We start from the raw sequence: 266,057 nt of genomic DNA on the forward strand, positions 1-266,057 counted from the left end.
TGAGACAAAGTGCTTCTCACCAAACATCTGTCATGCTCGCAGCCAAAACAGTGTCACAAGTATGCCCAGTAGTACTACCAGTTTTTTAAAATTTTTTTCATTATTTGTACTATATTGTCTAGGAGACAAGCATTACTTAGTGGAAAGTGCCAACTACTCATAATTTTTTAAATTATTTCCTTTACTATGTGCCCTATAAAATTATATTGTTTACTCACACTCTCCTTTCTGCTTCTCTTATATAATATGACAAAATTTTCTCTCTTCTTCAATTTATTTATAATCTGTAGTATATCTACAAAAGTTTCTTCCACTTCTGCTCCATCTATCATGGTGATGTTTCCCTCATACTGTCCCACCTAACAGTGCAAACTAGAGCAGGAGATCAAACCAGAATGACATACAGAAACATGAACTCAAAATCAATGTGTTGATGCTATGTATAAATTATTATGCCTGTCCTGCAACGTCTACCACAGAAAAAAAGATGACAAATAGCCATGTAAAAGGGTTCAAGGAACAACGATAAGAGAAAAACGAAAAAGGAAAAAATATAAAAATGAAACCTATAAAATGACAGTAATATTATCCGACACTAGGAATATAATAGATTAATAGAATAAAATGTCATTTTTTAAATGTATCATTGTTAATATATTTAAATAAATATATATGGTTAAAAAAAAAGTTCAATTCCCAGCTGGGTCGGAGATTTTCTACGCTCAGGGACTGGGTGTTGTGTTGTCCTAATCATCATCATTTCATCCCAATCGCCGCGCAAATTGCCGAAGTGGCGTCAAATCTTTGCTAAATTACTTCAATATCTAGTCCTTAGGATTGCAATACAAATTGTATTTTATCTGGTAATACCTAACCACCTCCAATATCCTTGTATATACTCTATACATGTAGGATTTGAAGGACTAAATAAATAAATAAAAATAAATAAACTGCCCTGAGACTGCTATTTATAATATCTTTGTAGACAGATCGAAGAAAAAAATCATCTCACAAAACAAAACCAATAGTAAATGGGCTATCTGGTAGTGACATGCAACACCTTGTTTTAAATTTTGAAACTTGTCACAGTTTCGGTTCCTTAAGGGTTGTGATATAGATAAGGCTATTTACAGATACAGAGAAATGTACTTAAGCCATTAGATAACAAATTACAGGCTACTGGCATTTTCTGTAACCTGTCAAAAGCCTTTGACTGTGTGAACCATAGCATTCTCCCAAGTAAATTAGAATACTATGGTGTCACTGGCAATGCTGCAAAATAGTTTGAGTCTTATCTAACTAACAGGTAGCGAAGGGTGTCATTGTGAAATATCTGTGCAGTAAGCAGTCAGTCTTCATCTGATTGGGAATTAATTACATGTGGTGTTTCTTAATGTTCCATCTAGGGTCCATTTCTTTTCTTGTGTACATTAATGACCTCATCAGCTACATTGCCAGATGCTAAGTTTGGATTGTTTGCAGAAGATACAAACACTACAATAAGTAGCAAGTCAAGTACAGATTTAGAAATAGCTGTTAATTAAATTTTCACTGACATTAATAAATGGTTTAAAGCTAATTCACTGTCATTAAACTTAAAGACCCACTATGTGCAGTTCAGAACCTGTAAGAGATTTCCTTCCAGCGTATGTATAATGTACAAAGACATGCAGATTGAAGAGGTTGACAGTGTTAAATTTGTAGGATAAAAATTCGATAATAAATTCAGTTGTGAAAGGTATACCACAGAACTGCTGAAGTGCCTAAACAAATCTGTATTTGCAGTGAGAATGATGTCAGATGGAGATATAAATACAAAAACACTTGCATACTTACTAACTTACTTTCATTCTATTATGTCACAATGGATCATATTCTGGTGTAACTCATCAAACCAAGCAAACATTATTAGTGTTCACAAGTATGTAATAAGAATCGTATTTGTGATGTAAATTCAGGAACATCATGTAGAAACCTCTTCAAGGAACTTTGTATTCTAGCTACTGCTCAGCGTATTTATTCCTTAATGAAATTTGTTCCAAGTAATATATCTATTTCCAACAAGTAGCTCAATACATAGAATCAGTACTAAGGGTAAGAACAATCTACATACAGACCTAAAATCACTTACCTTGGTCCAAAAGGGGTCAAATATTCAGAAACTCACATTTTCAATAAATTGCCATTAACCATTAAAAGCTTGGTTTCAGATAAGGTATAGTTTAAACACAGTTTTAAAGACTTTTTGATAGGCAGCTCTTACCATATATGTGAATATCTCAACAGGGACTGTTAGACCTGATTAAGTAAAAATCAAGATTAGGTACTTTTTGCATGATAAATTTTAAAAGTGCTTAACAATGTTTCATTCTGACTGTGTGTTAATTCTGCTAATACAAGCAGTTCCAGTTTACTGTAATGTATTCACCTATTTTGACAATCTCCTGATGAACAATCACTGCAGTAAGTATTGCATTCATTTGTTTTATGTTTTTTTGTGTTATTCTTTTCTGACATGTTCAAAACCTATGTGAATCATCTTATTTTTGGGTCTATGGAATGAAAACTGAATCTAATCTAATAAACAAGGATCAAAAGAGATGGTACTTACAAGTACCAACAGGCAACAAACAGACAAATAAAGCCAGGGTGATTGCCATGTAACACTTATAATTATTGACTAGATGCAGGTGTTGTATCAAGAGATACTGTTTGGGGCATGAACTGTAGTTTAGTTGTTGGTTTTTCTGAGATAGCACATTATTAAAGCCTCTGCCAATAACCAGCCCAAGAAGATAGGTGTAATTTCCTCCACATAAAACCATGAACAGCCCCACCTTTTACCTATCCCAGACGGAGCATAAACATTAATTACTCTAATCCCTTGCATATAGAATGCTGATGTCAAGGACCTCACACTGCTAACTGCTATTCTATCTTGCACAGAGGGACAGTGTCACTGCTTCCCGTACCATTAGGGATAATGTAAGTATTAAACTCTTAGAAGTCTGGTAAGGTCTCCAGTCAAACTTCCTGCATTAGCGCAACATCCACGTCTGCTACCCTCAGCAGATTCTGCACCAGCTGAAGTTTGATACATATACCAGTCATGTTGAGATTGACTGTTGCAATCTCGTAGGCTTGCAGCTGGTCCACAGGCAGTGAGACATTTGTGTCAACATGGAGAGGAAGTGTAATTATAGCATCAGATCATCCACACTGAGCCACCCATTCATCACACAAAACATTCTATTGTTCCTGTGCCACTAAGGTAAGAGTCACCTGTGCATTCCTGACCAAAGATTCAGCACTTAATCATCCACCCATGCTAATGGGTGAGTGCCAAGGTCTTCAAATGCCTCCCCAGTGGGAATGGCAGTCTCAGGGATACTTTGTAGGACACAGAGCATAATTTGTCATGTTGGCCAGTAACAAGTGGCTGCATGTGAGACATGAGCAAATTGATGGCCAGCCTGTCAGAAGGTCATTGTGATGGTAAGAGAGAGCATCAGCTAATGACTGTGTGGCAGGTGTACCAGCCAAGGTCATCTGTCACTTTTTATACCTGTTAAGGGATAACTGTTTCCAAGAGTACATTTCTGTGTCAGAAAGGAATGGGTCCCTGTGTACAGACACAAAGGCAGCCATGGGCACAACCATTGTATGAGCTTCTATCACACGGTGGGGTGTCTCTTCACCTCCTTCCAGTGCCAGGTAAGTGGGAGGGGGGCCTCTATTAGACATTGGTCACCCCTGCTTTAAATCACCATGTGTGAAAGATACTGCAGGTGATCAAGCTCACGCATCTGTGAAGTCAGTCTGGAGCACCACTACAGACATGAGAGGCAAAGGTGTTGAGGTGGTGAAAGCCATCAGATCCTTAAGTTTGAGCTGGTTAATCTGTCACTGTACACATTCAAAATGAATTGGGGCCTCTTTATTGCACTCCAAGCAGGACTTCAGCTGGCCATCATACAGGATCACTCCCCCTCCCCCCCCCCCCCATTTAGAGGTAGGATAGATCATGCTTACGAAGGTCAATGGGTACCTGTTTCACTCCATTCAATACATGGTGGGTGGTGAATTGTGCCCATTTCTCCATGACATGGATGTCAATCATTCCATAGGGCCTGAGAGAAAACACCACATAATCAGCCAGCACTTTGAACAGGCATTCAGATATGTGGATCATCCTGAGACTGAGATCCATCTGATCCACAGGTATCAGACCAATGTTGCTGTCCACATATTGGAACTTGAGCCCCTCTCTCATCTTCTCTAGAGTCTTGTTTCATGCAGCAGCACTAATTTAACATAAACACACAGTTCACAAATGTTGGGAGGGAGGGGATGGGGGGGGGGGGGGATGGATTCCAGCAAGATTAGTACAGGGGATCGTCATCTTATGTTGAAGAAATCTTTCTACTTGCTTATTCAGTTAGAAGATTTCTACATTTTTATTCGGTTAGAAGCTTAATTTTATCATCAATTTCAAATATCAATTGCCCACTTTCTGTGATAGACACTGATTTGCTTGAAGGCTGCTGAAGCACCTAAACACTTCGAAAGTGCATGCAGTTGTGAGAATGTCAGCAATTCTATTAGCATCACTTCACTGCCAAAGACAGACTATGCCCACTTTGAATACCTGAGCACATTTCACTGACAGACCGTAACTCCCTAATGTCCCATTGTCTGCTTCCAGTGATACTTACACAGGGATAGACTTTTTTTTTTTTTTTTTTTTTTTAAACTTCCTGGCAGATTAAAACTGTGTGCCCGACCGAGACTCGAACTCGGTACCTTTACCTTTCGCGGGCAAGTGCTCTACCATCTGAGCTACCGAAGCATGACTCACACCCGGCCCTCACAGCTTTACTTCCGCCAGTACCTCGTCTCCTACCTTCCAAACTTTACAGAAGCTCTCTTGCGAACCTTGCAGAACTAGCACTCCTGAAAGAAGTAAAGCTGTGAGGGCCGGGCGTGAGTCGTGCTTCGGTAGCTCAGATGGTAGAGCACTTGCCCGCAAAAGGCAAAGGTCCCGAGTTCGAGTCTTGGTCGGGCACACAGTTTTAATCTGCCAGGAAGTTTCATATCAGCGCACACTCCGCTGCAGAGTGAAAATCTCATTCTGGAAACATCCCCCAGGCTGTGGCTAAGCCATGTCTCCACAATATCCTTTCTTTCAGGAGTGCTAGTTCTGCAAGGTTCGCAGGAGAGCTTCTGTAAAGTTTGGAAGGTAGGAGACGAGGTACTGGTGGAAGTAAAGCTGTGAGGGCTGGGCGTAAGTTGTGCTTCGGTAGCTCAGATGGTAGAGCACTTGCCCGTGAAAGGCAAAGGTCCTGAGTTCGAGTCTCGGTCGGGCACACAGTTTTAATCTGCCAGGAAGTTTCATATCAGCGCACACTCCGCTGCAGAGTGAAAATCTCATTCTGGTTTTTTTTTTTTTCTTTTTCTTTATAATTTTCTGGCTTTGGCATGAGTGCTGTGTCTGTATTTGACAATATCTGTAAATTTTGATGCAATTTTACTTCAACATGCATTCCAAATCAATAAGTCTGTCTTTGTGTGGAAATCAGAGCATTATGTGAGCACTGTGGGAGGCAGAAACTGGGACATACGTAAGTTTGGGTCTGTCTGTGAAGGGTGTTCAGATAGCTGAAGCTGTTAGGCTGGCTGCACATGTAATGCAAAAAATCTAGATTCAAGTAAATTTTATAGCTGTCACAGCCCCATTTTCACAATTTGTGAATACATTTCCTGGTTAAGTATTTTCGAATGTTCAAAGTTTAAATAAAGTGATATAATGTGTTGTATCCACTCGACCTCCTCCACAAGTAAATCAAAGCATGCTGGAACACACTACAGTGCAATTGTGAATGTCTCTAATGTTTTTCGTTTGGCATTACATAAATCCTGCTTGTTCTGTTATGATTTTGCTCTCAATTGTGCTGAAAAATGTCACGAACCATTCGTTCTTATGCCTTGTGGAGATGACACAGAAGTGACACTGGCCTGAGGTTTTTGTGGCTCTGCAGAATCTTTCCCCAGTTTTAGCAGGGCTACCACCTTGGTTTTACTCCAGAGTTTCAGAATGTACATGGTAGTGATACAGCTAAGTCTAGTTCAATACTAAAAAAAGCTAAATCTATTTATAAAAAAGCAGAAATATCTGTTTCCATAGGGGAGGGGTTTGGGTAGATTTAGCAATTTTGCCAAGGGCATGGGATCATCTCAGTATGATTCTGCTGAGAAAGAAGATTATACACTGAGTTTGTGCACAATTAGTTGATGCCCAGAGGGAAAAGTGGGCACAACTATATACTCTCACAGGCTAAGACAAAATATGCAAAGAACAGTTCTTCAGCCACTCAAAAACAAGTACACCATGGAACCAAGGTCAAAATAATTGGAGAAAACCTGCAAGCAATGGTGGGAACTTTTATCAGTCTCTGCTTGAGAGTTTGTGTAGTGTAACAGCTGATGTTGAGAATGATGAGATCTGGTCTGGGTGATTGGTCTTGTGTAAAATAGTGAGATTCGATGAAGAAGTCAAAAATTAAAATACTTCTGTTTGAAGTAAATGTACAACATTTTGATGTCAACAGTTAAAAAAGCTAGCTTTACAATTCATGGCCAATACCTAAATCAATATGATCAGTATGGTAAGAAGAATTGTGTGAGTTATAAACAAAGCTGATGCATGAAACAAAATGTAAAGGCTCACATGCAAAGAAACTAATGAAAGGGGCCAATTCCAGTCAGATTAGTATGACTGTAACCAGCCCTCACCCTAGTAAACAGCAAATTTCAAGCCCAAACAATCAGTATCCTAAAAGTAAATAATAGCAATTTGAGGTAAATCTGAACAATGGGAGAGTAGAGAAACCTATTGTGTGGGGGCTCACCGCCAATGCTAAATGTGAATAGCCTGTCATGTGTCTTGCCTGCTGGTGGGCACTGACAAAATGTTTATAATTTCCCACCTAAATGTGCAATCAGTCAGAAACAAATTAAATGAAATAGACATTATCTTAAACACAAAGCCCTATCATGTTTTTCCAAACATAATTAACTATCATTAATCAAATATTGTCTCTTAGACAGAGAAAAAAAGCCACTATAAATAATTGTAGATCCCTTGTTCTACCTCTAATTACAGGAGTGCCACAACATTCTGTCCTGGGCCCTTTTTCCTTGTATACAAGAATAATCTATCTGGTTCTTTGCCCTACACTCTTGTAATTGATACTGATGATACAACCATCATAATGAATGATCCTGACATAGATGAAGTGAAAAGAAAACTCATAATGGTTGATATGTCTACACAGTGGCTACAAAAATGAACTAACATCAAACAAAAACTGAGCTGAAACAATATACTTCTGGCTCCACAACTAAGTGAAAAGGAAAGAATTCACGTGGTTACACAACTGAAGTGAGATGCATGTACAGACCAACTATGCATTAAACTACCACACGTGATTTACTTGCTACTGTGTTTATGTTTCAAGAAAAGCAGTGAGAACAATTACAGGCATTAACAACAGAGTCATGCCACATTTCAAGAAACTAAAAATAGTAACTGTACCTTCCCTCTAAATTAAAACTCTAATTTAAAGGCAATTGTTCTCAATAAAACTAACATTGAGAGTATTTAACTTACAGAGTTTCTATTCACAGTTGTGAAGCAAGGATTGGCATATAATACAAACTTAGAATATAATATATTAAGTCAGTCCAAAAATAGTTTCAATATACTGGCAGAAAGCTGTATAATAAATTACTGATGGTGTTTAGAGACCTACCATAGAATTCTCTTGAAAGTTATGTACAAAATCTATTAATCAATGGCAGTGTTTGTGAAGAAGATTTTTTATAATAGCTTGATATCCTAAACCAGACATCCAGTTCTTTAATGTAACATCTAGTTCTTTAATGCAACATCTAATTTTTAATGTAAAATTTTATTATTGCATACATATCGATATCCATATCATACACATGATCTGTGATTGATGAATAATTATGAAATAACTTGTAATGATAAATATAAAAAAGCAATTTCACGAAGTCAATGGTTTTCATTTTGACAACATTCCTCAACAATGTTAGCACTAAGTTAAAATATTAAAATAATACATTTGATAGTAAGCAGAGCAAACCTTTCATGTTTACAGCTACAATGAATCTCAATCATATGAAGGAACTATAGAAGTTTGAAATTGGTGTTAATCTCCTCACTAGCTTGAGAAAAAATAATATTAGAAACATTGTATTATTTGAAATGACTAACATTTTCATGCAACAAGATGAAGATAGTACACAAAATTGCCAAATCTTAAGTACTTCTAATGGTTCTCTTATTTTTCATCCTTCCTGTTTCTCACTTCATTGAGAAATTAGCATCACACACAGAATTTCACAATATTGTTCTTTGTGTTTTAAATGGTGGGAGTATAATTAGTAATAAAATAGTTGTGCTACGTTATTTAAAGATATTCTAGCTACTTGAATTTTTGTATGGCCAATTTATAACACAGAAATCTCTGACCATGTTTTACAGACTTATTATATGTACCACACTTAATTTACATGTACAGTAAATTACATTTGTTGTTACTTACTCATAATTCTCAGAACTTCAAAATATGAGTAGTGTAATTCATGGTAAACAGTACTGCCATAAATAACTGGCCATTATTTCTTGATTAATTTTGAAATTGTGCTGCATTTTCAGTGGCATTCTTGCATATAAAGCACACTCCATAACATTTACTTTTTTCTAAATTTAAGACACACACTTGCATAGCTCTATTGCTTCTTGTCTGGCCTTGTTCTTATTTGGAAAGCTCCAGTACTTCTGAGAACGACCATAGAGTGCAGCATCTTCTACCGTCTCTGGAAGTTTCTCATTAAGAGATTCAGGCACAAATGATACCAAAAATGATGTAATCAGTAATACACTTGCAAGTACACTAAACATGTACTGAGGGCCAGCCACTTTTTCCTATAACAGAAAGGTCCAAATACAATGTTTGTGCCAACATCTCACAATTTCATTGATCTAGAAACAGCTTGTTATATCGTATGCACATTAATAAAGAACTGTATGAAACCTAGATATACAATTCTATAACTCCTGAAAAACACAAAACTCATTTAAACAATAATAATGATGTAGAAATAAAATTATGCATGCCCGATTTGTTTTTGGAGGGGGGAAGGGGGAGGGGCAGACATCACCACTATTTCTGAAGCAAAGTGCACAGTAAAGACACAGGCCACTGAATAAGCAGGAATGTGCAACTGCAGACAGTTGATAGAGAAGAAAATCAGGAACCATAAAAACAGGAATGAACATAGGAATACAAAAATGAGGACTTGATATTGGAATGAATGTAAGTAAACACAAAGAAACAAAAAAATTTATATTTCTGAAGGCAGAAAGCTAACAAGGAGCACTCTGATGTGGGCAGGAAATGAAGAGGTGAGTAGAAGCAAGCAAGATGGGAGTTTAATTTCCTGATAACAATGGTGTCATTCTGGTTTGTGACTAAGAATACACCAGTAAAACATATCTGCTAGTTAAGGAATCATTCCAATTCATTAATACAAGAGCATGCTAAATTATTGAAGCAAGAAGGATATTAGCACTGCCATATATGTGGTCAAATGCCAGTGACTTCTACTTCTTACATAACATCTGCATGCAGTGTGGGAGTCTGCCCCCGTATCACACGCAGTCATGTTCCAAGCACTGCCAATGCTATGCATGTTATAGAAACATTACTGCAGACAAATCATAACATGCTGATCTTTAGCAGCTGACACCTGTGGATCCAGTCTCACTGTTAAGCAGCATGCACATTGGCAACACTGGTGTTGCCAGCACAGGGACCATGCTGCATCCACCATCAAGTGCACACTCAGTGCCGCATGATAATCTTCCTGCCTATAAAAATGTTATTTCACTGCAAGCAGGCAGTAGTGCTCACATTCACACTCACAACATAATGCATGGGCCTTCATGGCCTATTATTCAGGGCTCATAACAGCCATGCAATGGCAATCTGCCAGTTATCTGTTTCAGAGTCTTTGTCCGTCCGATGCTGAAATTCCCCAGACTTGGTACTTTAGCGGCCATTGCAATTATCGTAGTGACCCATGTCATGATGGACTAGTATCACCACCTTGGTCATGACATACTGTTCGCTTCACAAATATTCATATCTCATGAGGAGGATCCTTTCAGTTATACCATTCAGAAGCTACACTATGTTGAACTTCATTCTTTTTGTGCAGTATTAATAAAGTGTCAGTTGTATGCTACTTGGGAACTTATTTATTGAGTGCAGCCTACCACTCAGGGCACTAAAGTTGGCATTGATGATCAAGTTATGTCACTGCATTGTCCAGTATCATCTGCATCTCTTTTGCCAGTCTCCTGCAACCACACCAAACAATGCTGCTGCTGCTGCTGCTGCTCTGCATGTTGCAGTCTTACAGCCCTCCTCTCAAGAATGGCACTGCCCTGGCTTGATGTTTATGTCTTACATGCTGCAGCAATGGGAGCTGTCTATCACTGTTTTCTTGTCTGACTACTGCCCATCCCCACCATGATTGATTCTGCCCATCAACTCTGTACCTTCACCATGAAGATGCAGCCATGACCAGGCTTCCTCATGTAGGTGGTACAGCACAGGAAACATCATTTGAGAATATTGATACAACTCCATTCTTGCTGCACCAGATCTCATCTGCCCTGCCATCACCCTCCTCTGGCCATGAAACTGATGCTACTTCTCCAGTTCCATCTCTTCATCAAGAAGGTGCAGCCCTTTCAGTCTCTCTTACAAGAGTCACGTAGTACAGCAGTTGGCCATGAGAAGTGCCAATGTACTACATTAGACTAGAGAAGTGGCAGAAAAGTTGAAATTCAATTTATTATGTCTCCAAGATTAGATTAGATTAGAGTAGTACTTGTTCCATAGATCATGAATGCAATACTTCGTAATGAACTAAGGGAGGAAAAGTCCCCAGTATGCCAATAACTGCCAAGACAGTCACCCAGGATGACTATCAATAACAATATTTAACAAAACCATTGCGAAGACAAAAATATTGCAGTATTCTTCAGAATGCACAATCTGTTTGTTAATGTTAACTGGAAAGGAGAGTGGTATCCTGGTTTTCACATATTAAAAAGGCGAATTTAGTGATTATATCAACTAGTATCTGCTAAGGCTGAAGGTTTCAGTCACCTGAGTTGAATTAAGCCCATTGTGTATTCCACTGATGCAAAGGTGAAGTCAGTATTTTGGCATAGCTGCATAACTGATGACTGTGAAAGGCAACTAGAAGCAGCCATCATGGAAATCAACCAAGAGGTACTGAATACACCTCATAGTCTGCTGATCTATTAAAGCAAAGTCACAAAATCATCAAATACAAATGTCACCCTAGCAAATACCGCAGCAGCATGCTGTGTGAAAGACTGGAAGGTTGAGAGCAGAATGACATTGAGTGATCATATCATCATCATACACTTTATCACCAACGAACAGGAAATCCAACACACCACAAAAAAATGTATGCATACCGTCTGAATATCATTTCAAGGAAGTGTTTCCATGTGTAGGAAGTCCATAGCTAGATGTTGATGAAGATGTTGAAGGACAAGAACTGACAGTGGCTATACATAGAGCAAGGAGGCCTCTATAGCCATCAGGAGAGGTCTTGCTAGATGAGTACCTTGCATCTGGACCAAAGCACAACAGAAACTAAGATGATCCAAGAAGAAAGAATCCAAAGACTGAATAGATAAAGTTATGAATTTTAGGGATGTGTCATGGGAAACAAAAATAGAGTGATGGAAACAGATTGTAAAGATTAACTTTGGTTCCTGGGGAATGCCATACAAAATGGTCTGCAAGGAAATATGATCACTAAAAATCTTTTCCACTCTAAAAAGATGTGATGGTATAGTATTGCAATAAATAGTATGTCAAGTGTAGTTCTAGAAAGATCTGCTAATGATATTTTCATGGATATTAATAAATGGTTTAAAGCCAACTCACTGACATTAAACTTAGAAAAGACTCACTATATGCAATTTAGAACCTGTAAGAGGTTTCCACCCAGCATATGCATAAAATACGAAGAAGAGCAGATAGAAGAGGTTGACAGTCTTAAATTCCTGGGATTACAACTTGATAATAAATTCAGTTGGGAAGAGCACACCACAGAACTGCAGAAACACCTTAACAAATCTGTATTTGCAATACGAGTGTTAGCAGACATAGGCGACATAAAAATGAAAAAGCTTGCGTACTTTGTCTACTTTCATTCCATAATGTCATATGGTATAATATTTTGGGGTAACTCTTCAAGTCAAACAAAAGTTTTCAGAGTCCAAAAGCGTGTAATCCGTATTATTTGTGGAGTAAATTCACAGATGTCCTGTAGAAACCTCTTCAAAGAACTGGGTATACTAACTACTGCCTCTCAGTATATTTACTCATTAATGAAATTTGTCCTAAATAATATATCTCTTTTCCCAACAAACAGCTCAGTTCATACATACAATACCAGGAACAAAAATGATCTGCACAAGGACTTAAAAGCACTTACTTTAGTTCAAAAAGGGGTCCACTACTCAGGAACACTCATCTTCAATAATTTGCCAGTAAACATAAAAAATTTAGTTACAAATAAAGATCAGTTTAAAAGGAGCCTGAAAGACTTACTAGTGGCCAACTCCTTCTACTCCAGTGACAAATTTTTTAATGGAAACAAATGATGTATTGTATATATTCATACTATTTGTATTGTTATTTCAGCTTTAAAAAAAAAAATTGACATGTTCCACATCCACGAGGATCTCCTCAGCACGGATCTATGGAACGTAATCTAATCTAATCTAATCTAATCTAATCTAATCTAGTACCAAGAAGACACAAACAGCCAGCTCCCTGTCAATGGAAACACTGCTTCCTAACAATAAAGATAATGAGACTGAAAATCAATGTAGGTTACAGAAAATGTTGTGTGAAGACTATAGAAACAAGATTTTGTACAAGAAGAATTTGCGCAAATAATTGAAAGACTGAAAAGTAGAAAGTTCCCAGGATCAGATGATATTCATACCAAAGTAACACAAACCTTACAGGAGCAAATAGATTGTTACTTGCGTGAACTGTGTATCTTGCAAGGAAGGATCCTTGCAGCATGGAAGAATGCTGAAGTGGTGATTAGTTAATGGGCAAGAGAAGGCTTTAAAGATGCAGAATTCCTACAGATCAGTTTATCTTCTGAATGTTCTTGGCCAGACATGTGAAAAAATACTATGCAAGAGTTTATACAAGATAACAGACTGCTACACAGGATGGGTCCTCAAAAATATGGGTTTTTGAAGAGGCAAGTCAACTGAAGGACACAATTAATAAGGTACAAGTACCAGATATCTCATCATTGTACACTATCTGATGAGCAATATTGCTGCACTTTTGATAACCTATGGTGACCATATTACTTTGGTTCCCTTTATTATTAAATCTGCATCATTTACCTGTCACGACTGGACAGACTGCATAAAAATTACATACACACTTATTGTTTACAATTTTTCATGGAACATATGAAGAAAGTTATTCTCAACAAAGACATATTACATAACAACATTATATAACAAATGCAAACAATATTATTTTGCTCAATCACTTTTCTCACTGTCGATAAATTTTCCAATAAAGTATGATGGATGCTGTTTAGAGTTCTGCACAGTTTTCCTTGTGAATAACCCTGGCAGCAGACATTGCAACTACTGAAACACTATATTGTGGTCCAGACAGTTAGCAGCTTGGTATTTCAGCATCCTCTTCTTGTGGATGTCATAATTATGTATTTCTTGCCGCATGCTGAAAACTTCCAGTTTTTTTCATTTTTTTATGCTGATGGTACATGAAAATATGTACTGGCTGAAAATATTCCTAACAAGGCGAATATAGACTTGCAATGTTTCAGTCATCTGTTTTAAGTGACAACCCTGGCAGGTTTTCTGTCGCATTAACATATCCTTGCAACCTAAAGTGTGCCCTCCCTCCATTAATCAGGCCATATTGATGTGGCTATGAAACAGAGCATAGTATACTGCTCAGTTAAACACTATTTCATCTGCTTAGAAGGAATATTATATGAGAGTGTTTGGAGTGTACATACACACTGTGTGTTTACTGATTGATAGTTTTCTGTCAACCATGGAACCCAGGAGTTTTAGAGCCTCCATATAATCCTGGAATTCAACATTGCTGAGGCTGCATGTCAGATGTGTTTTTTCTTTGTTCATTTTTATTTTATTATTGATGAACCACTCTTTGACTTGTTGGAAAAATTCCTCTATTGCTTTAGAGCTGCATCAGTGTTTCCTTTGGCAAAAAGGGTGGTGTTGTCTGCAAATTTTAACATGTGGTTGCTACAACCCATATCATTGACATAAATAAGGAGAAGGAAAGGCCCTATGATGGTTCCTCAGAGACTGCTCCATGAACTGATACTACCTGCTCTCTGAATATTTGTATGAATTCAATATTTTTACCATGTCCTTGGGGTGCAGTTCATTCCAGTTTCTAGTTGCCAAACAGCTTACACTTTTCTTTTATGACCTTTACGACCTATGTCCAAGCATGGAATTTCATGTACAGCATTCTTCATTGCCCTGCCAAAGTTCAAAATGGCTCTGAGCACTATGGGACTCAACTGCTGAGGTCATTAGTCCCCTAGAACTTAGAACTAGTTAAACCTAACTAAACTAAGGACATCACAAACATCCATGCCCGAGGCAGGATTCGAACCTGCGTCCGTAGCAGTCTTGCGGTTCCAGACTGCAGCGCCTTTAACCGCACGGCCACTTCGGCCGGCGCCAAAGTACTGAGTGAAGATATCAGGACTACATGACTTTAATGTGGAGGCAGGCTTTTTCTTGTGCTCACTTACCAGGTTCCGAGCTGCTTTATGCTTAATGAACCTGTCACTGTGTTTTTTTTAACATTCTCCACTGCCTTTCCATAAATTCTCAAGGCTCGTATGTAATCAGAATGAAGCAGCGCATTAGTCAGAGTATCTAAAGTTGTCTTCATCCAGTCCTTTAAGATTATAACAATGAATTTTAATTTATCTAGCTCTAGTGTATACCGAATGTTCCCTTTAATAGGTTTTCCCCTTCCTTGCAATATGACTACAGGATTCTTCTTGGAGATTATTGGAAACATGACATCTAATTTCGTTCTTAAGGTTTGGAAGACATTCAAATGAATCACTGGTCCCCATTTCTGATATTTCTGCTGCCTATTTACTCCAGTCATTGCTCCTCTCAGGTCATTTAATCTTTTCTCTTTAATAATCCTTTTACTGAATGTGTAACTTGAGTGAAATGTGCTGGGTTGCAATTTACTCTTGCTCTCCATATTGACATCCATTACTAATGTGTTATGATCTACAGCCATTGGTTCAATTACACTGATACTGGAATCCCAAGTATTGTGGTTGGTGATAACTATGTTTACACAGGCATCACCTCTTGAAGGGAGTTAGTTTTCTACAAACAACTCATATCTCTTTGTGAAACTCTTAAGGACCCTCTCTTTAGTACTCCCACCACCCATGTGTTCGTTGAAACCACCATACAACGCAATTTCGACTTAAGTTGTGTAACTTGAGATACAGTTCTCTATCTATGTAATACAGTTTTCAAAGTTGCCATTTGGTGGATAATATATAGAGATAACAATGAGATCAATATTTGCTTACTCTACTGTGGCCAATTCAAGATCAAGATCTGTACAAAAGTTTTTTAAACTATTTTGTTTATAGTAAGATTTTTGTTTGCATAAACTGATACACCATGATTTGTCATGGTTCAATACCATGTATTGCCTTTAGAGAATTGGAATGTCCAGAACCACTGTACAACTGGCTGAGAGAGAGTTGCCACATGAGACATTCATATTTAATGTGTTCAGCAAATGAAATAATGAGGACAACAACAAAAGGCTGTCTTCAGAGGTCACTGTGCAGTCCATAGTTTTAGGATGTACCACTGGAGCATATACAAGATAAGTTACATGACATCAGTGTGCTCACTGCAGACATCTATGACATTGTGAAATTTTTGGTTGCAATGGTTGTACCACCTGAAAGCCATGCTGGGGCACATGAACTTTGAGTGAGGCATTCCGTGGCGAGTTGAGAATGAGATAGTTTAGCAAGTGCTTCTAATGTGGGTCATGAGTTGTTGAGCCCTTAACAGGAAAAGGTAGTACTTGGCCTGTCATATGGTCTGAGGATTTAGCCACAGAACTATGTTGGATTGCAGTTAGCATTCCTGGTTACTATTGATGAATGTGGGAACAACTACCTGACAGTAGTGGATTCAGTCACAATGAAACTTCCTGGATGGGAGTTATATTCATATACAACCTAAAGGCAGTAGCAGGAAGTGTGAAATTAATGGTACATTTCTTCTAATGTTAAGGCATTGGCCTGGTTAAGTTATACTTCAGTATATGCAGTAATGGTGTTTGAGATGTATAACTAATGCAATCGTTATTTTAAATGATTCTGAGACTGTTTTCATAAGTAGTACCTCAATTTAATCCTTTTGTAGTTCATGCAATTAGTAGTTACTGGCACTTGTCTTTTGCACACATGGTCAGAAGTGCAAGTGAAATTACATGGAAGTTGCCAAGACTAGTACATTCTCATAGTGCGTTTATGGGGAATTATCATTAAAGTGCCAGTGTAATATGGTGGGCTAGTGGTTCTTCCAATCATCAAAACTTAACTCCCCAGTATGAGTTTAGTAACACACTATAGTAATTCATAAGATATTAAACAAACTTTGCCTTTTGTAATCTAATAACAGTTGTATTCTCTTTTTGGTTATCACTATATGTTTTGTGAAAGTAACAATACCAGAGAAGGAAAGTTCCTACTCACTATATAGCAGAGATGCTGAGTCGCGATAGGCACAACAAAGAGATGCACACAATTATAGCTTTCAGCCATTAAGGCCTTTGTCAGCAGTAGACACACATACACACACACTCACGCAAACACAGCTCTCTGAGACTGCAGACGTGTGTGCAAGTTGCATTTGACTGAGTGTGTGTGTGTTTGTGTCTACTGCTGACAAAGGCCTTAATGGCCAAAAGCTATAATTGTGTGAATCTCTGTTGTGCCTATCGCGACTCGGCATCTCCGCTATATGGTGAATAGCAACTTTCCTTCTCTGGTATTGTTACATTCCATCCTGGATTTTCCATTGTTTGATTTATGTAAAAGTGAAGCATACAAGCAGTAAATCTGGTGTAATGACATGCATTCTACACCATAGTGATGGGAAGTATGCATTTATAAACAGTGTATTATTTAACAGAAGACGGTATATGAACTTTGTGTACATCTATTCTCCTGATCCTGGAGGAGGTTATCAAATATTATTTTCAGAACATCTAAAGATCATTATGGTCACTCTGTACCTTATTACCAGTCAGAGATAGGAAAATGACTCATTTATTTTAGTTACACAACTATAATTACTTTAGTGACTAACCTGAGGCAAAGTTAATCTTAATTTTTTTTCCTTTAATTGGTTAATAAATGAAAATGTGAATATACCTTTATTTAGTGAAGAAAAATTAGTACTATTTAAGGATTATAATTGAAGTTCATATATAAAGAAAGAGAAAAGTTTTTTTCTGAGATGCTGTGAATATTTTCGAATAATGGGTATACGACATCAAAAAGCAGTGTTTCTGGCAGACCTCAAAATGGAGCAAGAAAAATGGCTTTATAACATTGATACAAAAGAGAAATTTAAATGTTCAGGAGAATCTGCTACCTTTGGAAATTAGTGAGACTGATGACCACTAGGTCACGAGTGAACTGCTTGATATTTAGTTTTCCGTGGAGGAATTTCGTCCTCTTCAATAATCCTGTTTTCTACAATTTACCTCCCTCTTTTACTGTTCTATCTTACATCATGAAAGTAACAGGGAAAGCCTGTTATTTGAAAATAAAGAGCATGAATTATGTATTAATGACTGAAGTTCTATTTGGGTACATGAAAAGTAATTTTGTATGTTTTTTTAAATGGATTTTATACCTTTTCTTTCCCCTTATAAATAATGGTTGGGTTTTGCATACATTTTATAGGGGAGGTTTGGTGTTAAATATGTTCTGTAACCCAGTAAGTACAAAGATACTTATAGGCCAATACATCTGTTTCAGACAGGTGAAATACTGAGAGTGACCACTGATATACAGACTGACAAATGAGAGACTAATTACTACTGGTGACTATCATTCTGTAGGGTATGCCAATCACACTTTGTCCTCCAGGGTCTTGATGAATAATTCATCAGGACAGGTACCTACAGGTAGGGGGAGGGGAGGGGAGGGGGGGGGGGAGAGGAGAGATATGGGAACCTATCTTTGGGGGTCTGCCTACTTCATCTCTTTGGTCCTAACACACTTACTCTTATTTCCTTTCATTCTTTCCAACAAGAGTACCAGTTCAATCTTCCCTCTTTCTAATTCATACATTTCTATCACTGAAACTCTTCTATCTGTGCTGCATTGTAAAAACTGTGACTTGTTTGCACAGGCAATGTCAAGAGATGGTGAAGGGTAGCAAATAAAAGACACATTGACATAGACAATTCTTTATTTTTTACACATGGACAAGAAGATCTTGGATATTATCTTAACACACACTTGTTAGCAATGTCAGTTAATAGGGGAAGAAGTAAGAGTACCAACAAGAGTACAGAAAGGAGAAGGTAACATGCTAATAAGTATGTAAAAATGAAATAGCAGGGAACACAAACAGTTTTCTGAGGCTATGATAGATGGCATTAGCGTTATCACCAATAAGAAAATATGGATGATGTGTTCAACAGATGAGGAGCAAAATCAAACTAAAAAACTCAAGTTATCTCAGAGCAATTCACTAATGACAGAAGGGTTTGTTTGAGTGTACGAAAACAGTAATAATTATGAATATATTACATCTTTTAGTGTAATAAAGAAAAATTGAAGAGTTATTAAGTAAATATTTCATATATAGTTAAAAAAAATAGAAATTAACAGCCAATGAAGAGGTGTTCTGAATGGCTGAATGGGAACTAGGAATGTATGCTTTAATATATATAGCTACTGTTTGTCCGTATAATTGAAATGAAAAAATAACAAATTGAAGGAACACTTGTCTGAATTTCTCCATGGGTTTGAGTAAGTGGCTTTTAACTGTGTGAATAATGAAGAGCAAAGATCAATATTATAATCTAGTAACAAGGAACAAGTTCTTGAAGAACAACCCTTAAAGACAAATGCATGTGAGTGAAGGCTTTTCATGAAATATTCTCGTAATATATGAGAATTATGGCACTGCAGAAAGTATAAAGGAAGGATATAAAAGAAGGAGGCAGGAAACTTCTGTGTTAATCAGCCAGGTAAAAGTCATTAAACTATGAAGAAACTTCAATTTTGGAAGTAAGGGTCTTAAGCTGTGCATACAATTTCAAATTTTAATATGGGGTGGAATCAGTTTTATGTATGGGAGAGAGGAAGGGTAGACAGGCCTGTAAGAGGGATGGGCTAGTTCATGGTCAGGTGAATTCATGGAAGGCATGGCCCGTACTGTACAATGGATGTGTTTAAGAGTAAAGGGTAGGTGTATTCTGAGAAAAGATGGTTCATGCCTACATCAGGTGGATCCATGGAAGGAATAACCTCACCATTTCTTTGTGTAGAGAATTTAGGAGAGTGATACCCACACCACAAAGATGATGTACATTCACAGTACTGGTCTCATGGATGACATGTGAGTGTAGTTCTTACAAAGGAATGAAACTGTATAGTGGCAGTTAGTCACAATGTTGCAGTGTTCTCCAAAGTAGTCAAAGACAAGCAGACTAATATGGACAATGATTATGGTTTTGAATGTTTGTTTCCATGCATGCTGACTCATCAAGAATCTGAGATTAGAAATCATGGAAAGTAGTATATAGTTAAATGTCAGCATTTAGCTCCTTATGGTAAACAAATGTTGAAACTTTTACATCTCAAAAAAGTTGATAAGACTTGGTTGTTATGAGCTGGTAACATCAGACTACAACTAATTAAAAATAATGAAATCGTGATAAGAGTCTGGTTGAACATAACAAGAAAATGGCTCTGAGCACTATGGGACTTAACATCTGAGGTCATCAGTCCCCTGGAACTTAGAACAACTTAAACCTAACTAACCTAAGGACATCACACACATCCATACCCAAGGCAGAATTCGAACCTGTGACCATAGTGTTCTTGCGGTTCCAGACTGAAGCGCCTAGAACTGCTCAGCCACACCGGCCGGCCGAACATGACAAGAACTTTGCATGGGTTTTGACAGTGCAGTGACATGTAAGTAAAGTAATTGGCTGTTAATGTAATGGAGCACGTAAAGAGAAAACCATTTACTATAGTGTAATAAGATAAACAACTTTAATCTCCCAGAAAGTTTGATAACACACTCCATTGCAGAGTGAAAGATTAATTCTGACTTAGTCAGAAAGTTGAAAATGTAGGCTAGTTGATATCATCCAACTAGTGTTGGACAATGTGAACATAAGGCAAACTCTGGGAAATAAAGACTGTAAATAAAATCTGATGATTTATGTTATTACAGCCTAAACCCAAAGAAGAGTTGTGGACCTGAAGTTTCTGTATAATGAATACCTACAACAATGAATATTCATCGTAAGTGGAGACACAGATAAACCTGTAGTAAAGTTCTTAAATATTCATTTTCATGTGAATAAAATGCATGAAGGAATTGTAAGTTGTGTTGTTAGGTCAGAAGAGGAAAATTACAGCTCTCATCAATGGCTAAGACACATAAGAGTGATGTCGTGTAGGTTGTTGTTGTTGTGGTCTTCAGTCCTGAGACTGGTTTGATGCAGCTCTCCATGCTACTCTATCCTGTGCAAGCTTCTTCATCTCCCAGTACCTACTGCAACCTACATCCTTCTGAATCTGCTTAGTGTATTCATCTCTTGGTCTCCCCCTACGATTTTTACCCTCCACGCTGCCCTCCAATACTAAATTGGTGATCCCTTGATGCCTCAGAACATGTCCTACCAACCGATCCCTTCTTCTGGTCAAGTTGTGCACAAACTACTCTTCTCCCCAATCCTATTCAGTACCTCCTCATTAGTTATGTGATCTACCCATCTAATCTTCAGCATTCTTCTGTAGCACCACATTTCGAAAGCTTCTATTCTCTTCTTGTCCAAACTGGTTATCGTCCATGTTTCACTTCCATACATGGCTACACTCCATACAAATACTTTCAGAAATGACTTCCTGACACTTAAATCTATATTCGATGTTAACAAATTTCTCTTCTTCAGAAACGCTTTCCTTGCCATTGCCAGTCTACATTTTATATCCTCTCTACTTCTACCATCATCAGTTATTTTGCTCCCCAAATAGCAAAACTCCTTTACTACTTTAAGTGTCTCATTTCCTAATCTAATACCCTCAACATCACCCGACTTAATTCGACTACATTCCATTATCCTCGTTTTGCTTTTGTTGATGTTCATCTTATATCCTCCCTTCAAGACACCATCCATTCTGTTCAACTGCTCTTCCAAGTCCTTTGCTGTCTCTGACAGAATTACAATGTCATCGGCGAACCTCAAGGTTTTTATTTCTTCTCCATGGATTTTAATACCTATTCCGAATTTTTCTTTTGTTTCCTTTACTGCTTGCTCAATATACAGATTGAATAACATCGGGGAGAGGCTACAACCCTGTCTTACTCCCTTCCCAACCACTGCTTCCCTTTCATGTCCCTCGACTCTTATAACTGCCATCTGGTTTCTGCACAAATTGTAAATAGCCTTTCGCTCCCTGTATTTTACCCCTGCCACCTTTAGAATTTGAAAGAGAGTATTCCAAAAGCTTTCTCTAAATCTACAAATGCTAGAAACGTAGGTTTGCCTTTCCTTAATCTTTCTTCTAAGATAAGTCGTAAGGTCAGTATTGCCTCACGTGTTCCAGTATTTCTACGGAATCCAAACTGATCTTCCCCGAGGTCGGCTTCTACTAGTTTTTCCATTCATCTGTAAAGAATTCGTGTTAGTATTTTGCAGCTGTGGCTTATTAAACTGATTGTTCGGTAATTCTCACATCTGTCAACACCTGCTTTCTTTGGGATTGGAATTATTATATTATTCTTGAAGTCTGAGGGTATTTCGCCTGTTTCATACATCTTGCTCACCAGATGGTAGAGTTTTGTCAGGACTGGGTCTCCCAAGGCCGTCAGTAGTTCCAATGGAATGTTGTCTACTCCGGGGGCCTTGTTTCGACTCAGGTCTTTCAGTGCTCTGTAAAACTCTTCACGCAGTATCGTATCTCCCATTTCATCTTCATCTACATCCTCTTCCATTTCCATCATATTGTCCTCAAGTACATCGCCCTTGTATAGACCCTCTGTATAATCCTTCCACCTTTCTGCTTTCCCTTCTTTGCTTAGAACTGGGTTTCCATCTGAGCTCTTGATGTTCATACAAGTGGTTCTCTTATCTCCAAAGGTCTCTTTAATTTTCCTGTAGGCAGTATCTATCTTACCCCTAGTGAGATAAGCCTCTACATCCTTACATTTGTCCTCTAGCCATCCCTGCTCAGCCATTTTGCACTTCCTGTCGATCTCATTTTTGAGACGTTTGTATTCCTTTTTGCCTGCTTCATTTACTGCATTTTTATATTTTCTCCTTTCATCAATTAAATTCAATATTTCTTCTGTTACCCAAGGATTTCTACTATCCCTTGTCTTTTTACCTACTTAATACTCTGCTGCCTTCACTACTTAATCCCTCAAAGCTACCCATTCTTCTTCTACTGTATTTCTTTCCCCTATTCCTGTCAATTGTTCCCTTATGCTCTCCCTGAAACTCTGTACAACCTCTGGTTCTTTCAGTTTATCCAGGTCCCATCTCCTTAAATTCCCACCTTTTTGCAGTTTCTTCAGTTTTAATCTACAGGTCATAACCAATAGATTGTGGTCAGAGTTCACATCTGCCCCTGGAAATGTCTTACAATTTAAAACCTGGTTCCTAAATCTCTGTCTTACCATTATATAATCTATCTGATACCTTTTATTATCTCCTGGGTTCTTCCATGTATACAACCTTCTATCATGATTCTTAAACCAAGTGTTAGCTATGATTAAGTTGTGCTCTGTGCAAAATTCTACCAGGCGGCTTCCTCTTTCATTTCTTAGCCCCAATCCATATTCACCTACTACGATTCCTTCTCTCCCTTTTCCTACACTCGAATTCCAGTCACCCATGACTATTAAATTTTCGTCTCCCTTCACTATCTGAATAATTTCTTTTATTTCATCATACATTTCTTCAATTTCTTCGTCATCTGCAGAGCTAGTTGGCATATAAACTTGTACTACTGTAGTAGGTGTGGGCTTTGTATCTATCTTGGCCACAATAATGCGATCACTAAGCTGTTTGTAGTAGCTTACCCACGTTCCTATTTTCCTATTCATTATTAAACCTACTCCTGCATTACCCCTATTTGACTTTGTGTTTATAACCCTGTAGTCACCTGACCAGAAGTCTTGTTCCTCCTGCCACCGAACTTCACAAATTCCCACTATATCTAACTTTCACCTATCCATTTCCCTTTTCAAATTTTCTAACCTACCTGCCCGATTAAGGGACCTGACATTCCATACTCTGATCCGTAGAACGCCAGTTTTGTTTCTCCTGATAACGACATCCTCTTGAGTAGTCCCCGCCCGGAGATCCGAATGGGGGACTATTTTACCTCCGGAATATTTTACCCAAGAGGATGCCATCATCATTTAATCATACAGTAAAGCTGCATGCCCTCGGGAAAAATTACGGCCGTAGTTTCCCCTTGCTTTCAGCCGTTCGCAGTACCAGCACAGCAAGGCCGTTTTGGTTATTGTTACAAGGCCAGATCAGTCAATCATCCAGACTGTTGCCCTTGCAACTACTGAAAAGGCTGCTGCCCCTCTTCAGGAACCACATGTTTGTCTGACCTCTCAACAGATACCCCTCCGTTATGGTTGTACCTACGGTACGGCTATCTGTATCACTGAGGCATGCAAGCCTCCCCACCAACGGCAAGGTCCATGTTTCATGGGGGGGGGGGGGGGGTCGTGTAGGTAATTCTTAAAATTTATCAGAAAAAACATATTGCATAAAAATATAAACACAAATCTACCTAGTAAACAAAGCAAAGTGTTGTGTGTGTGTGTGTGTGTGTGTGTGTGTGTGTGTGTGTGTGTGTGGAAGAAGGCCTTGTGGCCAAAAGCTTACATATTTAGTAGTCTTTTTGTTGAGCCTGTCTTTGACTCAACGTCCCTGCTATATGCTGAGTAACAATCTGTCCTTTTCTAATATTGTCATTAATCCATTCTGGATTTTCCATTGTTTGAAATATATTTTCAACACACAATGTCATTTATCGCATATGTAATTACAAAAGAAAATTTTAATGACGGTTCTTACGTGAGCCACAGAATTAGTTATAAAATTACTAAGTGTAAATAATAACATTAACATAGATTTCATGGCATAGGAAAGCATAAAGTAGAACAAAAATGTACTGTTTGAAGAATATAAAGTTTTAGGTAAGAAATAATGATAGTAGAATTAGAACAAGCTGAAGATAAAGATGAACATTACTGAATGGAAGACTTATTTGATTAATAATGTATCATGAAAATACCAGTTACTCTTGGTACAGTCAGAGATGAAAAATTTGTGAAGGCAGAATAATTATCACAGTAAATGCTGTAAGTCACATATATCACAACCATCAAATTCAAACCTGTAATACATACCAGGTGTGCAAGATATGGTGGTAGGCAGTGGACACATGTAAGAAGAATATACTCCATAGCTAAACTGATCTGTCTGATGCAAGTAGGATGTATCTCCATGCTCTGCAGATTTGTGAGTGACACTGAGCAATGTGAACAGAACTGGAGTAACAAAGATCCAGTTAACACCATCCATGGAGGCGATGACTCTGAAAGATGTGTTCCTTTATCTTTTGTACCATTGGAGATATAGTTTCTGATTTACACATTCAAAAAGAAGTGAACAGGTACTTATCAGTCATATCATCATAGCATTGGCCTAACAGCATATTTGTCCACCTTATGTAAATAGCCATAAGAAGTCCAAGTATCAAATAGATTAATATGTAATTTTCTCATAGCATAATGCGGCCACTAAGAGTCCATGATCCTTATGGCAAGCAAATATTCACATCAAATGGCAATCCTGATGAAAAGTAAAAAGTGTAGCTCAGATTTCTAGAAAGACAGCATTTTCTTCCTGAGTATTGTGTCATACGTATGTTTTTGAGTCTTGATGAACAGGTTAGGTGTTTCACTATGTTTGAATTTTATGACGACGATGACTATCGTGGTAGTGGTGATACAGGAAGGAGGGGGTGAAACCCAGTGCCAGCACAAGCCTACACATTCTGAATAGCATTAAGGAAGCCACCAAACTTGGCATCCCCACCTAATAGTCTGGTCACCGTGAACAGTGTCACACTCAGATATTTAGGTTATAAACTATCTTTTTCCGGAAGAAATAGACCTATCTGAAAAACCACCAGGTACACAAAAACAATGGGAGTCATTAGCAATGTAATAAAACCTTCCCTAGTATGGAAGTACTCCATAATACCTGATTTGCTAAGGCAGTGAAGCCTGGACCATAAAAGCAGAGGTGCAAAGAGACTAACAGCCTGTTAAACGAAATTCTTGAGATGAACTGCCTGTTACACCAAATAAGAACATGAAAGAAATGAATATGCACTGAATGAACTAACTTAAAGTTATTACACATTATATTTAGAAGTACCAGAACTGGAGGAAATATTTACAATGAATGAACTCAAAGAGGATCCCAAAATCCATGCTACACTACCACATTAATTGTGCAAGACCATTACATCAACCAATGAAAAGATGGCAGGAGAACTTATCAAAAAGACTGTAACAGGCCAAGAGGTGTAGAACTTGGAAGGAAGAAGATGAAGATGGTGATTGTGATGTAGATGACCCCTTCATATGAACGTCCCTCATTAATTAACTTTACTATTGAATTTGACACAGACTTACACTCATTTTAGTTCACAGATATGGCAAGACTGTGATGCCGATATCCTTGGATTAGGCAAAGAAATTTTAACTCTTGATGCAAGCAATGTGCTTCACCTTCATTAACTTTCTTAACATACATCAACTGAAGCATTATGTGTACAATCAAAGAGAATGGTTGCATCTTGAACAAAAGAATCTAAGTATGGTACAAAAAGGAGTTCACTACTCTTGCTTAAAAAATATTTAATGCTCTCCCTCAGGAAATAAAAATGTCAGTTACTGATCCAACTACTTTTAAAGATCAACTTGAACAGTATCTTCTAAGTAAAACCATTTACTCACTGGACGAATTTATGTATGAGAATATGTGAATTGATTTTGGTATATTGTAAGTCTGTTCAATGTAATTTCTAACTTTTTACAAAAAGCAATTATTGTAAACATATTTTTTTCTATGTAATATATTATTCATTGTACAACCTATTATTATAAACAAATGTCTCAAATCTATGTAAATGACATGTTCTACACCCAAGTGATTTATCACTAATGGGTCTACAGAACAAGAATGAAATAAATAAATAAATTGTAGCCACAAAAATTAAATGAACAAAAATATAAACAAAAGTCTCTGGATAAATAATATCACTGAAACAAGAGCAAAATTAAAATTACTCAATAGTGTAATGTTGAATCACAGAGAAAATCTCAAGCCAAAGGAAACCTTCAAAATTTATCAAGAATACTATGAAGATTTATTAATACATGCTAAGAGCAAGTATGTTACAAACAAGCTTCAGACCTCACACAATGTTACTACTGGTGTATGAGAAGTGATAAATTGCTTTAGAACAGACAGAGAGAAATTCTGTATGGACTTTATTATTGACCACAGTTAGATGATCATAAAAGACAGATTGAAGTTGCAAATATTTTTGATGAATGTTTTTCTTCAATAGGTGAAGCTGTCAGTGACAAAAATAACAACCAGTAGTACAATTTTAAAAGAAATCCATCTAAGCACAGCATATACATAGCTCCCTCAAATGCAAAGAAACAATGACGATCACTAGCTCTTTAAAATCATCCAGTTCTGTGTGGCATGGTGGTCTCAATATTAATGTAACACTGATCTTTAAAAATGGTAGAAATACAAAATTGAAGACTACAGACCAATCTCAATACTTCCTGTATTTTCCAAAATAGTTGAAAAAGTCCTACATACAGTTATAACCATTCTCAATAAGCACAACCTAATGTTTGAGAACCAAAATGGATTCTTTAAATGTAAATCAAATAGCACAGCAGCTGCTCAGTTAATTAAAAAGGTAATAAGTGGCATTGAGAACAAGCAACAAGCTGCAGGAATGTACCTCAACCTTAAGAAACCTTTTGATTGTGTGAATGGTACTATCCTATTACAGTAGATAAGCTGTGGATCATTGGTATCATAGGCAATCAAGACTTAATAATGTCTTACAAGGGTAACCAAAAACAGTTTGTACTGCTTAAACTTAAAGTGGGGTTCACAAATCCAGAACACCAATATAAAGTGTGCTGTGTCCCAGGGCTCAGTATTGGCTCCTATTTAGTTTTAAATTTATATAAATAACATAAAATAATACACTCAGAGTCACAAAGTAGTTCTATATGCAGATTATATGCCTTTCCTGTGTAAAAAGGAATCATTTAATGAATTAGAGACCCAGTGTACTAATGCCACAAAGCACAAAGAAATTGTCCAATACTTTAATGAAAGCCACTTCAATGTAAGCCCCAGTAAATCATGTCTCATGGAGTTCACCAACAGTAGTTTTAATGATGAAATTAAATAATCAATTAATTTGTAACCAAAAAGAATTTAGTGTAAAATTCCTTGGATTAACAATTCAGAACAATCTAAACTGGGGTACACAAGTTGACACTCTAGCACGTAAATCGTCTCTCATTTGAATTATGGAATAAAAATTGAGAGAGCAACAACCAAAGAAAATCTAAATAAGCCACTGCTACTGCCAAAAATGGCTATAAGGGTCATCTGTAGAGCAAAATATAGAGTGTCTGTATATGTGTGGATGGATATGTGTGTGTGTGTGTGCGCGCGCGAGTGTATACCCGTCCTTTTTTCCCCCTAAGGTAAGTCTTTCCGCTCCCAGGATTGGAATGACTCCTTACCCTCTCCCGTAAAACCCACATGCTTTCGTCTTTCCCTCTCCTTCCCTCTTTCCTGATGAGGCAACAGTTTGTTGCGAAAGCTTGAATTTTGTGTGTATGTTTGTGTTTGTTTGTGTGTCTATCAACATGCCAGCGCTTTTGTTTGGTAAGTCACATCATCTTTGTTTTTAGATATATGTCCATAATGTAGGTTTTTTATGTCGATAAATCCCCTTCCTCCTTCCTTTCTGCTTAATGTGAATCTTTCTGTTGCTGAATGTATGTGATGTATTCTATATTTGTGGCATTGTGATCGTGTAAGTGTATTGAGTGCTTCTAGGTCTGTGTTACTCCATTTCACTACTCCAAATGAGTAGGTCAATATTGGTATAGCATAGGTATTTATAGCTTTTGTCTTGTTTCTTGCTGTCAATTCTGTTTTCAGTATTTTTGTTAGTCTTTGTCTATATTTTTCTTTTAGTTCTTCTTTAATATTTGTATTATCTATTCCTATTTTTTGTCTGTATCCTAGATATTTATAGGCATCTGTTTTTTCCATCGCTTCTATGCAGTCACTGTGGTTATCCAATATGTAATCTTCTTGTTTAGTGTGTTTCCCCTTGACTATGCTATTTTTCTTACATTTGTCTGTTCCAAAAGCCATATTTATATCATTGCTGAATACTTCTGTTATCTTTAGTAATTGGTTGAGTTGTTGATTTGTTGCTGCCAGTAGTTTTAGATCATCCATGTATAGCAAATGTGTGATTTTGTGTGGGTATGTTCCAGTGATATTGTATCCATAATTTGTATTATTTAGCATGTTGGATAGTGGGTTCAGAGCAAGGCAGAACCAGAAAGGACTTAATGAATCTCCTTGGTATATTCCACGCTTAATCTGTATTGGCTGTGATGTGATATTATTTGAATTTGTTTGGATATTAAGTGTGGTTTTCCAATTTTTCATTACTATGTTTAGGAACTGTATCAATTTAGGATCTACTTTGTATATTTCCAATATTTGTAGTAACCATGAGTGGGGTACACTATCAAAAGCTTTTTGGTAATCAATGTATGCGTAGTGTAGTGACCTTTGTTTAGTTTTAGCTTGATATGTCACCTCTGCATCATTTATCAGTTGCTCTTTACATCCTCGTGCTCCTTTGCAACAGCCTTTTTGTTCTTCATTTATAATTTTGTTCTGTGTTGTATGTGTCATTAATTTCTGTGTAATGACTGAAGTTAATATTTTGTATATTGTTGGTAGGCATGTTATGGGGCGATATTTAGCTGGGTTTGGTGTGTCTGCTTGATCTTTAGGTTTCAGATAAGTTATTCCATGTGTAAGTGTATCAGGGAATGTGTATGGGTCTGCAATGTAACTGTTAAATAATTTATATCTAAAAACAAAGATGATGTGACTTACCGAACGAAAGCGCTGGCAGGTCGATAGACACACAAACAAACACAAACACACACACAAAATTCAAGCTTTCGCAACAAACTGTTGCCTCATCAGGAAAGAGGGACGGAGAGGGAAAGACAAAAGGATGTGGGTTTTAGGGGAGAGGGTAAGGAGTCATTCCAATCCCGGGAGAGGAAAGACTTACCTTAGGGGGAAAAAAGGACGGGTATACACTCGCGCACACACACACATATCCATCCACACATATACAGACACAAGCAGACATCTCACAAGCAGAAACAGACACATACAAGCTTGTGAGATGTCTGCTTGTGTCTGTATATGTGTGGATGGATATGTGTGTGTGTGCGCGCGAGTGTATACCCGTCCTTTTTTCCCCCCTAAGGTAAGTCTTTCCGCTCCCGGGATTGGAATGACTCCTTACCCTCTCCCCTAAAACCCACATCCTTTCGTCTTTCCCTCTCCTTCCCTCTTTCCTGATGAGGCAACAGTTTGTTGCGAAAGCTTGAATTTTGTGTGTTTGTTTGTGTTTGTTTGTGTGTCTATCGACCTGCCAGCGCTTTCGTTCGGTAAGTCACATCATCTTTGTTTTTAGATATATTTTTCCCATGTGGAATGTTTCCCTCTATTATATTGTTAAATAATTTAGTTAGATGTGAATGTGTTGAGGTGAACTTCTTTAGCCAGAAATTTGCTATTTTATCTTTTCCAGGGGCTTTCCAATTGTGAGTAGAATTAATAGCTTGGGTGACTTCATGTTGCAAAATTATCACTTCAGGCATTTGTGGTATCATCTTGTATGTGTCTGTTTCTGCTTGTATCCACCATGCATGCCTGTTATGTTGTACCGGGTTTGACCATATGTTGCTCCAGAAGTGTTCCATGTCTGTTATGTTTGGTGGGTTGTCTATTTTAATGTGTGTGTTACCTATTGTCTGGTAAAATTTCTTTTGGTTTGCATTGAATGTTTGGTTTTGTTTCCTTCTATTCTCACTTTTTTTGTATCTCCTAAGTCGTTTGGCCAATGCTTGTAATTTCTGCTTCTTCTCATCTAATTGCTCTATCGCTTCTTCTTGTGAGATTTTACCTAACCTTTTTCGTTTTTTTTCTGACATTTCATTTCTTAAAAATTGTGTTAGCTGTTTGATGTCCTTTCTCAGTTTTTCTATTCTGATCTGTAGCCTGTGTTGCCATGCTGGTTTTGTGGGTTTCTTCTGTGTGTTGGTTGGTTCTGATCTCTGCCTAGTGTGTATATTTAGTGTAGTGAGTGCTCCTATATAAACCAGTAGTTGTAACTCTTCCATAGTTGTATATTCATTTATTTTGTTGTGTATGATTGTGTTGATAGTTTTTATTGTTGTTTAGACTTGTGGGTTACTTGGCAGTCTATGCAAGAATGGTCTAATGTCTGTATTTGTGTCTTTGTATTCTATATATGTCAGCTGAAATTTTTCTTCTATATCTAACATGTGTGTCACTTCGTGTTCTATTTGTGCTTGTTCTGGTGGCTGTCGCAAGATTTCATTTTCCTCTGATTGTTTAATTGATGCGTGTTGTTCTTTGTTTGTTTGCTCTGGGATGTTTGAGTCCATTACTCCCTAGGTTTGTTGCTTGGTAATAACAGAACATGAGGTGTTGATTAACTTCGTCTGACCATCTCATCCTCTGCCTTTGTTTTCCTTCTAGGGTGGTTGTAGGAAGCATATGCTGCAAAACACCTCTATTTGGATTTAAATAATTTTCCAGTTGGCTAGCAGTGTCGTTACCATTGTGGGCGGGCATAGGGTTCAAGCGTCGTCCCCGACCATGACGGCGCTTGTCCGAGGCTTCTTTTGTTCTGTCCTGAACCAACTCATCACACTAAAAGGGGGGTTAGCCCTATTAGTGGTTTGTTCTTTTCATCGCCTTTTACGACTGGCAGAACATACCGGAGGCTTATTCTTTTCCCAGGCCTCCACGGGGAAATTATTATTATTATTATTAATATTATTATTATTATTTCTATAACACTAAGTAACATTAAAAAATGCTCTGCATATTCTCAAAATTATTGAGATGTCCTCATCCTGACAGTAGAATTAATCCTATTGTTCTAACTGAACAATGTATGTTAATTTCTGTTACAATGAACAAACATTTTATTTTGTCTAATCAGTTTTAACTAACATTGTATTAACAATTTGCATCATAAATTGCACTGTTTAAGTATATACTGGTAAAATATATAAATACCTTTGGGCAAAAATATCATAACAATGGACAGGACACCTGCAATCAGTAAAGTGAGACAGTGTGTAATTCGCCTCCCAAGCACATTACCAACAAAGTGTGCCACACTTACAGCAGGTACCTGTAGAATTCCTTGTGCAATATAAGCAAGAAAAGGATTTTCTCCAAATGTAGTGTTACTAAAAAGTAAAGTGAACATGGCCAGTGCACTAGCAGACCTGAAAGGAAAAGAATAATGCTAAATTAACATTGGGGTGTAGGATAACATGCACCATCATGCAGTTTACATTCAATGTGGAGTGATATTACATGATATCTGATCCCTAGTATAATATTTGTTGTACAGTCATAATTGAAGTAAACCCTGCTGCCTGAATGTGAATAACCCTCCTATTCACCTAATGTATCTTATAGTTACCGGTATAGTTTTGTGAAATATATTAACAGGGTGCAAAAATTACAGTTTATGAATACCATACAAAAGTAATTTAAGGACATGTGCTGCAACACTAACACTATGACATATCATAGAAGGTAAGTTGAAAAAGGGAAAACCTATGTTTACACCAATTGTAGATTTGGACAAAGCTTTTGGCTAAGTTGACTGGATTACATGCACAGAAATTTTGAAGGTAACAAGGATAAAATATAGGGAGCAAAGGTTATTTATACCTTTACAGAAACTACACTGCAGTTGTAATAGTCACAGAACATGAAAGGTAAGTCATAGTTGAGAAATGAGTGAGACAGGATTGTAGACTATCCCTGATGTTATTGAACCTGTACACCGAGCAAATGAAGAGTGAGCCCAAGAAGAAATTTGGAAAGGCAGTTAAAGTTAAGGAAGAACACATTTCCACTTAGCAAGAGTGACAAGATACATTTCAGATTACATGAGTGGTTGCCATGAAAATTTCAACTCTAGCACTGACAACAATGGACAAAGTTCGAGAGTACTGCATAACACGTTTCAAAAAAGTACAGGGCATACATAAAGTGCGGGAACACATTGAATTATTTATTGCACAAGAACTAAACACTGTACAGCTGTCATACATATTTCAATTTGAAGAGAAACTCTTAAAGTGTTTTTTACTAACATTCGATATGCGAACCATGAGTGACCTGGCAAACATCAATAATGTAATCAAATTCTTGCCATACCCATCCTAGCAAGGCATTGTCAACTGTGGCAGTCACTTCCCATATTGGTTGGTTGGTTGGTTGGTTGGTTGCGGCTGAAGGGGCCAAACAGCAAGGTCATCAGTCCCTTGTTTCAAATGTGGTCCATTCCGATAGTGTGACATCTCAGAAAAGTCAGAACGATAAAAGGGAAAAGGCTAAAAAATGTAAAAGGGCAGTCATGTTGTCAATGGTAAAAACAAAATGAGGTAAGTAAGCAAGAGAGAACCCAACGCTATGATAGAGGCAGGAAATATCCCACCTCTGAAGCAGCAGAGGCAAGACCACCTGCGACTTAAAAGGTGCAACCGCTAGAATGTAGAAGTGCATATGGGAAAAGCAGACTAATCAATCCTAATAAATGATAAAAACAGAGTAAAAGGGGAGAAAAGAGGAGCTCGGTCAGGGAGGGGAGTCGGGAATCTCCAAACACTGCTTACGGTGGGAGATACCCAACACTCACCGCCATGCCCCAACACCAGAAAGAGATTAAAAACCTTAAAACTGAGAATAAAAACCACTTTCCCAGAGGAAACCAAGAACCAGGTCGACCATCTGGGAATCGTCAGCCAACATCAAAGGTGAAGTGCGGGGGAGCCTGTACTTTGCACGCAGAGCCAAAAGAAGGGGGCATTCAACCAAAATGTGAGCTACTGACTGGAAGGCTCCACAACCACAAAGTGGCGGTGGCTCATCACACAAAAGAAAACCATGGGTCAGCCTGGTATGGTGGAGACAGCACAGTGTGGTCGAGTCCTTTCGGGAGAGGCGAAAGGAAGAACGCCACGGGCCACTTCCCATATTCTCTCCCAGAGCTCTGATACAGCATGTGGTAGAGGCAGTACATAGACCAGATCATTAATGTGTCCCCACAGAAAAAAAGTCACACAGAGTGAGATCTGGTGATTGGGGAGGCCCTTTCCTGAAAGATCTCTCCCGTTCTGTAGCATGGCCGACCCATCAATGTGGCAGCTCCATGTTCAGGTACCCATGAATTTCACAATGAAAATGGGGTGGAGCCCCATTCTGCTGAAAGATGAATGGAGAGTCTAATTGCTCTTGAAACATCAGCCATTGTTGCAACATGAGGAATATCCAGTGACAGAGCTCTCAGAAAAAAAGAATGGCCTGTACAGTTTTCAACCTGACAAGGTACAAAAAAATATTTACCTTTGGGGAATCACGCTCAAATTCAATGCATTTGTGTGGATGTTTTGTACCCCAGATTCAACAATTATGCCTGTTCACTTCCCCATTAGTGTGAAAAGGGGCTCCATCACTAAAAATTAAGTAATCAACAATGCCAATCCCCATCCTCATTCAATTGTTGCAACTGCAAACAAAACTCAAAATGTTTGTCTTTATCGTCATCATTGAGCTTCTGCACTAGCTCCAGTTTGAATGATTTCATAGACAGCTTCTGCTGCAGGACTTTCCACACTGTCATTGGAGCCATTTCGAATTCACAGGATGCATGATGCATCGATTTCTTTTAACTCCTTATGAATGTCTCTCGTACATGCTCCACATTCACTTCACTCACACTGGGACATCCACTTCTCTTTGCCGGGCACTAGCAATGTGTCAAAACGAATTTGTTGGGCCAGTGGTGAATGACCTTCCTTGTTGGTTGCTTCTTACCGTACTTGGTTCTAAACGTCTGTTGAACATCTGAGCGCACTTGTTTTTGTTGAACTTCAACACACAGAAAGCTCACTCCGCACCTGAACAAGGCATGTTTGCAACTAGTGCTGACTATTGGCAAATTACCAAACTATGCTGTGGCAGTATAAATGAAAAAAAGAAAAAAAACTTTCAGGGTTTCTCTCCAAAATGACATATGTATGATATCTGTATGATGTTTGGTTCTTGTGCAGTAAATAACAAAGTGTTCCTGGTCTTTATATACACCCTGTATATGCCAAGTAAAGGGATAGGAAAGACCCACCATGGTTTGACAGCCATGTTAAAAAACTGCTGGAAAATCACTGAGAGCTTCCCAGCAAATTTAAATGTAGTCACAGCCTCACAGAGAAACAAACACTGAATGAAGTGTCAGGAGAGTCATACATAAGGCATTCAACAAACTTAAAAGTAAAATTCTATCTACTGACTTGACAGAAAATTTTAAGAAGTTTTTGTTTTACCTTAAATTAGTACACAGATTGAAGCCATCTGTCCTGACATACTGTGATCATAATGGCATCAAAATGAGGACAACAAAGATAAATACATAATTTTTTTTCCAATACTGCTTCGCTGAGGAAGATCACATGCTAATTCCTGTCTTTAATTGTTGCATGAACAACAAAATATCAGATGAAATATGAAAGTAAAAACTTCATAGGCCACTAACAGCAACTATAACTTTATTTTTGATGATCAGTTTCTGCACTCTAAATTGCCATCATTGGAGTTGTAAAGCGTATAGATCAAAATTATAATCATAATAGGGTTATACCTGTTTACGTAACATGGATACACACAACATATCTTGCAGAAATACATCTTAATAGAATGTCCATCATCTGTACATTATATTGTGTTCCATCATAACAAGTCATGTGTAAACAGAGAAATCATCAACACAAACAGAAAAGTCAGGAAGATATGTAGCATTTTCTCTAATGTTACATTTATTGAAGCAACAAGCTCACTGTGAGAACATTGCACAAAGCGTAGCCTGCACAGAAACAACTATGGTAAACAAATTCCATGCAAAGAAATATTAGAAAAAAATTAGCAGCACACAAGAACAGGTGCAGAGACCTATACCACTGTCAATGAGGGAAGAAATAGAAGATACAATACTATATCCAGTAACAGACTCGAAACAGCCACAACATGAAAGAACAGAAGAGGAAACATCACACTGCCCTGGAAAGGAGGGAAAGGCAGTGTCATCACCAGCAAAAGAAGAAGTTGTGGCAGAGATCCTGCAGACAAAATGTGGGAGGAGAAAGAACAAACAAGCAAGGAGTAAGATTTTTTTGTACTAGCAGGAAAAAGAAAGGTGCCATAGAAAATCAAAACATTAACACAAATATTTCTAATATAAAAATATTGCAGCAGAATGTACTGTATGCATCCAGTAAATTATAACAAATAGAAGTACTAGTAGCTGCCGAGTTACCACATGTGTTTATTATATCAGAACATGGGCTAAAGGGAAATGAAATTAATGTTTACAACATACAGGAATATAAAAAAAGTTGCTAATTTCTGCAGATTTGAACATAAGATTGGAGGGGTGGCAGTCTATGTACACAGTAAAATAAAGGGTATCATTCCATGGTCAGTATAAAACTGTACAGAAATGCTGTTTGTAGCTGCAGCCATACAGACTACATACTAAGGGGGAAAATGTGTGATAATAGGGCTCTACAGGTCACCAAACAGTCAGATAAATGGATTTCTAAAAAGAGTTAGAAGTCCTGTTAGATAAGGCCAGCAGGGAATTCCCTTATATAATTGTAGCTGGTGATCTAAAGATTAACACACTAAAAGACAACTGCTACACAAGGAGTTTTCAGTGTCTGATTAAAACTTATGGACTTAATTTAGCAGTAGACAGTCCACAAGATGCTGTAAATACAGAAACATTAATAGATCATGTGGATCACTAATATAGCACAGAGAAGGCAGATAGTACAAGTCATATATACAACCATTGCAAACCTCTATGTGGTATTAGTTGAATTAGCAGGCAGCATTGGAAGGCAAGAAAAAATATTTGAAGAGTTTAAATAAACTAAGCAAACATAGATAGGTTACAAAGGCTATTGCAAACCTAAGACTTTAGTGAAGCATACTTAACAGAAAACCTAGATAAAGGATGGGAATCATTCTGCAATACATTAGGCCATTACACAGATGTTGCATGTCCATTAGTACATTGGGAAATAAATAAGATCAATAATAAAAATTGGGTCACACTAGAGGTAAAAAGGAAGAGGGGAAAAGTATGTACGAAAATTTTCAGCTAAGGCAAACCCAAGAAAATAGGGATGCACATAGGGAAAAGAAGAAATCATACACGGAATGAACTGCTAAATTGACAAATATATAAGTCCAAGATAGCAACCTCAACAAATATCATGAAGACCATATGTCTCTCATAAATGAAGGGAGGAAAGTTGTAGGTGTGGAAACCACTGATAACATAACACTTGAGGTAAATGGGAGGGAACTCAGGGATGCACAAAATGTCATAAATACTTTAAACAACCATTATATTGAAGTTGTGGACAAATTAATAAAATTATACTTCAAAAATTAACACAAACAGTCCATATAAGACAAAATGCTTATTCCTGATCCCAACCAATAAATCATAAATTTTAAAAATAATACATAGTCTAAAAACAAAAAAGAAACACTGAGGGCCTAGATGGTATATCCACAAAACTAATTAAATGCTGTTTACAATGGGTAGTAAGGACATTAAACTGTCTGATAAACTTATCTATACAAAAAGGAATATTTCCAGTGTGCCTGAAAAAGAGTAAAGTAATATCTCTCTCTCTCTCTCTCTCTCTCTCTCTCTCTCTCTCTCTCTCTCTCTCTCTCTATATATATATATATATATATATATATATATATATATATATAAAGGAGGCTGCAAGAAAGACCCATGAAATTACGACCTATAACAATTACATCTGTACTCTGTAAAATAATAGAAACCATAATAAAAGACAGAATACTACATTTTACACAAACATTCAATATTCTCAATGATGAACAACATGGGTTTAGAAATAGCAAATCTACCTAAATAGCAATAGCTGAATTCATAACACTTTTAACTAAAGCACTTTATGAACAGAAGGGAGTCTGTGGTATGTTCCTGGACCTATCTAAAGCATTTGATTGTGTACACCATAGCATCCTATTAGAAAAGCTTCACTTATATGGTACAAGGGGGAAAGGAGTAGGCATTATTAAATCATTTTTGGAAAATAGAAAGCAGTGTGCAGAAAAAAGCAAAAAGTGAAAAACATGATTACAAGTGTCTTTTCGAATTTTGAAACTGTGGCGTATGGGGTTCCTGAAGGATCCATCCTCGGTTCACTACTTTTCATTCCGTATGTCAATGATATGACCAAAACAGTATCTGATAGTGTAGTCGTGTATGCAGATGACATTTCATTTGTTGGTACCAGTTCTACAACTGATGACCTGCAAAAGAAGGCTTTGCTAAATATGAAATGAGGAAACAATTATTTCAGGGAAAAAATCTCTTCATAAATGGAAACAAAACAACATATATATGCAGATACACGCAAACATAAAACACACCTTTGACAACATTACTGGCAGGCTTGGAGACAAACAGCTATAAATTTCTAGGTGTAACAGTGAATAGGTAAATGACATAGGAGAATCACATAAATAACATTTGTAGCAAAATAGGATTCAAGCATATTTCTGATGAGAAAAATGTCAAAGTGAGTCAATAGACACACACTATAAACAATGTACTATGGACTAACCCATTTGCACCTCTCATGTGACATCCTGGTTTGGAACAACTATCTACTTAAAAACTAACTGCACTGCATTGCTAAATGGAGAAAATCACAAACATAATACAAAAAGAAAAAATTACTATCATACAGAAGGAAGTAGGCTAAAATTATCAGACAAAGAACCTGTAAATGCTAGACACATACTGTACAACAGTCTACCACAATGTATAAAGATGTTTCTTTTTAAAAGAAAATTAAAAAGACTTCTGATCAATATTTGCCCTTACAGTGTTAAAGAATATCTTGAAATAAAAAATTAAATGGTGTGTCAGTACACATTGCAAAGGGAAACTGCAACAAATGTACCAAGGTGTATAGAATCACTTCAGGTATGTAAAATGTACTAAATTATATTTTGTGTCAAAACATCGATGCTGCCGTCATCTACTTTTTTTCAGTTTTTCTTGGCAGTGCTAAGTGAAGTCCAAGGACTTACAGAAAAATCAACTATTATCGTTGGTGCCTTTTACAATGTACTTTATATATATATGAGAGAGAGAGAGAGAGAGAGAGAGAGAGAGAGAGAGAGAGAGAGAGAGAGAGAGAGAGAGATTCCACGTGGGAAAAATATATATTCTAAGCTTTATGTAAACATGATGTGTCCAATATCATTATAAGAAATTATCCATGGACAAATAAAGAGTTACAGGAACACAAAGAATGCAATATGTCAGCATGTCAAATACAACACAAGGTTTATGTAAAATGTCATACATGCTGCACAAGCTACACAAGCTCATGTTCACACAATACGTGAATGGCAACAGATGTTACCAGCTACCACCAGATGGCACCAGAAATGTGAATAGGCAGAAGTATGTCTTAACATATTGAGTATGAGGGAGACATTACATCCCAGGAATACACAAACTGAGTTTTAAAAACCAATTTTTTTTTAAATTTGTGATTAAAACTGTTATAATATTATAAAAGAAAGTGTTTTACATCAATTGTACTAACTTACTACATATATAATCACATGTATTACATGGCAAGAACAATGTAGAAAATTTAACGGTATCAAATAAGCTTAGAGGAGGTCATTCAGGGTTAAGCGATAAAATTACAGATACAATGAGGAAAGTACATATCATAAGATGTTGGTAGTTCATAAAACCTGTGTAGTTCTCAATCTCAGTACACATTCATCTGTTGTATGAACATGAGCTTGGATAGCTGGTGCATCATGCACAACAATTTATGTAAACCATGTTTTATGCTTGAAAAGCTTATGTATAACATTCTTCATGTTCCTGGATTGACTTAGAATGATGTGACACAATATATTGTACAGATGATGAAGATTCATTGAGGTGTATTTGTGTAAGGCGTGTGTGAGAGATACATGTTATGTAAATATGTACCACATCCCTTCATATCTGACCTCATTATGATTATAATTGCCATCTATAGCCTTTACAGATCTGATGGTGGCAACTGAGATTGCTCAAAACAGACACCAGAAATAAAGGTACAATTAGTAACATTGGCTGTCATAGTTTTTACCTCTATATTTCATGTTATTCTAGATCACCCACATACTTGAGTAACATCAATCATGTACAAAATATCAGATACTGAAGTAAGTGACCATGTAACAGAAATCACTCAACAGAGGACTGGCTACTGGACTTTATGGGATACCAGTAAAAGTGTACATAGCGTATGCAGAACTTGTTCCTCTTCTAGCAGTAGCGTACCACAGGTTGCTGGAGGAGCAAAGTATTCCCAACAATGGAAAAAGAATGCGGCTCATAACAGAGGCATAAAACCATATGCATATACTCTGAAGAGCCAAAGAAACTGGTACACCTGCCTAACATAGTTTAGAGCCCCCACAAGCACACAGAAGTGCCACAACATGATTTGGCATGGACTCTAATACCGTCTGAAGTAGTGCTAGAGTGAATTGACATCATGAACCCTGCAGGGCTATCCATAACAGCATGAGGGAGTGGAGATCTCTTCTGAACAGCGCATTCCAAGGAATACCAAATATGCTCAATAATGATCATGTCTCAGGAGTTTGGTGGCCAGCATAATTGATTAAACTCAGAAGTGTGTTCCTGGAGCAACTCTGTAGCAATTCTGGACAGGTGGGATGTCACATTGTCCAGCTGGAATTTCCCAAGTCCATCGGAAAGCACAATGGACATGAATGGATGCAGGTGGTCAGACAGGATGCTTATGTACATGTCACCTGTCAGAGTCATAGCTAGATGTATCAGGGGTCACATATCACTCCAACTGTCCCACACCATTACAGAGTGTCCACCAGCTTTAACAGTCGCACATGCAGGGCCCATGGATTCATGTTATTGTCTCCATATCTGTACAAGTCCATTCCTTTGATACAACTTGGAATGAGACTCGTCTGACTAAGCAACATGTTTCTAGTCATCAACAGTCAGATGGTGTTGATGGGTATTGGCGAAGTGTAAGCTTTGTGTTGTGCAGTCATCAAGGGTACATGAGCGGGCCTTCAGCTCCAGAAGCTCATATTGATGATGTTTTGTTGAATGGTTCATACACTGACACTTGTTGATGGCCCAGCACTGAAATCTGCAGCAATTTGCAGAAGGGTTGTCTCTGTCACGCTGAGTGATTCTTTTCAGTTGTTATCGCTCCCATTCTTGCAGCATCTTTTCCCAACCACAGCAATGTTGGAGATTTGATGTTTCACCGGATTACTGATAGTCATGGTACATTCATGAAACAGTCCTATGGGGAAAATCCCCACTTCATTGTTACCTCAGAGATGCTCGTGTGCTGACTATAACACAATGTTCAAACTCACTTAAATCTTGATAACCTGCCATTGTAGCAGCAACAACTGAGCCAGACGCTTGTTGTCTTATATAGGTGTTGCTGACCTCAGCACCATATTATGCCTGTTTACATATCTCTGTATTTGAATGCTCATGCCTATACCAGTTTCTTTGGTGCTTCAGTATATCTCTCATGTTGGGCCAGGGGTGCCAGTTGGCCCTTAACATAAAATAAATTTAATGAATTGTGTTTAAGTGGCAGAAGGGCCCATTTCTGTATGATTATATTTGATTGTAGAACAATCATTGGAAGCAGTCACATGCACGCAATCTCAATGAGTTTGCACATGGCATAGTTCAGAGTGGAACAAACACATAAAACTATATGAAGGTAAGAGCACATCACAACGAGATTCATAGGAAGATTCTTTGAGAAATATAGTCTACACACAAAGGAGATAGCTTACAAAAGCCTCATTCAACAAATACTTTAATATTTCTAGTCAGTCAGTGATCCACAGCAAATCGGATTTAAAGAGGAAATGGAGACGATCCCAAAAAAGCAGTGTTCCTTTACAGGTTCATTTAGTAAAAAGCAAAAGCAAAAGCAAAAGCATCACAGAGATGTCCAGACAACTCCAGAGGTAGACATTGCAAGAGACATTCTGTATCATGGTGTGGTATACTATTAAAGTTCAGAAATGATAAATTCCCAGAAGAGTTGAACATTATACTGCTTACTCTTATGTGAAGCTCATGAAAATACTATGAAGGTGAAATTAGAGAAACTTGGGCTTACATGTAGGCTTCTCTCTTACCTTTTTTGCCACGAACCATTCATGGCAAACAGGACAAGGGGGTAGTAGTAGTGACACAATTAGTACCCACCACCACAGACCTTAAGATTGCCTGCAGAGTACAGCTGTAGAGATATGTAGAAGAAATAAAATGTCTAAGGTTTGCCGAAGAATATGTGATTCAGTCAGATAGCAAAGGACATGGAAGAATTGCTGAATGGAGTGATTAGTGCCTTGAAAAGAGAATGTAATATGGAAAAGAGCAAAAGTAGAACAAGGCTAATAGAATGCAGACAAATTAATTTGGGTGATGCTAAGGGAATTGAATTAGTAAATTAGACAGTAAAATCCGTAAGTCAGGTTTGTTATTTGGGGACAAACAGAACCAATACTGATGGTGACCAAAGTAGAGATGATGTAAATTGCATACTGACAATATCACGGGAAGCATTTCTTAAGGAGAGAAATTAACTAAAATATAATAGCAATTTAAATGCTAGAGAGTATCTTCTAATGGCATTTGTGTGGTGTGTGGCTTCATATAGAAGTGAAATATGTATAATATGCATTTCAGATAAGCAGACCGGAAGAGAATAGAAGCTTTTGAAATGTGGTGCTATAGAAGAATGCTGAAGATGAGATGGGTAGTTTGAGTAAAAATAATAAACTGAATCAAACCATGGAAAAGAAATTTGTGACACTCTTTCAGTAAAATAAGGGATCATATGATAGGACACATCCTGATGTATCATAGAAATATCAATTCAGTAATGACAATGGAAGGAATTGGGAGTGGATGGGGAAAGAGGAGATAAAATATGAGATTATCTGTGGGTGTTTCATTTACTTAGCATGTTATAACTGTACATAACCATCATTGAAATGTTAACTCCTATTTTCACCATACAATCCCATATAATGCCAATATCATCAATTTTAAATGAATTTGCTTACGTGCAGTAAGAAATGTTTTGTTCAATAGTGTCTTTTACATACATATGGTAACTGAGGATTGCAGTACCTACTTAAGCTTAAGGTACATACTTGCCACACATTAAAAGAACAGTATTCTTGAACAGATTTTTGTTGGTGAAGATAGTTTTGACACTCATGTTTGGACTTCTTTGTTGAGACAATATATTCAGCTTGCTGAACATATCTTGTGGTACTGGCTTGCCATTTACTTTAGCAATATGTTGAAGAACCTTGAGAGCCTCTTCTGGATGGCCCTTACTAATATACCATCGAGGAGATTCAGGCAGATACCTGCAGAAAATAATTTATCAAAGTACTACCACATTTTCATTGCAGAAATTCAATTTCATATTTAACATATTAACTGACTCTGCTGATCATAAACTTTTTTAAAAAGTAGTAGGCCTATTTATGAACTGTCTTGGAAGATTAGAGTGTACTTTAAGTGTCATGCCTGCATTGCTCAGTTGGTAGGAATATTACCAACAGAAGTCAATGTTTCTGGTTCATGTTCCAGTCCAGAAAATAGTTTTAATTAGGAAGTATCAGAGCAGCACTCACTCTCCTGCAGAGTAAAGTATTCAGTGTTTATGGTAGAAGTGAAATCTGATGAAGTGGAGCTATTCCTCCTTACCACATTTCAAGATATTCTATTTAATCAAAGCAAATGTAACCCAGGATAAATATACTACCACGGTCCATCATATTAATGACTTATCAGGTAATACTAATAACATCAGACTTTTGCAGATGATTGAGTTACATTACATTGTACTGTCAGGAAGTGCTGCACAAATATTCAGTCCTGTCTTAATTAGATTTCAAACTGATGCAAAGACTGCCAACATGTCTTAAATGTTTATAAATGTTATCGAAACACCATAAAAATTTAAAAATCTTCTTATTATCAAGTGATACAGATAATGATAGATTAAATCTCATTAAAAACTGAATTCAAGAATCAAACATTTTTCTACACCACTGATCATTTTCCATGAAATCAGTTTCATCACTGTAGCATAATACAGAATGTAGTAACACTTATGGGTACTTAAAAATAAAATACGTTAGTGTCAGTTAACTATACCACACATACTGAATACAGCAATAATAAAGTACACCACAGGAAAATTTCTAAGAGCTAGTGCCTGTAAGTTATAGTATAACACAGTATAGTACAAACCCTGTGCAATAGTAATTAGGTAGAGCGTACAGGACTTAATTGTATGAACTGCAGAAATATAACCACGCAAAATGTAAACACAACACACAATAATATAATAAACTATAGGAAACTTTGTTAAATGCTAATATTCTCCAGAGGCACCTCAAAGAAGTCTTTAATATGACAAATGGGTTATCTGATATGCAGCTGTACCACTTTGCGTGCACACAAGCACGCACTTTTGTTGAGTATTCTGGTCCTAGCACAAAAAGAGGATGACAGTGCTCCATGTGACCTGTTTCACACATTATGCACAGGACCTCTATTTTATTTTTAAAATATTCTTGATGTGAGGGGATCATCCACATACAATCAGATCCTATGACATACGAGTACATGACAGGAAAAGTAATGAGTATGTCACCCTAAGGTAATATAAACTCACTAAATCCCTAAGTTTGAAAATCAGGTATGACACCCTGAGATATATTTTCATGCAGATGACTGATATGTTCCAGTGGAATTTGGAGTCAACGTAAACACATAAAAGTTGTAGTGACTTATTTTATACTTTATTTGACATTCCCATTATGAGTTATTGGGTTTTATTACAGGGTGTATACGCGGACAAGGAAAAAAAATTCCTGGATTTTTCCCGGATTTCCCAGTTAAAAATACACTTTCTCCCGGGTGAAAACACACTTTTTCTGTGTTAAGTGACAGTATATTTTCCCTTGGAACTGCAAAATTTATCAATCCTTTGAATGGTTACTGTTTTATACACGGGTGTAGAATTTCCCGGCACTTTACAAAATGAAACTTAGGGAAAAAGACACGTCTTGGAAATATCTTTGATGAGCAGCAACATGTATGATGAATATTTTCGTATTACGAAAGTACACATTGGAATTCCACCAAACACCACATGTTACTTTCCGAATCATTGAAATCGAGATTGTGATGTGCTTTTGTATGCCAGTCATAGCTCATGTCACATGATCTCACCAGCCAATGACAGCAGAAATTCAGAGCACAGGACATGTGATGTAGTCAACTAACAGCAACAGAACTGTTGAGTAGCACCAACACATAAATGGGGAAAGTTAATAGTTTAATTAATATACATAGAAAAGAAAAACTTTCACACATAAAATTGGTCTCGAAGGTCAATAAGCTGCAAGAGAAGCTAAGTTTTCGCATATAATGTTGATCTTTTTTGCACATGTTACACTTTAAGATATATCAACACAAATGTGCCAGTAAAATTTTTAATGACAGAAATGTCTGATCTTCAGGGTTCGAAATTCTTCTAAATGGTTTGTCATCAAAGAGTTGATTTTTAAATGAGAGTCAAATTATCTTTGATTTAAGAAATTCATGGTACATTATCGCACATAGTTCAAGTTACATAAAAGAATATTTACTTTGAAAGTAACGCTTTTCGAACCACCATTCGCAATATATTCCCGCGACCTGTTAGAAATAGGTTCATTTCAGCAGTTGCCAGAGAGCACAGATAACAGGCGACACCGCACTTGCGCAGCTACCACGATGTAGGAAGCCCGTATGTACGTATGTGTAAAACATTAAAAGATCATACATTATGTCATAAAAGAAACAAGACATTAGAGAATACTGCAAGAGCTTCGGAATTTCGTGAACCATACTAAAATGTGCACATTTAAAGTGCATGCATAAGGTGCACGCCGGCTGCAGTGGCAGAGTGGTTCTAGGCGCTTCAGTCCGGAACCGTGCGACTACTACGGTCGCAGGTTCGAATCCCGCCACAGGCATGGACGTGTGTCATGTCCTTAGGTTAGTTAGGTTTAAGTAGTTCTAAGTTCTAGCGGACTGATGACCTTAGATGTTAAGTCCCATAGTGCTCAGAGCCATTTGAACCATTTTTTTTTTAGCTGCACATTCGTATGTCCAGATTCTCAATGAAGTAGACCTCGACCTGATATTAAGCTTTTCAGTGTGGTTTTGAGGATGTAAATTTTCTTGGAGCACCAGCACTGTATTATATCATGTTTGGTTCTTTATTGTGGCATAAGGCCATACAGGCTAGAAGATGAAAACATACACTTGAAATGCCTTAAGCAGTTGAAACTAGCCAGTACCGTGGAATTAAACATTTTGTTTCAAATACTGCATCTGTGGAAAGGGTTAATAAAAGTCAAATTTCCTTAGCAAACAGACAAAAATAACTTCATTGTACTGCAAGACGATTAATGCTTGACTGTCAGAAAGGTGGAAATAAAATAAAATCTCAAACTAATAACATATTTTAGCCTTCCGTAATTATGTGAATGTATTTTAATTTCTAAGGCACTGCACTCATGGACTGTGCGGCTGGTCCCGGTGAAGGTTCGAGTCCTCCCTCGGGCAGGGGTGTCTGTGTTTGTCATTAGGATAATTTAGGTTAAGTAGTGTGTTAGCTTAGGTTCAAATGGCTCTGAGCACTATGGGACGTAACATCTGCGGTCATCAGTCCCCTAGAACTTAGAACTACTTAAACCTAACTAACATAAGGACATCACACACATCCATGCCCGAGGCAGGATTCGAACCTGTGACCGTAGCAGTCACGCGGTTCCGGACTGAGTGCCTAGAACCGCTAGACCACCATGGCCAGCTGTTAGCTTAGGGACTGATGACCTTAGCAGTTAAGTCCCATAAGATTTCACACACATTTGAACATTTTTTGTGTTTTAATTCACTTTATAGCTCCCGGCCACAGATATCCGTTTTGTTTTCATTTGACTTGAGTAAAAAAAGGGGAACCAGCAAGATCACTAAACGTAAACTCGGGTCACGTGGAGACTACCCACTCTGCACATCAGCCCCAGATCTATGATATTTGCTAACCGGGACAATGCTAAAAAAATCGAATTTTCAAAAATATGTTCATATTGTAGCGCACATCTTTCTGAAAAGTCTGAAACATAAAACACATGTGTTCAAGGGCATGTTATTTGGTCTTAAGTGTGCCAAAGTGCAGTGCCATGCCTCTTCATACAGCATTCTTCCATAGCATGTCACTGTATTTCACTCTGTGGAATTGAAACGTGTATATTTTGTAATGGATGCCATCAAACCTACACAGGTCAATGGAAACTGAAATGTCCTGTGGTGCCTCTCCTGCTCTCCCAGCATGAACCTCTTTTTTTTAAAAAAAACATGCAATTAATAGCAAATGGGATTATTTGTAATCGGGAGAACAAGAACTCTTCAGAAAATTTGCACTCTTTATTGTCTATTAGCTAATAACTAGCTGTTTTTGTGACATAAAATTAAATATAGGATACATAAAACCAATAAAGACAAGAGACAAGCAAGAAAGTTCACATTTCTTCAGTCCTTAGCTCCGAGCATTTTTTTCTCTCTAATCTTGCTACTGCTTTACATGGTGTGCTTTCCTTTCTGCTAAGGAATCTATTACCTCATCAAAGTTTGGCAAATGTTTTGCTACATGAAAAATCAAAATGTTGTTATCTAATACCGAAAAAGCTGTTAATACAAATAATACCCAAGACTGGTGTGATTTCTCGATCTGATTATGTCTATTTTGCCACTGTCTGCTAGATAAAACAAAATAGGTCTTTCTAATATTGCAGCAATTTTGTAACACACACCAAGTAAACGAGACTGTTTTGGCACAAATCGTCATTTTTATAACACAACAGAATATAATTCACAAAGTACCAATATCAAATGCCTATAAGGCCTACTGCAAGCAAAAAACTTTATGTTAGGAAATAGTTTCACGTTTCATTAATACACACCAATTTCTCAAGCACGACATTGAATAGTTGTATTACAAAATTTTCATACAAATTTGGAATCGTCTTATACTTCCATAATTTGTGTGATGTCCCCGTTTCTTCTCCTTCCTCTTTCTTAAAAACAATCTTGTCATCAAGAATTCTGTAGCTATTACTGCCATTGTCAAAATTTGTTCGCCGATTAATGTCACAAACCCTGCCAGAATCACAGGTTTAGTTATTCCACGATTGTTCTCCAATTAGACATTGTTACATATTCGTACAACACGCTTTCCACATTACTTCCAGGATAGAACTCAAGTGGCTGTTAGCCAGGGACTAGTGTAACGATATGGCAAAAAATTTTCTGTCAAAATTTCATTTTCTTGGATACACCAAGAAGATAATATGTAATCTTTCTCACCTGTTATTCCTGTTAGTCGTTTATTTCCACTCTGGTACTATGAATCTATGGATTTCGCTAGTAATTATAACAAAGCTGAACATTTGCAAACCCAATCAACCACATAGACAGCGATTGGCATTCATCCGTTCGTCTTTACTCCACTCAGCTCCTATAGCCCTGCCCCTTTTGTCTGCGGAAAGTTTATTTCTATATGTGACGAGGATTCTCCTCACAGAGACATCATGCACACTATGCACACATTCAAAAATCAACTTATGATTCATTCAGAAATCAACTTAAAATGTGTTCAAAAATGTTCAAAAACCTACAGGGATGCATTTCAAAATCATAAGAATAATCGATGGACCAAAATGCGCTGGATGCTAGGCGCTTTGTGAAACAAGTCCCCCCCCCCCCCACAGGAATATCAATATGGTGCCCCGTTTTCCTGGTAGCATCTAGTTGCTTGCTGTGACTGCTTGCACAGCCAACAGCCACTTTCCTGTAGCCAGAAGCAGGAGAATCTACTACTCAAACACGACTCAAATGTGCATGCGCCCGCTCGTAACTGCTAAAACGAATCTAATGTAAACAGTTGTGACTTCATGCTCATCGGAGGCAATTTGTTGTTATGCAGCATTGCATAGTCTTCCTAAAGCCTTTGACTCATTGTGCTGTTGGCAGCAGCTTGCATGGGCACTGTGTGTCATCGTCACGCATTTCCTTTGCAATTTAAGCTATTTTCGTTTTTTTCTCTCGTTTATCTTTTATTGTTGAAGTTTTATTCTGCAGTAAGGGGAAACAGCAATATCCTTTGGTAGAGTATCGATTCTTACCAGTCAAAATTACAAAAATGTAACTGAAAACTAAAACAATGAAAAATTCCTGGAATTCTAAAAAAATTCCCAGGTTTTTCCCAGTTTTCTCCTGGATGAAAAAAATTTCTGGGTTTTTCCCAGATCTCCCGGTTGTCCCAGGTCATGTGCACCCTGTATTAGGATTACACAGGAGTATTAGATTCAAATTAGTTGAAGGCCATATCAACAGTTTCTTTTGCTATCCTATTCAGGTCTGAAATCCTTCAACACATGGTGAGTAGAGTCGTATCATCAGCATAACGTATGACAGAGTGAGCTATATTATTAGGTAAATCATTGATTGCTCTAATGAAGAAGGGTCTAAGAATAGATCCTTGGGGGACATCTCTGCTGGTTTCCATCAAAGAGGAATTTATATTTCTGAGACAAATTGTTTTCTGTTGCTTGAATAAGAATACATTACATTTAATGTGCTACCATATACACTATAAAACTCCACCTTCCTTGGTAGTATGTCAACAGGAATGCAACCTAATGCTTTAATTGGATCACAAAATAGCAGTGATACCATGCTTTTGTCTTCGTGAGCTGTTCAAGTTCAGTACACCATTTCCAAAATGGCTGCTGTTGTTTTTCTGCCCTTGCAAAAACCGAACTGATTGTTACATAGCAACTTGTTTTTCTCAAATTAGCTGCTTATCTGTGCATATATCTTTGGAAATATTGGCACAATTGTAAAATTTGAAGCAAAATCATCAGAACAACAAAATTTATATATTTCATTTCCTTGGGGGAAAAAAAAAAAAAAAAAAAAAAAAAAAAAAAAAAAAAAAGGAACATTAAGGTAAGAAATATACAACATAGCAAACAATGAGACTGGGAAAATTAATTTGGGAAAATGAATTTGGAAAATATATTTGAAAATAAATAAAGAACAGGCCAAAAAAACTACAAAAACTTTTAATACCTATTTTTGTAGGTAATTTACATTTGATTACATACTTAGTGGAATACTAACTGTTTTTTAGGAAATAAATAAAGAATTCAAGAAGTCACTACATAGAAGTGATTTGTGTGCACATGCAATGATTTTAATTAACAAGTGATTGGAATGTGTGCAAAAGCTGCCCATAAAATAGTAATGAGGGGCATCTTGTGCATGAAATATAAGTATTGGTAACATGGGAAGTGTGTGAAAATAAACCTGAAGTACATAAACAATGAAGATCACTGGTCATCCCATCAGTGCACTGCACAAACAGCAGAAACTAAAATAAAATAATCCAAAGATAAAAAAAATATTTGTATTATAAGATTATGTATCAATCATTTCTAAATGCAAGGCATGTTCCAAAACTATATATACTAGATTTTTATAGGAGGGTTGTACCAAAAGTAAGGTTCCCAATGAGCTACAGCCTCGAGGGAAGGTACTAGGCTAAATCTGACAACAGTGCCATGCGCAGTGGTTCCCCCACTCTCGAGCCCACCTGTCTGTGATTTGCTATGTCACTCAGTGTTGGCTCGGTGACCATCAAAGATAGAAGTGTTGATCGCCGCTCCCAGCCAAGTGTGAGGTTTGATCAGTGATCCGGTTTCTCCACACAAGGAAGTTACCACCCATGGAGATTCATTGACAACTGACTGGGGTTTATCATGAAGAGTGCATGTCCCTTCAGCACATCCTCAAATTGTGCAGCAACTTTAAGAAGCACATAGGAAGTGGAAGTGCAGGAAGTAGAGTAGTAGGGCTCTGGGAGGGAGAGAGGGAGGGACAGAGAGACAGAGAGAGAGAGAGAGAGAGAGAGAGAGAGAGAGAGAGAGAGAGAGAGAGAGAGAGAGAGACGTGGGGGATGGAGAAAGGGGGGAGGGGGGGGGCTTGGAGAGGTTCTGGGATGGACCTCAGGTTTTGAGGGGAGACTGGAGATCCTGCTAGATTTCTGGAGTTGTGTCACTGTGGTGGGGTTTGTAGGTGGACATCTGACAAACCAACGACCTACCTATCTTAATGTTGGCATCCACCTCAGAGATAACTACATCAGTATCTCTGTCCACATCAAATCTACCCATCATTAACAACACATCCAGTTCAACAGCTGCCACCAGTTTCATGCCAACAAGACCCTCCCACAGAGGCTAGCCACTCTTGTTTATCTCAGTTGTAGTGACAAGCAATCTCTTGCCAATTATGTCAAAGGTCCAACTGGTCTTTCACAGACTGAAATTACCCTCCCAGTCTTGTCCAGAAACAGATCTCACATGCCTTGTCCCTCCACTCACCTACATCCTTCCCCAACTCAACTGTCTAGCCACAAAGCAACACTCCTCTCATGACTCAGTACCACCCAGGACAGGAGCAACAATCACATTCTCCACCAGAGTTTCATGCCCTAAAGAGAGGAATAACCTCCCCCCATCCTCCCCACCTCTCTTATAGTGGTACTCAATAGCCCATAGAATAATATTCTGGGCCATTTGTATGGCATCCCTGATCCCAAACCTCTGTTTTATGACACATATCCCTGAAACAGGCCTGAATGCAAGAGTTGTCCCATACATCCTCCCACTATCATCTATACCACTCCTGTCACAGGCATCTCTTACACTATCAAAGGCAGGGCTACCTGTGAAAGCAGTGATATTATTTACAAACTAAGCATGCAAATACTGTGCCACTTTCTACATGGGAATGACAACTAACAACTGACTGACTGCACAAATGGCCACTGCCGAACTGCAGTGAAGAGGTAGCTTGATCATCTAGCTGCTGAACATGCTACCGAACAATGTGCTTCAGTTTATGTCTGTTTCACAACCCATGCCCCTTCTGAATTCTTCCCAGCAATATCAGCTTTTCTGAAATGCACAGATTTGAACTCTCCTATAACACTGTCTTCATTCCCAGAACTTCCCTTGCCTCAGCCTTCACTAGTCCCTTTCCTCCATCTACTTATCACCTTCCGTGCTCCCTGTTGAACACCACCCACACCCCTTCTGTCACACCAACACACTCAATAGTCTTTTCCCCTTCTCCACTTCTCTCCTCTCCCCTTAACCTTTCTCTTTCCCATTCTACAACTGCCCCCTCCCATCCCCTGGCATATTCTCCTGTCATTGCATCTAGCAGCCATATCCTGCCCTCACCATGTCCCTGCATGCTTCCATGGGCAGCACGTCATCTTCCACCACCCCAACCCTGCCATCTCTTCTTCTACACTCCCTACACCCCCTCCTCACCTCACCAAACACCATAGCAAATTGCTGCTCTTGTTGGATACAACTGCAGGCACCAGTGCCATGAGTGTTCTGTTCTCGAGTGGCTTAATGCCTCCTCCATGTAGTGAGTGATGATCTACTCTCTCCGTATTTTTTTTTAGTTCATGCTGGATTTCCCATAGAATTATAGGTTTGATGACCATATTTTGTTGAGTAATTCCTCAGTTCTGCACCACAGTAATGACTGCTCAGGCCAGGGGGAGAAAGCAGCGCATATTTTATAACCAGAACCTAAAAGTGAATGCCACAAAATACCAGTTACTGGAGTGCAGGTGACCCATTTCACAGATCTGTAAATAACATGGCATTTATTATTGTGTATTATACACTCCTGGAAATTGAAATAAGAACACCGTGAATTCATTGTCCCAGGAAGGGGAAAGTTTATTGACACATTCCTGGGGTCAGATACATCACATGATCACACTGACAGAACCACAGGCACGTAGACACAGGCAACAGAGCATGCACAATGTCGGCACTAGTACAGTGTATATCCACCTTTCGCAGCAATGCAGGCTGCTATTCTCCCATGGAGACGATTGTAGAGATGCTGGATGTAGTCCTGTGGAACGGCTTGCCATGCCATTTCCACCTGGCGCCTCAGTTGGACCAGCGTTCGTGCTGGACGTGCAGACCGCGTGAGACGACGCTTCATCCAGTCCCAAACATGCTCAATGGGGGACAGATCCGGAGATCTTGCTGGCCAGGGTAGTTGACTTACACCTTCTAGAGCACGTTGGGTGGCACGGGATACATGCGGACGTGCATTGTCCTGTTAGAACAGCAAGTTCCCTTGCCGGTCTAGGAATGGTAGAACGATGGGTTTGATGACGGTTTGGATGTACCGTGCACTATTCAGTGTCCCCTCGACGATCACCAGTGGTGTACGGCCAGTGTAGGAGATCACTCCCCGCACCATGATGCCGGGTGTTGGCCCTGTGTGCCTCGGTCGTATGCAGTCCTGATTGTGGCGCTCACCTGCACGGCGCCAAACACGCATACGACCATCATTGGCACCAAGGCAGAAGCGACTCTCATCGCTGAAGACGACACATCTCCATTCGTCCCTCCATTCACGCCTGTCGCGACACCACTGGAGGCGGGCTGCACGATGTTGGGGCGTGAGCGGAAGACGGCCTAACGGTGTGCGGGACCGTAGCCCAGCTTCATGGAGACGGTTGCGAATGGTCCTCGCCGATACCCCAGGAGCAACAGTGTCCCTAATTTGCTGGGAAGTGGCGGAGCAGTCCCCTACGGCACTGCGTAGGATCCTACGGTCTTGGCGTGCATCCGTGCGTCGCTGCGGTCCGGTCCCAGGTCGACGGGCACGTGCACTTTCCGCCGACCACTGGCGACAACACCGATGTACTGTGGAGACCTCACGCCCCACGTGTTGAGCAATTCGGCGGTACGTCCACCCGGCCTCCCGCATGCCCACTATACGCCCTCGCTCAAAGTCCGTCAACTGCACATACGGTTCACGTCCACGCTGTCGCGGCATGCTACCAGTGTTAAAGACTGCGATGGAGCTCCGTATGCCACGGCAAACTGGCTGACACTGACGGCGGCGGTGCACAAATGCTGCGCAGCTAGCGCCATTCGACGGCCAACACCGTGGTTCCTGGTGTGTCCGCTGTGCCGTGCGTGTGATCATTGCTTGTACAGCCCTCTCGCAGTGTCCGGAGCAAGTATGGTGGGTCTGACACACCGGTGTCAATGTGTTCTTTTTTCCATTTCCAGGAGTGTATAATACATGTACCACACTAATAATACTTTTTCTGATGTAATGAAATAATACTGTCTCTGACTAAATACAGAAAACTGTATAATACGGGCTAATTTTTCCATTGCAAAACCATTCAATAAAATCAGGAAGAGAGAGTGCCAACATACATCTGAACACAATACTGTTGCTAGGTGGAAGCTGTTACGTCTGTTAATGGCAACTATCTAACAAAGCAAATTAAGTATCATTTATCTTCTGGGCAGTTATACTATCATAAGCACATTAAGCAGTTTTAGGAAGGCTCATAGATAAGTTTTTTCCCCAACCATCTGACTAAAAATTTTGGTTGAAGTCACCATGTGAATTTCTTATGGCTTTTGATATTTACATCCTTATGGAGTAGGTATTAAAATCCATGGAGAAGAAATAAAAACTTTGAGGTTCGCTGATGACATTGTAATTCTGTCAGAGACAGCAAAGGACTTGGAAGAGCAGTTGAACGGAATGGATAGTGTCTTGAAAGGAGGATATAAGATGAACATCAACAAAAGCAAAACGAGGATAATGGAATGTAATCGAATTAAGTCAGGTGATGCTAAGGGAATTCGATTGGGAAATGAGACACTTAAAGTAGTAAAGGAGTTTTGCTATTTGGGGAGCAAAATAACTGAAGACGGTCGAAGTAGAGAGGATATAAAATGTAGACTGGCAATATCAAGGAAAGCGTTTCTGAAGAAGAGAAATTTGTTAACATCGAGTATAGATTTAAGTGTCAGGAGGTCGTTTCTGAAAGTATTTGTATAGAGTGTAGCTATGTATGGAAGTGAAACATGGATGATATATAGTTTGGACAAGAAGAGAATAGAAGCTTTCAAAATGTGATGCTACAGAAGAATGCTGAAGATAAGGTGGGTAGATCACGTAACTAATGAGGAGGTATTGAATAGGATTGGGGAGAAGAGAAGTTTGTGGCACAACTTGACTAGAAGAAGGGATCGGTTGGTAGGACATGTTCTGAGGCATCAAGGGATCACCAATTTAGTATTGGAGGGCAGCGTGCAGGGTAAAAATCGTAGAGGGAAACCAAGAGATGAATACACTAAGCAGATTCAGAAGGATGTAAGTTGCAGTAGGTACTGGGAGATGAAGGAGCTTGCACAGGGTAGAGTAGTATGGAGAGCTGCATCAAACCAGTCTCGGGACTGAAGACCACAACAACAACAGCAACAGCAACAACAACAACAACGGAGTGCTTATTGTCTCTTAATTTTTTAGGGGGAAGCTGGTCAGTTTGTGTGCTGCTTGCATGTACTACTTCCAAATTATTTAGGGATTATTTGTTTGAAACTGTTCATTTCATAAAATGGTGAGGGGGAGGGGCAAGTATCACCCAAGCAATAATTTATTTCAGACGGTTATTGTGAATTGCTCTGGTATTCATCTTACAAATAGCGGCATTTCTGAGAACACTGGTGAAAGCTGTTGGCATTGACACTTTATTTTACCATGCTATAAATATAATCATCCCCAGGAGCTTGGCACACAGCTGTGCATCTCAACTCAGTTGTGGTCATTAATGTTGCAACTTAACCTCCCATTGTCTACCATCAACTATGTTGTCATTGTCCCTGTTGTCTCCTCCTGTCACTACATTGCTTTATTCATGTTAACTGCTAACACTTTTCAACCTTCCTCACCTCTTCCCATCATTGATACATGTGAAGTACTCCAGTACTTATGCGGAGACAATTGCCAGATTACCTCTATCTTGCTCTGAACAGAGAGTAAGTCACGGGGTCTTGCCACATCAACTCCCGTATTTCCTCTTCTTTGAATCTTTAGTATAATGTAAAATCATGTGGTCCACCACATCTTGTCCACTTCTTCTCACTAGCTTAACCACTACTTGAGAAGCCCCCATAGCCCCATCAGCTTGCATGTGCCCACAAAATGAATCACATCACAGGTGGTCACCCTTGTTCAAGTGTTATCTGCAAGTGGTAATATTCTTTTAACTGCTCTTCATAAGACCAGATTTACTCATGTTGATCAAATATGGTATCTATTATACATTAACACACATTCCATAACTTGGCTGCAATCAAAAGAACTTGATTGTGTTAACAACACACACTTTGAAGGGGAGTCTAAGTGATTTGTTCATGGCTTTCTCCTCCCACTGCACTGATGAATCTTTTTGAAGGACCGATTGATGTACCTACTGATTTTATCACAGAATATGAATAATATGCAATACCTTCAGTGCATTAATACAATATGTTTTTGTTTTTGATGATGCTTTGCTAAAACAGCCCAGTAATTTTTGTACTGATTTCAGGATGTACACATTTACATGCTTGCTGTAAGCTTGTTAATTGCCTCCAGAAACAATTTTCACTCAGCAGTGGAGTGTGCACTGATCTGAAACTTTCCAGCTGATTAAAGTTGCATACCAGACAGGGACTTTACCCTGAGACCTCTCCCTTTCACAGGTAAGCACTATCAACTAATTTATCCAAGCATTACCCATTACCCACCCTCTTAGCTCCAGTTCTGTCAATAGCTCTCCTCCTACATTCCTTTCCTGTAGGAGCGCTAATCTAGTAACTTATGCAGTAGAAGTTCAGCAAATTATCAGGCTTCATAAGAACACAAAATGGAATTTATTCAAAACAAAACTAAAATATTTATACAAAATAAATGTCTACAAACATTAAAATAGCTGTAACCTACTACCTATGATAACTACAGAATGACAGGAACTGAACTAGAAGTAGATGTAGATTTAATGACCAAACCATGAAGGGATTGAGAAAAAAAGATAAAAGAGAAAAAGAAAAAAATTCATCTTTGTAAGAATTTTAACAAGTTTAGTCCTTGAGCCCAGAAACCTAGATGGGGATGTACAGTGCTTAACACTATCGCCAGACCAATATGAGGTTGCAAGCTTAAGAAACTGCCGATTTCAAACTGGATGATTACAAATTGTGGGGGAAAATGTGACACAGTTATGTACCACCTATAAGCAAACACCCCCCAACACAACATAAAAGAGGGCACAAGTTGACAAACAGGGCAGAGTTCAACAGTTTGAGAGTTCCTGCTGGCAGACAAGCCTCAGGTGTCTGTCAGCCAACAGCAGAAAATTATCTGCATGAAAGAATCCGTTCAGTTAAGCTTGTACCCTAAGAATGACTTTCATTCTTGCCTGTACATACCTCTGGACTGTGAACAGTTAGTCTATCATGGCTTACTTGTACCTATTGTTACTTACAGTATGACTTAACGGAACCAGATGGTTTGATTAGAGCAATAAGAAACTGTTTCCTTTCACGATTCAAGTGAAAGTGATACGCCAAGCAGGCTACTTGTTCTATTAATTTAATCATCTATTAAGCCTCACCTACACTCTATGCTCATTGAAAATTATGATCCAGTGTCTGTTCTTCAACATGTTCATGTAAACTTGGGAAGAAGCTATAAAATCAGACCAAGGTACCAACCCAGAAGCTCATTTCTTCATTTCTATCTCCCTAGCCAGATACCTGAGTCTTTCTGCATTGTCTCCTACTACAGAGACCTTATACACCTCGGCTAGAGCCTGTCTGACTTATTCCCTTGCACAAAGCCACTTGGAAGTCAAAGAGTCTGTAGACCTGAAAAATCCCACATCACTTCCTATTCAACTGAAGGATACACATAAGTATGTTGTGGCCCCCGCCAGCTTATGACAAATGATATGTGCAAAATTTTTACTTTGTAGTTTGTCAAAATCAGTAATACTAACCATTTGGTTGTGGTGAACTGTTTTCAGAAATTTAAGCACACCAGCTGATAAATATACTTTAGTGCTCAACGAATAATTAATGAACAAGCTGTTGGGAAAGAATTATTATACTGATACATATGGACATCTAGAATGTGCTTACAAGGGAACCTCCCCATCACACCCCCCTCAGATTTAGTTATAAAATGGCACAGTGGATAGGCTTTGAAAAACTGAACACAGATCAATCGAGAAAACAGGAAGAAGTTGTGTGGAACTATGAAAAAATAAGCAAAATATACAAACTGAGTAGTCCATGTGCAAGATAGGCAACATCAATGTAAGCTCAGTAGTGTCGTGGTCCCGTGGTTAGCATGAGCAGCTGCCGAACGAGAGATCCTTGGTTCAAGTCTTCCCTCGAGTGAAAAGTTTAATTTTTTTATTTTCAGTTTATGTGACAATCTCTCATGTTTTCATCACTTTTTTGGGAGTGATCACATCCACAAGAAAACCTAAATCGGGCAAGGTAGAAGAATCTTTTTATCCATTCGCCAAGTGTACAAGTTAGGTGGGTCGACAACATATTCCTGTCATGTAAAGCACATGCCGTCACCAGTGTCGTATAGAATATATCAGACTCTATTTCCTGTGGAGGAATCGGTTGACCTATGACCTTGCGATCAAATGTTTTCGGTTCCCATTGGAGAGGCACGTCCTTTCGTCTACTAATCACACGGTTTTGCGGTGCGGTCGCAAAACACAGACACTAAACTTATTACAGTGATCAGAGACGTCAATGAACGAACGGACAGATCATAACTTTGCGAAAATAAAGAAAATAAACTTTTCCCTCAAGGGAAGACTTGAACCAAGGACCTCTCGTTCGGTAGCTGCTCATGCTAACCACCGGACCACGGCACTACTGAGCTCACATTCTCCTTGACATTGCCTATCTTGCACATGGACTACTCAGTTTGTATATTTTACTTACTTTTTCATAGTTCCACACAACTTCTTCCTGTTTTCTAGATTGATCTGTGTTCAGTTTTTCAATGCCTATCCACTGTGCTAACTCATAACTAAATCTGAGGGAGGTGCGATGGGGAGTTTCCCTTTTTAAGTTTCGTAGAAGTGTTAAGACTCTTACTTCTTTTTCATGTAGCTGTAGTGGTCTATGCAATTTTACGTGTGACAACATTACTGGCTGGCTTTCACCACAGTGCTACTAGCTTTCAACTCAATACTTTAGATTTCAGTATGCCTTGTGCATGTAAATGCCCATCAAGTACCATATTGCCATTGTTAAAGTGTCCAATAACTTGAGAACTGACTCCTTCAACATTACAACAATACGTTATCACTGCTAAGCTAATACTGATAGACAAAATAGTCTGAATTAACACACCTAATATCATCATGGTGAGTACGATTACTAATGAAACATTAGGTACCTGTCTGCTTGTTTAACAGTATTGACCATTTAGATACTTAAGGTCACCCCAAAGAGTGTAAGAGTAATTTGAACTTCAGTGATGATCACTATGTCACTGACATATACACTGAAGTGCTGAGGGATGTTCACAAATGGTCTCAGGAGAACAAAGTAACTCTCAACATAAAGAAAACTAATACAATATGCTTTAGAATGGACAGAAAACAGAGTCCCTTAAATTTAAAACTAGATAACATCTCCATAGATGATGTACCTACAACAAAATTCTTAGGGTTGCCATTGACAGCCAAATGAAGTGGAATGAACATGCTATGAAGCTCTCGAAAAAGATATCCACAACATGTTATGCACTTAGAGTCCTTGTATCCACATGCAGTAGTGAATGTTTGAGAACTGTATACTTTACTTATGTTCATTCAGTAATCAGTTATGGTATTATTTTCTGGGAAAACAGTGCTCAGAATTTACAAATAGTATTTAAAATGTTAAAAAGAGCAATAAGAATTATAACAAAAAGCAGTAATTGGGCCCACTGCAGAGAACTTTTCAAAATGTTAGAAATTCTAACTGTTCCTTGTAAATTTATGTTCCAAACCATAGTGTACATAAAAAAATATAGAAAATTATAGCACAAATAGCAGTTTTCATAACTATAATAGAAGAACAAGTCTCTGTCTTCACCTAGACAGGAAGAATAAACATAAGACTCAAAATATCTTCTTGTATGAAGGTGTAAAACTGTATAATAAACTGACACAGAAAATAAAAGAAGCAGATAACATGTACCGCTTTAGGAAAAATCTTAAATTGTTTTTGCAGGAACACTGCTTTTACACTATAAGTGAACTCCTTAGTACAAAATGATTGTAAATAGATTTTGTTTCACAATATTTTGGTAAGGAGCAAAAATGATTTAAATGACTTATATGTCACAATGTTTAACTGCATGTAACAACAAACTGTATAAATATATGAATGTACACAACTGACAACATCCATACATTTTAAAATGTCCACAGATGGCTAAATAAATAAACTGGTTTCTGCATTCACCTGGCATTGTTTTGCAATACTTTCTTATTTTATTGCCTGCTTTTTTCCAGAGCCATTCTTGTAACTACTTCCTTTTAATATTCCATACTCTTAGTCTCTTTGATGGCACTGTTAAGATCTTTGAGATTTTATTTTTAGATTTCTTCACTTGTCGCCTTCACCTTTTCTGCTTTACTCTCGCCCTATTGTTCCTCCTTTTTTTAAAAAATAGACCTGACTATCAACTCCTCCACATAGATTTCTTTCTATCCTGGTCAGCATGCAAATATTTATTATCTTAACAATGAGCTTTGTCATGCCAGGAGCAACCCCTTTCAGAAATAATGAATGCTATCCATTATAAAGAAATTATGGAGTTATCTCTTTGTGACCATTCCCCACCACTACGATTTGCCACATTGGTCTTGTGTAAACAAGGAGATCAGAGCTGCCAATGACCTCCTTTCTGATATATGCAAGCAATTCAAAAACTTATGTCGCTGATATTAGTGGCATTGGGTACAGGTTTCACACACTTGGCCTTCACTTGAACAGTCTAGGGAAGGAAATTGTGACCCAGAAATTACTGGAATAAATCAAGATGCACCTACAAATATCTGCAACACAAACAGCAGTATCAGTAAAATCACCAAAGCCAGTTTTAGCAAGTACAATACAAATGACAGCACCACCACCACCACCACCACCAGAAGAAGAAACAGCAATAACAACTAAACCTACATCAACAGCAGAAAAACCATCAGTAGCTGAGGAAAAATGAACATCAGCCCCACCTCCAGCACAAACAGTGTCAGTAAAAAAAGTAAACACAGTCACTGTACAAGAAACCATGTAACTAACAGCACAAACAGCAGCAGCCAATGAACTTCCCACAACAGTAGCAGCTGATCAACACTACCTGAGGAGGATCCAAAGGCTAGGTACAGCTGCTTCACTTAGTGATGATTTATTCTGGCACCAAACAAAGAAAAGGAAGAGATTGTGACAAATCAGCCTGAAAAATTGCACCTAAGTGTCAAAAATCAGCAACAAAGCAGCAGTTCACCATGTATTGACAAAACAAAAAATACTTACAAAACTTTCAAGATAGTGAGTCAAAACATTCCGTGTCTCAAGAATAAAGTGTTAGAATTAGAAGTCACCATAAACAACTTTGTAGATATCGCCTGTATTTGTCTATTAGAATAGTGGTACAGGGTCAGTGAATTAAGTCTTATAAATATAAATGATTAATGGAAAATCTCATATAAAGACGTGAAACAAATACTAACAAAGAGATAGAGGGGCTGGCCAGAACTTACCTCAGCTCAGTACAGCCGATAGATAACACAAAACAGAACAGAAAATTTACATTCCTAGCTTTCGGAACTTTGTTCCTTCATTAGGGAGGAGAGTGGGGAAAAAAGGGAAGAAGGGAAAGTGGATTCAGTTACTCACAACCCAGGTTATGAAGCAACAGGGAAAGGTAAAAAGGAAGGGTAGCAAGGGTGGAGGCATGGTTGTCAGAGGGAAGCGGAAGATATTCTACTGTTAAGTACTGTGCCAGCTTCAAACCAAAGAGGATGCATACAGAAGTAAAGAGGTATATAGTATAAAGATACACACAACTATGTAGGATGAAAAGATGCGTGAATGGCTAAAGAGGAGAGGGAAAAAGAAGAAGACTGAAGAGTAAATGGGAGTGAGGTTGGTTAATGTAGATTCAGTCCAAGGGGACATTTCAGGAATTCCTCACATCCAGTGATGCCTCACAGTCCTCCTTTAAGAACATCCCGACAACCCCCAACATCACCCCAGCTGAATCCCATGCCATTAAAGAGCTGAAAACAGACCGCTCTATTGTCATCCCCCCGGCGGATAAAGGCTCCACAACTGTGGTACTTGACCGTGTGGAGTATGTGGCAGAAGGACTGCATCAATTCTCCGACACCTCAACCTACAAAGCTGTTACCCAGGATCCCATTTCCTCCATCCAGACTGAGCTGCAGAAAATCCTCAAAATACAAGGTCCCTCACAAGGCCTCACAACAGCTTCCATAGACCTACTCACTCCACCTGAGCCATGTATCCCTACCTTCTACCTATTACCCAAAATCCACAAAGAGAACCATCCTGGCCGTCCAATTGTGGCAGGCTTCAAGGCCCCAACAGAACGTATCTCAGCTCTGGTAGACCAACACCTCCAACCTATCACCTGCAGACTCCCATCCTACATCAAAGACACAAACCACTTCCTAGAACGGCTCAAATCCATTCCCACTCCCCTCCCACCTGAAACCTTTCTTGTCACCATAGATGCTACATCCCTTTGCACAAACATCCCACATACCCATGGTCTCTCTGCCCTTGAACACTACCTCTCCCAATGCCCACCCAAAGATCTTCCAAAAACCTCGTTCCTTATCACACTTACCGACTTCATCCTCACCCATAATTACTTCACTTTTGAAGGCCAGACCACAAACAAATCAGGGGAACGGCCATGGGAACCAGGATGGCTCCATCCTATGCCAACCTCTTCATGGGCTGCATGGAGGAGGCTTTCCTGAAGATCAACAGCTGCTTCCCCTGGCCTGGTATAGGTTTATAGATGACATCTTTGTGGTCTGGACTCATGGTGAAGCAGCACTGCTTAATTTCCTCCATAACCTCAACTACTTTTCTAGTTTGAATTTCACCTGGTCCTTCTTCAAAACCCAAGCCACCTTCCTGGATGTTGACCTTCATCTTCTTGAAGCTCACATCCACACCTCTGTCCACATCAAACCCACAAACAAACAACAGTACCTTCACTTTGATAGCTGCCATCCATTCCACATCAAACGCTCCCTTCCCTACAGCCTAGTTATTCGTGGTAAACATATCCTAACCCTGTAACTGACCCCGCTGAAAAACCTGCCTCATGCATCCCCCCCACAACCACCTACTCCAGCCCCGCTACTGGTAAAACATACACAATTCAAGGCAGAGCCACATGTGAAACAAGACGTCATTTATCAGCTGACATGCCTGCACTGCACAGCCTTTTACATCGGGATGATGACAACTAAACTGGCTGAGCACATGAACGGGCACAGACGAACTGTTTGACTAGGAGATGTCCAATACCCAGTAGCGGAGCATGCCGTCCATCATAATTCTAGGGACCTAGGAACCTGCTACAACGTACATGCTATTTGGCTTCTCCCACCCAACACCAGTCCCTCGGAACTGCGGAGATGGGAACTTGCACTCCAACACATCCTTTCATCCTGCCATCCCCCTGGACTGAACCTACGTTAACCAACCTCACTTCCATTTACTCTTCAGTCTTCTTTTTCCCTCTCCTCTTTAGCCATTCACGCATCTTTTCATCCTACATAGTTGTGTTTATCTTTATACTATATACCTCTTTACTTCTGTATGCATCCTCTTTGGTTTGAAGCTGGCACAGTACTTAACAGTAGAATATCTTTCGCTTCCCTCTGACAACCAAGCCTCCATCCTTGCTACCCTCCCTGTTTACCTTTCCCTGTTTCTTCATAACCTGGGTTGAGAGTAACTTAATCCACTTTCCCTTCTTCCCTTTTTTCCCCTCTCTCCTTCCTGATGAAGGAACAAAGTTCCGAAAGCTAGGAATGTAAATTTTCTGTTCTGTTTTGTGTTATCTATCGGCTGTACTGAGCTGAGGTAAGTTCTGGCCAGCCCCTCTATCTCTTGGTTCTTATAAATATAAGCAATTTTGAATGAGCATCTCATTATTTCCACAGTGTTTGTAAAAATAGTGGGTATGTATATACACTAGGGATGGGCTGCAGTATAAGGTTAGATCAGAAACATACCATCTAAATATTTAGAAACATTTTGAATCATGTGCCACAGACCTAAAATCTGAGGAGAAGTGTAAAAATCTAAATGTCATGTCAATGTACAGGTCACCACTAGGTGACAAAAACATTTTTTTAAAATTTTGAAGCAGTGCTAAACATTTTGTATAACAATGAAGTGAACTTCTTATGTGGGGTTTTTAAGATCAACCTGTTAATTGAAAATGAAGAAAAAAAGACATATTTTGAGTATCCTAAACAGCTTTCACATGAAACCACACTTCATGGACCCCACTAGGATAACAGTCATCTTCATCCCTATTAGATAATATGTTTACAAATATCAAAAATGATGTTACCGAGGCATAAAATATAAACTTAGGTCTTTCAGACCACAACACACTAGTAACATGCATAAATTCTTCTGTACCTGAGGTTGTTAAATACAAGTGGGAATATAAAAGGCACTTCTACTCAGAAAAGTGTAATCTTTTTATTCAGTTGTTAGCAAAAGAAACCTGGAAAGATGTATACTGAAAATCATCAGCTGATGAATCATTCAATGCATTTTATATTACTTTCATGTCCATATTTCAGTTGTGTTTTCCAATGCAACTGACAAGAATTTATGTCATGTCAAGAAACAGCTGCCAGTAGATAATACCTGCTATAAGAGTATCCAGTAAAAAGCTAAAACTTCTCAATCAACTGAGAAAAGACAACCAAGACGAACACTTTGTAGAATATGTTAAGACATATAAGAAAATTTATAAGAAAGTAATTAAAACAGCCAAGACAATGCACAATGACAAAGTAATCATAGAGACAGCAAACATGTCAAAATCAATATCGAATACAGTGAAAAAGGAAACAAACAAAAGTGTTAAAAAGCAAGATGACATTGTATTAAAAGATGATCATGGTGTGTTACTCAGAAATGGTACCAGAACTCTAGAAAATTACATAAATGACTATTTCATAAACACTCCAGTCAATCTGAGTAAAAATTTTGCTAGTAAGAGTAGTAGCACAGTTCAAAGAGAGCAAAGTGGTAACTCAATATTGCTATGTCCCACAATAAATTATAATTTCTTAAGATAATAAAAACAATGAAGAATAAAATGCCCTCTGGCACTGAAGAGGTACCAGGTTCAGTCATAATTAAATGTGCTACTGTCATAGCAGAACCACTCTCACGTATCATAAGCATATCATTAACAGAAGTGGCATTCCCACAAAGATTAAAAATTTCAAAAATAAAACCATTATACAAAAAGGGTAATATATATGAAGTGGGAAACTATAGACCAATAGCTTCGTTATCTGTATTTTCAAAAATTATAGAGACTGACATGAAAAATATATTTACAAATTACCTCAAAAAATTCAATCTCTTGTCTGTAAAGCAAGATGGTTTTCACAAAGGCATGAATACAGAAACAGCAATTACCCAATTCATTGAAAAACACTGTAATAGGACTTGACAGAAATAACAGTACAGTAGGAATAAACTTTGACTTATCAAAGGCATTTGATACTGTTGATCATGATATCTTCCTAGACAAACTAGAAGCTATAGGTATACGAGGAGTTGCATTAAAATGGAAAGCCCACATTCTCTACCTCACTAACAATTTAAGCTCTGCTCGCTTTGCATTATGCATAATTAGTACTATGTTTAGTAGAGTGTGTAGCAGAACTGTCTTCTTTGCTTACATCCATTCTGCTATCACCTACTGCCTAACCTTCTGTAGTCATAATAAGGCAAACATGAAAACCATCTTCATCTTACAAAAACGAGCTATTACAATAATTTCAAACAGTACAAGGCTAACACCTTCCAAACAGTTATTTCAACACCTAAATATTCTACCTTACTATGGCTGTATATAAAAAAAGTGTTGTTAATATAAAAATGCACATTGATAATTATAAAACCAACTCAGATCTTCAGTCCTACAATTCAAGAAGGTGCAATGGAATCCACATAAAAAGAGTAAACAAGGCTTTAACACAAAAACAAACCAACATTCAGGGTACTACTTTGTACAACAAACTTCCAACTCAGCTAACAGAAATAAAAACATTGTCTACATTCAAGGAAGCAATATTTAAATTCTTAATGACCAACTGCTATTATAGTATAAATGAATATCTGCAGTAACCTTGTAGCAAGTAACTACATTCATTTACTGTATGTTAATAGTACCATAAATCAAATGCTTGCCACAGCCTCAATATTAATTTTTCTGAACAAAAGCATTAAAGCAATTATTTACTCATAACATATTTCATGTAAAAGGCCCCAAACAAAAGTGTTAAGTCAATTACTTACTTGTAATGTATTTCATGTAAAAGATCCTTCTCATAATTTTATATTATTACAGTAATAAAAGCTGTATTGGCCAAAAATATTGTCATGGGTACAATGAACCATTGCATTATGTAGGAAACTGTACACAATTATCTTATTTTCATTATACTATGTTATTTGATGAAATCCATACAATGTACATCATTGCTGGATGAATAAAGTACTACCTACTCCTACTCCTGTTTTTCAGTCATCGGCCTCAAAACCATACAAATACCTTGAACTGTACATTACTTTCATTCTTATCATAGATTAGAACCTACCTCATAAGGAATATTGGAACAAATAAGGGGAGAGTTGCTGCCAGGATAAAGTAGACCCAGTTCCTAAGCACCCAGGCTAATAGTGCCATAGTAATGGTTCCTATACAGTAACTGAAAAATGACAAGAAGTTGACAGTTGAACGATGTCTCACATCGGTCAGCTCAATTCCTGAAAACAAAAAAAGGAAAGTGATTTATGAAATACCTCTTTATGAAACAAGTGCCTCTGTTGTTATCTCAGATATCTTTTCAGATACTCCTTACAAGTAAAGTCCCGTCACACTACTGAAACCAAAACCCTGGTTCTCCATGTGGAAGTCAAACATACTAAAGATCTCACAACTTGTATGACAGTTTTAATGAAGTCAATGTAAATTTGCTGTATTTGATTGTGTAAATTGTATTGTGGCACTAAAAGTTTCATGAATTTAAGAATTTTATTACAAATATTGTGCAAGGTGTCTTTGTATTTTAGTGTTAACATATTTTCTCTATTAATGAGCAAAATGTTTTGTTAAAATGTTAAAAACAAAAGACAGGAAATACTACAATAGGTTCCTATGAATTATTGAAATAAGTTTTCAATGGTTTCAGAGAGTACAGAAATTCTTTTGGTATAAATTAATATAGAAACAATGAATACATTAGAAAGTAAACAAATATCCATGTAGTAAAAGTAACAGGATATAGAAAGTATGCTTCCTCAGACAGATTAAATAACTGACTTTTATAATTCATTAATTCACACATTTTCTACTGTAAATGGTGTCATGAAGGAGGGTCTTCAGGCATGGGTGGATCCAGGGTTCGGCTCTGGAGTGGGTAACAGGTCACTCTGTTTGTCGCTGTCTTCAATCCACTCCTCCCCTCCTCACAAATATAGCCTGTCATTACTAATTCTTAAACTGCCATTGATGTGAACAGTTTCAATAATGATAAAGTTATCTTTTTTAATATAACAGTAGTCAATTGATTAAATGCCATAACATACATAAAGTACTACACATGGGTTGTACATTCTGTAATCCATTGCCATTTTGAAGACTTTTACCTTCCACACTGCTCTGTTTTACTGAAGCTACCCTGAAATTTGATAATGATAAAGTCTGTTAAAAAAGTAGCAGGAATTTTGCTATTTTGCATGCCGTATTAAACTGATTTGCCCAATTTTTTCATTGTTGTTTTGAACATGAATGAAAAATATATGTGCAGAGTTAATCTTGTTGGATATTTAATCTGTTGAGAGCTGTCAGAAAATTTAAATGTGTCCTAGTAATATCAGCAATTACTTATTTTGTATAAACATCGACCAGAGAATTTGTATTAAATTTTGGTATTAGAACAGAATAAAGTGCAGCAAAGTTTTAGAAATGTTTAATATTGCCTTTGGTGAACCTCCTATGAACAAGGTTTCATGGGTGATGTAAGCATTTGGAAGGAGGCCATGAAATCATTTAAGAAGAGAGCACTGGACATCCCAGAACATCATTAGATGATGATATCATAGAAAAAGTGAAAAATGATTTTGAACAACTGCCAACCCACAATCAGAGAAGTTGCTGATGTGGTTGGTATATCCCTTCCAGCACAGTTTTTTTTTTTTTTTTTTTTTTTTTTTTTTTTTTTTTTTTTTTTTTTTTTTTTAGACTACAGTTACATCAGGAGTGACTTTTAAAATCCACTTCCCTGTCCTAAACCAAGTACACTGACACAGTAGATGTCACCGATGTTTACCCAACATATCAATTGGTTGTGTCTATGTGCAGCAGAAGAACATGCTAGCTACACATGTATTTTTTCCTTTTTGGGGAAGCACTCCACCTTGTGTTCTGGGTGAATTCTGGAACACGGACATGCCATTAGGAACTGACTGCACTCTTTCCATTGTACTAAAACTATCTTTTCATTACTTTGAAGAAGCTGTATTGATTCTCAGATCACCACTGAAATGCTGAAGTAACATATAATTCATATCATTTTTGCTACTTCATACATTTTTGTCAGTACTGATGCAGAAATAAAGAAATCTTCAGAAAAATAATGAAATTGGTAACGTATAGCACTTTTTTGCATCACTGGAATCTGAAGGAAAAATACCAGTATGTGAAGAACACCAAAATATTTAAAAAAAATCATAGAATAAACAAACATGCATGTCACCTCAGTATTGTAAGCATCTACAGAAAGAAAACTTATGAAATATCATATTAAGTACTTTGTCAACAATGCCACATGCTGTGATGAGTGTGTAGATGGCCACTGAAGGCTGGAAACATCCATAAATTGTATATCAATTTTGTTTTGCAATACCTAAAAATTCGACCACAAACTGAAGCATTAAAGTAATTACATAAAGGAAAGAACCCTTAGAATATTTCAAACAATGAAAAATCCAAATGTCACACTATTTTTTTTATTTGTGTGTGTGTGTGTGTGTGTGTGTGTGTGTGTGTGTGTGTAAACTAATTTTGGCTGCCATCATTTTGAGAGGAATTAATAATTTGCTCAGTAGAGGGGTGAATATTAAAAAGATTAATGTGTGAATGGATCATGTTCTTGGTGTTGGTCTTGACACATACAAATACAGAAAAGCCTTGTGTTATAATAGCTGAGGCTGCACCAGGTTAGGAAACACCTGGGGCAAAAAGAAAGCAGCCACTTCTGTGGCCAACCCCCCTTTGATCTGCACCTTTCTTCAGGAAAGTGAAACAAGTCAAGCTATACACTAACAGAAAGAAACAGCCACGCACTGCAGACAACTTCTATTCGCTATACCAACAATAAAATAATACTAACATTAATCTGTCCATACCGGTATTCATTTCTGATCAGTGATATTGATATTCAGAGAAAGTCAGTGAGTATGCTCTTACACTGCTCACCAACAGTTTTTGTCCCATACTTCAAAGGATTTTTTTTAATGGAACACTAGCAGTTTTTTGTAATTAGAGGAGCCAAAATATGTTTATTATCAAAATTATAGTTAAGCAGAATTTATAGCCCTCAGCCTATTGGGAATTTATTTTTATCTCAAGATTTTTGGATGTGAACTAGCCATTTTACCCTAAAATATAGTTAATGAGTGAATGTATCGGGACATAGATGTAAGATGTAAAGTACCTGAAGAGACTTTTGCAAGTTTTTCTCCTATCAACTTTATACAATATGCTTACAGCACACTTCTGTGAAATAGATACTTTTCTACTTTAACTGCACTGTCTCTGTAAGATTACACCATCAGATAATCATAATTGAATATATGCAAAAAAAGAGTCAACAATTATGTCTGCAGGTCAAAAAAATGACAGAAAATTTCTAATTGTGAGACAGACAGCACTGAGACTGTTGGTTAACTTATCCAGATACTGGTGCCACCACAGTTTATGATCCCTCTAGATGCCAAAGAACTTCACACATGAAGCATTATCCAGTGTGCATCCACATGTTTCAAACTGCATAATGTGAGTCTTTGTAAGATTAAGGGCTAAGCTGTCTGCTGCAAATCACTTGTAAGAATGATTCATTATTCCCATGGCTGTGTCTGGTATCTGTGAGTTTGGCTCTTCATGAGCATGCAGTTGTAATGAGTGAAGACCACAGTTTAATCATTACCAATGTCCTGCATAAGTCATTTATGTCAATACAAAAGGTGAACAAAGCACCAAACTTTCAGGACAGTACTTAATGTTTCCTCACACCAAAGTACGATTTGACTCATATAGTCTCACTTGTAAATTGACCCTTAGATTTATATTTTTAAGCCTTTATGCTATCTACAAAATGGAATGCCTTCATGACATATTAGATACACCATGTGATAGAAAGTATCCGGACACCCACAAAATCACACATTTTTCATATTAGGTGCATTGTGCTGCCACCTACTGCGAGGTACTTCACATCAGCGACCTCAGTAGTCAATAGACATCATGAGAGAGCAGAATGGAGTGCTCTGCGGAACTCATGGACTTTGAATGTGGTCAGGTGACTGGGTGTCACTTGTGTCATATATCTGTATCGGAGATTTTCACACTCACAAACATCCCTAGGTCCACTCTTTCCAATGTGATAGTTCCGTGGAAATGTGAAGGGACACCTACAGCATGAAAGCATACAGGCCAACCTCATCTGTTGACACACAAATTGCTGACAGTTGAAGAGGGTCATAATGTGTAATAGGCAGACATCTATCCAGACCATCACACAGGAATTCCTAACTGCATCAGAATCCACTTAAAGTACTACGACAGTTAGGCAGGAGGTGAGAAAACTTTGATTTCATGGTCGAGCAGCTGCTCATAAGCCACACATCATGCCAGTAAATGCATAACAATGCTTCACTTGGTGTAAGGAGTGTAAACATTGGACTATTGAACAGTGGGGAAAATGTTGTGTGGAGTGACGAATTAAAGTACACAATGTGGCGGTCCGATGGCAGGGTGTGGGTATGGCGAATGCCTGGTGAACATCATCTGCCAGCATGTGTAGTGCCAACAGTGAAATTTGTAGGCAGTGGTGTTATGGTGTGGTCATGTTTTTCATGGAGAGGGCTTGCACCCCTTGTTGTTTTGCATGGTACTATCACATCACAGGCCTACACTGATATTTTAAGCACCTTCTTGCTTCCCACTATTGAAGAGCAATTCGGGGATGGCAATTGCATCTTTCAACATGATCAAGCACCTGTTCATAATGCACAGCCTGTAGTAGAGTGGTTACATGACAATAACATCCCTGCAAATGGACTGGCCTGCACAGAGTCCTGACCTGAACCCTACAGAACACCTTTGTGATGTTTTGGAATGCTGACTTCATGCCAGACCTCACTGACTGACATTGATACCTCTCCTCAGTGCAGTGATCTGTGAAGAGTGGGTTGTCATTCCCCAAGAAACCTTCCAGCACCTGATTGAACGTTTGCCTGTGAGAGGGGAAGCTGTCATCGAAGCTAAGGGTGGGCCAACATCATACTGAGTTCCAGCATTACCAATGGAGGATGCCATGAGCTCTTAACTCATTTCCAGCCAGGTGTCCAGATACTTTTGATCACATAGTGTACCAATATGATTTGTAATACCCCTACTAGAAATTTATGATCCACACAATCAATTTGGTGGATATAAAGCGGATCTGGAAGTTGAGAATGAAGGATGAATGTAGTAGGAAGGTTGGAAAGAGGATCAGGAGTAGAGTCATGACTGAGCTTAGAACAAAAGACATGAATGTAGCAGGGAAAGAGAGAATCTTCAGCAATAGCAGTATAGAGCTTCAGGAGCAGCACCCAAGTGGCAGTGCACAAGGCTTCAAAGGGGGAGGGTTGGTGAACACTTGAGCAGCAGCACAGATTGCCTTAGAGAGGTGAGGGGAGGGGAGGGGGGGGGCATGAGGCATGAGTGGCACAGACAGCTTTGGAGGAGGGCCCCACCTTAGTGAGTGCATGGATTGCCTTGTGGGGGCCCAGCTGAGCAGCAGGACAGCTGGCTTCAAAAGGGGGTCCTGCTCAAATGGTGGAACAGTCAGACTCAGAGGGGGAGGGGAAGGAGCCACCCGAGCAGAAACGCAAATTGTTTTGATTGGGGAGAGGGGGAGGTAGGAGGGCGATGAGTCATGTGAATGAGAGTGCTGGGGACTTTGGTTGGAGGGTGTGGCACAAGCTGAATGCTGCTGCAGATAGCTTCAGATAGAGAAAGCCAGAGCAGGTGTGCAGAGGGCTTCAGGTTCAGACAGCCCAAGAGGCAGCACATCGTTTTGGAAAGGGGGACTGCACCTGGCCACAGCACAGAGTGCTTCTGGGGAAGCTATGCCCAAACAGTAATGCAGTGGGTTTCTGGGGATTCAGCTCATGTGACAACACTGAGCATTTGAGGCGCACACTGAGTGGCAGTACAGAGGACTTTAGAGTGCAACAGCCAAGTGACAGCACAGAATGTGTCCAGGGACAGCAGCAAAGTATCAGTCAGAAGGTTTTGTAGGGAGGAGAAAGGGAGAAGGGGTGTGCCTCAGCTGTGTTGAACAAGGTTTCAGGGTAGTGTAATTTGAGTGGCAGGAAAGCGAAACTCTGTATGCCAACCAGGAGCAGTGATGAGAGTTTTGGGAGGTGCAGTCCAAATGGCTGCACAGAGGGATTTTGGGGGGGGGGGGGGGGGAGAGCTGGGTGCACTGCACACAGCAGTGGCACAAAAGGTCTCAGGCAAAGGTCGTGAGTGGTGGCACAGAGGGCTTTGTGAGAACAACACTTTAGCAACAGTAATGAGAGCTCTGAGGGTGGTGTGCAAGTAGTGCTACAGATAGCTATGGCAGGTGGAGCACAAGTGGTAGCACAGAGTAGCAGGAAATGTATGAGAATCAGTAAAGGAGGCTTTGTAGAGAGGGCAGCACTCAAGTGGAGTTCAAGAGAACTCTGTGTGGCACCATTACAGTGGCAGTATGGAAGGCTACAGGAGGTACACAAATCAAGTGGCAAGCAGTGCACATCAGGTGGAGCACATTCCAATTTGCACAACAAGTGGGCTGCTGGGAGATTGCACCTGAGTGATTGCATGTAGTGATTTGTGGGGGACAACACATGTGGAGAGAAGAGGGATTAGGTGGGGGCTGCATATGATTAATGAGAGAGGGGGCTTTTGGAGCCACAGATTGAGTAGTGGCATGGAATAATTTGGCACTAAAGAATCTGACTGTGAACACTGGTATTTGCAGGGGCAGTGGGTAGAGGGATTTTGGGGAGCTGCACCTAAGCAGCAGTTCAAGTGACTTCTGGAGGCAGGAGCACAGATCAAGTTGTGTTGAGTAGGGTTTTATATCCAGTGCAGAAAGTTTTGTGGGTAGCAACTTCAGCAGTGGTGTGTGAGCACATACCAGCACCTGAGCACAGAGGGCTTGGTGTTGCAGTGCTCAAATAATGGTGTGAAGTGCTTCTGGGTGAGGAAAGGTGGTGCCCAAGAAACTAAACACAGGTTTCAAGGTTCTGTGCCTGAGAGATGGTGCAAAGGGCTTTGAGGGGCCACATCCAAAGACAGTGGAAGGGCTTTGGGATGCCATGCCCTAGCAGTGCAAGAGAGGGTTAGGTGGGCAGCAACTGAGTCTTGGGACAGAGAGATTGGGGGGAACAGCACTCTTGTGGCAATGCAGTGGACTTAGAGTGTAACAGTGGAAACGGATTCAGAGGATGGTGACACAGAAGACTTCAGAGAGCAGCATGTAAGCCAAGGCACATAGGGCTTCGTGGTCAAAACGTGTAAATAATGTTGCAAAAGGCTCCAGGAAAGCCAGTCCAAGCAGCAGTCATGAGGACTGGTTTGAGGAGGACAGTGGTGCAGAGAACCTTGGTTGGAGTAATTCAAGTGGCAGTGCACAGCGATTTGCTGGGCTGCACCATAATTGGGGTGCCAAAGTGATGGTGCTGGTGGCTTCGGTGAAGCACTGCTTGAATGATGGCGCATAGGGCTTCAAGAGGGCCACAGATCTAGTGGCAACACAAAGAGCTTAGGGAGGATAGCTGGGCTAGGAACAAAGTGAACTGCTTCATGGTAATGCTGCAGGGGTACTGCACAGTGCTTTAGTGGGTGAGGGGGTGGAAGGGCGGGATGCAGTCCAAGAGTCCAAGCTGTGGCACAGAGGGCTCTAAGGGGAATGCAACCTGAGTAAAGGTGCAAGGATTTTGGGAGTTTTTCCCAAAGCAATGTCACAGATGGCTTCAGGATTGCCAAACTATGGGCAATCACTTGAGAGGCAGCACAGGAAAGATTGGATGGGTCTAACAGCAGAGGTGGTACAGATATCTCAGGAGGACAGCTCTCAAGTGGTGGGCAGATGGGTTTAGGGGATGGGTTTGGCACCTGAGCAAAAGCACAAAAGGCTTCAAGGCAGCAGTGAATGGCACAGCAGAGGACATTGGGAGGGTAGCAAGCAAGATTTTTTGAGGCAGTGCATGAGTGGTAGGGCAGAGATATTTGGGGGGTCAGACTGATTTAGAGCCACAATTCAAGCTGAGCAGGAATGCAGAGATGCTCTGAGACTGACAGGTAAGTGTCTGCCAGGAAGAATTTGGAGGTGTCACCTGAGCCACAGCAACAAGGGTTTCCAGGATGAGCCAGAGCAGTGGCACAGAGGGCTTTGAGAGAGTGGTGTCCAATTAATCACGAGCATCCTTGGTATTGAGTGTGACCCCAGTGTAATCTGTCAGACTATTTTAATATTTGATCCTTATCTTGAAGATAGAATCCAGGTTATGGTGTTCCATTCAAATGAAGGAGGTAGTCTACATAGACACCTATATCACCTATTTTCTGCTATCTAGAGATAATGCACAGTTAATTATTATTTTTGACACTGTGTCAAAAACTTTTATTTCAAGTCACATCATTTGCACTGTGACATGAAAACTTTTGTGTTAGAATTTACAATCACTTTTGGAGTGTCTATGACCCCCTATAAATAGTCTTGTTTATTATAAACATAAGAAATCAGTACATGTGAGATTTACCCTTATAGTCTGAAGTGTGTGTGTGTGTGTGTGTGTGTGTGTGTGAGAGAGACAGACAGACAGACAGACAGACAGACAGAGAGAGAGAGAGAGAGAGAGAGAGAGAGATGCAATGAAGACTTACCCAGAGCTAGAGCTGAGTCAGTGCTAGGCAATCCTGCAGCCTCTGCCATTACAGAGAAAAAAATGTACAGTGGGAACACAGATGAAGAAACAGTCAACATAGTTCTGGAAACTGCTATCATTCCTGTACTCACAAGGTATTGCTTTCTCCGTCCAAATCTGCAGAACATGAAATGTAAGCAGCTATTATGTGACATTCCCAGTAAATTACATGAAACAAAGAATTAGGCATAATTTGACTATGGGCAAGGATTGGAAAGTTCTCTCTTTTCAGTAAGGGTACTGACAAAATGATGGAATGTTTTCATATTTTCAAAATTCCTCCTCACAATTCTGTTATGTCCAACAAAACAATGTGTAGAAGTAATATCTACAGGGTTATTACACATGATTGAAGCGATTTCACAGCTCTACAATAACTTTATTATTTGAGATATTTTTACAATGCTTTGCACACACATACAAAAACTTAAAAAGTTTTTTTAGGCATTCACAAATGTTCGATATGTGCCCCTTTAGTGATTCGGCAGACATCAAGCTGATAATCAAGTTCCTCCCACACTCGGCGCAGCATGTCCCCATCAATGAGTTCGAAAGCAATGTTGATGCGAGCTCGCAGTTCTGGCACGTTTCTTGGTAGAGGAGGTTTAAACACTGAATCTTTCACATCACTATGCGTGAAACTTGCCCGCACGCGTTCAACTGTTTCTTCGCTCACTGCAGGCCGACCCGTTGATTTCCCCTTACAGAGGCATCCAGAAGCTTTAAACTGCGCATACCATCGCCGGATGGAGTTAGCAGTTGGTGGATCTTTGTTGAACTTCATCCTGAAGTGTCGTTGCACTGTTATGACTGACTGATGTGAGTGCATTTCAAGCACGACATACGCTTTCTCAGCTCGAGTCGCCATTTTGTCTCACTGCGCTCTCGAGCGCTCTGGCGGCAGAAACCTGAAGTGCGGCTTCAGCCGAACAAAACTTTATGAGTTTTTCTACGTATCTGTAGTGTGTCGTGACCATATGTCAATGAATGGAGCTACAGTGAATTTATGAAATCGCTTCAATCATTTGTAATAGCCCTGTACATATATAACTGAAGACAATAATGCATAGAGACATGTAGAAGAGGCCTTTATCAAATAATGGATGTTAAAGTCTACAGTCTCTGAAGATAACAGCGTCTTTACAAATATTGGCAGTTGCTGGTTTACTGTAACATGTCAAACAAACACATCTCTCTCATCATGTCTAAGGTTATGACAAAGTACTATATGCCTGTTGATTTTACTTTTCACATTATGGAAGAGAGACTATATTGATTCAAAAACATTTTTTAATACTTTACCTCTTCTTTTAAATACAGTAAACTAGTGACTTGATATTCATTTCTCCACAATGGCCCTCCTAATTTCAGATATATAATCATTTGAAGGGATCTTGGAATATGTATCCATTGCATCAAATATTACTTATTTAGGTACTCTATATGTTATATAATTTCCTGCTACTTGAATCTGCACATTCACCAATGCATTACTTGTAATGTTGTTCTTGTCTGATATAGGTAAAGCTGTCCTGAATCTGAAAGCAAGTTTGTACTCCTCTACCTGGGGTAGCACAGCTTTTTCTTCTGACTCCAAGGCTGATTTGCCCTATGGGCTTTAGGAGAAACCAGCCATGGAATAAGCTGGTGATATTCTGATAAACATTGACAGACATGAAATAAGTGGTAAAAGACTGACAAAAATCGTAGGACTGACTAAGGATCAGACCCCCAGGCCTTTGTATCTGTAGTCTGGCGCTTTAACACTGAGCCATGAGCCTCCGACATAATGCTATAATATGATAATGCTATATGCTACAGGGTTGGGTTTCCTGTTTCAATTCCAATGAAGGCTTTTCATGAGATGGAGAATTGGCACTGACTCCAATAGGATAATTTCTATTCATAGTGTATTTTTTAATCTTTCCATTACTGCTGGATATCAGGCTGTCATGACCAAGATATCCTTTAGCAATCTGCATCATCTTTTTCAGTCTTCATCATCATCAGATACACTTCCTACTCCTAATGTATTCATAGAAACCTTATTTTTTAAATGTTCAGTCAATCCAGCTTTTGTACTGACATGCAGTATTGTGTCTACAAATTCCCTTTCAAAATTACAAGTCTCTTTCCTTAATGACCTAATAAAATGATGTCTTGAATGTATTCAGAAGCTATGGTGACGTTTTTATTAAACCTGTATCTAATAAACATATTTTCCTGAGTTAACATATTTACTTCACTTAATATTTTGTGATGAGAGAGTTGTGCTCTTTACCATACATTTTCCTCTTAGACAGCAGGCTCCAAATTGTAAAAGTGGTTCTGACAGATGTATAACAACTTTCTTACAGTTCTGAACCAGATTCTTTACATATGTGAACCACCTACAACAAATGTCAATATACATCACTGGATGTTTCAGCAACCTCTTAGCATAAAAATTTTAAGGCCTACATTTCATAATTCATTTTTGGTATATTTACCTACTGTTGATTTAGTTTCTAACCATTCCCTTTCTCTTCTGCCATACCACTCAATTCTGAATTAAAAAAAACAGCAGTCAACTGCTGCTGTATATCCTTCAGACTATCTTAATTATACATTATGTAAGTATTCTTGAGTTAACATACATAATGTGCAAAATGTAAATATTAAAAAGGTGAGAGGAAAAGATTGATCCTTGCTGATTTACTGACCAATCTAAATGGATGTATCTTAAAGCCTCACTGCTGCTGCTACATTTCAGTTTGTGACCAAGCAGCTGACTACAATTAAGACACTGGACTCATATTTGGGAGGTGAAGAGATCAAACACATGTCTGGCCATTGTATTGCTGTAATGAAATTCTGGAATGATTCCTCTGGAAGGGGCACGGCCAATTTCCTTCTGTATTATTTCATAACCCAAGGCTGTGCTCCATTTTTAATTACCTTGATGTCAACAGGAGGTTATAGTCTGTGACTGCTTGGTGTTTTCAGTCAACTTTAAGTGACTTTACACAACATCATGAAGCAAATTCTCATGTTTATGCTGTCACTGGTTAATGGTCAACTTTTATATAATTCACACTTTTAACAAGACAGATCCGCAAACACACTTAACAAGATGGATCAGTAACCTAAGCAAGTGTAAAACAAAGAAGTGGTTTTAATAAATGTTTCATACACAATGAATTTACCTTAATGCTGATTTTTGCAGCTGATTACCTGATCATTAATGAAGGAAAACACATCACAGTATATTAGGACTTTGTGTAAAAAGTGCATGGCAAATGATTCCTGTTTATATACATTTAATTGTATTCTACTGTAATTCTACTGTCTACAGTGGCCATATGAAAACATGTAATACAGTTTTCAAAAATTGGTTGAATGTAAAGTTATTACGTTTAAAATAGCAACATAAATGGCAACAGTGAAAGTAGGAAATATGTACACAAATTAGGCACTGAAGTTATTATGTGTAATTATTCTTTAATATCTTGAAAATGGTACAAATTTACTGTGTCTATTTGACATAGCAGACTTTTGAATATGTCTTCATCTAAGAGTTTTAAACTAAGCTTTTCCATTAAACTATTCAAAGCAGTCTAAAATGCAACTTGCGTGTTGCCTCAAACACTTAAGCTATTTGAGAATAAATATTGGCAATCAATATTATTAGGAAGTTTTGCCAATGGACTGTTGTCTTCAATTCTCCATACCATCCCTTATTTTCCATATATGTAACAAATTTGAGGAAAATCCACCAAAGCAAATCTCAACAAGCTATTGATTTTTCAATTAAAGAGCTATAAGAATTGTCTGTGGAGGTAATTAAAAGGGAACAAAAGTGAATTTGTTTGAAAGTAAGCTAGAGCTTTAACGTTCGGCAACAGGCAGTCTTCTGTAGTAAATCAAGTCCTCTGTTCCTCAACACATATGGATGTCAGCCTACTATGTGAGAAATGATGCATTGTGCAACCATTACTGTAGTCTGAGAGACAAGTCTGGTACTGACAGCTCAGCACCATCGCTCCATTGCCTAGCACACACACGTAGCCAGCTAATGAAGGACTGCACTCTAGCATGTAGCAGGAGTCATGTTGCTGCTCTGCAAACCTCATGTACCAGTGAGTATCTCATGTGCAACCGGTGCTGTCATTTTGTTATTTTTCTTAATGGTTCAGGTCATAGATTATTTCATTTTTGTTGTAATTGTTTATTTGCTTCTGTTTCCTTTTAAGCAATGTCCAGTGTGGTGAGTAGTGTCAGCCAAACATGTGAAGTGAAACAGAGGAAAGAAAGTGTGCTACACAGCCAGGCCTGCAAATACTTGTGTTTGGTGAGGGACTACTTTGCAAAAGAAAAGGAAAAAGGTTAAGAGAACTGCAGCAGCATTGAAAATAAGCATGAACACTGTTGTAACAATAGGAAAAGAATAATACACTATAGACTGTGGTGAGAGAGGCACAGCAAGGCTGCACACACCAGAGACAAAGTGGCGAAGGAAGAAGCAGGTGACAGCTTTGGACAATTTCCAGAAAGACGCTGTTCTTTATCATCATACATATGGCTATTATAAGCAAAGGGAACATCCCACAGAACTTGTGTCACTCCAGAAAGATCATCTTTTTAAAGGAAGCTCATTTTCATTATGTACACTGCTGAAAGACATAGGCTTCAGCTATTCAGTGTTTAACAGATGCAAAATATTGATGTAAAGGACATGCATCATGTGGCAGAGCAGATTTCTGTGCAGAATCATGGGTGGAAAATTCGAAAATGTACGTGGATAGATGAAATGTGCGTTAACACAAGCCATTCATTACATAGATGCTGGAGTGATGGAATGCCAGAGGGGACCAAGGCAGTGCCTCTTGGAAAAGGTCAGATAATTGTTTTACATGCAGGTACATTGGATGGTTATGTCCCAAACAGCTTGTTAATTTTTCTTTTGGGAAAGACAAGTGATTACCACAAAGAGATGAACAGTGTGGTTTTCCAAAATCAGTTCGAAACATTGCTGATGATTGGTTGGTTGGTTGGTTTGGGATATAAAGGGACCAAACTACAGAGTCATCAGTCCCTTTTTGCTGACACAAGCAAGGTTCAAGCTACAAAAACACCCAACACCACACCTGTTTTTAAAAAAATTCTGAATGGAATGAACAAAAAATGGGGAAAACATACACCATAAGGAAAAGTAGAAGAAAATCTTAAAACCATAGAGCATATGGTCTGGGCTGGGTGATCACAATAATAAAAAGAGGATGAGCCAGCCACTCTGCAGCACATTAAAATGTCCACCCCAAAAAGACAAGGCAAGATGAACACAAGACAAACAAATGCAAAGAAAGTGCGACAGAGTTCAAATGGAGGGAGGGTGGTGACCTCAGAGAGAAGGCCACCCTTCGATGGTACAATAAAAAAACCCTCACGAATAAAACGTAAAACTAAATCTGTTATTGAGGCATTGTCACCCAGCACTGAAGGTACAGTGCTGGCAAGTCTGCCGTAGAGCAGCTAAAAGTGGACATTCCAGCAAGATGTGGATGACAGTCATATGTGGGCCACAGTGACACCGAGGTGGGTCATTGTGACAGAGGAGGTAGCCATGTGTTAGTCGCTTAGGGCCAATGTGGAGCTGGCAGAGAACCACAGAGTCCCTGTGAGAGGCCAGCGTGGAGGTCTTCCACACATTCATAGTCTCAAGGGCACACAGTTTGTTGTGCATACTGAGATTATGCCATACCATCTCCCAAAGCTGAAAAATCTTGTGGCGTAATAATGATCACAGGTCAGTTACAGGGATGCCAGTCTGAAGAAGCAGTTTCTGTGTAGCCTGTTTGGCCATCCTGTCGGCAAATTCATTTCCTGGGATTCTGACATGGCCTGGGGTCCACTCAAACACCATAGAATGAATGGACCATTCCAGCACATAGGGACTCCTGGATGGTCGCTACCAAAGGATCGCTGGGGTAACACTGATCGATAGCTTGTAGGCTGCTCAAGGAGTCAGTACAGAGAAGAAACGACTTGCCAGGGCACAAGTGGATGCGCTCAAGAGCACGAGAAATGACTGCCAGCTCTGCAGTGAAAACACTGCAGCCATATGGCAAGGACTGCTGTTCAATATGTCCTCCATGAACATACACGAAGCCAGCGTGACCATCAGCCACTGAGCCGTAAGTGTAAACCACTTCATGGACCCAGTATATATCAATAATCGAGAGGAAGTGACAGTAGAGAGCCAGGGGTTTAACTGAGTCCTTAGGACCATGTGAAAGGTCAAGGTGAAGCTTCGGCTTATGTGTACACCATGGAGGTGTATGTGAATGTACCTCAAGTATAGGTGGTAAAGGCAAGGACTCCACTTCAGACAGAAGATATCGGATGCAAACTGCACTCTTAAGCCCTGACCTGGGCCTCCAATGTAGGAGATGAACTGCCGTGGATGGGAAAAGGAGATGGTAATTCGGATGCTCAGGAGAACTATGAATGTGTGCAACATAACTGGTGAGCCGTTGTGCATGCCTAACCTTCAATGGAGGGACTCCTGCCTCCACCAGGACACTGGTCACCGGACTTGTCCTAGAAACTCCTGTTGCCAGTCAAACGCCACAGTGGTGCTCTGGGTCAAGTCAACACAATGCTCAGGGCGCCACTGAACCATACACCAGACTCCCAGAATCAAGGCGGGTTTGAACAGGGACTCTATAGAGCTGCAGCAGTGTAGAGCAACCTGCACCCCAGTTGGTGTTGCTCAGGCAGCGGAGGGCATTGAGGTGCTGCCAGCACTCCTGCTTCAGCTGATGAAGATGATGAAGCCACATCAATTGGGAAGCCAAAACCAGTCCTAAAAATCGATATGTCTCCACTACAGTGAGTGGATCATCATTAAGGTATAGTTCTGGTTCCGGATGAACAGTATGACACCAACAGAAGTGCATGACACACAACTTCATGGCTGAAAACTGGAAGCCTGGGCTAGAGCCCCTGACTGCTCCTTGTGGATGGCTTCCTGTAGGTGTCACTCGGCAACACCAGTACTGGAGGAGCAGTACGAAATGCAAGTCGTCTGCATACAGAGAAGGTGAGACCAATGGCCCGACAGCTGCTGCTAGACTTAATGGCCACAAAAAATAGAGATACACTCAATACAGAGCCCTGCAGGACCCCATTCTCCTGGATATGGGAGGGAACTATGGGAGGCACCAACTTGAACAAGGAAAGTATGGAGCGATAGGAAATTTTGGAAAAAAAAATTGGGAGTGGGCCCCGGAGACCCCACTCATACAATGTGGCAAGGATATGATGTCGCCAGGTCATGTCTTAAGCTTTTTGTGAATCAAAAAAGACAGCAACTAGGTGCTGGAGTCTGGAAAAGGCTGTTTGGATGGCAGACTCAAGGGAAACTATATTATCAATGGTATAGCGACCCTAGCGGAAACTGCCCTGGCATGGAGCCAGTAGGCCACATGACTCCAGGACTCAACACAACCGCTGATTTACCGTACATTCTAACAGCTTACAAAGAACATTGGTGAGGCTGATGGGCCAATAGCTATCCACATCAAGTGGGTTTGAGCACTGGAATGATGGTGCTCTCCCTCCATTACGATGGAAAGATGCCATCACACCAGATCTGGTTGAAGATGATGAGGAGATGTCACCTGTAGTTGGACAAGAGATGTTTGATCATCTGACTGTGGATCCCATATGGCTGAGGAGCTGTGTCGGGGCAATGTGCAAGGACGCTGAGGATCTCCCACTCTATAAATGGTGCACTACAGAGTTCACTGTAACGTTCAGTGAACGAGAGGGCTTTCCTTTCCATCTGCCATTTGAGGGTGCGAAATGCTGGGGGCTAATTCTCTGATGCGCAGGCTCGAGCATAGTGCTCGGTAATTGCATTTGTGTTGGTAGATAACAAGCCACTGATGTTAATGCCAGTAACACCTGTCAGGGTCTGGTACCCAAAAGCACGTCTGATCTTCATCCAGACTTGGGAAGGTGATGCATAGCAACCAATGGTCAAGATGTACCTCTCCCAACACACGTTTCCATCTTTTTATAAGCTGGCGAACGAGGGCATGGAGCCGTTTAAAAGCTATTACGTGCTCTAGGGAAGGGTGCCACTTATGTTGCTATAGAGATCGCTGACACTCTTTAATGGCCTCAGCAATTTCTGGCGACTACCAAGGTACTGACTTCCACTGGGGGCACACTACAGAACAAGGGATTGTGCTTTCCGCTGCAGACAGGAGCATTCTAGTGATCTGCTCAACTACCACATCGATGGTACCATCTGAGAGAGATTCAATGGTAACAGCAGAGGTGAAAACTTCCCAGTCTGCCTTGTTTAAAGCCCATCTTGGTAGACGCCTGGGGGAATGGCGCTGGGGGAGTGACAGGAAGATGGGAAAATGGTCACTACCACACAAGTCATCGTGGGCTCTCCAGTGGACAGATAGGAGCAGTCCTGGGATACAGAGGGATAAATCAGTGGCTGAGTAAGTGCCATGAGCCACACTGAAATGTGTGGGGGCCCCAGTATTTAAGAGGCAGAGGTAAAATTGAGACAGTGAAGTTTCGACATCTCTACCTCGGCCAGTAAGCACAGTGCCATCCCACAAGGGGTTATCAGCGTTAAAATCTCCCAAAAGTAGGAAAGGTTTAGGGAGTTGATGAATCAGTGAAGCCAATGTGTTCAGTGGACTGCACATCCTGCAGGAAGATATACAGTGCAGACAGTTATTTCCTGTGTCGTCCTTATTTTGATAGCCACAGCTTCAAGAGGGGTTTGGAGGGACACAGGTTCACTGCATACTCAGTTAAGGACAGATACAAACTCTATCTGACACTATTATAGTCGCAGGGGTCTGCATTTCTGGGAACCAGGTGTCCTCCAGGGCAATGCAGAAAGCAGGTGTAAAACTTAAAGTTGCTGTAGCTCAGCCAGGTGGTGGAAAAAATCGCAGCAATTCCACTGGAGGAGGATGTTATTGTGAGGCTGGAAAGGCATGAAGCATGCAAGGAGGCAGGTTACACCTCAGGGTCACCTGCTGACACTGATTGGGTACTTGTATCCATTCCTATTGTGGGTGAAGCATCAGTGAGATCCAGGTCCTCAGGGGGCGCTGAGATCTCCACCTCATCTACAGGTGCAAAATTGGTAGAGAGTGGTGGTGTTGGGGCCACTGGAGGGTCCTTTTTCTTAGCTGACTTATTTGTTTGCTTGCCCTCTCGCTTCTCTTTAGAGGCTTGCTGGGAGGACTTCTCTGAAGTAGATTCTGGCAAGGAGGAAGACTATGAAGCTCTTAATCCAGCAGCTTTTGGCTCCTTTAGCCACTGACAAGTGAAAGTGGCTGCTGTGGTGTAAGTGGAGACCTCGGGAGGGAGGGTCCCAAGGAACTCCTTCTGCAAGAGAGGAGCCAGAGGAGGCTGTTGCCTCTCTGGCTGGGAGGAGGGGACCAATGTCCACTGCATTTGGGGTGGCCTTGCTCCCAAAGTAGGTACTTTCAGAGCAACAGAAGGAGACTTTCCCCCTACCACCAAGAGGGCAGATGTATTCTGTTCATGGCACAGAGTGTGGTACGACTGGTACTTGTGATGGTGATGGTAATGTAGCTGCAATGTATTTGGACACCAACCGAATGGGGTGTAATCGTTCAAATTTACATTTAGCCTCTTGGTAAGTCAAACGGTCCAGTGTCTTGAATCCATGATTTTTTGCTCCTTTTGGAGCACTGTGCAGTCTGGTGAGCAGGGGGAGTGTGGCTCTCTGCAGTTTATACAAGTGGGAGGAGGCACACAGGGAGTATCTGGATGCAGTGGATGTCCACAGTCTCAACATGTAGCGTTGGAAGTGCAGCATGAAGACATGTGCACAAATTTCCAGCACTTAAAGCACCACATGGGGGAGGGATGTATGGTTTAACATCACAGCGGTAACCCACCATCTTGACCTTTTCAGGCAATGAATCACCACCAAAGGCCAAGATGAAGGCAACGGTAGTAACCCTGTTGTCTTTGGGTCCCCTGTAAATGCACTGGATGGAGTGGACACCCTGCCATTCTAGATTGGCATGGAGCTCATCGTCAGACTCCAAGAGGTGGTCATAATGGAAAATAATCCCCTGGATCATGTTGAAGCTTTTTTGGGGAGTGACAGAAACAGAAATATCATTTAGCCGGTCACTAGCAAGTAATGCCCAGGATTGGGCTGGGGATGCTGTCATAATTGAGACTGCACTGCTTTTCATCTTTAACAGTGCTAACTTCCTTAAACTTATCCTCAAGATGTTCAACAAAAGGTTTCATAGGTAGAAAGGAGCCCCTGTCCTTCTGCTACAGGCTAAATACAGAGGCAAATATGGCTCTTCTTTCTGTAGCCCTACATTCTTCCCATGGTCTAGTGACAGAGGGAAACAATTTAGGGTCATACCTGTCAGCATTGTACTCAATCTTGCCCTTCTTGGAGACTGCTTGCACCGTATGGTCACCAGCAAAAGATGATTTAGTCCACTTCATTGCGGGTCATCTGCCCTGATGCCACCCACCCGATCAGGGACTCTCCCCACGAGTGCCACCCAGCCACAGCAAAGGCATGATGGCTGTTGCCAGTAGTCCTGATGCCCAGGAAGACAGGCATCTACTGCTTGGCATACATGGGGAGTTGACAGATCAGACATCAGCAGCATGATCCCTGTGTTGTCAGGGGGATACCACCAAATGGGTACATGACAGCCCCTTACAAAGGACTGGCTACTGTGCTTGATATTGGGCACAGAGAAATACAATACTGGGATGGACAACAGAAGAAGGTGACATACTGCGAAAAAGTGTCCTTGCCCAAATAGTTGAATTGCAGGTGGAGATGCAAAGCCATGATAAGAGTGCAGGAGATTGAATCTAAGGGCACTATGGATAATTCATGCACCACACAAGGCATCCTTCCCCATACAGCCCATGCTTCTGTAGATTTTGGAAAGTAGCAGGTCAAACCATAAAATGGGACCTGAACGTATAGGGCTGAAAAGTGAGAGACTCCTTTTAGTCACCTCTTACAACAGGCAGGGATACCTTGGGCCTATTCTACCCCCTGGATCCGCAGGGGGTACATTGCTGATGACAAATCTGAAAAGTTCATCAGTGATCGTCAGGGGCAACACCACATATCATTCCATTGTTCACGAAAGGTCACCAACTTAGACAAAAAGATATTATTCAGTTGCTGGAACAATGAGAAATTACTTGAAATTGTAGCACAAAAGAAATCACAATTTCTGACATATGTAATTCATGTGAGTACCAAACGGCAAGGGCATGAAACTCTTCAGCTTCCTGCATACCATTCTCACTTCAGTGCCACTGAAGTGATATGGACACAAATAAAAAATTATGTTGTGGCAAACAACAATAATTCATGCTCTCTGAAATTGGAAATAATCTTGTAGCAGCTATCAATCAAGTGAGACATGGCCAAAAATTATGAAGAGTATTGCAAGTGTCATCAGTGGGGCAGCCAAAAACGAAAGGCATTATGGAAAAATTTACAGAAAACTTAATTATGCAACTGGGAGGGAGCAGTGATAGTTCAAGCAGTGTTGAAGGAGACTATTTTAAATCAGATCCTGACAGTAACGAGAGTGCTGTTTCTCCGTTAGCATAACTACAACACACTCAAGAATGTGAGGAGTGAGCATGCCATCGACCTATCATCATATTGTGAGTACTGTCTTCAGATTGTAAGTGTTAATATACTGTTAAATTACTCAGTCACTCATTGTAAAACCAATTAATATTGCTAATATTTAACAACAGAAAAAGTAACTGCCAATTTTCAACGATTTGAGGAAATAGTTTCCATTTATATTGGGAAGTTTGATCTATAAAAATGTTCAAATGTGTGTGAAATCTTATGGGACTTAACTGCTAAGTTCATCAGTCCCTAAGCTTACACACTACTTAACCAAAATTATCCTAAGGACACACACACACATCCATGCCCGAGGGAGGACTCTAACGTCCGCCGGGACCAGCCGCACAGTCCGTGACTGCAGCGCCTTAGAGCGCTAGGCTAGTTTGACCAATAACTAAGATATTTCAGCATATTAGTTCTTTCCAGTTTTTTGAGATTATATACACTATGTGATCAAAAGTATCTGGACATAAAAAAACAAAACAAAAAACAAAAAAAAAACATGTTTTTCATATTAGGCACATTGTGCTGCCACCTACTGCCAGATACTCCACATCAGCAACCTCAGTAGTCATTAGACATTGTGAGAGAGCAGAATGGGGCACTCTGCAGAACTCGCGGACTTCGAACGTGGTCAGGTGACTGGGTGTCACTTGTGTCGTACATGTGTATTTGAGATTTCCACACTCCTAAACATCCCTAGGTCCAATGTTTCCAATGTGACAGTGAAGTGGAAATGTGAAGGGACACCTACAGTGCAAAAGCATACAGGCCAACCTTGTCTGTTGACTGAGAGACTGCCGACAGTTGAAGAGGGTCGTAATGTGTAATAGGAAGACATCTATCCAGACCATCACACAGGAATTCCAACTGCATCAGGAGCCACTGCAAGTACTATGACATTTAGGCGGGAGGTGAGAAAACTTGGATTTCATGGTCAAGCGGCTGCTCATAAGCCACACATCACACCAGTAAATGCCAAACGATGCCTCACTTGGTGTAAGAAGTTTAAACATTGGACAATTTAACAGTGGAAAAACATTGTGAGGAATGACAAATCACGGTGCACAATGTGGCGATCTGATGGCAGGTGAACATCATCTGCCAGTGTGTTTAGTGCCAACAGTAAAATTCGGAGGCGGTCGTGTTATGGTGTGGTCATGCTCTTCATGGAGGGGGCTTCCACCACTTGTTGTTTTGAATGGCACTATCACAGAACAAGCCTACATTGATGTTTAAAGCGCCTTCTTGCTTCCCACTGTTGAAGAGCAATTCAGAGATGGCGATTGCACCTTTCATTATGATCGAGCACCTGTTCATAGTGCTCGGCCTGTGGCAGAGTGGTTACATGACAATAACATCCCTGCAAATGGAATGACCTGCACAGAGTCCTGACCTGAATCCTTTGCGATGTTTTGGAATGCCGACTTCATGCCAGGCCTCACTGACTGACATCGATACCTCTCCTCAGTGCAATGATCTGTGAGGAGTGGGCTGCCATTCCCCAAGAAACCTTCCAGCACCTGATTGAACATATGCCTGCAAGAGTGGAAGCTGTCATCAAGGCTAAAGGTGGATCAACACCATACTGAATTCCAGCATTACTGATGGAGGGTGCCACGAACTTTAAAGTAATTTTCAGCTAGGTGTCTGAATACTTTTGATCACATAGTGTATACTACAAGTAGGAACTCTAAATAAATTTATGCATACAAATATGATCTGCATGGATGCTTTTCTTTCTGCTGCTAGAGAATGCATACAAGTAGAGTCTGGGCACAGAGTGCTATAAGTGACGTTTGGGAACATTGCCATCTGCCTGCCTCAACTGTCAATACCAATCATTCATCTAACAGACTATAGGGGCAGAATTATAGTCTAGCACAAGCTGTTCCATCTCAACCATCAGTCTGTGAGCAACTAGGCATCTGTGTGCAACACTTGCCAAGGGTGGCCAAAGAGCTGATGAACAGGCACCCAGCTATGCTGTAACCTATGTGACTGTACAGCCCACTGGCAGGAGTTTCCAAGTGGTTCACACACATGGAGAACATGTGCAATAGAGCTATCTGGTAGGTAACACACACTGCTGGTGCCAGCCTTTGGGCAAGCCAATGGGCACTGACAAGTGCCTGTGTACTAGAGGGCAGCCTTTGAAGAAACTGATGTAGGGAATATTCTCTCAGAAATAAAACATACAGAAGGTGTTCATGAATGACTAGTTACATTTCATATTCACATCAACCATCACATGATTGATGTGAAAATGAATTTTAAGTATTCATTCATGAACATTATATTCACCCAGACCCCATGATCTCAGCATCGGGATGATGGGATTGTCTAGCAGGATAATTCAATGTGCAGTAGAGCTATAAGAACTCTGCAAATAGTTAAAGTAAAATGATAAAGACATGAGAGCTTTGCCTTCCAGCCATCTCTCCAAAAATTCCTTTATACTACCAAACAGAATTTCTGTGAGACCATCTATATTCTTTCCAGTTTCCACTTTCATCCTTGTAATGTACATATTTTATGTTGATTTCTCAACAGATTTGTATGGAGAGGTTAGAATAGCAATAAAATTGATTGGATTCAACAAATCTTGTGTGATGAACACTGTGATTGAAGAGTAATTTCAGCTCCATCAAGTATAATAAACATGTGATATACTATATTTCTTTATGTGCGCAACATAAATTTAGTTTTGTCAACTTGATTCAAGAAATTCTGAACATCTGATTCAGCTTTACTCACCTGTCACCACCATAGAAGAGCAGAACTCCAAATACAATTGAAATGAACAGGCTCACTGAGAATACCATATTTGGATACATATCCTTCTCACACACCCAGTTCTCCTGGGAAGTAACAGTGGCCGAAAACCAAGAGTCGTCATAATCCCATCCATGCATACAGGGAACTGTTTCATTTCCCTGCCAGACATCCTTGTACATAAGGCACTTGCTGTATTCCCCATCTTCCCTGGAAATAGAGACGCAGTGATGTCTCTAAGCACAAAATGATCTCACATACAACTGCAAACACACATTTCACGTCTGGTGAATAAATTCGGTAACTGTTGATTGATGGAAAAATTCTTATGCATTTACATCTGCTTTCAATTGCTCGCCAATGCAAGAAATGTGAAGCAAGATATCTGTTTTTATAAAATACATTGTACTTACTCTAAGTCACAAAGATTTCAATTTTTCCTTCTTTTATTCTAATGTATGGAAAGTTCTGGTTGAAAATTACAAATTATTTGGGAATAAAGGAAATTAGTCAACACACACACACACACACACACACACACACACACACACACACACACACACACACACACACACACACAAAAGAACTGCATGCACATGCCTGTCTCTCCACATTATGCTCAGCCTACTGCCAGTTCTTTCCTGGGATGGGATGGGATGGGATGGGGTGGGGTGGGGTGGGGTGGGGTGAACACAGCTCAGAAAAGTAATAGTAGTAGTAGTTGTAGTTGTTGTAGTTGTAGTTGTTGTTGTTGTTGTTGTTGTTGTTGTTGGTGGTGGTGGTGGTGGTGGTGGTAGGATCCAGTTGGCATGTGTTATGAAGCAGCCATTAAAATCTCGTATGTTGTGACAATGGGTTGTCCACCTTTTTTGGCAACAGTTTGGAGGTGCCCATTCATTATAGTTGACAACTGGTTAGTAATATATCAGTGTAAAATGCTTTGCAGTGGTTGCAACAGGGCTGGATAAAACATGGCTGCTTTCACAGGTAGCCCAGCTCCTGATGAAGTAGGATAAGCCTGTGATTGGACTGCAGTAAATGGTGCTGAATGGGTGGATTGGGCAAGTCTTGCATATGGGTCTTCCACAGGGATGTAATACCTGTGGCAGGGGACTGGGGCTGGGAGTGACATAGGGATGAATTAGGCTGTTGTGGAGTTTGGGTGGATGGTGGAAAACTGCTTTGGGAGGGGTTGGAAATATCTTGGGTAAGATGTCCCTCATTTCAGTGCATGATGATAGATAATCAAAGCCCTGACGAAGGACGTGGTTCAGCCATTAAAGTCCAGGGTGGTATTGGATAACAAAGGTGGCACTTCTTTCTGGTTGGTTCTTGGGTGGATGTGAGGATCAGGTTTGTGTGACGATATGGCACAAGAGATCTGTTTGTGAATTATGTCTGGAGGGTATTGCCTGTCTGCAAAGGCCTTTGTGAGGCCTTCAGCATACGGGGTGAGGGATTTCTTGTCACTGCAGATGCAGCTAACACAGTTTGCCAGGCTATATGGGATGGATTTTTTGATGTGGAAGGAGTGCCAGCTGTCAAAGTGCAGGTACAGTTGGTGATAGGTGGGTTTGATGTGGACTGAGGTGTTAATGGAGCCATGTGAGAGAAGGAGAGTGACATCTAGGTAAGTGGCATGATGCGTGGAGGAGAACCAGGTGAAGCAGATGGGAGAGAAGGTGTTGAGGTTGTGAAGGAATGAGGATAAGATGTCCTGGTCTTTGATCGTGATTATCAAGATGTCATGAAGACAGAAAGATAGCCAAGCTCTGTACCTTTTCTTGGTGTACCTATTGACAGTGCAGTGCTGCTTTTATTCTAGGAAGTCAAGCAGAATTTCCTGATTTATTTATTTTAAAACCCTTTATTCTCATCACACTAATATTGGTCATGAATACCAAAGAGGAAAGTGATAAAAATTTTTATGTAAGCATTCCAAGATCTCATTTTACACACATTGCTCTGCACACTAACAAAATCTCAGTAACAGCAAGGTTACACAGTTGATAGAGGCTACATAGCATTTGTTTTTAAAATTTTATCATGCCATACCAGCATTAGGTCTCTTATTGATCTTCAGAAGCACAATATAAGTATCATTATGTCACATGGACAAACATTTGTACATATACAATGCTACAATAAATTATATGTATAGTTGATAGCAAAACAATTGGACCACTGTAGACAACAGAGCATGAAATTTGAACTGTCTTGCAATAGTAGCAGAAAAACTAGTACCAAGTGTGACATCAGACAGAGGAAATGAGTCACCGATACAAGAAATGCATATTTAAAAAAATGTATGAAAGTATTTTTATATAATAGAGGGAAATATCTTGGGTAAGATGTCCCTCATTTCAGTGCATGATGATAGATAATCAAAGCCCTGACAAAGGACGTGGTTCAGCCATTAAAGTCCAATATATATAATTTATTTATTTATTTATTGTTCCATGGGACCACATTTAGGAGAAGTCTCCACGGTCATGGAATGAGTCAATACATGAAATTATAACACGATTGTAGAAACAGATGAAATGAAATATAAGAAACATATTCAGGCGACAAGTCGTTAGTTTAAATAAAGAAAATCAAGAATGTAACACTGGAATTTGCTTAATTTTTTAGCTCTTCCAGGAGCTCCTCGACAGAATAGAAGGAGTGAGCCATGAGGAAACTCTTCAGTTTAGACTTAAAAGTGTTTGGGCTACTGCTAAGATTTTTGAGTTCTTGTGGTAGCTTATTGAAAATGGATGCAGCACTCCTTTCTGCACAAGAGTCAAGGATGTGCATTCCACATGCAGATTTGATTTCTGCCTAGTATTAACTGAGTGAAAGCTGCTAACTCTTGGGAATAAGCTAATATTGCTAACAACAAACGACATTAAAGAAAATACATACTGTGAGGGCAATGTCAAAATTCCCAGACTATTGAATAGGGGTCGACAAGAGGTTTTCGAACTTACACCATATATAGCTCGAACAGCCCGTTTTTGAGCCAAAAATACCCTTTTTGAATCAGAAGAATTACCCAAAAAAATAATACCATATGACATAAGCGTATGAAAATATGCGAAGTATACTACTTTTCGTGTTGAAATGTCACTTATTTCAGATACTGTTCTAATGGTAAATAAAGTGGCATTTAGTTTCTGAACAATATCCTGAACATGGGCTTTCCACAACAGCTTACTATCTATCTGTACGCCTAGGAACTTGAACTGTTCCGTCTCGCTTATAACATGCCCATTCTGTCTGATTAAAATGTCAGTTCTTGTTGAATTGTGAGTTAGAAACTGTAAAAACTGAGTCTTACTGTGATTTAGCATCAAATTATTTTCCACAAGCCATGAACTTATATCATGAACTACATTATTTGATAATGTTTCAATATTACACACAAGATCCTTCACTACCAAGGTAGTGTCATCAGCAAACAGAAATATTTTTGAATCACCTGTAATACTAGAAGGCATATCATTTATATAAATAAGAAACAGCAGTGGCCCCAGCACCGACCCTTGGGGAACGCCCCATTTAACAGTGTCCCATTGTGACTGAACATCATTACCACTCTCAATATTGCGGAGGATTACCTTCTGCTTTCTGTTCTTAAAGTAGGAGGCGAACCAATTGTAAGCTACTCCCCTTACTCCATAATGTTCCAACTTCTGCAGTAATATTTTGTGGTCAACACAGTCAAAAGCCTTCGTTAAATCAAAGAAAACACCTAACGTTCACAACCTTTTATTTAATCCATCCAAAACCTCACAGAGAAAAGAGACTATAGCATTTTCAGTTGTTAAGCCATTTCTAAAACCAAACTGTACATTTGACAGCAAATTATGTGAATTTAAATGCTGCAGTAACCTTGTATATACAACCCTCTCTATAACTTTAGCAAACACCGATGGCATAGAAATAGGTCTATAATTGTCAACATTATCCCTGTCTCCCTTTTTATAAAGTGGCTTCACTACCAAGTACTTTAATCGGTCAGGAAACCGACCACTCCTAAAGGAAAAGTTACAGATATGGCTAAGTACTGAGCTAACATACGTGGAACAATACTTCAGTATTCTGCTAGATACCCTGTCATATCCATGAGAGTTCTTGGTCTTTAGTGATTTAATTATTAACTCAATCTCCCTCTTGTCAGTATCATGGAGGAGCATTTCAGGTAACAGTCTCTGAACACTTTTTTCTAAGAGCGCTCTATGATTCCCTGTTGGGACTAGGTTTCTATTTAGTTCACCTGCTATATTCAGAAAGTGATTATTAAGTACTGTACATATATGCAACTTATCAGTAACACGGACATCCCCACTACGCACTGATTCTATATTCTCAACCTGTCTCTGCAGACCAGCCACTTCCTTTACGACTGACCATATGGTTTTAATTTTATCCTGAGACTTGGCTATTCTATCTGCATACCACATACTTTTTGCCTTCCTAATAACTTTTTTAAGCACCTTACAATACTGTTTGTAATGGGCTGCTGCATTTAGATTGTGACTGTTTCTAACGTTTTGATATAATTGCCGCTTTGTTCTACAAGATATTCTTATCCCTTTAGTCAGCCACCCAGGCTGCCTGTTTGTGCTAGTACCCTGTTTTGAACGTTCTAACGGAAAGCAACTTTCAAAGAGCACGAGAAAAGTCTTGAGGAAAGCATTATATTTATCGTCTACTGTATCAGCACTATAAACATCTTGCCACTCTTGTTCCTTGATAACGTTTACAAAAGTCTGTACAGCAACTGGATCAGCTTTCCTAAAAAGTTGGTAACTATATTTAACATGTGTTGCAGCACAAAAATCTTTTAGACTTAAAATTTGTGCATCATGATCTGAAAGGCCATTCACCTTTTTGCTAACAGAATGCCCTTCTAATAATGATGAATGAACAAAAATATTGTCTATGGTTGTTCTACTGTTCCCTTGCACTCTCGTTGGAAAGAATACGGTTTGCATAAGATTATATGAATTAAGGAGGTCTACCAGCATCCTTTTCCTTGCACAATCACTTATACAATTAATATTGAAGTCACTACATATAACTAACTTTTTGTATTTCCTATAAAGTGAACCAAGAACCTCCTCTAGCTTTAGCAAAAATGTTGTGAAATCGGAGTCTGGGGATCTATAAATAACAACAGTAAGTAGTTTAGCTCCACTAAATTTAACCACACCTGCACAACATTCAAACACCTTTTCAGTGCAGTACTTTGAAACATCAATTGACTCAAATGGGATACCGTTTTTCACATACATGGCTACTCCCCCACACCGCAAAGAGCTCCTAGAAAAGCTGCCAGCCAACCTGTATCCTGGTAAAGGAAGCCTCTGAATTATCTCCTTATTTAAGAAGTGTTCAGATATACCAATAATTTCAGAGTCAACATCTATAAGCAGTTCACTAACTTTATCTCTAATACCTTGTATATTTTGATGAAATATACTAATTCCCTCATTAATCGGATACCCAAGCTTTGTAGAAAGTGGTTTCTTTGTTAGAGAGACTTCCCTTAAGCAGGAATACCTATCAGCTGACTTTATATATATATATATATATATATATATATATATATATATATATATATATATATATATATATATATATATATATATATATATATAAGTATTTTTATATGTATGTATGCCATCTCCAAAACCAACAGATGAGATTCAACAAAACTTTGTACACATATCACTTACTGTCTGGAAAAAATTGCTGTTGGGTAACAACAACTACCTATCAAAGGAAGTTGGGGGGGGGGGGGTGAAAAAGTAGTTTAGGCCATTAAACACAAATACCCAGATTTTATTTTAACAGGATTTGAGAGTGAGAGCACTTAGAGACTTACAAAAACTTTACACATAATTTCGAATCCTGACAAATCTTTTTCTCAGTTACAACGTCCATACAATTTCAAAGGGAAACAAGTTTATCACTCAGTACATTTTCACTGTTCATTTTCACATCAGACATGACATTTTAATTTATTTCTTCTATACCACTAAGTGCATTCATGACATTTTGCAGACCGTGTTCATGTATACCACTGAATCTACCTGTAGAATTACATCAATGTGCAACACATATGCTAGACTCTTGCTACTCCAACCATTCCTTGCACACACAGGTGCCAGATTAGCAGAAATGCCAGACAGAGTGTCTGAAATTTGTTTTAGAAACATAGGGAACATACCTTATGGAATCAAAAGATACATCCAGTTTCGTAAAAAGCTTTGTCCTTTAGTGTGTACACAGTGATGCCCACACCTAGGGGGTCAGGAGTGGGGGGGGGGGGGGAGCAACTCCCCCTCTAGCTCTTAGGGAAAGGAAAAAACACATTTTAGTGAGGTCTTTTTCTTTCAAGAAAATAATTTAAATGTTGGCATCATGCACGTTTTTATCAGGATCAGAACTGGCACTTTTTATGGATACTTTCAAGTCACTATTTGTCTTCCAAAATGTTAAAAATACTCCAAACCCATAGGTCTGGCATCACCCACCAACAAACCATTAAATGGGTGCCCTTGTGTCTACATAATTACACAGTAGTATCACTCACTATGAAATATGTCCTCAATTTTTAATTGTCACAATGATGATATGCAGTGGTGGCATACTTTATTATGCAACGACTGTATGAGCATTACACTGGTACTTCATGGATCTGGTTGCTGTATAATGTACTCAAGGGAGATGTCTGCAGCTTCAGCACCAGCAGAGTGGGAGAGTGTCATTCTCTCTACTCCTATTTCCTCTTCTTTGTCACTTTCATCAGTACTTTGGAAGGTACCAACAGCAATGTGGAGCCTTGCTGACTTCAGTGCAGAGGTCTGCTGCACTATATTTCTTGGTTGAGGATATATGGGGCATACAGCCCAACTGAGGTGGACCCATGGATTCTCAACTGTGCATAAATATGGTGAGTCTGGTGGCCAGCAGAGTGCAGTAAACTCATTCTGATGCTCTCCAAACAATGCATGCACACTTTGAATTGTGTGTTGTGTTGCATTGTCTGCTTGTAGATGCCATGGTGCCAATGAAAAAGAAGCTGCATGTACAGATGGACATGGGACCCAAGTATAGGTGCATACTTGTGTTGACCCATTCGGCCTTCCAGAATGACATCACCCAGAAAATGCCACAAAACCATTCCCTAAACCATAATGCTTCCTCCTCCAGCCTGGATCCTTCGAACAATTGTTGCAGGGCTGTACATGCTAATGGTCACATGTCTGATGGAGCAACATTGCGTGATTCATCTGAAAAGGCCACCTGTCATCACTCAGTGGATGTCCAGTTGCATTAACTGCATCAAAATTCTAGACATTGCCATTGATTAACAGCAGTCAGCGTGGGTGAATGAACCATGTACCTGCTGTACATAACAATGATTGCTTAACAGTTTTTGGAGAGACACTATTAGTAGTCCATTGGTTCATTTGAGCAGTCAGCTGCTGAACAGTTGTGCACCTATTTGCTCATACATATTTCCACAGCCATCATGTACTCCTGTTATCAATGGTCCATGGTTTCCTCAGTGCCAATTTTTGCCTGAATGCTGGTTTTGTTTGTTGCCATTTTGCCATGCACAGTATACTTTAACCATGGCAGCAAACAAATAGTTTTGTAACTTAGCCATTTTGTAAATGTTTCCACCCTTTGCATGAGAGTCAATCATCACAGCCATTTGAACATCAGATGAATCACTCCATTTACACATTATGACAATGACTGCACTCTTGTCTGTGACCCCCGATATGCTTTTCATACCTGTAGGAGTGGTTGGTACAATGGTGAGCTTTAAGCAAAAACCCTGGTCAGTGGTTTACAACTTTATCTCAGTCACAGTTACAAGAGCACAAAATCAGAATGTTAATGAAGTCAATTGTTATTCTCAATAGTTCAGTTGCCACATACCTTCCACTACTAGTGATGGCACCTGTCATTTGAGCGATTATTGCACTTTGACATTGAACACAGGCTGTGCTCACATTCATGTTATTGGACAATGGATGTCACTGTGTTGCAAACAATGAGGACATTGGGATTACCCAGTCAGCATAAAAGGTAGTTTGACACCCATTTGTGCCGCAGCATGCTGCTAATGTTATGCACCATTTCTGTTGCTTGTATCTATGAACTTCCTTCTTGTTCTTGGCAGCTAATATTTTTGAAGGAAGCATCTTTTAAAACAAACCATTTTTATCAGCTCTGTACAAGGCATTGTTAAACTCTTCTTCCTCTATTGTCTTCAGCATCACGCTTACAAACTCATCCAAATCTTTTTTGTTGGCTGAGCAATTTTCCCCATTGACTGTCAGCTGCTGAACACCAAGTCATTTTCTTCCAGTTTAATAGCCAGCCCTAATTTACTGCAAACAAGTTACTATTAACAAGTTGTTTGTTAAATAGAAATGCTTTTTCTTTTATTATCGCAACCTGATTGCAGTGCTGTATAAATCATGTATAAACAGCTGCATCTAGTTCTTTGTTTTTACTCTTTCACATCAACTTCCATTTTCCCCATCTCATTGTCCATTTCTGGTGAGTATTGTTGAATAACATGTTTCCTTTACATGTCAAATACTTGCTCCTCCAACAGTGAACTCAGCAGCAATATTTTCTGTGAAGAACATTGATTTGATTTCTACAAAATTTTGAGTTTGTACTTCAGGTCTAACATAACATGTTTCCTTTTAGAATACAAGATATTGTACTGTGAAGAATGCCACCATTTCTGTTGGAATGTGGTACATTTATATCAGACAATATTACCATGTCAATAGGGATCTCAACCATGAATGTTATATTTTTCCTACACATCAGTCAGTTAATTCCATGCCATGAATATGTTTACTGTGTAAAGACAGATGCATTGGTACTCGGTCTTGCTTTCTAAATACATATCCTTAATATGGCAGGAGAGTGTGGTTTAGAGCCAAAAGTGAAGAGTGTCATCAATAAATGTAGCAATCAGTTGTGAACTAAAAGGAATATTTTTACTCAGAAAGCGAGCTTCATGAAATTGGACATGGCTGACGTTAATACTTCACTGTCTACGTATCTCGTACAAGTTTATTTGCTTCATGCCAGCAGAGCTAATTCGGATTAATTGGCTTGTTGCCGGCCATTCTTGGCATTATCGGGAGATTATAAATTGTTACATTTTACTGATCTCATCATTAGTTCTCCTAAGTTCTCGCCCTGTTTCCCTACTTTTATGACATTTCAAAGATATTCATATGTAAATAAATAGAAAATTTGTTTGTTTCATATATTTGTTTATTTGCATTGTCTTCGGTACTTTGTTTTGTTGCATATCACATGAAAGAGAAATAGTATCTCAAAGATGTAATGCAACTCCACAAGACTTGCACATTAAGTTTTTTGCCCTTTTTTTTGTTTTTAGAACATACGTGACAGTTTCTTCATTTTCGTTTGTTTCTGAAATAAGTATTAGTTGGTGTTGCTTTATGTGACTGGAAAGACTGTTAGCTAGATCATGATGAGACATACGCAATGTAGTGGCAGCCTCCAAGTTTTGCTCATATGCAGATACATTAGCTTTTATCCACAAATCGGAATCTTTCAACAAAAAATTGCGAAATCTCAGATTCTTGATTTCTGCACTGAAATGTTGACATGTACAGAATGTATTAAATTATGCACAGTTAAAGATGTACATGCAAACATTTTTGGCCATTTTATAGTTGCTCTGTGTATAGGGTAATAAATCAAATATTGGTCTGCCCGATCCACTCCTTTCATGTATTTGTTGTAGTCTAATACACTTTCAGGATTTTTTTAAATTGTGTAATTGGTTTTTCTACATTTTCTTTGAGTGTCAGTCAAAGTGGCATTATGTATTTTAAGATCATTCACATCATTTTAGCTTTCAAATCTCTCCATACTTGTGCAAATACTTCACCTTTCTGTTGGTAACAAGCTTCACATTGACTTTTGCGCACTTTAACTTTTCCAGAAATCCTCTATTTTGCCTTATCATTCCACAAACTCGAATTTTCTTTTCAAGTAGCTTCTCTGCAAGTTCTACGCTGTTATAATTATCCATGTAGAGGTGATGCCACTTTCCATAAGAAGGTGTCAATAGTTGAATCACTGTTTTTGCTAAAGGCTGTCCTGTGCTGGAATATATCTTGAATGAGGAGATGTATCCCATACTCGTATCACACAGCATCCAAATGAGTATGCCATATTTGGTAATTTTCGATGAATTGTGAACTTTAAAATTAACTGTGTATGCTACAGTATAATTCCTTCATCAGTTGAGATGTTTTCACTTAGATTAAAAGTTTAAATAAACTTGTTGGAGAAATAATCAAATACGAGTTGCACTTTGAAAAGCTGGTCAGCATTATCCGGTTTATTATTGTTGTCGGAAAAATGTAAAAATGATAATTTGTCTGAATCGGTTGCGGGACATCATTGTGTGAAATATCAGTGTGTATCAATGGATTCGTTGACCTATTATCATCAATCCTCACTTTTTTTTACAATTCTCATAAGAATAGCAAGCCCAAACCATTTTCTAGGTTTGGGTCTCTAATGTTGACAAATTTGGTATTTTTTATCCAGTTTCCTTCTATTGCAATTTTGACTGTAGTACTTGTTGGTTTTGTTGCTAATATACTCAAATAGATCATTCCCAATACAAAATTCTATGACATCCTTGACGCTCTGTGTATCTTTGTGAAATATGCTTGGACCCAGGGATCCTTCAAATTTATTATTGGTCCTTGGTAAATCACAGTCTGACCACTGTGCACTGTCTTCTTTGCCTGATTCATCTGAATCAGTTGGCAACTTTAACATTTGCCAATATCTTCTTGGACGTATTTCACTATCTTCTGACAGTTCTGCTTCACTTTTTTTTTTTTTTTTTATCCAATGTCTTCTTCCCAGTCATTCAAGTCGTCCAGAACGTCAGACAAGAGGTCCGTGCATAAATTGTAAATAATCATGTCATCTCTTTTGTCTGCCATGATGAAAGGGCACAAGTACATATGAAAACAAAAAACTTGGTGTCTGTAACTTATTGAAACCTAAACAAAACAGCAACAGATGGAAAAAGATACTAAAGTGCTGTCGCCGGCCACTGCATAGTACTATGCTCACGACAACTGTGGTGTCGCTGGCCATTGACCGCTATTTCACACACAGCCCCGCTGTGGTGTTGCCGCATGGCATAGTGTTAAGATATCAGTGTTTGATGGAGAAGACTATGGGAACTGGAAATGGAGAATGGAAATTACCTGAAAATGAAGAATGCTCTGCAGTGGCTTGAAAAGTAAAAATGAGCATGGACAAGATGAGTCATTGCACTGAAGAAAACTTCCTGCAATGAACTACACACATGGAGAAATCTCGAACAAGCAACTAAAATTCCTGAGTAATAGGGAAACTGCATTTGAGATAGTGAAAAAGTTTGATGAATTATACTCCAAAGCATAAACAGCATTGCACATTGTGTGCAAAACAAATTGGACAAACTGAGGTTACAAACTATAATGACATGGCAACATTCTTGAGTATTTCTGAAAAATCAGTGAATGAATTAAAATTAGGTTTTGTGAAAGTGACAGTGACAGAAAAGGAGCAGTTAAACTACATGTTGAGAACCTCAGTGTAATCATTGAGCTGTATCAGGGGCCTGTTTAACATTTTGAAAGAACAAGACGAGACAGTCAAATATGTAAAAAGTAAACTTCAAATTATAGATCTAAAAGACAAGGATGGAAGTGAAGATGTAACTCCAACATATTTCACTGTGAGAAGAAAACCACTATGAGCTATGAGGAGTAGTTGCGATATGGATGTAGCAAACCAAAACAACTTGAGAGGGACTGTCACCAGTAAGGAACAATCAGAGATTAATAGATGTGTGGTGGACATCATCGATGAGGTGGTCATCACAGCAGTTGGTAACATGAGCAAAGGAGTCAGCAGAGTGGGATCAATGACAACTGGTCCCACAATATGAGAAAATAGTGTGGTTCAAGTGGAAGTCATCAAGCAAGGTGCTGAGGATGTCAACAGGATGGAACTGGCATCTGCATCTGCATCTATACTCTCTAAACCACTATGAGGTGTATGACAGAAGGTATGGCAAGAGCATTTTTGTAAAGGAGGTACAACCTAGAATGGTGTGTAATAATGTTGAGTCAGGTAACAAGATACAGGTGGATTGGTTGTAACACAGTTTTTAATAATACAAAGTACTTTTTTAGTCTGTAACCTTATAACAGCCTTTGAATGCAAAAGCTGTGGATGGTAATTTTTTGCAAGGTATGAAAGTAGAAATCTAATTAGTTGTTTTACATTTTACAATGATGTGATTCCAATTTTACATAAAAGGTATGGACAGAAATTTGATTAGCCATGCTAAAGTAAAAGAAAGAAATAAAATTGTATATGTAGAAAATATCTCAAAGGTTTTGATAAAGACAATATCTTACTTGCAATTGCTTTAAAAAAAGATGGGCTGTATAAAATGACAAGTAAAATTTACAAGAAAGAGATTAAGGTTAATAGTGCCAATGATAAGGATAGCATGTAAGTAAAGGAGAAATGGCGTTGTGTACTTGGTCATATAAATTTTAGCAATTTGAATACCTTGGGTAATAATTTAGCAGATGGACTGTCAATAAATTTAGAATTATTGAACTGTTAAGTTTGTACTGAAAACAAAATGCAGAATTTGCATTTTGAAAACAGTAGAAGCAAAGCAAAAGAAACATTAGAGATTATTCATACTGATTTTAATGGGCCGCACTCAACTCAAGGTTTCCATGGGGAATGGTATCTTCTCATTTTTATTGATGATTATAGTGAGGCAGCTGGAGTCTACGCTATCAAATACAAAAGTCAAGTTTGTGTCTGTTTTTGCAGATTTTTTTTTTTTTTTTTTTTGGGTTTAAGGGCGCTCAACTACTGAGGTCATTAGCGCCCAGTCATAATTGTTAGAGCGCATATAATCTAGTAAAACTCAAGAGGGGGGGGGGGGGGGGGGACACCAGAAAGTTCTTACAAAGATGCAGATAAAATATGTGAAAGAGTTAGATGTCTTTGGACAAGCCAGTCAAAGTAATGAAACGAAGAACATGAGCAGCTGCTTGAGCGTCATCAGCTAAAATATCCTGTAAAGTAGATGGCCGAGACAGGACAACAGGAGATTGACTAAAACAGGGACATGACAATAAAACATGGTGGTTAAACATGGTGCATGACCACAAGGGCACTGCGGGGCTGGGTCACCGGAGACCAGGTAGCGGTGGCTAAACCGGCAATGCCCAATCCCCAACCTGGTCAGAAGGACCTCTTCTCACCGAGATGGTCGGGAGGAGGTTGTCCAAGCAGTTGGGAACGGTTTTACTGCCCGGAGCTTGTTTCCTTGAACTGATGACCAAGTATCACACCCCAACGACACAAGCCTCTTACAAACAACCCCACTAACGTCAGATGACGGGACACAATGGGAGGCTGGCCGAGGCAGGAGGACTGCAGCCTTGGCTGCAGCATCAGCAGCCTCATTCCCCGGCACTCCTACATAGCGGGAACCCACAGAAAGCTGACAGGAGAGCCACCTGCAGCAAAAGAATGGAGGGACTGCTGGATCCATCGCACCAAGGGATGGACCGGATATGGAGCTCCAAGGCTCTGAAGAGCACTGAGTGAATCAGAGCAGAGTACATACGATGAATGGCGGTGGCGGCGGGCATACTGAAAGGCCTGATGGAGAGCAAAAAGCTCGGCCGTAAAGCTGGAACATTGGTCGAGGAGCCGGTATTTAAAGGCGACTGCCCCGACGACAAAGGCACAGCCCACACCATCGTCAGTATTGGAGCCATTAGTGTAAATAAAGGTGTGACTGGCAAGTCGCGCATGAAGTTCGACAAACCGAGAGCAATACACTGCAGCTGGAGTACCCTCCTTCGGGAGCGAGCTGAGGTCGAGATAAATATGAACCGGAGCCTGGAGCCAAGGTGGTGTCAGGCTCTCACCCTCTCTGAAGGTGGTAGGGAGGGCAAAATCCAATCGTCGAAGCAGGCGACGAAAGCAGACTCCAGGGGGCAGCAGGGCAGACACATACAACCCATACTGACGGTCGAGAGAATCGGCGAAGAAGGACTGATAAGAGGGGTGGTCGGGCATTGACAACAGCCGGCAGGCATACCGACAAAGCAGTACGTCGCGCCGGTAGGTCAATGGTAATTCGGCAGCTTCAGCATAAAGACTCTCGACAGGACTAGTGTAGAATGCTCCGGTCACAAGTCGTAACCCCCTATGGTGGATGGAGTTGAGACGGCGTAAGAGGGATGGCCGAGCAGACGAATAGACGAGCCTCCCATAATCCAGCTTTGATCGGACTATGGACCGATACAAGTGAAGCAGGACAGTGCGATCCGCTCCCCAAGATGAACCACTAAAAACTCTGAGGACATTAAGGGAACATGTACAACGGGCATCCAAATAAGAGACGTGCGGAGACCAACAAAGTTTTCTGTCCAGTGTGAGCCCTAGAAACTTAGTTGTTTCCACGAAGGGGAGAACAACGGGACGAGATGTAAGGATGGCGGAAGGAACGCTTTATATCGCCAAAAGTTGATGCAAACCGTCTTCTCTTCAGAGAACCGGAAGTCATTTGCCACACTCCATGAGTATAGGCTGTCTAGACAACGCTGAAGGCAGCACTCCAGGAGGCATGTTCTCTGGTCTCTGCAGTAGATCGCGAAGTCATCGACAAAAAGAGAGCCCGAGACATTAGGTGGAATGCAATCCATAACTGGATTGATCGCTATGGCAAAAAAAGCTACGCTCAAGACGAAGCCCTGAGGCACTTCGTTCTCCTGGAGGAAGATGTCGGACAATACGGAACCCACACGTACCCTAAACTTTCGATCTGTTAAAAAGGAATCAATAAAAAGGGGCAGGCGACCGCGTAGATGTCGGACAATACGGAACCCACACGTACCCTAAACTTTCGATCTGTTAAAAAGGAATCAATAAAAAGGGGCAGGCGACCGCGTAGACCCCACCTGTGCATAGTGCGGAGGATACCTCCTCTCCAACAGGTATCATAAGCCTTCTCCAAATCGAAGAACAAGGCTACCGTTTGGCGCTTTCGCAAAAAGTTGTTCATGATGAAACTCGACAAGGTCACAAGGTGGTCAACAGCGGAGCGGCGGCGACGAAAGCCGCATTGAACATTGGTAAGTAGCCGTCGAGATTCAAGAATCCAAACTAACCGAGCATTAAGCATGCGCTCCATCACCTTACAGACACAGCTTGTAAGAGAAATGGGGCGGTAACTAGAAGGAAGGTGTCTATCCTTCCCAGGTTCGGGTATAGGAACAACGACGATGTCACGCCAACGCATGCGGACTTGACCTTCGGTCCAGACGCGATTGTAGGTACGAAGAAGGAAGCTTTTGCCTGCCGGAGAAAGGTGTGCCAGCATCTGAACGTGAATGGCATCTGGCCCCAGAGCAGAGGACCGGGACAGCGCAAGTGCACGTTCGAGTTCCCGCATAGTAAAGGGGGCATTATAATTTTCCAGATTCAGCGAGTGGAAGGAAGGTCGCCGAGCCTCTTCTGCCTCTTTCCTGGGAAGGAAGGCAGGGTGGTAATGGGCGGAGCTTGAAACCTCCGCGAAAAAGCGGCCGAAGGCGTTGGAGACATCCACAGGATCAACAAGGACCTCATTACCTGAAGTCGGGCCAGGTACCAAGGAGTGGGCCTTAATGCCCGACAGCCGGCGCAGGCCACCCCAGACGACAGAAGAGGGAGTAAAACTGTTAAAGGAGCTGGTGAAAGAGGCCCAACAAGCTTTTTTGTTGTCTTTGACGACTCTACGGCATTGCGCTCGGAGTCGTTTGTATCCAATACAATTCGCCAACGTAGGATGGCGGCGAAATGTGCGTAAAGCACGTCGTCGAGCACGGATAGCGTCTCTACAAGCCTCATTCCACCAGGGGACGGAAATGAGACGTGAAGGAGAGGTAGTACGAGGAATGGAACGTTCGGCAGCATTGATGATAACAGCCGTGAGGTATTTGACCTGGCTGTCACAACTGAGAAAAGCGTGGTCCAGAAAGGTCGCCAGGGAGGAGTAAAGTCCCCAGTCAGCTTTCGGTATGTTCCAGCTCGAAGGACGTGGGGATGGGGTGTGGTGCAGGAGACGAACGACACAGGGGAAGTGATCGCTCGAATAGGTGTCAGAAAGGACATACCACTCGAACCGACGGGCAAGAGTGGTATACCAGATCGAGAGGTCCAAGTGGGAGTAGGTATGAGTAGAGTCCGAGAGGAAAGTCGGGGCGCCAGTATTGAGGCAGACAAGATTGAGATGGTTGAAGACATCCGCCAAGAGGGAGCCTCTCTGACAGGATGCAGGAGAGCCCCAAAGGGGATGATGGGCATTGAAGTCGCCAAACAATAAAAACGGCGGAGGAAGCTGAACAATCAGGTGCATCATGTCAGCCCGACTAACTGCGGGTGACGATGGAGTGTAGACGGTACAAACAGAAAAAGTAAAGGCAGAAAGAGTAATAAGGACAGCTATTGCTTGGAGTGAGGTGGTCAATGGGATGGGATGGTAATAGACATCGTCCTGAACGAGCAACATGACCCCACCATGAGCTGGAATACCGTCCGCAGGGGTGAGATCAGACCGCTCCAAGGTATAGTGGGTAAAAGTAATACGGTCAGTTGGGCGCAACTTGGTTTCCTGGAGACCAAGGACGAGCGGACAGTGCAGGCGGAGGAGCAGTTGTAATTCCTCCTGATCAGATCGAATACCTCTTATGTTCCAATGTAACAAAGCCATCGCTAGTCAGAAAAAAAAGGGGAACGAAACGGGTGAAGAGCGGGTCACCTCGACGGCCGCGGAGTGCCAGATTTCGAGGGAACAACGCTACAACCGGTGGAAGGCGGATCCTGTTCCATCGAGTCGTCGCCAGCTGCGGCCGCTTTCCCGGGTTGCATAGGAGGGGCAGCATCATTCGCCGATGAGAGGCCAGCTGAGCGCCTGGCAGCAGAGCGTCCCGGCAAAACTGAGGACGGCTGGGAGCAGCGACTCGTGGATGGAGCGTCAGACGAAACGCGCCGGGGTGGAGAGGGGGATAAAGACTTCTTCTTGGAGGCCTTCTTGGAAGTCCGATGAGGCACGGGGATGGTGGGCTGGACCCGAAGAAGATCCTCACGCGCGGGGTCCGTTTTGGAACGCCGGACCTTGGAAGCCGGGGTCCGGATCGTTTCCCCGATGGAAGCCTGAGAAGAGGATCGCTTCTCCGGCGGTGGAGGGGGAGGGGGAGGAGGAGGAGGAGGAGGAGGAGGAGGAGGAGGAGGAGGAGGAAGCATGGCCCCTGGGGCAGAGGGGGTAGGGGCCACGAGGGAAGAGGATTTGGAAGGGAGGGATTTGGGAGGCAGAGGCATAGACCTCGGATGGGGTGAGGAGGTGGAGGGGGGACAGGATAGGGGTGAGGATACTGTGGAAGGAGTGGACATGACTGAGGCAAACGAAGTTGTCAACGTCACGGGATGGGGCGGTCATATTTCTTCCTGGCCTCAGAATAAGAGAGACGATCCAAAGTTTTAATTCTTGAATCTTCTTCTCCATCTGATACGCGGGGCAGTCTAAAGATCTAGGCGAGTGGATGCCAGGACAATTGACGCACCGAGGTGGTGGGGTGCATGTATGTTCCTCACGAAGAGGCTCAGCCTCACACCATGACGACATGTGCCCAAAGCGCAAACACCGAAAGCAGCGCATAGGAGGCGGGACGTAAGGTCGCACATCGCACCGGTAGCACATCACCTTTACCTTCTCCGGGAGAACGTCCCCCTCGAAGGCGAGGATAAAGGCCCCAGTGTCGATGCGACAGTCTTTGGGGCCGCGCTGGACTCGCCGGACGAAATGCACGCCTCGGCGCTCCAGGTTGGCCCTGAGCTCCTCATCAGATTGCAGCAGGAGGTCCCGATGAAAAATAACCCCCTGCGTCCTATTCAGTGCCAGATGCAGGACAATGGACACTGGGATGTCCCCTAGTCGGTCACATGCCTGGAGCGCCACCGACTGTGTGGCGGAGGTGGTCTTTATAAGAACGGACCCCGAACGCATTTCACTGAGAGCCTCGATTTCCCCGAAGATGTCCTCGATGTGCTGGACAAAGAACATGGGCTTGGAGGTGGCGAACGTCCCCCCATCGGTCCGAGAACAGACTAAATAGCCGGGGAAGTACTTCGCCCCAAGCCGGCGGGCCTGTCCTTCCTCCCAGGGAGTGGCCAAGGGGGAAAGGGCAGGAGAACCAGAACCAGAGACAGTACCTTTCTTTTTAAAAGACTCGGCTGCAGAGCAGCCTGATACATGTTGACGTTTCATCTGCGAAACGTCCGCCCCGATACCACCCACTCCGACCAGGGGCTCTCCCCACGGGCGCCACCCAGCCTCAGCAAGGGCCACCTGGCAGGATGACCGTTGCCGGGAGTCCTGATGCCCCAAGGAGACGGGCATCTACTCCTTGGCCGACGTGGGGAGGGTACAGCTCAGGTATTGGCAGCACGATCCCTGTGTTGTCAGGGGGCTACAACCTAGAGGGTACATGACGACCCCACCACAACAGGCTGGCTACCGTGCTGGATTTTGGGTGCCATGGAAAGTCCATCATGATCGTAGGTGCAGATGGGGACGCACTATGGGTGTAACTTGTGCAACCCATCAGGCGTTTAGGCCCAATTTGAGGAATAGTGGGTGTGGTTACAACGCCGTTACAATGCTGAGTGCCAAGGTCTTAGTGCACTGAGGACCAGTGATACACCACGTAAGGCGTCCTTCCCCAAAAGGCTCGTACTTCTGTAGAATTTTGAAAAATGGAGGACAAACCCCAAGGGGGAGCATCACATGGAAGGCCGAAATGGTTGAAACTCCTTTTAGTCGCCTCTTACGACAGGCAGGAATACCTCGGGCCGATTCTTACCCAGGACCCGCAGGGGGTTTGCGGAATATGTTAATGAAATTGAAAATTTAACTGGTAAAACTGTTAACAAATTGAGGTGTCACAATGAGTAAGAATATTTAAATTCAGATGTGTATTAATTTATAAGACAGAAAGGATCATTTTAAATGCATGTCCTCTTCACTTACCTAAATTAAATGGTATAGCTGAAAGATACAACAGGTCAGTTATGCATACGAGAAGGTGCCTGTTGGCTTAATGAAGAGCAGATATGAGATTTTGGCCTGAAACCATAATGAGATATTGTTTAGGAAGAAACTTAACGTTGAGTATTTAAAGTTGTATGGAAGTAGGGTTTTTATACATGTGCCAGAACAGGCGAGAAAGTCAATGTGGGATTGTATGACTTGGGAATTTTAATTGGGTACAGTGAAGTTGGATATGGAATATTAGTTAACAATAAAGTTATCATTGTGAAACATGTTGAAACAGTGGCATATGATCTCAGATTTATTGATATTAAAGACTCTTATTCAGGGAGTGAACATTTCAGTGATTGTAAGTGCAAAAGCTTAGACAGTGAATCAAACAAACAAATGGAAGAAAGGAGTGTCTAAGGATGTCCAAGAAACAGGAATAAAAGTTGAGAACATCAGCTAGAGAATGTAAAATGCCTGATGAATTTAATGATTATGTCATGAGTAACTTCATTTATGTTAACTTCTGTACTGCTGATAGACCAGAAAATTTTGAGGAGGCAACGAATAGTAATGACTCATAAATTTGGAAGTGAGCAATTTTTAAGGATATTGAACGCTTAAATAAAAATAAAGCATGGGAACTAGTAACTAAACTAGTGAATGTAAATGGTCTTGATGTAAAGTGGCTTTTTACAAGAAAATCAATAACACTTGTAAAGGAAGATTAGTCGTCAGGGGCTTTTACCAAAAAAATTGTGGGTGATATTTATTCACCAGCTGCTATGATACAAACATTGAACGTTACATTGTCATTCTGCTATCAAAAGGGTTTCACTGTAGAACCGATTGGAGTACAGACTGCATTTCTTAATGCTAAAGTTTTCTCAAAAATTTATGTGAGGCAACCTCCTGGACACAAGGATGGAACATACAAAGTTTTTAAGTTATTTAAAAATTTGTGGCTTGGTATGATTGCTTGGGTGAATTGTTAAAAGGCCACAGATTTTGGAAGAAGTAAATGTGATTATTGTCTTTATGTATTGAAAATATGTACTGGTATCACACTGTTTAACACTGCTACTGACTAACAATATTATTGTGCATGATAATTCATTGTTGTGCGCCACTTCAGATGTGGGCCAGATTACTGAGAGGCCAGACTACTAAGGTTTGGATTATGCAGAGTTTAGTATAATTCAGGATATGTGACATCATATACACTGTGGTACGTGAAAATCTGTTGCATCATGCATGATGTTTAAATTTGTTACCACTAACCTGCTGAATTGATTTCAATGAAATTTGGTAAGGAGACTGGTTGAACCATGAAGAAGAATATAGTCTAAATTAGAAAATCTGTAGTATGAAATACTTACTGATTTGAAGAACGTTATGCAAATTAGAGAAAAATATTTATTCTTTGAGAAACATATTTACTCTCCGACTTCTCATTATATATGTGACCTTGTGCTATGTGATACAATTCAAAGTAATGAATACAATGCTTATACTATCTTCAATGTGCTGAATCCACACTTCTGCACTATTTTTACATAATGTACATGTTGTATGAAGTAGGATATAGTTACTATGTACGCTACGCAGTATTGAGAACTTTCTCTCATCAGCAACCCCTGCAAAATGATGAAAGGAAAAGAGAGTTTACCACTTACTATGTTTTTGCTGTTCATGCAATAAAACTATCACATCAGGCATGACGTCGTGATAATAAAAATTTATTTCTTCCTTCTGATAACACTATTAGCAACACATTTAACGGACAATAAGCACATATGTCACTGAATGTACCCACAAAAATTATGTCAATGTACTGGTGCAACAACAAGTTCAGGAGATGTGAGGAGAGGAGGAGATGGACTGAGAGAAGGGCAGGAAGAGACAAATTGCATTAACAGAACTGAAATAAATACATACCAGGGCTATGCCAGGTACCCAGCTAACTGAATTATATGATTCACCCTTGTGCTAAAGAACCTGAAACTTAGCTTTTGCTATTGGCTGCATATTTATGATCAAATCACAATTTATAACTTACATTAATAATTGTTTAACAACACTTGAAACAATATGTAATCTACAACAAAAAAGTGTTTAAGGAAGATGCAGATATGTACAAGCTGAAATTCATACAAAAATGTTATCACATAGTCATCTGAATGAATTAAAGTCTGCAAAGATAAAGTTCCGAACCTGTAAAAATTGTGTATACTAAAATAGTATATAAAATAATAATATTAATCAGCAAGTATTATGACATAATGTAATCAAATGCTCAGGATGTAAACATGTAGCACATTGCTACCCTTCAATATAGACAATTCAAAATATTGTTCTTTGTATATAACAACTACACTTTAGAACTAGAGTTGCTGCTATTGCAATAAACTAAAATATTAAATTTAATTTAATGAAGTTTTCTTATTTCAGCAGTAGCTCTTGAAATTAATCACTTTACTTTTTATTTTGCAAAACAATTTATTTAAAATCTGTTACTACTTTCTAAATTAAATCCTGTAATTAAACTTGCCTCAAGGTATTCGAGTCTCATCTTTATCTATGATAGTGATGGAAGCTGAAGAAATGAATTAAAATTTGTGTCACATCCGAAACTTGTGGTACAAACTTTTTAATTCATTTCTTCAGCTTCCATCATTATAGTATCTAAATTAAGTTGAAGATATTCAATTTTATTGTTAATCATGAAAAACTGGAATCTTAAGATTATAGAAATAATTATGCATTGTCAATCTACTGAATACAAGGGCTGCAGCTGCAGTCTTAAACAGTAGGCCACATGAGCTCCTTCCTATTTTGCCTCATTGTTCTTTGGAAACGTATCTGGCTCTAGACTAGGAATTCTGGTTACTGTTATTGGCATTGGCATTCCTTCTGCATTCTGCTCACGTAGAACATGGCCTTGTTTATGGATTAAACATTCATATCTGGAGCAAACACAGAAGTGGTGACAAGTTCTCGGTCCCTGTCTGTTGAGTTCATGGTGATGTGTTTTAACACACTGGCACTGTTATGGATACCAAGCATCCAGAACTTTGGCAGCAACAGCTAACACTGCAGCAGCAGTAGTTTGTACCTCAAGAGCAATAGCACAAAGACCTGATGGCTGCTCTGCTGCAGTTCAAGTCCCAGCAGCAACAATTCTCTCAGTTACTAGCCATGGCTACACCTCCACAATCGTTCACTGCCTTCAGCAAGATATCAGAAAGCAGGGAAGCCTGTCTCTGCCATTTTAAACATCACTTTTTTGCTTACGGCATTTTTGGTAGTCAGCAAAGTGCTTTGCTTTTATCTCTAAGTAGTTACAGATAAGAAAATGGTGCAGGAGTTGTAGCAACTCTCAGACCCTAAACTTCCAAACAACGAAACAAGGTACACAGAACACATGAAAGCCCTAGGGAGAGAGAGAGAGAGAGAGAGAGAGAGAGAGAGAGAGAGAGAGAGAACACATTCATCTTTGACAAAACACTAAGTAAATGAAAACCACTGTCCCCTACATGTGAGAACTGATCTACACATTCTAAAACACAGCAACAGCTAACACTGGAAATGGATGATGTTACTGTCTAGCAAAAGGCTGTAGTGAAGGCAACAACCTAATAAACGAGCACACAGAAAGGCACCAGTCATTTTGCCTTTTAGTTTTGGTGATTTTACCTTTTTAAGTTCTGCAAAGGATCTTTTCTCTGTCTTCATTTGCTAGTACTTTTTATGATCATGTTTTCTATGCTGTGGAGGAACCCAACATGTGTTTCTTTATTCTCACCTTAATTACTACTGATGGTACAACATGTACCTATTACCATCTGTCTGAAACATGGATGTTCATTCAGTTTGAATGAATGTGGTTGTAATAATAAATCCAAGCAACTAGACAAACGGAAGTGGAGACTCTCAGTTTAGCTTTCCAGTGGCAGCCTGGGAAGACAGACGAATATTTGTTCTCAAAGCCAATTCTGGTGGCATCAAGCCAGCATGACATGGACGAGAGCAATCTAAGCAAGCAGTCACCGCTCCTGTATCACCTAATTAATGATTTTTGGATAGGAAGTAGATCAATACTGAGTTAGTATACTCTGTAACAATGCAACTATATTGTTAGGACCATTGTGGAATTCTCAAGAGTGATTATTTCAGAAATCCTTTTTTGTAAACTCAGATGGAACTGACTCTCATCATGCAATGTATGCCCAGTTGATTACCGTATTTCTGTTTTCTGTGGGTCACGAGTTGCCTCTGATGGTTCAGTTAGTAATGGGAACTGATGAACTTTGTTTTCAAATTTTTGTACGTGAACAATTGTGCATCCATGTTGTGGTCCCTTATCCCATTCATCCTTCTACTGACAAATGATCAGTATATTACTATTTTGTGTGTGTGTGTGTGTGTGTGTGTGTGTTTTTCTTCTATGCAAATATAGTTTCAGGAGTAAGTTCGATTTGTGAAATAAATGTTAATGTATCTACTTCGTTCTTTGTATTTTGTCCCCATGTGCACTCCAGCATATTTCTCCTTGTCCTGTTATCTTCACGGTCTTTCAGCCTGTTAAGGAAAATTACTAAATATATTTAGCAAATTGTGACACCTTAGGGGGTTTGGAACACACTAATTAAAATTTTGTTTTGCAGTTTCTCTTTGAGATACAGAGTAGGACTAGTAATCAATTAAAATTGACAAATTATGGACGATTTGGCACTCAGGGCTGAATAAATGATGTCTATTACGTACATGCACAGTTAGCAGTAAGACGGCTGAACATATGAACTACTGATAAGGTTAATAGTTATGCTCTTTTTTGTGCGTCTTCAGAGTAACTAAAATCCGAGCAACTGAAGCTGGCGTGTACAGGAAGAAAGCGGACTGCTACCTGTGCACGGGGCCCAGTACAAGGCGGCTTGACCCGGAGCGGAAAATAGCGGCTTGTTATCTAACGAGGCAGCACACCCTGGAAGTTCGATGGAGGTGCCGACTGTCATTGTTCCGCGGCTGTCAGGGAGTGGTAATGAACGAGGAATTCTTTGCCGCTTTCGTAGTGCCGATTGGCGATGCGCTGTGCTGACAGCATCGAGGCACACATCCTGCAATTTTTCTCAAACAATTTTACAGAATTTATTCATCAAAAAATAGTTTTAACATTTTAGGTAGCATGGTGAAGTACCCTCCATCTCGCAAATGGTCATACTTATTGTGATATTCGCATTTAAGAAAGACACAGCGTGAAATTCTAAAAGTTTGCAGTGGAAAACTTGGGTCGCTACAATTTTGCCTTTGATCTATATATGTTGATGAAAATGAAATTTAGCTAAAGGACTGAGTTTTTCTTTGCATGTGAGAGGCTGCTTGTGTCTCCCATCTCATGAAAATAGATTTTACGTAGCGCATTCATTTCTGATTGCATAATCGCAAGAATGAAACATTCCTAACACATCTCATACATCATAGCTCTTACACAATTCGAGGTATCTAAACGATATTTAGACAAATGATAGCACCCAAAGAGGAGAGTATTTTGCCATATGGGTAATACACAGAACTTCTGTATCTATGTTGATGTACTATAAGCTATAGCTTTAATTTTTTATCAATCCAGTACAGTAATTTTGTAGAATTTACTAATAAGAAAAAATATGAAATATCTTGTCTTATGTTACTGCAAACCGACGCAATGAGGTTTTCTGTAAGGTACTGACCTCTTGTCACCTACTGCTTGTTTAATAAGACATTATTTCAAAATTCTGTCGCAATAACAATTGCAAGCTGAGTTTGTGCAAATTATACTGTGATTTGGCAAAAGAAGCGAGATAAATTTAGCCGTTACTCATAAATGTTCGCGCTTCTTCAGATCAGGAATTTCATGGAAGCTAGTAGTCTGCATGATGACTCATCACACTGTACAAATCATTTCCCTATGATGTGGACAATGCAATGCTGCTGCGGGCTCGATTTGCATGAAATGTTTGTGCGCTTCAGGAGGAGTCTGTTGTCCATGTCACAACTATTTGCTCCATTTGGAGGAGTTTGGAAAGTTAACTGGGGTGCAGCCAGCTACAAGGTGGCACGCACGGACAGACAGCAACTCCAGTGATCCAGCTACACACGTATAACAAAATTAAGAACTAACCTGCTATGTTATCTAGTTCAGCTATGAATCAAGCCATATGTAGTGATTGTGACTCAGCCTGCCGCTAAATTTTCCCCAAACTACCATAAAACACTTAGTCTATCCTGCTCGTTGTAAATCTGATGTGGTGTGGTGTGGAGTTCTACTAACAATAGCTTGACCATATTGTCTAACATTTATCTCTGTGTACACAGTTAAGTACGGTACAACTGCATGCGTATATGGATATGACGTGGCGATATGACATTTACTTCTAAGTGAACACAGAGTGCTCAGTCTTACAATTGTTGTTATATTTACTCGCATCAGGCATATTGCACCAATCGGGTCTAAGCAGCTCTGCTGTTATTGGCTGTTGCTCTCAACTTAATGGTGGACGTCACAGTTCGAACAAATACAATGTCTAAATAATCGCACATTAAAGTCGCTTACATAAATTACGATGCAAACGTTTCATACTCACCAAAAGCTACTTAAAATAGCAGGCAGTGGCGGCAGTATGCTTGGAGCACGGGTGCACACTTGTGTACGGTAGGTGTGTCGTGTAATTATAGCTTAACATCAGTACATGACGGATTACGTTATCGCCTACTGCCCACCAAAGCTGTGCAACAGTACACCGCTAACTCGAATTACAGTAATACTGTCTTTGCAGTTTACATTTTTCTATTTGTTGTTAATAGGTCAGCATGTCTTCACAATTGACAAGATACAAGCCGAAATAACTGCAAACAAACATAGCAATTACGCACTTAGTTTAAAGTAAAAAAATTAGGCTACTATAAAATTGCAAAATATCTGGATCCAAACAGCCAACCTATTTTTCGTAATGTGTTGTAACGCCGCTAATTTTTGCATGTTTGTGCATTGATAGCGCTGAAGCAGTTTGAGGTAGTAAATAAGCAAAAAGCGATTGCATCACAGCGGATCCACAAACCCACCTACTTGAACACACATTCTGTCCGACAAAGAATTCAAGTTACAATAATTATTAACGAAAAAGTTAAAGCCGCGTCCACACGGGTTGCGCTGAGCCGTGTAGTGCAACAACGTACAAGTTCCGCGCAGTGTTGCTACATCAAACGAAATACACTGACGGAAAAAAAATCGCAACTCCAAACATTAATGTATAGTAATGAAATTTCAGGGATACATTTTTCTAGGAGAAATATTTAAGTGATTAACATTACAAGGTCACAGGTTAATGTAAGTGTGAGATAGCCGTTGCAAACATGAAATGCTGGTACATTGATAACCGGTGTAACTGCCAGAATGTTGAATGCCAGCATGCGTACATTGTATTGTATAGGTGCCAGATGTCATTTTGAGAGATGGAGTACCTTGTTTGTTGCTCTTGGTCGGTCAGTAAAACGACGGTTAATGCTGGATATGGATGACGCTGGAGTTGTCTGATGACAAATATGTGCTAGATTGGAGGCAGATCTGATGATCATGCAGGCCAAGGCAACATGTCGACAATCTATAGAGCATGTACTACAACAGCGGTATGTGGTTGAGCGATATCCTGTTGGATAACGCCTCCTAGAAAGCTATTCATGAATGACAGCACAACAGGTCGAGTCACCAGACTGACGTACAAATTTGCAGTCTGGGTGCGTGGGATAACCACGAGAGTGGTCCTGCTCTCGTACAAATTCGCACCCCAGCCCATAAATCCAAGTATAGGTCCACTGTGTCCAACACACAGACATGTTGCTTGCAGGACCTCGGCTGGCCTTCTATCAAATACAGGCCATCACTGTCACCGAGGCAGAACTAGCTGTCATCAGAAAACGGAACAGATCTCTGAAGTCGCAAATGGATTTGGTTTGGGGTCCGTCGAATGCACGCTATAGGGCGTCTGGCTCAGTGCTGTCCTTGAAAGGATCGATTTGTAACAGTTCGTGGTGTCACTGTAGGACCAACTGCTGCTCAAATTGCTGTTGCAGATGCAGTACGATGCGCCAGAGCCATAGGCCGAACACGATGGTCTTCCCTCCCGGTTGCGCAACGTCACTGTCTGGAGCCCGGTCTTCTTGCGACCGTTTGTTATCGTGACCACCGCTCCCATCAGTCATGCACAATGGCTACATTCCTGCCAAGTCTGTCAACAGAATCGCAGAAAGAGCATCCAGCTTCTCTTAGTACTGTTACACACAGTCGTTCAACTTCAGTAAGGGGCTGACGTCATCTTTATCGTCTTAAAGGCATTCTTGACTATCATTAGCTCACCACGTCCGGTCTAAATGGTAACTAGCGTTCAAGACCGTCACAGCGTGTATTTAAAGCAAACCTAATTTGCATATTCATTGTGGCGCTACTATCTCTACTCTTATGCAACTGCCACGAAATTTGAATAGACCTCTTTCACATATAGAAACACGCCTACCACCTCACCTAGCGCTGAGCTGGAAACACACATCGCTACCACTCTCTGCCTCTAACTGCCAATTGCAATGCCGTTTGAAGTTTCAAAAAACGAAACTTCTCAGGCGAATGTTAAAACCAAGATAGATCCAACTTTAACATTTATCAAATATTAGTTCCCACAGAAACAATACAGGCCCTAGTTCATTTTTTAAAGAAGCCTCCGAACAATTACACGATAAGGCTGCCTTAGATTAGTAACAGTAGCTGCTTCTGACCCCTACACACTCTACACTGAATTACTATCTGAAGCTGTCACCATACAGTCTTACACCTCCGCTTTAAGTCAGGTCACTCACCTCTAGAAGTTGGGAAGTGGTGATCAGTCTCCAAACCCACGCACAGAACATAACAGACTTTTTGCGGTCTTTCTGTTGTCCGAACGTAGTAGTTGGTCGAATCCTACCCCCCCCCCCTCTCTCTCTCTCTCTCTCTCTCTCTCTCTCTCTCTCTCTCTCTCTCTCACACACACACACACACACACACACACACACACACACAGAGAGAGAGAGAGAGAGAGAGAGAGAGAGAGAGAGAGAGAGAGAGAGAGGGAGGGAGGGAGGGAGGGAGAGAGAGGGAGGGAGAGAGAGGGAGGGAGAGAGGGAGGGAGAGAGAGAGAGGGAGAGAGAGAGAGAGGGAGGGAGAGAGAGAGAGAGAGGGGGAGAGAGAGAGAGAGAGAGGGAGGGAGAGGGAGGGAGAGGGAGGGGGAGGGAGGGGGAGAGGGAGAGGGAGAGAGAGAGAGAGGGGGGGGGTGGAATTTAAGTAGAATAAATACTGAAATAAATGATCTACGTACTTGGGGATGATGGAGGTGGAATATAGACGGAGGAAAAGAAAGCGTGAATTTGAAATAAAAAAAAAAAAAAGACTCAGAAGGTTCTTCATAATTTATTATTCTTGCTGAAATGTAGACATGGAGCCAATGAAAGAAAACGTTAATATTTAACGCGTATATTTAGAAGGAAATTAATTGACTGAAAAGGTAACTTAAAGGAAAAGTAACTCCTATTTATCATCTCGGTTTCGATGTTTCATCGCCAATTAATTTTCCACTGCCTCTGAATTACAAAAAAAAAAAAAAAAAAAAAAAAAAAAAAAAAAAAAAAACAAGCAATAAGGCTAATTTAGAATACTAAAATTTTCACGTCTCCAGTATCACGTCCAGAATGTGTCATCATTTTGTACTCAAATTGTGCATTTTGGCATCGAATGTGAGAGACGTCGGACTCATTGACACAGGCAACTTCCTCCCAAGCCTCAAGAATGCAGTCCCAAAGGGCATCAGCTGTATCTCGCTGGTTTATCAGCTATATATCTGACTGTGTAACATCAGCGAGTGGCGGGTACAGAAAAACCTCAAAGAGGGGGCGCTAAAAATATCTTGGGCTACCTTTACTTTTACCGCAATAAAAAATAATCAAGTCACATGCAAAGTTTAAGAAAGTTACAAGTCTCGTAACAATATTTTTTACTGAGAAATTACTATGAATTATTATTATTTATACTTCACAATCAACTGATCACACTCACTCTTGACTAATCTTTACATTTGCACTTGCTACAACTAGGACTTCTTACTTATTCATTCTTTAGTCTTAATGTTTCTGCTCCTGAATGTAAACTAGCTTCCTATTCCAAAAAGCCTTACCTAACAGGGATGAATAGAAACCACCTTCACAGGGAAACATAACACCAGATCAGCCACTTTGGCGTCGTTTAGTAACATCAGAGGTAGCATGTCGGGCCGGCAGAAGTGGCCGTGCGGTTAAAGGCGCTGCAGTCTGGAACCGCAAGACCGCTACGGTCGCAGGTTCGAATCCTGCCTCGGGCATGGATGTTTGTGATGTCCTTAGGTTAGTTAGGTTTAACTAGTTCTAAGTTCTAGGGGACTAATGACCTCAGCAGTTGAGTCCCATAGTGCTCAGAGCCATTTGATTTGGAAGCATGTCATGAAGATTAATATGCCGCCTCAAAGCAGCCGAATTAGAGCAGGAGATCTCTACAACGATAGCGAGGGAGAGCCTCACGTCGGAGAATGTGGTCATGGGTCAATCAAGTGTAGCCAATGCGGAGTCGACAGAGGACAGTGAATTCCCTGCAAGAAGTACACATTCAGGACTGCTACATCGTCATTGTCTCCTTAATTGTCCCCAGTTTGCTTGGAGATATCAAGGCAGACCATTCCGAGTTCCAGACTTACAGCAATAGATGGCATATAAATGACTGAAAATCCGGTTTTGGGACCACCATTTCCAAAATCTCTATCCTGCTGGCCAGTTTGGCCAACTGGTCTGCTCGCTCATTTCCCAAAATCCCAACATGATCAGGGGTCCAAACGAAAACGACTGGTTGTCCAGCTTGATGGAGGTCACAGATAAGATCCTGGATGGCTATAACCAGTGTGAGAGGAGAACAGAACTGTTCTATACCCTGAAGGCTGCTAAGGGAGTCACTACAGATTAAGGGAATCACTACAGATTAAGATACTCATTCCAGTGCAAGAACGAACATGACTATGGGCTATTTAAATAATAGCTCTGAGCACTATGGGACTTAACATCTGAGGTCATCAATCCCCTAGAACTTAGAACTATTTAAACCTAACTAACCTAAGGACATCACACACATCCATGCCCCAGGCAGGATTCGAACCTGCGACCGTAGCGGTCACGCGGTTCCAGACTGAAGCGCCTTGAACTGCACGGCCACACCGGCCGGCGGCTATTTAATGGCCATCAGTTCACCAGTGAAGGCACTGCAGCCGTTTGGTAGAGAGTGGAGTTCACTGCACCATACGTTTGTCTATGCAATGCCTTTTTGTCTGTTGAGTCATCGGTGAATACCATTTGCAAACCCAGATAAGTCTCAGGGACAGCCAAGAACAGACGACGAAAAATCGTGGGTCAACGGAATCTTTTGGTATAAAAGTGACTCCGAGACAAATCCGATACAGAGCACAATCCATGAGGGAAGATACGATGTCTTTCCGACCAGAGGCGACAGTGGAGGAAGTTGCAGCAATTGTAACCCCAGGTCTGGGTCGCTGTTGTGGGAGATGGAGCTCCCTTCCAGGGAAAATATGTTCAGGGAAGCTAAGAATTCGTATAGTGTAATTAACCAGCTCTTGTTGGCGCTTGATAGCTAATGGAGGGACTCCAGCCTCGACTAGTAGGCTGTTCACAGGGTTAGTTCGGAAGGCTTCTGTTGCAAGTCGGACCCCTCAATGATGAATAGTTTCCAGTGTGCGCAATGGTGAGCGTGATGCTGAACCACATGCAATACGCCCATAATAAAGACGGGATAGGATCAGGGCTTTTTAGAGCTGAAAAAGGGTAGAGCAATACGCACCTCAGTTAGTGTTATTGAGGCATCGAATTCTATTGAAGTGCGGCCAGCACTTTCGCTTAAGTTGGCGAATATGGGGAAGCCACGTCAGCTGGGAATCAAAGACCAGTCCCAAAAGTCGTGCGCCTCAACTACAAGTAGTAACTGGTCGTCTATGTAAAGCTCTGGGTGTTGGTGGGCAGTACAACCGTGACCAAACTGCATAACAAGAGTCTTGGTGGCTGAAAACCGAAAACCATGCGTGAGAACTGATGACTGCGTCTTTCATACGGCGCCCTGTAGATGACACTCTTAACACTCATACAGAGGAGCAATAACAAAATTAAAAATCGTTATTGTAGTGGACTGTTAAGGCAGCCAGTCCACAGTGAAGTAGCCGAAAGGGCACGCGTCAACTCACGCCGTCTGGCGTTAAGTCTGGAACAGGATTCGTAATGAATGTGATAAAGAAAAGAACGTAGCTACTAGAACACTTAACTTTTATATTGTCCTTTGGTATACAGCATTCTTGATGATACAAGTGAGACTATCTTGAGATACATGCAATGGTACAAATGGCGCCTTGCTAGGTCGTAGCCATTAACTTAGCTGAAGGCTATTCTAACTGTCTCTCAGCAAATGAGAGAAAGGCTTCGATCAGTGTAGTCGCTAGCAACGTCGTCGTACAACTGGGGCGAGTGCTAGTAAGTCTCTCGAGACCTGCCGTGTGGTGGCGCTCGATCTGCGATCCTGCCAGTGGCGACACGCGGGTCCGACATGTACTAATGGACCGCGGCCGATTTAAGCTACCACCTAGCAAGTGTGGTGTCTGGCGGTGACACCACAGTTATCATAAAACGAGGACAATACCGAGGACCCTACAGCTGCTGCTAGACTATTGATGGCCACCAGAAAGAGAGGGACACTCAGTACAGAGGCCTGCAGGACCCCATTCTCTTGACACTGAGTGAAGCACCCACTTGAACCCAGAACATACGGTGTGACAAGAAGTTATTGACAAAATTTGGGAGTGGACGCCGGAAACCACACTCCCACGTCGTGTCATAAGCCTTCTGTAGATAGAACAAAACAGCGATGTGATGAAGACATAAAAAAGCCCTCCAGATGGGGAATTCCAGGTGAACCAAATTATCAGCAGTGGAGCAGCTTTTGCAAGAACTGCCCTGAGATGCAGCCAAAAGGCCCAGAGACCCAAGGAGCCAACAGTCACTTGCTCACCATCCATTCAAGCAACTTAGAGAGAACGTCAGTAAAGCTAATTGGGCGGTAACTATCTATCACTACGGAGTTATTACCTGGTTTCTGTATTGGAAGTGTCACGCTCTCTCACTACTGAGGTGGGAATTCACCCTCGATCCAGATTCGATTAAAGAGGGCAGGGATGTGACGCTGACAATCCACTGAGAGACGTTTCAGTATTTTGTTATGGATGCGATCTGACCCTGGGGTCTTATCAGGGCAATGGATTAGGTCACTGGACTAATTCCCATTCAGTGAATGGAGCATTATACTGTATGGTTTCAAGTGGAGGGTGGTGAAAGTAAGTGAATTGCTCCATCTGTTGTTTAATGATCCCTAAGGTGGGGTGGTAGTTCTCAGACACTAATATGTGATCATTATGTTCAGCAAAATATTTGGCGTCAGTATAAACGTTACCATCTATGGAAATACTTGGTACACCTGAAAGGGACTGGAAGCCGTAGAGGCATCTAATCTTTGCCCATACCTGTGATGGAAATGTATGTGATCCAATGGTGAAAAGGTACCATTAACAGGATTCTTACCACTTATGGCACTGTACAGCCAGTCTACGATCTCTAATGGCTGTAGTGATTTCTAGGGTCCACCATGGTATGAGGCGATTCCAAGGAAGAGGTAATGGCTTGGTTAGTTACAAGAAGAATGGCTCCTGTAATATGCTGAACAGGTGCATTGATATTGCCTTGTAATGGAGAGCTAAGGACGATAGCAGAGGTGAAATCCCAGTCAGCATTATGGAAAATCCACCTGACTTGTCATCCGGGGGGTGAAACACTAATGAAGGGGCAGAAAGATCGGGAAATAATAATTACCATACAGGTCATTATTGACCCTCCAGTGGGTAGATAGAAGGAGACCAGGGCTGCAAAGCGATAGATCAATGGCCGAATAAGTTCCATGTGCCACACTGTAGTGTGTGTGGGGCACATGAGTTCAAGAGGCAAAGATCGAGCCATGCCAGTAAAGCTTCGATGTCTGTCTCAGCCAGTGATCATTGTATTGCCCCACAAAGGCTTACGGGCATTGAAGTCGCCCAAAACTAGGAAAGTTGGTGCGAGCTAACGGGTAATGCAGACAATACTGTTCGTGCAAAATACAGTGACCAGTAGATGCACAGTTGTCAGAGCACATGTGAGGAGAGGGATAGTGATGGAGGTTGCGAGCAGATACTGTATGGGAAACGGCGAAGCATTGGAGGGGAACTGCCATTCTAAACTGAAGCTCACATTTTTTTGTAAAAATTAAGTAGAGCCCCTCCACGCTCACACTTGCTTGTTGACCATTCAAAAAGGTCAGTCACCTCTGCTTTGGTCAGTATCCGGAAGAATTCCGCTGCAAATGCAGCGGACTATTTTCGCTTGGCTTGTTAAACATTAGTAACTTTCCGAGAAGCGTCACGAGGGGTGAATTCTGAGTAAAACTTGTACAGTTCTGTTGTTGTCATGTTAAAATTTGCTCCTTTTGCCAACACACAGAGGAGTTTAAAAAATGTCACTTGACTAATATGTTGCGCAGACACAGTTTTGACAGAATTGTGTAACAACGGTTTATTACGTTTATTAAGTGAGGAACTGAGGAAAAATAAGGTTCAAATGGCTCTGAGCACTATGGGACTTAACTGCTGTGGTCATCAGTCCCCTAGAACTTACAACTACTTAAACCTAACTAACCTAAGGACACCACACACATCCATGCCCGAGGCAAGATTCGAACCTGCGACCGTAGCGGTCGCACGGTTCCAGACTGTAGCCCCTAATACCGCTCGGCCACTCCGGCCGGCGAAAAATAAGGCCTGTAGCTTATGAAAAAGGACATAGTGGGTACAAAATAAACGAGTAACGTCTTCAATTATGTTTTTCCCAAACCCATAGGATTTCGCGTTTCACCAGCGATTGATGGTCCCTAAAAATTACAGTCTTTCGTTGAAAAAGTCTGTAGTTAGCTGAACAACATAGCAGATAATGAAGTTTTACATAATCAATATACGGAAAAATAACACTCCTATTTGCATGCTTTCATTTGCCAAGATCTCTTTTCGATATCTCAAACCATTTATGAAGTATGAGGAATGTTGTGGATATTTCATTCTGGTTTTATTGGTGGCACGGTGCGATTGCAAATGAGTGTGCTGCATCAGATAAATTTTCTCGAGACTGATGACAAATTGAGACCTCCACCCAACTGTGAAGAAAACTTCGATGTGATAGCTAAATTTCATTTGCAGAAACATATTGTGTAATATGCACCAAATGCGAAGTCTTCGCGAACCCTTTTTTTTTTTCACTGCAAACTTTTTCAAATTTCTGACAATGTCTTACTTCCATGTAAATATCAGAATAACTGTGACCATTAACGAAATAACGGTCACTTCACGATGAATCTGACACAAAACTGTAAGTAAAGCAAAACTGAAATTTTTAAAATTTTTTTTCCATAAATTCGTTTGAGAAAGATTACAGGTCGTGCGCCTCGATTCTGTCATCGCCGATCGGCGGAAAGTGGCAAACACTGTCGGCCTCCCACCTCTGAACAGACGAACGAACTCAACCAGCGCTTTGGACGAAAACTTGTCACCGCGCATCATTCAACTTATTCTGTGTGGACTCTACAGCCTGGGACACGACATCATTCGGAGGGAGGTAAACAGAGATGGTAAAATCCTGATGCGCCGTCATCCAAAAAGCCACATCCTCCAGAGGTGTATCAAGAGGTACAAGGTCATTGTCAATAGAGTCCAGCACATACATACATACTCCATCTGATTCACACTCATACTCTGTACATTTCTAAAACTTACCTCTATAGCCATGAAGGGCAGGGGTTCAAGTTGGTGGAAACCATGTTTGTTGGATGCCAATGCAGAGTGCAGGATAAGTGCTTATAAGCCGCCATAGTTCAGCCAGGTGGTGGAGAAATCCATTACAATTCCACTGGAGGATGAGACTGAATATCGTGGGGGCATGAAGTGAATGGAGGGAGAGGGGGGGGGGGGCGGGGGGGGGGGGCGGCAGGTTATGACTCAGGGTCATACGTTGCCACCGGTTGAGATGTTAGGGAATCCACTGAAATAGATTCTGCAGCACATTGCCTGGGGAAATCTGGTGTCTTAGGGGCCACCGAGATCTACACTTTGGGCACAGAAGGAGTGCATGCAGAGCCCAGTGGTGAGGATGCAGCCGAAGAAAAGTCACCCTCATTCTGCCAACAGTCTTGTCAAAGAGGGCTGAGGAGCGGACAGAGATTCAGGCCACTCTCTTGCCCCTAGGATGGGAATTTGCCCCTGATAGATGGAATAATCGGCAAAGATCAACGGCATGAGGATGCAGAAGGTAATGGATACCATTGAATGAAAGACGTTATGTGTATCCACAGGAAATATGGGCTGGAATTGAAAAAGTGTAATGCTGATCCCTCCATTGGCAAGAGAATGCGGAATAGTCCCCCATTCGGATCTCTGGGAAGGGACTGCCAAGGGGAAGGTGACTATGAGAAGAAGATTGGATATCCAGCGAAAGCGCAACGTTCTACGAGTCGGGGCGTGGAATGTAGTAGGGAAGCTGGAAAACCTGAAAAGGAAAAGCAAAGGCTCAACCTAGATATTGAGGGGATCAGTGAAGAGATGGAAATAAGACAAGGATTTATTTTCAGATTACTATAGTGTAATACCAACAGCAGCAGAGAATGGTATAATAGGAATAGGATTCCTTATCAATAGGAAGGCAGGGGGGAGGAGAGAGAGAGAGAGAGAGAGAGAGAGAGAGAGAGAGAGAGAGAGAGAGAGAGAGATACTGTAAACAGTTCAGTGATAGGGAAGCTCTTACCAGAATCTATAGCAAATCTACACCAATGATAGACAATTATACATGCCGACGTCGCAAGCTGAAGATGAAGAGAGCAGTTATATAAGGACATTCAACGAATAAAGCAATATGTGTAAAGGAAGAGGAAAATCTAATAGCCATGAAGGAGTGGAATGCAGTTGTATGGAAAAGAGTAGAAGAAAGTGTTACGGGAGAATATGGGATTGGTAATAGGAATGAGAGAGGAGAAAGACTAATTGAGTTCTCTAATACGTGTCAGCTAGTAATAGAGAATGTTCTGTTCAAGAATCACAAGAAGAGAAGGTATACTTGGAAAAGGCCCCGAAATACGGGAAGACTTCAGTTACATTACATCATTGTCAGTCAGAGATTCCGAAATTAGATACTGGATTGTAAGGCGTACCCAGGAGCAGATATTGACTCAGATCACAATGTAGTAATGATGAACAGTAGGGTGAATTTACGATACTAGCCAGGAAGCATCAGTGTACAAAGATGTGGGATACAGAAGCACTATGGAATGAAGAGAAAAGCTTGAAGCTCTCTGAGGCTACAGATACTCTGATAATGATTAGCTCAGTATGAAGTTCAGTTGATGAGGCGGAATGGACATCTCTAAAAGGGGCAATCACAGTAATTGGAAAGAAGAACATAGGTAAAGGAAGGTAACTGTGAAGAAACCATGGGCGTACATGAAATGCTTCAGCTGACCGACGAAAGAAGGAAGTATAAAAATGTTTATGGAAATTCAGGAATAAAAAAAATACTTGTCACCTAGGAATAAAATAAATAGGAAGTGCAGGGAAGGTAAAACGAAATGGCTACATGAGAAATGTGAAGAAATCGAAAACGAAATTATTGCCAGAAGCACTGACTCAGCATACAGGAAATATCTAAACAACCTGCGGTGAAATTAAAAGCAGGGGTATTAACATTAAGAGTGCAACGGTAATTCCACTGCCAATTGCAAAGGTAAGAGTGGGAAGTTGGAAAGAGTAAAAGAAGGCCTCTCTGAGGGGAGGGGAAGATTTGTCTGATGTGACAGAAGAACAAACAGGAGTCGATTTAAAAACGATAGGGGATCCAGTATTATAATCAGAACTTAAGGGGCTCCGGAAAGGCTCAAAATCATGAAAGTTCAATTTTTACTTTTTTGCGTTTTCTGAATCTGCAGACTATTACCTTTTAATAGATATATAATTTATTCAATTCCGAAGACTACAACTATTTTTAAATTTTTTTTGAAATGTGTTCTACATGGGCATGACCCACTGTGGCGCTGTTAAACTGCTGTCAAATGGTGTTATTATTAACGTCCGTGTTCATCAGGTACATTTTAGTGATGTGAGATAAAGTATGTGTTGTGGCTAACCTGTGATGGTTCAATATATATCGCTAGTGTGATTGTCGATTGTTTGTTTATTTACTCTGTCGTTATCTCGAAAATATTCGTAATTAATTCTGTTTCTTGAGTCTCTGTTTTGTTGAAGTATAATAATGAGTAAAAGTAAAGTTATTAGAAATCCTCTGAAGGCTTTTAAGAAAAGGAGAAATGTTGGAAAGCCAAAGGTATGTGTTATTACTGTAAACAATAAAGACGATAACCAAGTGAGTGAACCTAACCTCTCAAGTACACCTGCCCATAGCAGTCAAAGTGGGAAAGAAAATACTTCACAGAAGAAGCTTGGTTCAATGAGTGAAAACTATGAATGTTTTATGGGCGAATCGGATGTGAATGAAATATTTGATGTGTCGGTTCTCAAAGGAATTTTTTCAAACTGTGTAAGATGTATTCACTGTAGTGAAGTTGGTCTGGAACTCTCCATAATAAAGCACGTAGACGTAGTGAAATACAACTGAAATGTGATAAGTGTTCATACATGACCACCTTTTGGAACAGTGTTGCAGTAACTGCAACTGAAGAAAATGGCAGCAAAATCTACAAACACAACAACGAGCGATGCTTGCTTTAGATAAGGAATGCCTTCGGGCTGCAGACGGGGCTGTAAAGAGTCTAGAAATACAAGCAAGAGTAAACAGGAGGAGGAACAAGAGGAAGCTGGAGGAGGAGTTTGCAGAGGATGAAGATAATCCATACTATGGACCTGAAATGCACTAAAAAGTTAATCCAATCTTTGTCGCTCGATTCCCAAAACTTTTATTTTCTCATACTAATTACATGTTTTCTAAGGATCTTCCAAACATATTTGTTTCAAACTTTCAGTAAATGTTACACAGCACCTTCTGCATAATTTAACACAGCCTTTCTCCAAAAAACTGTATATTTTTGAATATATAAATAAAAAATTGCAAAAAAATATTGTGAATTTTCATTACAACTGAAAAAAATCATCTTTAATAACTGAACTAAAATTTTGTAAAATCCCTGTGTTAAGTTGTAGCCCATATTCCAATAAATAATCTGTAAAAAGTTCAACTTCCTACCTCAAATACTTTGTGAGGAAAGATGTAATTTATAAGCGTTATTTTAACATTGCAAGTATAGGGCGTTCCGGAGCCCCTTAAAAGAGCTTTGGAGGACTTAAGAGCAAATAACGCAGAAGAGATATATAACATTCCCTCAGAATTTCTAGAATCATTTGGGGAAGTGGCGTAGAATGTATGAGTCTGGTGACATACCATCACACTTTCGGAAAAATATCATCCACACAACTCCGAAGACTACAAGAGTTGGCAAGTGCGAGAATTATCGCACTATCAGCTTAACAGCTCATTCATCCACGATGCTGACAAGAATAATATACAGAATTAATGAAAAGAAGATTGAGGATGTCTTAGATGTTCAGTTTGGCTTTAGGAAAAGTAAAGGCACCAGAGAGAGAAGCCTGACGTGCGGTTGATAATGGAAGCAAGACCGAAGACAAATCAAGACACGTTCTTACGAACCGTCGACCTGGAAAAAGCTTTCGACAATGTAAAATGATGCAAGATATTAGAAATCATGAGAAACACAGGCGATAGCTATAGGGAAAGACGGGTAATATACAATATGTACTTGAGTCAACACGTAACTATAGTACTGGATGTGCAAGAACGAATTGAACGGATTAAAGAGGTTGCAAAAATGTTCCACCTATACATCGAAAAAGGAATGACGGAAATAAAAGAAAAAGGTCAAGAGTGGAACTGAAATTCAAGGCGAAAGGATATCAATGATACGATTTGCTGATGACATTGCTATCCTCAGTGAAAGCGAAGAAGAATTACATGATGATCTAAATGGAATGAACAGTCTCGTGAGTACCCTACAGAATGTGGGTTGAAGCAAATCGAAGAAAGACGGAAGTACTGAGAAGTAGCAGAAATGAGAACAGGAATTATTCTGCTCGACGGCAAAATAACGAATGAAGAACGGAGAAAGGAGGACATCAAAAGTAGACTAGCAAAGGCAAAAAGGGCATTCCTGGTAAAGAGAAACCTACTAGTATCAAAATAGGCTTTAATTTGAGAAAGAAATTTCTGAGAACGAACATTTGGAGCACAGCATTGTGTGGTTGTGAAACATGGACTGTGGGGAAACGGGAACACAGGAGAAAATTAACATTTGAGGCGTGGTGATACCGACAAAAGTTGAAAATTAGATGGATTCGTAATGAAAGGAATGAGGAGATTCTGCGCAGAATCGGAGAGGAAAGGAATAAGTGGGAAACACTGACAAGAAGGGACTGTATGGTAGGACATCTGTTAAGACATCAGGAAATAACTTCCATGGAGCTAGAGGGAGCTGTTGAGGGTAAAAACTGTAGAGGAAGACAGAGACTGGAATACATCCAGCAAATAACTGAGGACGTAGGTTGAAAGTGCTACTCTGAGATGAAGAAGTTAATACAGGAGAGGAATTCGTGGCGGGCCGCACCATATCAGTCAGAAGACTGATGACTACAAAATATCTCATGAGAATAACTGTAGGAGTGTACAAATTTCTATTCTGTGGCAAACCTCTCTCGCATCTCTTCTTCGGGGTTTCAGGCTACCGTTACTAGTAATCTGGACGTTGATAACCGTGTCCCAGACTCCAGAAAGTCGCAATAGACGATGCTATTTCCTGGGAGGACAGAGATTGGAATGGAACAAGTATTTTTATTCTTCTGCGGAAATAATCGCCGAACGTCAGGGGGTTCAACACAGTTTATTTCAAATTAACTTCCCGATGAGCTAGAGATCTGAAACCTTCAACATAGCTGAGACGCGGATGATAATGCAATATCAATGCGCTTTCTTGTCTGGTTGCGTGGCGGCGGGAAGTTCGTGTACCACTGCTATTCCCCCCTTCCTGAAACAGTCGCGAATGTTTCGCGGTAGTGGCGATTGCTGGTACTCCTCCGTGTGACCTCTAATCTCTCTAATTTTTACCTTTGTGGTCTTTTCGCGATACGGTGCATACGTAGGAGGAAGCAATATGTTTGTTGACTCAAATGATGAGAAACTGATATAAAACTGATATTTATCAAATATCTCTGCTGTAATGTCAGCAAAATATTTGATATCGACTGAAAAATTTCACACGCGTTAGACTAAAACACAGAAAGTAATTATTTAAATAAAAAAGTTGTTAAAGCAACGTTTTTAGAGCGGACTAAAAAAGTATACATTAATTTCTCCTGGCCCCATACAGAATCGTAACATCGTACTGACAGTCCTAAAAATCCGTGGTCATGAATTTTGACTAGATGTGACACTACTTGCAAAATTGAAAACGATAAATGTGGGCACATGCAATAAATAGTAATGGGCGCAGAGCATAGCCACCGTTAAGAAAAATCACTGAACAATTGGTCTCATTTAAAGTGCAATAAAATTTTTTGTTACTTATATTATCGATTCATGTATAGTTCACCTATTACAGGTGCTTCATGTTTTTTCTTTTTATTTTTACAAGTATTGTCATACCCATTAAAAATTCACAAGAACAAATTTTCAGGACACTCTGTATGGGGTTAGGAATCCGTACGTCTAGGAAAAATTATTTTACATTTTTTGGGCTGATTCATAAACGTTTTACACATATTACTAAAAGTAGTAAATACAGAACACTCCGAAGGCTTGGAGAAATATAATTAGTCATACTCACACTAAAAAATTAAGACCTTGCCGGTAGTTGAAGAAATTTAGCAGAAATCTAGCATTTTTTCAAATCTCTCACAAAACTTTATTCCCAAAAAATGGTTCAGATGGCTCTGAGCACTATGAAACTTAACTTCTGAGGTCATCAGTCCACTAGAACTTAGAACTACCTAAACCTAACTAACCTAAGGACATCACACACATCCATGCCCGAGCAGGATTCGAACCTACGCCGTAGCGGTCGCGCGGTTCCAGACTGTAGCGCCTAGAACCGCTCGGCCACTCAGGCCGGCTTTATTCCCATGTTGTCAATTTTCTCAGATGGAATATCTTGCACTGGAGTAAACTAAACTAACATGTTACGTTTATTTTTGTGTTTTACTTCATGACCATACACTTACTACACTAAGTAAGCAGCACCAGAAACAAAGCTTCGAATTTTGCGCACACTGTTCAGCTTACATATTAGTTCATACGGTACCTGAAAAAGTACGTCTTTAACTTCAGGTTTAATGGTTCTGTGGCAATATTTCGTACAATTACTATAGCAGCTCGATAATTTCTAATAGCGATCGATAACTTATACAAAGGTAACATGAAACACCGATAACTTTTCAGACATCAACTGAAATGTAACGGACAGTTAATGTGCAAGTTTATGGCACGATTCCGCTAGTGTTTCTGCCAGTTCGCAATAGCCTTAGTTTTAATCGCACTGATAAACTAAACTGAGAGATTCTACTTGATTAGTTATTGAAGTGCACTCCAGTCTGGCGCATTCGGTAGTAAACGTAACTGACAGTTATTAATAACTGTTAACAGTAACTGGTATAAAAACAACCGTAACCGCAGTAACTGGTACTTGGAAATAAGAGTTTGGTCCACCTTTACTCTTGAACAAAAACATCGCATCGGGGAGCTTGTCGCTCTGTGACACCAGCAACCTTACATCTCTTCCGTCGTCCCTTTAGACCGCTCACTGAGTTGTGCCTTCAGGAAAATGGCCACTAGTTTCAAAAATGGTTCAAATGGCTCTGAGCACTATGGGACGCAACTGCTGTGGTCATTAGTCCCCTAGAACTTAGAACTACTTAAACCTAACTAACCTAAGGACATCACAAACATCCATGCCCGAGGCAGGATTCGAACCTGCGACCGTAGCAGTCTCACGGTTCCGGACTGCGCGCCTAGAACCGCGAGACCACCGCGGCCGGCTGGCCACTAGTTTGGACACCGCACTTGCATGAACATTCCGCCACCAGAACACCGGTCTGAACACAGCTATTCTTTACAGCATGCTACATACACCCCTAGTACTTCGAATGCTTATGGCTCTCAAACTTTGATAGAAATTTGCTTTATATTTAATTCTACACGGTTTGAATATTCCATTTACTTATATTGTTGATTACAGAGATAAACGCCTAATCTGAAGTAGCCCATTTACTTATCGTACGTTGCTGCAGAATATTTTATTGACATTGGCACGTAATCTGAGAATTAGCTGATGAAATTCTACCTTTTTCTGAAAAAAAATCCCCTGAACGCAAACCAGCTTTGCTATTTGGCCATCTTTATCAGTATGCTGATTGAGTGTTAATTTGTTGTCACCTGGACATCAAGGAAATTTAGCTCACAGTTTTGTCTGAAAATTGATAAGCACTACATACTGTTTAACATCGTTACGTTTTAAGAGGTTCTCTTAATCGATTGTAGCTGATCTCATATAATAACTGAACATTCGCACTTGATTTAGGGCTATTTACCCCGACGTGAAGTATTCGATGAATGCAATGGAGCAGCACGTCACAGTGGAGATTCATTCTTTCTTACTTTAAATACTCAGCACTTCTATCGGTTTCACTAGCATTTTGTTGCACTTTCAGGAATTTTAGTCCAACTGCAAGGTGATTGGTACAGAGGCTAATAACGCTTATGTCAAACCACCGAAAGCCTAACGATCTCATTCCAGTGAGGACGACAGCGTACTACGTTGATTCGTTACCCTGTCTGGAATAATATGCGTTACGAAACATAGAAGATATTAGGTTAGGAACATACATGTTTCTCATTTATGTTTTGCTTGTTAATATATAAATAGAAAATTATTAATGATATAAACGAAATCTTACGTCACTGAAACTGTGAAAGTTATTTATTCAATAATTTCGTGGTGTCTTACGAGCAACCACTGGCTCCTCTATTCCATTTCTTTAAAAGTAATGTACTTGCCTTGGTATTGTAAGGTTTTTCCACGCTTCTACGCTGAAATTTGCTGACTCTCTTCCTGGAACATGGCACCAATGATCAGGCACAGTGATAGCTATCAATTTACTGTATGAAGAAGTTGTGTTGAAAATCACTGACACACAGTTAAAAATTATATTTAGGCGTTTTTGAAACTTCCCGTTACTTCCTATATCTTCCACAATGTCTTCAAATTTAATGCATTCGTCAGATCTTTGTGCGTTCTGTAATCTTGAGTTCACTGCATCCTGAAAAAAATATCATAAAATATGTATTAATATGTACATACACAAAAGAAATTCTTTAAAAAACATAACTTAAGGGCTAACATAATTAAACGTTAAATTTCTGCACATCTAACTTTTTGTACAGGGCATATTAAAACTATTCGTTCTAGTTAGTATTCGCAGGAAACTAAACTCAAACACGCAACATCTAACGCCCTCCGAGATAACGAGCGATGGCAAAACTACAGCATTATATTTTGTTTCTGCTCCGTTGAGGTACAGTTGACCATGAGTCATACAACTATAGATTCAACATACGAGAGATCATCAACAAATCTCGTGTACGTGATTCCCAGAGGAAACAGACGTACTGGAGTCAAAATAAAACGGCAAGTATTTCGCAGCAGACACGTTCCAAAACAGTAAACGACCACTCGCGTTTGTATGCTTACGTGATATATTCCTTTCCTCCCAACAAGAGTTCGATATGAGTGAAGTAACTTTTCGACTACAGAATATTATAATCTTCAATGATCTCAACGTATTTGGTACAGCGAGATTCCATAATTTTTATTCCCAGAAAAACGTGTGTTTGCAACTCTGCGTAAAACTAGTGCTTAGCACCGAAAACCTCTTGACCCATTTCTTCCCTCCAAGCTTGTCATTTTAGGTTGCTGGGATGGAAACAGGACAGGTTCGATAACCAGTAGGGTATATGGTTGGCGGAAAACTGCCTGTATCGCGCACTTCGCCATTCTCACGATCGATGTGTGTGGAGCTACGTAACTCTTGCGTCGGAAACTAGATTGTGCGATAATCTCGGCCACGTCCGCTTCAGTTCACGGTGCACAGGGGTTGGTCTCGACTGATTGATTTAAGGAATCAAATTAGTGAATCATTTCTGTCTATATCTTAGGAGTATCGAACAAATAAAATTATTCTAAAAGAACGAGATGAGCAGCCAGACTGACCCTTAGCATGTTCATGTTCATGGGCCAGAAATACAGTTAGCGGGAGAGAACGATTATAACTACAGGGTGTTCCACAAAGGGGTTTGAACTCTTTGAACTTCAAAAACTATTTATTGCTGAGTCACATAGATAGTCACGTTATTAATGATGTTTTACTGCTGATGCTCTACATTTTCTCCAGCGCCATCAATACAACTGGAACGATGCGAAATACATCGACACAAGTGTGATATGCTTGCAGTTGGTTGTTTCACGGGTAGTCACAATCGTCTCATGTCATTTCAGCGTGCGTGACTGTGTCGTAGACGGTGTCGTTCGGAGTTCCTGCACAGAAGTCTAACGGCGCTTCTGGGTGGAAGATCAATACTTCCTCGTCGGCTTATTCACCTCTCAACCAACTGTTCATCTAGCAATTGCCGCACGTCACGATGGTAAGAAGACAGTGCACCGTCTGGCTGAAGAAAAATGAAAATCTTCTCGGTACAGCTGGTCAGCATCTGGTACAATTCTTTCCTGCAACATGGTAAGGTACTTCACATCTGTCACTGTACCCTTAAAACAAAACTGGCTTTACAAGTCTTCTGACAGACATACCACACCCCCACTATCTCTTGCCCAGCACATAGTTACGGCTATTGTTGGTTTCATTCAATTTAACGTTACGTTATCAGAACAAACAATGAAATCAGTCAAGTGTTCATAATAGCAAATTCATTCACAAAATGCAAGGCGCTTATCCGGATTGTCCTCATTCATCGCGTGAAGCAACTCGGGAATGTAGTACATTGCTTGCTTTAAAATGCGCTGAACACACTTTGCTTACACCTCACACACGCACTGCTGGCCGTGTGGAATTCTTTGGGGATCTTGTGAAACCTCGTACCACTGCGTCCACCACTCTTTCGTCCGCTACTGACTTCTTCCTGTCACACCGTCCCTTCGTCAGATCACACACACTTCTTTCCCTCTCAAATTTGTCGCATAATTTCCTTATCCTTACACGATGGCGGAGTATCGAACTCTGCCCATGATCGCCTCTTTTCTTCCCTCACGTTTTCACATTTCCAATAACCTTTAAAATCCACTTTCATTGCTCCAAGGACAAGTGACTGGTAATTTTTTTTTTTTTTACCTGAAAATGAACAGAAGAAAAACAAATGAACAGTTATACATATCAGTCATGAGAGGACCATAGAACCAGAACTGCATGAAGTTATTACCAATGCACCCGTGGTGAATGGGTAGCGCCTTTGATTAATAATCTAATCATTCTTAGTCCCGGGATCGAAACCCACTACCGTTCAAATTTTATTAATAGCATTGCCGGCCGAACATTTCCGGCATAAGAAGTCACCCTCATTCTACCAACTGTCTTTTCAAAGAGGGCGACGGGGCGGACAGAGATACAGGGCACTCTCTTGTCCTTGGCATGAGGAACTTCCCCTAAAGGCAGAAGAGTAAGCAATGATCAATGGCATGAAGATGCAGAAGGCAAGGGAAACCACTGCATTAAAAACACACGACGTGTATCCACAGGACATGTGTCCTGTGACTGAAAAACTGTCATGATGATCTCTCCATTGACAAAAGTTTGCGGATCTCTGGGAGGGAATTATCTTGTGAAAAAGATTGAAAAATCAACAAAAGGATAATGTTATACGAGTTGGGGTATGGAGTGTCAGGAGCTTTAACATGGTAGGGAAACTAGAAAACGCGCGACTGCTACGGTCGCAGGTTCGAATCCTGCCTCGGGCATGGATGTGTGTGATGTCCTTAGGTTAGTTAGGTTTAACTAGTTCTAAGTTCTAGGGGAGTAACGACCTCAGCAGGTGACTCCCATAGTGCTCAGAGCCATTTGAACCATTTTTTTTGCAACGGGAATTCCACTCTTAAATGCGGAGGAGAGAGCAGATAGATGAAAGTACATTGAAGGCCTCTACGAAGAGGGAGATTTGTCTGTTGTGACAGGACGCGATTTAGAAGAGACGGGGCATCCAGTATTAGAAAAAGAATTTAAAGGAGCTTTTTTTTTTTGTTTGGGGTTTAAGGGCGCTCAACTACTGAGGTCATTAGCGCCCAGTCACAATTGTTAGAGCACATAGAATCTAGTAAAACTCATGGGGGGGGGGGGGGACACCAGAAAGTTCTTACAAAGATGCAGATAAAATAAGTGAAAGAGTTAGATTATTTGGACAGGCCAGTCAAAGTAATGAAACGAAGAACACGAGCAGCTGCTCAAGCGTCATCCGCTAAAATATCCTGTAAAGTAGATGGCAGAGACAGGACAACACGAGATATAGTGTAACTACTGGTGCCTTCATCTTGGCCTCTGAAGGCGATTCAGTACCTGAAAAGACCAAGGCGATTATACACCATTGCGATGTGAAACCATATGTCCCCCCTTCCTCCCATGTGGTGCTTCAAATATGTCTTCATATTGCTAGTCCCATTTGTAGAGACTGTGGTCAAGTACTGCATGTGAAATCACCTTGTGCCCCTCCCCTATCTGTGTCAACCGCGGAAAGCACCATTCTTCCTGCTCACCAGATTCCACTGTTTTCGAGAGAGCCAGACGGAGTGGCCCTGCGGTTCTAGGCGCTACAGTCTGGAACCGAGCGACCGCTACGGTCGCAGGTTCGAATCCTGCCTCAGGCATAGATGTGTGTGATATCCTTAGGTTAGTTAGGTTTAATTAGTTCTAAGTCCTAGGCGACTGATGACCTCAGTAGTTACGTCGCATAGTGTTCAAAGCCATTTGAACCATTTGTTTTTGAGAGAGAGAGAGAGAAAGTACAAGGACTCAAGACCCTGAACATGAGACCAAGCAGAAATATGAGTGACTGCTCCCAGCATGTAAAACAGCGTCATATGCTACAGCTACAGTGACGTCGCCTCAGCAATGACTACCTGGCCTGTAATCTGTTGCTTTTAGTCCCCATGCCCTAGTAATACTGGGCACATACTCCTTGACATACATGGGGAGGTTCCAGCACAGACACCAACAATGCAATACCTGTGTGGGCAGGGGGCTACCACCGTGCAGGTGCCTGATGACCCGCCCCCTCCTCCTTTCTCAGAACAGGATGGTTACCATACTAGGTTTTGGGTGTATTACCTTATTACGGGGAAGGGTGGAAAGATGGGAAGGCATGAAGGTGGAGCATACACTGCATTGGGTGATCTTCCCTGCAAGATCCGCACTTCTCGAAAATTTTAAAAATTTGTGGCAGGTCAAATCCAACACAGGCCACCATATATTTATTTAATGAAAATTTGTAGAAAACACCAGAAGTGGAAGCTCTAGTCCCAGTCATAAACCAGATCCAAGCAGGGTCTGCGCCAAGAAAACTATCCGATGGAGAGGCAAAGGAGTGAAGGGGTAGTGGAAGTATAAGGTTGCAGCATGGGAAGGAAGTAATGCTGCAAAGTCTGGGGCCCCATGGTAGTGAAACACATACAAAAGAGTTTTGGGCCCCTGGTGGGCCTCGAACAGGTCTCTGTGAGATAGGCTACAGATAACGTTGGATTTTTTTTTGGGGGGGGGGTTTAAGGGCGCTCAACTACTGAGGTCATTAGCGCCCAGTCACAATTGTTAGAGCACATAGTATCTAGTAAAACTCAAGGGGGGGGGGGGCACCAGAAAGTTCTTACAAAGATGAGGATAAAATAAGTGAAGGAGTTAGATGTCTTTGAACAAGCCAGTCAAAGTAATGAAACGAAGAACACGAACAGCTACTCGAGCGTCATCAGCTAAAATATCCTGTAAAGTAGATGGCAGAGACAGGACAACACGAGATTGACTAAAACGGGGACACGACAATAAAACATGGCGCACTGTTAATGCATGACCACAAAGGCACTGTGGGGCTGGGTCACAGGAGAGCAGGTAGCGGTGGCTAAACCGGCAATGCCCAATCCCCAACCTGGTCAGAAGGACATCTTCTCGCCGAGATGGTCGGGAGGAGGTTGTCCAAGCAGTTGGGAACGGTTTTACTGCCCGGAGCTTGTTTCCTTGAACTGATGACCAAGTATCACACCACAAAGACACAAGCCTCTTACAAACAACCCTACTAATGTCAGATGACGGGACACAATGGGAGGCTGGCCGAGGCAGGAGGACTGCAGCCTTGGCTGCAGCATCAGCAGCCTCATTCCCAGGCACTCCTACATGGCCGGGAACCCACAGAAAGCTGACAGGAGAGCCATCAGCAGCAGAAGAATGGAGGGACTGCTGGATCCGTTGCACCAAGGGATGGATCGGATATGGAGCTCCAAGGCTCTGAAGAGCACTGAGTGAATCAGAGCAGAGTACATACGAAAATGGCGGTGGCGGCGGGCATACTGAACGGCCTGATGGAGAGCAAAAAGCTCGGCCGTAAAGCTGGAACATTGGTCGAGGAGCCGGTATTTAAAGGTGCCGGCCCCGACGACAAAGGCACAGCCGACACAATCGTCAGTTTTGGAGCCATCAGTGTAAATAAATGTGTGACTGGCGAGTCGCGCACGAAGTTCGACAAACCGAGAGCAATACACTGCAGCCGGAGTACCCTCCTTCAGGAGCGAGCTGACGTCGAGATAAATATGAACCGGAGCCTGGAGCCACGGTGGTGTCGGGCTCTCACCATCTCTGAAGGTGGTAGGGAGGGCAAAATCCAATTGTCGAAGCAGGCGACGAAAGCGGACTCCAGGGGCAGCAGGGCAGACACACACAACCCATACTGACGGTCGAGAGAATCGGTGAAGAAGGACTGATAAGACGGGTGGTCGGGCATTGACAACAGCCGGCAGGCATACCGACAAAGCAGTACGTCGCGCCGGTAGGTCAATGGTAATTCGGCAGCTTCAGCATAAAGACTCTCGACGGGACTAGTGTAGAATGCTCCGGTCGCAAGACGTAACCACCAATGGTGGATGGAGTTGATACGGTGTAAGAGGGATGGCCGAACAGACGAGTACACGAGGCTCCCATAATCCAGCTTTGATCGGACTATGGACCGATACAAGCAAAGCAAGACAGTGTGATCCGCTCCCCAAGATGAACCACTAAGAACTCTGAGGACATTAAGGGAACGTGTACAACGGGCAGCCAAATAACAGACGTGCAGAGACCAACAAAGTTTCCTGTCCAGTGTGAGCCCTAGAAACTTAGTTGTTTCCACGAATGGGAGAACAACGGGACCGAGATGTAAGGATGGCGGAAGGAACGCTATATATCGCCAAAAGTTGATGCAAACCGTCTTCTCTTCAGAGAACCGGAAGCCATTTGCCACACTCCATGAGTATAGGCTGTCTAGACAACGCTGAAGGCTGCGCTCCAGGAGGCATGTTCTCTGGGCACTGCAGTAGATCGCGAAGTCATTGACAAAAAGAGAGCCTGAGACATTAGGTGGAATGCAATCCATAATTGGATTGATCGCTATGGCAAAAAGGGCTACGCTCAATACGGAGCCCTGAGGCACTCCGTTCTCCTGGAAGAAGACGTCGGACAATAGGGTGGAACCCACACATACCCTAAACTGTCGATCTGTTAAAAAGGAATCAATAAAAAGGGGCAGGCGACCGCGTAGACCCCACCTGTGCATAGTGCGGAGGATACCTCCTCTCCAACAGGTATCATAAGCCTTCTCCAAATCGAAGAACACGGCTACCGTTTGGCGCTTTCGCAAAAAGTTGTTCATGATGAATGTCGACAAGGTCACAAGGTGGTCAACAGCGGAGCGGCGGCGACGAAAGCCGCATTGAACATTGGTAAGTAGCCGTCGAGATTCAAGAATCCAAACTAACCGAGCGTTAACCATGCGCTCCATCACCTTACAGACACAGCTTGTAAGAGAAATGGGGCGGTAACTAGAAGGAAGGTGTCTATCCTTCCCGGGTTTGGGTACAGGAACAACGACGGCGTCACGCCAACGCATGAGGACTTGACCTTCGGTCCAGAGGCGATTGTAGGTACGAAGAAGGAAGCTTTTGCCTGCCGGAGAAAGGTGTGCCAGCATCTGAACGTGAATGGCATCTGGCCCCGGAGCAGAGGACCGGGACAGTGCAAGTGCACGTTCGAGTTCCCGCATAGTAAAGGGGGCATTATAATTTTCCAGATTCAGCGAGTGGAAGGAAGGTCGCCGAGCCTCTTCTGCCTCTTTCCTGGGAAGGATGGCAGTGTGGTAATGGGCGGAGCTTGAAACCTCCGCGAAAAAGCGGCCGAAGGCGTTGGAGGTATCCACAGGATCAACAAGTACCTCATTACCTGAAGTCAGCCATGTGCCAAGGAGTGGGCCTTAATGCCCGACAGCCGGCGCAGGCCGTCCCAGACGACAGAAGAGGGAGTAAAACTGTGAAAGGATCTGGTGAAAGAGGCCCAACAAGCTTTTTTGCTGTCTTTGACGACTCTACGGCATTGCGCTCGGAGTCGTTTGTATCCAATACAATTCGCCAACTTAGGATGGCGGCGAAAGGTGCGTAAAGCACGTCGTCGAGCACGGACAGCGTCTCTACAAGCCTCATTCCACCAGGGGACAGAAACGTGACGTGAAGAAGAGGTAGTACGAGGAATGAAACGTTCGGCAGCATTGATGATAACAGCCGTGAGATATTCGACCTGACTGTCACAACTGAGAAAATCGTGGTCCAGAAAGGTCGCCAGGGAGGAGTAAAGTCCCCAGTCAGCTTTCGGTATGTTCCAGCTCGAAGGACGTGGGGATGGGATGTGGTGCAGGAGACGAACGACACAGGGGAAGTGATCGCTCGAATAGGTGTCAGTAAGGACATACCACTCGAACCAACGGGCAAGAGTGGTAGAACAGATCGAGAGGTCCAAGTGGGAGTAGGTATGAGTAGAGTCCAAGAGGAAAGTCGGGGCGCCATTATTAAGGCAGACAAGATTGAGATGGTTGAAGACATCCGCCAAGAGGGAGCCTCTCTGACAGAACGCAGGAGAGCCCCAAAGGGGATGATGGGCACTGAAGTCGCCAAACAATAAAAATGGCGGAGGAAGCTGAACAATCAGGTGCATCATGCCAGCCCGACTAACTGCGGATGACGATGGAGAGTAGATGGTACAAACAGAAAAAGTAAAGGCAGAAAGAGTAATATGGACAGCTATTGCTTGGAGTGGGGTGGTCAATGGGAGGGGATGGTAATAGACATCGTCACGAACGAGCAACATGACCCCACCATGAGCTGGAATACCGTCCACAGGGGGGAGGTCAGACCGCTCCGAGGTATAGTAGGTAAAAGCAATACGGTCAGTTGAGTGCAAGTTGGTTTCCTGGAGACCAAGGACGAGCGGACAGTGCAGGCGGAGGAGCAGTTGTAATTCCTCCCGATTAGATCAAATACCTCTTATGTTCCAATGTAACAAAGCCATCGCTAGTCAGAGAAGAGGGGGAACGAAACGGGTGAAGAGCTGGTCACCTCGACGGCCGCGGAGGGCCAGGTTTCGAGGGAACAACGCTACAACCAGCGGGAGGCGGATCCAGTTCCATCGAGTCGTCGCCAGCTGTGGCCGCTTTCCCGGGTTGCGTAGGAGGGGCAGCATCATTCGCTGACGAGAGACCAGCTGAGCGCCTGGCAGCAGAGCGTCCCGGCGAAACTGAGGACGGCCAGGAGCAGCGACTCACGGATGGAGAGACAGACGAAACGCGCTGGGGTGGAGAGGGGGATAAAGACTTCTTCTTGGAGGCCTTCTTGGAAGTCCGATGAGGCACGGGGATGGTGGGCTGGACCCAAAGTAGGTCCTCACGCGCGGAGCCGTTGTGGAATGCCGGACCTCGGAAGCCGGGGTCCGGGACGTTTCCCCGATGGACGCCTGAGAAGAGGATCGCTTCTCAGGCGGCGGAGGGGGAGGAGGAGGAAGGGTGGCCCCTGGTGCAGAGGGGGCAGGGGCCGCGAGGGAGGAGGATTTGGAAGGGAGGGATTTGGGAGGCAGAGGCATAGACCCCAGATGGGGTGAGGAGGTGGAGGGGGACAGGAGAGGGGGTGTAAATACTGTGGAAGGAGTGGACACAACTGAGGCAAACGGAAGTTGGCAACATCACGGGATGGAGGCGGTCATACTTTTTCCTGGCCTCAGAATAAGAGAGGCGATCCAAAGTTTTTAATTCTTGAATCTTCTTCTCCATCTGATACGCGGGGCAGTCTAAAGATCTAGGCGAGTGGATGCCAGGACAATTGATGCACCGAGGTGGTGGGGTGCATGTATGTTCCTCACGAAGAGGGCATCCACAATCGCCACAAAGGGGCTCAGCCTCACACCATGACGACATGTGCCCAAAGCGCAAACACCGAAAGCAGCGCATAGGAGGCGGGACATAAGGTCGCACGTCGCACCGGTAGCACATCACCTTTACCTTCTCCGGGAGAACGTCCCCCTCGAAGGAGAGGATAAAGGCCCCGGTGTCGATGCGACGGTCTTTGGGGCCGCGCTGGACTCGCCAGACGAAATGCACGCCTCGGCGCTCCAGATTGGCCCTGAGCTCCTCATCAGATTGCAGCAGGAGGTCCCGATGAAAAATAACCCCCTGCGTCCTATTCAGTGCCAGATGCGGGACAATGGACACTGGGATGTCCCCTAGTCGGTCGCACGCCTGGAGCGCCGCCGACTGAGTGGCGGAGGTGGTCTTTATAAGAACGGACCCCGAACGCATTTTACTGAGAGCCTCAATTTGCCCGAAGATGTCCTCAATGTGCTGGACAAAGAACATGGGCTTGGAGGTCCCCCCATCGGTCCGAGAACAGACTAAATAGCGGGGGAAGTACTTCGCCCCAAGCCGGCGGGCCTGTCCTTCCTCCCAGGGAGTGGCCAAGGGGGAAAGGGCAGGAGAACCAGAACCAGAGACAGTACCTTTCTTTTTAAAAGACTCGGCCGCAGAGCGACCTGATACATGTTGACGTTTCATCTGCGAAACGTCCGCCCCGATACCACCCACTCCGACCAGGGGCTCTCCCCACGGGCGCCACCCAGGCTCAGCAAGGGCCACCTGGCAGGATGACCGTTGCCGGGAGTCCTGATGCCCCAAGGAGACGGGCATCTACTCCTTGGCCGACGTGGGGAGGGTGCAGCTCAGGTATCAGCAGTACGATCCCTGTGTTGTCAGGGGGCTACAACCTAGAGGGTACATGACGACCCCATCACAACGGGCTGGCTACTGTGCTGGATTTCGGGTGCCATGGAAAGTCCATCATGATCGTAGGTGCAGATGGGGACGCACTGTGGGCGTAACTTGTGCAACCCATCAGGCGTTTAGGCCCAATTTGAGGAATAGCAGGTGTGGTTACAACGCCGTTACAATGCTGAGTGCCAAGGTCTTAGTGCACCGAGGACCAGTGAGACACCACGTATGGCGTACTTCCCCAAAAGGCTCGTACTTCTGTAGAATTTTGAAAAATGGAGGTCAAACCCCAAGGGGGACCATCACATGGAAGGCTGAAACGGTTGAAACTCCTTTTAGTCGCCTCTTACGACAGGCAGGAATACCTCGGGCCTATTCTTACCCCGGACCCGCAGGGGGTAGAGAACGTTGGAGTTCTGAAGACCCTCAAGAGTCAATCTTATGATGCAGAAACAGGAGTATGCAATACATACGACTGGACTCACATTTGTCACCAAATCATAACCTCTGATAGGTATATGAACAACACACTGCTACCTTTTTTCTGAGAACTATCATTTAACGAACATATGTACGGTTGTTCCATACAGGGCAATGGTAGAGTACGCCCACCAGTGTGTGTACGACAACATTACATCTACGTCTGTATTTCCTAAGCAAATTGTGTCGAATTTTACAAAGACTATTAGATGAGCTTCGGCATTTGGCTAACAAAATAAATTATGGTGGGCGAAGTAGAGGGGACATAAATATGAGCTGTCGTGAAAAGAGGAACTTTATGACATCCAACATAAATGTGTGTGTTAGAGTGTCATTCTTGCAGATTTTGGTGTGTAGCTTGGTATGAAATTGACACGTGGACGATAAGAAACTCAGACGAGAAGAGACTGGAAGCTTCTGAAATGTAATGATGTAGAAGGTTAGATGGGTAGGTTGAACAATGAATGTGGTACGGGACTGAACTGTCTGAAAAATTATTTTATGGCACAGTTTAAATAAGTTTTTAGTGAAACACATACAATACATCAGTTGACAGGACAAATTCTGAGGCTTGAAGGGCATTGTCTGTTTGTTAATGGAAGTAAGTGTGTGGTGTAAAAAAGAGAGTGACCAAAGCCTGAATACAGTAAGCCTGTTAAAATGTATGTAGGTTGCCACAGATGTACAGTGATGAAGATGTTTCCATAGTACAGACTAAAAATGGGAAGTAATGTCTCCGATTTTTTTCTGTTCCTGATATCTGTTGAGGTACTATAAGTCGTGCATAACACTCGGTTGACTTACCTGCTTCACTGACACAAGTTGCAACCATCTGTCACAAGAGCACACTGAATTTTTTTTTGTTTTTTTTGTTTTAGCGCGCAAAACTGCTATGGTCATTAGCGCCCGGTCCGTGACTTAGGAAACAGTAAAAAACCGAAAATGGAAACCAGCAGCAATGGGAACGAAAGTCATAAAATTGGAGAAACTAAAAGCAGAAGGAAGGCTTAAAAATCCACTACAGAAAGGGGTTGGTTGTCCCCAAAAAAAGCTTCAAATGACTGACGTCATTTCACTGGCACTAATAAACTCGAGAACGCGATCGGCTGAGCGCGTGTCATCTGCTAAAATCGACGATATATCAGGCGACAGCTGTAGACGGGAGCGTAACGGACTAAAATAGGGGCACTCATTTAAAAGGTGTCTTACCGTCCACAGCTGAGAGCAGTGGGGACAGAGTGGGGGAGGATCGCCGCTTAAAAGATGTCGATGGCTAAAAAGACAGTGCCCTATCCGGAGTCAGTTAAAATTACCTCCTCCCGACGACGCGTTCGGGAGGAAGAGGTCCAAGCACAAGGAAGAGCTTTCACGTCCCGCAATTTATTATGGGGAAGTGTCGACCAATGTGTGTGCCCTAAAAGAACAACACGACGACATAAAACGCTCCGTAGATCGGCGAAGGGAATCGATTGAATAGCTGGCCGAAGAAGAGAGACTGCAGCCTTGGCTGCTATATCGGCCGCCTCATTTCCACAGATACCAACGTGTCCCGGGAGCCAGAGGAACGCCACCGAGACGCCCCCCAGGTGGAGCAAGCGCAGACAGTCCTGAATGCGGTGGACCAGAGGGTGCACAGAGTGAAGAGCTTGGAGACTGAGGAGAGAGCTGAGAGAATCTGAGCAGATAACGTACTGTATCCGCTGATGGCGGCGGATGTAGTGGACAGCCTGGAGAACAGCGTAAAGCTCCGCAGTATAAACCGAACACTGGTCGGGAAGCCGAAAGTGATTTGGGGTGTCGCCAACAATATAGGCACTCCCTACACCTAACGATGTTTTCGAGCCATCGGTGTAAATAAATGTGGCTTCCGTCATTTGTGCACATAGAGCAGCAAATGCCCGACGATAAACAAGTGAAGATGTACCATCCTTGGGAAATCGACAAAGGTCACGGAGCAGGCAGATCCGGGGACGGAGCCAAGGCGGTGCTGTACCCCAAGTCGTTAAGAAGGAAAAGAATGGAGCAGTTGACGGAAGCGGACTCCCGGTGGTAGTAGGGAGGAGGGGCGGCCTGCATACCCTACATCAAAGGAGGCGTCGAAAAAAATGTCAAGGGCTGGATTAGCAGGCATGGAAGACAGATGGCTAGCATAACTACTCAGAAGGACTGCTCGCCGATTGGACAGCGGAGGTTCAGCAGTCTCAGCATAAAGGCTTTCCACAGGGCTGGTGTAAAAAGCTCCAAACACTAAACGTAATCCACGGTGGTGGATAGAGTCGAGACGCCGAAGAATAGACGGCCGAGCAGAGGAGTAGACCATGCTTCCATAGTCCAATTTCGAGCGCACTAAGGCGCGATAGAGGCGGAGAAGGACCACTCGGTCCGCTTCCTAGGAGGTACCATTCAGGACACGGAGGGTGTTGAGGGATCGCAGACAGCGAGCCGAAAGATAGGAAACGTGGGAGGACCAGCACACTTTTCTGTCAAACATAAGACCCAAGAATTTAGCGACGTCTGAAAACGGAAGGTTGACAGGTCCTAGATGTAAGGAGGGTGGAAGAAACTCCTTACGTCGCCAAAAATTAACACAAACGGTCTTACTGGGAGAAAAACGGAAGCCGGTTTCGATGCTCCAAGAGTGGAGGCGATCGAGACATCCTTGAAGACGTCGTTCAAGAAGGCTGGTCCGTTGAGAGCTGTAGTAGATCGCAAAATCGTCCACAAAGAGGGAGCCCGAGACATCAGGAAGGAGACAATCCATAATTGGATTTATGGCAATGGCAAACAGTACAACACTCAGCACGGAGCCCTGGGGTACCCCGTTTTCTTGGGAGAAAGTACGGGAGAGAGTAGTGTTCACCCGCACCCTAAATGTGCGCTCTGCCATAAATTCGTGAAGAAAAAGGGGCAGCCGACCTCGAAAGCCCCAAGAGAACAGTGTGCGGAGGATGCCTGTCCTCCAACAGGTATCGTATGCTCTCTCCAGATCAAAAAATATTGCTACTGTTTGGCGTTTCCGGAGAAAATTGTTCGTGATATAAGTGGAGAGAGCAACAAGATGGTCAACTGCAGAACGATGCTTTCGGAATCCGCATTGGGCAGGTGTTAAAAGACTGCGGGATTCCAGCCACCAAGCTAAACGGTAATTCACCATACGCTCCAAAACCTTACAGACACTACTAGTGAGAGAAATGGGGCGATACCTAGAGAAAGATGTTTGTCCTTTCCAGGTTTCGGAACAGGAACGACGATAGCTTCCCGCCATCGTCTGGGAAAAATACTGTCGGTCCAAATTCGATTATAAAGGCGAAGGAGGTAACGCAGACTATGGGTCGATAAATGCAGAAACATTTGGACGTGGATACCATACGGTCCTGGGGCGGAGGAGCGAGAAGAAGAGAGTGCATGTTGGAGTTCCCGCATGGAGAAAACGGTATTGTAGCTTTCGCGATTTTGAGAGGAGAAAGCAAGATGTCGCACTTCCGCTGCACGTTTCTTCGGGAGAAACGCTGGCGGGTAATTTGAAGAGCTCGAAATCTCAGCAAAGTGCTGACCCAATGAGTTAGAAATTGCGACGGGGTCCACTAATGTATCATGCGCGACAGTGAGCCCAGAGACCGGGGAGAAACTAGGCGCGCCTGAGAACCGTCGAAGCCGACTCCAAACTTCCGAGGAGGGAGTGAAGGTGTTAAATGAGCTAATAAAGAATTTCCAGCTTGCCTTCTTGCTATCGCGGATGACGCGATGGCATCGCGCACGGAACTGCTTATAGCGGATACAGTTGGTCAAAGTAGGATGGTGGCGGAAAACGCGAAGAGCACGTCGCCGCTCACGTATTACGTCACGGCATGCCTCGTTCCACCAAGGAACTGGGGGGCGCCGGGGCAATTCGGAGGTGCGTGGTATTGAACGTTCCGCAGCTGTAAGAATAACGTCGGTAATATGTGTGACCTCATCGTCGACGCTGGGAAAGTGACGGTCATCGAATGTCGCTAGAGACGAAAAAAGTGTCCAATCGGCTTGGGCAAACTTCCAGCGTCGCGGGAGCATATATGGCAGTTGAGGCTGCAGTCTAAGGACACATGGAAAGTGGTCACTCGAGTGTGTATCATCAAGGGCGAACCATTCGAAGCGCCGAGCTAGCGGAACAGTACCGACCGCAAGGTCCAAATGAGATAAATTTGTCGTGGAGGCAGACAAAAATGTATGGACCCCAGTGTTGAGGCAAACTAGATCCGCTTGGTGGAAGACGTCTAGCAAGAGTGAGCCACGTGGACAAGGATGTGGAGATCCCCAAAGTGGGTGGTGGGCATTGAAGTCCCCAACCAGCAAATAGGGGGGTGGAAGCTGACCAAGAAGATGAAGGAGATCAGCTCGTGCCATTGGTGTGGACGATGGAATGTATACAGTACAAAGAGAAAAGGTATATCCAGAAAGGGAAAGACGGACGGCGACAGCTTGGAAGGAAGTGTTTAAGGGGAGTGGGTGATAATGGAGAGTATCATGGAGAAGAATTATGAGTCCTCCATGGACTGGAGTGCCTTCAACAGAGGGCAGATCAAATCGGACGGACTGAAAATGGGGAAGAACAAAGCGGTCATGGGGACGCAGCTTTGTTTCCTGAAGACAGAAGATGACCGGCGAGTAGGATCGTAAGAGGATCGACAATTCAGCACGATTGGCTCGAATGCCGCGGATATTCCAGTGGATAATGGACATAGGGTGAACAGAAAATGGAGGAATGTGACCAAGGGTGCTGTCAACTCAACGACTGCTCAGAGCTTGCGACCGACAGCATGGAATGGCATTCAGCCGAAGGCAGAAGATCCTGATCCAAAGGTTGTTCTGGAGCAGCTCCTGCCACCAGCGATCGGCCGGTTGATCGGCCGCCAGCAGTGCGCCTTGGCGACACAGAACGCTGCCGAGGGCGATTTCCGCCAGGTGGTGCTGCAGATGGGACACGCCTTGGCGGAAAAGGAGATGAACTGGGTTTCTTTGTAGCCTTCTTGGAAATATGATGTTTAGATGAAGGAGGAACCGATGGTTGTGAAGTTGGGGTACGTAAAAAATCTTCACTGGTATGCTCTTTTCTCGAAGTCTTGGTGTCTGACTTTTGGGCTCGAGATTTAGCAGAACCCGATGAAGGGTGAGCCATAGAGTAGGCAGGCGAAAGTGGTGAGGTTAAACGGGCGATCTTTGCGCTGGCCGATCTGACGCCCGTGGCACTAAAGGTGAGGTCGCAAGTCTGCGTGGCCGCCTCCTTTGTTGGCCGAGGAGAAACAAGGACAGTGCTGTATTTTCCTGTGTGAGGCACGGTGGGCTGTCGACTGGCGAATAATTTTCGAGCAGCAAAGGTCGACACCTTTTCCTTCACTCTGATTTCCTGGATGAGCTTTTCGTCCTTAAAAACGGGGCAATCTCGAGAGGAAGCAGCGTGGTCACCCATACAGTTGATGCAGCGAGGGGATGGAGGTGGACGAGCACCCTCATGGGCATCCTTGCCACACGTAACACTTTTGGCCGGATTGGAACAGGACTGGCTGGTGTGATTGAACTGCTGACACCGATAGCAATGCGTAGGGTTTGGGACGTAAGGGCGAACGGAAATTATCTCATAGCCTGCTTTGATTTTCTATGGGAGTTGAACTTTGTCAAATGTCAAGAAGACAGTGCGGGTTGGAATGATGTTCATGTCACCCCTTTTCATAACTCTATGAACAGCCGTTACGCCCTGGTCAGACAGGTAGTGCTGAATTTCTTCGTCAGACAATCCATCGAGGGAGCGTGTATAAACGACTCCACGCAAGGATTTTAAAGTTCGGTGCGCTTCAACCCGGACAGGGAAGGTGTGGAGCAGTGAAGTACGCAGCAATTTTTGTGCCTGGAGGGCGCTGACTGTTTCTAACAACAAGGTGCCATTCCATAATCTGGAACAAGACTTTACAGGACCTGCAATTGTGTCGACACCTTTCTGAATAATGAAAGGGTTGACCGTGGAGAAGTCGTGACCTTTGTCAGACCGAGAAACAACAAGGAACTGTGGCAACGATGGAAGAACTGTCTGTGGCTGAGACTCAGTGAACTTACGCTTGATAGCAGACATAGTGGAAGATGAGGAAACCATTGCGGAAGAATCCCCCATGATTACTGGCGTCTCCGATGGCGCGCTCCTCCCTTGTGGGGGCCCTCTCTGAGGGCACTCCCGCCTTAGGTGATTGTTCATACCTCAGTGCACACCTCCCGACAAACGGACGGAGGGATCAATCGGCACTTTCGGAAGGTATCAGCTCGGGTAATCACCCCCCCCCCCCCTGGGCCTGGCCGTTACCAGGGGGTACGTACGTCTCCTGCCTGTCTACCCGGGGCGGGGAATTACGCATTACCCCATCACCAGCTACGCACAAAAATGCGTGGGTCGGCCTTCAGACACGCACAGGGAGGAAGAAAGAGAAAGGGAAAAACAAAGAAAGGGAAAGGAAAGAGGAGAGGTCTCAAACGCCGCAGCGGAGAAAAGGGTAAAGAGAAGGACAAAGGAAGGATGAAGACATACAAGCAGAGAAGGACAAAGGAAGGATGAAGACATACAAGCAGAGAAGGCGAAGAATGAGGTACATTTACGAGCATCCGTCTCTGGATGTAGGCACAAACATCCTCCCAGAGGGGGAGAAAGGGAAGGAAAGAGCCAGAGGTGAGGGGAGGAGGGGCGAAGATGGGGGAGAGGGAAGGATGCGGAAAAGGAAGGTATGCAGCCTGGAAAGGAAGGAGGGCCACATTAGCTCGGGGTCCCGTGCTCGCTACGCACGTATCAACAAAAGAGTTGTGGACCCCCTGGGGGTAGCACACTGAACTGTAGCGTGTAACATGGTGTATAACTTAACCACGTCGGTGCGTGAGAGGTGTTCAGAAAACTGAAAGCACAAATTAGAAGAGTTTGCCAACTTATTAAGCATACTCTCCTCCCTAGTGGCAATTCCGCACCAAACATTAGCACTTCGACATCCGCAACAATCTGACGCCTTGGGTTCACTGTCGTCAGTCATCATCCACAGAATTCCGACCTGGATCATCCAACTTCAATCTGTTTCCAAACCTTTAGAACACCTTCGAGGGCTTCAGTTTGTTAGTGTTGAAGCCTTGCGAGCGTAGGCGAGGTTTCCACTCCATCAACAAAGTAATTCTACAGTAATGATACAGTGTCAACAAACTGATCTATCATTGGAAAAAAATGTATTCATCACCAGAGCGACGCTGTTCGGATATGGTACAAATTGCTCTAAGCACTATGGGACTTAAAATCTGAGGTCATCAGTTCCCTACACTTAGAACTACTTAAACCTAACTAACCTAAGGACCTCACATACATACATCCACGCCCAAGGCAGGATTCGAACCTGCGACCGTAGCATCAGCTTCCGGACTGAAGCGCGTAGAACCGCTCGGCCTCAGTGGCCAGCTATTTGGATATATGTAGACATGAAGAATAAAGATGTAGAATGTTAATAAAGCTTCATTTATTTAAAAAAACTAAGTTTTCATGTAAAAAATTCAGATTCATTACTTTTCAGCACACTCTCGTCCACCAAACCAGTCTTTGGACTGAATACCAGTAACTTTCAGAGAAGCACCATGAGAGTGACTTTTCATTAACACCTACATTTCTCTTGTTGCAATGTAAAAATTTACTTTTTTAAAAAAAAAAAAAAAACGGAGGAGTTTACACAATGGCACCTCACTACCATGTTGTGCAGACGTAATTGTAAGTGCGTTATCAATAAGGGTTTAGTAAGTGAGGAACAAGGAACAGCTAAGGTCAATAGCATATGAAAAAGCACGTCCTCGGTACAAAAATAAACGTGTAATGTCCTTTGTTGTTCCAAAACCCACAGCATTTATCGTTTCATCAGCCTTAAAAAGTACATTCTTTCTCCAAAGAAATGTCTAGTTAGTGGAATAACACGGCATATAAAGTTTTTCTGAATAACCAATGGCAAAATACTCTCCTCTTTGCGTGCTGTCATTTGTCGGTATCTTTTTTTGGTATCTCAAATCGTTTACGAAACATGAGGAATGTTGAGGATATTTTATTCTTGCTTTATCGCGATCGCAAATGAGAGCTGCATAAGATCAATTTTCTCGAGATTGGTGACAGATGGAGACCTCCACCCTAGTCTAAAGATAAATTCAATATGTTAACTAAATTTCACATGCAGCAACATGTTGTGTAATATGCACCAAATGCAAAATCATAGCGGCCTCTATTTTTCACTGTCAACGTTTTCGAATTGCGTGCAATGTCTAACTTAATTGGAAATATCACAATAGCTATGACCATTAACGGACATTATTTAATCCGGTAGAAGCCGTATTCGCTCCTCAATTGTAATGACTGGTTTGTTTGTTGTAACGGTTTCTACTTCACCAGTAGAGGATATACTTTGCTCTTCATTGTAATATCTGTTTCACATTCGCATTTAGTTGTACGTTTTGATCCAGAACAGGATCTTTTTTAGTAATGGTATGGTTGGTAATTACTACATAGCGAACCAGACCGGACGAGCTACACAGCGGGATTATCAACAATATCCCAATCGCCATACCCAACATCATTTGACGTTTGCTGCTGTGTATCGACGTATATGAGAGTCCGGGTCATTTATCATTATTATCTGGACAGGGCCTGAATTGCACAGTACGGACTCTGCAGTTTGAGTAAGCTGTCCTTCAGTATGTGGAGCAAGATTCTTTCATGAACACTCGTGCAATTGCGCATACCTTGGGGACGATTCAAACGATTGTAAGAAACGTCATTTATTGTCACATCCATTTCATTTGCAGCATGTACACAACATGGAATGAGATGATTATTCACTCACAAGGGGAGCCTCTGTCATGTGGATCACAGATTTTGATAAGATTTTGTAAGAACGTTCTGTGTTAAAACTAAAGAGACATATTTCGGCTTTTGCTAGACACTTCCTGGTTTTTTAAAGAAATCGACGTGCAAGTTGATGACGGAAAACCGTCTTTTCAATGCTGTACATCGAAAGATCGTCTAAAGACAAACATTTTTTCACAAATATAATCTAGGGTTCGACGTTAATAACGTTCAAGTTTTCGTGCTGTTCAGTGTGTCTAGCAGAGCGAGGTCGGCAGTCTTGCGGGGGTCAATGCATCAGACTAACAAACCGCTGGTATGTGTTCGATTCTTGCTCGGCGCTTCTTTTTTTCATTTGATTTTTATAATGCATCGTATAATATTCTGATAATAAGGATAGCTTTCTTTCCTTTTTTTGAAGCACAAATATGGAGAGGTTTGTTGAATAATCAAATAAGTACAATGCTTTGTCAGTTATTTTCATCGTGATACATGACGCACTGGATTAACTACAACAGGCAGGAGACTTGCTTATTGTGCTGCACATTTTAGCGATTTTGATCTAGATTAACTTACGTTGCAGTGTTGTTCTGCGGCACGCCTGTGTAGGGGTGTGCACAGAATCAGGTAAGTGAAAAATCAATGCAATACGCACTTTTATTTATTTATAACAGCCGACTCAGGAATTTTACCTTGTGTAAGACCGCGTGTACAAGATCGTGTGCCGATTTAAAGTTCTAGGTCTCATATGTTAATGTTCGCGTTGCTTCTGCGTAATCTTTCATTGATTGTATCAAGAAATGTTTGTATTGTGATATATTGTGAAATTTCGAACATTCGCGAGTGCCGCGATAAACTAATACTGTTATCGTCAATTGTAGGGGAACTAAACTGTGCTCTTTTAAAAAATTTCAGGACAGTAAGCCTTGCTTCGTACAAAACAATCTTTCTTCTATTTCATTGCGCAATTACGTGAGAAATACTTTAGTTTGAGAATTTTCGGATGCTTACAAAACTATAATTTCGCAAGTTACCAGGAGGAGTGTTAATTTATTTCGCAGCAAATCAGCGTTTCTAGTTTACAGTTCAGCCAAATAATACATCACCCGTGAATTTAATTGTTTATCAACGCAAATAAACATGCGTTTCTGAGAATTTTCGGAAGCTACCATTGTCCTTTGTATATGTACGAACAGTTTGTAGCTAATTGGCGTTTGTGATTTAGCTACCGTACTGTAGCAGATTTTCTAACATATTGTGTTACATCTAGTTTTCCCTTAAAGAGGAGTAGCCCTATATGTTATCTGCATTTATCGTAAATTACCTGTTTTCAAGTTTTCTAACAACATCAAAACGTTTTAGGAAAGTATTAATTTTTACCACATGTTTCTGTGTTGCCTTAATATTAATCTCGTTTTTGTGTATCTGCTTCAGTTCTTACAGAGAATTAGCAACTTTCCACCTCAACAGGTTGTTCTCTGCTTTTAATACATTGCACCAGCCAAAATGTAGCCCCACTGTCAAAGTTGTTCTCAAATACGGGACGAGTTGGTCGACGTTCGTAACCAGCAACTCGACGTTCGTAACCAGCTGGAAAATGGAAAGGCGCTGACTACTGTCAAACGATCGGCAGCTGCTGCGAATCAGTGTGATGGAAGAGCTCCCGAGAGTTGTGTACTTGTGATACCTGTGTCAAAGGTACTTCAAGTACTATCCTCTCCTGTGGATCCTGTCTCCTCCGCAGAAAGTACAGGCTCTGTTATTATCCGTCCACTTGACTGCGAGTGGCATGTCAATGGCAGATCTGGGCGTCCTGTGCAGGGTAGAGGGGGACCGTGGAGGGCTCCCTTTAAGCAACAAGTTTGAGGTGCTGTCTTTTAGTGAAACTGGAACAGAGCTAGTGGAACTCACTTCACCTGTTTTGGGGAGACCTGTTTAGTCTGGTGTCACGAGGTGGGAAAGGCGAAATGATAGGGCGTCTATTAATATTTAGCAGTGCAAACCTATGGCTAATTATGGTACCTCTTGGAGAAATGGCAGCAAGGAACAGGAAAGACCACAGGTGCACTCAATTTGTATGCCTGGGGGCCTAATTCAGCATGCTGAAGAGGCTACTCCGGCAACCATTGGGGAAACAGGGTGTAATCAATTGCAGATTGTGGCGCATGTTGGAACAAATGATGGCTGTCGTCTGGACTCCGAGGTCATCATTCGGAAATTCTAGCGATTGTCAGATAAGGTTTGGGAAGGCTAGTTTTTGTGCGTGGAGTTTCAACGAAGCACGCAATTTGCAGCATTGTCCCCAGAACTGATCATGGCCCTTCGGTTCTAAGTCGAGCAGAAGGACTTCAAAAGTTCTGTGAGAAGCTAGGCCACGACTTCCTGAACTTGCTCTATAGGGTTGAGAACTGTTCCCTTAAATAGGTAGGCGTGCTCTACACATCAGAAACTGCTACTCAAGTGTCTGACTGTACGTGATGGGTGCACACAAGGGTTTTTAGATTAGGCGACTCTCCATCCAGTCCAGATAACAACAGCTGTAAGAAACCCAAAAGTATCACTGTAAGATCGAACGAAATGTCTACTCCCCCCCGATCACGCGTTTTCTTTTGTTTTTGTTTTGATTTAGGGTGCAAAAACAACTAGGGTCATAGGAGCCCATGTCAAAACTGTAGAACACGAACACAAAGAGGAGTTAGAAAAGACTCCACGTCAATCCCAATCGGCGCAAGACAGGACAGCTAAAAACAGGGACGTGGAGAAAGGTCTATAAAATGCGCCATAGAGAAACGGAAGTCGTGAACTAAAAATTAAACTGTCTTCGCCATATTGCTACGACGGGTAAAGAGTAAAACGCGGTCGACAGCCCGCACGTTGTTCGCTAAAACGGCCTATAACTCAGACGGCAAACACAAACGAGAACGTAAGCGATGAAAAAAAAGGGCATTCTATCAGGAAATGGTGGGTCGTCAAAAATTGAGCGCAGTGTGCACAAAGTAGTGGAGGAGCACCACTTAAATGGCAATAGCTAAAAAGACAGTGCCGAATACGCAACCGGGTTAAAATGATCTCGCGTTTAGAGAGCCGAGAGGAGATCGTCCTAGCCGCTGGAAGATATTTAATTACTTGGAGCATGTTCCCATAAAAGGAGGACCAGTGGTGGTGCCAAAGTTACACCAACTGCTGACAGACGGCAACAGAGATTATCGGAGCGAATATAAGAACTAGCGGGCTGAGATACGAGGACTTCAGTCTTGGTAGCGTCAGCGGGCTTGTTTCCTATCAGACCGACGTGATCAGGAACCCACATAAACATCACAGTGACTCCATTAAGAGTGAGCAAGTGACAGCGTTCCTGGAACCGTTTCACTAATAGATGGGCGGTAGAGAGCACGCAGAAACTTTGAAGAACACATAGTATCAGCAGGTGACGCAACTGAAAACCCTGCGTCGGCGGATGTACTGCATGGCCTGATAGAGGGCGAAGAGCTTGCTCTAAATACTGAGCAATGTTCCGGAAGCAGATACCGAAAAACATCGGGCTAATGACATAGACACGCCCGACACCACGCTCAGTGCGAGAGCCATCAGCGTGCACAAAGGTACTATCGCGAAGTTTCATGCGAAGGTCGTGAAAGTGAAGGCGATAGAGCGAGGCTGGAGTAGTGTCCTTAAGAATCGAACGAAGGCCAAGGTGAACACGGGCCGCTACATGAAGTCAAGGTGGTGAAGAGTTCACACCCACCGGGAAAGTTGCAGGGAGCGTGAAGTTAAGCAGCCGAAGCAAGAGCCAAAAGCGAACTCCGCGAGATACCAGAGAAGAGGGACGCGCCCCATACTGGCGATCAAGAGAGTCCTCGAAGAAGGGGGCAATGTGGCATAGGGTATGAGGCTACTCATGGCAGACAAACAGCATGCATATCTGCTGAGAAGAAAGTCACGGCGTTTGGACAGTGGTAGTTCGGCAGCTTCTGCATACAGACTCTCAATGGGCTAGTGTAAAAGGCGCCAGTGGCCAAATGGATGCCACGATGGTAGATATTATTGAGACGGCATAAGAGGGACGGAAGTGCAGATGCATAAACGAAACACCCATAGTTTTGTTTCGGCACAAACAGAAGAGGGTCGCCCGATCTGCTCCCCTGGAGGTACCACTGAGAACATGTAGGGCATTGAGGGACCACGTACAGCGGGCCGCCAGGTAAGACACGTAGGAGGACAAAGAAAGTTTCCTATCGAGCATGAGCCCCAGGAATTTCATAGTTTCAAAGAACAGAACAGCAACATGTCCAAGACGTAACGGCGGTGCAAGAAACGAAATACGCCATCAGATATTCATACGAACGGTTTTTTCAGAGGAAAAACGAAAGCCATTGTCCATGAGTAAAGACGATCAAGAGATCGCTGAAGATGCCGCTCAGTGAGACAGGTCCGTGGAGAATGGCAATAGATGGCAAAATCGTCTACAAAAATGCCCCCCCCCCCGTGGGGGGTGGGGGGGCAGGCCTTTATAAGGTTACTGGCGATAGCGAAGACAACGCTCAGGCTGAAACCCTGAAGCAAGTTTTCCTGGATAAAGATGTCTGACAAGGCAAAACCACACGTACCTTCAACACACTGTCTTTCAAAAATTCCTAATGGAAACGGGGCAGACGGCCATGGAAGCCCCATATGTAGAGAGTATGGAGGATACCAGTCCTCCAGCAGGTGTTGTAGGCTTCCTCCAAATCATGAAACACGGCCAAAGTCTGGGATTTCCGCAGAAAACCATTCATGACATGGGTGTACAAATTGACGAGATGGTCAACTGCAGAATGGCGCGCTCGAAATCCGCACTGCTCACTGGTCAGTAAATTGCAAGACTCTAGGTACCATACCAGTTGGGCATGAATCATACCTTCCATCGCCTTGCAAACACAGCTGGTGAGAGAAATGGAGTGGTAGCTAGAATAAAGGTGTTTGTCCTTACCGGACTTAGATATGGGTATGACAGCAGCTTCACGCCAGTGTTTGGGAAACGTGCCGTTTCCCCAGATGTATGTATGAAGCAGAAAGTGCTTGCCTGCAAGAGAAAGGTACTGCAACATCTGAATGTGAACATCGTCTGGCCCTGGAGTGGAGGATTGGGATTAAGTAAGAGCTTATCTAGCCCCCTCATAGTAAAGGCAGCAATATAGCACTCACGATTTTGAGAAGAGAAGGGTATCGTCTGAGCCTCCTCCACTCGTTTCCAATGGAGGAAGACAGGGTGATTGTGGGAGGAGCTCGAAAGCTACGCAAAATGGCGGCCCAAGGTGTTGAAGATAGCAATAGGGTCCACGATGAAATTGTTTGCTGCTGTCAGGCCAGAAATTGAGGAATTGATCTTGGTCCCAGAAAGGCGTCGGGGGTTCGAAGAGGGAGTGGAACTGTTAAATGAACTAGTGAATAAAATCCAGCTAGCTCTTTTGCTATCGTGAAGAACACGACGACATTGTGCACGCAACTGTTTCTTATGAATGCAGTTTGCCATCATTGAATGATAGTTAAAAAGCTGAAGAGCACATCTCCATGCATGAATTGCATCGCGGCATGCCTCAGTCCACCAAAAGATGAGAACACAGCGTGGTAAAAAGGAAGTACGAAGAATGGAACGTTCTGCGGCTGTAAGGATAACGTTTGTAAGATATTTTACCTGGTCATCACAACTGGGGAAATGTGGTTCGTTGAAGGTCGCTATGGAGGTGTAAAGCCTCCATTCAGCCTTCATAATCTGCCATTTGGGTGTGCATGAAGGTGGGGTAGGAGTCATCAAATGGACAGCACGCGGGAAATGGTTGCTTGAGTACATGTGAGAGAGAACGGATGGCTCGAGATGATGGGCAAGATGAGCAGTGCAGAAGGATATGTCCAAATGGAAATGTGTGTGCGTGGAGTCTGAAGGCAATGTCTGTGTTCCTGTGTTAAGGCAGAAGTAGTTAAGTTGATTGAGTAGGTCAGCCAAGAAGGCACCTCTCGGACACCTTCTGGGAGAACTCCAAAGGAGATGGTAAGCATTAAAGTCACCGAGCAGCAGAAAGGGCTGAGGTAGCTGCCCTTTAAGCCGGAGGAAGTCTGTCCTGGTGACATCATATGATGGAGGAATGCAAATGGTACAAAGGGAAAAGTTCAAGTGAGGAAGGAAAAGGCGAACTGCAACAGCTTGAAGATGGGTAATCAGGGAGATGAGTTGACTATGAACATCATCCCGTATGAGCAGCAGGCTTCCCCCATGAGATGGAATGCCGATCTCAGGGGGAAGGTCAAAATGGACTGGGAAGAAATGCGAGAGATCAGAGTGGTCGCGATGACGCAATTTTGTTTCCTGAAGGCGGAGAACAAGTGGACGCTGCTGTTTTAAGAGCAATCCCCTTTGTTGGATTTAAGACTTCCATTGGAGGCGAGTCATGACAAGGAAAATATGAAGGGTGTCACCTCGACGGCTGCCGAGTGCCAGCCTTCTAAGACTCACTGCTACAGGGCACAGAGGCAGGAGCAGCCTGCTCCATGAGGTCTGCAGAAGTGTTGGTATTCTCCTCCTGTCGGCCTGCGGATTCCAGGGCAAATAAATGGTTATTGGTGCACGCCAGCGACACGGAGGTTGGCTGGGCGATAGTATCACATGTCAACACCGTCCAAGATGATCTCAGAGTCGGCGAAGGAGAAGACCGTTAGCCTTTCTTAGACTTCTTGGTATCTTTCCGATAGGCCGAGGAAGACTCAGATGTTGGTTGGCTGGAGGGATGCAGGAAGTCTTCATGGGTGTATTCCTTCTGTCCTTTCTGGCGTGCCAGTTGTATAGCTGGTGACTTCGTCCTGTGAGGCAAAAATCTGGTGGCATGCTACAGAGCTGGAGGAGGAGACAGGGACGCTACCGTGACTCTGGGTTATTTCACAACCGCGGTACTAAATTTGAGATCGCATGTCTGCACGGCCATGTACTTCATGTAGCGAAATGTATTAAGAACAGTATTGTAGATGCCACATGGTAGATTGCAGGGTTTCCGACTAGCCTAAAACTTGCGAGCGATTGGGTAAGGCACTTTTTGCTTCAACTGGATCATCTCCTAGACAGCCCGCTCATAAAGATACACAGGGAAATCGCGGGAGGAAGCGGCGCCATGGTCGCCACTGCAGTTGATGCAGCGGGGTGAAGGAGGCGAACAATCGCCCGCGTGAGCATCCCTGCCACAGGTTACACATTTGACTTTGTATCGACAGGACTCTCGAGTGTGGTTGTGATGATGACAGTGGTAGCAGCGCATCGAGTTTGAAATATACAGTCTGACGGTGATAACTTCATAATCTGCTTTGATCTTTGACGGAAGAACCACTATAACAAAAGTGAGAAAGAGTGAGTGTGAGCATTAAGGATGCATCTATGTTTTTCATCCTCCAATGGGCTGCTATAACACCCTGATCAGAGAGGTACGTTCGGATTTCTGCCTCGGTCAGACCACTGAGCAGCCCAATGTAACACCACAGGAAGAATTCAGCCTTCGACGGACCTCGACACGAATGTGACAGCTATGGAGGACCGAAGCTGCAAGCAGTTACTGTGTTTGAAAATCAGAAGTAGTCTCCAAAAGCCAAGTGCTATTGCATGAACAAGAGCAGGATTTCACAAGGCCAGCAATGTACAACACCTTTCTGAATAGCAAACGTTTTTACTGTAGTGGTGGACTGATGGTCCTCAGTAAGGTAAACCACGAAGAATTGTGGGGCAGCTGGGAGGGCGTTTGAATCCTTAGCCTTATTCCGTTTACGTTTCGTAGCCGCTGACTGTGAAGACGATTGGCTCATTGCGAGAAAATCCCCAGATTGCCAGCATGAAATGGGCGCGCCCGCCTTACGTGATTGTTCACTCCTCAGTTCACGCCTGACACCAGACAGAGGGATCAATTAGCAGTTTGGGAAGGTAGTAGCTCATGCAATCACCCTCCCTGGGCCTGGCCTGTGCCTGCCGCCCCGGGGCTGGGAATTATGAGTTACCCAGTCACCTGTCACGCGTCAGACGCGTCGGCCGGCCTTCAGGAGCGCACAGGGAGCAAGAAGAAAAAGACTAACTTCAATAGCTGAAGCGGAGAAAGGATAGGAGATGGTGAACGAAGAAAGAAAAAAGGAACGGTAAACAGTGGAGATTATTCTGATGCCGGCCGCGGTGGCCGAGCGGTTCTAGGCGCTTCAGTCAGGAACCGCGCGACTGCTACTGTCGCAGGTTCGAATCCTGCCTCGGGCATGGAGGTGTGTCATGTCCTTAGGTTAGTTAGGTTTAAGTAGTTCTAAGTTCTAGGGGACTGATGACCTCAGACGTAAAGTCCCATAGCGCTCAGAGCCATTTATTTTTAAATCCCGCAACACCCAGTCCCCTGCCGGGAATCGAACCCGGGCCCCCTTGCGTGGTAGGCGGTAACGCTACCGCTGCGCTACGGAGGCGGACACAATACTGCATAAAAAATACTGGCACTGCTTTTCCTACAACTGTTTCTTCGGGGAGACATTTGAGGATCTTACTGGCCACAGGTGTACCTAAAATTCACGCAGGCAGTTCATAGAGACTCGTACCGTCTGTGGACTAGCATGATCCTGAGTAAAAATGGCAACACGATACTATCGCTCGGGAGGTAATACATGAAAACGTAGCCCGTCCGCAAATTTCCAATATGCCGTTGGAGTTCCCTCTGTCGCTACCAGCCGTCACCTGAAGTCATACCTGATGCAGCGATGACGCCACGAATAATTCAAGTGCGTCTCTCCAAAAAACTGAAAGAATGGGGCGTCTCACCATGTCGCTCCCATCGTTCCCTACGATGGTCAAGCGCGAAAGTGCAGGACCGCGATTCATAGCTGCGAAACGATTCATCAGCTGTCCACGCTTGCAGATCACGGCACCACATCAAACGCAGCCGTTTGTTTTGTGGTGTTAACGCTAGCGTACGCATGGGACGTTAAGCCCCAAGCCCGGTTGCTGTTAGTCTCTTTGAGGCGTAATAAAATCGTCAGATACACCTACAAGAAATGCGCTTAATCAAGCGATGTGATATCATTGAACTGAACTTGTTCAGGTCATAGGATCAGCAGTAACTGCTCAGTTCATCGGAGAGGCTGAGTCAACTGGTCAAAATCGCTCACACTAAATGCTGAACTATACCAGAAAATAAAGGCGAGCGAGAAAGTGATTCTGTCAAACGATGCTATGACGGCAAGAGAACGTTCATATTTAGCTGCGCAATAGCATGGATGAATCGGAGATTCTTATGCAGTCGTACTTTAGAACTATCACCGAAAGCGGACGCCACCCCTGGACAGTTTTACGAGCTGAATCCCTGAAAATGAGGTTGTGCTTCGAAATGTACACTGGTGTAAGATAGGCAGTAGCTGTAGAGGCGTTCCACGAACAATCTGGAAACATCAAAATACACAACACATTACCATGCCTTATACGGTGTAGGAAACCCGTTGGCAATCCAAACAGCTTCCAGTCGTCTCGGAATGGATAAATAAAGGTATCTGTTTATTCAAACTATTCAACCAATGATGACTATCTATTCCTTTACCTGGTTTGTAAATGACTTTACTATATGCCGAGTTTTATCCTAGTGACAGAAACACCAATTCTCTTTCTATGAGCTCTTATTACACATTCTCTTCATAGGTTTATGCTTACATATCTGAAATCAAAGTATGAGAAAGGGTATGGAAGGATAATAGTACTTGCGACACTTTGAGAGACATTCATTTCCACCAGGTGTACTCTAAAGAAATCCTCAGTTCGACACTTTAAGGTACTGGATGCGGTATTTTGACTTACTATACACACGTTACATGAGGAGAAAGTTTGAGATATATGTATTCAGCTTCCTCACACATAGACATATTTTTACGGAAAGTTTACACATGTCTACACTTTTCACCAACGAATGTTCAAATGGCTCTGAGCACTATGGGACTCAACTGCTGAGGTCATTAGTCCCCTAGAACTTAGAACTAGTTAAACCTAACTAACCTAAGGACATCACAAACATCCATGCCCGAGGCAGGATTCGAACCTGCAACCGTAGCGGTCTTGCGGTTCCAGACTGCAGCGCCTTTAACCGCACGGCCACTTCGGCCGGCACCAACGAATGTTCTCTGGTTTTTCTGTGATTACGCACTTAGACTGCAACACAGGTTCTCGGAAGCAAACCAGCGCTAAGCGTATATGTACTGACATATGTGTTTTCTATTTCGTCTATTGTAATTTCATTGCCGTTTTGGCGTGTGATCTTTTGTGATTCGTGAAAACCTATTGTGTTCGGTAACAACATTGTAGTACAGATTTTGCTTGCAGTTTATTTGGTATAAAGGTTTCGAATTAATTTCTCTTGCATTTAAAGTAACATTTATGTGGTGTCACCGCTAGACACCACACTTGCTAGGTGGTAACTTAAATCGGCCGCGGTCCTGTAGTACATGTCGGACCCGCGTGTCGCCACTGTGTAATCGCAATCCTAGCGCCACCACATGGCAGGTCACAAGACACGGACTTGACCTCGCCCCAGTTGTACGGACGACATAGCTTGCGACTAGACCTACCAAGTATTCCTCTCATTTGCCGAGAGACCGATTAAATAGCCTTCAGCTAGTCCATCGCTACTACCTAGCAAGGCGCCATGTGTATCATTGCTAATTGCTTACTACTATGCAAGAGATGTATTTCAACAAGAACAAGACTACATTAAAGTTAAGTATATTAAAATCTCTCTTCTTTTCTTTATAGTTTTCATCCAGTCTCCTGTTTCAGAATTTACGCCCGTCTGCGTTAGTTTCGCGTGCACCTAGCCACTCATTGTGTCGAGACCTTAGGGAATCGACACAACATTTAATCTTATCTTTTTTGTGAATGGCATGAAAACAATTTATTTTGTGTGAAATAGGTATTTTGCAATATTTGATTTTGTTACAACTATAGCTTCTTACGCACAAACTGTATCGCTGTTGCATTCTGTCGGCACCTCTGTCGACTCTTGAGACTGCAATTATTGTAAAATTGGTGCTCCAGTTAAAGAAGCGTATGGATAAGTATAACAGATTATTGAAAAAGACGGAAGAAATGGTGAATAGGTCACTAAGATAGAAGAGTACCGCTCGGAAAGAAAATACCAAGAATCAAAAAGAAATGATTATGTCAGAGAGAGAAAAGATGAGTACTATTCCGAACAAAACTGACTAATTTACTACCAATGCGACACATTTGCGTAACAATACAGACAAAAAAATCTGACGACACTTTACTTCGAAAATAGTAGAATACAAAGTTTCGAATCAATGTAATGTTCATCAGACGCGAATCCACCGACAACAGAAACACGAAGTAAATATTAGCCCAAATTAGCCGAAATGAGCTTTAGTGTAACAAATCCGCCCAATGACCAATTACAACAACTATCTAAAGAAAACAATGTAATATCTTGTACCATTACAATTCATGGAGAACAACAAATGGAACATCTTGCTGTCCCAACCTGTGAAGAACAAAATGGTTCAAATGGCTCTGAGCACTATGGGACTCAACTGCTGTGGTCATAAGTCCCCTAGAACTTAGAACTACTTAAACCTAACTAACCTAAGGACAGCACACAACACCCAGCCATCACGAGGCAGAGAAAATCCCTGACCCCGCCGGGAATCGAACCCGGGAACCCGGGCGTGGTGTGAAGAACAGGATCAAACGCTGTCATTTCCAGTAAAAGAAACAAACTCAGATAACATTTTTCTAGTTTGCTCTTCACATACAAAGTAACGTAAAGCTTCGAAACAGCATACAGATGATCATTAAAGAGTAATTTACACGAAATGAAAGAAAATGCAAGTGCTATGATTTGTATTCATGGCATATATGATATTTTGCGAGAACGGAATATCGAAGTTTCGTGGATGGAAAGGGCTACAGTTACGATTACAAACATTTTCATAAATACTTCTACTCTTCCGTACAAAAATGCACTTACACCCAAGACAGAACAGTCCGTGTGCTGTTATATTGTATATTTGAGCAAACAATTACGGACAGAAGTGACAAACTAAATTCCATGTATTTTTCTACGTTTAAACATAAAAAGGGGCTCCATTATACTTTTTGGATATATCGATTAATGAACGATGCCTACCCGAGCTGGATGTTAACTATTTTGCAGTTTCTTGGTACACCTGTCTTTTCCTATAGCCATTTTAGCTGACAAGTGCAAGGAATTTTCTTCTACTGTCGTTGAAAGGAATATTAGTGAATCGTGAACTAGGATTAAGAATGTATCATATCGGATGCAGAGTACATTCCGATACTGATAAATTGGAAACTTCTACTACCGGTACACGTATTTCGTAACGGTAACAAATTTTACGCTGTGCAAAAATGTTAAAATAAAAAAAAATACTCTCATCAATATTTCACCCCGTTAGGAAAAGATGTAAAGAAACAAGTGGCATTTCATTTAATTTCGACCGCAGCACATACGTAACAATAATGACAGGAATGGACAATAGAACATGGGCTTGCAATTCCGGCATAAAACAATGCCTCACATTACAGAGAATATACCGTTCCTACAACACTAGTAATTTATTCACTTTAATATCTGGGACATCTTATTGATTGACCTGAGCACAACCTTAAACTGCCCACCTTCCATAAAAATACGAATTGTAGTTTCGGTAAAACTTTCTTCTCAGTACCAAAATTTTCGGATGTGAAAGGCAGATTGGAGAACCAAGTATATAACTTTGAACAACATCATTTTTTACACAGAGAAGCATCAGTCATGATTTATAAAAATGAAACATTTAGTACCATTTATAAAGAGATATACAGATTGAGATTATAGTTGTGTTGTCCAAATGGTAAGTCAGTTTTGCAAATATTAGTGGTATTGATGAATTACAAGTATATGGAGGATTTTCTACCAATTAAAGGAATAATTACAAATTATTAAGGCAAGATTGCATCATTTGATGGAAATTATCTGTGTCGGAAGTAATGTGTATTTTATTGGAGATTTTCTCTTTATAATCAGTTGTGCTGTAATGAAGGTTTGTTGGCTCAATAGGGATTTTTGTTAATTGTGACAGTGAAACATTTCTCGTGTAAAGATTGATTAATGAAACAGGGCAGGGAGTATTTACTACTGATTATTTACGAGGTATGAGGATACTATGAGATACGAATTTATTATGATGATACAGTCGAGATAAATATATTGGAGGTATTAGTGATTACTGATGATGATAATTATGAGGATAATATGAGAAGATGCAATGGTTAGTAATTGTGATGTATTATGAGGGTTCAGTAGTTAATGATTAGGGCATGTGATCGGGACCCTGTTTTTTGTTGTTGTTGATGATTTTTCTTTGCATGGATATATTTCATCAGCTTGAATGTAGTAGAAGGAAGGTGATGAACAGTTATATGGTTAGGACAACAGATTTCGGAAATTGTAATGAACACCAGTATGATAAATGGCAACACAATAATTATTTCTCTTTTATGTGATGTTTTTTGGGACTTTAGGTACAACTGGTATGCCATACATTTCTGACATATTTGATCTTTATGGTGTTTTGTGATAATTTTTTTTTATTTTGCTGCGTATGACATACGAGAGCATTATCCTGTTGAAGTATGTACCTTTTCTTTTTGTAACTAACTACACATATTCTTGTCTTCAGGTCAGATTATGACGATATACATATGCAGGGCGAACTTGAATAAAACCGACAAACTTCAGGGACTGACTCCTGGCTGGGAATGGAAGAAAAATGGTCCCGAAACAAGTGTCGTCCGGAAAATGACGATGTAAGTGCAACGACAACAAATCGTTCCCAAACACACTACACATCTGCATCACATCCAAGTCACAACCGATGTTCAAAGTGGCTTCCATGGGATATAACGCTCGCGGTTGTCATGCAGGATGCACATAATCGTACTTCGGCTTATACCATGTTTGAAGGCTACTTGCGTAGTGCTTGCAGTAGCGTTTCCCTCAATAAACTGTGGAACACGGACGTCCAGATCTGGTGTACGCACAGTCGGCTGCCTCCCTGCACGTTCGTCTATCTGAAAAAACCCATGATAACACAAACTCCCAAGAAGGACTTGAAAAGTTGTATGATGTAGATAGTGTCTGTGAGGGTACTTGTTTTGATATAGCCGTGCTGCCTCTCGACCAGTTCCATCTGCTTGGGCCGTACACAAACACCATCTCGGCTTGTTCCCGACATGAGTACCGAATTAGTTTGCTGCTTACAGTACGCTACGTCAATCTCTCGGCCTGCGACACACAAGAAACACACGGCACTGGTCAGAGGAATTTCATTCGTCAGCGCCATCTAGCGTGGCAACGACGCATTTCCGGGCACATATTCGTAAGACCTTTTTCCTCCATATCCAGTTAGGAATCGTCCCTAACTGTTTCTCAGCTTTATTAGTGTTCATCCTGTCGATTAAAATGAATTTGATTACTATGCAATAGCCCAAATTTATGAGACAATTGCACAGAGGATACACCTTTGAATTGACAAGTTTTTATGACGACCCTAGGCAGAGATTCAAACCATGAATGAGAAGACCTGGCTCAGGTAGGTATTTTGAAATGTTTATAATTTTGTTGCACAATATGATTGTTTAAATTAACTATTGACTTAAGTAAACTCGTATTACACAGCTCCTGGTGCACCAACGTACCTGTACTCCAGACACGAAAAACAGCATGATGAGCAAGAGGTAAGACACTTATTTCAGGGCAGACATCACCTTGCATTTTTGAGCAGACAGCGGGATTGTCAGGTGTCGTGCTTGGAAGCAGATTAATTCTCAGCGAACAGTGTTGATAATTTCAAACAGTTATTTTCTTCTGAGTAGAGCAGTAATTTATTTTTGTGGGTATCCCAAGTCTACCATTGCACTTAATATCAAGTAACGTTCGTAATGCACTGAGTGTTAGTTACGCAGTTTTCTCTGAGGACAGTTTCTTTTGGCGTCTAACTAGATTCTTTTTTTTTTTATTATTTCCAATTTTGCATTTGATGAAGCTTAAAGTTTTATTTCACGACACTGTTCACATGCGCATCACAAGGCCAACCAACAGTCAGTTGTGCTCATCAGCACAGCCGGACGCGGTGACCGAGCGGTTCTAGGCGCTCAGTCCGGAACCGCGAGACTGCTACGGTCGCAGGTTCGAATCCTGCCTCGGGCATGGATGTGTGTGATGTCCTTAGGTTAGTTAGGTTTAAGTAGTTCTAAATTCTAGGGGACTGATGACCTCAGATGTTCAGTCCCATAGTGCTCAGAGCCATTTTTTTGTGCTCGCCAGATTAACGCAATACCGGAAGTACACATTACATGAGAAGAAAGTTTATGAAATCTTTGTATTTCGTTCTCTCACACATACGCAATTTCCTTATAGAAAGCTTACACAAGTTACATTTGAGGAGAAAACCTCCCACAATTCCCCACCCCTACCATCTCCACTCTCTCACTCACTCAATCACTCCCACCCTCCCTCCCTCCCTCTTTATTGAAGACTCGAATGTACTCAATTTTGCTCGAAGATTTAGCTCTTAAAAAAATGTATTCTCAACAGATTCTGCAGAATTTGACAGAAGCCAAAAGGAGGCTCGTTTGAATTAGTGTAAGGAAATGTTCCAAAGAATTTTATTCATGTAAACTTCGTATCCAACTTCGTGACAGGAGACGAAACTTTGATATATTCGTACGAGCTGGAAAGTAAAGGGAGTCAACTGTTTGGGTGTTCAAAGATACACCGAAACCAACTAAAGTGTACCATTCATGAAGCGGATGGGTCTTTGTTTACACCAAGAGTATTATGACTATTGCTTCGCACGATATATAAGAATCGTTACCGATGAATTGTCTAGAATAATTTTTTTTCCACAGTTCATCAATGAACTGAACAAATACAAGCAAAACCGCATAATTATTCACTGTAACAATACCAGCTGCCACAGTACGCCAAACCATCTATTTGAGGGGAAAACCATCGAGTCAGCCTCTCATTCTGTTTGCGCCCTTATGCCAAACAAATTATGTGAACATCGGTTTTAACCACGTCAACAAGTTGTCGATTCCTTTAAAAACTTTTTTTTTTTAGGTACTAGAATCAGAGTGGAATGCAAAATGATTCCAAGACAGATTCGAACGCATGAAAAATGTAAAAGTTTTAAAAGCCAATGTTCTGGGAAACTAACTAGGAAAACTCCCTTATTTCGATTAAGTGACGGGCCTTTCAGACATATTATTATTACCTTAGTCAGTCTCAGCACATGAGATAGAGGTAATGGTACTCTTCGGAAGAAAGTCACAACAACCACGAATGGGGGTCAGACTAACAAAACTTCTCGTTAAGCCGTTTAATAATATGCATACGTTAAATTTCCATACGAAAGAAATCACCAAGCGAGTAACGGTCGTCGTCTGACGCCACACGACGAGCGCTGAAGGGCCTATGGAGTACACCATTCCCTCAGTTCTTGTGCATCCGTAAATCTGCATAGATATGCCAGTACAGAATGTCACAGAAGAGAGAAAAAAACTAACAAATCTCGTTTTTTGTCTGCACAATGGCTCAAATGGTTTCTTAGTAAATTCTGTTGCTACATACAGATTTCTGGAACGCAGGAACTTGCTGTCTCCAAAGCAAACTCAGGCTTCTTCACACTATATATCTAAATTCTCCGAAATAGGCCTGCCTCTTGTTTACTGAATAAGTATGTACATACGAAGCACGCAATCACAGGAGATTGTGAGCTGAAACTTTCAGGTAAAGATTTTATCCTCTCAAAGTAGTTACTAAATTCAGTTAAGGCAATATATAGTGGGTAAATATCTAGAGCCACTGCAACTTAACCAAATGCAGCGTGCTTAAGTGGGGAGGGGGGGGGGGACAGAAAATATTTGACTACAGAATCAATGATAAACCGCTAGAAGCGTTTTGAATCTATAAATATTGACAATTATCAGAAGTGACATAAAAAGGAATGATCACATGTCACTAATAGTGCAAAGCTCCATACAAATAACGCAAATAGTTTTCTTGGTTATGGTGTCACCTAACATTCCAAAATTGCTATCACTGGATAAAACCGAGGTTTCGGCCACGATTACAGTGGCCTGGGAGGCTAAGTGAATTTTCTCTGGGAAATATGGTGCAGCATACTGTAAAATAGCTGTCACTCCATAAAATGTAAGTTTCGGACCCGGTTATAGCGACACAGAAATGGCTACCTAACCGTAGCCGAAACGTTTGTTTTATCAAGCGGGTTTTTTTTTTTTTTTTTTGCAGTATGACGCTACATCATTCCCAGAAAACTGACAGATTCTGAGCGCAGAAGCATGCGGAATTTCAACAACTTCATAAAAATCTTATCAAATTCTGTTAAATTAGCTTCCCTTCGAATGAGTTACCTTCGAGAAGTTTCCTCCGACCTATTGTTAGGTGTTTTTCACTGTTCTCGATTTCTAAACTGATGAAAAATATTAAATTTAAGGATACCCTATGTATACATGTCGTCCTAATTTATTTAGCGAATTGAGAGCGTTGTATAAATTGCTACAAGCTTCAGGGGGACGGGGTCAGGGGACTCAAACGAAGGTGTTGCGGATCACGGAAGGGCTGTCATAAAATGCGAGAACATCTCTTCACCGATGAGCCGATATAATCTGGTTTATTCATATCGTGTATTGGCCAAAAATTCCAGATTATAAATATGACAATCGCAGAACTGTATTTTTAATCTTATTTTACTTACCCATGCCCTTGAAATTAAATGGTAAAGACTATGTACTGTTATATCATACACTAACATACACCTACTGTGCGATTAGTGTAGAGAATGAAGTGCGTATACACACTTTCAAATACTCATTCATCAAAACAGATCGTAGATTTAGAAATCTTTCATGTTTACCGTTACATTTATCCATAAAAATAGTCTCCGTTCCACATCGCCGTATTACCTGAAGCCTACATTGATTTGTTAACCGGTACACCATGATGAGGCAGAGGTCTCGAGCCGCGTGTAGCTGCTGCTAAGAGCCGCAGTAAAATATTCATCACCTAAATATGCCTCTTGAATGGGAGCTATTTTCGATGATCCGATTGAACACTAGTGGTCTGAATTAAATTCCAGACTTTCTGCAGTGTCCTAAGGAGCTGAGGAGCGATGGTATAAAATGCTGTAAGAATGCGTGCGTTGGATGACGACACTTTACATTAATGTATTCACAGTGGTGGTTGTTGAGCTCTGTGGCTGTGAACTGAATTACGTGAGGAAATATAGCAAACCACCAACTTTTTAAGAAGTTTTTTATGCCAAGATGAGTTTCGAGGTTTTCATTAAGTTTTTTTAATTGGCGTAATAACATTTGTATTTTCTTGATATTGGATTCCATTAGAAAATTTATGCACCACGACCACACAACAAGTACTGGAAGTAAGGGAAACTCCAGCAATGGTCGCGTACATTTAAAATCATTTTATTAATTACTGCTTATCGATTTTAATGACAGTAATCAACTCCAGTGCTAAAGTACAACAAAAACACACAAAGTCAAACTTAAACAATCTATTCACAAACGTTTGTTATCCTCCATTTCAAACTTACACGTATGTGTGTGTGCATTGATCGCTTAGGATTGACTGTGTGTTATTTTATTTTACCACTGAAGATAATCACTCCGTGATTGAAATCGATATGCAGTAATAAAGGTTTCAAGTTTATACGACCACTACTCGAGTTTTCCTTGTTTATAATATTTGTATTTTCGTCGATAAAAATGTTGTATTGAAGATATAAATGTTTTAACCCAACATAAGATGGAAGTGAAAACCGAAACACGTCACTGCTTACACAATACTGTATAAGGAAAATAAAATGATCGTATGGCATTTATTGGCCGGGATATCCCCTTCGGGGTTCGGCCACCGTATTGCAACTCTTTTTAGTTGACGTCACTTCGGCGACTTGCGTGTCAATGACGATGAAAATCGCCGGCCGCTGTGGCCGAGCGGTTCTAGACGCTTCAGTCTGGAACCGCGGGACCGCTACGGTCGCAGGTTCGAATCCTGCCTCGGGCATGGATGTGTGTGATGTCCTTAGGTTAGTTATGTTTCAGTAGTTCTAAGTTCTAGGGACTGATGACCTCAGATGTTAAATTCCATAGCACTCAGAGCCATTTTTTATGAAAAATTACACAACGCCCAGTCCCCTGCCGGGAATCGTACCCGGGCCCCCTTGCGTGGTAGGCGGTAACGCTACCACTGCACTACGGAGGAGGACACAATACTGCAGAAGAAATAGCTAATTGATTTGTTTATTCAAGCTATTCAATCAATGGTGACTATCTACTCCTTGACCTGGTTTGTAAATGACTTTAATACATGCAGAGTTTTATCCTGGTGACAGAAACACCAATTCTCTTTCTATGAACTCTTATTGGTCATTCTCTTCATAGGTTTATGCTTACATATGTGAAACCAAAGTATGACAAAGGGTATGGAAGGATAATAGTACTTGACACTTTGAGAGACATTCATTTCCACCCGGTGTACTCTAAAGAAATCCTCAGTTCGACACTTTAAGATACTGGAAGCGGTATTTTGACTTACTCTACCATGCAAACACTTAAATATATTTAACTCTTCATACTAAGGCCTAGAAAGTGAAATTAAATTAGTACTGAATATATATTCCATCTTGTGTTTACTGTGTAACTTCATACTGCTGTGATTGTGCGTATGTAATTTCTGTGCAGAGACACTGCTCTGAATACAGCCTGGTCACACCCAGTGTTTGCTGAAATTAATGGCTTTAGCCCTTATCGGAGCGGGCAGATCAATAGCCAGAATACATTACATAATGTTACCTAATATACAGAAATTTAATTCGAATCTCATACTGTGGTAATTATATGTCGCTAATAAGACAAATATAAACAAAGTAAATGAAATAGCTGCACATTGTCAACTCATTCCTCCTTCGCGGAAAATATGGGACTGAGAAAGCATTGGTGGAACGTGCATGAAACTATTATTTACGCTCTGTTTACACAACACTCCGGAATACCCTTCAGTAAAGATTGTGACATGAATATCGTACATAGTGTCAAAGTCATGCGGAATTCAGCCCTGTGCAATAAATCATAATAAAATGAATAATATCTTACAGTATTCTGACCGTGCAGTGTTGGCACAGAATTATTACCACGAATATTTTATACCGTACACGTTACGCCTTCGTACATCGATTTCCCGTCGGCCTATATTCAGCAAAGTAACTCGAGCTAGGCAGTGAGGTACTTAACACACGGGACTCGTATCTGGGAGGACAGAGGTTCAGGTCCCCGGCCACTAATAGGTTTTCCACGATTTCCCTAAATCGCTTAAGGAAAACTCCGGGATATTTACTTTGAAAGAGCACTGCTGCTTTCTTCGACCTTATGCTACGTTTCCAGTGACCTAATCGTCGACGGGGCGTTAAAGCTTTATCTTCTTTTCTCCAATTCATTTCTATTAAACAAAATTTAAGTTTTTGAGGGCTCGAAGTAATGCGTATTTTATTGTTAACACAAAATCTCAAATTTCGAACTAATGTCATTTTACTTGTAACTGCTGATGTAACTTAACATGTAAATTTTTGTATCAGATTTAATAAAATATAACGATAAAGATTACAGTTTCCAACATCCCCATTGAATTTTACATACTCGCTGAAAAAATTTCAAACGTACGCCTTCAGTCGACCGTGACTAGATCTTGTGCATTCATATGCCCGATGTCACTACGACAGGCAGTGAAAACCTTATTGCAACCAATGAAACATCATCAACTGTGTCTGGTTAACTCATATTTTCATTCGGTTATCGTAGCTACTGCAGTTGTGCCGACGGCTAACTAAATCAGAAAGTAGTGATGAAATCACCTCGTCATCAGTCATGGCGCCCGCGTCCAAGCAGAGAAAGCTCCACCGTGCCGGTTAGGTCCCTGTTGATTCTGAGGTAGTTCCGGTGTGCCTTGCGCTCCGTCAGCGCCTCCCTCGTCTGCTTTTGTTTGCAGTGGCTCTGCTGACAGGACAAGGAAGCGAAATGCGAGACGTGGGCTATCGCTCCCACCAAGAGTTTAGTCGCTGACAATAGCAGCGCATGCTTCCGATTACAGCCGTGTATCTCCCGTGGGGACTCCGTTCCAGTTCCGTGGAAGCGATAACTTTGCGGAAAGTCGCTAACGTTTCTCCAAATATATTCCTTGGATTTTCCTCTGTGCCAGAGGTTGATAACGAAAATTGCGGGGCAAGTATTACGGACCCTACATGCGCACCGGCTTATCGACCGACCGACCAATTTCATGGCAGCCTACATACGTCCCGACCGACTGCCCTCAGCGATTACAGCTTCACCCTGTTGGTGTAATTTCTTTATCTTAAGTTTATCGTTTATGTTCTACGAGGTCCCGCTTGGCGTTACACAAAGAAGGACGGGGGATTACTTCGTGGTTTCAGAGGTAACAAGGCCAAAAAAGCCGAGAGAAAGCTGTAGTCAAAAAGTAGTTAAGCAAGGAATGTAATTTACCCACGTTCTGCAAAAAAATGGTTCAAATGGCTCTGAGCACTATGGGACTCAACTGCTGTGGTCATCAGTCCCCTAGAACTTAGAACTACTTAAACCTAACTAACCTAAGGACATCACACACATCCATGCCCGAGGCAGGATTCGAACCTGCGACCGTAGCAGTCGCACGGTTCCTGACTGCGCGCCTAGAACCGCGAGACCACCGCGGCCGGCTCACGTTCTGCACTTAAGCTGCTGGGAATCGATGATTTTGGTAATTATCTAAGAATGGATGAAAGATACTTTTCGGAGCTGCTGAACATCATCAAACAATCCTTAATGAAAAAGAATACCGATATGAGAGAGACTAAGCTGTGAGGAGGCCTGTTACCTGCATCACGATTCATAACCAGTGGCGGAGCCGGCCGCTGTAGCCGAGTGGTTCTAGGCGCTACAGTCCGGAACCGCGCTGCTGCTACGGTCGCAGGTTCGAATCCTGCCTCGGGCATGGATGTGTGTGATGCCCTTAGGTTAGTTAAGTTCAAGTAGTTCTAAGTCTAGGGGACTGATGACCTCAGATGTTAAGTCCCATAGGGCTTCGAGCCAGTGGTGGAAGATAAGACGACCTCGAATTCAGTGCTGTTGTATCTCCGCAACTATTAACTGAAATGATTCATGAGACTTGCAACGTGACTTCTAGTTGACTGAGGAAACACATCACGGTGATGCAAAGTAAATAAAACGAAAGACGTTCGTGTAGACATTATTAATTTATTTCTGTACGTAGCAAAGAAGATGACCTTTAAGTTTAAGGAAGTTCTTTCAAATTCAAAGAAGAAAGACTGCACACGGTGCTGGTGCACATCTTCTACTCGTAGTAAATACAATAGGTACATAACAAATGAAGCATGTAGCAACTGTTAAAACTTTAAGAAGTATCCTACTCTCTGCTCTTCATAGGAGAGAGCTTGGAGATAGACTGCACTTTTTTTGAGCACTTACACCAATGAAGCAAGTGTATTTAACGAATTAACGTCTATTAAATGTCGATACTTCTATTTTTAGATTTCATTTCCGAAAAGTATCGCAAATAAAACTAAGAAACAAAAACAGAGAAGATCGACGGATTTTCATTGTCTCTCTGTGCCACACAAAACCATTAGAATACGTTGAAAAAACGAAACAAGTGCTTCATTTCTTCTATCTATATCGCTATACTGCTCGCACGACGAGTCCCACAGACATCTGCAGTCTTTGAATTGCTCCAGGATCTCAGGCCTTTAAAGTTTCGTCCACCGCACATCCCGCGAACTATAAGACCTACCTTTTAATTCGAAAAAATACCTCCAAAATTCAAGTGCTTCTTATACTCGAAATTAATATACACTATTGGCCATTAAAATTGCTACATCTCGAAGATGACGTGCTACAGACGAGAAATTTAACCAACAGGAAAAAGATGCTATGATATGCAAATGATTAGCTTTTCAGAGCATTCACACAAGGTTGGCGCCGGTGGCGACACCTACAACGTGGTGACACGAGGAAAGTTTCCAACCGATTTCTCATACACAAACAGCAGTTGACCGGCGTTGCCTGGTGAAACGTTGTTGTAATGCCTCGTGTAATGAGGAGAAATGCGTACCATCACGTTTCCGACTTTGTTAATGTCGGATTGTAGCCTATCGCGATTGAGATTTATCGTATCGAGACATTGCTGCTCGCATTGGTCGAGATCCAATGACTGTTAGCAGAATATGGAATCGGTGGGTTCAGGAGGCTAATACGGAACGCCGTGCTGGATCAAAACGGCCTCGTGTCACTAGCAGTGGAGATGACAGGCATCTTATCCGCATGACTGTAACGGATCGTGCAGCCACGTCTCGATCCCTGAGTCAACAGATGGGGACGTTTGCAAGACAACAACCATCTGCACGAACAGTTCGACGACGTTTGCAGCAGCACGGACTATCAGCTCGGAGACCATGGCTGCGGTTACCCTTGACGCTGCATCATAGACAGGAGTGCCTGCGATGGAGTACTCAACGACGAACCTGGGTGCACGAATGGCAAAACGTCATTTTTTCGGATGAATCCAGGTTCTGTTTACAGCATCATGATGGTCACATCCGTGTTTGGCGACATCGCGGAGAACGCTCATTGGAAGCGTGTATTCATCGCCATACTGGCGTATCAACCGGCGTGATGGTATTGGATGCCATTGGTTACACATCTCCAATTGTTCTTGGCGTAGCAATTTTAATGGCCAGTAGTGTAAAAATGTACAGTATTTGATTTTAACATTCCTGTCAGTCTTAAAAAAGGCCATATTTTCGATGCCGCGGGAAACCTGTCTCTGGCAACGATGGATTCAACTGGCAGCAACAGTGCACCGATGCGATGAACATGAGTTGCAGGGATTCACAAGTTTGCTAATACTGTCATCACAAACCCAATATTTATGTTAGTAGCTAGTTTCGTAATGGAAAAAAATAAAAGTTATTCATATAATGTGTACTATAAACTGAAAGTAATAGCATATACAGAAGAACATGGAAACAGAGAAGCTAAACATCATACGGCCCTCCATCAACAGAAAAAATACATTGATAATTGGCGGGCTAGTAAAGAAAAACTGAAAAAAATGAGGAAGACTAAATGTACAAATAGAGGACTGAATGCAAAATGGCCAAAACTAGATGACGTATTGAAATGGATTCACGGACACCGTCAAAACGGCGTTGGAATTAAACCAAAACTGATATAAATACACGCTCGTAAGCTAGCACTACAGTAGAACTTAACATACTTCAAGGGTGGAGGTGGTTGGCGCTACAGGTTTATGAAGCGTCATGGACTTAGCATGCCAGGTGGCCGGTGTCGCCGAGCGGTTCTAGTCGCTACAGTCTGGAACCGCGCGACCGCTACGGTCGCAGGTTCGAATCCTGCCTCGGGCATGGATGTGTGTGATGTCCTTAGGTTAGTTAAGTTTAAGTAGTTCTAAGTTCTAGGGGACTGATGACCTCAGCAGTTAAGTCCCGTAGTGCTCAGAGCCATTTGAACTTAGAATGCGAACCAAAGCCACAATATCACGGAAAATGCCACAAGAGTATGAAGAGAAAATATTATCATTCCATCGCTTTATTATTCAACATCGAAAGAAAACCAATGTAGAACTAAGCCAAACAGCGAATATGGACAAAACTCCTCTGTCATTTAATGTGACGAGTAACAAAACTGTTGCCATGAAAGGTGCTAAAACTGTAACTATGAAAACAAGTGGACATGAAAAAATGCACTACACAGTTGTCCTTTCATGTTATTCTGACGGTACTAAACTTATTACAGTGATCACTTTCAAGCGTAAAACAATGCCAAAACCTTCTGAAATACCGCCAGGTGCTGTTGTTCACATTAATGACAGGGGTTGGATCGGCAAGGCTGGTATGAAATTATGGATTAACAGAGTGTGGGAGAGAAGGAAGGTTACTTTATTGAAGGAGAGTTCTCTTCTTGTGCTAGATCAGCTTAGTAGTCGTTCGAAAAACTCTGTGAAAGAGAAACTGAGACAGGGAAATACAGAGCTTACTGTTATTCCGGAAAGACTTACTTCACAATTGCAACCTTTTGATGTCTCGATCAATAAACCATTTAAAGTGTATATGAGAGAGGAATGGAATAGATGGATGATGGATGAAACCCAAGAGACGCCGAAGGTACTTTAACACGACCTACAGTCAAACAAATATGACAGTGGATAAAACGTATGAAGAGGACACCGATAACGACGAAGAGGAAGAAGAAGAAGAAGAAGAAAGTTCTGATGATTTTCAGGGATATTAAAAGCCTGTTCGGTTTTATAAACTAATAATTCTTTTAGTCTGGCTTTGCAGTCTAATAATAAAAATGGTGAAAATGTTATTTTTTTCTAAAACTTGCTTAAAAATTAAGTTGCATCCTATGTCCGAAGCGTCTCATAGTCCGTAAAATGCGGCGCATGAGAACAGCGTTTAATCCCGCACACAGTGACGAAAGACGTACTTCTGTCGTGTGGTTTGCACCACAGCGCTACATACGGCAAATTTTGTTTGGTGCAGGGGAGGAGGTGGAATCGGCCCTCGGGTGGTCCTCCCCGCTAACCCCGACAGGGGAAGTTGGTCGGTCGATCGCTTGGTCTGTTAAAACGTGTACACACATATCAGTTTGCCGGTTGGTGCGTGTATGGGGCCCTTTATGCCACCAAGCGGAAATTCACTACTACATGTACATTTATAGTCCTCAAACCACCTTACTGTGTGTGGCGGAGAGGACTTCTAGTGCTAATATTTTTTCCTCATTTTCTGTTCCATTCGCGAATCATGATTGGGGAGCACTGCTTTCGATAAATTTCCGCATGAGATCTAATTTCTTTGATATTTCTCGTCGTGGTCACTCTCCGAGACGCATGTTGCCCGAATATTCCTGGAACGTACGCCCTCGGCTTTACAATAGCAAACCTCTCTGTGATCCACAACGCATATGTTATAGCGCCTGCCGTTGTAGTTTGCTGAAGATCGCCGTAATGCTCTCAACTCCAGCTAACCGACACTGTGACGAAACAAGGCGCTCTTCGTTGACTCCTACCTCTTCTAATAATCCGTTCTGGTAAGGCTCCCAGACTAATGAGCAGAAAACAAGAATGGGCGTTGTAAGTGCTTCGTTGGTTAGTTCTTTAGTGGATGAATTACATTTCCTTAGGATTCTCCCTACAAGTCACAGCCTGGCATCTGATTTTTGTACAATTAGCTTTACGTCGTCGTACCGCTTTAGGTCGCTCCGAACGGTTCTCATAGGTATTTCACGGTTGTCACTGATTCCAGTATTCAGTGCCAGTAGCGTAATCAAATAATAATGAACTCTTCGCCTGCCTATGAGCAATACTTTTTATTTATTTGTGTTCAGGGTCAACTCACTGTTCTTGCATCAATAACAGATCCTCTGTAGGTCTTCCTGCATAGACAACTACGATGGTGTGCTGAAAAGTAACGCCTTGGAATTTTTTGTGTGGAAACTCTTGAAGCTAAACAGATAAAACAGACGTTATTAACATTCTACGTCTTTCTTCTTCATGTCTGCATATTCGCACCGTTCTGCCGTTAGAGCTCTCCGGATTGTAGCGCATAACATTGGTGGTGTGTAACGTAACTGTTCCACAGAGGAAGACTGCACTGTAGTTCCTTCTCTAGATTGTCGCACAGATGACAAAACGGTAGATATCGAAATAGATGACAGAGGGATAGAAAAACAATTAAAATCGCTCAAAAGAGGAAAGGCCGTTGGACCTGATGGAATACCAGTTCGATTTTACACAGAGTACGCGAAGGAACTTGCCCCCCTTCTTGCAGCGGTGTACCGTAGGTCTCTAGAAGAGCGTAGCGTTCCAAAGGATTGGAAAAGGGCACAGGTCATCCCCGTTTTCAAGAAGGGACGTCGAATACATGTGCAGAACTATAGACCTATATCTCTAACGTCGATCAGTTGTAGAATTTTGTAACACGTTTTATGTACGAGTATAATGACTTTTCTAGAGACTAAAAATCTACTCTGTAGGAATCAGCATCGGTTTCGAAAAAGACGATCGTGAGAAACCCAGCCCGCGCTATTCGTTCACGAGACTCAGAGGGCCATAGACACGGGTTTCCAGGTAGATGCCGTGTTTCTCGACTTCCGCAAGGCGTTCGATACAGTTCCCCACAGTCGTTTAATGAACAAAATAAGAGCATATGGACTATGAGACTATCAGATCAATTGTGTGATTGGATTGAAGAGTTCCTAGATAACATAACGCAGCATGCCATTCTCAATGAAGAGAAGTCTTCCGAAGTAAGAGTGATTTCAGGTGAGCCGCAGGGGAGTGTTGAGGGACCGTTGCTATTCACAATATACATAAATGAACTTGTGGATAACATTGGAGGTTCACTGAGGCTTTTTGCGAATGATGCTGTAGTATATCGACAGGTTGTAACAATGGAAAATTGTACTGAAATGCAGGGGGATCTGCAACGAATTGACGCATGGTGCAGGGAATGGCAATTGAATCTCAATGCAGACAAGTGTAATGTGCTGTGAATACATAGAAAGAAAGATCCTTTATCATTTAGCTACAATACAGCAGGTCAGCAACTTGAAGCAGTTAATTCCATAAATTATCTGGGAGTAGGCATTAGGACTGATTTAAAATGGATTGACCATATAAAATTAATCGTCGGTAAATCAGATGCCAGACTGAGATTCATTGGAAGAATCCTAAGAAGATGCAATCCGAAAACAAAGAAAGTAGGTTACAGTACACCTGTTCGCCAACTACTTGAATACTGCTCAGCAGTGCGGGATCCGTACCAGATAGGGTTCATAGGAGAGAGAGAAGATCCAGCGGAGAGCAGCGCGCTTCGTTACAGGATCGTTTAGTAATCGCGAAAGCGTTACGGAGATGATAGATAAACTCCAGTGGAAGACTCTGCAAGAGAGACGCTCAGTAGCTTGGTACGGGCTTTTGTTGAAGTTTCCAGAACATGCCTTCACCGAGGAGTCATGCAGTATATTTCTCCCTCCTACGAAAAGACCATGTGGATAAAATCAGAGAGATTAGAGCCCACACAGAGGCATACCGACAATCTTTCTTTCCACGAACAATACAAGACAGAAATAGAAGGGAGAACCGATAGAGGTACATAGAGTACCCTCCGCCACACACCGTCGGGTGGCTTGCGGAGTATGGATGTAGATGTAGATGTAGATATGTCGATGCTTCAGAAACAGCTGTTGTAATCGAGTTCGTCCACACCTGCAGCGCCCTCTGTTTCAGCATGACAATACCGTCACACACGAGACCTGCGACATCTCCAACGATCCAACCTCTTGGGTTCACCATCATCGATCAGCCCCCAAACAGTCCCGAATTGGCTCCATACGATTTTCATCAGTTTATAAAGCTTAAAGAACACCTTCGAGGACTTCACTTTGATTGCGATGAAGCGGTGCAAGTAGAGGTGAGGTTGTGCCTCCGTTAGCGAAGTCAAATATTCTACAGTGACTGTAGCAACAAAGTAAGGTCTCGTTGAAAAAAATGTTCGTCACCAGGTTGACTATGTCGAGAATTCAATATTTTAGGCAACAAGAATACAGACGTAGAATGTTAATAACGTTTGCTTTATTTAAAAAGCATTAAGAGGTTTCAAATTAAGGTACGGAGGCGTTACTTTTCAGCGTCATCGTACATCGTCAGTAAATATCTTCATCGAGCTTCCTACGCTATCCACTAAATCATTTACACATATATTACATTACTGGCCGCACCACTCTCTTGGGCCACACTTAAAATTTACCACACATCTCCCCGTCAGGATCAACATGTAGAGTTCTATCCGCAAGGTAGTCCTGAACCCAACCACAAATCTGCTCAGATGCTCGATAAGCTCCTATTTCGTTCACTAAACGAAAGTGCAGAAGTATCAAATGCCTTCTAGCAGTCAAGGAACACGTCATCACCTTTTGTGAATAGCGCTCTTGTTTCGAGCACGAAGTAGTCGAGTTTCTCAAGATCTATGTTTACGGAACCAATGCAGATTATTATAGAACAGATTTTTGTTATTGTTCATGATGCATCAGCATAAAACATGTTCCATAATTCAGCAGCTATTTGATGCCAGTAATACACACCTATAATGTTGATCTGATGTGCCCCAACGGCCTATGATTGAACCCCAAATCGCTGTAGAAAGTCTAATGGAGTACGAACAACTCGTAGTGTTGATTATCTCTGATACGGTTGGAGCTTGACTGGCCTATCGGTGCTACTGCGAGAAATAGGTTTTACGTTGGCAATGGACTCACCCTTGTTGTTGTTGTTGTTGTTGTGGTCTTCAGTCCCGAGACTGGTTTGATGCAGCTCTCCATGCTACTCTATCCTGTGCAAGCTTTTTCATCTCCCAGTACCTACTGCAACCTACATCCTTCTGAATCTGCTTAGTGTATTCATCTCTTGGTCTCCCTCTACGATTTTTACCCTCCACGCTGCCCTCCAATGCTAAATTTGTGATCCCTTGATGCCTCAAAACATGTCCTACCAACCGATCCCTTCTTCTAGTCAAGTTGTGCCACAAACTTCTCTTCTCCCCAATCCTATTCAATACCTCCTCATTAGTTACGTGATCTACCCACCTTATCTTCAGCATTCTTCTGTAGCACCACATTTCGAAAGCTTCTATTCTCTTCTTGTCCAAACCGGTTATCGTCCATGTTTCACTTCCATACATGGCTACACTCCATACAAATACTTTCAGAAACGACTTCCTGACACTTAAATCTATACTCGATGTTAACAAATTTCTCTTCTTCAGAAACGATTTCCTTGCCATTGCCAGTCTACATTTTATATCCTCTCTACTTCGACCATCATCAGTTATTTTACTCCCTAAATAGCAAAACTCCTTTACTACTTTAAGTGTCTCATTTCCTAATCTAATCCCCTCAGCATCACCCGATTTAATTTGACTACATTCCATTATCCTCGTTTTGCTTTTGTTGATGTTCATCTTATATCCTCCTTTCAAGACACTGTCCATTCCGTTCAACTGCTGTTCCAAGTCCTTTGCTGTCTCTGACAGAATTACAATGTCATCGGCGAACCTCAAAGTTTTTACTTCTTCTCCATGAATTTTAATACCTACTCCGAATTTTTCTTTTGTTTCCTTTAGTGCTTGCTCAATATACAGATTGAATAACATCGGGGAGAGGCTACAACCCTGTCTCACTCCCTTCCCCACTACTGCTTCCCTTTCATGCCCCTCGACTCTTATAACTGCCATCTGGTTTCTGTACAAATTGTAAATAGCCTTTCGCTCCCTGTATTTTACCCCTGCCACCTTCAGAATTTGAAAGAGAGGATTCCAGTTAACGTTGTCAAAAGCTTTCTCTAAGTCTACAAATGCTAGAAACGTAGGTTTGCCTTTTCTTAATCTTTCTTCTAAGATAAGTCGTAAGGTTAGTATTGCCTCACGTGTTCCAACATTTCTACGGAATCCAAACTGATCTTCCCCGAGGTCCGCTTCTACCAGTTTTTCCAATCGTCTGTAAAGAATTCGCGTTAGTATTTTGCAGCTGTGACTTATTAAACTGATAGTTCGGTAATTTTCACATCTGTCAACACCTGCTTTCTTTGGGATTGGAATTATTATATTCTTCTTGAAGTCTGAGGGTATTTCGCCTGTCTCATACATCTTGCTCACCAGATGGTAGAGTTTTGTCATGACTGGCTCTCCCAAGGCCATCACTAGTTCTAATGGAATGTTGTCTACTCCCGGGGCCTTGTTTCGACTCAGGTCTTTCAGTGCTCTGTCAAACTCTTCACGCAGTATCTTATCTCCCATTTCATCTTCATCTACATCCTCTTCCATTTCCATAATATTGTCCTCAAGTACATCGCCCTTGTATAAACCCTCTATATACTCCTTCCATCTTTCTGCCTTCCCTTCTTTGCTTAGAACGGGGTTGCCATCTGAGCTCTTGATATTCATACAAGTGGTTCTCTTCTCTCCAAAGGTCTCTTTAATTTTCCTGTAGGCAGTATCTATCTTACCCCTAGTGAGACAAGCCTCTACATCCTTACATTTGTCCTCTAGCCATCCCTGCTTAGCCATTTTGGACTTCCTGTCGATCTCATTTTTGAGACGTTTGTATTCCTTTTTGCCTGCTTCATTTACTGCATTTTTATATTTTCTCCTTTCATCAATTCAATTCAATTCAATATTTCTTCTGTTACCCAAGGATTTCTATTAGCCCTCGTCTTTTTACCTACTTGATCCTCTGCTGCCTTCACTACTTCATCCCTCAGAGCTACCCATTCTTCTTCTACTGTATTCCTTCCCCCATTCCTGTCAATTGTTCCCTTATGCTCTCCCTGAAACTCTCTACAACCTCTGGTTCTTTCAGTTTATCCAGGTCCCATCTCCTTAAATTCCCACCTTTTTGCAGTTTCTTCAGTTTCAATCTGCAGTTCATAACCAATAGATTGTGGTCAGAATCCACATCTGCCCCTGGAAATGTCTTACAATTTAAAACCTGGTTCCTAAATCTCTGTCTTACCATTATATAATCTATCTGATACCTTTTAGTATCTCCAGGATTCTTCCAGGTATACAATCTTCTTTTATGATTCTTGAACCAAGATGAAGTTATGCTCTGTGCACCCTTAACGTAAATAAATGTAACATATTGCACATAAATATACCAAGAAATCGGGTGGCAAGTCACTGGAAATGATAACACCTGTACAATGCCTAAGAGTAACGGTCCACATCGATCTTAAGTGGAATCACCACATAAAGCAATTAGTAGAAAAAGCAGATTCCAGGCTGAATTTCATTGGAGGACTCTTAATGAAATGTAGTTCATCTGCGATAGAAGTGGCTTAGTTTGTTTGCACTATTCTCGAGTACTGTTCATCGGTCTGCGATCCTTGTGAAGGAGCATCAAGAGAAGAGATAGAGAAGATCTAACATAAGAGCGATCCGTGTCTTCACGGAATCATCTTGTCGGCTCGAGAGTATTCAGATGCTCAACAAATGCCAGTGGCAGATGCTACAAGAGAGATATTGTGCTTCACGGTGAGTTACGTAATTGAAATTCAGAGAGACTACGTTCCTGAAAGAGTAGCACAAAAGGTTGTTTTCTCCCACATACGCCTCGCGAAATGACCAGAATGAGAACGTCAGAGAAATTAAGCTCGTATGAAACTCTGTTAGCTGGTTGCTGATAATTCTGTCTCACATGCGTATTCACGATCTCCGTATCCTTCACAGTGATCACTTAACATCGGACGCTTTATACGCCCCTTATACACCAGACCTGGTAACAACACTAACACGCTCTGGTGGCTGTTCAACCTGTCACATAGGATTGCAGCTCTAATTATTTACATAGCCGCCGATGGTGCGGACATGTCTGACGTTACACTGACTTAAAACCATCTCTTCTGAGTGCTCCAATTTTTTGTCAGGCAGTGTAGTTTGAATATAAAATACTAACTTGAATAATAACAGCTCTGCTTATTTATTACGCAGCCTATTATCACTGAATTACAAAAAAAGGTCTTCACGGAAAACTATTGTATCTTTGCTGTAATGCACGTGTTACTTTTGCATGGACACAGTAATTTTAATAGTAATACTTAAATATAACTGCAAGATTGGCAAAGAAAAGAAGGAATGAAAGATAGCAATATACAGGGTTTATCATCGTTGGTGATATGAATACATACATTTGAAAGTACACAATACTAGAAGCAATAGAGTCTCAGCAAACATGGGCTCTAATACAAATACCTTAAGAGCTATGAGTACTTCTTCGTCTTCGATATTGTGAAACAAATCTCTTCTACTGCAAGCTGTTTGCTTTACACACTTTGCGAGAAGGTGGTAAGGATCAAAACAAAACAAAACGTCCAGTAAGCATGGGCCCTAAAGTGCATAACTTAAGAGCTATGAGCGCTTGTTCAGTAGAAGACATGGGTTTCACAGGTGCGAGGATGAACAAATGCTTATAACTCTTAACGTATTCACTTTAGAGCCCATTATGTTTAATGAAGCTTTTTCTTGGTTTGGTTCCTACTGCCTCCTTCCAAAACGTAAGGGGTGTGAACATACACACACTCATACGTACATCAATTTTTCTAATACACAGAATGTTTCAAAATGAACATACCAGTTTTAAGGAGTTGTAGCATTTATTACGTTCAGCTTACAATTGTAAATAATATAGCAAATGAAAGATCAAATTAAACAGTTTTGTTTGTATACCTGTGCGCTATGGGAAGAATATGGAATGACAAAGAGTGACCGAAAAATGTGTTGAACGAGTGAGAGTCTTTCAAGCTTAGCCCCAAGAAATATCGCCGCGGAAAGTTTATGGGCCTTTCTTTTTAGGTCATGGACTGTGCTGCTGGTCCCGGCGGAGCTTCGAGTCCTCCCTCGGGCACGGGTGTGTGTGTTTGTCCGTAGGATAATTTAGGTTAAGTAGTGTGTAAGCTTAGGGACTGATGACCTTAACAGTTAAGTCCCGTAAGATTTCACACACATTTGAACTTTTTTTTTTCTTTTTCGGTGAATCAACTGTAACTGATGTTTCTTATCTCGATGTGCTACAGCTGTGGCCAGCTGCCTCAATGGGAAGAAGCTGAACAACACATATTTATTTGAGAGCAAGATGGTGCGCCGCCTCACTGGCCTAACTCAGTACGCGATTGGTTAAACGACGTTGTATCCGGCCGGTGGATTGGGCGCAAGGGGCCGGTTGACACATCATTTTATGCATGACCTCCACGTTCACACACGATCTGACGCGATCATGTGCATGTGCCTCAGATACCAGTTGATCTGTCCGTATTCAGAAACAGTGTTACTGCAACAGTTACTCCTGACACATTAATCAATATTTCGGAACAACTCACCTATCGACTCGATGTGTGATCGGTGTCCACACTGAATAATTGTAAGAAAAACTGTTTGTGTTTCTCTTTCATTTGGTGTATTATTTATAATTTTAAAGTGAATGTAATATGTGCTACAAGGCCTTAAAACCCGTATATTCATTTTCAAACATCTTGTACACGGATAATGAATTTAGTATCTGGAAACACTTACACATTTTCCTGGCAGAGCTTGATATAATTTGAATGTAGTGCAAATATCGGCAACTTACTTTGCCTTTTCAGAAATGTAAAACTGGGTACTTCACGAAGTGCAGTTACATATTTTTCACGAAGTGCAGTAACATATTACCCTATGATTACAATATCATTAACCGAAAGGGTTGAGGAAAACATGAAATAGGAACCGGCTACGGGCTTTCATCTGCTGTATGTTACATGAAGACATTAAACGATAGAGGACAGGAGAATCACAATCCAAGACGACCCTCAGGCAGTGGGGTTTCATGACTGAAGATGAGTCCTGTTAGTGTGGTGACCTGCAGAACTGAAGACACCTCCTGATCTGCGGGAACCTGCCCGATCCTAGAACCATGGACGATCTGCACTGCGCCGCTACCGAGTTAAATGGCAATGAAGTTAGCAAATCAGGCCATCGCATGCGCGAACTCAAGCAGTCCGTCAGAGACGGTGTCGAAAAACGTGTTCTTTGTTTGGTTTCCTAAAACCGAACAAGACACCGATGCAAAAATTGGACATGGGACGGTAGTAAAAATCTAACACAAGCCAAAGGCACAGCAGTCCCGTGCGCTATCATGAACGCTAGTGGTTTCCGAGCCATGGGCCGTGGCCCACTTGTGGCCCATGGACAGCGTGGTACTGGCCCGTGAGCGCTGGTCGAGAGTCCAAGATAAGATAAAAATTATCGGGAACTTTAGGGGTGTAATCGTCAGTCGTAAAGATTAGCGAGTACACAGTGAAATTAGAGTTGAAGTTCCCTATCGCTGTCCTATAGCTCTCACAAGGGAATCGTCCATTTCTCATGTCTAAAAGGTTTATACCCCAAAAGACTGCACTATAAGAGAAGCTCGCGGCCTTGGCTGACTGTTCATGGCGTAAACTCACAACGTCCCACAATCTGATCATTATTAATCGAATTGGTAGTTTCTCCGACGCATGTGTTCAGAAGAACAATTCGCTTGAATTTTATTCATTTAATATCCTGAAACAAGAGGAAGCAGGATGGTTTTTACGTCCTGCCCACGGCTAAGATTATGAGAGACGGAACTTTGCTTGAATTTCTTGCTACTGGAGGGGAAGAAAGCCACCAGGGCCATTTTAAGGAACCATCGCAGCATTTGCACGGACAGACCTGGATGTCTGCAGAAAACCGGTATCTGAATGGCCAACCGTAAACCTCCCCATGGAGGATTGCTGCATTACTATTCACTGAGACACTTAACGGCCTTTTCAACAAACTGTGTATGTGAACGAGGCTTTTCAGTCTTGGACATTAAAATAGGTATATAAATAAATATCAATGAGCCTACTGGAAACACAATTCGTGGTAATATGAAGTGGAATGGTTACACAGATTGAAATGTCGAATCATTCGACTTTTATGCGGATTGATATATATATCCGGGAATGCATGGTTTCCATACTAGAGACCATGTATTCAGTCACACTTTATTACAGCCACTGTGGTCTAATATGTACTGTATCATGCAGCCACAGTCACGGTATGCATGGTTTTCTCCTAGGGGGTGGCACTGTGTCCGCAGCTCGTGGTCGTGCGGTAGCGTCCTCGCTTCCCACGCCCGGGTTCGATTCCCGGCGGGGCCAGGGATTTTCTCTGCCTCGTGATGACTGGGTGTTGTGTGATGTCATTAGGTTAGTTAGGTTTAAGTAGTTCTAAGTTCTAGGGGACTGATGACCATAGATGTTAAGTCCCATAGTGCTCAGAGCCATTTGAACCATTTTTGGTGGCACTGTTCCTTATATGTCATGCCCTAGCGCCCTCTCCTGCCATAGTAATTTATAAAAATGTTGCCGATTCACTTCTCTTGCTGACTCAACTTGTAGTAAACGTTATACAGAGTGGTTTCGTATTCGAATCGAAAGCATGCTGACAAGGTATTTACTTATAGACAGGCAATTGGCGGCGGGCAGCAAGGTTGTATCAGGAGACCTATCCCCGCTGACAACAACCACAGCATTCAGTGTATGCAAAAGTGTTTCGCAGTTTGTCTGAGACAGTGTCGTCTCAGGAAGCAGGAAATCGTGAAGGACATACCCGAAATGTTCGGACAGCTGACTTAGAGGAAAATGTTTTTATGCTCATGAAACCCACACTTTGCAAATTGTATCACCAGACAGCGAGACCTTCAGAGGTGGTGGTCCAGATTGCTGTACACACTGGTACCTCTAATACCCAGTAGCACGTCCTCTTGCATTGATGCATGCCTGTATTAATCTTGGCATAGTATCCACAAGTTCATCGAGGCATTGTTGGTCCAGATTGTTCCACTGCTCAATGGCGATTAGCCGTGGATTCCTCAGAGTGGTTGGTGGGTCACGTCGTCCATAAACAGCCCTTTCCAATCTATCCCAGGCATGTTCGATAGGATTCATGTCTGGAGAACATGCTGGCCACTCTAGTCGAGCGATGTCGCTATCCTGAAGGAAGTCATTCACAAGATATGCACGATGGGGGCGCAAATTGTCGTCCATGAAGACGAATGCCTCGCCAATATGCTGCCGACATAGTTGCACTATCGGTCGAAGGACGGCACTCACGTATCGTACAGTCGTTACGGCGCCTTTAATGACCAACAGCGGCGTGCGTCGGCCCCACATAATGGCACCCCAAAACAGCATGGAACCTCCACCTTGCTGCACTCGCAGGACAGTGTGTCAAGGCGTTCAGCCTGACCAGGTTGCCTCCAGACACGTCTCCGACGATTGTCTGGTTGTAGGCATGTGCGACACTCATAGGTGAAGAGAACGTGATACCAATACTGAGGGGTCCATTCGGCATGATTCGCTGTCACCATAACATGCAAAGATGGCTGCAAAAATGGACCTCACTATGGACGCTATGGAAGTCGGGAGTGAAGTGTTGCAGCCTATTGCGCGCAGTTTGAGTCGTAACACGACGTCCTGTGGCTGCACGAAAAGCATTGGGTGTTGCTGTCAGGGTTCCTCCGAGCCATAATCCGTAGGTAGCGGTCATTCACTGCCGTAGTAGCCCCTGGGCGGCCTAATCAAGGCATGTCATCGACAGTTCCTGTCTCTCTGTATCCCCTCCATGTCAGAAAAACATCGCTTTGGTTCTCTCCGAGACGACTGGTAACTTCCCTTGTTGAGAGCCCTTCCTGGCACAGAGTAACAATGCGAAAGCTATCGAACCGCAGTATTGACTGTTTAGGCATGGTTGAACTACAGGGTGATTTTTTCCACCATGTACAAACTCTAGAGATTGATCGATGGTAGTATACGGAACAAAAAACGTCTGATGAACTTATATCCGGAAATGCAAGGTTTACATGCTGGAGACCATTTATTCAATCATACACTATTACAGAGTCTTCGGTCTAATACATTCTGTTTCATGGAGTCACAGTTACAGTATGTGTGAAAATGGTTTCCAAGCGCCTGAACGAATCCATACAGTGTCAAAGGCAGCGTGTATACGCTGTTCCAGTGTATACAAATCTGGAACGGGCTCTGCATACACGATACTTTTGAGATCGCCCCATAATCAGAAATCACACTGGTTGAGATCTGGTTAACGATCGGGCCATGCAGCTGGACACCCTTGTCCGATTCATCGACCAGGGAAGACACAATTGAGAAGCGTCCAGACGTTAACAGTGAAGTGGGCTGGATCACCATCATGTAGCAGCCGCAAACCCTCCGAATCATCATTGGCACTTCTTACAGCGTGGGAGGCAAAGTCCTCCACAAGAAATGCCGATAGTTCCGGTCTGTTAGGCGATGTGGAAGGAAGACTGGTGCCAAAATACAGTCGTAAATTATCCCGGACAACACATTACGTCTGCACCGATGCTGATGATTCGCTGTCACCATAACATGCGAGTTCTGCATACTATCCCGCAGATGGCTATTATGAAAATTGAAGATACCACTCTGCGTAAGGGTGGCCTCATGTGTGAATAGGATGGATGACACAAATCCTGGAATTGTGGTTGCCTGGTGAAGAAACCAGTGACACCTGCTCCTGACTTGGAATGTCTGTCGCTAGCAAAGCCCTGCACACGCTCTAAGTGACAACGGTAGTAACAATTTGCATGCATGTTCTGCATAGTCTTCTGGCTTACCTTGTACTGGCGGGCCACTTGCCTGGACTGACATGGTTGTCGCCTTGCACAGTATTAATCACATTTTCCTCTAAGTCTGCTGTCCGAACATTTCGGGAATGTCCTTCATGATTTCCTGCTTCCTGAGACGACGCTGTCTCAGATAAACTGCGAAACACTTTTGCTGTGGTTGTTGCTGCCCGCCGCCAATTGCCTTTCCATAAGTAAACACCATGTCAGGAAGCTCTCGATTCGAAAACGAAACCACTCTGTATAACGTTTACTACAAGTTGAGTCAGCAAGAGAAGTGAATCGGCAACATTTTTATAAATTACTATGGCAGGAGAGGGCGCTAGGGCATGACACATAAGGAACAGTGCCACCCCCTAGGAGAAAACCATGCATACTGTGACTGTGGCTGCATGATACAGTACATATTAGACCACAGTGTCTGTAATAAAGTGTGACTGAATACTGAATACATGGTCTCAAGTATGGAAACCAAGCATTTCCGTATATAAGTTCATTCGACCTTTCTTGTTACGTATCCTCTCATCGATCAATCCCTAGAGTTTGTACGTGGTAGAAAAAATCACGCTATATATTATATACAAGTATGTGTGTTTATATTTTTTACTTGTATATATACTTACTGAGCCTCTTAGCTGTTTTTGAATAGATGGTCCGCACAGCGAAGCAGGTTGGGACCGCTTATCTACCTTATGAGAAAAACTGACACTAATTGTATCTGGTGGGCTCCTTGAATCTGCGCGCGCAGCGGCCTAAACGGGGCAACGTATCGAATTCTTCTTAGCAATTATTTGTCAGCACAGCCTACCCTGAAACACCCTTACAAACTTTTTAGACTGTTTCTGACCACTCTGTATGTACAGTAAGTGATAAAGTAAACTGGACAGCGGTCCGTTCATTAGAAAAACAGCAGTTCCTGACAGAAGTTTGTTATTTTTTACTATTTTGTATTATCTAAGTCTTGGACACTAAAATAGGTACATAAATAAATATCAATGAGGCTACTGGAAACACAATTCGTGGTAATATAAAATGGAATGGTTACACAGACTGATACGTAGGTGACGTAGGTGGTCGACTTCAGTTCATTGTTTGAATACTGGGCAATGTAATCAATCTACACAAGAAATGAATTGATCGTGTGGCACTGATGGCCGAGAATTCTCACAAGGGGAAGTTTGGGCGCCGCGTTGCAAGTCCTTTCAGTTAACGCAACATCTGGCGACTTGCGCCTCGATGGTGGTGAAATGATGATGAGGGCAACAGAACACACAGTCTCCGAGTGCTGAAAATCTCCGACCCGGCAGTGAATCGAATCAGGGCCCGCCCTATGGCAGTCAGATGCGCTAAACTTCCAGCTAAAGAGGCGAACTGAAGATGTCCTACAAATCATTCGTGTGCCGTATTAGAACCCAAACCAAATAGGACGCGTGAGACGTTGGACACACACAAGGAACAACAGACTGGTCACAGATTTGTGTGACTCATAGGAGAGTGTACGAAAATGTTGAAAAACCTGAATTGGCAGACTCTTGAAGATAGATGTCAATTACTCGATTATGGATGTCGATGTAAAACATAAAATATACGTCTTATAATACGAATATGCTTTACTAAGTTAGTAAAATGAATGTATAAAAGTGGAAAACACTGCCATCAATGCGCTAAATGAAGAACACCCATTTGCGACTGACTTGAGTACTGTTGAAACGAATGTCAGGATTTTCATCTTTCAATGAGGAAAAAAACCACCGAAATCAACACCTCATGAAACGCTACTGTTATTTTCTAATTCTCACCGGCTATTAACATCAAAGTTCGTAAGAAAGTAAATATACTGTGGAGATTTTACTGGCATTCCCAAGTACATAAACTTTTGTCTACAGGAAGCAAATATAGTATTAGAATATAACCTAAAAGTGACTTAATTATTGTAAGTTTTTGTGTACTCAATACATTATGCTCCGAAAAAAGGCTCTGTACAGGATGTAACAAAAAGATATGGACAAACTTTCAGTAAATATTCTTCACATATTGGAGAAAAAAGATGTGTTATATGGACACGGACTAAAAGCACTTTGTTTTCATGTTAGAGCTCATATTCTACTTCTTTTCATAATCACACTAATCATCGGGTACACACAGAAACATAACGTACCAGCATTACATGAAACGTTTTCTTACATGAAATACTCAAAATACCTCTCTTGGTTACCTTTGGTTAGAACGTACAGTTAAGCTGAAATTCTTACTTTCATCGCCAGTGTTTGTTGTTCCAATGCAACGAAGGTAATGTCAACATGACTCATTCACTGCTTGTGCTGGTATCCCATTTTTCTGATAATATCAACGGTTTAATGTTCATCACGGACTTAGTTTCTCGCACAATGCAATAGAAGTGTAATAAAATACGGAGTTAGCAGTGTCCATTTCCTGTACAGATTAACAGATGGTAATGGGCATGACAGTCAACGTTTGTATCGCAAGAGATTTGCAGAACGACGTTGCCCCGACAGGACGTTGGAAGCAATTGATCGTCGTCTTAAAGTCACTACCAGCAGCTGATTTTCCTGCATTGGTACACTTCTGAGAATGGTTCATCCAACAATATGTCAGCCCTCCTTTTAGTGCATACTTGTATGTGCAGTTAACGGATGAGGCTTCGTTTCAGCGTTATCAGACTGTAAATTTTGACAATCAGCACGCACGGGCTGTCGAGAATCCTCATGAATAGACACCATCACGTCATCAACAAAGGCAAGTCAACATGTGGGCCGGCATTGTTGGTAACTGTTGGGGCCTCACGTTCTTCCACCCAGTCTCAACGGAGAAACTGCCTGTTCCGATAGAACTTGTGCATTTTTTTTCCTCTTTTCATTCCCACCCTGAGGGGGTGGGCGGGCTGTTTGAGAGCGTGCATGTTGCTCTATTCAGCCATGGGGTTTAATCTAAGTTTATTCTGTTTTGACTCTGTTTATTTTTCTTGGTGCAAATGGCTCTGAGCACTATGGGTCTTAACAGCTATGGTCATCGGTCCCCTAGAACTTAGAACTACTTAAACCTAACTAACCTAAGGACATCACACAACACCCAGTCATCACGAGGCAGAGAAAATCCCTGATCCCGCCGGGAATCGAACCTGGGAACCCGGGCGCGGGAAGCGAGAACGCTACCGGACGACCACGAGCTGCGGACTATTTTTCTTGCAAGCGGGGATGGGGAGGATATTCTCCCAATTGGGAATTTATTTGCAGTAGATTGATGGGGACAGTTCCAGTATACACCTTAGCGGCCAAGAGAATCATGCAAAACATGGCCAGAACTGCATGTGTTAGGGCTTCTCTTTTTATTTTCCGTCTTGCCAGCGTTGGTACTGGCGTTCACGGCGGGCAAGAGCGGCTTCGTGCCTTGACGATTACGACAAAACGTGTATGTCATGCGCGATGGAGCCCTTCCTCATTTCAGTGCTAAGCCTTGCAATACCAAAGCATATTCCATAATGTGTAGTACAAAAGAGGTGAGGGGCTGCTTTATGTCCACTACATTTTTTAAGTAAAATTTTGTTAATTATTGTTAACGTTTATGAATAACGTAATTTAGAAATAGGCACTCATGTATACGTGGGGTCAAGAACCTGCAAACATTTTGTAGCACAATCTTAGCAATACCAACGCATTTTTCCTAACTGGTACTATCGAAGTGGGTACTTCATTACCACCACAAAATTTTTTAAAAAATTCAAATTTCGTTAGTTGTCGTTGGCTTTTGTTCACAACATAATTTTTAAAGATATGTCGAATGTAAGAATGGTCCTGAACCTGAAAATATGAGTATGCCATTTAATTCGTCCGGTTTTCCCGGCGAGGCGTTGTCATGTTGAATAATCGCGTCTGTCCTGCACGATATTTCAACTGGGTGACTCGCAGTCTCCTTGCTGTTTGTATCAGTATCAGGCAGCACCTGAAGTAGACTGCAAGTCACGCCGTTGAAATATCGTGCCGGAAAGACGCAAACAACAGGCAGAAAACCGATTATTGAACATGACAATATGACATTTTTTGTGAAAAGTCACATTCACTCTTGAGACTTACATTTTTGGGTTACGTTTTACAGGAAGATTTGAAACAGTTAATGAATGTGGGAGAAGAAATCATTAGAGACAACAATTTTTTTTTCAAAATTTTTAAATATAAAGTACAAGTCTAGGCGCCAATATTTTCCAAAGGTGGGCATGAGGTATCCCACTCCCCTCTTGGTATTACGAGAGTTAATGTACGTAGTCTACTAAATAACAGTCCGGGACAAATGCATAGGTAAATGTGGAGCAGTTTCTTGGCCTCCGCGTTCTCAGAACGTAAACTAGACCATTATTTGCGGGGGCATTTGATATCTCTTCTCTACGGAACCCCAGTACAAGATGTACAGTCATCGTACCTATGCAGTATTGTGGAAGGCTGTGAAATCATGTACAGTTCGCCCGGGACACATCAGCACATCACAGATTCAATGTGACGGCAGCTTGAAGAACTTATCCTTGCTAACGGATGGCATTATGAACATTTCATATAGAGAAGTATTTCATACTGTGCTGATACGTTCTATGACTGATATGTTGACGAGCTGTAGAAACTTAGTTCTAACATGGAAATAAAGCGTTTGCGGACCCATGTCCATGTAAGATATTTTTTTCCTCTACGTTTGAGGATATCTTCCCTAGCCTGGAATACATTTTCGTTATAGACTGTACAGCATTTATAAAATGAACTACCGAAAGTAAACTGTGAGTAGTTTTCTCATATTTTGGTCGCCAAAAACAGTCGACAACCACACGCACAGCAAACTTTGGTTACTTAATGCGTATAAGGATAGGCCCTAACTACAACCAAGAAGTTTTCAGTTGAAGTTCTTATAAGTGAGTTACAATGTGGCATGGCGATTTTTCACCAACAGATCGTATACGTGAATACATTTAGTGCCCAAAAGAGAGAAGGCAATGTGAGACTAGTTCCTCGACGGTCCCTGAAGCCATTACCGTGACTTTAGGTCACTCAGTTGCTTAGTGTTACTAGATTTTCTATTTATCTTGAATGATCTAAATAATGTTGCGCAGCTGCGTAATTCATGGTTTTTTCGGAAGTAAACTGAAAAATTTACACGCCGCTATCTAAACAGATAGCCTCGAACAGCCTGAGGGCCGGCTCCAGGAATTTTGCTGCCCCGTGCGAAAACTTCAAGCGACCCCACCCTGCCCCAGTTTTCGACATCGTCAACTTTTCTCACAATATAAATCGTATATAACGCCTTATTTTCACATATCATAGTCTCTTTGTTTTGAATACATCTGTAAGATCAAAAAAACAGTAAGTGGTACGTTTGCAATGCAATATATATGCCATAACTCCAAAATTAATATGTCAACCAAGATTAATTTATGTCACCGACAGAGAATAAAACTAAAATCTGTTCACTTATTCTAGTTCCTTGAGCTGAGGATGAGCGTCTTTCCGATTAACTGTTGTGTTTATCACAGTTTCCTGAAAGCACTTTGTTCAGAGACGTTTATCGTCACATGCGACGTATATTCATCGCAGCACATAATTAAGACAAAGAAACAAAAGCAATTCTGCTCACTGCGCACTGAACTAAGGCCGGGACATAGAAATATGAATATTTATATTCGATATAATTTACTGTTGGTATTGTCAATATCGATACCAACGATTAATCGATTTAAAAATATCTCAGGGAAGAATAAAAATAAAGGGACTGTAGATTGTGAAACCTCAAACAATCATTCTGCACAGGCAAGATGACATTTGTTAACTTATTTCGCCGTTAGACAAAACAAATGTAAGCATACCCTACGACAAATATACACTATGCAAATGACTGAAAAAATGATATAATAAATCAATCAAACCTAAAATTAATGGAAAACGTGTGTGAAACGCTTACCTTATAAGACAGATATTTTTCTTGCTATGGCGCCAGCGAACTCCTGTTGGCAGCGCACTCAGTCGTGCCTGCCCCATTGTTGATCTCAGGTAGACTAAGTGTTTTTCAGGGTAAGCTTCGAAAAACTTCGTTCTCCTCTTGCCACTATCACCGCTTGCGTCGGCAAAATTCGTAATGCTACACTTATGTTGGGCACAAAGCCGTACTCTTGTCCTACCAGACTTCAACAACGTTGACACTACTTTATCTTTAAAATCGACAAAACTGACGTTCTTAGCGTGTCCTTGACTAAACTGTCGCACAGCTTGGAACACTTTTCACTTAGAACGTCAGGCGACATGTCTTTAATTTCACTAAGGTCATACAAAAAAATCAGAAAGCTCACTGTGACTTTTGAGCTGTTGAAATCTCTCACTGAGAGCGCATATTGTAACATCCACTACTTTAAAATAAAAATCTACTTTGTACTGCAATTCAGGATCTTCTTAAATTTTCTCATCTTTTCCCTCATATTGTAACTGTTTCTTCTTCCTTTGCTTTCGTATCTGCGTTGTACCACCTAGCACTGGGTTTTGTATATGGAGCTGGGTTGCCTGTTCCTTAGCGTGAAGCAGTTAATCTTGGAATTTGGAGTCCTCCCTGCAGTTTATGAAATGCTCTGTTATTTTTTCGAGTAAGTCAACAGCTTTCGGTATAACTGTGGTAATACATTGTAGGTGTTTGTTGACAATATTGATGTGGAGTAATACATTACACCATATTAGCACACCGAGCGAGGTGGCGCAGTGGTTAGCACACTGGACTCGCATTCGGGAGGACGACGGTTCAATCCCGTCCCCGGCCATCCTGATTTAGGTTTTCCGTGATTTCCCTAAATCGCTTCAGGCAAATGCCGGGATGGTTCCTTTGAAAGGGCACGGCCGATTTCCTTCCCCATCCTTCCCTCACCCGAGCTTGCGCTCCGTCTCTAATGACCTCGTTGTCGACGGGACGTTAAACACTAATTTCCTCCCCCCACCATATTAGCACTGAACGAAGGAACGTAAAATCAAGAATGTTTGCCAAACTACAAGCCTCATGTGCAACTATTCTGTCTGTATTTTTGTCTTCGATTATTTCAACTAGAGCATGATAGACCTCCCCTATGTTATAGTTGAGAGGAGCGATTGTATCGATCCTAATTTCCCATCTTGTCGTACTTTGTAGCTTCAGCGTTAGGTTACATGTATGATCATTCAGGACTGCCAGCGTCGCGTAAACGCAGAAAGGAAATCATAAATTTTTCTCACTAAACAAAAGAATGAATCTGCGTATTCTGATGCCTTTTCAGCATCATTCACAATTAGATTTAGGTTATAACTACTGCAGGGAACATAGTATATCTTCGAATTTACATCTAAAATCCTGTTTTGCATTCCTGTGTTCTTGCCTTTCATGTTAGAGCCATTATCATAGCCCTGACCCCTCAAGTCCTCCAAAAGTATTTTCATTTCTTCTGAAGCCCCAACCCCAAACCAAACATATCTCTTACATTTAAAAATCCAAGAAAATGTTCACTAATATTTACATCGCACGTGTCAAGATCAGTAGAAGTCACTTTCACAAAACGCACTATCATTTCATTTGCTCAACACCAGAAACTTTTGGTGTAGATCCAAAATTAAACTATAATATTTAGCAGATCTCAATGAAGACAATATTTTGTTTAATTTTTTTATGAAGAATGTGAAGTATTTCATTTTGTATGTTTTTACCCAGATAATGACGACTTATTTTCACCCCACGCTGTGCTCCTATAGAAATAAATCAAATTTACCGAATAATTCGATCAGTTTTAAGAAATTCCCATCGTTGTGAGTGAATAGTTTGTTTTAAGTTGCTATTAAGGGAAGACACTAGCCAAAAACTGAGTAGCTGCTATCAGGCGTTCGATCATACCTTTCCAATGCCGGGTTTCTGCATTTAATCTCTGCAGGGTCCCTGCGTCTACAGTATTGCCAGATTTTAATCTTCTGGCGAGTTCCACCCACTTTTGGTGCATTCTAAGTGCACTTGGATCTTAACGTGCCTAGCTAATGTCTCAGAAATGGCCGCCAGTTATTGTAACCACCTGAAGTCAGTAATATTTTAATGTTCGAACAGAGTTTACAGCTGAAACAAAAAACAGCATCTGCACTTTTTGAATAAACTAACCATTTCATCTGAACAATTTCACCACTGCACAAATTGTAACTGTAATTTTTAGACGTAAAGCGACGATCAGAATCATCCTTAGGACAGCTTTCAAATTCCGTTTCCTTTTCTGGAGGCTCTCTTTTAATTAACGTTGTCCTAACAAAATCATCGTTTTGTCGTGCCATTTTGCGGGATCTGAGTCGACTACATAAATGACAGTTTGAGTATCAGATGAGCACTTACTAGAATCAGATGGCACAGATTCATATTCATCAGAGAGCTTTCATACGATGTCATGTTTACCCTGCAACGTTGAAGTTACATCTTCATCTACCGAAGGCTTACCCTGATATACGTTTACATCTGCATTTGTGCTTGGATCATTCTGATCAAAATCTTCTTTAAGTTGGAAAAATTCGTCTAACGAAAATTTCAATTTTTTATCTACATTTTCTCTTTCCGCTCGTCTTTTCCCATTCTGGCTGCCTGAAAGACGCTTCCTACCCTCAGACATTACAACAGTTTACAACATTCGCCAGTAACTCATAGCCTAACGAAAACACGTCGCGTCACAGTGAGAAAGCGTTTTCACCCAAAATTATTAATACGTTGGCACTACCAGCTGAATGTACAATTATCATCTTTTAACAGAATCGTTATTGTCCTTACTAAACAGCCCCCATAAGGAATGATACGGAAGGTGATAGAACTGTCTTTACCTGCATCATTATCGTTCGAAGTTAATAGACGAAAGTAAATTGTGTCTGGCAAATAAAATTTGTTTCGTGACCGCATACAGACTTATATTAGCCCTACAATCCACTATATCAAACACTTAACTCGCTACTTATCTATTAATAAACGAAGCAAGCGACCATTATTGCAATATAATGAAACTGCCAACTGAGAGCGGCGTATCCACTGTGCACGGCTACCACCTCCCAAAAATATTTGCCCCGTGAACTCAAGTCGAAAAATTCCTAAGACTCAGTATTCATTATCTAAAACTTCTAAAAGAAAATATCCGTATTTTGTTGTTGATTTTACTTATTTATTTGCAAATTATTCAACATTTCAAATATAATTTCAGCTTTTTATGAATCATTCGAAGTTTTAATGCTAATGTCAAACAAACTTATAATTTTGAGTGGATTATGTGTAATTCAAGATCTGCCATTTGTTTCAGAGAAATACGTACCATCAAAACCGTCTTAGCCATTTCAATGCACAATGGATTATGTGTAATACAAGATCTGCCATTTGTTTCAGAGAAATACGAACCATCAAAACCGTCTTAGCCATTTCAATGCACAACTTGCTTCATAGCTTTTTTAATATTTTTTTACAATACTGTAAATAGAAAACATGCGTCAAATACCAGCATTTGAAATTGTTATACATACACCTAGTACAAATTAAAGAGAAATGGAGAGGGCATATTTTGAAATCGTACTCTTGAAAACGAAGAACTCCACAGTAAAAGTACTATTGTGTTTATAATTGCTCCACGTCATAAACAGACTTGTGGAAGTCTGTGGAAGATTCGTACAAATACTGTTAAGTAAGTAAATAGTAGCCAAATACTTAAAACTTCAAATCTGTTTTTTAATTCGCGAACATTGGCGCGATCCGGCTGTCAGGTATTTCACGATTCCGTTCTGATAACGAGACAACAATCAGTGGTGTTGTACGTGTGACGAATGAAACGTCTTTTTGAGCAATTGCTATAGAATATAATGTGATTATATAAGCATATTTTACATACTCATAAAATTATTGTCTATACCAATGTCTTCAGCAATAAATATTTCCAATTTTTTGTGGGAGTGAACGTTTCTTTCGTAAATCTGAGCACACAGTTTCTGTACCGTAGATAATTTTTAATAAGACCCTTGATTTTATGAATAATTTGTATTTCCAATTTATTTTCATATTTCTTTATTTATGCAAGATTAATTTGCCGGCCCTCAAAAAGCTGTCGCCCTGGGCGATGGCACGGTTCACTCCCTCCCCCCCACTCCAGGCAAATGCCGGGATGGTTCCTTTCAAAGAGCACGGCCGACTTCCTTCCCCGTCCTTCCCTAATCCGATGAGACCGATGACCTCGCTGTCTGGTCTCCTTCCCCAAAAAACCAACCAACCAACTCCCTCCCCCCTGGAGCCGGCCATGAACAACATAGGCATTACGGGAATTCAGTGACTGCATGATGTTACCCGTTACTTATTAACGACGTAGGAGCTAAATTTTCTGATCGTAAGCATAGGTTTCCCCGAAAAAGGCACACTAGCTAACCGTCTTAACCTCTTACAAACAGATGTACTTTTCAGCGGTAGCGGCTGAATACTGTAACGGTATGACACAGCACACATTCGCCAGCGAAAACACCAGAATACAATGGAGAGCTATTAAGAAAAGCCATAGCCAACGGCTAAGTAGAAGTTTCGACGACAGGTATGCTGAAATACCGATTACTGTCCACCGATAGCGACCTTCGACGGAGCCGGTTTATGGGATATCGGCCACTTTCGAAACGGCATGTCTTTTTGTGTTGGTCCGACTAAAAGATTTCACTTACACATAAAGCAGATACTGTAATCGCTCTCCCCCACACCCCACCCCCACCACCACGCAACAGGTAGCGATTATGACGCTAGAGAGTAGATAGTGGACAGTCGATAACGCTCGCACTTAATGTCGCCTCGCCCCTCCACCCATACTGATTAGAAATGGACTAGAAATGCTTGTTCACCGGAGAGAGGTCCGGACCGATAGCTGAGTGGTCAGCGTGACGGAATGTCAATCCTAAGGTTCTGGGTTCGATTCCCGGCTGGGTCGGAGATTTTCTCCGCTCAGGGACTGGGTGTTGTGTTGTCCTAACCATCATCGTTTATCCCCATCGACGCGCAGGTGGCCGAAGTGGCGTCAAATCGAAAGACCTGCATCAGGCGAACGGTCTACCCGATGGGTGGCCTTAGCCACACGACATTTCATTTTACCGGAGAGAGCACTGACAAGGACCAAGGACGGGAGGTAACTCTCGGAACGGTTCAAAGCTTCAGACTGCCACAAGCATCTGCAGTCGATAGACTGATATCTGTGCCCAGGTCCCGTGTCTAAGCTTTTCTAATTTGTAAAAAATAATCTATCTCAAAGAAAACATCTGAGTTACTATCGTTTCAGAGTGAAAAACTGACCTCCTTCGTCTATTAAAATTGCTCCAGAATTACACTATGTGATCAAAAGTATCCGGACACCTGGCTGAAAATGACTTACAAGTTTGTGGCGCCCTCCATCGGTAATGCTGGAATTCGGTATAGTGTTGGCCCACCCTTATCCTTGATGGCAGCTTCCATTCTCGAAGGCTTACGTTCAATCCAGTACTGGAAGGTTTCTTGGGAAATAGCAGCCCATTCTTCACGGAGTGCTGCACTGAGGAGAGGTATCGATGTCGGTCGGTGAGACCTGGCACGAAGTAGGCATTCCAATACATACCAAAAGTGTTCTAAAGGATTCAGGTCAGGACTCTGTACAGGCCAGCCCATTACAGGGATGTTACTGTCGTGTAATCATTCCGCCCCAGGCCGTGCGTTATGAATAGGTGCTTGGTCGTGTTGAAAGATGCAATCGCCATCCTCGAATTTCTCTTCAACAGTGGGAAGCAAGAAGGTGCTTAAAACAGCAATGTAGGCCAGTGCTGTGATAGTGCCACGCAAAACAACAAGGGGGCGCAAGCCCCTCCGTGAAAAACACGACCACACCACTGCACCACCGCCTCCGAATTTTACTTTCGGCACTACACACGCTGGTAGGTGACGTTCACCGGGCATTCGCCGTACCCACACCCTGCCATCGGATCGCCGCATTGTGTACCGTGATTCGTCGCTGCACACAACGTTTTTCCACTGTTACGCTCCTTACACCAATCGAGGAGTCGTTCGGCATTTAGCGGCGTGATGTGTGGCTTATGAGCAGCCGCTCTACCATGAAATCCAAGTTTTCTCACCTCCCGCCCAACTGTCATAGTACTTGCAGTGGATCCTGATGCAGTTTTGAATTCCTGTGTGATGGTCTGGATAGAGGTCTTCTATTACACATTATAACCCTTTCAACTGTCGGCAGTCTGTCAGTCAACAGACGAGGTCGGCCTGTAGGCTTTTGTGCAGTACGTGTCCCTTCCCGTTTCCACTTCACTACCACATCGGAAACAGTGGACCTAGGGATGTTTAGGAGTGTGAAAATTTCGCATACAGACGTATGACACAAGTGACATCGAATCACCTGACCACATTCGAAGTCCTTGAGTTCCGCGGAGCGCCCCTTTTTTTTGCTCTCTCACGATATCTAATGACTACTGAGGTCTCTGATATGGAGTACCTGGCAGTTGTTCGCAGCACAAAGCACCTAATATAAAAACGTATTTTTTGGGGAGTGTCCGGATACTTTTGATCACATAGTGTATTTCGCTGGTTTCTGTTTGATGAAAATCGCAACTGGTTCAATTTACTAAATTTTTCAAGAAATATAAGAAAAATTTGCCACATACAGACAGCACTGATATAAGGAAATAATATTTAAAAGAGATAACACCACAAGTTTCAGCGCGAACATTCACTAACGGATCAAAAGTATCCGGACACTTATAAGTGGTCATTAATATAAGTTGTATTCATCCTTCGCTGGGGACACTTTCAATGAGATGCCTTAATGTCTATGGAAGAATGACAGCGCATTGTTCCTCACGAGCCGAATCCAGAAATGGTACTGATGTTGGACGCTGGGGTCTGGATCGAGGTCGACGTTCTAACTCAACTGAAAAGTGTTCCATTTGGTTCTGCCAGTAATCTGAGTAGAGCAGTCCACTTTACGAATGTTATTGTTCACAAGCCATTGCCTCAGAGATCACGCTTGTGGCAGGCTACATTGTCATGATGATACAGTCATCGTCTTCGAACTGGTTCTCTGTTGTAGGCAGTTAACAATGCCATAAAATGTTTCCATATCCTTCTGCATTTAAAGGTGTCTTTATCATAATAAAGAACCACACCCTAACCACGACGAATATCTCCATACCGTAAAATCACATCCTCGGTACTGCACAGTTGGCACTACACATTATTTCAGGTAATGTTGCGAGGCTTGTTTTTTAAGTAATAACCGTTTTGCCACACCGCGGCCGCAGCGCTGCGGTTGGCGTTCTGCGCATGTGCACTGAGTACCTACATCTGTTGTCTACGCACTGACGCCATTACAGTCTAATTCTTCCTTGTTTACGTTGTGTACTGAGTGTTTAAGATGCCTCCGATAATCGTGAGTCCCGCTGACTGTGAAGTACGGGCTGTTATAAGATTTCTTAGTGCTAAAGGCCTAAAAGCGATCGATATTCATTGTGAGATTTGTGCAGTTTACGGAGAAAACATTATGAGTGATGGAATGGTAAGAAAGTGGGTGAGAGCATTTAGAGATGGCCGCACAAATGTGCATGATGAACAACGAAGTGGGCGTCCTTCGGTCGTTAATGAAAGTTTGGTGCAGGAAGTGGAAAATAAGGTGAGAGAAAACAGACGCTTTACGATTTCCTCCTTGTGGGATGACTTTCCTAATGATTCTCGTAGTGTTTTGTATTGCATCGTGACCGAGCACTTGAATTACCGAAAATTGTGCGCACGTTGGGTACCGAAAATGTTGACGGATTTGCACAAAACCAAACGTTTAGACAGTGCATTGACTTTCCTTGAGCGGTACCACAACGACGGTGATGATTTCTTAAGCCGAATTGTTACGGGCGATGAAACATGGGTGGCCTACGTCACACCATAATCAAAGCAACAGTCCATGGAATGGCGGCATTCAGATTCACCCACAAAACTGAAGTTTAAGCAAACGATTTCTGCCCGGAAAATCATGTGCACAGTTTTTTGGGACAGAAAAGGAGTATTGCTTGTGGAATTCCTGCTTCGTAATGAGACAATCAATGCAGTAGCTTACTGTAAGACATTGCACAATCGGCGCCGTTCAATTCAGAACAAAAGACGTGGCAAGTTGAGCAAGGGCATTGTTTTGCTGCAAGACAATGCCCATCTGCATGTGGCGAATTAGACCAAAGATCCCATCACACCTTTTCGATGGGAAAACTCTAGATCATCCTCTGTACAGCCCCAATCTTGCGCCCAGTGACTACCATCTGATCCTGCACTTCAAGAAACAGCTGGGCGGCCAACGTCTTCAAGACGCTGACGAAGTCAAAACAGTGGTGATGCAGTGGTTAACAAGTCAGGCAGCAGACTTCTATGAGGAAGGTATTCAAAAACTGGTACAATGTTATGACAAGTGCCTCAATACAGGGTGCATCAAAAATATGTATACACACTTTGAACTGTTGTAGACAATTTATTTCCCGTTCTACAAGGTTAAATATCTGTGAGAAAGTAAATGTTATGGTTCTTCAACAGGTGGCAGCAATGACAAGGAAGTAACTGCAACATGGCGGACGTGCGTTTGAGCTTTGAAGCGGGGAAGCAGATAATTAAGTGGTACTGGAAGTTTGAGAATGTAGCTGCGGTTCGAAGACAGTGGAGAAGTGAGTAGGGTACAGAACCACCTTCAAGGTTAACAATTACACGTCTACGAGACAAATTCTAAATTCATTGGAACAGTGTGTGATGTGCATAAAGGTCGATCAGGGCGACCTCGTACAGCTACAAGTGATGATTCCACAACTGCGGTCTTGGAACTGTTTCAGCATTCGCCTGAAAAATCTTCAAGGCAAACGGCACGTGAGAGTAATGTAAGTGCTAGTAGTGTGCTACGCATTCTGAAGAAAGGCAAGTTTCGTGTGTACATTCCAAGGCTGGTGCAACAGCTAAGTGATGACGATCCAGATCGAAGGTTAGAATTTTGTGAATGGGTTCAGGAGATGGTGAGACGTGAACCAGGATTTATGGGTAGTATAATTTAGTCGGATGAAGCCCAGTTCAAACTCAATGGAACTGTCAATAGGCACAATTGTGTGTACTGGGCTGAAGATAATCCTCACATTACAGTTGAAAAGGATGTCAATTTGCCTGGTGTAAAAGTGTGGTGTGGTTTGTCTGCAAGGGGACTCATGGGCCTTTCCACTTTGAAGGTACTGTTACTGGAGAAACGTAACTAACAATGCTTGCTGACTCCATATTCCCTGCCATTCATGCATTATACGGTAATGATGAGTTTTATTTCCAACAAGATGGCGCCCGCCGCACTATCATAGGGACGTCTGAGCATACCTGGATCACAATGTGCCAGGCCAGTGGATAGGACGCAGGGGACCAATCGAGTTTCCTGCACGCTCTCCAGACCTCACGCCGCTGGATTTCTTCTTATGGGGCACAGTAAAAGATGAGGTGTACAAACGTAAACCACGTAACCTGGACACACTTTGGAATGAGATTCAGGTGGTGTGCACAGAAATCTCATTGGACACTTTGGTACAATGTACGGAATCAGTGGTGACTCGTACTCAGAAATGTATTGATGCTGAAGGCCACCAGTTTGAACATTAATCACATTTGCAAAGTACATTTGTTTTTCCACTTGGACTTTAAGCTTTCCATTTCTAGAAATTTAACATTGTAGAACGGGAAATAACTGCCTACGCACAGTGCTCAATGGACTACTAGTAGCACTCTGGAACTCATGAGTGATTCCTTCCACTGATTCCATGCGATTTTTATGAGCACCCAACGCAGTGGTCGGCCGTTCCTGTCTGTCAGTACAGTCCGCGCAGAATACGGTGGCCGATGCTCAGTGAACAGTTTTCGTCCAAAGCACTGGGCTAGTTCACTCGTTTGTTCGGAAAGGGAGGCCGACATTGTTTGCTCCCTTTCGGCCGGTCGGCGACTAGCTCCGATGACAGAATCGAGGCGCAAGCTCTACAGTCTATTCTCAAACGATTTTACAGAAAGTATTGGTTAAAAAAATTTCATTTTTGCCTTACTTATAGCTTTATATGCCTCCTTCATGATGACGTGCCTGCCCGCATCTCGTGGTCGTGCGGTAGCGTTCTCGCTTCCCACGCCCGGGTTCCCGGGTTCGATTCTCGGCGGGGTCGGGGATTTTCTCTGCCTCGTGATGGCTGGGTGTTGTGTGCTGTCCTTAGGTTAGTTAGGTTTAAGTAATTCTAAGTTCTAGGGGACTTATGACCACAGCAGTTGAGTCCCATAGTGCTCAGAGCCATTTGAACCATTTTTGATGACGTGCCTATCATTTCGTTAATGGTCCTTAGTGATATTTCCATTTAAGTAAGACACTGCGCAAAACTCCAAAAAGTTTGCAATGAAAAATAGGAGTCACTATGAGTTTGCGTTTCGTGCATATTACATAATATGTTGTTTCAAATGAAATTTATCTAAGACACTGGATTTTTCATTAGTGTTGGGTGAAGGTCTCTATCTGTCACCAATCCTTAGAAAATTGCTCAGATGTAGCATATTCTTTTGCGATCGCATGCGTTCGATGTCCCAGCACTTCGCTCAGTAGATTATGACAGCTGGTCCGATAATGTGGGGTGATACACAACTGTTGTACCATATACACACGCGATCTAAAATGTATCATCATCAGATGGAACATGTCAAGCTAACGCAAACAGATGTTGATGTACATGTTACTGTATACTCGTATTGTAACTTTTAAGATTTGACAATCATCTGTGAGCGCTACATAACGGACATGACCATGTGCACAAGATGCTTTATGATTGTAAATGTTTTATTTCTGACACGTTTGCACAGTGTGCTTCCTTATTTCGACTAATATGACAACGTGGCATGAGGTTCAAATTCACAAGGAATATGATGCGTAACAAAAATTTTTGAAGCCCAAATGACAGCAAAGTCTGTCGAAAATAAAGAAGGAATTTCGCGATCTTGTCTGCAGAAATTTTTTAACCGAGTAAAACAGATTGCTCCTTCTCATTTCCCAGAATGAGAAAAGTTAATACATATGTAATTAAGGCAGTTATACGTTGATGTAGAGCATATATCAACAAACTAACTTGCACAAATTCACTTAAGGTGTAGATAACAAGGATACAGAGACAAAATAGAAAGTACGTCTCATATTACTGCGGGCAGAAGAAGGACAATGAACTGGAGGGTTGTTAAACCACAATCTGCAAATTCGTTTGTTATACACCATCAACAGTGCAACATGAAAAGTGAGATAATGAACATACAACACTTTCTGAAGGTTTTATTTCTAACTTCACATTAATTTAGATCGGCCCCATAGTTGAAGAATGTCAACCTTGTAATTAACTTGTAGTTGGAAAATTTGCAATGTATTACTAATAGGCAAGAGTCGTCAGAAACACTACTACGCTACAAAGTGTGGAAGAGAATTCAAAGTGACTATTAAAAAGGAAAAACTCCCCTTAAATGTAATTTGAAGACTAACAGATAGCATTTAAGCAAAAACATGTCACTACGACTAGAAGAATGATACCAAAATCACCACGTTTGTTTTAAAACAATTGCAACACTTCGTCCATTTTGGTGACTTTTTAGTCGATCTTTAAAGGCAGAAACTTAGCTATGTTCCAGTTGTCACGTGAGCGCCCTGTTGAATAATTACCAATACCATTCACTTACTTCTAGACTAAACCAAAAGATAAACTATTAAGGCTGACAAAAATCACCTATGTTATCACTCCTTGTGAAATGTCTTTATTAGTTTCTAAGCTGAGATGAGAGAGAAACATCTCGCTTATCATTCCCTCAAGGTATACTGTGAACTATCGTAGCCCGGTGGCTGGGAGTTTGGCAGCGATGACATCTTAATGATAAAACTAAGTTTCCTGTGGGTATAAACAAAAGGGGTTCGATTGTGGTTGAGTCACGTTAGATTGTTTCTATCATATTTCGAGGGAATTGTATTTATTAGATAAGTAATTAATAACTAACAAAAATTTTCAAATATGATCATTACCACCTAATGCAATACGATGGAAGCTGCAGTTTTGGAACGAATCTGTGCACAACGTTATATGACATTAGGGCACAGTCGACAATGACCACAACACAACCCAACAGGTCAATATTGCAGCGCGGTGTGTCCAGGCAGTCAATGGAGCTCTGGCCTCGCTTATCGCCATTGTTCTTTTAGTTGAATGTTCACTCGACGACCAATTCAGAAGAATAGATAATGTATCCACTTCCAAAATGAGATTCTTCGTGTATGTCTCTATAGAAATTTCTTAACAGTGCAAAATGACATTGCCAGTTTTCTACGCAAAATGGAGCTTCACCAAAACCTGTCTAAAGTCGAGGCCATATAAATGTTCTTGTAAGAGACAATGATGATCGATGTAAGCAATAAAAAAGTGCTCACACTCTGGTGTAATGTCTGCATTTGTCATAAGTAAATAAATTCTATTTCCAATTAAAATATCTTTAAAATCGATGCTTACCTTCTAATACAAATTTCAGTGCATTTTCAGATAGTGAAATTCGTGTAAAATTACAATTTCTCGGACTCCACGAAGATACTCATCGAAATTGGGTTTTGACTGAACTAGCAATGCTTTGGTGAAACGCTGGTGATTAGCATTCATTACTAACAGAAAATTTCTGAAGAATCTGGTTTAGAGGCAATCGTCTCACAAAAGTTGGGAACCACTGCAATAAGCGAATTGAAACAATTAGCTAGGGACATTTTGGATTAAGTTTCTGCACGAAAATCTGTGCTCAAATATGAAAAATAATACAGGAGCTCGAAGAACACTGCATATCTCGAAAACGACGATTGCCTCAGACCAGGCTCGACAACCTGAAAATCTCGTAGGAGAAGTTCAAAGAATGGGACCCAGAGGAACCGCAGCTGTACTTGGTTCTGGAAGTCGTCGAGTTCTGGACGAGACTCCATCTCCCTCTCTAGTAAAAAGATAAATTAAAAATAATTTGTGTCACCGCTGAAGTGAAGTCAATACAGATGGAGCGTTGACAAGATTTAGGTCCATATGTGAAAAGGACTCGTCCAGGAATTCTCCTGAATCGTTTAGAGGAACCACGGGAAACATTCCCTGAATTATTACTGTTAATGAAATACCCTGAAGCGCCAAAGAAAATGGTATAGCCACGCGTATTCAAATACAGAGAGACGTAAACAGGCAGAATACGGCGCTGCGGTCATCAACGCCTATGTAAGACAAGTGTCTGGCGCAGTGGTTAGATCGGTTACTGCTGCTACAATGTGAGGTTATCAAAGTTTAAGTGAATTTGAACGTGGTGTTATAGTTGACGCACTTCGATGGGACGCAGCATCTCCGAGATAGCATTGAAATGGGGATTTTCCCGTATGAACATTTAAGCAATCCAGTAAAACATCAAATCTCCGACATCGCTGCGGCCGGATAAAGATCCTGCAAGAACGGGACCAACGACGACTGAAGAGAACTGTTAAACCTGACACTCCAGCCAGCACGTGATTTCCCTCCCACGCCCCCTATTGGCTACCCACAGCGACGCATAGTGTCTTATTCGTCAGCACATTCCACAGGAACAAATAACGTTTGCTGAAGCTGCGACCCAACTCTCCATGTAGGCTAAAACGCATTGTAGGCCTACTTGAACATCATATGAGGGTTTCAAAGTGAAAAATTAGTATCAAAAATCTGATGTATCAATCAATTAGACTGGCTAAGCGACTGCACAATGAAAGGACAATCTATAGTGAAGGGAAGGATGCTGGGAGAGGGAGAGGTGAACTGTTGGTAGGCTTATAGCTAGGGGTAACGAAGTCTTGATCAGTTAAATTGGCCAGAAGTTTACATTTCTTTTTTTATCTGATCTGAACAGTGGCTAAATAGTGATGCCTTGGAACATAGAGGTGATGGTATCAGCCGTCCACAGCTGTTGACAAGCACAAGCAACATGTAGGCTACACCTATCTGCAACACTCGTATGACTAATATTAGAGAAGGGCTTTGGGAAAATGTTACAAATTAATATGGCCTTTGGATACTTGACCTAAATTTTACAAATGTTGCACCACGACTCCATCTGGTGTGAGGAACTCTTATCGTGATGCTCAGCAGAAAGACACCCTACAGAGGGAACAAGCTTCAGCCTGTAGCCCTGATTTCGTTTCACAAAAATGTGTATTCAGCATGAAAGAGAGCTTATCCAGGAACCTGACAGAACGGAAGAATTTAGTCAGCACGTCCAAAGGGTGAAGTTAAGCAAAACCACATCTTCAGCTAGGTTCTTGCAGCAGCTGACTAAACAAAAAAAGCTGCACAAATGAAACCATCACAACCCATTGGTGACACCTGGCTGCTACAACCTGACATTACTCTCTTTCACTGCTAACACATGCTGCACTCACTCTCAAGCTGTCAGTTACTGACCCCAGCACTCTGCATGATGGCAGCCACTGATGTCATCAGAGGCCAGTAACCTCCTGCCTACTGTAATGCTGTCTCCAAACTTAAATAAATATAGAGCTATGCAATTAGGGGGTTTCATTCTCTAAGTAGTTCCAGCCACCACCTCTTCTGTAACCCATGTGCTGGTGATGAAGGGGCATCTTCTCCTGGACAAGAAATGGACAATTCCTGTGTCATCCTGCGGTCCTATCCTGGCTCCAAAATTCTGGTGCCAGAACTATTCACAGTGTTGACTGCTGCAATCCTATGAACAAATGCTCCAACTGTGACATGGGCACTAGCTGTGGTTTGAAGTCTTAGCAATGGTAGGGAAAATTTGTGTCCTTAGAGACGTGCACATGTTATATGTGAAACTGCAAGGACCTGTGGAAATGTCTGAACTTGAGATAAATTATAGGGATCACTATCTACAGCCAGCCCAATGCCAGCAGTGTAACTTTGCTGATCATGAAATGCCATGTATGCAGTCAGCCAAATAACTTATAGCAGTTGCTGATATTATGGGCATGAGGCAAATGAGTGCATGGAATCAAGATGGTGAGCTATTGGCCATAAAGATTGAACATATTTCTTCTTCTTGTTATATCAACATCTAAATCTATAATTTGAAAACCACTGTGAGGTGCATGGCACAGGATACGTTCCACTGTACCAGTTATTAGCGCCTCTTCCTGTTCCATTCACTTATGGAGTGTGGGAAGAATGATTGTTTGAATGCCTCTGTGTGTGCAATAATTATTCTAATCTTATCCTCACTATCCCTATGTAAGTGATACGTAGGGGGTTGTAGTATGTTCTTAGAGTAATCATTTAAAGCTGGTTTTTGAAACTTTGTTAATAGACTTTCTCAGGATACTTTATGTTTACCTTCAAGAGCCTTCCAGTTCAGATCCTTCAGTGTCTCTGTGACACTCTTCCATGGATTAAACAAACATTTGACCATTCGTGCTGCCCTTCTCTGTATTCGTTCAATGTCCCCTGTTAGTCCTATCTGGTATGGGTCCCACACACTTGAGAAATATTCTAGAACCAACTGTACGAGTTATTTGTAAGCAATCTCCTTTGCAAATTGATTGTACTTCCTTAGTATTCTACCACTAAACTGAAGTCTACAATCTCCCCTATGGACAACTGAACCTATGTGAACATTCCATTTCATATCAATCCAAAGTGTTAATCCAGGTGTTTGCAGGAGTTGGCCGATTCATTGATATTAAGGCCATAGGATAGAAAATATTTTCGTTTTGTAAAGTGACACATTTTACATTTATGAACATTTAAAACAAGTTGACTATTTATGCACCACTTTGAAATCTTATCAAGATCTGACTGAATATTTATGCAGCTTTTTTTCAGATAGTACTTCATTGTAAAAAACGCCTGAGTTTACTATTAATATTGTGTACAAAGGGTATTGATGTACCATATGAACAGCAAGGGTCCCAACACACTTCTCTAGGGCATACGCAAAGTTATTTCTACGTCTGACGATGACTCTCCATCCTTGATAACATGCTGCGTCCTCCCTACCAAAAAGTCCTCAGTCCAGTCACAAATTTCACTTGATACCCCCTGTAATTGTACTTTTGACAAAAAGCTTAGGTGTTGTACTGAGTAAAATACTTTTCAGAAATCAAGAGATACAGCATCTACCTGAGTGCCTTGGTAAAAGGCTTTCATGTGAGAAAAGTGGGGTTTCACATGCTCGATGTTTTCAAAACTCATGCTGGTTGGCACTGAGGAGGTCATTCTGTTCAAAATCCCTCATTATGTTTGAGCTCAGATATGTTCTAAGTATCTACAACAAATAAATGCCAAATATATGGGACGGTAGTTTTGTGGATCACTACTACTATCTTTCTTGTAGACAGGTGTGCCTTTTTCCGAGAATGGGGCAAAGTTCCTTGTTTGAGGGATCTACAATAGATTATAGGGACTAACTTAGCTGCAAATTCAGTATAGAATGTGACAGAGATTCAACTGGGCCCTGGAGCTTTGTTCAGTTTTAACGATTTCAGCTGTTTCTCAACACCACTGACACTTGTAGTGGTTACCTTTGAATTTTTGTGCACAGGTACTTCAAGTGTATTGTATTTTTGGCAGATAGAGTTTACACAAATGCCAGGGCCACAAACACCAGCAATTATTTACATATCAGGAAGTGATTGAATCTTCAGTGAAACAGATAGCTGAGCTGAAGGAAAGTAATGCTGATTTGCAAAGGTAAGTGAATGCTTTGACACAGGGTGAACTAGTTGGGGCACACTACTCCTTCCCTGAAGTGAGCTGCAGCTCACCTAGTGACCCCTTCTTCAGGTAAAACAACTGAGGATGTTGCAGCACTTTTGATAACTTAGAAGCTGCTGTGAGACGGGTGATTGATGAGATCAAGTATTGTTTGCACATGGCCAGATTACAGTTAGTGGGGGTGGCAAAAATGTTTGTAATGTACCATGAAGGATTAAATAAGGCACATACATTTTAACTCCTCAATATTGGGCTCATGCAGTTGTAACACAAACAGAACAGTACCATTGGAATATCCCAGAAATGCAAAGAATTGTTGGAAACGACAATGGATACAATTAGAAAGATGAATGAGCAAACTTATGGATTGACACAGAACTGGGTGACAGGCGAAATATCCTGCAAAAGATGGAGCGCATAGTGTTAGATGTTTCTCTGAGGGGACTTCCTCTGGTTACGCAAGGAGAGTGCACAGGCAGAAACCAAGCAATTTGGCTGCTCCCATGAAGGTTGCTACACGGGTAGGCATGGTGGACATAGCAACATGAGTGCACGGCAGGTGAAGTTTTTTTTTTTTTTTTTTTTTCCTTGGAGGTAAAATGTTTTAGGTGGGATATATGGTGCACATTCAACTGGACACGGGATTGTAGGAACAAGAAACAGAGTGTTAGAAAGTTGTTAAACACCAGTAAAAATTCCACAACCACAAAATGACATTTCCAGTGAAATGCAATGTTACAAAGATCTATGCACCAGTAGAATGTTGTTTAGTTTTCACAGAGAATGTACAGAACGTAAGTATTAGCGGACGCAAGGGCTCTTGTACCACTAGTCAGCCTGGACATCTTGAATAGGAAGACACTGCATTCCACATGTCACAGATTATGTGGAGTACAAAACAATGAAGTGTCATCATTGGGGTCATCATTCCTCAACTTTTGCAATGGAGCAATGAATTTTTTGGAGCATGTGGTAAGTCTTGCCACATGTCGGGGGGTACTGATCAATCCTGGGGTTACATTTCTTGAACAAGCATCACGCATAAACTGATTTTTCGTAGTGTACTGTTGAACTCTGTGGAGTATTGTTCTGATTGGGAGAGACCACTGCAAATGATATGCTGGTTTAAGGTTGTCTGAACATGAAGGTGGAACTGATTAATGCTCACATTGTTTGATAAAGTTCCAAAATTCACATGAAAACTACTCTGGGTGGTTGTAGGTACTGACATACTGGGTGATATTTTGTTTATTATAAAACAGAATGATGATCTGAATATGCCACATTATTTTATACATAGAAGCATGGTACATTTGCAGGAAGTGAATGGGGATACATGATTTGAGTTAGCATGGATAATTTTGGTGGCGATGAACTGCTTTTGCTGTAGGGATTGTTACTAGGCAATACGGGTGTCCCAGATGGGGACAATTTAGTCAGGCCAAGTGTGGACCTTTGACATAAGCAAACTGTCAATGTATCTGCATTACATGAAAAAGTAAAGCATTTAAACTAACTCACACAACAGCAGAAATTAATTAATTGACCACAGAAAACAATTTGAAAAGGTGTGCTGAGAACAAGTTTAGAAAGTATAATGAGTTGGCCAAAGAGCCTCAATTCCACACAGAAGATCAAGTAATGGTCCAAACCCAACATCATCATTCAAAAATAAATAAAGAGGTGGGGGAATTCTTTCATCTTTATGAAGGAATTTGGAACAACTATCCAAATTCCCAATCCTAAAGCATTATTGTTAGAAAACTCTTTAAGAAATGGTATTAAGCTATTATATAATGCAGATAACGTGAGAAAATAATGGGAGAAGAGCTTCCTTTGGAACTGAGAGAAATAAAAAATAAAATTTTTTTGAAAATCTCTCAAAATATTTTTGAAGAAAGCTGTTACTTTAGTATAAATGATTTTATGTGCACAGACTGCAGTGTAATACTATGAACAAAATGAGATGTAGCTCAATTAAACTACAGAACATTTTCTTAAAAAGGAAAGAATAAAATTGTCAAAGTGTAGGAAAAGATAATAATGTGTGGGAAGTTCTGGTTGAGAATTACGAATTATTTAGGAATAAAGGAGATGACTCACTGAAAGGCAGAAGCACTACACACACACACTCACACACACACACACACACACACACACACACACACACACACACACACACACACATGCGCGCTATTGGGTGGGGCTTGGGGGGAGGTTTAGACCAGGAACGTTACTGGAACGAAGGATGTGCTATAAGGCTAGCTTCCATCTGTGCAGTTCAGAAAAGCTGGTGGTGGTGGGGAAGATCCAGATGGCATGGGTCATGAGGCAGCCATTGAAATCTCACACATGCGAATGATTTAAAGATCAATATTACTTTTTGCTCTAAGTTTCACCTGAGATAAAGGCAGAATATTTTGATGATTAGAAATCTTTCACTGGAAAACTGGAGTGGATAATGAAACATAGAAGCTTGAAGTGCAGGCAGTTTACAGTCCCCTGTGCAGAAAATACCAAGTGTTGGAGAGTTTATTGATAAAGTCATGTAGACTTAATTGGGGACAATTATGGATGTGATTATATAGAATGCAGGATTTAGTGTCATATGCAGTAACGATCTTTCACAGACAGTACATCACCAAACTGCCTCGTGGAGAAATTCAAACTTGCTGTCTATAACAATTTTTTGAGACAGTTCATAAGGTGTGTACAGGTAGTAGAGATCTGAGATTGAGTCCTCATCTGGTAGACAGTTTTCACTTGAACAGAAACGTATGTCATCTTCGTGAGACTAAGTGCTGTTAAAAAGTTTGAGGTTTTTTCCCATACTAAAGTTCCCAGAGAACATTAAAGCACACAGTGCAACTGCTATTGATGGTTAGTTTTCAGTTAATTGAGAAGAGAAGAGATAGTAAATGAGTTATCTGAGCTTGACAATTAAATGTGGATAACAAAAGTGTTGAATATTCAAGTACTGGTAATTTAAGAAAATGTCTGCATACTAGAAATGTAACAAACGATATCGTTGCTGTGTGAGCAGGGAACACATAAAAAGAAAACAGGAAAGAAGTTTTCAAAACAGATAATGTAAATCATAAATGTTAGCACTTCCTGGAGTCTATTTCTACAGCACACTGCAGTTTTACTCACTCATGGATCACTTTCATAAGGATATTGAATGTTCCATGGTATTAAACTTGCAAAAAAATATTACTCATGTATTCAGTCATTTACATACTTGTAGGTCTGATTTGAGAAAAATAGTTGGTTGTGGGCTTATGGTACGAACCACCTCAGCATTTGCCTGAAGTAATTTATGGAAACCACTAATAACCTAAATCATAAGGGCCAGATGGGGATTGAAGGTTCCATCATGATACACAAATCCAATAAAAAAAGGAGAACCCTCAGGAATGTGAAACAAGTCAGGGTACACATTAAAAAGCACAGGTAAATTAGAAAAAAACTGATACTTTGAAAAAAGCACCTTTCTCCTTGGATGTACTAGATAGCTACTGTTTTCTGTTACTGGTAACTTAATATTCAATTGCTCACAATGATATTTTTTCAAAGCAAACAGTTACTTACATCTGTAAACTCTGAGTCACATTTACATTATATTATTACTTGTCATGCAGCTTTACAGTGAACACTGTGTCTTACCATGGTATTAACAGAGCTCTTTCATATTTGAATGTAGACACAGATAATTTTCAGAAAGGGCCATAATGAGGGATACTTTTAATTTTCTTTTGAATTAGTATGATTTCCCATTTTCTTGCTTTTGTTTGATGGTAGCTTGTTGAATGATTTCACACAAGAGTATACAATCCCACTATGAATGCGTACACAAGGACACAAAGTTACCATAAAAATTATTTTAGTGCCTTTTATTGTGACTGTGTACATCACAGTTCAATTGAAACTGATTATTATTGTCAGCAACAAAAACCATTAAGTAGTAAATGTACTGGAAGTTCAGGATTTCCGATATGCTTAAAGATACCTATGTAGGACATAAGGTTATCTACTTTACAGAATATTCGTAGCATTTGCTTCCGCTGAAGGAAACTTTATCTACATTAAGTGCACTGTCTCAGAAGATTTCCTTCATGGAAGAAGGAGTGAAAACATATAAAAAAAACTAACACCCTTCTCACTGGATTGATAGAATGAGAGATGCCTCCATGTGCAAAACATGGAGTACTAAACTTCTTGATTAGTTTATCTCGGCATAGACTCCATTTTTAATGACAATGAATTTCACATGGTGTGTTTAATTATTGTATGACTGTTAATTCTACTTCTGATACTTTCAGATTACAGCTCGCAATCACTGTAGCGAGTTTGTATAAACTTTTCTGTGATTTGTTCCAAGTAAATGTTTTGATCATAGTACACTGGATTTGATATTTTGTGCCTCTGTCCTGCTGAGTTTATGAAGGCTCATAATATTTTGATGTGGAAGATTATCAGCTAGTCTTGTAACTGTGGTGACCCTGAAATGATCCAGTGAATATGAATGAATCTGCAATACCAGAGAAATTGTGACCAATTACTCAAGAGTCAAATTATTTCAAGGTGGTACACTTAACTGCCATATCAAGACTCACAATGCAACTATCCCTATTCTCACTACAAAATCCTGCACTATGGTTTGCTCAAGTTGAGGTAAGTTTTCTCCACACTGAAGTAACAACAGACTCTACAAAATTTGCCTTAGTATTTGGCCAATTAGACCATCGTTATGCTGTAGAAGCCCAGGATAAATTAACTATACCTCCTACGACAGAGTCGTACAAGAGGCTCAAGTAAGGAGTGATACAAAGAGTGCCCGCCTCATAAAAAGAAAGCGTGGTGTAAGTCCATATGCAGGAAGATGTCATAGACAGAAAGCCATCTTGGTTCCTCCACAGCAGGTTTCACATGGGCCGGTACTGGACTCACTACTTTGCCCACTGTGGAGCAGCAGACTGCCTGCTCAAGAATGGCCATTACAGTGGTCCACGCACAGACCCCACTCAATGCCATAGCGGATCTGGCAGACAGAATTCATGACGCATTCATGCTGTCCCCATGCAGTACAACAGAGGTGGCATGCAACAGTGAATCGACAGCTACAGTGACATGCGCAGATTATGAATGCCCCGCAAACCACGTTGATACCCAGAGGAAGCCACTCAGTGAGCTATCCTCTTCCCAGAATGCTAGAGGATGCTTTTTCAGGTTAAGAAGTCATTCTCCCCATGAACTCCTCAACCGTAATTGGCACAGCAGTGCTTTCATCTGAAATTCAGAGACCAGATGCGCAAATGCACTTTGCCATGCACTTCCCCAAACAGCCATGGCAGTTGGACGTAGGTGCACCCAATTGCCAGTCACCATCCCTGTGCCTCTTCGTGACGGATCAGAAGACAGACTGGAAGATTGTAGTGGATACAGGATCTGATTTATGTATTTACCCATGGGTCCTGTTGCATAAGTATCAGCCACTAACTTTGTTCTACCTCTCTGCAGCCAACAACTTTACCATAATGACCCATGGCATGCAACACATGGAACTGGATATGGGATTACACCTCACTTTTGCTTGGAACTTTACCATAGCAGATGTGACTGAACCAATCATCAAAGCTGACTTCCTGGCGCATTACCATCTGCTGCCAGACGTTGCCAATACACATCTCGTAAGCAGTATCACCTGCTTAGCTGTTGCCAGGTTTCAACACAGTGCAGCACCAACCTTACATAGTTGGCAGGTAGAAGATAAGCTGAAATATGGGAGCAATTCCCAGCTATTACACAATCTCCAGACACTCTGAAAGAGGTACATTACAGCACTATGAACTATTTTAAGACTTTTGCAGGCCCACCAAATTCATGTAGTGCAATATGCCTTGCCCAACCATTCCGCTATTGCCAAGGTAGAATTCAATATTATGCTGAAGAAAGGCATCATTTGCCCTTCCAATAAGCCATGATCATCGCCTCCACACTTTTTGCCCATGTGGAAATTATCATTCCCTTAATGTTTGAATGGTGTCAGATCATTATCCTGTACCCCTGTTGAGAGACTAAAATTATGCTTCACGCGACACAACTATTTTTAGTGTATTAGGCTCTGCCATGACCTACACACAGATGCCTGCGGCTGACAAAGACATACCAGAGATGGTACAATTACACCATTTGAGCTTATCAAGGGTCTTTTCTTGATGTTCAGTTTATGCAATGCTACTCAGACTTGGCTTTTCAACCACTGAAAGCAACACCAACAACACTTGTTCAGAATCTGTAAATTCCTGGACCAACACGGGATTGTACCAAATACTCACAAGTATGTTTTTGGCAAGCTGAGATTACTTTTTCAGACCATCTGATCTGCCAGCAGCGTTGTTGCCACTTTGTGGGAAGGTAGAGGCAATATTGAAGATTTCACAGCCAGAAACCGCAAAAGAACTGCGCTGCTTTCTAGGAATATTCAGTTTTTATTGGCACCATCTATCCATTTCAGCTGAGCTTCAAGAACCATTAACCACAATATTGTCTGGTCCTAAAACCAATGGGAAAATGTCAGTCCAATAGACAGATGCTGTGAGCTTATTGTGTGGGGTGGAAAGGGATAAGCATCAATTATTGGGAACCAGTCTTCCTTTGAAGACTTTGCCAACTCTTGCATTGTTCGCAAGTCTTCAAAGGAAACACTTGAATAACAAATCTATGGTATCCAGATACTAATGTTTCCAGTATTGATACATGTCATGGTCTATACATGAAGTGCATATGGGGCCTGAAGGTAGCATATTGAGATGCCGAAACTGGTTGTCAAAATAAAATAAAATAACTTCTCAAAATGTACGGGTGTTTGGCAATTCTCCTTGGTAAATATTTGACCAGTCACTGTCCCACGTCCACAGTGGATCAACAGAGATTTCTAAAGATGCTTCTTCCAACCTTTAGTTGAAACTGATTGACATTCCTGCCATAAATGTAAGGCTTTATTGAGAAGTTTTGAATAGGAGATCTCATTCATTCCTCTCTTCCTCATTCCACAGAGACACTATTGAGAGCCTTCACAGTTTATGCCGCCCTGGCATCAAATCTACATTTCAACTGATTGTTAATCATTTCTTTTGACCTAGCATGCAGAAAGATTGTCAAGTGTGGACTTGCACACGGGTTCAATTTCAACTTAGCGAGCTATCTTGCAATGTACATGCACATGTGGGAAATTTCCCTGACACAACTGCAAGATTTCCACATGTCCATATTGAGATAGGACCAGTGCCTCTGTAAAATGATCAGTGATATCTGTTCACAGCAATCGATCGCTTTGCCAGCTGGCCTGAAGACATACCAGTTGTCAATATTTCAGCAGAAACACTTGCCTCCACCTTCGATTTCACACTTTGGTTATCCACTACGAGCAGATTTTGCAGTGCCATACATCACAAGACCACAAGCTATCACTGTGACAGAATGCTGCCACTGTTCAGGAAAAGCCACATACTGTTGTCATGATTGAAATTGGACAACAGCTTTACTGTTGGTCTTGCTCGGTATGCAAAAAGCACTTACAAACTCAAACTGGTCTCCTCATCATCTGAGCTTGTTTATGGCAAAATGCTGTGAAACCTTGGTGAGTTTATTGATACAACTGCAGTTGAGGTAGATGGCATCAATCAAGCAGATTTCATTTCTCACCTGAGGGAATTAGTGACTAAAATCTGGCCTCATAAAGTGTCAAGGCATGGAACTTCACGCACTGTGAGCTATGCTCATGAACACAAGTTATGCCATGCACAGATGGAGTGAAATTGGCACTGACACTCCATACATGGACCCTCAGTGTTTTGTTTGCAGAAGCAAAAGAGCCATAGCGATTTTGATTAAGGGCAAACTTAGTACTGTCTCAGTTGGCAGAGATTAAGACAGTCTTCATGTTACCCAAATTATTACACATGTATCACACAATGTAACCTGCCGCAACCTGCACCTTGAGCATAGTAGCTTCCACTGGGAGAATGAACTCAACCAGAGCACCAAACACACCCTGGACAGTGCATACTCTTCCTGTCATGATGTGAATGATGGTGCACTTTTCCGAAGGTAGCTGGAGTAGTGGCATACATCTGCACATTTTGTCAACAAACAGTCTGCTGATTTGCTTGTCACAGTTGTTAAATGCGTTCATGTGCTGGCCGCCACAAGTGCTGTGATTATACTCTCTCTGGTGCAGTGCAATGCTCTCTGACTGTTATTTTATGACACAGAACTGAAATTAATTACCGGTTGAGCTTTGACAATGTACTTTACTTCTGTAGCAATTGTATTTGCTCTTGATTCAATTCAGGTTCAGATTCAAGTTCGATGTGACTATTCAGTGAGTCTGTATAAGCCTTTCTGAGGTTTGCTCTAAATAAGTTTTGATCATACCACACCAAAATATATTTTTTTTTCTGTGCCTGGCTGAGCTTGTTGTTGTAGGCCAACTTCTGCAGGAGGAATTAGGACCAGAATACCAGGTCACAAATTTTTTCAAACCAAGTGCTAGTCTGGATCAGGTGACAGAGGATTTAGGTTCACTCTGTAAAGGATTTACCAGGGAAGACACCGTGGTTATTGTGGGAGGGCCAGGGAACAGCATCGACAGAGATCCTGGGTACAGTATAGAGTGTGACCTGGTAAAGATTGCGTCGGCATCGAGACACACCAATGTTGAGTTTGTATCTGTCCTGAGACGCCATGACCGGCCTCATTTGAGCTCTTCTGTTGGGAGAGTTAATTTGGAGTTGGAAAGGCTGCTTGGGTCGGGTGCGGGGGCTCATATTGGTGTGGTTCCTGTTGATTATCTCAGTAGGTGGGACAATACCAGGCACGGCCTACATCTCAACAGGAAAGGGAAGGGGAAACTGGCTGGGGTAATAGCAGGAAATTTAAGGGGGGGAGGCACTGCCATGAATGGTAAAATACCAGTGGTTACAGGTGTTGGAGCAGCACCTTTTTTAGGATAGGTAAGACAGAAAGATGTCAAGTTCTACGAGAGGTCAGGATTGAAACAAATCTTCAGTTTAGGAAAGAAATTAAACAGCACAATTCTAGCACATTGGATCACCAATCACAGCTATCAATTATAAATTTTCACCAATCACCAGAAATTTTATCTCCACCAAGTTGTATCTCAGTCCTAGGTAATTGCATTGATGAATTAAAGTCACCCAACCCAGTTGACATAATCTGCCTCTCTGAACACCGTGTGACCACTGGTATAGGAACTAGGCCTAAGCACAATGAGAAACTCAGACAGGAGAGTACTGCAAATGTTAGAATAAGGAAAGGTTCTCATAAAAGTATAATCAAAAATAATGTAAGTATGTTTCATCAAAATATTGGGAGTTTAAAGAATAAAGTAGATGAGCTTCTGGTTTGTTTAGAAGATTTAGAAGCTGAGAATGAAATAGATATACTATGCCTGTCTGAGCATCACATTGTTACTGATATGGATAAGGTAAATGTAAGTGGATATAAGCTCTCTGCACATGTAATGAGAGAAAATATGGAGAAAGGAGGAGTTGCCATATATGTCAAAAGTTATCATTGTGCAAAAAGAATAGAAACAAAAAAGTTTTGTGTAGAGAAACATATAGAAGCATGTGCCTGTGAGCTTAAATTAAATAAAGGCACATTTATAATTGTAACTGTATATAGGTCCCTGTCGGGAAATTTTCATCTATTTCTGAAAAATTTGGACTCCTTGTTGTGATATCTGTCAGACAGGGGGAAGCAAATTAGTATTTGTGGGGACTTCAATGTAGATTCTCTGAAAGAGGGTAATAGGAAAAATGACCTTGAAGTATTACTCGGTTCTTTCAATTTGACACCCGTTAGTGATTTTCCTACTCGGGTGGTAAAGGATAGCAGCTCACTGATAGATAACTTCTTTATAGACCAAGATAAGTTTAACCAGATAAATGCTCAGCCTGTTGAGAATGGTCTTTCTGATCATGGTGCACAGCTAGTTACAATATATGACATAGCTCCATTCAGCAATACTAAACAGTCCTCCAAAGTAGTACGTTCAGTCAACGATTTAACAATTGCAAATTTCAGGGAAAGCCTACAGCAGTTAGACTGGGATGAGGTGTACCGTGAACCTGATGCCAATTTACAATATAATTTATTTCATGACATTTTTGTAAATGCATTTGAAAACTGCTTCCCCAAGAAAATAGTTAAATATACTCGTAAGAAACCTGGTAACAAACCATGGCTTACTAAGGGTATAAAAATATCTTGTAACCGGAAAAGGGAAATGTATCTGACAGCAAGAAAGAGTAGTGACCCAGAAACTATCAAAAATTATAAAAACTACTGTGTTATATTAAGAAAAGTTATTAAAAAATCCAGGAGTATGTGTATCATGTCTGAAATCAGCAACTCTGATAATAAAATTAAAACAATTTGGAATATTATTAAAAGAGAAACAGGACAACCAAGAGTAGAGGAAGACAGTATTACCATCAAATAGAATGAAAACTTTACGAACAAAAAGTCAGAAGTTGAAAATATTTTTAATAATCATTTTCTAAATGTTGTGGATATAGTAGGATCCAGGTGTTCATTAGAAGATGCTAGGCTGTTAATGGAAGAGGCCATACCTATGCAATTTGATACAATTGAAATCTCACCCACTTCTCCCTCTGAAATTAGGAAAATAATAAACTTGCTTAAAAGCAAATCTCACATGGAATTGATGGCATTTCCAGCAAAATACTAAAAGCTTGTTCTCAACAGATAAGTAAGATTCTCAGCCACCTGTGTAATAGCTCTCTGGAACAGGGCATTTTCCCTGATAGACTGAAATATGCTACTGTTATACCTTTGCATAAAAAGGGGGTAGATCTGATGTCAACAATTACCGTCCAATCTCCCTTCTAACAGCTTTATCCAAAATTTTTGAGAAAGTAATGTATTCAAGAGTAGCTTCACATATCTGTAAAAATGAAGTACTAACAAAATGTCAGTTTGGTTTCCAGAAAGGTTTTTCAACAGAAAATGCCATATATGCTCTCACCAGTCAAATTTTGAATGAACTGAATAACCAAACACCACCCATTGGGATTTTTTGTGATCTCTCAAAGGCTTTTGATTGTGTAAATCATGAAATTCTGCTAGACAAGCTCAAGTATTGTGGCATGAGTGGGACAGTGCACAAATGGTTTAATTCGTACCTAACTGGAAGAGTGCAGAAAGTTGAAATAAGTAGTTCTCGTAACATGCAAAGATCAGCACATTCCTCAAACTGGGGAACTATCAAGAATGGGGTTCCACAAGGGTCAGTCTTTGGTCCTTTGTTGTTCTTATTATATATTAATGACTTGCCATTCTATATTCATGAAGAGGCAAAGTTAGTTCTCTTTGCTGATGATACAAGTATAGTAATCACACCTGACAAACAAGAATTAACTGATGAAATTGTCAATACTGTCTTTCAGAAAATTACTAAGTGGTTCCTTGTAAACGGACTCTCACTGAATTTTGATAAGACACAGTACATACAGTTCCGTACAGTGAATGGTATGACGCCATTAATAAATATAGACCTTAATCAGAAGCATATAGCTAAGGTAGAATATTGCAAATTTTTAGGTGTGTCCATTGATGAGAGATTAAATTGGAAGAAACACATTGATGATCTGCTGAAACGTTTGAGTTCAGCTACTTATGCAATAAGGGTCATTGCAAATTTTGGTGATAAACATCTTAGTAAATTAGCTTACTACGCCTATTTTCACTCATTGCTTTCATATGGCATCATATTTTGGGGTAATTGATCACTGAGGAATAAAGTATTTATTGCACAAAAGCGTGTAATCAGAATAATAGCTGGAGTCCACCCAAGATCATCCTGCAGACATTTATTTAAGGATCTAGGGATATTCACAGTAGCTTCTCAGTATATATACTCTCTTATGAAATTTGTTATTAACAACCAAACCCAATTCAAAAGTAATAGCAGTGTGCATAACTACAATACTAGGAGAAAGGATGATCTTCACTATTCAAGATTAAATCTAACTTTGGCACAGAAAGGGGTGAATTATACTGGCACTTAAGTCTTTGGTCACTTACCAAATAGTATCAAAAGTCTGACAGATAACCAACAAGTATTTAAGAAGAAATTAAAAGAATTCTGATTGACAACTCCTTCTACTCCATAGAGGAATTTTTAGATACAAATTAAGAAAAAAAAGAAAAAAATATTAAAAAAATAAATAAAAAATAAAGAAAAACAAAAAAACACAATAAAATAAAGTTCTTATATTAACTTAAGTATGTTGTTAAATTAACCTAATTATGTCATGTACTGGAAAATTCGACTCGTTCCACATCATTACGAAATATCGTATTCATGATCCATGGAACTAGTATTAATCTAATCTAATCTAATCTAATCTGTTGTGTTCTTCAGTCCAGAGACTGGTTTGGTGCAGCTCACCATGCTACCCTATCTTGTGCAAGCCTCTTCATCTCTGAGTAACCACTGCAACCTACATGCTTCTGAATCCACTTAGTGTATTCATCTCTTGGCCTCCCTCTACAATTTTTACCCTCCACACTTCCCTCTAATACTAAATTGGTGACCTCTTGAGGCCTCAGAACATGTCCTACCAACAGAGCCCTTCTTTTAATTAGGTTGTGCAACAGAGTCCTCTTCTCCCCCATTCTATTCCATACCTCCTTATTAGTTACATGATATATCCATCTAATCTTCAGCATTCTTCTGTAGCACCACATTTCAAACACTTCTATTCTCTTCCTGTCTAAACTAATTATTATTAATGTTTCACTTCCATTCATGGTTACAATCCACACAAATACTTTCAGAAAAGGCTTCCTGACACTTAAATCTATACTTGTTGTTAACAGCTTTCTCTTCTTCAGAAACACTTTTCTTGTCATTCCAAGCCTACATTTTCTATCCTCTCTACATTTTCTATCCTCTCTACTTCTGCCATCATCAGTTGTTTTGCTGCCCAAACAGCTAAATTCATCTAATACTTTAAGTGTCTCATTTCCTAATCTAATTCCTTCAGCATCATCTGATTTAATTCAAATACATTCCAGTATCTTCATTTTGCTTTTGTTGGTGTTCATATTATCTCCTCCTTTCAAGACACTGTCCATTGCATTCAACTGCTCTTCTAGGTCCTTTGCTGTCTCTGACAGAATTACAGTGTCATCGGCAAACCTCAAAGTTTTTATTTCTCCTCCATGGATTTTAATTCCTACTCCAAATTTTTCTTTTGTTTCCTTTATTGCTTGCTCAGTATACAGATTTTATTACATTGAAGATAGGCTACAACCCTGTCTTACTCCCTTCTCAACTACTGCTTTCTTTTCATGCCCCTTTACTCATAATTGCAGTCTGGTTTCTGTACAAATTGTAAATAGACTTTCGCTCCCTGTATTTTACCCCTGCCACCTTCATAGTTGGAGAGTATTTCAATCAAAATTGTCATAAGCTTTCTCTAAGTCTACAAATGCTAGAAACATGAGTTTGCCTTTCCTTAATCTATCTTCTAAGATAAGTCGTAGGGCCAGTATTTCCTTGCATGTTGCAACATTTCTACGGAATCCAAACTGATCTTCCCTGAGGTCAGCTTCTACCATTTTTTTTCCACTCATCTGTAAAGAATTTGTGTTAGTATTTGGCAGCCATGACTTATTAAACTGATAGTTCGATAATTTTCACACCTGTCAACACCTGCTTTCTTTGTGACTGGAATTACTATATTCTTCTTGATGTCTGAGGGTATTTCACCTGTTTCATACATCTTGCTCACCAGATGGTAGAGTTTTGTCATGGCTGGCTCTCCCAAGGCTATCAGTAGTTTTAATGGAATGTTGTCTACTCCCGTGGCCTTTTTTTGACTTAGGTCTTTCAGTGCTCTGTCAAATTTTTCATGCAGTATCATATCTCCCACCTCATCTTCATCTATATCGTCTTCTATTTCCCTAATATTTCCCTGAAGTACATTTCCCTTGTATAGGCCCTCTATATACTCCTTCCACCTTTCTACTTTCCCTTCTTTGCTTAGGACTGGTTTTCCATTGGAGTTCTTGATGTTCATACAGGTGGTTCTCTTTTCTGCAAAGGTCTCTTTAATCTTCCTGTAGGCATGATCTATCTTACCCCTCGTGATAGATGCCTCTACATCCTTACATTTGTCCTTTAGCTACCCTTGCTTAGCCATTTTGCACTTCCTGCTGATGTAATTTTTGAGACATTTGTATTCCTTTTCACCTACTTCATTTACTGCATTTTTATATTTTCTCCTTTCATAAATTAAATTCAGTATCTCTTCTGTTACCCAAGGATTTCTACTAGCTCTTGTCTTTTTACCTACTTGGCTGAGCTTATGAAAGCTTATAATATTTGGTTCAGAAGATTATCAAATTTCTAATCTTGTGGCAGCCTTTTTAAATAAGTTTTTTTTACTAACCTCTTTAATATATTTTAGTTTTTGAGTCATATTTTACCCTGAAATAAACTAGGATGAAATTAAACAGAAGCAGTCACAAGGGATTGGTATCAGATGAGATCAATGTATATTGTTGCAGGGAAACAGAACTCTACCCAACTCATTGTACAAATTGTAGTTAAAAGCTGACACTCAGCTACCTGTGTTGTCATAAAATTCCATAGTCAGTTGTAACAAAAATGTATATCAATTCCATTACACACAAAAATAAAACACTCCAAGAATGAAGCAAAAAACACAGGAGGAGGATTATTAAAAATGAAATAAATGTATTGGTGTTGAATGTTTATAAAGAAGGGCAGCACGAATGGTCGCAGGTTTGTTTGATCTGTGTGAGAGTGTCACAAAGATACTGAAGGAACTGAACCAGCAGACTCTTGAAGATAAATGTAAACTATCCCGAGAAAGCCTATTAACATTCTTTCAAGAACCTGCATTAAATGATGACTATAGAAATGTACTACAATCCCCTACATATGACCAACATAGGGATCATGAGGATAAGATAAGAATAATTACTGCATGCACAGTTGCATTCAAACAGTCATTCTTCCCATGCTCCATCTGTGAATGGAACGGGAAGAAACCTTAATAACTGGAACAATGGTATGCACCCTCTGCCATGTACCTCATGGAGGTTTGCAGAGTATAGATGTAGACGTTTAGGTAGATATTGATATGAGGTTAAGTTCCCAGAACAGTTCTGTGGCAGAAATGAGGACATTTTAAAATGCCTGTCATTAAACTCAATTGCTACCTTCTCAGAATGGCAGTGGTATCTGTTTGCTAATGACAGCAACCTTGTAAAACTCTTGAACTCTAGGTAGAAGAAAATAAAACATTCAATGGAGTTTACAGTTTGTCATCTTGCAAAAATCTAATGTTGAACTTATAGAAAACAAACAGCTCAATCTTAATTTCTTTGTTCCCACATAGGCCCAGTTTTGGAGTGTCTCTTCCAGTAATCAACACAATCATTTGCAGAATGAAATATATTCTCTTCCAAATTTGTCCAACACTGTGTTTTATGACTCAAATGTTTTCTACCTAGGTAATGCAATTTGGAAAGCAGCTGAGTGGGTACACCTTTATATAGTACACTTCTCTTATAAAGCCTTGGTCATTATGCTGATAACCCTTTTCTTCAAATATCTATTTTTCTTATGATTTTGTTCATAGTTGTTGTTTGACAGCTGTAACTTGTATTCTTTTTACCAAGATAAGCTCACTCATCAGCTGCAAAAAATGCTTTCCAGATTACAACAGATTAATGCATCAATTTCAGAAGTTGTATACAGCCTTAGAACATAGGTAAACTAACATGAAATAAGGATCAGATGATAAAAACAAAGAAAAGAAAAAATTATAAAAGATGGTTAAAAGCAAATAGTTGAGCATCAGAAAAGTATACATGTATGTTCATAATGAATGTACAATATTTGAGTACCACAATAATCACATACCTTCATTACAGAACAACAAATCTGTGACATATCACAAAAATACACAGTCAACATGATGACTAGCAACCAATAGACGGATAAGTTAAAATGAATTGCTCATGCTTATATACAAATAAGGGTGCTATCAGCCATAAATCTTATAAAAAAATGTAAAGTGTTTGACATAGGCACATGAAAAAATACAATGATACTTATTTCAAATCCTCCACAGACAATCAAGTATAAATGTATAAAGGTGGCTAACTAAAAGACAGACAAAGAATTCTATTTTAGCTAACAGCTTAAAATGTGACCAGGGTATACTGCTACAAACCTGTTTACTTAACTTCTTGATTTGATTTTTGATGTTCTTGAATGAAGTAAGTATTTCTTTGATGCATTAATCTCCACTTAAATCTGGTCTCTTTGTTTATCAGGAGTGACTCATGAAGCTAATCAAAAGAAAATGATGTGGTCAAAACAGTTAATTGCTTTAAATAAAGTCATTTATTGGCACCACAGATACGATGTAATATAGACTCTACAAAATTTCATACAATACTTGAAGTTTATGACTAAAAGTTAATTAGTTTTTTAAAAATAGTTACAGAATGTTGATTTACAATCTGTTACAATCTTCCCAGTATAATAAACATGCCAAAATATAAAAGTTGTAATTACCAAATTACATGTGATTTAGAAATCTTAATAACATTTTATAGACAAGTTTGGTTTTGGTACTAACATGAATCCTGCATCTTTATATTTAGCTGAACAGTAATTACATCAGGTTTCAATATTATGAAAAGGAGAGTTGCAACTCACCATGTAGCGGAGATGCTGAGTTGCAGAGTGGCACAAAACAAGTTGTTGTTGTGGCCTTCAGTTGAGACTGGTTTGATGCAGCTCTCCATGCTACTCTATCCCCTGCAAGCTTCTTCATCTCCCAGTACTTACTGCAACCTACATCCTTCTGAATCTGCTTAGTGTATTCATCTCTTGGTCTCTCTCTGTGATTTTTACCCTCCACGCTGCCCTCCAATACTAAATTTGTGATCCCTTGATGCCTCAGAACGTGTCCTATCAACCGATCCCTTCTTCTTGTCAAGTTGTGCCACAAGCTCCTCTTCTCCCCAATTCTATTCAATACCTCCTAATTAGTTATATGATCTACCCATCAAATCTTCAGCATTCTTCTGTAGCACCACATTTCGAAAGCTTCTATTACCTTCTTGTCCAAACTATTTATCGTCCATGTTTCACTCCCATACGTGGCTACACTCCATACAAATACTTTCAGAAACAACATTCTGACACTTAAATCTATACTCGTTGTTAACAAATTTCTCTTCTTCAGAAACGCTTTCCTTGCCATTGCCAGTCTACATTTTATATCCTCTCTACTTTGACCATCATCAGTTATTTTGCTCCCCAAATAGCAAAACTTCTTTACTACTTTAAGTGTCTCATTTCCTAGTCTAATTCCCTCAGCATCACCTGACTTAATTCGACTACATTCCATTATCCTCGTTTTGCTTTTGTTGATGTTCATCTTATATCCTCCTTTCAAGACACTGTCCATTCCATTCAACTGCTCTTCCAAGTCCTTTGCTGTCTCTGACAGAATTACAATGTCATCAGCGAACCTCAAAGTTTTTATTTTTCTCCATGGATTTTAATACCTACTCCGAATTTTTCTTTTGTTTCCTTTACTGCTTGCTCAATATACGGACTGAATAACATCGGGGAGAGGCTACAACCCTGTCTCACTCCATTCCCCACTACTGCTTCCCTTTCATGCCCCTCGACTCTTATAACTGCTATCTGGTTTCTGTATAAATTGTAAATAGCCTTTTGCTCCCTGTATTTTACCCCTGCCACCTTTAGAATTTGAAAGAGAGTGTTTCAGTCAACACAAAAGCTTTCTCTAAGTCTACAAATGCTAGAAACATGGCTTTGCCTTTCCTTAATCTATTTTCTAAGATAAGTCATAGGGTCAGTATTGCCTCATGTGGTCCAACATTTCTACGGAATCCAAACTGATCTTCCCCAAGGTCAGCTTTGACCAGTTTTTCCTTTTGTCTGTAAAGAATTCATGTTAGTATTTTACAGCTGTGACTTATTAAACTGATAGTTCGGTAATTTTCATATCTGTCAACACCTGCTTTCTTTGGGATTGGAATTATTATGTTCTTCTTGAAGTCTGAGGGTATTTCCCTGTCTCATACATCTTGCTCACCAGATGGTAGAGTTTTGTCAGGACTGGCTCTCCCAAGGCCATCAGTAGTTCCAATGGAATGTTGTCTACTTCCGGGGTCTTGTATTGACTCAGGTCTTTCAGTGCTCTGTCAAACTCTTCATGCAGTATCGTATCTCCCATTTCATCTTCATCTAAATCCTCTTCCATTTTCATAATATTGTCCTCAAGTACATAACCCTTGTATAGACCCTCTATATACTCCTTCCACCTTTCTGCTTTCCCTTCTTTGCTTAGAACTGGGTTTCCATCTGAGCTCTTGATATTCATACAAGTGGCTCTCTTTTCTCCAAAGGTCTCTTTAATTTTCCTGTAGGCAGTATCTATCTTACCCCTAGTGAGATAAGCCTCTACATCCTTACATTTGTCTTATAGCCATCCATGCTTAGCCATTTTGCACTTCCTGTCGATCTCATTTGTGAGACTTTCATATTCCTTTTTGCCTGCTTCATTTACTGCGATTTTATATTTTCTCCTTTCATCTTTTAAATTCAATATTTGTTCTGTTACCCAAGGATTTCTACTAGCCCTCGTCTTTTTACCTGCTTGATCCTCTGCTGCCTTCACTACTTCATCCCTCAGAGCTACCCATTCTTCTTCTACTGTATTTCTTTCCCCGATTCCTGTCAACTGTTCCTTTATGCTCTCCCTGAAACTCTGTACAACCTCTGGTTTAGTCAATTTATCTAGGTCCCATCTTGTTAAATTCCCACCTTTATGCAGTTTCTTCAGTTTTAATCTACAGTTCATAACCAACAGATTTTGGTCAGAGTCCACATCTGCCCCTGGAAATGTCTTACAATTTAAAACCTGGTTCCTAAATCTCTGTCTTACCATTATATAATCTATCTGATACCTTCTAGTATCTCCAGGATTCTTCCATGTATCACAAAAAAAGACTGTCACAAATTAAGCATTTGGCCAAAATGTGTGTGTGTGTGTGTGTATGTGCATGTGTGTGTATTTGACATGCTATAAGGTGAGAGTGGCAACTATCCTTTTCATAACATTGTTACATTTCATCCTGGATTTTGCATTGCACTATCAGGTTGCTGTGTAGTACTTTTGTAAGTATAGGTTCTAACATTTGTATTCATTGGTTGCACCTATTTTTGGATGGTAACTGTATTTTATCGCATTTTTGTTATATTTCATTATAATTAGTCACAAGTGTTCTAATCACATCGATATATTGAAATTGTAGTATTACAATGCACGTATATGTGTTTGTATCAGTTTGCATAAAGATCACGAGATAGTATTAGGAATATAGTCAGAACTGCGCTTTTGATTAAACATTGTCCCATTTTACTGCCCGCACTCTCAAAGTATCACACATAAGAAATATGGGCAAGACTTTGCCAGAGTAGGCATGTACCAGAACAGGGGTACATTATAAACTAATTCTGATGTCTGCATCTGCTTGTGTTGTAAATTGGTGGTAAGCAATATCGACAAAGTACATTACACAAACATATTAGGTAACAAACTATTTTACCACATATATACATAATATCATTACACAAATTATTAAAGTTAACTTCATTTTACGAATTTATTTTCTCCATGTCCTTCCTCTTCTCCATAGAATCATTAGTACAATGAGAAATCGTATTCAGCATGTCATCAGACCTTGAGTCCTTTCAATTGTTTTGTTTTTCTGTGAAACAACACATAGACCCTATCACCAATAGTCTAGCCAGAACACAACTGTAGAAATTTCATGGAGTATTAAATGATTATGCACAGTTTAGAGAGTTATAATTGTTTTTTCTCTGCATTTAAAAGTCTTCCTGCAAACACACACATAATTTATTACCTGATATTTGCTGCACAGTCATAACTTCATTCGTAAGTGGCCTATGCTTATCAGTATAGACTAACTATTGTGCATCCACATGTCAACATTTCAACACATGACCTGCTGCCCAAGGGAAAATTAGCATTAATGGGTTGCTTTTGCCACATGTTCTTGGCAGTACTGACCAATCTAGAAACACACTATTCCTAATAACTATTTATTAGTTTGCAATTGAAGTAAATAATACTGTTGTAATGTTCTTCAGTACTCTATCCCCAGTCAGCAATAAAAGTATCTGCACTTATACCTAACACCCAGTGTGTGAGTTCTAACAATGGACACATGTGGGTCATGTGCAGTCAAAGTCTATGATAAAAAATCTGCACAGGATGGTGAGTGCTTTACTAAAAGATCACAAATGGTTTCACATTCTTGAAGTGCATCATCTGGTGATCTGTACATTGGTGGAATAACTTATTTACTCTTTGGAATAACCAATTTTTAAAAATTTGTGAGCTTAGTCACATAAGGTGGCTAAGAATATTACACTTACACTGTCTTTCAAATCTCTGTAGTGTACAAGAAAAACAGTCCAATTGTTCATCATCAAAGCATTAAAAATAAGTTACTCACTATAAAGTGGTGGTCTAAGTTAAAATGATTGGCCCCAAAAAGCAGTCTATAAAATATGGGCGTATGTCAGTAATTATGAAAAACAAAAGAAGTCACGTGTTGTAAGAATATCTGAACAAGCTAAGTCAAACAAACATACCACAACTTCAAGTAGGAATCAGAAAGAAAGAAGCAAAGCCGTACACACACCTTATTTGTCAACTGCTCAGGGAGGTAACACTGTATCAAACTAACCTAAACTGGCAAAATGCTGTTATGGGCCATGCAGGTAATGGCATGTGCATAAAGTTACAGAAGGGGATGTCGCTGGAACAAAAAGACCTCAGTTTTGATCTTGCACAGGACCTTCTGCACACCATCAACTCTCATCCTGGGTTTCTGAACACCTTGATAACTGGAGATGAGTCCCAGGTGTACAGGTACGACCCAGAAACAAAAAGACAGTCATCGCAATGGAAGCATCCCGAGTCACCAAGGCTGAAGAAAGTGCGACAGGTGTGAATCAAAATCAAGGTGATGCTGACTGTCTTCTTTGATGTCCATGGAATTGTGCATCATGAATATGCACTGTAACGACAAATAGTGACAAAGGCGTACTATCAAGATGTTCATCCCATTTGATCCAAAATTTCTTGGCCAAACATGGAAATATAGCCATTTGCCAACATCTCTATTCTTCAGGCATGGTTCCTTGAAACTTCTGGTTGTTCCCAAAATTAAAGACGCCATGGAAAGGATCCCATTTTGAGTGTAGAGAAGAGATAATGCACAACATGACGACGGTACTGAACCCCATTCCAAAAGAAGATTTCGAGAGGTGTTTCCAGCAGTAGAAGGATCAGTGGGCTAAGTGTGTGCAAGCACAAGGGGCCTACTTTGAAGGGGATTTGGGTCCCAACCCGAACAGGTATTCGCAATATTTTTTCTAGCCACAGGTTGGATACTTTTTAGACAGGCCTCATACATCCTGTACCACATCTATAGGAATTTATGTACACATGCTTTTCATGGCCGATGAAAGGATGGATGTGTTAGAAGAAATGGCTAAGTTAGAAAGCTTACTGATAAATTCCTCTCTGTTAGACACACTAATAAGCAAAACCTTCCTTCCACCATGATGTTGGATGCCAACTGGTGGCATTGTGGGCACTTCACATGGTAACAGTGGTATGTAAGAGGAGCAGACATGGATGAGGGATCATGCTAGTGAACATATGGTGTGCAAATATGGAAATCCATTGAGATAAGTAACTTTGGCAAGGGACAGATTATTATTACGCAGAGCCATGAAACAGAATCTTGAAAATGGTGGAGCTGTTTGAATGTTCATGTCCTACTGTCATGATCATCTACAGAAAGAGGCAGAAGGACAGTGAAACTACCAGCAGGTGCTGAATGGTTGGGCATCCCTGACTCTTCACAGAATGTAGGGTTTGGAGCCTTATCTGCTGTGTACAACTTGGTGTTGATCTGTGGCACCTCTGCTGAAAGAGCACAATGCTGGTGCATGCAAAAATGTTTTGGAGCACACCATTCATCATACATTGTTGAGCATAGAGTTCCACATCAAACAACACTTATGTGTTCACATGTTGAGCCAATGACATTGTCGGTTATGACCACAGCGGGCAAGGGACCATTGGGATTTGACCATTGATCAACAGAAACATGTCAGCTCTTTTGGTGAATCACAGTTTTTCTACAATAGGTCAATGGTCAGCTTCACAAATGGTGTCATCGAGGTGAATGGTCGCTCAAAACATGCAGCATACCACAGATGCAGGCTGGCGGGTACAATATTATGCTTTGGAAGACATTCTCCTGTGCTTGCTTGGGACATGTGGTAGTAATCAAAAACATGCTCACACCTGCTAACCACTGCATCCCTTCATACTGATGTCTTCCCTGATGGTAATGTCATCTTTCAGCAGTATAACTGTTCAGAGCCAGAACTGTGCTACACAGTGGTTTGAGGAACATTATAGTGAACTCATGTTGATGTCTCAGTGACCATATTTGCCTGATGTAAATCAATTTGAACTTATCTGGGTCACTGTCGGGCACCATTGCTGCATACACAAATCAGCGGCTTGTTACTTAGTGAATTACATGACCTGTGCATAGACACCTAATATATTTGTCAAATATTTCACAGTTAAGTTGAATCTGCTTCTAGCTGTACTGTTCTCATCCAGAAACTGATGAGCCATATATACATACTGGTCCTCCAATATAATAACAGCTGATTTATATTTATCAGCTTACACTAACAGGGCACTGTTATCTACATGTTTCCTATTAATATGCTTAATGATAATATTCTCCAAAAACCATGTCATTGAAAGATGGTCAGTAATACTTAAGTCCTTTGAATAAGAGTCTACTACATTGTGTACACCTATGGATCCTTGCATTGTGCAGTAGACAACAGCCTGCCATCTAGGATGAAACTGTATGATATATTATTAAATCTAAGTGTCGCTGTGATTCTACCTGTTGTGTGTTATATGAGAGTCCTTTCTCCAGGAGTTTATTTCATTAAGATCAAACTTGATTCCTATTAGGTTACATGTTTTTGGAAAAAATGGAATTCATAATCTGATACAGGTATACTATTTCCATACAAATTTCAACCACAAAGTTATTTTTATTTTAATCTGGTGAAAGTCTTATTTATCAACATGCAGAATTTTGGCTGTGGTGGTCCTTGTTAAAAAGTTATGTTCAAAGTTTATAAAAAAAATTTAATTCAATGTATCCATAATTCACTTTTATGTGTATTGTAGACATGACTGAAAGTCATAATAGAGGATGTGACCTTTATAAGGACATTGATTAAAAAGGTTTCAAAAAAGCTGGTTGGTTACAAAATAATACTCACAGGAATTCTGAACACATTTATTATTCGTTATACATTTTGGGCTCTGCCTATCTTCTGATTACCTGGTCAAAAGTTGGAACAGAATTTTTTTCTTTCTTTCAGTCTTGAAATATTTCACAAATGTCTAAAAAGACAACATATGCTAAAACATAACTGGACATAGAGCACTTTTCAGACAAAACACATACCATTTTCTACAGACTGAAGATGCAATTTTGACAAGTACATCAATTAATGCCAAAAGAAACATAAAATTTACTAACCCACTCAGCAATATGACTTAACATGTGTGTTGCTCACAACTGAGTCATATGCCTGGTAGATGTCCCCCATAAGAGACCTTATTGAATGTAGGTGGTGTAAGTGGTGTGGAGCTGCCTTATATGGCTGACAACTAATTACCAGTGGTAATTTCCATATCCATACAATATTTATATAGACTTCTCTTGTCTTATAAGTAAAAATTAGGTAATGCCAACATTAATCAAAGATGAATTAAAAAGACATACAGGGTTTTTAGATCCACATATATGGCCAGTATGTAATTTCAAGTGGTGATTTCAACACATATTACAATATTTGACATAAAATGAACACAGATTTTTCTTACATTATAAGTGATAAAGACAAGTTTGAAATACATGTTTTGCAATAAAGAAATTTTTTGTAGAAAACATACAATAAGAAGAGAAACAGAACCAGAAGCCTGAATCATGAGGTAAATAAACCATAATATATATAAGAGGAAACACAACCTACACAAATGAAGTAAGGAAATGCAGATTTAAGTTCGTATTTTTACCCCCTATTTTTACAGTAGCAAGTTGTCAATAACGCTAAAGAACCATTGTCTGCTGTTAGTGATCTATTCATTAACTATTAAATTTGAAGTTGAATGGCAGTTAGTGTTAATTCCATCTATTCTGCCTGTTTGTTCTGCATTTAAAATACTTAGACTGTTTTCAATTAACTGTAAAGGTGATTTTTTTTATTTTTGATTCAGAGAAAAAAATCATCATTTACAGTCAATTGAAAATAGCCTGCATATTTTAAATTCAGAACAAAAAGGTAGAACACTAGATATCCTTGAAGGTATCTAATAATTAATGAACAGATCACAATCAGCAGACAATGAGCCTTTAGCATTTTCAATGAGTTGTTGTTAAAAAAATAGATGGTATAAATATAGAACAAAGCAATGTATTTTCATACTTCATTTTCCTAGGCCATGTTCTCCAGTATACATTATGGTTTATCTAGTATCTTTTATCTCTTGACACCAGCTCCTAGTTTTGTTTTCCTCTTTCTTGTTTGTCTTCTACAAAAAAAAAAAAATCTTTATTGCTACACCTGGTATGTATTTTAAACTTGTCTTTGCCTCATGTTGGCATTAATTTTTATTTAAAATATGAGAAAAAGGTATGTATATATTGATGAATGTTTCTCGGGTCTCCAGCCGGATGGTAACGTTGATATCTCGCGACATTTCAGATAGTGTCATACTACCTGTCTTCTAGCGAAGTGTTAAGATTCGCGGAGAGTGGGCTATTTATATGTGTGGTCACCCCCCTCCACTAGACCTCGGGTGGCTGTGGTGGACCAGCGGCATGCGCCCGGTGGTGGGGATGGCAGTCTCCCCCAGTGGCTGCTTTCGGTTCTCGGTGTTAGCATTCTGTCTGCGTCCACAGCGTAGGACATTGACGGGCGCCCTCCAGACGGATTGCCGCGATTGAAGGGTTCCATGCTGCGCTGAGTTGGTATCCCTCATTTCTGTTGACCAGATTGTCGTGAATCCTTATTTCTATGGATTCTTTGATAGCACTTTCCCAGAAGCCAGATGCTTGGCACAGTACCTTCGTGTTTTCGAAGTTGAAGGTGTGTTCTTCATTTATGCTGTGTTCTGCTATGGCTGATTTTTCTACATGGTATGCTGTATACTCCTGGTGTGTTAAGGTTCAGCACATCTTTGACAGAACCTAGGAGCTCCCTCGTCTTTGGTGGTGGTCGAAGAATGGTTTTGATATTGTATTTGCCTAGAAGTCATGCAATTTTGGCCGAGAGCGGACCCACGTACGGAAGGAACGTGAGTCTTTTTCTTCTTCCTCTTCATCATCTTCTTCTGGGGTTCTCACTGCTTCCTTCTTCCTTTTAAGCGCCCTGTTGATCTGCGTTCCACTGTAGCCATTTTGGTGGAAGACTTCCCTCAGGTGTTGCAGCTCAGATTGCATGATGGTATAGGTCTGTGTGTGTCCTCTTCCTATGTACTGCTTGGCCTAGTGAACCAACTGCTTTCCTCTTATTTAAAACATCAAGGAAGTGGAGGTATCCATTTTCCTCCATTTCCATTGTAAATTTGATGTTCGGATGGATGCTGTTGAGGTGTTCAAGAAACTCATATAGTGCCTGTTTGCCATGTCCCCACATGGCAAAAGTGTCATTGACATAGCGGAAGAAGTGCTTTGGTTTCTGTCTGGCAGTTTGAAGGGCCACCTCCTCGAAATCTCCTATATAGAGGTTTGCAATCGCAGGAGCCAATGGGGAGCCCATGACCACACCATCAATCTGCTTGAAGAATTCCCCGTTGCACTGAAAGTAGGTGATTGTTAGTGCATGTTCGAAGAGTCTGGCTGTTTGTGGTTCAAAGTGCTGGGCTAAAGGTACCAAGGAGTCTTGAAGGGGCACGTTTGTGAAAAGCGACGTCATGTCGAAGCTCACGAGTAGGTCCTCCCTTTGTAGTCGCATGTCCCTGAGTATTTTTATGAATTCGGCTGTTTCTCACACGGTTGCTGCCATGTCCCACAAGAGGTTTGAGCAGTGTCGCTAGGTATTTAGCAAGTTTGTAACTGTGAGAATTGATGGAGTCCACAATCGGTCTCAGAGGTACCCCTTCCTTATGGATCTTGCGGAGACCATAGAGGCATGGTATTGCTGGCGCTCTGGGGTACAGCTGCTTCTTCATTAGCTCAGACAGAAACCAAAGCACTTCTTCTGCTATGTCGACGATACTTTTGTCATGTGGGGACATGGCAAACAGGCACTAAATGAGTTTCTTGAACACTTCAACAGCATCCATCCGAATATCAAATTTACAATGGAAATGGAGGAAAATGGATACCTCCCCTTCCTTGATATTTTAATTAAGAGGAAGGCAGATGGTTCACAAGGCTATGCAATACATAGGAAGAAGACACACACAGACCTATACCTTCATGCAACAAGCTGCCACCATCCAGCACAAAGACAAGCAATACTGACCACCCTGGTATGTAGGACGTGCGCCATCTGTGACAAAGACAGCCTACCATCTGAGATGCAACACCAGAGGGAAGTCTTCCACCAAAATGGCTACAGTGAAACGCAGATCAACTGGGCACTTAAAAGGAAGAAGGAAGTGGTGAGAACCCCAGAAGAAGATGATGAAGAAGAAGAAGACAAACGACTCGCATTTCTTCCATACGTGGGTCCACTCTTGGCCAAAATTGCATGACTTCTGGGCAAATACAATATCAAAACCATTCTCCGACCACCACCAAAGACAAGGGAGCTCCTAGGTTCTGCCAAAGATGCACTGAACCTTAACACACCAGGAGTATACAGCATACCATGCAAATGTGGAAAACAATACATTGGACAAACATAGCACTGCATATCTTAATGCTGTGAAGAAATTTCAGATGTGTGCGACTAGGCCACACAGAAAAATCAGCCATAGCAGAACACAGCATAAATGTACAACACACCTTCAACTTCGAAAACACAAAGGTACTGTGCGGAGCATCTGGCTTCTGGGAAAGCGTTATAAAGAATCAATAGAAATAAGGATTCATGACAATCTGGTCAACAGAGATGAGGGATACCAACTCAGCACAGCATGGAACCCTGCGGTAGCAGCAATCTGTCTGGAGCACGCCCATCAATGTCCTCGGCCTTGGACACAGACAGAATGCTTATACCAAGAACCGAAAGTGGCCGTTGGGGGCGACCGCCATCCCCACAATCACGTGCATGCCAATGGTTCACCGCAGCCACCCGAGGTCTAGTGGACGGGGGTGACCGTGCATATAAATAGCCCGCTCTCTGTGAATCTCAACACTTAGCCAGAAGATGGGTAGTAGGACACTTCCCAAAACGTCGTGAGATATCAGCGCTACCACCTGGCTGGAGACCTGAGAAACCTTCATCAATAGTTTATGCCAGGAAAGTCTACAGTCACAAATATGTATACATTTTATGCCAAATGTTACAGTATGTATTGAGATTACCACTTGTAATGTCCACCCCCTGTAGTTGAGTGGTCAGCGTGACAGAATGTCAATCCTAAGGGCCCGGGTTTGATTCCCGGCTGGGTTGGAGATTTTCTCCGCTCAGGGACTGGGTGTTGTCCTGTCCTAATCATCATCATTTCATCCCCATTGATGCACAAGTCGCCGAAGTGGCGTCAAATCGAAGGACTTGTGCTCGGTGAACTGTCTACCTGACAGGAGGTCCCAGTCACATGACATTTACATTTTTTACCACTTGTAATTACATGCCGGCCATATATGGCAGCACCATAGCACTTATGCCATCCAGCCACTGTAAGCTCACTAATGTGGGTATTGGACCCTGTCGTTGTTTAAATTTGTCTTTGCCTAATGCTGACATTAATTTTTATTTATAATACAAGAAAAATCTGTAGAAATAATGTAACAGATATTGAAATTACCACTTGTAATTAGGTATCGGCAGTACAAGGCATCACCACAGCTCTTATCCCATGTATTATCAACAAACCCTTTTATATGGGACTACCTGCCATCCACATCACTAAGCTTTAAGTAGCACAGATGTTAGATCATAAAGTTATTTGCTCTGTGTTCTGGTAGACTTGACATTCTTTTGCATGTTGTGTCTCCATTCTGTACTAAATTGTATGTATGTTGTTTTAACCATCCTGATGTTCAGTTATGTTTTAGCACTTTCCTCTTTTAAGATAATTTTTTTTTTTTGCCAAAAGGTCCGCTGAAGATTGGCAGAGCCCGAAACACATAATGAATAACAAATGGGTCCAGAAAGATTCTGTGACTATTATTTTGCCACCAACTAGCTGTGTTGTTAATATAAAACTGCACATTGATAATTATAAAACCAACTCAGATCTTCATTCCTGCAATACAAGAATGTGTAATGACATCCACATAAAAAGAGTAAACAAGGTTTTAACACAAAAACGAATGAACATTCAGGGTACTACTTTGTACAACAAAGTTCTGACTCAGCAAAAAAGAAATAAAAACATTGTCTACTTCCAAGGAATCAATATTTAAATTCTTAGTGGTCAACTGCAATTATAGTATAAATGAATATCTGCAGTAACCTTGTAGCAAGTAACTACATTCATTTACTATATGTTGATAGTTCCATAAATCAAATGCTGCCACAGCCTCAGTGTTAATTTTTCTGACCCAAAGTGTTAAATTAATCATCCACGGATCGATAGGCCAGATCATCATATGTGTATTATGTCTTCAAGTTGATCTTTGTTTTGTATACTTCCGAGACCTCAGTTCCTGCCTAGTCTTTGACCTGTATGTTTGTTGTGTAATAAAAGTATTGATGATTAGAAGAGAAAACCAGGGTCATTACCTTACAACCTTGATATCTCCTTCAGTGGTGTCCTCGAAGTTCGAATAATCCACCGAACCGAGTACAAAATGACTACTGCGCTGGCTTCCGCATTCCGCATGGACCTTCTACAACACACCGCCGCTGCCCGGTTTTGACCAGCGACAGCAACTAAATTCAAGCACGCCAGCTGTAGTCAGTGCCTGATGTGAAATTCTGCAGTCCTATAGCCTCGAGAACCCAGGGTCCTCATCAGGTGCAGTGGTTTTGAACATGACACCAGCAGTCTCTGACTCCAGCTTTGTTAGCCCCGAAGTGCTTCAGTTTTCGCCGCACAGCAGTACAAGGAACTACTACACACTGATACTGAACTTTAATCAAGTACTGTAAATAGTGGGGAGCATAGTTTTCATAATGTGCCACAACAGGACGCCTTTTTGAATGTGCAAGCTGCACGTGTGTATCACTCTGCACCGGTTGCACACTACATGAATGACATTCGCCAGCCTGTTACTCTGAGTGTTCATCAGTGCAGTAATTTGAGCACATCAGGTTCCACCAAGCTCATCAGTGACTCTGTGATGGACAATTTCACTGCAGATGTGGAGGACCAATTGCATAAAAACCTGTCGAGCAACCGCCGTGACCACTTTGACCTTCCGCCGCAACAACCGGTCCTGCTTTGCTCCACACCAGGCTTCGTGCTAACAGATTTCACTTCCCCTCCAGCTACTATGAACACAGCCGGCACATCTGCTTCCTCTCTACCGCCCTCATGACGCACAGTTAACTTTGACTTGTCTACTCCTGCGTCCGCGAGTGGCTGCCCGCATTCTTCCACCGCAAGTTCGTCGAATCTACCGAAACTTCCGGCATTCAAACCTGCTCACCTGGAATTCTGGTTCAACCTGGTGGAGCAAACTTTCAGTGTCTGTGCACTTGAGGACAATGCCCATTTCACATGCCTCATGAACCACCTTCACGACCGTGTCAACTTAAATTATGACCTGATTAAATCACCTCCTCCGAACGAGAAGTACACTACAGCTAAACAAGCAATACTGGAACGTGTCTCCAAGACAAAAAGAGAAAATGTTCAACAGCTCATCTATGAAGAACGCCTCGGCGACAGATCTCCATCCTAGCTGTGGCGATGCCTTTGACTTCTCGTCGGTGAATGCGACATGCCAGACGCCACACTCCACACTCACCGAGATTTGGACAGAAAAGCTGCCTCTGTCTGTCCAAACTGCCATCTCTGCCTACGAAGTTAGACCAAATAGCGAACACTTGCACACCGCTGACCGAGCTTACTCTGCTCTACTACGTGATCGCCGTGCCCAGCAGTCTGGCAGCTACGCCAGTTTCCAACAACAACCAGGGCCCCAACGTGGATGCCCCACTAAACCTAAGAATGTCAAGCTTGTCACACTACCGGCACCTTCATTTCTGCACAACAATAGCACATCTGACTCTGCGGAAGATTCTGGGCTGCTACCGTCTAACCACTCGCAGGAGCAGACATCCGCCCATAAATACTGTAAATACGTAAACAACAGGCGCTGTCCCACGCTCCATTCTGTGTCCAACACTAATGGTTTGAATGGACAAATCTACGTCCGTGACTTGAACTCTGGTACAAACTTTCTCATCGCCACAGACGCAAATGTTTCCCTACTTCCATCTCGTCTTGCTACCGAAAAGATCCGAATACACAAAACTGTCCTACATGCTGTAAACTCATCTAGTTTGTCATGCTTAGGGTCGACTTCACATGCAGTGTCCCTCTCACCTGAGTGCAACCTGAAGTGGTCCTTCCTGGTGGCTGACATCAATGATCCCATTTTGGACATAGACTTTGTACGACACCACAAACTGTGGCCTGACCTCATCAGGAATACAGTGTTCTACAACCCTATGCAGGAGTACATCCTGTGTGCTTCATCGAATGCCAATAGTACTGCTAAACAGGTCCACCTGGCTAGGAAGTGTAATAACCCCACCTCCGGGCTCTTGTCATGGACCAATAAGTGGATCACAGAGCGTGTCGAGTCTATACGCCTGCGCTTGGAACAACTTGAGCTATGCTGTCACCTCAATGACTTAAGTAATGAGTTATCTTCGGCACGGCAGCAGCTTGTAGCAGACGACACCTCGGCAACACACAAGGTTAGTCAGTGCCACTACGGTGTTCTCGCGCCTGAGTGCATTTGTGATCGTGTGCGACATTAACTGCACAGTGTCCATGCACCCAACAGCTCTAACTGTGTTAATTCGAGCGGACATTAATCCCCATCCGCACTTGGGCAGCTAACTTCTCAGGCGCAGGTTAATGTTTTTGATTTACTGCCATCAGCTGTTCATTCGCGCCCGCTACCACCACCAAGCTCGACAGCGGCACCTTCGGTTACTAATAAACAGTGTACCAACCTTCTTTCGCGTAGCTCCTTGTTTGTAACTCCCAGCCACTCAACAGTTGGCACTTATGCAAACTTTTGCCGTCCGCGCCACAACCCAGCCTAGCGGCCACGCGCACACTACACCACAGCCAGTTGCCTCGCGTACCACGTCACACGTTTCCGTGGTTACAGACAGCACCGCCCACAAACTTTGCTTGCAAGACGGACCGCCTATCTCTTGCCGACCACGCCGTCGCAAGCTAGAACTCATGAAAGTGGCTCGTGAACAAATAGACGATCTTTTAACCGCCACCGTCATCGAACCATCTGCCAGATGCTGGGCCTCACCTATCCACTTTGTCACAAAAAGCGATGGCACCTGGCGTATGGTTGGCGACTATACTGAGTTGAACACTCGTACTATCATAGACAAGTACCCAGTTCCTAACGTCACGGATTTTAACCATGCTCTTGCAGGCGCCAAATATTTCTCGGTAGTGGACTGTAGAAGGGCCTATCATCAAATTTCGATGGCACCAGAGGATATTGAAAAGACAGCTGTTACAACACCGCTCTGTCTTTTCCAGTACCGGTTCACGCCCTTTGGCCTCCGCAACGCTGCACAAACTTGGCAGAGATTCATAAACAAGGTGTTGTTTCATCTGGATTTTTGTTTCGTTTACTTGGACGACATTCTTATTTTCAGTCCTACTTTGCAAAAGAACAAAGAACATTTGCAGATTGTCAAAGACACTCTTACCACTACCGGTGTTGAACTGAATAATAAGAAGCTCCAGTTGCACCAGACTTCAGTAAAATTCTTAGGCTACATCATGTCAGCTAAGGGCCTCAATCCTCCCAAGAATAAAATCAAACATGTTTTGGATTTGTTACATCCTCACTCGTTTAAGGAGCTGCACAAGTTCATCGGAACAGTTAACTATTATAGGAAGCACTTGCCTGCCGCAGCCAAGGTCCAGGCTCCCCTAACAGATGACCTTGCTGGCAAAAATACGACCGGTATCCGGCCGGTCCCCTGGACACCTGCCATGAAACAAGCTTTTTACAAACTGAAGCACCTACTAGCAAACACAGTGACTGTTGCCCATCCACATCCAGACGCTGCATTTTTTATTACCGCGGATGCCAGTGATACCGCAGTAGTTGCTTTCCTCAGCCAAACCGTCGGAGATACTATCTCTCCTTTGCAGTCCTTTTCTAAGAAGCTCAACGGTGCTCAAAAAAAGTACTCAGCCTTTGATAGGGAGCTCTTGGCAGTTTACGAGGCTGGGAAATACTTTTGCACCAAGGTTGAGGGTAGGGACTTCTACATTTTAACAGACCATTAACATTTGGTTGCTGCTGTAAAGAACGCCCTGACTGACCCTCCACCTAGACACTCTCGTCATTTGGACTTTATATTGCAATTTACCTCTGACATACGATACATCAAAGGTGCAGATAATGTGGTCGCAGTTTTTTTGTCTCGTGTTGGTGCTCTCACAACTCTGATAGACCTTTCTAACTTGCCTCAGATGCAGTCTGCTGACACGGACACTATGGACCTTATTTCCAATCACAGCTCGTCACTCAAACCTGTGCGATCCACCTTTCCGGTGTAATAGGCGAGGTTTGGTGTGACGAATCAACTGGTACGCTGCGTCCCTTCATACCCAAACCTCTACAGAAACAAGTGTTTGACAAATTACACAACCTAACTCATCCAGGTGTGAGATCCTCTACCAGACTCATTTCAGAGCGCTTCGTCTGGCGCGACATGCATCGCGACTGCCAAGCTTGGGCCTGTGCCTGCATTCCATGCCAAAAAAATAAAGTTTCGCGGCACTCATTGCCCCCACTAGGCAGCTTCACCGCTCCTCCCAGTCACTTCCAGCATGTTCATATCGACTTGGTGGGCCCCCTCACCCCCTCAGAGGGTTACAGATATGTGCTATCTATTATAGACAGAACCTCTAGTTGGGTGGAAGCTGCCCCGCTACCCAATATTACATCCGAATCAGTTGCACGATCCTTCATAGATACTTGGATTTCACACTTTGGCTGTCGTGTTTACTTGACGACCAACCAAGGCCATCAATTTGAGTGTGCCTTGTTTTCTGAACTATGTAGGCTGTGCAGCATCAAGAAAATTCATTCAACAGCATACCACCCCCAAAACAATGGCCTCGTGGAACATTGGCATAGGACGCTTAAGACAGCCCTACGTTGCCATGGCCTTTTTTGGATGGAAGCCCTGCCATTCGTCTTACTCAGTTTGCAGACCACTTTCAAGGAAGACAAAGGCTCAGTGGCCGAGTTCGTCTATGGCCAGTCCCTTACACTGCCAGGCGAACTTGTTGCTCCTACTCCAGTAGCCAAACTGTCCGAACTGTCGTCCTTGGTAGAACGGCCACCTTCCTCTGCTCAAGATTCGAGTAAACTCACGCCTACACTGCCCCGTCAATGAGCCCATACTCATTCTGGGGTTTTCTGCCTTCCAGCTCCCATAGCAGAGGCCCCAGCTCCCAGGGCTCTAATATAACAGTTCCATCTTTGTGCGACAGCACACCGCGCTGCTCTTCTAACCAGTGCAGCCCACAGGTTCCTGCCATGCCCACTCAGACCTCACCATCTGACATTCACAATCTACTCGCAGCACAATGCCCTCACCATGGTACAGTTTCCCCACCCCACTGGCTCAGCATACCTCTCTGTTAGCAGGCGCCACTTACAAGCTCTCTACCCACGTTCATCATAATGACATTTGTAGTTTATCTGTTGTCATTAGTGGTGATACCGCATTAGTGCTGCTTGTGTGTGACGATTCGTGTGACTCATTAAGTGGTGTGTCACAATGTGTAGTGAAGCGTTTCAAGATCTCTCGAAGTGCTACTTGTGGCAACCTACATGCTTACGTTAGGCCAAGTGGAAAGGTGATCATTAGGTTCCCTGCTGACGACACCCTTCCACACCAGCACTTCTGCACCAGCTGATGACTATGACTGCCGACCATTAAGTGGTGTGTCACAATGTGTAGTGAAGCATTTCAAAATCTCTCGAAGTGCTACTTGTGGCAACCTACATGCTTACGTTAGGCCAAGTGGAAAGGTGATCATTAGGTTCCCTGCCGATGACACCCTTCCACACCAGCGCTTCTGCACCGGCTGATGACTATGACTGCTGACATCACTTCGAGACTTCAGCATCAGCATTGCAGGATTTGTTCCACACTCCCCTCCAACAGGGCCCGTGCCGTTAGACGCAAACTCACTGTAACCCATTTAAACTCTCGCAAACCCCCCCACCCCCACCCCCACCTTCGGGTACATACTCCATACTGCAGGGGGGGGGGGGGGGGGGGAAGGGGCTATGTGGTGTCAATCCACGGATCAATAGGCCAGAACATCATATGTGTATTATGTCTTTGAGTTGATCTCTGTTTTGTATACTTCCAGGACCTCAGTTCCCGCCTAGTCTTCGATCTGTACATTTCTCGTGTAATAAAAGTATTAATGATTAGAAGAGAGAATCGTGGTCATTACCTTACCACCTTGATATCTCCTTCACTTGTAATGTATTTCATGTAAAAGATCCTTCTCATACTTTTATATTATTACAGTAATCAAAGTTGTATTGCCCAAAAATATTGTGATGGGTACAATGAACCATTGTATTATGTAGGAAACTTTACACCCTTACCTTATTTTTGTTATACTGTGTTCTTTGGTGAAATCCATACAATGTACATCATCACTGGATGAATACACTACTGCTGCTGCTGCTACTGCTACTGCTACTACTACTACTACTACTTAAAGTCATTTTCATCACTTTGATATGTAATAGTATACGATGCGGTAATGTCTTCTATTTATATAGCATAATCAGGAAAACATTTATTTTTTAATTACAATAATAATTTTGTCATCTGCAAAGGTATGAATTGTAGTTTCAAGGATGTTCTTGTGACACAATCTTTATCTCATAGTGTTATATTAAATTTCATCTTTGCCAGTTAAGATACAAATCATTTCAGGTATACGGTCAAATGTGTGTACATGTAAATTTAACTGTAAATCAGTTGTGTATCATCTGGTGTAAACTTATGTTAAGTGCTGCTTTCACAGGTTATACATCAATAATTATAACAAAATGTCTCTCTCTTTTTTCATATAAGGTCACAAGTGAAACAAGATAGTTGTATCAAAGATCTGTGTGTTCCACATTTCTTTCATTTCCCTGGTTTGGAATTAGTGAAGGTAGGCATGAACTAACAAGGGAATTGTTGATACATGCTGATGTGTTAATTATTCATTTGCAGATAAATGCATTTCATATAATAATTTTTACAATAAGTAATACATGAGTATCTGTTTAGCCTTATGATAATATAGTCAATGTGTTTTGTAAAATAAGTGAATCATTATTTGCATTGAGGAAGAAACAGCCAGAAGGCCAAAAATATCACGGTTGAGCCACTTTCAAACAAAAGAAATGTGTTTGATGTATGACTGTGTGTATAAAAAATTTACATTAATGTTAATTCTTACTCTGTGTCATGCATAACACTGCAATCCTTCTTCATTTAGCATAAATTCATTCTCATATAAATTGAAACCTAATGAGATAGTAACACATTTTCACAGCATATAATTGGTATAGTAGTTACAAAGTATGTAGCAATTATTACTTGAGTAATGAATGTCATGACAATCGAATTATTCATATAATATGTTTCATGATTTCATATATGCATGTCAATGTCTGAATTCAGTTCAGGTGGAGCTTGTGTAAGTGGACAATGATAAGTGTCAAATGTGTTATCAGTACAGAGCATTTCTTATTAAAAGTGTTTACAATTAATAAACATATTTGTTGAATAACTGTCTAATCAGTTGTTGAGATCTTTTCATTTGCACTATTATTAATGATTGTCTGTATCTTTAATATAAAGGGCATTTTAAGGATAAAGTTAATGGGGAAAGTAATGAAAAATTACATCGAAGAAGACATATCATGAAAGAGAATTCCTTCAAGTTTTTTTTTAATGATAGTAGACGTCAATGTAGGAACCATTTGTTGCCCTGCACACATCAAGAGGATATTCTACTTCTCGCCACGTATTCACCTTGAACATTTCAGGTGTAACTGTTCCAACCACTGTGACAATTATTTCCCATAAATGACTGATGTGTCTCATCTTTCCAATGTGGCCCCAAAACAAAAAGTCCAGTGGGCTTAAGTCTGGGCTTCGTGGTGGCCAAGGTTTTGGGCCAGTCCTGCCTATCCACCTTCCTGGAAAACGATTGTTACATGGTTACTGTAATGAGTTGGGGCACCATCTTGTTGGAAAAACACAAGTTCCTTTTCTCCCTCAGTATGGTCCATTTGGGAAAAGACTTATTCTTCAACATGTCACAGTAAACGTCCCCTGTTTATTGTTTTTTCTACAAAAATGAAAGGACCAATCACACAATCTTCCATCAAACCGCCCCAGACATTAACTTTGGAAGAGTAACGTTAATGCAGAATAACTTCATGTGGATGCTCTGCCCCCCAAATTCCAAAGGAACTAAAGACCAGGAGGCAGTGTAAGTTTTGCAGTACAAAATAGACAAATTATGTTTGTTCTTCCTGTAATGTGCCACTCTGAATTTCATAAATGTCATGTAAAGTTTTTTTTTTTTTTTTTTTTTTTTTTTTTTTAATTCCTCTTCTGTGTCAACCTCTTCATCTCAGACAAGCACTTGTGACTTGCGTCCTCAATTATTTCCTTGATATATTCCAATCTCTGTGTTCCTCTACAGTTTTTGCCTTCTACAGTTCCCTCTAATACCAAGGAAGTCATTATTATAAAGGAGCAAATACTTAATGTTGGGTTTGATATTACCCTACGTAACGTCTCGATCCCCACAAAGCTAATAAAACCTATGCATCACCTGTTACACTTAACAATAATAGAAATTCTTCTATAGGATAGGAGTTGCGAAGGAGAAAATTTTTCACTTTGTTTTCACATTATACTTTTCTGTCTGTCAGACATTTTATCCACACTGGCTACCCACAGTTCCATGAAGCTGCTGTTTGCTGTAATGTTATTCATTGAGGTGACAAACGTCATAGGATACATTCTAATATGGTGTCAGACCTCCTTTTGCCTGGCGTAGTGCAGCATCTTGACTTGACATGGACTCGACAAGTCGTTGGAAGTCCCCTGCAGAAATATTGGGCCATGCTGACTCTAAAGCCATCCATAAATGCAAAAGTGTTGCCAGTGCAGGATTTTGTGCATAAACTGACTCCTTGATTATGTCCCAAAGATGTTCAGTGGAATTCATGTCAGACTATCTGCATAGCCAAATCATTCGCTTGAATTGTCCAGAATGTTCTTCAAACTAGTCGGGAACAACTGTGGCTCTGTGACATGACACATTGTCATCCATATAATGAACACAACCATTTCTGGTCAATGATCCATGTAAGCACAACCCACATTATCATGGAGCCACCACCAACTTGCACAGTGCCTTACTGTTCACCTGTATCCTTGACTCCATCAGGTCTTTTTTTACACTCAAACCCTACTATTAGCTCTTACCAACTGAAATCACGACTCATCTGACCAGACTACAGTTTTACTTTCATCTAGGGTCCAAACAATATGGTCACAAGCCATGGAGAAGTGCTGCATGGGATGTTGTGCTGTTAGCAAAGGCACATGTGTCAGCTGCCTGCTGTCATAGCCCGTTAATGCCAAGTTTCACTACACTGTCATAATGTGTTTTACATCTCACATTGATTTCTGTGTTTATTTCAGGCAGAACCTCTTGTCTGTTAGCACTGACAACCCTATGAGAACACCACTGCTCTCAGTCATTATCTGTGGTGAAAGGCAATCCTTTAAATCTGTTATTCTCAGCAGACACTTGACTTTGTGGATGTCAGAATGTTGAATTCCCTAATGCTTTCTGAAATGGAATGTCCCATGCATCTAGCTCTGACTACTATTCCATGTTCAGAGTCTGTCAGTTCCCAATTTTCAGCCATAATAACATCAGAAACCTTTTCATATGAATCACCTGAGTACAATGACAGCTCTGCCAAGGTACTGCCCTTTTACACCCTGTGTATTTGATACTACAGCCAACTGCGTATGTCCATATCACTATCCCGTGACTTCTGCCACTTCAGTGTATTCTTCCCTTCGTTATTCAAATTAGAAAACACTTTTGTTAGGTATGAGGGTAATACCCCCTGGACTTACACACGTAGCCTTTGGTTTTTGCAGTAGTTACATTAATGTAAAAGTGCACACTGTGTTGCTCAGCAGCAGCTGTCACCCTGTCCTGTGGTGGTATCTAATGATACATTTGTCAAGTGCTGAACTGCTATGACAATAAAAGTCTGTAGATACTCTTATTGTCAAAAGATAGAGTTGAGCACTCTCTTGTGCTGCAAACATTCACTGTTTTTGATGTCTGTTACAAAACAGCTCAATCAGTTTGTTTTATTTTCTTTGGGAAAATAAACACGTAATACACAGGTTAGTATGGGATTAAAAAATATCGAGGCCTCCAGCTTAATATCAACCACTTTTTCAGTGAATAATCTACCTGCTTTTTGCACACCTGTGTTTAGAATGTACTAGCCTGCATAGCTGCTTTCATTCATCATTGCATAATGAGAAATCACAAGAGAACTTGAGAGAGAAAACTCTTTGCAGTGGAACACATGTCAACTACATAGGAAACAAAAGGAGAGAGATATAGCCACAAAAACTCTGGATAAAAATGTTCTGGGTATGGTGTGATACCATACTGCAAAATAAATGTCGCAGAATGAAAACAACATTTTGGCCATAGCAGCAGTGACCTTGCAACCATGGCCTAATTAAGTTACAGTTATTTTACAATATGACACGCCACCATAACAGAACACCTATACATTAAGAAGAATGTAGTTATTAGGAAACTGGCTTCAAGAGGAAAGGGTACAGCCTACAATAAACAGAAATCTGAAAGTGTGAGTTTGTATTATGAAATTGGCTTCTGGAATCAGTGAGCAAGAGAGAAAATTTTGTGTTAAGCTATTTGATATTCATTACCTTTATTTTATGGGATAGAACTCCAATGTCTCTGGACCATTTTTACTAAAAAGCAAGAAAATTAAATTGAACAATGCATCAAACTGTTACCCATACTCTGTCATCAATACTTCTCTGTACTTCAGCAATCAATTAAGCTATAGTCATGAATTATAAATAAAAACACACACAACACTGTTGTAATATTCTGCCATATTTATTATTTACTGCACAAGCCAATTTTCAGCTGTTGTGCCATCATTAGTCATATTTTGTTGGATCAAATATTTTAAACTAGTGCATCTACAGAGTATGTCCCATTTTAAGAGATTAAAATGGTAACATTAGATTTAGGATTAAAATGAGAGGAATAATTTAACCGAAAAGGCAACTTAAGATTATTTAACTAAGATAAAATATAGAACACATTGAATAATGGATTATATACAAATTACAATAATTCTTTAAAGAAGAAAATAAACTGAACAATAAACTTTGGTGACATGTTGCAAAATAATCTAGTCTATAGTAGGACCTAAATTATATGTAGATAAGTCATACTGGTGAGATTAAGCAGGTAAACCAAGCACCTTTCATTATACAAAGTTAATTTCTTTTAACATGACAAGAGAAATTATAGTGTATGAAACAAAGAAAAAATGGGCCATGTGAATAACAGAAGCAATTTACAAGGGCTGGATGACACTACAAGTAGTATCTGCAGTTAGAAGTGGCAAGTAAGGGAACTGTGTCTGGTCACTCAGTACTAAACTTGGGCATGGGATATACAAACAGTTAGACGATCTAGCTATGGAATGGAATCCCCCCCCCCCCCCCCCCCCAAAAAAAAAAAAAAAAAAAAGGGGGGGGGGGGTGCTATCAGGGAACTTTAAAAATTCTTCCAGCAGCTAAATTATAAATACAGGAGTATAAAATTCACAATGGGGTGTGAGGATAACTGTATAAATTATTTAGATTTAACCATAGACATCAGAGATTATATTCATACTTTCAAGCTTTATAGGAAACTTACCACCACAGATGTACTGCCTGCCAATTCTCAACAGCCAGTGGGCCATACAGATGCTGAATTTTATTCAGTAATACTGCAACTAATATCCATACCCACAACTGAAGACAGCTTCCAAATGGAATTAAATCAATCAAGGAAATAGCATCAACAATGGCTGCTGTTCTACTTTGATGGACTCCATGATGCACAAAAAGCAGAAACAACAGGTGTACTCTCTTCATTACCCTGTTACTGACCCACCAAATAATGAAAGCAATAAATAGTGCACACTTCCATATTTGGAAAAAGCCTCACGGAATGTAGCCAGGAAGTTTAAATCCAAGAACTTAAAAACATCATTTTATGTGCACAACACTGCTGGACAAATTTTGTCCAATTGTAAACACAGCACTCCAGCTTTGGAATAGAGTGGAATATGTAAAATTACTTGTAACTGTGGCAAATTCTATATAGGTCAGTTTGGCAGGGAAATGTGCACTTGCTTGAAGGAACACCACAGAAGTTGAAACTTAGGAAAGGAGGCTCTGCTTTTGCAGACCACCTGCTTAAAGGAGGCAGTAGTTACAAGATGGAACATGAAGTATTACATTACATCCATAAACGAAGGAAGATGAACTATCCTGAAATATGTCAATCTGCCCAGGCTTATTAATGAATAACCAGACACTACTACTTCCAATCTCATCCAGGCCATTTTATCCTTCCTACTCACATGGCCCATTCTTCCTTTACTTCATATATTGTAATTTTCTTGTCATGTTAAAAACATTAATTTTGTATAATTACAATTGCCTCACTTACCTGTTTAATCTCATCAGTGTATCTTTTCAGTTTGTAATTTACAACCTATTACAGACAAGATTATTTTGGAACATGTCATCAGTGCTTATTGTTCCATTTATTTTCATCTATGGGCAGTATTTGTAATTTCTATATAGTACTTTTTGCCATATTTTTATCTTTGTTAAATAATCTTACATTACCTGGTGTAGGGACATGGCAACCCCATCACCCAGTGGGAAACCACTGCAATCAGCCACCCAAGTATTGGCGAGAAAACCATACCTTGGTGGGTTCGCAGGAAATGCCAACCCAAAGCCCTGAACATCTAGGGTTGTGCGTCTGCGGTTAACAAACGTAGCTGTAAATAAGAGCTTGCTCCACCCAAGGTTAACTGCCTTCAAAAGTCAACCATGGAAAGGTCTTTTAGGAAAAAATTTCCACTGTCAATGAGTCGGAGCATTGGAAATCACCCATTCTTATGCCAGTTCATAAGAACAGGATCAAACAAGATCAGATCAACTACAGGAAAACTACAGAATTTGATGGATGAATTAGATAAACAGAAAATTTTAGTAGCAGGACTCCAGGAAATGAGAAATGCTACAGAAGAACCATTCAAATCACAAGGCTACAGAATTTACAATGAGAAACCTGGAATAAGGGTTATGAAAGAATGTCCCCAATTTGGAACTGGTTTATAGTCAATGTGAAAATAATAGATTCGATTATCGATTTTTGAGCCATCTTCCCTACAATTTCAACATTGAGTTTAAAAGCATCCAACAAAATTTATACCTTCATTAATGCCAATGCCTCTACTAATGAAAAGAATTTTCTAACAAAGACTAGGAAAGAAGTGAAAAAGTTCTGGGGTCTCCTTGACCAAACAATAAACCAAGTAAATATTAACAATGTTAAGATCCTGTTAGGGGACTTCAATGCCCAACTCGGAATAGAAGAGAAATACTGGGATATCATTGGGAAATGGGTTCCACATAAACAAACAAATAAGAATGGCCAAAGATTTGTTGAGCTCTGTAGGGAACACAGACTGATCTCAAAGTCCACATACTTCAAAAGGAGGCCACACTGACTTAAAACTTGGAAACATCCTGATTGGAGAAAAAGAGAATGGCAGCTGGATCATGTATTTATGGATACATTCTTCCACAGAGAAATCTGCAATGTTACAGTATTAAGAGGGGTAGATACAGGTTCAGATCATTACATCGTCCAAATCAAAATTAAGTTCACACCACTAAAAAAGAACCAAAATGCAATAAACGAAAGACGAACTTCAATCCCCACCAGTTAATTAGAAATGATAAATATAGAGAAGTCACAAAAAACATAAAACTGACAGATAATTTAGAAGAACTCGTTCAAATTCTCAGGCAACAAGCAGGAAATTTAGCTCCACTGAACCCACATAAAAGACACGTCTGGTGGAACTCAGAATGTGACAAAATTCATGAAGAAAGACATCATGCATGGTTAAAATTTCAAGCACACAAAACAGATGAAAATGCTACCAACCTCAAAAATATCAGGAAAAAGTTCACACAAATTATCAGGCAAACCGAGAGACAATCACAGAAAGATCTAATTGACTCAACAGAAGAAAATTACCATGAAACCAATTCCAGAGACTTTTACAAAATGTTTGGAAGACAATTACAAAAATTTGCCCCTCCCACATTTATGCTGAAAAGGAAAGATGGAAAAATGGCACATAATGACAAGGAAAATGCCAAAATCATGGCAAAAGCATTTAGTTAACTTTTGAACCATAAAGAAGCCCAGGAACTTTTAGAAATTAATACAGACACACCCATCAAGACTCCCCCTGATCTCATAAATCCTCCAACAATCCAAGAGGTGGAAATGGCACTCAGAGAGATGAACAATTATAAGGTATGTGGAGAAGACCAAATTTTTGCAGAAATGTGGAAATATGCCAGTGATACAGTTCGAACATACTTACACATAGCCCTAACAAAAGTCTGGATAACAGAAAAGTTTCCTGAACATTGGACCACAGCCATAATCCACCTGCTCCACAAAAAGGGAGATAAAAGCAACCCAGATAATTACAGAGGTATCTCTCTCTTAACTGCACATACAAGATTTTCTCCAGAATCCTATACAAGAGGATCAACGAGCAACTAGAGGAAGAATTACGTGAATACCAAGGAGGCTCCAGACCTTGGAGAAGCTGTGCAGAACAGATCATCACTTTAAAATTAGCCATAGTATATTACAAGAAACGAAATAAACCTCTTGTTATAACCTTTGTGGACTTTAAAAAGGCATATGACTGTATCCATAGACCTACAATCTTAAGAAATTTCAGGCTCCATACAAAATTAATCAAACTGATAGAACTCACCTGAACCAACACTGTATCAAAAGTCTCTGAGCCATTCATCATAAAAACAGGTTTAAGACAAGGAGATTCCTTGGCACCCCTGCTGTTCAACTATGCATTAGAATACATAATGAGGGAATGGTACAAGATGAACTCAAAGAACATTCAAATTGGAAGACCCAAAGACAACTTAAGGTTAAATTGTCTAGGACTTGCTGGAAGCCTTGCTCTCTTGTCCAACAGTATTCAGGAAACCAAACAACAAGTTATCTCACTACAGGAAATAGCACAGAAAACTGGTCTTGGAATATCCTTTGAAAAAACAGTCATCGTGTTAACTTACCCACCACTCATAAACAAAATTGCCATAGGAAACCAAGAAATGAAAATTGTAGATAAATTTAAATATCTGGGAGAAATGATAACATATAACCTCAATGAAAAGCCAACATGGCATAACAGAATAAACAAATTGACTAGAGCACAATATATCACCAAGAACACCTACTACAAAAAGAGCCTGTCAATAGCAACAAAATTGATGCAAGTGAAACCATCTTCAAAACAACTAACACTGCACAACAGACAAAATACTCAGAATAAAAGAAGGATCATCAGAACGTGCGTAACCAAATCATACCAGAAAGATGGACACTGGAGAGTAGCTACAAATGAAACAGTCTACAAGGAATTAGAACTGGTAATGAGTACAATCAGGAAGAAACACATTTCATTTTTTGGACATCTACTCAGAACACCAGAGAACAGGGTCATCAGGAGAATAATAAAAAAAATTGTGGAATACTAAGTGCAACATTAAGTGGATTACAGAAATCAAGGAAGATATGGACAAGCTACAGATTACATTGGAAGACCTAAGAAACAAAACTGACAAACAAACCAGACTGCAAACAATAATCGAGATCCGAGAGAATGAAGAAATACTGGGCTGACAGGAAACTGAAAAATTCTTTGTATAATGTAGGCTAGAGTGGTCCAGTGAAGGCCATAAAATGTAAATAAATAAATAAAATCTTGCATTACATTTTCACTAATGTAATTCCTCTCATTTTACTTTTAAATCTAACATTAACATTTTCATCTCTGGAAATGGAGATGCTCTTTAGATGCACAAGTTTAAAATCTTCGATTCTACAAAATGTGACTGTGTCACATTTTTATCTTTACACCTGATGATAGCATAACAGCCAAAAACCAGTTTTTGAAATAAATAACAAATATTGTAGAATATTACACCAGCATAGTGCGTGTTTTCATTCGTGATGTACAAAATATTCTACCAAGAATTGATGGAAAAGTCAATCAATGCAATATAAACATGAATTTATTACATGTGTAAAACTACAGAAATGAAGGATATTTTGGGGCAATTTTTGGACAGCTTGAATAATTGTATCGTACCTCCTCGAAATGTAAGAGACTGAAGAGGCACGAAAGGAAACAAAAGAGAGAAAAAGAAAAGAGGATGTTTGAGTACAGATTAAAGCTTGTTCTGGAAAAGGGTATTCTCTCAGGGCTATTACAAAAGGACTCATAAGAAAACTGTTTGCTTAGGCTCCAGGAGTAATATTAATGGTGACTGGACAAATAAGTGGCATGACAGACAACAAGTGTGCAAAGTAATATCCATGCAAACACTTGCAGTGCAAACTCATGTCTGACAAATTCCTAGTTTTTACCTGCATATGTGGTCAAGAGTACTCAAATGATGTTTTTGTGTAGTAGTTATCATTGTGTCTTTCTCAAGAGTAGATCTGTATTCATTTCTGCACTGATTAGTACATAAGTTCTTAACTAACAGATATGCATATAAATAGTAAGAATTGGATAAAAGATTATGTATATGTATGCATTTTTATTAAGTATTTAAGTTTTCTGAAATGTCATGTACGTGATAAATTTTATGCTTTCCCAGAAATTCAGTCTCAAATTCTTGTTTATCGTGCAATGTGTCTTGCTTGCCATTTTGAATGAGGTTCTGGCATGAACAGAGAGCAGCTTTACCAAGTTACAAATAACATAATGTAACACGTGAAGCAGGGTACAAGTAGGGGGAGAGAAAAGTGCTGTTTGACGGAGTGTACAGGGAGTAGATGGAGGCATGACAAGTCTGCCACAAGGCACAGATTCAAGAGGCATGGAGTCGGGAGGTGGCAAGCGGAAATAGCAGCAGAAAAAGAGAGATACAGGGAAGGTGAAAGATGAGTCGATGTGTTGACAGAGGGCGGCACACAATGAGGGTGATGGGCCATGAATGGGGAGAAGTGATAGGGCAGCAGTTATGAAAAATGTTGGATGGGATAATTTCGGGAGTGGAGAATATGTTTCCAGGATAACCCCATCTGTGCAATCAAAAAAGCTGATGGAGGAGAAGTCCCAGATGGCCCAAATTGTGAAGCAGACTTGAAATCAATCATGTTGCGTTCAGCTGCATGTCGTGCCACACAATGGTTTACTTTGCTCTAAGTCACAGTTTGGCAGTGTCTGTTTATACTAATATTAAAGGCCGTGCAATGATTGCAGCAAAGTTGGTATATGACTTGGCTGCTTTCACAGGTGGCTTGGCTTCTGATGGGATAGGATAAGTCTGTGACAGGGCTGGAATAGGAAGTGCTGGGTAGGTGGACTGGGCAGGTCTTGCACCTGGGTCTTCCACAGGGATTGGGATAGATTTTGTGAGCAATGGGACACTACTTCAGGAGAGGCATGATTATAGCTAATCAAAGCCCTGGTGGAGGATATGGTTTAGTTGTTCCAATCCAGTGTGGTTCTGCATGATGAAAGGGGTACTCACTTGTAGCTGGTTATTGGCAAAGATTGGGGGTGAGGGGATAAATGGCCTGGGAGATCTGTTTGTGGACTAGGTCTGGGAGCTAGTGCCTGTCTGAGAAGGCATTGCTGCATTCTTCAACATGTGGAGTAAGGGAGTTCTTGTCAATGCAGATATGCCTTCGCTAGGTGGCCAGACTGTATGGGAGTGATATTTTAGTGTGGAAGGGATGACAGCTGTTGAAATGCAGGTACTGTTGGTTACTGGTGCATTTAATGTGGACAGAGCGGAGGATGGAGAGGAGGCAGTGAATGTCCAGGAAGGTGACATGCTGACTCCTGAGACATTATGTATTAACAATTTCATCTGTGCACAACACATGGTTATGTGACCGCATTGTTGGTGCAGCAAATGATGCCCATAATTCTTCACTACAATAATTATATTATTCCAACTGATTCCATTTCCTTCCTCAATCTTGCGTATTTTCGCATTTTATTTTCCACACCTGCCTGTTTCACATGAACTCAACAATCCCCCTTCACCCTCTCTTCCATTATCCCAATACACACTTAGTCCTATATCTCATCCGTTCCTTTTCTCTTACATTTTTGAATGTTTTTAATGTACTTGTGCATATTTTGACATAGTTTTGTGTGTTTTTATGCATTTGTGCATATTTCTACCTATCTGCGTATTTTTTGGGTGTTTTAACATAATTTTATGCATCCTTTCCATTATCCAGTTCCCCTTACAACCATCTAACACCTTCATTTGCCCATTTCCATTTCCCATATGTCATCCCTGCCACAGTGGAGCCCTGCTCCATACACCTGCACCAATTCAGACATGTACTCCTTTTCCTGGCTAAAGCCAAGTCCTACATCCTGTTCTGTAAGTGCTGCCTAAACCCTAAACCATGGAATCCCCGACCCCACCACCAACCCGCCCTAACAGTTTAACCATAAAAATTCTTTTTTCTGGATCTCAGCCCTCCTTTCACAATGACCTTCACCTTTTCAGATTCAGCCAGTCCCTGGCACTCATAAACTTAATACTGCAAAAATACGCATTTCCATGGCACAGGCACCCCAGAATCACCTTTGCTCCCACCACAAAATAACGGTACTCTGCAGTCCCCACCACATACACCGAATCTCTGAAATGGAATCCCTTGCTCTCCACATGCAGGAGCATTCCAGATACAACCTCCATAAGTTGTCCAATGTGCTGACATCCTACGGCTGCCTCGTGGCACCATTACCCTACCCGCAGTGTTGTTCTGTCAAACCTTCATAACACCCACACCCTGCCTAGCTGACCTTTTTGACTTGCAACAACCCCAAAACTGCCTAATAATGCTGCAGCAATTCCAGAGCCAAAACTTTCCCAGAACACTGTTGTTAATCTTTCCACCAAAACCCTCAGCCTCTCAGAAGTCTCAATCCTATCCCAAGGCCTTACCTTTAGCCCTGCACCTAAATTTAATCATGTTGGACTTTACAAAGAACTACCCTCCTGCTCCAAATCCCTGCAACAGAAACACTACTTTGCCACCAATACCTCCAACTTAAGCCAATCTGATCCAAACACTGAAGTCTGCCTCTCCTAGTTGATACTACCATCCAACTGTGGTCCTCCCTCTTTCCCACCTACCACTGCCTGGTCACTTTCCAGAAAGTCAAGTGTCTAGTATCCTCTTAGAACACTTTATTGTGTAGACACCAAGTTTTGTTACATAGACAACCTGTTTCTGCCAGTTCAATGGCCATTGTCAGATATGCAAAAGTTTGTAATGAAATAGAGACCAATATGTATTATGAAAACATAAAATGTTGTATTTTATTTAATTTACATGTCAAGTTCCATAGAACCAAATTGAGGAGCAAATCTCCTAGGTCATGGAACATGTCAGTACATGAAATTACAAGATAAAAGTAATAACAGATGAAAATAAATGTTCATGAACCCGAAAAATTCAGTCCATAAGTTTAAGTAAACACAATCAACAATACAATAACAATCAGCTTCATTTTTCAAGGAAATCCTCAACAGAATAGAAGGCATGAGGAAACTCTTGAGTTCTGATTTGAAAGCGCGTGGATTACCACTAAGATTTTTGAATTCGAGTGGTAGCTTATTGAAAATAGATGCAGCGGTATACTGCACACCTTTTTGCACAAGAGTTAAGGAAGTCTGATCCAAATGCAGGTTTGATTTCTGCCAAGTATTAACTGAGTGAAATCTGCTTATTCTTTGGGATAAGCTAATATTGTTGACAAGAAATGACAGTAAGGAATATATATATATTGAGAGGCCAATGTCAAAATACCCAGACTCGTGAACAGGGGTCATGAACTTACACCACTTATTGCTTGAACTGCCCATTCATGAACCAAAAATATTCTTTTAGAATGGGAAGAGTTACCCCAAAACATTAAGTACAATACATAACGTACAAGGTAAAATCAATACCGCTATGTAAGTAATATTTGTGTACAATACTTCAAAAAAAATAATTTACAGGACTGATCCAAAGTCATCATTAACATTACACCATTGCTCTATAAGTACATTACCTACAAACAATATGACAACATATAGAGCTCTGAGCACTCTCATATAGTGCAAAAAGAAAATACAGAATCATATATGTACTTTCTGAGATTTTTATTTATACGTGTGCAGATCACAACATGTAATACATACACTGTTGAATATCATGGTGCCCAGAATTTGGCCATACCAACTGCCTTTTCATTGGCAACAGCCAGGTCGTCCATCGAGACAGGTTCTTCCAGTCCCCTGCAGTTGAGTAGCTGTTGGTGGTCTTGAGGTTCACCACACTCATATAAATCATCCTCTGAGATGTATCCCCATTTCTTCATGTTTGCCTTACATCGAGAGACTCCAGTTCTTAGTCTATCGAGGACCTTCCATTTCTCATATGGGAGGTGGTGACCTGCAGCAAGTTCTTCTTTGGGATCATCCCAATATTCCTCTGATGATGAACTAAGCCAGAGTTGTATTCTACGTACTGCAGGTCATGTCGGAACTGGTTGTGTTGTCTGCAGGAAACTTTTTCTCAATTTCAGTCTTGGTGACTGGTGCTCATGTACAAATGTGGGATGTCTTGGGTCTGTCTCCTGCTTCTTCCTTTCCATTTCAGCTGCAGTTCTCCTTCATTTATCTGGCAGTGCTATGCCCATGAGATAGTAGATTTTGTTAACCAGGGTCACCAGCAGGCAGCCTGTCACAATGTGTCCTGTTTAATTTAGGGCAACATTTATCCGTTTGGCATAGCTGGAGTTCTGTCACACAAGTGCTGCATATTTTGCAGTGGGGAAGCACAAAGGAAGAGCAGATGTTTGGACGACATCCGGATGTGCTCCCCATTTGTTGCCTGTCAGTTTTCAAATAATATTGTTTGTAGCACAGACTTTCATTTTTGTATCTATGCAGTGGGCTTTGAAGATGAGGGAATGGTCCAACTTCACTCTCAGATATTTTGGAGTATCGCAGTGTGTTAGCTGTTGACCTCTCCAGGTTATGCTCAGTTTCCTCCTGGCCTCTCTATTCCTTAAATGGAATGAACACCTTTTTTTAGCTTTAGGTAGTTACTATTATAATAGTCAGATAGTGTCTTAAGACCTGTCATTAGTTTTTCTTTGCCCTCCTCAAAAGTTTTCCCTTGGGCAGTAACTGCTGTATCATATGCGTAAATGAAAGATCTTGTGGTAGGACTAATTGGCTGGTCATTAGTATAAATATTATATAACAATGGGTCTAACACACTTCCTTGGGGGATACCATTCTCTGTGTCCTCCAATGGCTCCTTTTGTTTTGTAGGGTGAGAAAGAAATGTATGTTTTGAAGCAGACATCTCATAAAGTATGTTAAATGGAAGTCTTTTGTGATGGCATAGATCTTTGTTAATAATGGTGTCTTATGTGGCAGTAAGATCAACAAAGGCAACACTCATGATCTGCCCACCTTCACATCCATCTTCTATGTGTTGTGTCAGATTCAAGATCTGTCCACAACATGACCTCCCTGGACGAAAATTCAATTGTTCCCTAATCAGTGTCTGGTCGACATGGTCTGAGATTCGACTGAGGATCATTCTCTCTAAGACTTTACACACGTGGCATAGGACTGATATCGGTCAGAAGATTTTGGCATGTGATAGCCATTTCCTAGGTTTAAATAGGGCCACAACTTTGGTTTTCCTCCAGATCTTTGGTTAAAAAAAAATTGCTCTGAGCACTATGGGACTTGACTTCTGCGGTCATCAGTCCCCTAGAACTTAGAACTACTTAAACCTAACTAACCTAAGGACATCACACACATCCATGCCCAAGGCTGGATTCGAACCTGCGACCGTAGCGGTCGCGCTGTTCCAAACTGTACCGCCTAGGACCGCTCGACCACCCTGGCTGGCAGATCTTTGATATTTTTATCTTGAAACACAGGTGTTCATCATATATACAATCTACTTCTTGGTTGCTGGTTCAAAATTTTTTATTTATTCCATTCTCAGGTGCTCTAATCCAGCAGTTTTATTGTTTTTCATCAAGCATATTGTGGTTTCTAATTTGTCCTTGAGAAAGGTGTGACAATATGGTTATTCTCATCAATAATTCTTTGGCTCTTTGCAATTACAGATTTTTTTATTAATTCTGCCACTCAGCAATAACTGCTGCACTATCTGGTTCAGTGTAACATCAGGA

General features: G+C 41.1%; 1 protein-coding gene across 1 annotated transcript; it reads right to left on the reverse strand.

Annotated features, from left to right (window-relative positions):
• Nucleotides 1-7,966: 7,966 nt before the first annotated feature.
• LOC126251761 (solute carrier family 22 member 7-like) lies at nucleotides 7,967-174,598 on the reverse strand. Its single transcript, XM_049952376.1, has 9 exons — nucleotides 174,465-174,598; nucleotides 133,796-134,058; nucleotides 90,250-90,477; nucleotides 75,760-75,917; nucleotides 67,151-67,319; nucleotides 43,347-43,568; nucleotides 32,028-32,242; nucleotides 24,938-25,125; nucleotides 7,967-9,013 (listed from the first exon to the last, which is right to left on the reverse strand). The coding sequence occupies exons 1-9, from the start codon at nucleotides 174,477-174,479 to the stop codon at nucleotides 8,795-8,797; spliced, it is 1,677 nt and encodes a 558-aa protein (XP_049808333.1). The 5' UTR covers nucleotides 174,480-174,598; the 3' UTR covers nucleotides 7,967-8,794.
• Nucleotides 174,599-266,057: the final 91,459 nt, after the last annotated feature.

This window comes from Schistocerca nitens, chromosome 4, assembly GCF_023898315.1.
Source record: "Schistocerca nitens isolate TAMUIC-IGC-003100 chromosome 4, iqSchNite1.1, whole genome shotgun sequence".
Lineage (NCBI taxonomy): Eukaryota > Metazoa > Arthropoda > Insecta > Orthoptera > Acrididae > Schistocerca > Schistocerca nitens.

What these genes read in the sequence shown, in the direction of transcription:
- LOC126251761 (XM_049952376.1), bottom strand. An exon ending in AAAAACCTTACAATACCAAG is followed by an intron (nt 90,478 to 133,795) that starts GCAAGTACATTA and finishes CTCTATTTCCAG; the next exon opens with GGAAGATGGGGAATACAGCA. An exon ending in CACCATATCTTGCACACCTG is followed by an intron (nt 9,014 to 24,937) that starts GTATGTATTACA and finishes TTTCTGTTATAG; the next exon opens with GAAAAAGTGGCTGGCCCTCA.